General features: G+C 40.4%; 1 protein-coding gene across 1 annotated transcript; it reads left to right on the forward strand.

The window, feature by feature from the left end:
* The first annotated feature begins 58,567 nt into the window (after positions 1 to 58,567).
* ADAMTS19 (ADAM metallopeptidase with thrombospondin type 1 motif 19) lies at positions 58,568 to 207,109 on the forward strand. The gene is made up of 24 exons (XM_065656283.1): positions 58,568 to 58,634; positions 59,626 to 60,236; positions 89,915 to 90,080; positions 98,145 to 98,317; positions 99,245 to 99,328; positions 100,331 to 100,488; positions 109,755 to 109,798; positions 134,354 to 134,459; positions 145,314 to 145,454; positions 146,710 to 146,860; positions 155,982 to 156,083; positions 158,741 to 158,871; positions 159,571 to 159,599; positions 160,488 to 160,640; positions 163,550 to 163,677; positions 166,565 to 166,685; positions 168,531 to 168,611; positions 175,676 to 175,833; positions 176,765 to 176,918; positions 179,872 to 180,007; positions 182,295 to 182,499; positions 184,424 to 184,576; positions 203,937 to 204,114; positions 206,808 to 207,109. Exons 1-24 carry the CDS (start codon positions 58,568 to 58,570, stop codon positions 206,957 to 206,959), a joined length of 3,582 nt encoding a protein of 1,193 aa, XP_065512355.1. The 3' UTR covers positions 206,960 to 207,109.
* Positions 207,110 to 207,721: the final 612 nt, after the last annotated feature.

The following is a 207,721-nucleotide window of genomic DNA, read 5'->3' on the forward strand; positions in this document are numbered from 1 at the left end:
GAAGGGAAGGGAAGGGAAGGGAAGGTGCGGGAAGGAAGGGAAGGGAAGGGAGGGAAAGGAAGGGAAGGTGTGGGAAGGGAAGGGAAGGGAAGGGAAGGGAAGGGAAGGGAAGGGAAGGGAAGGGAAGGGAAGGGAAGGAAGGGAAGGGAAGGGAAGGGAAGGGAAGGGAAGGGAAGGGAAGGGAAGGGAAGGGAAGGGAAGGGAAGGGAAGGGAAGGGAAGGGAAAGGAAGGTGCTGGAAGGGAAGTTGCGATAAGGGAAGGTGCGGGAGGGGAAGGGAAGGTGCAGGAAGGGAAGGGAAGGTGCGGGAAGGTGCGTGTTTGTGCCGGAAGGGAAGGGAAGGTGCGGGAAGGTGCAGGAAGGTGGGGGAAGGGAAGGGAAGGGAAGGGAAGGGAAGGAAGGGAAGGGAAGGGAAGGGAAGGGAAGGGAAGGGAAGGGAAGGGAAGGGAAGGGAAGGGAAGGGAAGGAAGGGAAGGGAAGGGAAGGGAAGGGAAGGGAAGGGAAGGGAAGGGAAGGGAAGGGAAGGGAAGGGAAGGGAAGGGAAGGGAAGGGAAGAGAAGGGAAGGGAAGGAAGGGAAGGGAAGGGAAGGGAAGGGAAGGGAAGGGAAGGGAAGGAAGGGAAGGGAAGGGAAGGGAAGGGAAGGGAAGGGAAGGGAAAGAAAGGGAAGGGAAGGGTAGGGAAGGGAAGGGAAGGTGTAGGAAGGGAAGGTGCGGTAAGGGAAGGGAACGTGCGGGAAAGTGCGGGAAGGTGCGGGAAGGTGCTGGAAGGTTTGGGAAGGGAAGGGAAGGGAAGGTTTGGGAAGGTTTGGGAAGGGAAGGGAAGGGAAGGGAAGGGAAGGGAAGGGAAGGGAAGGGAAGGGAAGGGAAGGGAAGGGAAGGGAAGGGAAGGGAAGGGAAAGGAAGGGAAGGGAAGGGAAGGGTAGGGCAGGGAAGGGAAGGGAAGGGAAGGTGTGGGAAGGACAGGGAAGGGCAGGGAAGGGAAGGGAAGGTGCGGGAAGGGAAGGGAAGGTGCAGGAAGGGAAGGGAATGTGCAGGAAGGGAAGGGAAGGGAAGGTGCACGAAGGGAAGGGAAGGGAAGGAAGGGAAGGGAAGGGAAGGGAAGGGAAGGGAAGGGAAGGGAAGGGAAGGGAAGGGAAGGGAAGGGAAGGGAAGGGAAGGGAAGGGAAGGGAAGGGAAAGTGCGGGAAGGGAAGGGAAGGGAAGGGAAGGGAAGGGAAGGGAAGGGAAGGGAAGGGAAGGGAAGGGAAGGGAAGGGAAGGGAAGGGAAGGGAAGGGAAGGGAAGGGAAGGGAAGGGAAGGGAAGGGTTGGGAAGGGAAGGTGCTGGAATGGAAGGGGAGGGAAGGGAAGGGAAGGGAAGGGAAGGGAAGGGAAGGGGAAGGGAAGGGAAGGGAAGGGAAGGGAAGGGATGGGAAGGGAAAGGAAGGGAAGGGAAGGGAAGGGTAGGGAAGGGAAGGGAAGGGAAGGGAAAGGAAGGGAAGGGAAGGGAAGGGTAGGGCAGGGAAGGGAAGGGAAGGGAAGGTGTGGGAAGGACAGGGAAGGGCAGGGAAGGGAAGGGAAGGTGCGGGAAGGGAAGGGAAGGTGCAGGAAGGGAAGTTAAGGGAAGGGAACGGAAGGGAAGGGAAGGGAAGGGAAGGAAGGGAAGGGAAGGGAAGGGAAGGGAAGGGAAGGGAAGCGAAGGAAAGGGAAGGGAAGGGAAGGGAAGGGAAGGGAAGGGAAGGGAAGGGAAGGGAAGGGAAGGGAAGGGAAGGGAAGGGAAGGTGCGGGAAGGGAAGTGAAGGTGGGGAAAGGGAAGGGAAGGTGCGGGAAAGAAAGGTGCGGGAAGGGAAGAAAAGGTGTGGGAAGGGTAGGGAAGGGAAGGGAAGGGAAGATGTAGGAAGGTGCGGGAAGGGAAGTGAAGGCGTGGGATGGGAATGGAAGGAAAGGGAAGGGAAGTTGCTGGAAGGTGCGGGAAGGGAAGGGAAGGGAAGGGAAGGTGCAGGAAGGGAATGTGCAGGGAGGGAAGGGAAGGGAAGGGAAGGGAAGGGAAGGGAAGGGAAGGGAAGGGAAGGGAAGGGAAGGGAAGGGAAGGGAAGGGAAGGGAAAGGAAGGGAAAGGAAGGGAAAGGAAGGGAAGGGAAGGGAAGGGAAGGGAAGGGAAGGGAAGGGAAGGGAAGGGAAGGGAAGGGAAGGGAAGGGAAGGGAAGGGAAGGGAAGGGAAGGGAAGGGAAGGGAAGGGAAAGGAAGGGAAGGGAAGGGAAGGGAAGGGAAGGGAAGGGAAGGGAAGGGAAGGGAAGGGAAGGGAAGGGAAGGGAAGGGAAGGGAAGGGAAGGGAAGGGAAGGGAAGGGAAGGGAAGGGAAGGGAAGGGAAGGGAAGTCTAGGGAAGGGCAGGGAAGGGAAGGGAAGGGACGGGAAGGGAAGGGAAGGGAAGGGAAGGGAAGGGAAGGGAAGGGAAGGGAAGGGAAGGGAAGAGAAAGGGAAGGGAAGGGAAGGAGCGGGAAGGGAAGGTGCGGGAAGGGAAAGTGCGGGAAGGGAAGGTGCGGGAAGGGAAGGAAAGGTGCGGGAAGGGAAGGTGCGTGAAGGGAAGGTGCGGGAAAGGAAGGGAAGGGAAGGGAAGGTGCGGGAAGGGAAGGGAAAGTGCGGGAAGGTGCGTGTTTGTGCGGGAAGGGAAGGGAAGGTGCGGGAAGGTGCGTCTTTGTGTGGGAAGTTGCGGAAAGGGAAGGGAAGGGAAGGGAAGAGAAGCGAAGGGAAGGGAAGGGAAGGGAAGGGAAGGGAAGGGAAGGGAAGGGAAGGGAAGGGAAGGGAAGGGAAGGGAAGGGAAGGGAAGGGAAGGGAAGGGAAGGGAAGGGAAGGGAAGGGAAGGGAAGGGAAGGGAAGGGAAGGGAAGGGAAGGGAAGGGAAGGGAAGGGAAGGGAAGGGAAGGGAAGTGAAGGCAAGGGAAGGGAAGGTGTAGGAAGGGAAGTTGCGGGAAGGGAAGGGAAGGGAAGAGAAGGGAATGGAAGGGAAGGGAAAGGAAGGGAAGGGAAGGGAAGGGTAGGGCAGGGAAGGGGAAAGGAAGGGAAGGGAAGGGAAGGGTAGGGCAGGGAAGCGAAGGGAAGGAAAGGGAAGCTGCGGGAAGGTAAAGGAAGGTGCGGGAAGGTGCGTGTTTGTGCGGAAAGGGAAGGGAAGGTGCGGGAAGGTGCGTGTTTGTGCGGGAACTTGCGGAAAGGGAAGGGAAGGGAAGGGAAGGGAAGGGAAGGGAAGGGAAGGGAAGGGAAGGGAAGGGAAGGGAAGGGAAAGGAAGGGAAGGGAAGGGAAGGGAAGGGAAGGGAAGGGAAGGGAAGGGAAGGGAAGGGAAGGGAAGGGAAGGGAAGGGAAGGGAAGGGAAGGGAAGGGAAGGGAAGAGAAGGTGCGGGAAGGGAAGGGACGGTGCGGGAAGGGAAGGGAAGGGAAGGGAAGGGAAGGGAAGGGAAGGAAAGGGAAGGGAAGGGAAGGCAAGGGAAGGGAAAGGAAGGGTTGGGAAGGGAAGGTGCTGGAAGGGAAGGGGAGGGAAGGGAAGGGAAGGGAAGGGAAGGGAAGGGAAGGGAAGGGAAGGGAAGGGAAGGGAAGGGAAGGGAAGGGAAGGGAAGGGAAGGGAAGGGAAGGGAAGGGAAGGGAAGGGAAGGGAAGGGAAGGGAAGGGAAGGGAAGGGAAGGGAAGGGAAGGTGCGTGAAGGGAAGGTGCGGGAAAGGAAGGGAAGGGAAGGGAAGCGAAAGGAAGGGAAGGGAAGGGAAGCGAAAGGAAGGGAAGGGAAGGAAGGGAAGGGAAGGGAAGGGAAGGGAAGGGAAGGGAAGGGAAGGGAAGGGAAGGGAAGGGAAGGGAAGGGAAGGGAAGGGAAGGGAAGGTGTGGTAATGGAAGGTGCGGGAAGGTGCGGGAATTTGTGGGAAGGGCAGGGAAGGGCAGGGAAGGGCAGGGAAGGGCAGGGAAGGGAAGGGAACGGAAGAGAATGTAAGGTAAGGGAAGGGAAGTCAAGGGAACTGAAGGGAAGGGAAGGGAAGGGAAGGGAAGGGAAGGGAAGGGAAGGGAAGGGAAGGGAAGGGAAGGGAAGGGAAGGGAAGGGAAGGGAAGGGAAGGGAAGGGAAGGGAAGGTGCGTGTTTGTGCGGGAAGGGAAGGTGCGGGAAGGTGCGTGTTTGTGTGGGAAGTTGCGGAAAGGGAAGGGAAGGGAAGGGAAGAGAAGCGAAGGGAAGGGAAGGGAAGGGAAGGGAAGGGAAGGGAAGGGAAGGGAAGGGAAGGGAAGGGAAAGGAAGGGAAGGGAAGGGAAGGGAAGGGAAGGGAAGGGAAGGGAAGGGAAGGGAAGGGAAGGGAAGGGAAGGGAAGGGAAGGGAAGGGAAAGGAAGGTGCGGGAAGTGAAGGCAAGGGAAGGGAAGGTGTAGGAAGGGAAGGTGCGGGAAGGGAAGGGAAGGGAAGAGAAGGGAAGGGCAGGGAAGGGAAAGGAAGGGAAGGGAAGGGAAGGGTAGGACAGGGAAGGGAAGGGAAGGGAAAGGAAGGGAAGCGAAGGGAAGGAAAGGGAAGCTGCGGGAAGGGAAAGGAAGGTGCGGGAAGGTGCGTGTTTGTGCGGGAAGGGAAGGGAAGGTGCGGGAAGGTGCGTGTTTGTGCTGGAAGTTGCGGAAAGGGAAGGGAAGGGAAGGGAAGGGAAGGGAAGGGAAGGAAAGGGAAGGGAAGGGAAGGGAAGCGAAGGGAAGGGAAGGGAAGGGAAGGGAAGGGAAGGGAAGGGAAGGGAAGGGAAGGGAAGGGAAGGGAAGGGAAGGGAAGGGAAGGGAAGGGAAGGGAAGGGAAGGGAAAGGAAGGGAAGGGAAGGGAAGGGAAGGGAAGGGAAGGGAAGGGAAGGTGCGGGAAGGGAAGGGAAGGTGCGGGAAGGGAAGGGAAGGGAAGGGAAGGGAAGGGAAGGGAAGGGAAGGGAAGGAGGAAGGGAAGGGAAGGGAAGGGGAAGGGAAGGGAAGGGAAGGGAAAGGGAAGGGTTGGGAAGGGAAGGTGCGGGAAGGGAAGGGGAGGGAAGGGAAGGGAAGGTGCGGGAAAGGAAGGTGCGGGAAGGGAAGGGAAGGGAAGGAGCGGAAAGGGAAGGGAAGGTGAGGGAAGAAAAGGTTCGTGAAGGGAAGAAAAGATGCGGGAAGGGTAGGGAAGATGCGGGAAGGGAAGGTGTGGGAAGGGAAGGGAAGGGAAGGAAAGGGAAGGGAAGGTGCTGGAAGGTGCAGGAAGGGAAGGTGAGGGAAGGGAAAGGGAAGGGAAGGGAAGGGAAGGGAAGGGAAGGGAAGGGAAGGGAAGGGAAGGGAAGGGAAGGGAAGGGAAGGGAAGGGAAGGGAAGGGAAGGGAAGGAAGGGAAGGGAAGGGAAGGGAAGGGAAGGGAAGGGAAGGGAAGGGAAGGGAAGGGAAGGGAAGGGAAGGGAAGGGAAGGGAAGGGAAGGGAAGGGAAGGTGCGTCTTTGTGTGGGAAGTTGCGGAAAGGGAAGGGAAGGGAAGGGAAGGGAAGAGAAGCGAAGGGAAGGGAAGGTGTGGGAAGGGAAGGGAAGGGAAGGGAAGGGAAGGGAAGGGAAGGGAAGGGAAGGGAAGGGAAGGGAAGGGAAGGGAAGGGAAGGGAAGGGAAGGGAAGGGAAGGGAAGGGAAGGGAGGGAAGGGAAGGGAATGGAAGGGAAGTGAAGGCAAGGGAAGGGAAGGTGTAGGAAGGGGAAGGTGCGGGAAGGGAAGGGAAGGGAAGAGAAGGGAATGGAAGGGAAGGGAAAGGAAGGGAAGGGAAGGGGAAGGGTAGGGCAGGGAAGGGAAGGGAAGGTAAAGGAAGGGAAGCGAAGGGAAGGAAAGGAAGCTGCGGGAAGGTAAAGGAAGGTGCGGGAAGGTGCGTGTTTGTGCGGAAAGGGAAGGGAAGGTGCGGGAAGGTGCGTGTTTGTGCGGGAACTTGCGGAAAGGGAAGGGAAGGGAAGGGAAGGGAAGGGAAGGGAAGGGAAGGGAAAGGAAGGGAAGGGAAGGGAAGGGAAGGGAAGGGAAGGGAAGGGAAGGGAAGGGAAGGGAAGGGAAGGGAAGGGAAGAGAAGGTGCGGGAAGGGAAGGGAAGGGAAGGGAAGGGAAGGGAAGGGAAGGGAAGGGAAGGGAAGGGAAGGGAAGGGAAGGGAAGGGAAGGGAAGGGAAGGGAAGGGAAGGGAAGGGAAGGGAAAGGAAGGGTTGGGAAGGGAAGGTGCTGGAAGGGAAGGGGAGGGAAGGGAAGGGAAGGGAAGGGAAGGAAGGGAAGGGAAGGGAAGGGAAGGGAAGGAAGGGAAGGGAAGGGAAGGGAAGGGAAGGGAAGGGAAGGGAAGGGAAGGGAAAGGAAGGGAAGGGAAGGGAAGCGAAAGGAAGGGAAGGGAAGGGAAGCGAAAGGAAGGGAAGGGAAGGGAAGGGAAGGGAAGGGAAGGGAAGGGAAGGGAAGGAAGGGAAGGGAAGGGAAGGGAAGGGAAGGGAAGGGAAGGGAAGGGAAGGGAAGGGAAGGGAAGGGAAGGGAAGGGAAGGGAAGGGAAGGGAAGGGAAGGGAAGAGAAGGGAAGGGAAGGTGTGATAATGGAAGGTGCGGGAAGGTGCGGGAAGGTGCGGGAATTTGTGGGAAGGGCAGGGAAGGGCAGGGAAGGGCAAAGGGAAGGGAAGGGAAGGGAAGGGAAGGGAAGGGAAGGGAAGGAAGGGAAGGGAAGGGAAGGGAAGGGAAGCGAAGGGAAGGGAAGGGAAGGGAAGGGAAGGTGCGGGAAGGGAAGGGAAGGTGCGGGAAGGTGCGTGTTTGTGCGGGAAGGGAAGGTGCGGGAAGGTGCGTGTTTGTGTGGGAAGTTGCGGAAAGGGAAGGGAAGGGAAGGGAAGAGAAGCGAAGGGAAGGGAAGGGAAGGGAAGCGAAGGGAAGGGAAGGGAAGGGAAGGGAAGGGAAGGGAAGGGAAGGGAAGGGAAGGGAAGGGAAGGGAAGGGAAGGGAAGGGAAGGGAAGGGAAGGGAAGGGAAGGGAAGGGAAGGGAAGGGAAGGGAAGGGAAGGGAAGGGAAGGGAAGGGAAGGGAAGGGAAGGGAAGGGAAAGGAAGGTGCGGGAAGTGAAGGCAAGGGAAGGGAAGGTGTAGGAAGGGAAGGTGCGGGAAGGGAAGGGAAGGGAAGAGAAGGGAAGGGCAGGGAAGGGAAAGGAAGGGAAGGGAAGGGAAGGGTAGGACAGGGAAGGGAAGGGAAGGGAAAGGAAGGGAAGCGAAGGGAAGGAAAGGGAAGCTGCGGGAAGGGAAAGGAAGGTGCGGGAAGGTGCGTGTTTGTGCGGGAAGGGAAGGGAAGGTGCGGGAAGGTGCGTGTTTGTGCTGGAAGTTGCGGAAAGGGAAGGGAAGGGAAGGGAAGGGAAGGGAAGGGAAGGGAAGGGAAGGGAAGGGAAGGGAAGGGAAGGGAAGGGAAGGGAAGGGAAGGGAAGGGAAGGGAAGGGAAGGGAAGGGAAGGGAAGGGAAGGGAAGGGAAGGGAAAGGAAGGGTTGGGAAGGGAAGGTGCGGGAATGGAAGGGGAGGGAAGGGAAGGGAAGGTGCGGGAAAGGAAGGTGCGGGAAGGGAAGGGAAGGGAAGGGAAGGGAAGGAGCGGAAACGGAAGGGAAGGTGAGGGAAGGAAAGGTTCGTGAAGGGAAGAAAAGGTGCGGGAAGGGTAGGGAAGATGCGGGAAGGGAAGGTGTGGGAAGGGAAGGGAAGAAAAGGGAAGGGAAGGTTCTGGAAGGTGTTGGAAGGTGCGGGAAGGTGCGGGAAGGTGCGGGAAGGTGCGGGAAGGTGCGGGAGGGGAAGGGAAGGTGCGGGAAAGGAAGGGAAGGTGCGGGAAGGGAAGGTGCGGGAAGGGAAGGGAAGGGAAGGGAAGGGAAGGGAAGGGAAGGGAAGGGAAGGGAAGGGAAGGGAAGGGAAGGGAAGGGAAGGGAAGGGAAGGGAAGGGAAGGGAAGGGAAGGGAAGGGAAGGGAAGGGAAGGGAAGGGAAGGGAAGGGAAGGGAAGGGAAGGGAAGGGAAGGGAAGGGAAGGTGTGGGAAGGACAGGGAAGGGAAGGGAAGGGAAGGGAAGGGAAGGGAAGGGAAGGGAAGGGAAGGGAAGGGAAGGGAAGGGAAGGGAAGGGAAGGGAAGGGAAGGGAAGGGAAGGGAAGGGAAGGGAAGGGAAGGGAAGGGAAGGGAAGGGAAGGGAAGGGAAGGGAAGGGAAGGGAAGGGAAGGGAAGGGAAGAGAAGGAAAGGGAAGCGAAGGGAAGGGAAGGGAAGGGAAGGGAAGGTGCGGGAAGGTGCGTGTTTGTGCGGGAAGGGAAGGGAAGGTGCGGGAACGTGCGTGTTTGTGCGGGAAGTTGCGGAAAGGGAAGGGAAGGGAAGGGAAGGGAAGGGAAAGGAAGGGAAGGGAAGGGAAGGGAAGGGAAGGGAAGGGAAGGGAAGGGAAGGGAAGGGAAGGGAAGGGAAGGGAAGGTGAGGGAAAGGAAGGTGCTGGAAGGGAAGGTGCGGGAAGTGAAGATGCGGGAAGGTAAGGGAAAGTGCAGGAAGGGAAGGGAAGGTGCGGGAAGGAAAGGTGCAGGAAGGGAAGGTGCGGGAAGGAAGGTGCGGGAAGGGAAGGTGCGGGAAGGGAAGGGAAGGTGCGAGAAGGGAAGGGAAGGTGCGGGAAGGGAAGGTGCGGGAAGGGAAGGGAAGGTGCGGGAAGGGAAGGGAAAGGAAGGGAAGGTGCGGGAAGGGAAGGTGCGGGAAGGTGCAGGAAGGGAAGGGAAGGTGCAGGAAGGGAAGGGAAGGGAAGGGAAGGGAAGGGAAGGGAAGGGAAGGGAAGGGAAGGGAAGGGATGGTGGGGGAAAGGAAGGTGCTGGAAGGGAAGGTGCGGGAAGTGAAGGTGCGGGAAGGGAAGGGAAGTAGCGGAAAGGGAAGGGAAGGTGAGGGAAGGAAAGGTTCGTGAGGAAGGGAAGGTGAGGGAAGGAAAGGTTCGTGAAGGGAAGAAAAGGTGCGGGAAGGGTAGGAAAGATGTGGGAAGGGAAGGTGTGGGAAGGGAGGGGAAGGAAAGGGAAGGGAAGTTGCTGGAAGGTGTTGGAAGGTGCGGGAAGGGAAGGGAAGGGAATGTGAGGGAAGGGAAGAGAAGGGAAGGGAAGGGAAGGGAAGGGAAGGGAAGGGAAGGGAAGGGAAGGGAAGGGAAGGGAAGGGAAGGGAAGGGAAGGGAAGGGAAGGGAAGGGAAGGGAAGGGAAGGGAAGGGAAGGGAAGGGAAGGGAAGGGTAGGGAAGGGAAGGGAAGGGAAGGTGTGGGAAGATAAGGGAAGGGCATGGAAGGGAAGGGAAGGTGTGGGAAGGGAAGGGAAGGGAAGGTGTGGGGAAGGGAAGGGAAGGGAAGGTGCGGGAAGGGAAGCGAAGGGAAGGGAAGGGAAGGGAAGGGAAGGGAAGGGAAGGGAAGGGAAGGGAAGGGAAGGAAGGGAAGGGAAGGGAAGGGAAGGGAAGAGAAGGAAAGGGAAGGAAAGGGAAGGTGCGGGAAGGGAAGTGAAGGTGCGGAAAGGGAAGGGAAGGTGCGGGAAGGAAAGGTGCGGGAAGGGAAGAAAAGGTTCGGGAAGGGTAGGGAAGGGAAGGGAAGGGAAGTTGTGGGAAGGTGCGGGAAGGGAAGTGAAGGCGCGGGAAGGGAAGGGAAGGGAAGGGAAGGGAAGGGATGGGAAGGGAGGGGAAGGGAAAGGAAGGGTTGGGAAGGGAAGGTGCTGGAAGGGAAGGGGAGGGAAGGGAAGGGAAGGTGCGGGAAAGGAAGGTGCTGGAAGGGAAGGTGCGGGAAGTGAAGGTGCGGGAAGGGAAGGGAAGGAGCGGAAAGGGAAGGGAAGGGAAGGAAGGAAAGGTTCGTGAAGGGAAGAAAGGTGCGGGAAGGGTAGGGAAGATGCGGGAATGGAAGGTGTGGGAAGGGAAGGGAAGGAAAGGGAAGGGAAGGTTCTGGAAGGTGTTGGAAGGTGTTGGAAGGTGCGGGAAGGGAAGGTGAGGGAAGGTGCGGGAAGGGAAGGGAAGGTGCGGGAAGGTGCGGGAAGGGAAGGGAAGGGAAGGGAAGGGAAGGGAAGGGAAGGGAACGGAAGGGAAGGGAAGGGAAGGGAAGGTGTGGGAAGGACAGGGAAGGGAAGGGAAGGTGTGGGAAGGGAAGGGAAGGGAAGGTGTGGGAAGGGAAGGGAAGGGAAGAGAAGGGAAGGGAAGGGAAGGGAAGGGAAGGGAAGGGAAGGGAAGGGAAGGGAAGGGAAGAGAAGAGAAGGAAAGGGAAGCGAAGGGAAGGGAAGGGAAGGGACGGTGCGGGAAGGGAAGGGAAGGTGCGGGAAGGTGCGTGTTTGTGCGGGAAGGGAAGGGAAGGTGCGGGAACGTGCATGTTTGTGCGGGAAGTTGCGGAAAGGGAAGGGAAGGGAAGGGAAGGGAAGGGAAGGGAAGGGAAGGGAAGGGAAGGTGCGGGAAAGGAAGGTGCTGGAAGGGAAGGTGCGGGAAGTGAAGGTGCGGGAAGGTAAGGGAAAGTGCAGGAAGGGAAGGGAAGGTGCGGGAAGGAAAGGTGCAGGAAGGGAAGGTGCGGGAAGGGAAGGTGCGGGAAGGGAAGGTGCGGGAAGGGAAGGGAAGGTGCGGGAAGGGAAGGGAAGGGTAGGGAAGGGAAGGGAAGGGAAGGGAAGGGAAGGGAAGGGAAGGGAACGGAAAGGAAGGGAAGGGAAGGGATGGGTAGGGCAGGGAAGGTAAGGAAGGGAAGGTGTGGGAAGGACAGGGAAGGTCAGGGAAGGGAAGGGAAGGTGTAGAAAGGGAAGGTGCGGGAAGGTGCGGGAAGGTGCGGGAAGGTGCGGGAAGGGAAGGGAAGGGAAGGGAAGGGAAGGGAAGGGAAGGGAAGGGAAGGGAAGGGAAGGGAAGGGAAGGGAAGGGAAGGGAAGAGAAGGGAAGGGAAGGGAAAAGAAGAGAAGGGAAGTTGCGGGAACGTGAGGGAATGTGCGGGAATGGAATGTGCGGGAAGGGAAGGTGCGGTAAGGGAAGGTTCGGGAAGGGAAGGTGCGAGAAAGGAAGGTGCGGGAAGGGAAGTTGCGGGAAGGGAAGGGAAGGTGCGGGAAGGGAAGGTGCCTTAAGGGAAGGTTCGGGAAAGGAAGGTGCGGGAAGGGAAGGGAAGGGAAGGGAAGGTGTGGAAAGGGAAGATGCAGGAAGGGAAGGGAAGGGAAGGGAAGGGAAGGGAAGGGAAGGGAAGGGAAGGGAAGGGAAGGGAAGGGAAGGGAAGGGAAGTGAAGGGAAGGTGCGGGAACGTGCGGGAAGGGAAGGTGTGGGAAGGGAAGGTGCGGGAAGGGAAGGTGCGGGAACGTGCGGGAAGGTGCGGGAAGGGAAGGTGCGGGAAGGGAAGGTGCGGGAAGGGAAGGTGCGGGAAGGTGCGGGAAGGTGCGGGAAGGTGCGGGAAGGGAAGGGAAGGGAAGGGAAGGGAAGGGAAGGGAAGGGAAGGGAAGGGAAGGGAAGGGAAGGGAAGGGAAGGGAAGGGAAGGGACGGCAAGGTGCGGGACGAGAAGGGAAGGGGAGGGAAGGGAAGGGAAGTTGCGGGAAGGGAAGGTGCGGGAAGGGAAGGGAAGTTGCGGGAAGGGAAGGAGCGGGAAGGGAAGGGAAGGTGCGGGAAGGGGCGGGTTTGTGCGGGAGGGTTAGGGAAGGGAAGGGAAGGGAAGGGAAGGGACGGGAAGGGAAGGGAAGGGAAGGGAAGGGAAGGGAAGGGAAGGGAAGAGAAGGGAAGGGAAGGGAAGGGAAGGGAAGGGAAGGGAAGGGAAGGGAAGGGAAGGGAAGGGAAGAGAAGGGAAGGGAAGGCAAGGGAAGGCAAGGGAAGGGAAGGGAAGGGAAGGGAAGGAAGGGAAGGGAAGGGAAGGGAAGGGAAGGGAAGGGAAGGGAAGGGAAGGAAGGGAAGGGAAGGGAAGGGAAGGGAAGGGAAGGGAAGGGAAGGGAAGGGAAGGGAAGGGAAGGGAAGGGAAGGGAAGGTGCGGGAAGGGAAGGGAAGGCAAGGGAAGGGAAGGTGTGGGAAGATGCGGGAAGGTGCGGGAAGGGAAGGGAAGGTGCGGGAAGGTGTGGGAAGGGAAGGTGCAGGACGGGAAGGTGCGGGAAGGGAATTGAAGGTGCGGGAATGGAAGGTGCGGGAAGGGAAGGGAAGGGAAGGGAAGGGAAGGGAAGGGAAGGGAAGGGAAGGTGTGGGAAGGACAGGGAAGGGAAGGGAATGTGTGGGAAGGGAAGGGAAGGGAAGGGAAGGGAAGGGAAGGGAAGGGAAGGGAAGGGAAGGGAAGGGAAGGGAAGGGAAGGGAAGGGAAGGGAAGGGAAGGGAAGGGAAGGGAAGGGAAGAGAAGGAAAGGGAAGCGAAGGGAAGGGAAGGGAAGGGAAGGGAAGGGAAGGGAAGGGAAGGGAAGGTGCGTGTTTGTGCGGGAAGGGAAGGGAAGGTGCGGGAACGTGCGTGTTTGTGCGGGAAGTTGCGGAAAGGGAAGGAAGGGAAGGGAAGGGAAGGGAAGGGAAGGGAAGGGAAGGGAAGGGAAGGGAAGGGAAGGGAAGGGAAGGGAAGGGAAGGGAAGGGAAGGTGAGGGAAAGGAAGGTGCTGGAAGGGAAGGTGCGGGAAGTGAAGATGCGGGAAGGTAAGGGAAAGTGCAGGAAGGGAAGGGAAGGTGCGGGAAGGAAAGGTGCAGGAAGGGAAGGTGCGGGAAGGAAGGTGCGGGAAGGGAAGGTGCGGGAAGGGAAGGGAAGGTGCGAGAAGGGAAGGGAAGGTGCGGGAAGGGAAGGTGCGGGAAGGGAAGGGAAGGTGCGGGAAGGGAAGGGAAAGGAAGGGAAGGTGCGGGAAGGGAAGGTGCGGGAAGGTGCAGGAAGGGAAGGGAAGGTGCAGGAAGGGAAGGGAAGGGAAGGGAAGGGAAGGGAAGGGAAGGGAAGGGAAGGGAAGGGAAGGGAAGGGAAGGGAAGGGAAGGGAAGGGAAGGGATGGTTGGGGAAAGGAAGGTGCTGGAAGGGAAGGTGCGGGAAGTGAAGGTGCGGGAAGGGAAGGGAAGGAGCGGAAAGGGAAGGGAAGGTGAGGGAAGGAAAGGTTCGTGAAGGGAAGAAAAGGTGCGGGAAGGGTAGGAAAGATGTGGGAAGGGAAGGTGTGGGAAGGGAGGGGAAGGAAAGGGAAGGGAAGTTGCTGGAAGGTGTTGGAAGGTGCGGGAAGGGAAGGGAAGGGAATGTGAGGGAAGGGAAGGGAAGGGAAGGGAAGGGAAGGGAAGGGAAGGGAAGGGAAGGGAAGGGAAGGGAAGGGAAGGGAAGGGAAGGGAAGGGAAGGGAAGGGAAGGGAAGGGAAGGGAAGGGAAGGGAAGGGAAGGGAAGGGAAGGGTAGGGAAGGGAAGGGAAGGGAAGGTGTGGGAAGATAAGGGAAGGGCATGGAAGGGAAGGGAAGGTGTGGGAGGGGAAGGGAAGGGAAGGTGTGGGAAGGGAAGGGAAGGGAAGGTGCGGGAAGGGAAGCGAAGCGAAGGGAAGGGAAGGGAAGGGAAGGGAAGGGAAGGGAAGGGAAGGGAAGGGAAGGGAAGGGAAGGGAAGAGAAGGAAAGGGAAGGAAAGGGAAGGTGCGGGAAGGGAAGTGAAGGTGCGGAAAGGGAAGGGAAGGTGCGGGAAGGAAAGGTGCGGGAAGGGAAGAAAAGGTGCGGGAAGGGTAGGGAAGGGAAGGGAAGGGAAGGTGTGGGAAGGTGCGGGAAGGGAAGTGAAGGCGCGGGAAGGGAAGGGAAGGGAAGGGAAGGGAAGGGATGGGAAGGGAGGGGAAGGGAAAGGAAGGGTTGGGAAGGGAAGGTGCTGGAAGGGAAGGGGAGGGAAGGGAAGGGAAGGTGCGGGAAAGGAAGGTGCTGGAAGGGAAGGTGCGGGAAGTGAAGGTGCGGGAAGGGAAGGGAAGGAGCGGAAAGGAAGGGAAGGGAAGGGAAGGAAAGGTTCGTGAAGGGAAGAAAGGTGCGGGAAGGGTAGGGAAGATGCGGGAATGGAAGGTGTGGGAAGGGAAGGGAAGGAAAGGGAAGGGAAGGTTCTGGAAGGTGTTGGAAGGTGTTGGAAGGTGCGGGAAGGGAAGGTGAGGGAAGGGAAGGGAAGGGAAGGGAAGGGAAGGGAAGGGAAGGGAAGGGAAGGGAAGGGAAGGGAAGGGAAGGGAAGGGAAGGGAAGGGAAGGGAAGGGAAGGGAAGGGAAGGGAAGGTGTGGGAAGGACAGGGAAGGGAAGGGAAGGTGTGGGAAGGGAAGGGAAGGGAAGGTGTGGGAAGGGAAGGGAAGGGAAGAGAAGGGAAGGGAAGGGAAGGAAGGGAAGGGAAGGGAAGGGAAGGGAAGGGAAGGGAAGGGAAGGGAAGGGAAGGAAGGGAAGGGAAGGGAAGGGAAGGGAAGGGAAGGGAAGGGAAGAGAAGAGAAGGAAAGGGAAGCGAAGGGAAGGGAAGGGAAGGGACGGTGCGGGAAGGGAAGGGAAGGTGCGGGAAGGTGCGTGTTTGTGCGGGAAGGGAAGGGAAGGTGCGGGAACGTGCATGTTTGTGCGGGAAGTTGCGGAAAGGGAAGGGAAGGGAAGGGAAGGGAAGGGAAGGGAAGGGAAGGGAAGGGAAGGGAAGGGAAGGGAAGGGAAGGGAAGGGAAGGGAAGGGAAGGGAAGGGAAGGGAAGGTGCGGGAAGTGAAGGTGCGGGAAGGTAAGGGAAAGTGCAGGAAGGGAAGGGAAGGTGCGGGAAGGAAAGGTGCAGGAAGGGAAGGTGCGGGAAGGGAAGGTGCGGGAAGGGAAGGGAAGGTGCGGGAAGGGAAGGGAAGGGTAGGGAAGGGAAGGGAAGGAAGGGAAGGGAAGGGAACGGAAAGGAAGGGAAGGGAAGGGATGGGTAGGGCAGGGAAGGTAAGGGAAGGGAAGGTGTGGGAAGGACAGGGAAGGTCAGGGAAGGGAAGGGAAGGTGTAGAAAGGGAAGGTGCGGGAAGGTGCGGGAAGGTGCGGGAAGGGAAGGGAAGGGAAGGGAAGGGAAGGGAAGGGAAGGGAAGGGAAGGGAAGGGAAGGGAAGGGAAGGGAAGGGAAGGGAAGGGAAGGGAAGGGAAGGGAAGAGAAGGGAAGGAAAGGGAAAAGAAGAGAAGGGAAGTTGCGGGAACGTGAGGGAATGTGCGGGAATGGAATGTGCGGGAAGGGAAGGTGCGGTAAGGGAAGGTTCGGGAAGGGAAGGTGCGGGAAAGGAAGGTGCGGGAAGGGAAGTTGCGGGAAGGGAAGGGAAGGTGCGGGAAGGGAAGGTGCCTTAAGGGAAGGTTCGGGAAAGGAAGGTGCGGGAAGGGAAGGGAAGGGAAGGGAAGGTGTGGAAAGGGAAGATGCAGGAAGGGAAGGGAAGGTGTGGGAAGGGAAGGTGCGGGAAGTGAAGGGAAGGTGCGGGAAGGTGCGGGAAGGGAAGGTGTGGGAAGGGAAGGTGCGGGAAGGGAAGGTGCGGGAACGTGCGGGAAGGTGCGGGAAGGGAAGGTGCGGGAAGGGAAGGTGCGGGAAGGGAAGGTGCGGGAAGGTGCGGGAAGGTGCGGGAAGGTGCGGGAAGGTGCGGGAAGGGAAGGGAAGGGAAGGAAGGGAAGGGAAGGGAAGGGAAGGGAAGGGAAGGGAAGGGAAGGGAAGGGAAGGGAAGGGAAGGGAAGGGACGGGAAGGTGCGGGACGAGAAGGGAAGGGGAGGGAAGGGAAGGGAAGTTGCGGGAAGGGAAGGTGCGGGAAGGGAAGGGAAGTTGCGGGAAGGGAAGGTGCGGGAAGGGAAGGGAAGGTGCGGGAAGGGGCGGGTTTGTGCGGGAGGGTTAGGGAAGGGAAGGGAAGGGAAGGGAAGGGACGGGAAGGGAAGGGAAGGGAAGGGAAGGGAAGGGAAGGGAAGGGAAGGGAAGGGAAGGGAAGGGAAGGGAAGGGAAGGGAGGGGAAGGGAAGGGAAGGGAAGGGAAGGAAGGGAAGAGAAGGGAAGGGAAGGCAAGGGAAGGGAAGGGAAGGGAAGGGAAGGGAAGGGAAGGAAAGGGAAGGGAAGGGAAGGGAAGGGAAGGGAAGGGAAGGGAAGGGAAGGGAAGGGGAAGGGAAGGGAAGGGAAGGGAAGGGAAGGGAAGGGAAGGGAAGGAAGGGAAGGGAAGGGAAGGGAAGGGAAGGGAAGGGAAGGGAAGGGAAGGGAAGGGAAGGGAAGGGAAGGGAAGGGAAGGGAAGGGAAGGTGCGGGAAGGGAAGGGAAGGGAAGGGAAGGGAAGGGAAGGGAAGGGAAGGGAAGGGAAGGTGTGGGAAGATGCGGGAAGGTGCGGGAAGGGAAGGGAAGGTGCGGGAAGGTGTGGGAAGGGAAGGTGCAGGACGGGAAGGTGCGGGAAGGGAATTGAAGGTGCGGGAATGGAAGGTGCGGGAAGGGAAGGGAAGGTGCGGGAATGGAAGGTGCTGGAAGGGAAGGGGAGGTGCGAGAAGCAAAGGGAACGTGCGGGAAGGGAAGGTGAGGTAAGGTGGAGGAAGGGAAGGGAAGGGAAGGGAAGGGAAGGGAAGGGAAGGGAAGGGAAGGGAAGGGAAGGGAAGGGAAGGAAGGGAAGGGAAGGGAAGGGAAGGGAAGGGGGAAGGGAAGGGAAGGGAAGGGAAGGGAAGGGAAGGGAAGGGAAGGGAAGGGAAGGTGTGGGAAGGGAAGGGAAGGTGCGGGAAGGGAAGGGAAGGGAAGGGAAGGTGCGGAAAGGGAAGGGATGGGAAGGGAAGGGAAGGTGCGGGAAGGGAAGGTGCGGGAAGGTGCGAGAAGGGAAGGGAAGGTACGGGAAGGGAAGGTGTGGGAAGGGAAGTTGCAGGTAGGTGCGGGAAGGGAAGGTGCGGGAAGGGAAGTTGCGGGAAGGAAGGTGTAGGAAGGGAAGGGAAGGTGCAGGAAGGGAAGGTGCGGGAAGGTAAGGTGCGGGAAGGGAAGGGAAGTTGCACGAAGGGAAGGGAAGTTGCGGGAAGGGAAGGGAAGGTGCGGTAAGGTGCGAGAAGGTGCGGGAAGGGAAGGTGCGGGAAGGGAAGGTGCGGGAAGGGAAGGGAAGGTGCAGAAAGGGAAGGTGCGGGAAGGGAAGGTGCGGGAAGGGAAGGTGCGGGAAGGGAAGGTGCGGGAAGGGAAGGGAAGGGAAGGGAAGGGAAGGAAAGGGAAGGGAAGGGAAGGGAAGGGAAGGGAAGGGAAGGGAAGGGAAGGGAAGGGAAGGGAAGGGAAGGGAAGGGAAGGGAAGGGAAGGGAAGGGAAGGGAAGGGAAGGGAAGGGAAGGGAAGGGAAGGGAAGGGAGGGAATGGAAAGGAAGGGAATGGAAGGGAATGGAAGGGCAGGGAAGGGAAGTTGCGGGAAGGGAAGGGAAGGTGCGGGAAGGTGCGGGAAGGTGCGGGAAGGTGCGGGAAGGGAAGGGAAGGGAAGGGAAGGGAAGGGAAGGGAAGGAAGGGAAGGGAAGGGAAGGGAAGGGAAGGGAAGGGAATTGAAGGGAAGGGAAGGGAAGGGAAGGGAAGGGAAGGGAAGGGAAGGGAAGGGAAGGGAAGGGAAGGGAAGGGAAGGGAAGGGAAGGGAAGGGAAGGGAAGGGAAGGGAAGGGAAGGTGTGGGAAGGACAGGGAAGGGCAGGGAAGGGAAGGGAAGGTGTGGGAAGGGAAGGAAGGGAAGGTGTGGGAAGGGAAGGGAAGGGAAGAGAAGGGAAGGGAAGGGAAGGGAAGGGAAGGGAAGGAAGGGAAGGGAAGGGAAGGGAAGGGAAGGGAAGGGAAGGGAAGGGAAGGGAAGGGAAGGGAAGAGAAGAGAAGGAAAGGGAAGCGAAGGGAAGGGAAGGGAAGGGACGGTGCGGGAAGGGAAGGGAAGGTGCGGGAAGGTGCGTGTTTGTGCGGAAGGGAAGGGAAGGTGCGGGAACGTGCATGTTTGTGCGGGAAGTTGCGGAAAGGGAAGGGAAGGGAAGGGAAGGAAGGGAAGGGAAGGGAAGGGAAGGGAAGGGAAGGGAAGGGAAGGGAAGGGAAGGGAAGGTGCGGGAAAGGAAGGTGCTGGAAGGGAAGGTGCGGGAAGTGAAGGTGCGGGAAGGTAAGGGAAAGTGCAGGAAGGGAAGGGAAGGTGCGGGAAGGAAAGGTGCAGGAAGGGAAGGTGCGGGAAGGGAAGGTGCGGGAAGGGAAGGTGCGGGAAGGGAAGGGAAGGTGCGGGAAGGGAAGGGAAGGGTAGGGAAGGGAAGGGAAGGGAAGGGAAGGGAAGGGAAGGGAAGGGAAGGGAACGGAAAGGAAGGGAAGGGAAGGGATGTGTAGGGCAGGGAAGGTAAGGGAAGGGAAGGTGTGGGAAGGACAGGGAAGGTCAGGGAAGGGAAGGAAGGTGTAGAAAGGGAAGGTGCGGGAAGGTGCGGGAAGGTGCGGGAAGGTGCGGGAAGGTGCGGGAAGGGAAGGGAAGGGAAGGGAAGGGAAGGGAAGGGAAGGGAAGGGAAGGGAAGGGAAGGGAAGGGAAAAGAAGAGAAGGGAAGTTGCGGGAACGTAAGGGAATGTGCGGGAATGGAATGTGCGGGAAGGGAAGGTGCGGTAAGGGAAGGTTCGGGAAGGGAAGGTGCGGGAAAGGAAGGTGCGGGAAGGGAAGTTGCGGGAAGGGAAGGGAAGTTGCGGGAAGGGAAGGTGCCTTAAGGGAAGGTTCGGGAAAGGAAGGTGCGGGAAGGGAAGGGAAGGGAAGGTGTGGAAAGGGAAGATGCAGGAAGGGAAGGGAAGGTGTGGGAAGGGAAGGTGCGGGAAGTGAAGGGAAGGTGCGGGAAGGTGCGGAAAGTGAAGGTGTGGGAAGGGAAGGTGCGGGAAGGGAAGGTGCGGGAACGTGCGGGAAGGTGCGGGAAGGGAAGGTGCGGGAAGGGAAGGTGCGGGAAGGGAAGGTGCGGGAAGGAAGGGAAGGTGCGGGAAGGTGCGGGAAGGGAAGGTGCGGGAAGGGAAGGGAAGGTGCGGGAAGGGAAGGGAAGGTGCGGGAAGGGAAGGGAAGGGAAGGGAAGGGAAGGGAAGGGAAGGGAAGGGAAGGGAAGGGAAGGGAAGGGACGGGAAGGTGCGGGACGAGAAGGGAAGGGGAGGGAAGGGAAGGGAAGTTGCGGGAAGGGAAGGTGCGGGAAGGGAAGGGAAGTTGCGGGAAGGGAAGGTGCGGGAAGGGAAGGGAAGGTGCGGGAAGGGGCGGGTTTGTGCGGGAGGGTGCGGGAAGGGAAGGGAAGGGACGGGAAGGGAAGGGAAGGGAAGGGAAGGGAAGGGAAGGGAAGGGAAGGGAAGGGAAGGGAAGGGAAGGGAAGAGAAGGGAAGGGAAGGCAAGGGAAGGCAAGGGAAGGGAAGGAAAGGGAAGGGAAGGGAAGGGAAGGGAAGGGAAGGGAAGGGAAGGGAAGGGAAGGAAGGGAAGGGAAGGGAAGGGAAGGGAAGGGAAGGGAAGGGAAGGGAAGGGAAGGGAAGGGAAGGGAAGGGAAGGGAAGGAAGGTGTGGGAAGATGCGGGAAGGTGCGGGAAGGGAAGGGAAGGTGCGGGAAGGTGTGGGAAGGGAAGGTGCAGGACGGGAAGGTGCGGGAAGGGAATTGAAGGTGCGGGAATGGAAGGTGCGGGATGGGAAGGGAAGGTGCGGGAATGGAAGGTGCGGGAAGGGAAGGGAAGGTGCGGGAATGGAAGGTGCTGGAAGGGAAGGGGAGGTGCGAGAAGCAAAGGGAACGTGCGGGAAGGGAAGGTGAGGTAAGGTGGAGGAAGGGAAGGGAAGGGAAGGAAGGGAAGGGAAGGGAAGGGAAGGGAAGGGAAGGGAAGGGAAGGGAAGGGAAGGGAAGGGAAGGGAAGGGAAGGGAAGGGAAGGGAAGGGAAGGGAAGGGAAGGGAAGGGAAGGGAAGGGAAGGGAAGGGAAGGGAAGGGAAGGGAAGGGAAGGTGTGGGAAGGGAAGGGAAGGTGCGGGAAGGGAAGGGAAGGGAAGGGAAGGTGCGGGAAGGGAAGGGATGGGAAGGGAAGGGAAGGTGCGGGAAGGGAAGGTGCGGGAAGGTGCGAGAAGGGAAGGGAAGGTACGGGAAGGGAAGGTGCGGGAAGGGAAGTTGCAGGTAGGTGCGGGAAGGGAAGGTGCGGGAAGGGAAGTTGCGGGAAGGAAGGTGTAGGAAGGGAAGGAAGGTGCAGGAAGGGAAGGTGCGGGAAGGTAAGGTGCGGGAAGGGAAGGGAAGTTGCAGGAAGGGAAGGGAAGTTGCGGGAAGGGAAGGGAAGGTGCGGTAAGGTGCGAGAAGGTGCGGGAAGGGAAGGTGCGGGAAGGGAAGGTGCGGGAAGGGAAGGGAAGGTGCGGGAAGGGAAGGTGCGGGAAGGGAAGGTGCGGGAAGGGAAGGTGCGGGAAGGGAAGGGAAGGGAAGGGAAGGGAAGGGAAGGGAAGGGAAGGGAAGGGAAGGGAAGGGAAGGGAAGGGAAGGGAAGGGAAGGGGAGGGAATGGAAAGGAAGGGAATGGAAGGGAATGGAAGGGCAGGGAAGGGAAGTTGCGGGAAGGGAAGGGAAGGTGCGGGAAGGGAAGGGAAGGTGCGGGAAGGGAAGGGAAGGTGCGGGAAGGGAAGGGAAGGGAAGGGAAGGGAAGGGAAGGGAAGGGAAGGGAAGGGAAGGGAAGGGAAGGGAAGGGAATTGAAGGGAAGGGAAGGGAAGGGAAGGGAAGGGAAGGGAAGGGAAGGGAAGGGAAGGGAAGGGAAGGGAAGGGAAGGGAAGGGAAGGGAAGGGAAGGGAAGGGAAGGGAAGGGAAGGGAAGGGAAGGGAAGGTGTGGGAAGGACAGGGAAGGGCAGGGAAGGGAAGGGAAGGTGTGGGAAGGGAAGGGAAGGGAAGGTGTGGGAAGGGAAGGGAAGGGAAGAGAAGGGAAGGGAAGGGAAGGGAAGGGAAGGGAAGGGAAGGGAAGGGAAGGGAAGGGAAGGGAAGGGAAGGGAAGGGAAGGGAAGGGAAGGGAAGGGAAGGGAAGGGAAGGGAAGGGAAGGGAAGGGAAGGGAAGGGAAGGGAAGGGAAGAGAAGAGAAGGAAAGGGAAGCGAAGGGAAGGGAAGGGAAGGGACGGTGCGGGAAGGGAAGGGAAGGTGCGGGAAGGTGCGTGTTTGTGCGGGAAGGGAAGGGAAGGTGCGGGAACGTGCATGTTTGTGCGGGAAGTTGCGGAAAGGGAAGGGAAGGGAAGGGAAGGGAAGGGAAGGGAAGGGAAGGGAAGGGAAGGGAAGGGAAGGGAAGGGAAGGGAAGGGAAGGGAAGGGAAGGGAAGGGAAGGGAAGGGAAGGTGCGGGAAAGGAAGGTGCTGGAAGGGAAGGTGCGGGAGGTGAAGGTGCGGGAAGGTAAGGGAAAGTGCAGGAAGGGAAGGGAAGGTGCGGGAAGGAAAGGTGCAGGAAGGGAAGGTGCGGGAAGGGAAGGTGCGGGAAGGGAAGGTGCGGGAAGGGAAGGGAAGGTGCGGGAAGGGAAGGGAAGGGTAGGGAAGGGAAGGGAAGGGAAGGGAAGGGAAGGGAAGGGAACGGAAAGGAAGGGAAGGGAAGGGATGGGTAGGGCAGGGAAGGTAAGGGAAGGGAAGGTGTGGGAAGGACAGGGAAGGTCAGGGAAGGGAAGGGAAGGTGTAGAAAGGGAAGGTGCGGGAAGGTGCGGGAAGGTGCGGGAAGGTGCGGGAAGGTGCGGGAAGGGAAGGGAAGGTGCGGGAAGGGAAGGGAAGGGAAGGGAAGGGAAGGGAAGGGAAGGGAAGGGAAGGGAAGGGAAGGGAAGGGAAGGGAAGGGAAGGGAAGGGAAGGGAAGGGAAGGGAAGGGAAGGGAAGGGAAGAGAAGGGAAGGGAAGGGAAAAGAAGAGAAGGGAAGGTGCGGGAAGGGAAGTGAAGGTGCGGAAAGGGAAGGGAAGGGAAGGTGCGGGAAGGGAAGGTGCGGGAAGGGAAGGCATGGGAAGGGAAGGTGCGAGAAGAGAAGGGAATGTGCGGGAAGGGAAGGTGCGGGAAGGGAAGGTGCGGGAAGGGAAGTTGCAGGAAGGGAAGGGAAGGTGCAGGAAGGGAAGGGAAGGTGCAGGAAGGGAAGGGAAGGGAAGGGAAGGTGCGGGAAGGGAAGGGAAGGTGCGGGAAGGGAAGTTGCGGGAAGGGAAGGTGCGGGAAGGGAAGGGAAGGTGCGGGAAGGGAAGGTGCGGGAAGGGAAGGGAAGGGAAGGGAGGGGAAGGGAAGGGAAGGGAAGGGAAGGGAAGGGAAGGGAAGGGAAGGGAAGGGAAGGGAAGGGAAGGGAAGGGAAGGGAAGGGAAGGGAAGGGAAGGGAAGGGAAGGGAAGGGAAGGGAAGGGAAGGGAAGGTGCGGGAAGGGAAGGGAAGGTGCGGGAAGGGAAGGTGCGGGAAGGGAAGGTGCGGGAAGGTGCGGGAAGGTGCGGGAAGGGAAGGGAAGGCAAGGGAAGGGAAGGGAAGGCAAGGGAAGGGAAGGGAAGGCAAGGGAAGGCAAGGGAAGGCAAGGGAAGGCAATGGAAGGCAAGGGAAGGCAAGGGAAGGGAAGGTGCGGGAAGGGAAGGTGCGGGAAGGGAAGGTGCAGGAAGGGAAGGTGCGGGAAGGGAAGGGAAGGTGCAGCAAGGGAAGGGAAGGTGCGGGAAGGGAAGGTGCGGGAAGGGAAGGTGCGGGAACGGAAGGGAAGGTGCGAGAAGGTTCAGGAAGGGAAGGGAAGGTACGGGAACAGAAGGGAAGGTGCGGGAATGGAAGGGAAGGTGCGGGAAGGGAAGGTGCGGGAAGGGAAGTTGCAGGAAGGGAAGGTGCAGGAAGGGAAGGGAAGGGAAGGGAAGGGAAGGGAAGGGAAGGGAAGGGAAGGGAAGGGAAGGGAAGGGAAGGGAAGGGAAGGGAAGGGAAGGGAAGGGAAGGGAAGGGAAGGGAAGGGAAGGGAAGGGAAGGGAAGGGAAGGGAAGGGAAGGGATGGGAAGTTGTGGGAAGGGAAAGTGCGGGAAGGGAAGGTGCAGGAAGGCAAGGGAAGGTGCGGGAAGGGAAGGTGCGGGAAGGTGCGGGAAAGGAAGGGAGGGTGCGGGAAGGTGTGGGAAAGGAAGGTGCAGGAAGGAAGGTGCGGGAAGGGCAGGGAAGGGAAGGTGCGGGAAGGGAAGGGAAGGGAAGGTGCGGGAAGGGAAGGGAAGGTGTGGGAAGGGAAGGGAAGGTGCGGGAAGGGAAGGTGCGGGAAGGGAAGGGAAGGTGCGGGAAGGGAAGGGAAGGTGCGGGAAGGGAAGGTGCGGGAAGGGAAGGTGCGGGAAGGGAAGGTGCGGGAAAGGAAGGGAAGGTGCGGGAAGGTGCGGGAAAGGAAGGTGCGGGAAGGGAAGGGAAGGGAAGGGAAGGGAAGTTGCGGGAAGGGAAGGGAAGGGAAGGGAAGTTGCGGGAAGGGAAGGGAAGGGAAGGGAAGGGAAGGGAAGGGAAGGTGCGGGAAGGGAAGGTGCGGGAAGGAAGTTGCGGGAAGGGAAGGTGTGGGAAGGGAAGGGAAGGTGTGGGAAGGGAAGGGAAGGTGCGGGAAGGGAAGGTGCGGGAAGGGACGGGAAGGCGCGGGAAGGGAAGGGAAGGGAAGGGAAGGGAAGGGAAGGGAAGGTGCGGGAAGGGAAGGGAAGGGAAGGTGCGGGAAGGGAAAGGAAGGTGCGGGAAGGGAAGGGAAGGTGCGGGAAGGGAAGGTGCGGGAAGGTGCGAGAAGGGAAGGGAAGGTACGGGAAGGGAAGGTGCGGGAAGGGAAGTTGCAGGTAGGTGCGGGAAGGGAAGGTGCGGGAAGGGAAGTTGCGGGAAGGGAGGTGTAGGAAGGGAAGGGAAGGTGCAGGAAGGGAAGGTGCGGGAAGGTAAGGTGCGGGAAGGGAAGGGAAGTTGCAGGAAGGGAAGGGAAGTTGCGGGAAGGGAAGGGAAGGTGCGGTAAGGTGCGAGAAGGTGCGGGAAGGGAAGGTGCGGGAAGGGAAGGTGCGGGAAGGGAAGGGAAGGTGCGGGAAGGGAAGGTGTGGGAAGGGAAGGTGCGGGAAGGGAAGGTGCGGGAAGGGAAGGGAAGGGAAGGGAAGGGAAGGGAAGGGAAGGGAAGGGAAGGGAAGGGAAGGGAAGGGAAGGGAAGGGAAGGGAAGGGAAGGGAAGGGAAGGGAAGGGAAGGGAAGGGAAGGGAAGGGAAAGGAAGGGAAGGGGAGGGAATGGAAAGGAAGGGAATGGAAGGGAATGGAAGGGCAGGGAAGGGAAGTTGCGGGAAGGGAAGGGAAGGTTCGGGAAGGGAAGGGATAGGAAGGTGCGGGAAGGGAAGGTGCGGGAAGGGAAGGCATGGGAAGGGAAGGTGCGAGAAGAGAAGGGAATGTGCGGGAAGGGAAGGTGCGGGAAGGGAAGGTGCGGGAAGGGAAGTTGCAGGAAGGGAAGGGAAGGTGCAGGAAGGGAAGGGAAGGTGCAGGAAGGGAAGGGAAGGGAAGGGAAGGTGCGGGAAGGGAAGGGAAGGTGCGGGAAGGGAAGTTGCGGGAAGGGAAGGTGCGGGAAGGGAAGGGAAGGTGCGGGAAGGGAAGGTGCGGGAAGGGAAGGGAAGGGAAGGGAGGGGAAGGGAAGGGAAGGGAAGGGAAGGGAAGGGAAGGGAAGGGAAGGGAAGGGAAGGGAAGGGAAGGGAAGGGAAGGGAAGGGAAGGGAAGGGAAGGGAAGGGAAGGGAAGGGAAGGGAAGGGAAGGGAAGGGAAGGGAAGGTGCGGGAAGGGAAGGTGCGGGAAGGGAAGGTGCGGGAAGGGAAGGTGCGGGAAGGGAAGGTGCGGGAAGGTGCGGGAAGGTGCGGGAAGGGAAGGGAAGGTGTGGGAAGGGAAGGGAAGGCAAGGGAAGGGAAGGGAAGGCAAGGGAAGGCAAGGGAAGGCAAGGGAAGGCAATGGAAGGCAAGGGAAGGCAAGGGAAGGGAAGGTGCAGGAAGGGAAGGTGCGGGAAGGGAAGGTGCAGGAAGGGAATGTGCGGGAAGGGAAGGGAAGGTGCAGCAAGGGAAGGGAAGGTGCGGGAAGGGAAGGTGCGGGAAGGGAAGGTGCGGGAACGGAAGGGAAGGTGCGAGAAGGTTCAGGAAGGGAAGGGAAGGTACGGGAACAGAAGGGAAGGTGCGGGAATGGAAGGGAAGGTGCGGGAAGGGAAGGTGCGGGAAGGGAAGTTGCAGGAAGGGAAGGTGCAGGAAGGGAAGGTGCAGGAAGGGAAGGGAAGGGAAGGGAAGGGAAGGGAAGGGAAGGGAAGGGAAGGGAAGGGAAGGGAAGGGAAGGGAAGGGAAGGGAAGGGAAGGGAAGGGAAGGGAAGAGAAGGGAATGGAAGGGAAGGGAAGGGAAGGGAAGGTGTGGGAAGGAAGGGAAGGTGTGGGAAGGGAAGGGAAGGTGCGGGAAGGGAAGGTGCAGGAAGGGAAGGGAAGGGAAGGTGCAGGAAGGGAAGGGAAGGTGCAGGAAGGGAAGGTGCAGGAAGGGAAGGTGCAGGAAGGGAAGGGAAGGGAAGGGAAGGGAAGGGAAGGGAAGGGAAGGGAAGGGAAGGGAAGGGAAGGGAAGGGAAGGGAAGGGAAGGGAAGGGAAGGGAAGGGAAGGGAAGGGAAGGGAAGGGAAGGGAAGGGAAGGGAAGGGATGGGAAGTTGTGGGAAGGGAAAGTGCAGGAAGGGAAGGGAAGGGAAGGTGCAGGAAGGCAAGGGAAGGTGCGGGAAGGGAAGGTGCGGGAAGGTGCGGGAAAGGAAGGGAAGGTGCGGGAAGGTGCGGGAAAGGAAGGTGCGGGAAGGGAAGGGAAGGGAAGGGAAGGGAAGTTGCGGGAAGGGAAGGGAAGGGAAGGGAAGTTGCGGGAAGGGAAGGGAAGGGAAGGGAAGGTGCGGGAAGGGAAGGTGCGGGAAGGAAGTTGCGGGAAGGGAAGGTGTGGGAAGGGAAGGGAAGGTGTGGGAAGGGAAGGGAAGGTGCGGGAAGGGAAGGTGCGGGAAGGGACGGGAAGGCGCGGGAAGGGAAGGGAAGGGAAGGGAAGGGAAGGGAAGGGAAGGTGCGGGAAGGGAAGGGAAGGGAAGGTGCGGGAAGGGAAAGGAAGGTGCGTGAAGGGAAGGGAAGGTGCGGAAAGGTGCGGGAAGGGAAGGTGCGGGAAGGGAAGGGAAGGTGCGGGAAGGGAAGGGAAGGTGCGGGAAGGGAAGGTGCGGGAAGGTGCAGGAAGGGGAGGGAAGGTGCGGGAAGGGAAGGGAAGGGAAGGTGCGGGAAGGGAAGGTGCGGGAAGGGAAGGGAAGGGAAGGTGCGGGAAGGGAAGGGAAGGGAAGGGAAGGGAAGGTGCGGGAAGGGAAGGGAAGGGAAGGGAAGGGAAGGGAAGGGAAGGGAAGGGAAGGGAAGGGAAGGGAAGGGAAGGGAAGGGAAGGGAAGGGAAGGGAAGGGAAGGGAAGGGAAGGGAAGGGAATGTGCGAGAAGGGAAGGGAAGTTGGGGGCAGGGAAGGGAAGGGAAGGTGCGGGAAGGGAAGGTGCAGGAAGGGAAGTTGCGGGAAGGTGCGGGAAGGGAAGGGAAGGTGCGGGAAGGGAAGGTGCGGGAAGGGAAGGGAAGGGAAGGGCAGGGAAGGGAATGTGCGAGAAGGGAAGGGATGTTGGGGGAAGGGAAGGGAAGGGAAGGTGCGGGAAGGGAAGGTGCAGGAAGGGAAGGTGCGGGAAGGGAAGGGAAGGTGCGGGAAGGGAAGGGAAGGTGCGGGAAGGGAAGGGAAGGGAAGGTGCAGGAAGGGAAGGTGCGGGAAGGTGCGGGAAGGGAAGGGAAGGTGCGGGAAGGGAAGGGAAGGTGCGGGAAGGGAAGGTGCGGGAAGGGAAGGGAAGGGAAGGTGCGGGAAGGGAAGGGAAGGGAAGGTGCGGGAAGGGAAGAGAAGGGAAGGGAAGGGAAGGGAAGGTACGGGAAGGGAAGTTACGGGAAGGGAATTTGCAGGAAGGGAAGGGAAGGTGCGGGAAGGGAAGGGAAGGTGCGGGAAGGGAAGGTGCGGGAAGGGAAGGTGCGGGAAGGGAAGGTGCGGGAAGGGAAGGGAAGGGAAGGGAAGGGAAGGGAAGGGAAGGGAAGGGAAGGGAAGGGAAGGGAAGGGAAGGGAAGGGAAGGGAAGGGAAAGGAAGGGAAGGGAAGGGAAGGGAAGGGAAGGGAAGGGAAGGGAAGGGAAGGGAAGGGAAGGGAAGGGAAGGGAAGGGAAGGGAAGGGAAGGGAAGGGAAGGGAAGGGAAGGGAAGGTACGGGAAGGGAAGGTACTGGAAGGGAAGTTGCAGGAAGGGAAGGGAAGGGAAGGGAAGGGAAGGGAAGGGAAGGGAAGGGAAGGGAAGGGAAGGGAAGGGAAGGGAAGGGAAGGTGCGGGAAGGGAAGGTGCGGGAAGGGAAGTTGCAGGAAGGGAAGGTGCAGGAAGGGAAGGGAAGGGAAGGTGCAGGAAGGGAAGGGAAGGTGCAGGAAGGGAAGGGAAGGGAAGGGAAGGTGCGGGAAGGGAAGGTGCGGTAAGGGAAGGGAAGGGAAGGGAAGTGAAGTTGCAGGAAGGGAAGGTGCGGGAAGGGAAGGTTCGGGAAGGGAAGGTACGGGAAGGGAAGGGAAAGGAAGGGAAGGGAAGGGAAGGGAAGGGAAGGGAAGGGAAGGGAAGGGAAGTTGCGGGAAGGGAAGGTGCCGGAAGGGAAGGGAATGGAAGGTGCAGGAAGGGAAGGGAGGGTGCCGGAAGGGAAGGTGCGGGAAGGTGCGGGAAGGGAAGGGAAGGTGGGGGAAGATGCGGGAAGGGAAGGTGCGGGAAGGGAAGGGAAGGGAAGGGAAGGGAAGGTGCGGGAAGGGAAGGTGCGGGAAGGGAAGGTGCGGGAAGGGAAGGGAAAGGAAGGGAAGGGAGGGAAGGGAAGGTGCGGGAAGGGAAGGGAAGGTGCGGGAAGGGAAGGGAAGGGAAGGTGCGGGAAGGGAAGGGAATGTGCGGGAAGGGAAGGGAAGGGAAGGTGCGGGAAGGGAAGGCAACGGAAGGGAAGGGAAGGGAAGGGAAGGTGCAGGAAGGGAAGGGAAGGGAAGGGAAGGGAAGGGAAGGGAAGGGAAGGGAAGGGAAGGGAAGGGAAGGGAAGGGAAGGGAAGGGAAGGGAAGGGAAGGGAAGGGAAGGGAAGGGAAGGGAAGGGAAGGCAAGGGAAGGCAAGGGAAGGGAAGGCAAGGGAAGGGAATTTGCGGGAAGGGAAGGTGCGGGAAGGGAAGGGAAGGTGCAGCAAGGGAAGGGAAGGTGCGGGAAGGGAAGGTGCGGGAAGGGAAGGTGCGGGAACGGAAGGGAAGGTGCGAGAAGGTGCAGGAAGGGAAGGGAAGGTGCGGGAACAGAAGGGAAGGTGCGGGAATGGAAGGGAAGGTGCGGGAAGGGAAGGTGCGGGAAGGGAAGTTGCAGGAAGGGAAGGTGCAGGAAGGGATGGGAAGGGAATGTGCAGGAAGGGAAGGGAAGGTGCAGGAAGGGAAGGGAAGGGAAGGGAAGGTGCGGGAAGGGAAGGTGCGGTAAGGGAAGGGAAGGGAAGGGAAGTGAAGTTGCAGGAAGGGAAGGTGCGGGAAGGGAAGGTGCGGGAAGGGAAGGTACGGGAAGGGAAGGGAAAGGAAGGGAAGGGAAGGGAAGGGAAGGGAAGGGAAGGGAAGGGAAGGGAAGGGAAGGGAAGGGAAGGGAAGGGAAGGGAAGGTGCGGGAAGGGAAGGGAAGGTGCGGGAAGGGAAGTTGCGGGAAGGGAAGGTGCCGGAAGGGAAGGGAAGGGAAGGTGCAGGAAGGGAAGGGAAGGTGCCGGAAGGGAAGGTGCGGGAAGGTGCGGGAAGGGAAGGGAAGGTGGGGGAAGATGCGGGAAGGGAAGGTGCGGGAAGGGAAGGTGCGGGAAGGGAAGGTGCGGGAAGGGAAGGGAAGGGAAGGGAAGGTGCGGGAAGGGAAGGGAAGGGAAGGGAAGGGAAGGGAAGGGAAGGGAAGGGAAGGTGCGGGAAGGGAAGGTGCGGGAAGGGAAGGGAAAGGAAGGGAAGGGAAGGGAAGGGAAGGTGCGGGAAGGGAAGGGAAGCTGCGGGAAGGGAAGGGAAGGGAAGGTGCGGGAAGGGAAGGGAATGTGCGGGAAGGGAAGGGAAGGGAAGGTGCGGGAAGGGAAGGGAACGGAAGGGAAGGGAAGGGAAGGGAAGGGAAGGTGCAGGAAGGGAAGGGAAGGGAAGGGAAGGGAAGGGAAGGGAAGGGAAGGGAAGGGAAGGGAAGGGAAGGGAAGGGAAGGGAAGGGAAGGGAAGGGAAGGGAAGGGAAGGGAAGGGAAGGGAAGGGAAGGGAAGGGAAGGGAAGGGAAGGGAAGGGAAGGGAAGGGAAGGGAAGGGAAGGGAAGGGGAGTTCCAAGATATATTGGGGGAAATATTGTGATTCTTACTTGATCTACATTGCTATCATTGTTGAAAAAAGAATTTTTTAAGAAAATACCAGGATGTCTTCTGTTTCTCTTTTCTCAAAAGGCAGTCACATCCCCCTGGTGATCTTGTCTCCAGACTGAATCTGTAGAGGGATTTCTAAAGATCCGCTTTTAATCATATTGTACTTCAGAATACAAATAATTTTTCAAATTCAAAGAAGCCTTTGGATAAACAGCACCCATCCGAAAAAAGGTGCGATAACTTTTTTTTATTTTGGATCAGTTTTACTGGTTCCATACCTCTTAAAGTAAGGGGTTTATGATGAAGAATCCTATGCAGAAAGAATTAAGTAGTTTAACTTAAATAGAATGATTTTTTCAGCCAAAACGTATGCATGTGACCTTGAAAATACTGGAAAATTAATTAAAATTTCCAGACTGTAAAAAATGAATGCTTAAATAATTTTTATAAAATTTAATAAATAAATTCAATTGTACTGCTAAATCTAAGAAATCACATTTTCAAACGGATTTTAAAAGCCATTAGGGTGACTTACAATGTATTTGAATCCAAATTCAACTTTCATAGTCTAGGCCAAACAGTAATTACAATACCTGAGTTTTTCACAGTTATATCTACAAATTACTTATTTGATCTAAGGAAATAGCACCAAAACATTCATAATGAGTTCTAAGGTCTTAAAGAATAATTTTTTCTCTGTTGGTAGAATAGGTCAGTGAATATAACTTCAGGTTTTATTGAAATAAGAAGTGACCATAGGTAGCATGACTATTAGTGGTCAAAGCCACAATAACCTCAGGATTCAGATCTATATCACTACTATCTCTATGTTATCTGTCTTGTGGTTGCATAACACTCCAACATATTTGATTTTGTGCTTAAAAATAACTGTTAAAATTAAAATTTCTGTTTCTGAAAATTGTGAACATGGTCTTTCTTTCACTTAAAGTATGATTCATGAGTTTGTTTGCATTTCATACCCAGCCCTTCTTCTAGCACAAACATTGGATGTTTTCATTTTTTTTTTTAATCTCATCCTCACTGTGAAAATGACCTGTAGCTGACAATATGTCAGCAGCTGTTCCTTTTTTAATGTACTGCCATTGGCTATTGTTAAGAGTAGTGAGTAGGAAAGAACCAAGATCATTTTCACCAACCGTAGAGATAAAAACATGAGGGAGAATTTGCCTACCAGATGTGAACCACATTTTCTTCAGTAGTGCTGATATTTTTTCCTGTCCCTTTCAGGATAGTGACAGGACTGTGTTCAGATTTAGTGACCCAGCTCACTGTCAACTCAGGGTCATAATGAAGCAGAACCCTTGGCTCTTTTATGTGTTTGCACAATTAATAGTAACAGTCAAGGATATTGTTTGTAGACCAGGCAACCTTGTCTCTCAACTACCACCTATGTTAAAGAAAATGTTTATACTCTTCAGAAGAATATTCAGCATTTTCCAACATGCCTCTCTATGCAAATAAAGTAACTCTACAACATTTTAAACATTTTAATAAAATAAAAGAAATATAATCATAAATTAGTATTTATACACAAGCCCTTATCAAGGCTATGTGCTTCTGAACAAATACAGTGATTTCATTTGTATCATAGTCCCAGAATTTACTTCTTTTTACAGAGCGAAAAACAGAATCAGAAGACCTTGCACATAAATTGGAATCCAACGATACATTTCTTTAGTCACATTAAAAAAAAAGAGCATAAATGTGGTGGCACTATGCAGTGAAACTGGAATTGAAAGGGAGGACAATAGAGGCATAAGCTAAAATTAAATTAGTATTTTACCTTTCCAGAAGAATGCTAAACTTGAATTTGAGCACCAAGGCAGGATGGTTAGATAGCATGAGAGTGTGGAACTAGAAATTATTACCTTAAAGAAGGAAACAGAATTTCACTAATCTACTGCCACCAAGTCTGGGGAACTTCACAATCTTCACTGCAGAATCCTGTAAAGGTCTTCACTGTGGTATAGCAGAGCTCAGAGGAAGGTCTTTAATACAGAGTGAAAATCTGATTTTCTGTGTGCATGTGATTCATGTGCTATGTGTTTGTGAATTAAAAACAAATTTTCCTTTCAAAACTGGAGGCCAACCTCTTAGAAGCAGGAAAATTTTTTTACAAAGGTGTAAAATTCATGAGATTATCCATCATAGATGATGGGATACTGTTGCAATTGCAGCAGATGCTACCTTAAGCTTTACTAAGTAAAATTGTTTCCAGCAGAGATCAAGAAATACGGTTGCTTTTCTACTATGCAGAGCAAGAACCCACCTCTAAGGAAGATAGTTCAAAGTGGAATGACTGATGAGAATTCAATTTTTTGACAAATTGAATAGAAAGAGTTTCACAAGAGAATAATAAATGGGCTTTATTGTTTCGTCAGAATTCTTCCAAATGAGAAGGCCTTATAGGCACATCAGCTATTAAATAAAATAATGGTGATGATACAAGAGCAAATAGATAAAAAACATCAGTATCTATAAGCTAAATATTTCTAACCATCAATGCCAAAACCATCAGTGCCAAAACCATCGGAACAACTTTCCAACAGGAACAGTGACGGGAAAATAGACTACTGAAATTAGTGATAGTTCTTAATATATTTTCGGATGAGATTACTTGGCTTGCTGAGCAGATGGTAGGATTCATTGCTGCATTAGGATCTTCCTAGTCCTGTGCTTTTCAGGGTGCAGAGACCTGTTCTTGCCTGTTACAGTGTAGTCAGTGAATTGTTATTTCCTCCTTGCAAATAATGTTGTAAAGTTTCTTCCTCATAGTATGAGATACTTCAAAAAAATTAAGAAATAATTTCAAGCCTTAAACTCTGTGTAAAAATACAGAATCTGGAAGAGAAAAATCAGGAAGGTGGAGTGAGGAACTTTCACTAGAATCTCGCTGAGTTGATCATATCCTAGTATCTGCTGGAAGACTGACAGGTAGACTTCCAGGGATGTTGAACAACGCCTGTAATTGACTGAGTCTTCCACTAGTGTGTATTAAAGAAGGACAAAACACAAAAGATACTGGGTTTGGAGGTATAGCAATCTTAGTCAGGGGACTTGTACTAGCTTATTACTAAAAGTTTTGTATTCAAGGATATCTTAAGGTACTTGCATCTTTCCTGGGCCTATGTCATGTTTTAACCCCAGCGGGAGTATGGGACATCCCTTTGGTCAGCTGGGGTCAGTTGTCACAGCTGTGTCCACCCAAAAATCCTTGTACACCCCTAGCCCACTTTCTGGCAGGGCAGTGTGATCAGGTGAAAAGGACTTGACATTGCATTAAAATATTTTCCTTTAAAGCCATAGCTGTCAAAGTGTAAACAAAGATAGGCGCTGCCCTTTTGGGCATGGAAACCCAGTTTGGGATGGTTTCCATCTTAAAAAAAAAAAAAAAAAAAAGAGAGAGAGATAGAAGCAGCAGATGCCTCAGCAAATTGGTGTCACATTCTGAGGCTCAAACCCTGAAGCTAGACCCCATGGGCAACTCCTTTTGAAGTCTGAAGTACTTTTATAATTCATGTGTGAATTGCTTATATATAAGCCTAATCATTTTTTATAGTGTGATAAGAAATTCTCACCTTCTTTGTGTGATGAAGAATTCATTACTCAAGCCATATTGTTTTCATTGAGTTTATGTAAACTTGACAATATGATCCAACAGAAGGTTGTAGATTCTTTAGGTTCTGTGCTTATTGCACTGTGCCTTTTTTTTTTTTTGCACATGGTAGAAATAGTGTACCTCAGTTGTACTCTTACAAAAAACAAAGCAAAACAAAACAAAAAAAAATGAACACATCAATGTTCAACTGAGTCACTTTCTCCTCTTATTGAGTTGACCACAAACACAGGTTGCACTCTCCCATCTTTTGAACTGCTGCTTCTTTTTCTGCTGGGCTTTTCCTGCAATTCTGACGCAAAACCCAAACTGCTAAACCCAATGGAGTCTATTAAGTCTGGTTGCTCTCTGCACACGCTGTAGCTTATCTAATATTAGGATGTTGGGTTCATTGAAAGTAGTGAGCCAGTGGTTTAATATAATAATAATTTCAGGAACAGTTTTTGAACCTTAACATTAACTTTAATGTTAGATATAAACACCACTTGTAAACCAGTGACATATTATACGTACACTAAATTCACTACCCTGATTGTATACTTTATCAGCATTAAAAATATAAGTAAACTATGACGTATCCTCAGCCTTTCTGAATTGCCATCAAATATCCACAGCATTTTGCTGTTAATTTATGGTGTCATTTTTAGAACTAGTCACAACTCTGGTTGCATGGCATATACCATGGGTGAATCCTGGCCGAATGAAATGACTAATGAACTTCCCTTGCTCCAGCAGGCTACTGAAGGTATTTTTTCTAGAGTTTTTCAATTTCCTGTTTAAATAAACAGCAATATTTTCTTTTAAATTAAATATTTAAATAATTTCGTATAGCTGAGTAACATACTTGAACTGATCAAGCGTTAAGAAACTTAATGCCCTGAGCAAATGTAATACCCATATGAACACCAAATCCTCAGGACAACTTCAAAATTTCATCGTTTCTGTAAGATGCAATGAAAGAAATAATTATGGTCATTATAGACCCATGTATTTAGTGTGCCTTTCTCTGGATCTTGCTTTTGATACAAGACTGCAGATAACTAAAGTGCAGTATACAGAGTTCATATTCTATATAGACTCCAATTAGAAATTGCTTAACCAACTTCATAGCCTTTTATGAGGACATAACAAGGTGGATAGATGATGGCAGAGCAGTGGCTGTGATCTACCTTGACTTCAGTAAAGCATTTGACACAGGCTCCCACAGCATCCTCACAGCTAAACTGAGGAAGTGTGGTCTGGACGATCGGGTAGTGAGGTGGACTGTGAAATGGCTGAAGGAAAGAAGCCAGAGAGTTGTGGTCAATGGGGCAGAGTCTAGTTGGAGGCCTGTATCTAGCGTAGTCCCTCAAGGGTCGTTACTGGGACCAATACTATTCAATATATTCATCAATGACTTGGATGAGGGAATAGAGTGCTCTGTCAGCAAGTTTGCTGATGACACCAAACTGGGAGGAGTGGCTGACACGCCAGAAGGCTGTGCTGCCATCCAGCAAGACCTGAGCAGGTTGGAGAGTTGGGCGGGGAAAAATTTAATGAAATATAACAAGGGCAAGTGTAGAGTCTTGCATCTGGGCAGGAACAACCCCAGGTACCAGTATAAGCTGGGGAATGACCTGTTGGAGGGCAGTGTAGGGGAAAGGGACCTGTGGGTCCTGGTGGACAGCGGGATGACCATGAGCCAGCACTGTGCCCTTGTGGCCAAGAAGGCCAATGGCATCCTGGGGTGTATTAGAAGGGGAGTGGTTAGTAGGTCGAGAGACGTTCTCCTTCCCCTCTACTCTGCCCTGGGGAGACCGCATCTGGAATATTGTGTCCAGTTCTGGGCCCCTCAGTTCAAGAAGGACAGCGCAGAGCCACGAAGATGATAAGGGAGTGGAGCATCTCCCTTATGAGGAAAGGCTGAGGGAGATGGGTCTCTTTAGCTTGGAGAAGAGGAGACTGAGGGGTGACGTCATTAATGTTTATAAATATGTAAAGGGTGAGTGTCACAAGGATGAAGCCAGGCTCTCCTCGGTGACAACCAATGATAGGACAAGGGGCAATGGGTACATACTGGAACACAGGAGGTTCCTCTTAAATATGAGAAGGATCTTCTTCACAGTGAGGGTGACAGAACACTAGAACAGGCTGCCCAGGGAGGTTATGGAGTCTCCTTCTCTGGAGACATTCAAAACCCGCCTGGACGCCTTCCTGTGTAACCTGATCTAGGTGTTCCTGCTCCATCGGGGGGATCGGACTAGATGATTTTTCGAGGTCGCTTCCAATCCCTAACATTCTGTGATTCTGTGAAATCACACTAATCCATTATGATTAAGGATTTCCTTGTCATAGTCAGGACTATTTGCTGACCCAGACTGGCTATAAGTAGCTCTGAAGAAGACCTGTTCTGCTGCCTATTAAGTCACTGTTAAAACGATGTGCTCACAGCTATAGGTGCAATGCTGCCTAATAATCCTTTTCAAGGCTTAGCATAGTAGTGTCCTAAAGTACCACAGGAGATAATTAGAGTGTCAGTGACAAAGACACTGGTAAAGGCTGTGTTTTATGCCATAACTGTTCAAGAAAAATATATATGAGCTTTCTTTTCCATGACATCTGTAACATCTCACTCAGTGACTAGTTCCAAGTAATTGTCTACTCTTGGGGTTGGTTGAGTGTTTCATGATGAGGACTTTTTGTTATACTTGGATAAACCCACTAAAATTCAGACTTGACTTTTGGCTTGCAAAGAAAAAGACTGGCTTCAGAAAGGACAAACGATTTTTTGTCTTGAGTTTTGGTCAACAGTATCTCTTGGTGAGACTCTAGATGCACTGAGGGAGTTTCAAATTGATAAATGAGCCAAACACACAAGTTGGTTTTGATCAGTGAAATTACTGCAAGAATGAAAGACACCACTTAATTGGTAATTAAAATTGGTTAAAACTTGCTTTAATTCTAATTGCTTTGTTCACTGACAAATTCTCTAACTACCAACTCGTTATCGAACATTCCTTCTATGACAACACATGTAGTCAGAGCAAAAAAATAAAAATCCTTGTTTTTCTCATGTTTTATGTTGTGTGGCACAATACTGCACTGATCATTAATGCTTGTTTGCCACCTCACAATAACCGAGAATAAAGAGAGTAAACTCTAGCCATTGATGCTAATTGAACAAAATGGGTTATACCATTGTGCAATGTGAGACATAAATCCAACTTGAAGAAAATTTTTATTTCTTTATTTAATTATTGAATTTACTTATAGGCTAAGAACTATCTCCTGGGTCTTCTACTCCTATTTTCAAGACAATTCATGATGGTGATAAAATAGTAGTGTTTCTACCTATTGCTCATCTTCCAATTGTGATTTACTAGGTACAATATCAGTAGTCATCTTGTCTCTTTCGTTCAGGACACATATGCAGGTAAATTCATGGGGAATGAAAATCAGCAGAACTGCCCTTGTGAAAACTTTGCAGAAGAGCTAATGGCATTGTGCTACCTTCTATTGGGAGCATTGTACTTGGGACTCTGTCCCAGAGCTTTCATGTGAGACGATTAGCTTGGTTGTTAGCAAGATTTTCTTGGAAATCAAACTTCTTCAATGTTCAGCTTTCACTTCATTTTCCAATATAACACAAAGTCTGGATTTGTATTTTGGTTTTGGTTTGAAAATTCTATCACCTTGATTTTGTTGGTTCCTATGTGACTCAAAGACAGCTATTCTGAGAAGAGGGCTACCATGGCAGATGAGGATATCTTCAGTAGTGAAGAGTAGTGAAGACTGATTTATTCACGAGAAATTGGAAGTAAAGTTCTTTTGAATGAAGGGGTTTTCATAGTTAAGAATCCCAGATAGGGTTATTGTAGCCTTTTGTGAAGATCCAAATCACTATATGTGAAATCCTTAAGAAATTTGTTTTTCACAAAAGAACTCCAATTCAACAATGCTAAATTGTAATCATTATTAGGATAATCCTGGCAATACTGACAATGACTACCGATGTGTTTCTTGTCCTCTGATGCTTGATGTGCCTCTTGTGTGGGTTACAAATGATCCATGTTCTGTCTTTGCTGTGCCTATGGTGAGACCAAAGGGCTGAGTTCTTTGATATAAATTTTCAAGTATAATAGTCATGGACTCTCCAGTCCTCTCCACACGGGATTAGACAGGGCTGCCTGCATGCAGGTCTACTGATGCAGGAGCAGGTTTGCCACTAAACATACTTCCCAGCATCTGTCTTTGTTGTTGTATGTATCCCTTTTTGGAGCAAATCCTGTTGTTTCAGTGCATTTTACTCCACTTTCATTTATTGACATCTTCTAGTATTAGGTCTGCTTGCCTCAATCGTTATTACAATTTTTCTCTTTTTTACTATAATGACTGTTTATTTTTGTTTGGTTTGGGTTTTTTGTTTGTGTTTGTTTATTTATTGTTATTTTTGTCATTGTTGTGTTTGGTTGGTTTGTTGTTTTGTTTTGTTTTGTTTTTTTCTTTGTTGTTGTTGTTGTTGGGGGTTTTGTTTTGGTTTTTTGTTTGGTTGATTGGTTGGTTTGTTGGGGGTTTTTTTTACTCTATTCCCTTATTCATTCCTCATATTGTCCAGGGAGTCCTCTTTGCCAAAGAAGGTAAATCTTCACCTGATCCTCCTTCTTGCGGCCTTCTGTTTCAATTTCTTGCCTGATGTTCTTCTGATTTTTCCTCTCAGGGAACCTTGAGTCATCCTCATTAATTTTAATTATCCAACACATTCATCAGTTGAGAGGGGGAACCCAGACACTGTGTTTATGTGCATATGTATCCACACAGTATGGACACCTCTTTTACTTACAGGCCTGTGGGTTTGTCCATATGCTTGGGCAGCATTCCCGAATTCCTGGGTGAACCAGAGGAACGCAGAACAGGACTCTGCTCTTGGTAACCTCCCAGGAGTTGTATTCCAAGTCTATGACCTAGGTTGCCATTGGTGTTCCTGCATATCAATTCATTAATGCATGGATCCTCTCAACCTATTACAAATTCTCCTACGCACTCAAAGGTAAAGATCCCATTCATTCCTCTTGACTGCATAGCAAGATGCTACTTTACTTGTGTGTGTGTGTGTTTGGTCCAGACGCCTTTCACAATCACTTACTAAAACTGAAAGTATTGCATTTGGGGGTGTGCCTGGGGGGAAATATTAATGATTGCAGTGGATTTTCAATTGTTCCTCGTATCCTTGTTTTTGTTGAACATGATCTAAGGCAAGCTTCAAATATATGTACAGAACAAAACTGGACATTGAGTTCACTCTTAACTTCATGGCACAAATTCAAAAACTTCTTATGATTGAAGAAGAAAAATGGCAATTCACACAAATATCTTTCAGTGCAATGAAGCCATACCGCTAGATTGTTCCTGGCACCCCACAGCTGGAACCCTAAGTTAGTACTTAGAAAAATATAAACTCCCTGATAGCCTCCCCTCAGACTATGAACAAACACATTATGTTCACTGCTGATTCTATATTGCTGTTGACTAAATTAAAACTGAATCTTTCTAACCAGTTCACATCACTTGAAGTTGAAAAATGTCAGCATTTATTGTCACCAAACAAACAGCAAAACCACTGCATAAGGTAAACCAATTTTAGTATGGGAAATTGAGATTATAAATCTCCAAGGTAAAATATCTTTGTTTTTGATCTAAGAACTCAGTTGAAACAAATAATGTGTCAAAAAAAAAAAAAATAAAGTCACTAATCTAAGAGCATATTACAACCCATCCTATTCACTTGCTTATGTAAAGCTGAGAACTAAGATTTTAATTTGAGACAACTGTGATGAAATACAATTCAATATTAGTTCCCAGGTGATAACAGCGAATGAAAAGAATGATACCCCTGTGGGAAGGGATGATGATCTTCCAGAACAGAAATGTAATTAATTGGTCACTGAGATAAAATAGATTATCTATTTGACTTCAGTTGACCCACTGTAAATTAATTGATAGATAGACAGGTAGATAAATAAGTAGCTGAGAGGCTATCAGATATCCTTACTAGATGTCCAAGTATGTAGAATGTATGTAGTATGTAGAACTGTGATGTGGGCATAAAAACAATCATGTTCTTAGTCTTGATCTCAGCCACATTTTTGTTTGTTTATTCTGTTTAGTAAAACTATTTTTTCTCTTTCCTTCAGTACTACTTGATTTTTGTCCCATGGATTGCCTAGGGCCTAGTGCATAGTGAAAATCAGTGCTTGGTCCCCCAGCTGTTTAAGCTAATGAAAAGTTTACCATCTGCATGGCTGTATAGAAGTAGAAAAATCTTTACTGCTAGAGGGCTAGCAACAGTTTTCTATAGTGTTCATTCTACCTGCTATTTTATTTCTAGCTATTACTACAAATAGTAGTACCTTGATGTCCTTCTTGTGATGAGTGGTCCAAATCTGAACACAGGATTCAAGGTGGGACCTCACCAGTGCCGAATACAGTGACATAATCACTTCTCTAGTCCTGCTGGCCACACTATTCCTAATACAAGCCAGGATGCTGCTGGCCTTTTTGGCCAACTGGGCTCACTATTGGCTTGTGTTCAGCCGGCTGTCGATCAACACCCCCAGATCCCTCTCTGTCAAGCAGCTTTCTAGCCACTCTTCTCCGAGCCTGTAGTGCTGCCTGGGGTTGTTGTGACCCAAGTTCAGGACTCAGCACTTGGCCTTGTTAAACCTCACACTTTTGGCCTCAGCCCAATGAACCAGCTGGTCTGGATCTCTCTGTAGAGCCTTCCTACCCTCCAGCAGATCAACAGTCCCACCCAATTTGGTGTCATCTGCAAACTTCCTGAGGGTGTACTCAATCCCCTCATCCAGATCATTGATAAAGAGATTAAACACAACTGGCCCCAATACTGAGCCCTGGGGAACAACACTCGGGCCCGACCCTCCAGCCAGTTCTTTATCCATCGAAGAGTACACCCATCCAGGCCATGAGCTGTCACCTTCTCCAGGAGAATGCTGGTGTCAGAGGCTTTACTGAAGTCTAAGTATACAACATCCACAGCCTTTCCCTCATCTACCAGGTGGGTCACCTTGCCGTAAAAGGAGATCAGATTGGTCAAACAGGTCCTGCCTTTCATAAACCGTGTTGACTGGGCCTGATCATATGGTTCTCTTGTATGTGCCATGTGATGTTACTCAGGATGGTATGCTCCATGACCTTCCCTGGCATGGAGGTTAGACTGACAGGTCTGTAGTTTCCCTGATCCTCCTTCTGGCCCTTCTTGTAGATGGACATCATGTTAGCCAACTTGCAGTCAACTGGGACCTCCCCAGTTAGCCAAGATTGCTGATAGGTAATGGAAAGTGGCCCAGTGACCACATCCGCCAGATCTCCCAGCACCCTTTGTTGTATCCCATCTGGCCCCACCTTATTCAACTAATTCAGACACATCTCTAACACCAAAAAAGTAAATCCTCTCTGACTGCCACATGCTCCAGCATTTTTGTTCCACGTACAGTTGTACACAATTTGTTTGCTATTGAATACATGCCCACATTGTACCCATGTGTGTTGTTAGCAGGAAGTGTACCTCTACCCATGATAAAGGCTACCAAACAGATTAAAGGATAGCATTATCAGATTCCATATTACATGCTTACTTTCATCACTTTGTTGCTGGACACTGCATTGGAGAGCAGGAAGGTTGTTCTGACTGGTTTCTGGGGAGTACAAAGGAAAAATAATGAAACAACTCAGCAGCCTTTCTAAGCCATGGCTGAGGCCCCACCTTGTAGCGAGAGGGGAAGAAAGACAGAAGGTTAGGAGAACACAGAGGAAAATGTAAACGCATATGAAAACAAAAGGATGATGAAGTGGATAAGGTTTAGAACTACCCTTATAGAGCTTGAAAACCTCTAGAAAACCTCTTGAAAACCAGCAAATGTCACACTTCCCTCCAGAGAGTGGCTTACGAGAACATGCTTGCACTCCGTTAGCACATCTGTTCTCTGTTCTTGATTGCATAAGCCTGAGGTTAGGCAAATTAGAATAATAGTTGCAAATTAAATTCAGTTTGGGCTCCTTTCACATAAGCATCATGCCGTATTTTGAAAAAAGCTAATGCTAGTAGTAACCAGGGTGGTTTTAGAGGCAGACATTTGGTGAGATCATTATATTTGTTTTCAGTTAGATTAGATTATGCAAGATCATTATGGAAACAGGTGAATTTTATTTTGGTAGTACATTTTGCTCTCTCCATGGAACTACTATGCTCTGATTGTTTATTTAAAAATTGTAGTCTACAGTCTCATATTCTGTTTGTTGACTATTAAATTGAGAGAGAAGTTTATTTAAAAGATTGCACTTACCACTTTTGTGAGCAATTGAAATTGAAGTCCATTGGTAAGAACCAGGTCTTATAGCTGTCATGGATTAATAAAATGCCCATGTGGATAGGCATAACTCTTTGGCTTATGACTACAGAATGTTCTAAGGAGAATAACAAATCATCATAATGTTTCTTAATTCTGAATCTGAAATATACAAGAAATCATAACAAGGCAGACAACACCCTATCAAATGCACCAGTTTATTCCACCTGATACCTGGAATATATCTCAGAGATACTTGGAATCCCTTGTTATCATTCTTAATTTCACCCTATCAGCAATACAGTTGAAATCAAAGAGTGCTCTTTTCTTTCACCATCCCCTCTGTTTTTACCGGTCTTTAGAATATAGCAAAATCTATTGTATTTCTATGTGTCTTTGGTTTTGTATAATATTTATTCTAGAAGAAGAAATGGTATACTGTCCTGGAATACAATGTACCAATACTGACTTACATCACTTAGTCATTTGGAATGCATTTTCCATGAAATAACACAAGATAAGTATGTTACATAGTTAGCTCTTATGCTTACAAAAGATTAAAAGTCATTAGAGTTTTCTTGTCTGGGATCAGAACCAAACTCTATGTCAACAAGTTTCCATAAGTGTTGCTGGATGCCTTCTTTGTAAGTCCTAAATAGTTGTGCTTTTTTAAAGCCAAGGAAACAAAATATTTTTAACCACTTTTTCTTCAAATGTGCAGTTGATGAAGAAAAGCATGAAGAAACACTGAAAAGAAACTGAACTGTGATAAAAGAGCCTCTTGTTGAACAGAGTTGTTCATCAAGTCCAACAGTAGCAGAAAGTAAATGAAAACATGACCTGAATCAGCAGCTGAAAAAGGTAGAACTTAAAACCATTAGAAATACTTCTGTCAGATTTTTGGAATGGTTTTGCCCTTATTTGTCTAAAATACTGTAGGTATGTTCTCAAAATAATAATAATAGTAATAACGATGATTATAATAATAATAACGATGATAATAATAATAATAATGGTAATACAGTAGTAGACATTAAAGCAATTATTCTTGAAGAAGCAATACAAGTTTAATAGAAACCATCTGTTAAGAAGCTTGGGCTCAAGAAGACATTGTTTTAGCTGGTTATTCTGATTTTTTCTGTGATATTTTTAACAACAAATTCTTTGCAAAAATACCCTATTTAAATAATTTCTAAATTAGGATGTCTGCATTTTCCCATTTTAAGGGGTGGGGGGGAAATCAATCACATGGTACTTTTATTTACTTTAGAACTGCTTATATGCTCTCTTATTAATGGCAATAAGCTCCTCCTGAAACCATTTGCTACTTTGCCTTTAATTAAGTCTTACACTAAAGCTTTCTTGTAAGCATAGCATAAAAAGTTAAAGCATGTCAGCTTTTCTCGCCTGTTTTTCAACACTGAGCTCTACTACTCAGTAAGATGTATACAGAAGGGAGATACAGCCAGAAGTCAGTAATGAGGCTCACCATACGTTTCTTAACTTTGTCCTTTCCTTCATTTAGGGGCCATCTCAGTACAGAGCACTGCAGTGTAGAGTCCCCTGAAATAGGCCTTAACTAGCAACACAGTTATAGGGGCTAGAACACTTAGTACAGGTAAAATGACGGAAGATTTTCTTGCTCCACACAGGTTTTGCACTGGGGCCATTTCACACAAGGGAATTTCATGATACCTTGACTACTAGCAATGCCAGGACCCACTAATGCAAAGCAGATGCTGAGAGGTCGTAGAAGCACAGCTGTACGGAGGTAGCAAATTGAGCAGTGAGTAAGAAGTCAGACTAACCTACTGAGGAATGAGGAGATGAAGTATCATTTATGGACCTAATTGACAAAAGAAGTTGAAATCTTGATCAGCTTAAAACACTTGAGTAGAAATTGTAACTTTTGCAGAGCTCCTATGTTTCGTCTAATTGTACCCTAAAACCAATGGATCAGGCTTTTCACTGCATTTCTTGTACAACAGCATGTTCTTTGTCTGCATTTCGGTTTGAAAATAGGAAAGTTTATTCCTTATCACATAGCATTATTCATGGTCTGGCATCCGTAACAGAACTACCATTTAAAGATAATGCTGTTAAAAGCAGACTCTGATAACAAAACTAATGTTCAAAACAAAACCTATTGTTTTACAGATCATCGGTAACCTTGGTGTTGTGCTTGAGATGACACATAATATATGTATGCCATTTCAAGTTCATGTTAATTTATTTATTCTGTTTAGGTAGATCATGAATTCTTGTAAAGTTCACTTGAGTTAATATGTAGCTGCAGAGCTCCCTCTAGCAGAGTTTAGTTATTCCCAGTCATTTCGTCCAGTGTGTCCTCTGAAGTGGTTCTACAAACGCTTTTCTGTTTTCTTAAAATAAATTTCTTCACATAGATCCTTCTTCAGAACGTAAGGCTAGATATTCTGGGAATCAAACTTATTTTGAAAGAGGTCTATATAATGGAGGAACAATATTTTGATCAGAGACCTAGTAGAGAAGAAAAACCAGTTTTATCTTGAAAAGATGTGAAAAGATACCTGAAAAGAGCTTTGAAATTTGATGTCACCTGTACGCTCTTGTGAACATGTCAAACATGCTTAAAAAAGACAACGACAACAACATTACCACCAAAAAAAACAGATCATTCCTTTTCACCATGTGCAACATTGGGAGTGTTTCTTAAGAAGTTTGTAATTGTTAAATTGGGAAGGTACACTAACTAAAGAAAGGTGAGTTCAGTCTTTCGATGAAAAGCTGTTTTATAGAAAATAATTTAATTGAACTTCCATTTTTTTACTAAGTTGAAAATGCATTAATCTCACCATGAATCTTTACTACAAAACTCTTTAATTGATAGCATTGGCTTTTTTGTTAAAAGCTTTTTTCACAGAATCACAGAATCACAGAATGTTAGGGATTGGAAGGGACCTCAAAAGACCATCTAGTCCAATCCCCCTGCCAGGGCAGGAACACCTAGGTGAGGTCACACAGGAAGGCGTCCAGGCGGGTTTTGAATGTCTCCAGAGAAGGAGACTCCATAACCTCCCTGGGCAGCCTGTTCTAGTGTTCTGTCACCCTCACTGTGAAGAAGATCCTTCTCATATTTAAGAGGAACCTCCTGTGTTCCAGTTTGTACCCATTGCCCCTTGTCCTATCATTGGTTGTCACCGAGGAGAGCCTGGCTTCATCCTTGTGACACTCACCCTTTACATATTTATAAACATTAATGACGTCACCCCTCAGTCTCCTCTTCTCCAAGCTAAAGAGACCCATCTCCCTCAGCCTTTCCTCATAAGGGAGATGCTCCACTCCCTTAATCATCTTTGTGGCCCTGCACTGGACTCTCTCCAGCAGTTCCCTCTCCTTCTTGAACTGAGGGGCCCAGAAATGGACACCATATTCCAGATGCGGTCTCCACAGGGCAGAGTAGAGGGGAAGGAGAACGTCTCTCGACCTACTAACCATCCCCCTTCTAATATACCCCAGGATGCCATTGGCCTTCTTGGCCACAAGGGCACAGTGCTGGCTCATGGTCATCCTGCTGTCCACCAGGACCCACAGGTCCCTTTCCCCTACACTGCTCTCTAATAGGTCATTCCCCAACCTGTACTGGAACCTGGGGTTCTTCCTGCCCAGATGCAAGACTCTACACTTGCCCTTGTTATATTTCATTAAATTTTTCCCCGCCCAACTCTCTAGCCTGTCCAGATCTCGCTGGATGGCAGCACAGCCTTCTGGCGTGTCAACCACTCCTCCCAGCTTGGTGTCATCAGCAAACGTGCTGATAGTACACTCAATTCCCTCATCCAAGTCATTGATGAATATATTGAATAGTATTGGTCCCAGAACTGACTCTTGAGGCACTCCACTAGATACAGGCCTCCAACCAGACTCCGCCCCATTGACCACAACTCTCTGGCTTCTCTCCTTCAGCCAGTTTGCAGTTCACCTCACTACCCGATCATCCAGTCCACACTTCCTCAGTTTTGCCGTGAGGATGCTGTGGGAGACGGTGTCAAATGCTTTGCTGAAGTCAAGGTAGACCACATCCACTGCTCTGCCATCGTCAATCCACCTTGTTATGTCTTCATAAAAGGCTATGAGGTTGGTCAAACACGACTTCCCCTTGGTGAAGCCATGTTGGCTGTCCCTGATGACCCTCTTATCCTTGATATGTCTTAAGATGGCAGCAAGGATAAGGTGTTCCATCACTTTCCCAAGGATGGAGGTGAGGCTGACCGGTCTATAGTTGTTCGGGTCCTCCTTCTTGCCCTTTTTGAAGACCGGAGTGACATTTGCTTTCCTCCAGTCCTTAGGCACCTCTCCCGTTTCCCAAGACTTGGCAAAGATGATGGAGAGTGGTCCAGCAATGACTTCAGCCAGCTCCCTCAGCACCCGCGGGTGCATCCCATCTGGACCCATGGATTTATGGATGTCCAGATTGCTTAACTGCTCCCTAACCCAGTCCTCATCAACTGAGGCAAACTCCTCCATTGCCCTGCCTTCCTCTGGGGCCCCAGGGGTATGGGGCTCCTCAGGACAGCCTCTGGCAGAGTAGACAGAGACAAAGAAGGTATTCAGTAATTCTGCCTTCTCTGTATCTTCTGTCACCAGGGCACCTACCCCATTCATCAGTGGGCCTACATTGCCTCTGGTGTTAGTTTTATCTGCCATGTATTTGAAGAAGCTCTTTCTGTTGTCCTTGACCCCTCTCGCCAGGTTTAACTCTAAGGAGTCCTTAACTTTCCTAGTTGCCTCCCTACATCCTCTGACAACAGCCTTATATTCTTCCCAAGTGGCCAGCCCCTCCTTCCATGATTTGTAAACTCTCCTCTTCCACTTGAGTTTGCCCGGCAGTTCCCTGTTTAACCACGCAGGTCTCCTGGCTCCCTTCCTTGACTTCCTGAGCGTCGGGATGCACTGATCTTGAGCTCGGTAGAAGCATTTTTTTAGTTATCTTCATTATACTTATTGCCTTTGTGATTTGTATTGATTAAAATATATTCTATATGATGCAGCAGATTTTCTTACAATAACTATTTGCATGTTGCTTTACCATATGTACTACAGAAATACTTTTATTTTTCTTAATTAAATAAATTAAATACATGTTAACAAAATCTTCTATTGAAGGTATAGGAAAATATCAAGCAAAATACAATAGGGTAATAAAAGGTATCATGGCCACTTTCGGCGAATGTCACCCTGAAGTTTTGAGGAACAGAAAGTGAGCAGTCTCATTAATATATGACTGTCTCCACTGGACTATTAAAACATACAACTCATATTTGAATACTCAGTAAAACAGAAAGATTTTTCAAGATTTCAATTTTTTCAAGCCCCAAGAGCTTTAGAACTTTAATATCTACTGCCAATCTACTATGACTGGTATATTCATTTGTCTAAAAACAATGACAGTGTTTGTTTTTCTTAAATTATATAAACTACTGATGGACATTTGGAAAACAAATGCTGTAATCTACTGATACATGTTAGGGATTTTAAATTAACCATTTGAAAGACAGAAGTGGTATTAATTTTGCTTGGATGCATTTTTCACTTTTAATAGAAACCCTTTAGAAAAGAATGCATGGAAGCTTGACATAGTGCCTTAGATACCTTGAAATCATATGCCTTTTGCATAGCTCTGTAGGTTGCTAAAGCAGGAGCAAAACTTCAGCAGGCTTCAAACTGAGACCTGATATATCAGAGAGCCACCAAAGGAACCTTGAAGTATTCATAACCATTAAAGGGAAAAGGATGTTCTTTCTCTTCTTCCTTTTTTTTTTTTCTTTTTTTTTTCTTTTTTTTTCTTCCCCCTCCCCTCCCTACCCCACCCCCACCCCCACCCCACCCCCCCCGTCTTTCTTAGTTGTCTCCTTGTTCATTCATCAGTTTTGCTTATATTTATGAATCACACTTCTTAACACAAGAGACACTTGATTTTATGTACTGGCAAGTATTTAAGAAAGGAAGAAAAGCAAGTAGGGAAAAATTATGATGTGTTAATATGGGCAAGATGACACTCCACTGCCAGCCAGATTTGAACTGCACATTCTTTCTGGTTCAACAAATGCAGCTGATCTCCCGTGTACTAAGGACTGAACAGTTTACTACAATAGGTTTTGCAGTTCTTAAAAGGGGAGGAAGACTTTGCCCTCTAAGTAAGTTTTATTGAATGAGGCAGTGGTCCTTCTCACTAGATTTCTCATAAGTCAAAAGGGAGAAGAGTAGGAACAACTTGTTCATTTGGTGCATTTCCACTACTGAGATGGTCATTTCATAGGTCAGGAGGGACAGTTAGAGGAAGAGCATGCTTATTTGGCCAATTTCCACATAATTTCCTGCAATCAAACTGTATCCCTGTTTGCTTTTTCTGTGCTGTAGTCTTAAGAGGCCAGTTGTGCTGGAACACCTGGGTACAAAGAAGGACTCTGTTTAACCAGGCAAGGCACATCCCTCTTCCCTTTAATCTGTAATAACTTGGATTTATTAACTTACAGGTTGTATTATAAAGCCTTCATCTCCCCACCTCCACCCAAATTTCTTCATTGTTTTGCAAAAATTAGTTTTTTGGCTCCTTTTAACATTTGAGAAACTTTTCAAGAAGAGATGTCTTTATTTCCAAAGGTCAAAGGAAGTCTTTCTCCTAGTATCTGTAGATTGCTGAATGAAAGATTAAGTAATATACAAAGAAATTTTGCTATGTTATGAAAGAAACCAGAGGTGCTGCATTGACACCGATGTGCAGATACCAAACACATGTTTCCTGAGGCAAAAAAACCCTAACATTCTCTGATCTGTATTCTGCAAATACTTACCTTTCCTAGGTAAGTGCAAGATGTATATTGTATAAGTGTGAAAGTATATTCCAACTTTTAAAAAAGAGCACAGGCCAGATAGGCATAATACTTATATTTAAAATAAAATATTCTCTCTTAAATCCATCTTCTGAGTATATTTATGAACAACTTAGTTTGTACAACAGGTTAAGCCACTTTCAAATCACATCTAATTCATACTTGCACGAAGGTCCTGCATTCTCTGCTCAGCAGCTGGAATTGTGTCCATTTTTATTACTAGATGTCTCTGCTTCTAAGGATAAGAGATCTAATTGAGTTCATGTCCTATTGCACCACTATTTTGGTGCAAGGAGCCTGAAAAGTCTAACAGATGCTTAAACCCCACTATTTTATCTGTAATCCCAAGACATTACTAGTTCTTACTCTATAAAAAGAAAACACTTATTCTGATTTCAAACACAAAGGAAAGTCCAAAACATCCCTAGAGGCATTACAGACTGGACTGAGGCCTTCAAAACGTAGAGGGTTAATTTTTGCTTTTACTTACTGAGAAGGTTCATCAAGAACCTGTTTTGGGCAATTGCATTTCCAGAAAGATATGGGTAAGTTTGAGAGTCCAGGAGAGACCAACAATGCCCATGAAAGGTCTGGAAAACATGAACCTAAAACACGACCAGTGGGAAAACACTGAAAAAAATGTGTTGGGTCTAGAGCACAAAGACCCCAAAGAGCAGTGATAAATGTTTGGTAGGCTGCTGTTGAAAAGAGAAAGGGAAATGAATTTTCCTCCTATCTAAAGCTGGCGAAGTAACAGCTTGAAAGTGGAACAAAAAGATTAGCTCGGACCTAAGCAAAAATAGGCTTTCTAACAGTTATGATAGTTTAACAGTGGAATTCATATCAACTGGAGACCACGGATTTTTCATCACTGAGATTTAAAATCTGATTGATTTGATGAACCACTGTCAGACAGGATACTGGTATTACAACTGTTTCTTGGGCAGGAAGGTGGATAAAAGGCCTGCCCAACCATATTTTTCAGAATTATGTGATGTGGAGAGGTGAGGGAAAGGGAAGCTCTCTGGTATGCTTACCCTATCTCTCCCTACCATCATGATGAACAGCTATGTAATTGGGTTTACTTAATGTCAGCTTCCTTAGGAAAGAAAAAGGGAAGCACATCTAAGCCTTTCTTTGAGCATCTTCCCACCTGTTTTTTCACTTCCTTGAATGTGTGAGCTACTGGACAATAAGCTAATAGTCAAAATTGACTGTATTGGTTGCAAGGCTTCATTCTTCCTACCATCCACAGCAAGTACACTGGATGGTAGGAAGACTTACGGAAAGAAAACAGAGTGAGGAAACGCTGTACAGAAATCATGTCTCTGTGAGGGAAAATTATGACTGCTATATAAGTGAGCTTATTTCCACCTCATGGATGCAACCTTCACAAAAATTCTTCCATGGAGGAAAGGCTGGATATCTTAATGGAGAGACACCCCTCATGAAGGGAAAGTGGGACTCCAAATTTTGGGATTATAATATTTCACTGAAAAAAAGGTGTGGCTGGATAACTTAAAAAGTTGTTGGTGATATGCAACTGAGAATCTAAATCAAGGCCTAAAACAGTAATGATGAAAGTGAGGGGCAGTAAAATGAACACCAGAAACTTATGGGAGTACCTTATGTTGTTAGACATTATCTCTGAAAAACTGCCATACTGACACCGGCCTTGTCAAGTCAGCCACCCCTACCGATATGCTTCTAGAGCATATCCTTTTCTTCACATCAAAATTAAGGTAAAATATGGGAGGGTAAATTGCAGATAATCTTACTTTTTTAGGAAGTGACCGAAAGTATAAAAACTCAGATTAACATTATCTTCTTTACATAACATAAATATCAAAATAACAGTGTCTGGTATTTAGGACACCATCTTGGGAAGTGAGAGATCATAGAATCATAGAATCATAGATGTGACTTTAGACTTGGCTTTTACTGTCTTATCTTGTGTAGATTTCAACAGATCATTGGGTTGTGTCTAGGTTCTTTGTTTCCTGCCTTTCAGGCATGTGAATAGATTAAAAGCACTGAAAACTGTGAAAGGCTATGATAGTATGACCTTTGAAAGTTAGGGTTGGGTACCACATAACTGGATTTGTAATAAACCATTAGTTGGATGTCCTACGGGAAATATTTCTGTTGAAAGGAAAAGTCTTCCATGTTTTTCATATTATCAGAATGCTTGCTAGCCTCTTCTTTGCAGGATAGCCATTATTTCTGGTCTTTTAGTGATACGTTTATACTACCTGTCCCAGGTGTCATATGGTGTTGTACTTACTTTGAACACATAGAAATCTGTTTCCTTCATATTGGCCATGGAACAGGCTTATACTGCTATCTAGGCATGGAGGTAAAATCCTTGATCTACAAGCTCTTACACTGGCAGAAGAAGCAGGAGCAATCATGGACACCAGATTTACGTCAGCTGGTTTAGAAAAAGTGTTTATAAATAATCCCAAGGTTTTCTGACAATATATCATAGTTCACATTTTACTGGATAACAGAGCTTTTTGCATAGTAATGACACACAGCACTTTAATCTTCAGAGTGCTATGCAAGCAAGAACTAATATCTCCTCTACAGCAGAGATCTTTGAGCTCTCTGTTGACTTTGGCCAGGAACATGAACACTGTTGAGTGGATCGCCAATTTGATTATTTCTACTGCCTGACCTCACTTAAATACACCAACTTTTGCACTTTTATTCTTATCTGTCTCAGCATAATGGGAGGGAGAGGGAGGTAGAGATTAAGAATTGAGGAGCGAAACTGAGAATGTCTCATACAACAATAGTACTTTTTTCCACCTCACCTCAAGCAAAAGACTACAAGAGAGTAGCTTGGAAACCCTTTAGCCATGTGTCCTTGGCTTTTTGCCTGTTTAACAGAGATCTTGCACAACCTGTGTTTTATGTGCTGTCACTTTGATTTCTCTATATTTTAGCTGGTCTCCTGGTGCCACTGTTTGTCATTGGCCTCCCTTCAAAGTGAGTGCCTGTGGACAGTACTCACATGGTATGTAACATACCGTATGTTTTGACAACTCATGTGGTCCTAATGGGTTTCCCAGTTACAGAGGCTAAAAGAGCAAGGCATCCTGTTCTGCAGGTTACCACACAGCAGTTCTTATGAATAAATTCTTCAGATAGGAAAAAATAAATCATTTCTGCAATGTTTGTTTTTATCTGGTAGATATAATGAAGTCTTTCTCTCCTGCGGCAGGGGAAAGTGCAAATAGGATATCAGCAACGTCATTTAAATGAATAATGACTTGGAGACTAGTTAACTTCATTTCAGTAAGGCTTCATGATATCTTCAGTGCTTGCAGCTAGCTGACAGGTTGAAGAAGGATTGTCTAGAAATCAGTTATTTTATTTGTTCAGCTATGCTATTGCATGCTTTCTTTAAATCTATACAGGAAGAAAGATGTGTTTCAGTAAGCAAGGTTATTTATATGCCTCACCTTACAAAACAGCAAGGAAAAGAACCTTGATGCATGGACCGCTTCTTTTGATTTACTTGCAGCTTTTGAAGTGGTATCTCCTTATCTTCTCTTTATCCTGTTTTGTTTTCCTTTACTTTGTTATCTTGATCAGCTTTTCATCAGCTCTCAACTGGCTTCTCCTTATCCTGGATCCATTCTCCTGACTCTGTGTGAGTTAATAATGTAATAGATATATGTTTTCATATGACAAAAAAGTAATGCATCTATACTGATAAACTGAAGATCATACAGCAATTCGACTGCCAGAATCTCTAAAACTCATTCAGTTTTAAACCTTTCTTGGAGCCATATTTCATGTTATACAAGATTTGCCTGCATTGCCTTTCATATTTCTCACTTACATATTATCATTCCCATTCCTGTACTCTTCATTTTTATCTTCAAGTTTATATGCTTTCAGGTTATGAAAGGATTAAAACCTAGGATCTTCATCTGCTTTACCCTTTTGAAATGACAAAAGACAAAAGTCTAAAGGATAGACTAATTAAATTGTTACTGTTTCCAATATTCATTGACAAAAAAATAGGTTTTTTGTCTTTTTTCTGAACCTAAATGGTGTAAATACATAATGATGTTAATATCACTCAGTCATTTAAACTGTGTATCTTAGTAATGAAAAGGTATATTTAACTCACTATATGATTCTTAACATGATTACTCCATTTATCTGCATAAAATTAGAATAAATTCTGAAACAGACTTGTTGCCTTGTAGGGTTGGGATAACTTTGGCTTATGGAATCTTTATAACTTACTATATAGTTGAACCATAGTAGACATCTACCTAGTGTTCAGTAATAATCTAATGTAGCTGTCAATTATTCTGGTTTGACCAGAAAAGCCATGGAGTTTTGTACCCAGTCCCAGATGTTTGTAGCTCCCACCAAACACATTCCTTTGTTGTACAGCTTGTATTCCTTCTTGCTGTTCCCACCACCTTTTAAAGTGGGACATGTGGACAGGGAGAGGATAAAGTAGCCCAGTCAAGTTCTCTGAATTTGTTTCTGATATAAATTAGAAGAGGTTAGTACTTTTCAAAATACAAATGTTGCAGCCAAAAATGGGATACTTTTCCAACAGGAAACAGAACTCTATTTTTCAACCATTTTTGATGATGCAAAATTTATTTGATCTTCTAGCCTGCTCTTAAACTTTGGCAAAAGAGTTGGTTTCATTATTGTTATTTCAGAGAGACACTTCCCTCCAGTATAAGAATTTATGTCCATCAAATTATTTTAAGGATATTTTCCGTCATTGCCTTTTTTCTCCCAGTAGTTTGTTTCCATGTTCTCATATACATTTACAAATTGTAATACAGTTGTAAGCAGTATTTTTGTTTTGAAGACATGATTATTTTAAGATATGCTTATTGTATTATTTTAAAATGCAATTTACAAGAAGAACCATGCAGTATTAATTAATGATGTGAATGTATTCTCCAGAAGTAATCTGTGCTATAGCATCTCTTATACATCCTATGATAGCAATATTGACATACTGGTTTCAATGCTAAATTGTACCTGCTGTTGAGTGTAGGCAGAGTTTTATAAAAGTTTGAATAAGATTTCAATAACACCTATAAAACAACAACTTTAAGATTATACACATTGACCCCAAAAGGATTAGACTTCTAAATTCAGGCATGCATGTCAACCATGGAAGTGTAGGAATCTTAATTTTTACTAAAAATCTGGTTCAAAAGGCAAACTCAAAAGTTATTAAAACCTAGCGTCTTTATCTGCTTTGCCTTTCGAATAATGAAGTTTTGTAATGACAGAGGATAAAAGTCTAAAGGATAGACTAATTAAATTGTTACTGTTTCCAAATATTATTTATTATGCATTTTTTCTATAATTCTTCCACTTTAAATCAAGTAATTTATATTGGAATCAAAGCAGGTACATTTTTATTGTCAATGGAAATAATTGTTATCAAAGATTCTCAATGCCACACAAGGTCCTGAATTGTTATTTTTGCCTTTTCTCTGGTTAGAGATAGAAGATTTGAGATAGAACCCTGCATTTGTTTGAATGTTTGTGTTCACAATTCTCAGCTGTCTTCTGAAATGCAAATTAAGCTGTCCTTTGCCATCTTCTTAATTAGGAAGAAACTCACAAGGATGTTCTTTTCATGCTCTTGAAAATTCAGCAAATACACTTTCTTTGTAAGTTGTTTGAATTTGAAGAGAAGCTCAGAATTTTGATGGATTTGCTTTTATATTGGAAGAAATCAAGCAGAGCTTTGAAATCTGTAATGTACAAATAAAACCTTACTAAATGGGTCACTACTCACAGGCAGAGCTTAAAGCTGGGGGAGTGAATCTGTGTTGTGTGTTTTTTGGTTTTTTTTTGTTTGGTTGGTATTTGTTTTGATTCGTGTTTTTGTTTTTGATTTGGTTTTGTTTTTTATTTGGTTTTGTTTTTAAGACCTATTATGTTGTTTCTTGTGTTGGTTTAAATTTCTTTTTATGTTCAAAAGTGAGAGATCCAATTTCTGCCTCAGAGAAGCTTTCTTCCAAATTAGCATTTTTTTTTCTCCAACAGGTTTCAAATTTGAAGCCTTGTTCTTTTAAGGTATTCCAAAAATGGAAACTATTTGTTGACCATTCTGAATTAGCCTTTTCCACATAATTGATCAAGTAGAATATTTGCTTGATAGATTATTTCCAGTTTAGAAATTTGAGGAGGCTCCTCTTTGTGGAAGACTTTAGCTTGGCAAGTTGTGTGGGACTCGAGTTCACAGAAAGAGTCTTGCTGTCTTTTAAGTGGCTTCAACTTGAGTACTCTGGTACCTTCCATTGTACAGATTGAGCTTTCTGTCAAACTGTCAACAATTGCCAAATATCAAGTTTTCTGAAGAAAAAAAGAAATCAAATGAAAAATATATAATAATAGAGTCGTGAAAGTCTATTCTATTAAATAGTGACTCTGCCAAATATTTTATATAACTACTGTGTTTAAAGTGTCCTTTTATCTATATGTACCATCCACAAGGATCTCGATCAATTTCACAACATGACTTCAGGAAGTAACTCAGAAGGTAACAACGGTGACTTGGAAGTAAAGTTCACTAAATTAACTAAACTAATTAGGATAATAATAATTGGTGGTGTAGCATAATAGTATTGAGCTGCTATGAGCTTAGCTTTGCACTTTTAAAGATTTTCACTATAAACCAGTAGAGGTATTAAGCTCACAATAATTCAACACACCTCTTGCTCCACAGGCCATCTGATTGTACTACTGTGAGATTTGCTCTGAAGCAAGATCTGCTAAAGAGAACTTTTTTGAAGCGGTCTTAAATACATACATTTTAAATAAACCCTTCATTTTAAGCTTGTAAATCACAGTATAGAATTACAGACTAAACATTCAGAATCCATGAGCTAACAGGCAGTGGAAATTGGGGAACACAACATTTTCTGAAATGGAAAAAACCTAAGTAGAGAAAATTTACATCCGTTCACACATATCTAGAAGCTAAAAAAAATTTAGTTCAGTCTGCTTTTAAACAAGTTTATTTATACTGAGATAATATTTGCAAAGCAACTGGGAAACAGGAAGATGAGAGTTTCTGTTTCTAATCTCAACAGTCATACGATACATGGCCTTAAGGTAGTAAGCACCATTCAAAACAGAATAGATTATTTCCAATCATCTAGCATATTTTGTTAAGTTGTAAAAATTTGAAACAAATGTACTCAATTTTTTTAAAAAAAATACATGATATAATCACACATTTTATATTTAAGTGTATGTGTATGTATATGTATGTGTATGTGTATTTGTATATGTATGTGTATGTATGTGTATGTATGTGTATGTGTATATGTATATGTATAGAATATGCACAAATAATTAACAGCTATATTTCCCTGTGAAGAGAATTAAAGGTTTGGGATCTTTTGGTAACAATCACTCGAGGCAATCTTGCACATGTTGTAAAGCTGAAGCAATTTGAAATCACTTTTGTATATATAAACTTCATAGTTTTTACAGTTAGATAGTTAAGAGAAAAAATAAACCAGAGAAAGTGGTGTCTGTCTTGCTAGAAGCTGACATTTTTATTTCAACAGTATGATTTGTCCATATTTATCTTAAACCTTAGAATTAGATCACTGAAACAGATTCACCAAGATGGAGGGAAAAATTCTGCCCTTGCTAGGGTAAGCTAAGACAGTAACTGCAGCATGTTTTTAAATAAAATCATAGTGGTGACGGGTGTGGGGGTTGAAGAACAATATCCACATCCACAAAATGTGCCTATGGTATGTCACCAATGACTGGGTCACTATAGTGAATTAGCTTGGGCCACTAAAGAAATGTGATATCAGGCTGTGGTGGGGCCTGAGAGAGGTGTTGCCCTGCCAGCCCCAAGGGGACTGATGGCACAGTTCTGTAAATTTAACATCAGGGATGACCAACAGAGAGGAAATTGCCAAATCTCTGTTGATTTCAAGAAAACTAGGCTGATTTATCTCAATCAGGAAGGACTGATGATGACACATTCTTTACCTCATTTTCTGTAATTTTTTTCTCATGTCAGTGAGATAGACTGGATCATTGATATACATTACTGTACAATTTAAAGAATCTACTGTCGCAAACTAAGTGTTTCTTTTCATTTTGCTCTATAGTGAGTCTGAAGATAATATTTATTCCAATTTTTGGAAGGCACAGTTAATACCAGCGAGCATACAATATGTTCTGTAAAATAAAAACTATTATGCAAAGAGTTTTGGTGGCTTTGTGGTTAAGAAAGTAAAGTCTTTTGTACAGTACATGTGGATAAAATATTATTCTCTCTGAAAAATTATTGCAGTCCGAAAGCATTGTTTTTTTCTTTTAATTCTTATTCTTTTAGACATAGACTTCTTTGCACTAGTTTCACAGTGACGACAGTTAGCATGTGGTGGGCTACAATACCGTCTACCAGTATTAACCTATGACCAGACTCTTTGTTAAAACTAATGAACACCAGTAGGGGCTCTATTTTATAGTGCACTTTCCCCAGAGTTAAACATAGAGAACTTCCCCCTGTATTTTTACTTTAACTATTGAAACAATAAAATGAAAACATAAAATGAGCTAAAGAAATTTGCTGCAGCTCCACGTTTGCTTTAGCTTACCTTGTATTTGTACGTGGAGACTTATTTGAAATGGTCCTCCTTTTTTTGGCTGGTGATAAAGAAAAACATATTAAAGTCTTTCTCAATTGGCTACTTACAGTCTCTTTACCACCTGCAGCATGTCTCAAAAAGGCCAAATTCTGCCTACCTTACCAACAAAAGCAGTTATTTTGTCTCTTTAGTGAGATTATACATGTGACTAACAGGAGCAGAATTTGATCCAAAGGACTAACTTAACTTCAGCAGATTGAAAACAGTTACAGCAATTCAAAGTTTTAAAGTAAGCAAATGCACATCCCAGGTCTTTCCTTATTCCCATTGGTTATCCATTTATATCTTTTGGGATGTAACTGTATGCACTGTAAATAAAGACTTTGTGTATTTTTGCATCTTGTCCATATATTTGGATTTGTTTTTTTAAAAAATACAATCAGAATTTGTATCTACTATTTGCACAGGAGCTTATAAACCACATCTTACAGCATTTTCTAATCAGTTGTAAGGAGAGTTTTGGCTGTGGAAAGGCTGCCGTATTGGGCCTATTAACTGATTCCACTGTGTGTGCTGTTAGTTACTTGGGAAACAAAGCTCCACTTTAAATGCATTTTTAAGGTAACTTAATTATCAGGCAAATACTAGTTTGCAGCCTCTAAACTGCTAGATGTAAATCTGTCATCTTGTTTTTACTAAGTTCATCCGATTTTGCTTAGTGTAAGTTGGCTCAGATGCCAAAAAAAAAAAAAAGGACCACTGTGTGGTAAGTTTTTTTCCTGTAAAAGCAAATAACTAATCCAAAATACTGTTTGGAGCTTGTTGAGAATACATACCCATGCCACATAGGTTTCAAACAGCTACTGAACAAGGCAGAGAGCAAACCCCAGCTGCATTTGGCTGCTGTGGAGTCCAACGTGTTTTTTATTTGGAGCCCCAACGTGATTGTTTGTTTTGGTTTTCATTTTATACAACTAACTTTTAGGAAGAATTGTTGCAACTTTGTAGCTTACTATTAAAAGCACAGATGGCTTTGCTCTCCACAGTAGATTGCTTTTCTTTCCCCTAGGGCAGAGTAGTCACCTTTGACACCACCAACAGTAGGTAAAGCAGAAGTTATGATAAGAAATCAGGCTTTTGGAGGGAGGTGTTTACCTGTTGCTTCTGAAGTTTATACCGATGTTAGATATGCATTTAAAGCTTTTGCTGGACTCCTCACTTAATCATTCATTTGCTGACAAGGGTTGCGGTGGAAAGTGATGGCTTTCCATGGAGAGCTCTGTAGTGGAGGGAAAAGGAGTTTAGAATCAAATCGCACAAAACCAGGCAGAAATGGCTAATCTCTGTTGTTCCCTGAATATGAGGCTCAGGCTGTGCAGAGCGCGTTCCCAGTGACGGCATGAGAGGAGCTTGTCCCGCTGTCGGGACGCGTGCGGTACGGTGCCAGTTCCTGCACGGCCGGCGGCGGCCGGCGGGTGCGAAGCGCGGTCTCCCGGGGTCCGCGCCCGCGCAAGGTGCCCGCGGCACGCAGCCCCGAATCAGCTGCCCACGGAGCAGCCCGGGCGCCAGCTCACAGCGCGGCGGCGGGACGGGCGGGGAGGGAAGGGGGGCCGCGCCGGGTGCCCGCCCGGGCGGGGCGGGGCGGGGCCGGACGGGACGGGGCCCGACGCGTCCCGCCCCGTGGGGGCGAGCGGCAGGCGGGGGCAGCGTGGTCGCCGCCGCCGGGGCGCAGCTGCCCGCCCGCCGCCGGGCGCTGTGTGTGCGTACGGGCCGCGCTCCCGCCTGCCCGCGCCCCCGCCTGCCCGCGCCCTCGCAACGGCCTCCTCCTGCCCGCCCCCCTGCCGTGCGCTGCACATCCAGCGCTGCCGGTGCTGCCCGCCCGCCCCGCCGGGACGCGAGCTTCGCGCTCGCCTGCAGTTTCTCCGCGGGCGCCCAGGTGGCTGCGCTCCCGGCCCGGCTCGGCTCGGCACGGCACGGCCCTCCCTGTCCTGCCCGCCGGCGTTCCGCGGGCGCGGAGCCGATGGGAATGGGCGGGAGGATGCGCCTGAGCCGCGTCTGCTGCATTTTCTACCAGCTGTGCGTGCTGTCAAGCGGGCTTTCGGCAGGTAAGTGCGCGCCTTCCGCGGGACGGGGCCGAGTCTCGGGGCGGCCTCCGTGCCCCGCCGGCTGCCGGTAGCCGATACATGTCCATTGTTAAGCGCCGTAACTGCCGTGCTCATTCTCTGTAACAGACGGGTGATCAGATAAAGCATGCCTCCGCTGCGAGGGTGTATTGCAATGCGCTGGTCTGTACTGTACGAGGTCCTAATTTTCATACTCAGCCCTGTCATCTCGGCAGTGCTATTACTGTCCTGTGTAGGATGAACGTGCAAATTGTCTCCTGTCTCAAGCTGATGCGGATTGTGTGTACTCATATGTTTATAAAGGTAACACTGGTATACTGGGAATTTTGGTTAAATTGTGATATAGTGTATGTAATATGCAGACATCACTAATTAGTGATTGTAATTCAGTTTTACTATAATGATAATGATGATACAGCATATGCATGTGTCTGCCACTCATATGTGCACTTGCAAATGTGCGGCCATGAGGTGCGTGTGCATTTGGGTGCACTTTTGAAATCATAGTGGGTCTTGCAAAACATGCTGAAAACAAGGTTCAAATTTTCAAATTTTTTTTTGTTCAAGTTTTCCCTGCTAAAATAACATTTTTTTTCAGCCGTGTGAAAAAGTTGCCAGTTTGTCTAAATGGTGAAAGGTTTGTGCAGCTCTCTTTGCATGGAGGTGGTGGTCAAGAAGAAGAACATCCCCAGCTGCTGGTAGAAACATATCTTCTGCCCAGCTTGAACTGCCGGGACCACGGTGTGCCCCAGACCCCTGAACAAGCACAGGGACATCTAGCAGCTGGCCTACCTGCTGAGTGTAAAGACAGGATGAAAGGGCCAAATGGAGCCTACTGTATTTTGGGTGGCATGCTTGGTGGGCTGGGATCTAGGAAGAGTGCATTGTAGGGGGGCAGAGAGTAGGTTGCTGACAAGCGCTGTGTGCTGCTGGATGCTCCACTCATTTAAAGCATCTGCTGGCCTTCCCACAGGTCTCCATGCTTCGGAAGAAATGGAGGAGTGGGAGATCGTCTTCCCCGCACTGTGGAGCAGGGGCCAGCAGGAACCGGCGGGTGGCAGTGGTGGTGGGGGCAGCTGCAGCGCCGACCCCAGCTGTGGGAACCGGAACAGCACCCTCAGCACCCCTGTCACACCTAACCCAGTGGCCGGCAGCTCTCGGGAGGTGCGTTCAGTCTCCTCCTTGGTGGAGGGGCAGGCGCAGGCTGTGGGGGAGGCAGCAGAGGAAGAGGACACCGAGGATGAGTATGAGTCTCAGGAGTTTTACCACTGGTCCCCTCTGCCCCAGGGGTCTGGTGCTTCTGCCCGGTTGCCACCACCACCATCCCCCCAGCCAACACCTCCAGCAGAGGATGGAGATGAGGTGCTGCTGAGGATCCCGGCTTTTGCTCGGGAGCTCTACCTGCTGCTCAAGAGGGACAGCCGCTTCCTGGCTCCTGGCTTTGCTGTGGAGGAGCGGCTCAGGGGTGAGGGCAAAAGCCCCCCCAGTTCTGCACAGTCGCAACCTGAGAGAGCTTGTTACTACAGTGGTACTGTCCTTCGCTACCCAGGCTCCTTCGCCTCCTTCAGTACCTGTGGTGGACTGGTAAGATGACCTTGCATGCAGGGGTAGCACCAAGGTCTCCATACAAGTGTTAGCTTCATCTGCTGCTTTTCACTCCCATCCCTTTCCTGAGGTCTTCTTTCTTCCATATCCTCTTGGGTCCTACCTCTGTACTTATCCTTATTTTTAACCATCTCACCACTCACACTTTTATTATCCCAGTCATAATTTTTCTCAGATCCTACTTCTGCCTTTATCCTCTAAAGTTTTGATGTTCTTTGACCCATTTCCAGATACACTTTTTTCTCTCAGTCCCATACCTTTCTTTTTCAGATCTCCTTTTTGTTCTTATGCTGTTCTTTCTTCAACTTTTCTTATCTACATCCCTAATTTTACTGTGTGTTCAGTGTGTGCCTGTAATTAGTTACATCCACGCTCATTCTCCTTTCTTTTCCCTGTATCATCATCTCTCCTCCAGTCCATCTGTAATCCAGTTGTTCTTCATTCCCATCCTATATTCTAAAGTTATTTTTCTTATCTGTGTTATCTTCCTTATCTTCTACATCTCAGTTTTCAGACCGTTCCGTCTTTCCTACTTGTACACGTATTTTATGTCTGCTTTCTTATCTTCATTATTCCTTTTTTTTCTTCTGCTTATCCCATTGGCCTTTTTTCTCTGCCTCACAACTTCCCACATGTGGTACCTGTAGTTACCTGGATTTGGGATGCCATACCCTTCTTTTCTATAAATTCCTTTGTAGACATAAACAATGCATATGTTCTTAGAAGAAATGTGAATACAGTCTGACGTTTTGAATGGTTACTACTTCTCTCTTATTTAAAACAAATTTTACCTGCTATAATTTCTGTTGGATCAGCTGTGTTTTTTACCAGATAAAGACCAGAACTGGGCACAGTGACAGCAGTAGTGGTAATCCAGTGAGCTACAATCTCGGGATGCTTGGGGGTGGATGGAAAGAGTAGAAAGCAGCTGGAATGATGTAAAATGCTGCCAGAATTTAAAACAAAACCAATTATTATTACTATTATTCTCATTTGGGGCCTTTATGTAGTATCATAAATGCACATGCCTGCAGCACTTTACAGACTATAGAATACAAACAGTAATGGCACTAGGAAGAGTTAACATCATGATGATCCTGGGTTTTTTGGGTGTCTAGATGGGTGTAAATCACCACAATCATATGACAGATGTTTTCTTATATTTCTTTCCAAATTTGAACATCTAACTTGTTCCATTGTTGATTCATGAAGATTTGCCTGCCTGGTTTTTATTTGCATGGTCATGAAGTGAAACCAGGTAAAATGTGGAAATTTGGCCTGCTTATTCATTTGCCTGTTTGGACTTATTCAGAAGTCAAAACCCAACCTGAAAGTGGTGGAGAGGGAACATATGTGGATTGACACCAAATAAAATATTTGCCTGCACTCCTGCAAAGTGAAACCGCCAAGTTTCACACAACACTAAGTGGTTGGCATCTAATTATTGACATTTTGTCAGATTTTCCAAAGCGTAATAGCAGAATTAATTGCAGAGAAAAATATTGAAAGTCAACGGAAGGTGGTGTGAAAGCAATCAGGTAAAGGATTTTTATGTTCTGGAAAAGCATTTGACTTCTGAACTTCTTTTTCTTGTTAGAATTTTACCTCCTTCTACATCGCATGTGGGTAAAATTACGTTAGATAAAATCCTTGCGAAGAAATTGATAAAGATAATTATTACAAATGTCTGCTCAAAAGTGAGGTACATCATTGTGTATCTGTAATTCCTTTGGCTTTATTTATAAATTGGAATTAACTGTTTAAATAGACTCTGTTCCCTAGGAGCCCCACTAGAAATTTTTGATTCAGTCAGACTTTTCTAAGAGTACCAGCTTATTCCTGGCCTACTGGCCATCCAAGTATGTTCCCCATTCAGAATGCTGCAGCTGAAATGTAAACTATTCTATGTCTCTCGAATAAAATTGGAAACTGTTGTTGATGTTGACTGGTGTCATGATCCTCAACTGCATAGTCTTGTTTGCAGTGAAATAGTTAAGCAGCTGTTCTTCCTGAGAGTGCTGCTGCATCGGACATATAGTTAAAAAAAATTTCACAGTGCTATTATGTCAAAGTTGTCATAACAAATCTTAAGTTATTTGTCATTCTCTATTCTGTCATTGCTTGGGCTCTGTTACATATGTAAGTTGCTCTGTTTCCAAGAGTCTTGAAAAAACATCATACCTACATTGCATATTCTATCCTGTTTCCTCCAGGCCTTGCCCTGCAAAAAGAGCCAAGCAATATTTCAAACTACATTTTCTCTTTTAAGATGTAAAAATCCATCGAATCTTGAACCTACAAATATTTTATTGTAGTTACCTCAATTACAGATTATGTTTTCATTTTAAATATAAAGACATTTCAGAGAAAATATGGTATAAATGTCTGAGATATACTTTCATTTCAAAGCCTTGCAGACTTGGGTTAGGATTACTAGGCTGCATGCATTTTGGAAAGCCAAAGAAGTGGGCTGTAAGTCCCTTAACATGAAGCTTAGATTCCACTTGACAATTTTTCTTTCCAGTGAGAAACACATAATCTCTGTCTAACAACAGAACTTACACCATTCTCTTCTTTAGATAGGAGCCTTTTCAGGAATCTCTTTGTTCACCAAGAAAGGTAACTATAGTCTGACAGACAGCAGTGATTTTTGCCACACAGGAAGAAGGTTGAAAAAAATAGAAAAGGTTTGGCCATGATATGCAGGGGAGGGTCATACTTGGCAGTACAGATGTGTGGCTGATGCTGTAGGGCTAGTTTTGTGAAAAGATACCGGATCTCCAATAAAATGAAAAAATGCCTTGCATGAAATTGCTGTGACATACAAGTTAGGATGTTAGTGTTGGTTCCAACTTCTCAAGGCACAGAAAGACCTGACATGCCAGTGGCATTCAGGAAATTGAAAAAAATGTCAATTAGAAGTCTTAACTGCTTCTGTAGGCAGAAAGAAGAATATTGTTGCAGATGTTAGGCACCTTCACCCCTTGAAGTGGGATTTGTATGCTTTTTGAATAGTTCATTGGTTGCAGCTGGGTAAAGCATGTAACGTACAGCACAACATTAAAGTTTCTTATTTCACAGTTCTTTACAGCTTCAATAGTGTGTTTTTTCTTGAGCTGATCATCAAAAGCCAGTGATAATAATGGAGTTCTTAACATACCATGTTAATCATGTGAATATACAAGTGAAAAATGAGAGCTGTACTTCCATCTAATTACTAGCCAAATTCTGACTGCCAGCATTGGCTTCATTTGGCAACCTGTCTTGACAACTGAAGGAAACATAACTCAGTGGATATTTTCTAATCAAACTAGAGACTTGAGATATGAATGGACCATCTAGAAACTCCATCGCTGTGACCTTGGCGTAATCTTGGAGCTCACATGATCAGTAATGACAACCCTATCCAACTCCTTGGTAAAAACACTTTGGATTCTTACATCCTTTTGTAGCTCAATGGGATTGCCCTGAGTACCTTTTGGGATTCTGCACTGGTGCTGCACGAAGATTAAAAAGGAGAGGTTTCCAAGAACTCTCCATCTGTATGCTGACTGCCTACTTGTTGTTCATTGTTAGCCAAATACTAGGATGTAAGCAGTCCTGCTGATGCTAGTGAGACTGCTCTTCTGAAAGTGATGAATTGTAGAGCCGGACCATTAATTATTTGAACTTTTTTTCTACTGCTTGCTCCTTTTTTTGCCACAATATTTGAAATAAGAAAAAGTCTGGTAATATTTATAACTTAAAACTGATCATCCTTTTAGAGTATGCTGTAGGAGAAGCTTACTGTGGAGTTAGAATTAAGAAATCTGGCTTACTGGTTCTTTACCAACAATCTGCTCTGCTGCAGGCATGGAAGTTGAAGTAGTCTCCCTGCATTTCCTCAAAGAGAGGTGTAAACCTGGCAAATGTGTGCTTTATCCCCTACTTCTTTCATTTCAGAAAGAGAGGCATTTGATGTTTTTTCTCAGCAGTGAATTGCTTAGGTACTAGTTTACAGCTATGTGGTGAAAGGCAGGGGATTTGCCAATGTTTCTGTTTCTTTTTCTTCTTAACTGAAGCAGTCTGCGATAAATAGAGAACAGCTAGGTAGACAAAGGATTTTCATGTCTTATACCTAAAGCGGTGGCATATGTTTAGATTGTTCGGAAGTGCAAACAGGAGCGAAGGTACTCACAGAGGATGGACAGGAGAATGCAGGTCCATACAGCTATGCTGCTCATCGCAACGCTTACCAGTTTGTTCAACAGAGTATGTGTGGAGATCTGCCTAAACAGGCAGCATTGCCAGCTGGGTTAATTTACTGGAGCGAAGCTTTGAAATTCATCTGTGTGGTTCTATATTTTCACTGGATCTTAAGAATGTGAAATGGTCAATAGTGTATTTATAGTTCTCTAAATCCCTGAAGAGTCAGCATCAAATACTCTTTGCAATGAAAAATGATGTGTATTTTCCCAGTGACTTGAGTGGGAACAAGTCTTAACACTCCAATCCAATCTAGGGAAGAGCTCTCTCTAGAGAAGTGTAAGGTGCTTTTATTAGGCCTCATTGCCATTAACAACCAGATATTTAAAAATCTGATCAATAGTTTATGGACAAGTAGTCATAGATTTACTCCAGATTTACATACATTTAAAGAGCACTATGCAAAGCAATGCTGCCAGCATCAGCAAAAGAATGGATGTCAGTAGTTCTGTGTCATGCAGAGATGTGCCAAATATCATTGGACACCCACATTTTAACAAGTTCTTCCAATGGTAACATCCTACTTTTACAATAAAACTGAAATAAATTAGGATGTGCAAAAAACTATGTGCCTTCTTTGGCTAATGGAATGCTTGTGTTGTACTTCAGTAAGATTTGAAAAAAATCTGAAGCACCTTTACAGGAAATGCGTAATTTTTAAATTCCTGACACAAACTGTGTTTTGAAGATTAGTGCTATTAACTAATAGTAAGGGAATGACAAACGATTTATTCAAAATATTTAAGATTTTTTAGGATATTCTAAATTCACATGAGCTTTAAATTCAGGACACAAAACAGAGCTTTTACAAAATTGGAATTTTTTATTTTGTACCTGTCCATTGAGGATAGTCTGACTTTACAGGTTGTCTCAGGATGAGGAGAATGAAATTGTAATAGAACAATAGTAATAAAATAAAAATATTTTCTGTATTCCTAAAATTCTGCACACAGTCACTTTGGAGGATAGGATTCAGCCCGGGAAAAAGCTGAAGGCTTGTTTTGACATCTTTGCTCCTAGAACAGGAAACACCGTAATGTTTCAACAGTTTTATATGCGAAAACTCCCAATGAATATAGTTCTTAGCTACACTTAGTGATTCCTGCAATGAGAGTAGTGTCTGACATGGCAAGTATACTTAAGTTTTTGGACAGCTTGGAAAGTTTTGGAGAGCTGTACTGAACTCCTGCCTTTTGGTTGTACAGCTTCTTTCAGTGGCAGTACAATACTGCAACTCCTTTCCTGACATAGGGTCAGACTGATTGGGAATGCATAGTTCGTTTGCATTGGGTCTGAGTGTTGAGTCTGACATTTGCTGTGCAGTGCATATGCAAGGGAAATTCTTGCTTTTGTGAGCATCCCTGCTTTTGTGGGGCTTTTGGAGCAGATGGTCAGGAGCAACTTATGGGCTTCATAATTTGCCCTGGGAAGCAGTGCTATTATAGGTCGTGAACTCCTGATATAAGGCTCTGAGCGTTCTTAATAGACTTATTGCTTTGATCAAGCTGGAGAGTGACTACCACATTACACATCCTGGACCATATAGTACCAATGTGCAAGCCTGAAATGGATTAAATACTAAGCCTCTTGTCAACCAAAAATGGTTCCCCTGCCTTCCCACTTAAGTGATGTTGCAGTTACATATCAGTATCGAGTACCTTCCACAGCAGATACTTTTTCAAAAGAAATTGGAGACAATTACAGTTTCTTTTGTACTAAAAGTAAGCATTAGAAAACAAAGATCGCTAACAATTTTTAAGTGGAAACAAAAAAGATTGTTAGTAATATTAATGGTCCATTTGATACAGATAGGCTGAAGTTCAACATTGCGGAAGGAGAATTATACAATTAAATAGGATTATCCTTAAAGGCTGCCAGGATGAAATGAAGTACACACTCCCTACTTTTATATACTCAGCTTTCTGGAATAGTAAAATGACAGAGAAGACAAATAAAAGCAGTAAAATATGTGTTTAGATCCCTTATTTTTAAAAACTAGGGCTAACTCAAGACAGAAAGATGTGGGAAATCACAGGTGTGGGTTTTTTGAAGCTTTTTCAGTTGCCTATTTAGAATGCTAACCTCTATTTCTTAGTGCACAGTCTGCCTATTGTTGTGAGTTTGTTAGAGAAAAAAACTTTGCTGAGAGGGACAGAAATAAATATGTGAATGATGGTACTTTGTGAGTATCCCTTACTGAGAGGTTACTGGTTCACCAACTTTTTCTTGGTTGACTTCAGTGTACACTTTATTTTTGTTTTAAACATCTTTAAATGTGGGATATGAAATTTGTCATCAATAGAAACAGGTGGGTGAAGCAGGGCATGAGTGGAAATGTCAGCTCTGAACAGAAAACTTCTTTGCTCTGTTAAGGAAATGGGTTTCTTTGCAGAAGAAACAGAAGCACCACTGGGAAAATAAAGTGTTGGACTAAAATTTGGGCTTCCCACCTCTGCATAAGGTAGAAGAACCAATGAAATGTGGTGATGCTCCTGGGATAATACCCATACTTTCACTGTATGTGTTGAATCTAAGCCGGGTTGTTTCTCCTGGATTTACGTAGCAGTGAAACATGGGAGAGAGGAGGGCAGCCAGGCTTCTAGGTTGTCTAATCTCCAGTTGGATGAAACAAGTTTTTTACATGAGGTTACTTTGGCATGCTTAGGTGCAGACACATCTTCTTCCAGCATAGGCTTATCAGCTATTTTTGTTAATCTCTCTGTTAGATTAATCATAGAAACATCCTAGGACAGTTTGGGCTAGGGGAGCTTAAAGGTCATCTAATTCCAACCCCCCTGCCATGGGCAGGGACACCTTCTCCTAGACCAGGTTGCTCAAAGCCCCGTTCAACCTGGCCTTGAACACTCGAAGGGATGGGGCATCCACAAATTATCTGGGCAACTTGTTCCAGGGTGTCACCACCCTCATGGTGAAGAATTTCTTCCTTGCATCTAATTTAAATCTGCCCTCTTTCAGTTTAAAGCCATTACCCCTTGTCCTATTACTACATGCCCTTGTAACAAGTCCCTCTCCAGCTTCCTTGTAGGTCCCCTTTAGGTACTGGAAGGCCACTACCCAGTTTCCCTGAAAATAAGACAGCGTCTTATATTAATTTTTGCTCCAAAACTTATTACTTTTTTACATGAATAGCTGCCTGGACACTATTTAAATTGACTTTTTAAAATGAACTGTAACTAGGGCTTATTTTTGGAGTAGGGCTTATATTTCAAGCATCCTCAGAAATTCTGAAAAATCATGCTAGGGCTTATTTTCGAGGTAGCTCTTATTTTTGGGGAAACGGGGTATAAGGTCTCACCAGAGCCTTCTCTTCTCCAGGCTGAACAACCCCAACTCTCTCAGCCTGTTTTCATAGAAGAGGTACTCCAGCCCTCTGATCATCTTGGTGGCCCTCCTTTGGACTTGCTGCAATAGGTCCATGTCCTTCTTATGTTGGGGGCCCCAGAGTTGAAAACATTACTCAAGGTGGGGTCTCACCAGAGTGGAGTAGAGGGGCAGCATCACCTCCCTCAACCTACCGGCCACGATTCTTTTGGTGCAGCACAATATACAGTTGGATTTCTGGGCTGTGAGCACACTTTGCCAGGTCATGTTGAGCTTTTCATCAACCATCACCCTGAAATCCTTCTCCTGAGGGCTGCTCTCAATCCATTCTCCTGCTTGGCATTGCCCTGATGCGTGTGCAGGACCTTGCACTTGGCCTTGTTGAACTTCATGAGGTTCTCTTTGTTCTACCTCTCAAGCCTGTCAAGACCACTCTGGATGACATTCCTTCCCTCCAGCATGTTGACCACGTGACACAGCTTGGTGTCACAGGCAAACTTGCTGAGGGTTCACTCGATCCACTGTCCATGTTGCTGACAAAAATGTTAAACAGGACCAGTCCCAATACCAAACCCTGAGGAATGCCACTCATCAGTGGTCTCCGCTTGGACACCAAGCCATTGATCGCAACTCTGAGTGTGACCATCAAGCCAGTTCCTTATCCACTGAGTGATCTATCTGTCAAATCCATGTCTCTCCAATTTAGAGACAAGGATGTAATGTGGGACAGCGTAAAATTCTTTGCACAAATCCAGGCAGATGACAGCAGTTCCTCTTCCCTTACCCACCAACTCTGTAGCCCCATTGTAGAGCCCCACAAAATTTGCCAGGTATGATTTGCCCTTAGTGAAGCCATGCTGGCTGTCACCAATCACCTCCTTATTTTCCATGTGCTTTAGTGTAGATTCCAACGGGATCGTCTCCCTGATCTTGCCAGGCATAGGGACACAAAAAATCTCTTCATTATAATCTCACCTTGAACATCTAATGAGGCACAACTGAAAACACAGGAAAGAAGCCAGACAAAATTAAAATCAATAGAGTGACTATGACCATCAGGAATAATCAGCATATATGTACAAGTAAGGCACTATTAATAAACATTGCTTTATCCTACCTGAACAGCAAGTTAATTACAAACAGAACTACTAAATATGGTTCATCTTAATTTTTCGTAGAGAAGTACTGGAGGTGGTATCCCTGTAAATGTTTGATTAGGGTCATTAAGAACTGTAAACCAATGAAGATCTATGTAAAGATGAAGGACTAAAGACTGTTTCTATTTGCCTTTGAGAGCTCTGATGCTGCAGTCTGCTGCTATTCATCTTTGCCTTTCTGGATGAAAGAGTATTTGGTTGGATTTGTGTTTTGTGTATCTGAGAACTCCTGCTTATCGATAAGAAGGACAAGCCTTTTAAACATAGGAACAGCAGTGTTAATGTAAAGCTGAAAGGTTTAGGCTGAGACTACATTTGAACTATAATGGGCTCTGTTTCCTTTAATATTAAACACTGTGGCATGGTGTGTGAGATATTGGGCCAAGATATCGCAGACCATGTGGTAATGATTCCTTTCTCCTTCTAAGAGCTCTCCTATAATCATGTAATCACTCCATCCTGAGACAGATTTGATTTGTGATTCCAATCCTTCTTATAATAGCCTGCTGTTCTTGTAAAGTGCTTAGTTTCAGTACAAATACTTCCTTTGCAACATATTTCCAAGCCATAATTAGAAATGAGAAATATGCTATCTCCAGAGTAGCTTTATTTAAAGAAATTGAGACTGTTGTGAATCACTTGAAAGCTCTTCCCATTGTAATTAATACGTATAAATTTATCAAGGTTATTTTGCAAGATACAGAAGTGAGATGGCAAATCAGAAAAACTGGGTAAGTCCATTAATGAGTAAAGGCTTTGCATTAATCAGATCAGTACATTTTTGACTCCCTAATTTGAAGGTAACTGCTTTCAAAAGGCAGAGCACTGAACCTCTCCCAGTTACAGGTGTTAAAGTTAGTGAAATTAGCATTTTCTCCAAGACTTGTATCCCTGAATTTCATTCATATCTCGTGTTATGTGCCAATTGTTTCTTCTATAGCAAATGACCCAGAATTTTTAAAAGAAACAAATGTTCTCTGTGGTACAGTCCTTGTTATTTCATTTTAAAAGCACTATTCTTTGTCTTCATTTTTTAAAAGATTTATTGGACCTGCAAGAATGGAGATTCTTTTTGTCAGTTAGCGACAGATTGTGACAGGGAAAAATAGGAACACCCATGATTACCAAGATGTAATACCATAAAAATAGAGGAGCTGGGAAATAGGGAGGAAACAATAGAAATCTTCAGGTGTGAAAGTCATTGTGAGGTTGATGGTAGGTGAGGATATTCAAGGAGGAGTCTGTGAAAACTGATGGTCATGTAGAGGTAGCATGGATGCACATATATCTTTGCTATGGGTTAAAGAGAACTATCTGGGTAGAAAGGGATGAGTTGAAGCCATTTGGATTTGGGGGAGAATTAGGTGTTTGCAGAAATTCTTCTGCAGAGCATGTGCCTTTCCTTGGTTTGCTCAGGTCTCTCACTGATGACCTAAGGACATAGCATAAGGGTTGCTCGTTGTTTAACAGAAGCAGCAATGTCATAGAAACACTGTGAAATAGGTTAAGCATGTGCATGTGTGTATTATATTGCATATCCAGATGGTAGTTTGTCAAATTTTTATAAACCAATAGCCCAAAATATCTATATTAGATTTAAAATCAGGTGTACATCTGCTATGCATTAGCAGTTCCGTTAACCTTTTGCTGTTAACCTGTCATTGCCTGAACAATCTGCTCTTCTTGGTTATTTCTATTGCCTCTAATAATGACATAAATAAGCAAAGAAGTATTATTTGGAAGGGAAAGAATTAATAACATTTCTGTTGTTAATTGCAGAACAATGTATTCAGAATAAGAAATTTATATCCTAACATTAGTTGCTAATAATACATGCCGGTACTGTGAATGTTTTTCTTGGGTCTACCAGTACTTCAGTCAGAATTATTTTCTGAATGAGTTTTGCATCCAAAAATGTAGAAATGTGCCCAAAACTGACTTGTGAAGTGATGTAGTTTCTGTGTGATTATCCTTCAACAATTGCATATGCTTATTTTATATTCTCAGCTGTGCTACTTAAGTTCTCATTATATGTCAGAAATTTAACTGGGTCAAGTCAGGTCAAGCTTATTTAGGTTGCAGTATGTTAAGGAAAATATAGATATTTCTGCACATGACGTTAATTCAGCTGGGGACAACTGTTTATGATTCAGTACAGAATAAATGTCCTGTTATATCCCTTTGGGCTTAAGGAGATGCTGGCTGGGAGAGGTGCCAAGTAATTGCTAGAGCCATTATAGTAATGCCATCTTTTATACAAAGAGTTAAACTGTGCTTCAGATATGCTTAAACTTCTCAGTGCTATTTGGTCAGTGAAAACAGTGATTAGCCTAGTGATCAGATTATAACTTTGAAAACTCAGGTGTAACTTGGGTTCAAGGCTTCTTGCATGAAATATTTTGATTTTCTCCTGAAGATCTGAGATAGAGGGGAAAAAAAAAAGGGAGGGGGGGTGATAAGGGGGCATGATAGGGGACAAAAAAAAAAAGCTGAGTGCCTGTTATTCTGGGATACAGCAGTGGCTGAAGGGTGAGGTCTTATTCTTGGTATGTGCAGGTAACATAAAGTTAGGTTTGTACACATACTCTCATGACTAAATATTAATTGTGGTTTTGCTTAATTTGCCTTTTAAATATACTTTCTAAGTATAAAGCTATCTGGATCTATGCTTCTGTCATAAGCACTTTGTGAAAATCTTCTCATTTAGGCAATTTCAAAAATCTTCTTAGAATTTACAAGCTTTCTGCAAGTTAGCAGATGGGAAGTCACTTAGGTGATTTTATGCCCAGATTGATCCCTAATCTATTTTGTCCCTTTATGACATAAATGGACCTCACCCAAATATTTATTAAGTAATATATGACGGGAGTGAGGGAGTTAAAAGTAGAAGACGATTTATAGACTAAAATGGATACAATTATGCATATTAAAAACTTTGTTTTCAAATTCGTGGCTGACAGTCCTAGCATTTTTTCACTTTTTCTCTCTGATCACCAGTATCTTGTAGTAACTTATTTAAGGAAGCACAACAAAAATTTCTTCTATCTGCTTTTGGGCTTTTTTTCCTTCTAATACTAAATTATTTGCATTGGAAATAACGGAAGGAAACAATTCCTTCCTTTCTTATTTCATTTTGGGTGATAAATCTTTTCTTGTTTCATATAAACAGTTTGCTTAAAAGTGACTAGTCAGACTGATGCTACTTGGTCCAGGCTGCTAATATCAAAATTTCAAAAAAAGCCTTCTTCCAAAAGCTATTTTCTTCCTTTTATTTAAAATAATAGTTCTTGAAAAATAATTAGATACTGTTCCTTCTTTCATGAGGGTAGCAGAACTTTAGTTTCTATGTGCAACAAAAGCGGGGTTTTTGTTTGGTTTTGGTTTTTTGTTTGGTTGTTTTTTTGTTTGGTTGGGTTTTTTTGTGGTTTTTTTTTTTTGTTTGTTTTTTGTTGTGTGGCTTGTTTTTGGTTTTTTTTTTTAACCTAAAAAGCAAAAGGCAACCTAAGCTTAGAAGTTAAAAGCAAAAAACTATCTATAGTTTGGAAAAAAATTCAGTTATGAATTTCAGTTAGGAGTCATAGAAGCATATGACTTCTATATATCTTTAACTTTTTTAAGCACTGTCAATCTAAAATATTAATGACTTGTGAGAGACAGTTATTTCGCATAAAGCCACCAGGTCTGGATTCATGTAATTCTAGATGGAGATATAAAAGGCCTAAGCATAACTTTATTTTATAGATGGACTAACTTGATTTGTTGAATTATAGTTCTGTGCCCATAAATATAATTTATTTTCCTTTCTTGAATTACTGTTTTCCACGGTTAGTAGTTTTGGCAATTGTAGATTTGAACAAAACTGAGTTTCATGGAGTGTTGCCTTGAATTAAATAGACTTTGAATGCAGTTCAGCCCCTCTCCCAGAAGAAAACTAAAATAATGGAGTCGTGGATAGATATTTCAATGAGGATTAGCAGAGATTAAATTTCTCTATGGGCAATCATGGGCGTGTTCTGGAGCTGTGCCACCTCGCTCTGTGGCTACAATGAAAGAACATGAGCTTGAACAATGGTAGCTCATTGGTATGCACTATTTAATTGTTTTGCACAGATGAAGCTATTTAAACTTGGATCCCTTGTATTGGTCTTTTTGGTACTAGTTTAAGTATTTTATCTAATATAGGTTACATACACAGTTGGTGATACTTTCTGTTTAGATCTCCTGCATGGGACTCAGTGTAGAATGCTTTATGCTCATCCTTAGTGTACTATTACATTTTTGCCTGCATAAAATAGCATTTCAGATTCTGATGGGTTTAAATCCAGGCCTACACTAAAGAAGTGGAGTTAATGCAGTTTCATTAGCTAAAGGTACAGCAGTTTGATTCATATTCCAAAAAAGTGGGGTTTAGTCTTAACACAAGAAGTGCAGAAGTTACTCATATTACACAAAAATGCTCAGAAGAAAAACACGTCCTTACAAGCACCGAGTCTTTAATTGCAAGGATTTTTTTCCATAGGTGATATGTTTCCATAGATGTTGATTTTTCTAGGACAAGTCATGTTTAGCTATGAAAAGGGACTTTCTTATACAATATTAATAATTACTGGAATGTTATATAATAAATGATTTGGAATATCACTAAACCAGTTCATTTTAAATAATTTTGAACTCAAGTTTGTAGAACAAAGTTTCTTATATCCTGTCTTTCTTTACAGAAGCTGTTGTATTTATTTTGGAAAAGGGATATGGCTGGGGTTGTGAATTTCTTTCTTTTTGTTATAGTAAATCAAAGGTGGTGTTCCATTTAATATAGAATATACTTGATGAACAAAATCAGGTGATTATTAGCATCATGCTAATGACGACATGATAGACATAATTTACAGGTTAGGTGGCTGTTTTAAAAATGGGTTTTTATGCCATTTCCACTTTGAATTGTGCAAGTAAAGGGCTGTGCCATGCTTGTTCAAGTATAATTATATCTTGGTTTTCAGTTTGATTCTAGTTTATTTTATTGGTCTGTATTAGTCATCTGTGGTTTGTTGAGCATATTGTTTCAGCATACTTTTTGAAGTGAAACAAAATAAGACTTTCCAATACATTTCAGGCAACAGACAAGAAGGATCTTTATTCATTTGTTAGTTGGTGCATGCACCAACAATGGACTTGAAGTCACACAGCCACATAAAATGTCTGTTTAATGTATGATTGTGTAGGGGACAAAATGAAGATCTTTGTCCATAGGACTCAAGTGTTTGTTATATTTGAATTTTTCCTTTTGGTTAAGTGGCCTTGGTAGATGATTAATGCTTCCTTTTGTAATGGCAGTTGCTTCCTTTAGTTCATTTGGAAACTCTGCTTGAATCATGGTCAGCTCTGATTGTTGTGTTTTTGATGAACCAAACTGAAGATATGGCCCTTGTGAGTTGCTGTACTATTACTATGTTTTCCTGCTTGTTGAAACATAGACCTACATGAAAATGAGAACTCATAAAAAAGTAATTCTCTAGCCCACAAAAGCACAGATCAAAATATGGAACCTGAAGGCCAAACAGCTGGGACACCACTGAAAGAATCTATTTAAAAAAAAAAAGGTGCTGATTGTAATTGACCATTTAGAGCTGCACATACAAAAAGTTTATGTGTTCTCTTAGTACAATAATAAATTCCATTTTAATTAAATTGGTTTCTGATTAATAGTATTTTTTCATGCAAGTGAAGAGGAATAAGCTGGGTGGCCAATTCATTACTTTTCCACAGATGTTGTCTTCTAGTTTCCATCTCTTTACTAGCTCTAGCTCCATTTATTTTAAAAATAAATTACTTTTGTAACATAAAGATATAGGAATTAATTTTTCTACACACAATAAAATCAGAATCTTGATCATATAACATAACTTTATATTTACTATTGCAGCACTACCATTGATCTAAATTGATACAAAATCATATCTGGATCTGTTTAGGGTTTAGGCAGAGAGAGTGGAATACGCTGTCTTGCTTTATTAAGCATATATTGACAAGAGCAGATTGAGAGTTTTGAGAGTTGCATCCATGAAATGATTTTTCCACAACAACAACCTCATTTGTCTGCCCTGTTAACATTCTAAAATTGAGAACGTCTCTTCTGATCTTAACTGTAATCCGGTTACCCTCTTACCATAATATCAGGGCGTGGTCATAGTTGACATAAACGCATTGGTTTTGAAAGAGAGAGAGGATAGTCTTTAGTGTTATTATTCTTAAAAAGTAATAAACACTTAATGTTAGGCAAAGTTTCTGAGAAAAAGATACTTATTTTATTAATTCGGCTTAAGTCATTGGTATGAATAAACATCCTTTAAGGCTTTCTAGCCCTTCCTCAGAACTCCTGATTCTTCTATAATAGAAGAAACACTACTTGAGAGATATGAATAATTCCAGAATCTAACTAGTTTTACTAATGAGTTCAACCTTGTGAGATAAAGATGAGGAGCTACAGAATGAGGGGAGAAATGGTCAGACAGTGACCAATAATTTTACTTGGTGGGCTGGGAGGACAGGGGATGTTTTGTTTTGTGACATAGTCATGGTTGCCATAAAATCTGTATTTTTTAGGCATCTAAGGTTGAAAATATCACATTCGCTTTCTTAAGGTTTGCAGATTGTGCCTGGTGTCCAGTTATAGATGCTCTTCACATTTAATATCGGCACCACTGATGAAGTCTGGCTTGCCAATAGCTGTCTCTATTCTTAGTGATATGAGTCAATCCTTGTGCAGTTACCTGGAGCACATGTATACAATACAGCTTTTAAATCAAATATAGTTTAAAAATCAAGGTTTTTCAGCATGTCTTTAACCCAGGGTGTCTTGAAAACAGGTTTTAAATTGACTGTCACATACATAATGTAAAAATTGACTTCCCATTTCAGCAATGACTTTTAGCACTTGGATCAGAAATGCTAATTTGATTTTGAAATTTTATAAAATAAAGTCACCTATGCTAAGAGTAGTAGGCTTTCTGTACCTCATAAACTTCCAGAATGCTGCACAAGACGACCTACAGGAAAGCTAGAGAGGGACTTGTTGCAAGGGCATGTAGTGATAGGACAAGGGGTAGTGGCTTTAAGCTGAAAGAGGGCAGATTTACATTAGACAGAAGGAAGAAATTCTTCACCATGAGAGTGGTAAGGCACTGGAACAGGCTGACCAGAGAAGTCAAGGATGCCCCATCCCTTCAAGTGTTCAAGGCCAGGTTGGATGGGCCTTTGAGCAACCTGGTCTAGTGGAAGGTGTCCCTGCCCATGGCAGGGGGCTTGGAACTAGATGATGTTTAAAGTACCTTCCAACCCAAACCATTGTATGATTCTGTGATAAGGAAAATAATAAGAACTTGCTGCATTTCTTACTTTGTAGTTCCTAAGTATAAATCTTGAGGGGTTAATAATTTTCAATTTATGATTTTAAAGGTATATCTTTGGAATCCTTTTGTTGAGTGAACATGAACCTGTGTATGTGAAAAAAATGGAATTTCATGTACTGCAAACTCTAAGTCTTCAGCTCATGTGCATATTGTATAGTCTTTCCCGCCCCTCTCCCTTTTTCCCCCTTTGTTTAAAGGATGTGGAGTCTAAACATTTGATAGATTAATAGATGTATAGCTGTGAAGAGTGTGTACTTAGGATCCTGAAAGCTGCAATTTAGTAAAAAAAATGTTTATTTACGCAGTAATTTCAGCTGTGTAACATGGTAACAGGAAAAAAAGAGGCTTTTAGAATATTTATGCTTCTGTCAAACATTTTTCATGTATGTATGTTTACAAGCAACTGCAATTGGTTGTTTTGTAGATGTTGCAATTGAAAGCTAGGCTTTAAAATGTGGTTTATGTCAAAATTTTAAAATATAGACACTAGTTTTGAATGTGTTATGTTATTAGTATTCAGCATATACATACACACTCCCCAAACTGAATGCTAGTTAAGAATATATGAGCGTAAATATCTTGACCCAATTTATATTGCAAGTCAGTGACAGAACAAGGTTAGAATTCAAAACTTATTACAGAATCACAGAATGTTAGGGATTGGAAGGGACCTCGAAAGATCATCTAGTCCAATCCCCCTGCCAGAGCAGGAACAGCTAGGTGAGGTTACACAGGAAGGCGTCCAGGTGGGTTTTGAATGTCTCCAGAGAAGGAGAATCCACAACCTCCCTGGGCAGCCTGTTCCAGTGTTCTGTCACCCTCACTGAGAAGAAGTTTCTTCTCAAATTTAAGTGGAACCTCTTGTGTTCCAGCTTATTGGGCTGGTGCAAAAGGAATTGCGGTTTTTGCATTGTTGAAACTTGCCATTTGATATTGGAATACATTCTTAAATAAATGTGGTTATGTTGTACACCATTTTAACGTGCTTTTCTCACTTTTTTTACTTCTGACTCATTACTTGCTGTTTATTTTATATTTATTTTAGACTATGGAAATGATGATAGACAAAAAGCAAATTTGAGCAATTTTCTTATTTCAGTTCAAAATGAGTTGTAAAGCAGCGGAGACAACTTGCAACATCAACAATGCATTTGGCCCATGAACTGCTAACAAACACACACAGTGCGGTGGTGGTTCAAGGAGTTTTGCAAAGGAGACAAAAGCCTTGAAGATGAGGAATGTAGTGGCAGCCAGCGGAAGTTGACAATGACCAATTGAGAACAATCATTGAAGCTGATCCTCTTACAACTACACAAGGAGTTGCCGAAGAACTCAACATCGACCATTCTACTGTCATTTGGCATTTGAAGCAAATTGGAAAGGTGAAAAAGCTCGATAAGTGGGTGCCTCATGAGCTGAACAAAAATTCAAAAAAATCCCGGCAAAACCATTACATCTGAGAAGTACGCTCAGCAAATCGATGAGATGCACCAAAAACTGCAACACCTGCAGCTGGCATTGGTCAACAGAAGAGGCCCCATTCTTCTCCAAGACAATGCCCAACCACATGTCACACAACCGACGCTTCAAAAGTTGAACAAATTGGGCTACAAAGTTTTGACTCATCTGCCATATTCACCTGACCTCTCGCCAATAGACTACCACTTCTTCTCGACAACTTTTTGCAGGTAAAATGCTTCTACAGCAGCAGGATGCTGAAAATGCTTTCCAAGAGTTCCTCGAATCCCAAAGCATGGATTTTTACACTACAGGAATAAACAAACTTATTTCTCCTTGTCAAAAATGTGGTGATTGTGGTGGTTCCTATATTGGTTAATAAATTGGTTTTGAGCCTAGTTGCAAGGATTTAAAATTCATGGTCCAAAATGACAATTACTTTTGCACCAGCCTAATAAAACAAAGGCAGAGAAAAAGTAAATAATTGAATTGGATTAGAATTTAGAGATCAGGACAGCATCAATTTAGTGGAACATCACGGCCAAGTACATGTCCATTCTGTGAGAGCTGAGGACGTTGATGTAAGCAGTGGCATAGATCATCTGTTATTACCAGAAAAAAACAAATTCCAGCAGAACAAAGTTGTAGGGATTATTCAGGCTAAACTGAGGAAGTACTGAACGAGCTGTTATATCTTTTAGAAATTGTATACACAGAATCGTTCATGCAGGATTGCAGCACTGTTGATTTTTTTTAATACCTTGGACAAAGACATTTGAGTAAATGGTTTTTTTCTTTCTGGATATATGTTACACCTAGGAGGATTAGGTAATTTTTTTTCATTATGCTTTTTCTCTTTAGTTGGAGGTGTCCCTTTGTTATATTCCATGCTTCACCTACTGCCCACAAGGACCATCAGGTCCATTTTATCATATCTGCTTGCCATCCATCCATCCATCCATCCACCCACCCAATGGGAAGTCCGTATCAGTGCAGGGAGTGAATCTGTCCCAGAGGCTGGATTTGACATTCAACCTTGCTGAATTTCGTAAGGTTCCTGCTGATAACTACTCATAAATATGTATTTATAAATATATTTTATATGTTGGATGGCAGTAAAATGAGGCATTTTAATGATTTGTATCTCCTTGAGACTCATATTTCTGTCATTGCATGGCTTCAGTAAAAATTCTGGGGCTCTTGTTGGCTATCCCCGTTCTTTATATTTTTGTCTGCCTCATAGATGACATTCTTTGTCCAGTCATACCTCTTCAACCCCCGAAACTTTAAATTATCTGAGGGTTGCTAGTATCTATAGTGCAGTAAGAGAATTACTTTCATTTGTTATCTTGCGAATAAATTATTTGCAGTTAAACACAGTTTGGTTGCCATCTATTTTTTTTAGAAGAGGCTATACAACGGGAATGGTACATTAGCTTAAGGAGTTTGTTACATTTATGTTTGAAGCGTTTGAAAATAGCACTTAGAATTGCCTTATGGTAGTAGTTTTCAATGAATTATTATTAAAGATACTCCAGTTACCTCGAGCTGGAACAAGTTCAGACTTGTCTCTCTGGAGAGAAAGAACAGCATACGCACATCTAGTTCATGGGACAGTCTGTGTAGCGTAGTGGTTGTTTATAAAGGTTTCTGTAGTTGTTCCAGAGTCATCTTAGAACCATAGGGTTTTGCTCAAGACCAGTGTCCTATTTACATCCTTTTAACATTCAGTATTTTGAAACTTGAGTTGTGGTGCACTAGTGATTTTGAATTTTTTATGGATGCTTAAATTACACTGTACCTTCTCAGTGCAAGACCTAAAAGGGTTTGGGATGCATTCTGTGTTTTAAGCATTGAGCCTCTTCCAGTGTTTTGACACAACTAATTTGACTAAAGCAACTACGATTAAACTATTGTTCAGGGTAACTGCTGCCAAAAAAAGAGTGTACACTGGAGTCCATTTACAATGTGCTGTTGAAGTAATAAATCTGTGAAAAGAATAACATATGTTTAATTTCAGTAAACTTATTCTTAAAGTTGTGGGGTTTGGTTTTTATGTTTTTAAAAGGAGAATCTATGAAAGCTTATACATGATGCTGTAATGAACTTGCTAGCACATTATTTTCACCACCATATCTAGCTAATAACATGTTGCATGCCTTACAATACAGGAAAAGTAAGTACCATCAAAGACTATCAGATAAAACTAGTTAGATCTAGCAAAGTGAGGTGAAAAAAGATATTTTTGTAAAAACAGAATGTCAGATATAACTATGTCTGAAAAGAACAAATTGGAAATAACAAGTGGTAAGAATTCTGTTATCCCTCATGATCCTATTATGTATTTGGCTGTTGTTCTGTGCTTTCCCACTTTTTAAAGACTTAATTCTCCATGTGAAGCTGGCTGCCTTTCAGTGGAAGACGTACCTTTGGTGTAACTTGGTATGATCATTCTGAAGTCCCACTCTCACAAATTTAGCTGGCAGAGTGAGAGACAGGGTCCAGTAAATCTTGCCTGCTTTTCAGTCTGACTTTTGTTGATATTAATGTGGAAAGCAAGCAGTGGTTTAGATGATAAAGAGCATATTCTTTTTGATGATTCAGTATTTTCAAAGGAAAAAAACCCTCTTTTGCTGGAAAGCTCCTGGCCAGTTCTAGTCATGAAGGACCTAGCTAGGAGGCTTTATATGAACAAGAGATAAGATTGGTGGCAACACCTGGGGAGTTGATTTTTCTTTAGCAGTAAATTCAGAGCTAGGAGGCACAGGAGAATTAAAGAGACCAAAGGCTGGTGTAAGTGGCTTCTAGCATGACTTCCTTTTATACTACATTTATAAATTTGCTTTATAGACTGATAGTAGATGTCAGTGACAGAATGTGGAAAAGATGGTGTATTTGCTGATCACAGGATCATTATGAGCCATTAGGCGTGATGTGGATGTGAAAGATGCATCTAACTGGTGAAGGACATTTAGTGGGGATACAGAAACTTTATTCTCATTTGAAAGTTACAGTAGCTGAAATATGTCTTGCAGTTCTGTTTGCGATGTTCAAGGAGAGGAATTCAGTTGCGTCTACAAGGATACTTATAGTAGTAAAGCCTGTTTCATCAACCAGCAGTCAAAGGCTGGTGTGCTCATCATCACACAGCAGAAATTGTGATACAGTATGATTACCTTTTATAAAAACACTGGAGTGAATATCAAGGAGCCTGGAAAGCTGGCCAAGGAGGAGAACAATGCTGACTCGGTGTCAGATGGATCTAAAATAATGTCCATGAACAAATTAAGGTTAGAGAATTGGAAAGATTTCCAACTATTAGAAGAGAAAAATCTCAAACAAATTTCAAATAGGAATAGCAAAATAATAGAACAGCAGTTCTATTCAAACTACTTTAATTAACATTAACAGCAAGGAAATGCATTAAAAAGAAGTCCAGGCTAATAAAGGATCTGTGTTACAAGAGTGTCAGAAAGCCTCTATTTTACGAAGTCTTGAATGCATAGGAGGCTGGAATTGATCTATGGATTGCATACATCTAAAATACAAGGCAATTTGCATTCTATGTGCTGGACTGTTTCCTATCCTTTATTACTTTTTCAATGCTACAGGACTTAAGCAGTGGGAGTTAAGTTAGTAAAATGAGAATAAAGAAATAATGCCTGCTGCACATGACATAAAGAGAAATTTGATTTGATTTAGAAGTTGATTTTACCTGAGTCTGTTTTTAATATTCAAGTGAAATTTATAAGTAAATTTAACATATGCATGGTCTGCATTTATACCAAGTGCTTCAATCAGCACTGGAGAAGTCCAGATGATTCACTTAGTTGCAAGTGGCCTTATCCTGCTGCGGTTTTCTCTTTCACAGAGTACACAACTTTTTCTGTTTCTTGAGGTATACTTTCCTTTGTCACAGGTGCTTCTTAAATTTAGGGGGTTTCTTTGATCCTTTAAGCCACAGCTTAATCAACCAGAAATGGGGCAATAGCTTCTTGAGCGGTGAAAAGAAAGGAGGTTTGAACATATAATTTTAACATTTGACAATTGGTTTATCAATTCTACTGAATTCTTCTGGAGATCAAAGGGCGAGTGTACAGTAGTTGGAAATGCACAGACTTTTATGGAAACAGTGGCACAAGCTGAACAAGTGGACTTCATGAGCGATGTGGCATTCTTGTTGCAAGAGTCTATAGCCAGTTGATATTTTAAGGAGAAGAGACCAGTTGGCATGTGAAGAGATGGTAATTTGAACCTGATGACCAGCCTGTTACATTGCACAGGAAGTAATGGCACTTGGAGTGACTTGTGTCAGGTTCATGAGTTTCACTGCTGATGGCAGTGACTGAACATCTGATTTCAGAACACCACAATGAGTTTAGGAAGAACATTTTGTGCTTTTATCTAAATAAAAGTCATTGAAATAAATAATAAAGACTAGAATTGATAAATTTTCTGTATTTTATTTGCAATTTCATTTTGTGTATAGTGAATGCCTGTTCGCTAGCGAGTAGCATAGTTTATGCTGCTGATTAATAGCAGGATTATTTTTTTGCATCTATGTGGATTTTTCAGAGTGAGGAGTGTGTATTTCTGTGTCTATATAGTCATTGTAAAACACTATAAAATAACGAGAAACAAGGGTAATAACTACTTCAGCATTTTAATGTTATTCTTCAAAAATAATGGATTTTTAAATAGTATCTCTCTAAGATGTAATCACGAAATATGGATATACTGTGCTGGAAACTAGGGAATTTGTATTTGCTCTGAAATTTGTGTTAGTCTGTAGCAAAAAAGGAGTTTGTACCCTTGTGCTAACCCTTGTGCTAACCTTTGTGAATTGTGTACCAATTCGTAACATGACCTTTTAGGTAATTCCTTGATTGAAAATAATTTTAACCATGCATGTTGTAGGCTAAAGTCCATTTGGTATAAAGTCAATGAAATATAAATATTATAAGGTCATTACACATTGATTATGGTGATCACGTATTTTATCATGGGGAACATTTCAGCCTTTCATCTTTAGCATGGATCGTTGTGGATTTAGAAAACTCCATGAGACAGCAGAAAGCAAAAGAGATGAGAACTTTTATGGTAAAGCCAGATACCATGGGACCTATTATAAAAGGGCCAATTCTGAAACAAAAACCAGATGTGAAATGTGGATAAGAAGCTTATAATGTTGTAGTGATACAAATAAGTTCTCGGCTTAGACTTTTGTTAATACATGTGCCTTTACAGCTTTTTCCTTCCTTTCTTTAAAGCTGAAATTAATTGAAGCACTTTAAAGCTTAGTGTTATTAATGAGATATTTACCTGTAAACATTGAAAAGCTTTTTTTGAATGCTTGGAAAATCACAGTTTGTACTATCCACGCTTACATGAATTTTATAATATCTATTTTTGCTGTTTTATCACCTTATGATAGGTATGCAAAATGCATCCTCTACCTTTAAAGACACTGTATTGCAGCTATGCAGACAGGTTACAGCTTGAGGGTTAATTATCTCAGATGTGACATGAGAATTTCCTAAAGTGTCCTACAGAAATTCTGACTTTTGATTCTTTATCTTGGAGATGTGAGAACTAATCATTATAAGCTGTGGACTTCATAGCCTAATAATACAAATTATACTGAAGCATTTTTGTCTAACTTCCAGTAAAACCTAAGTCCATCACAAGGAATACATTAAACAGAACTGAGAGATTTCTGCAGATGCCTTTCTCATAAATTAAAGATACATCCCAAATGTGAAAAGCTAGCCATGTAACTTAGGGTATTTATACTCTGTAAATGGCCAGTGCGTAAATAAGCCTATGTAGATTTTTTGGTGTCTTTTATATCTTAAAAGTACAGTCTGCAGTTAAGAGATATGCATTCTAATCTGTTACCTTCTAAACTCAGATTTTTATCTAGGGAAATGTGAGCTCCTCATTTAACAGACTGGCACTATTTGGGACCATTTGGGCGAGTAGGTTTTTGCAGAGCTGTGGGATTCTTGCAGAGAATAGAGCCTGTCACCGACTTCCCAGTTGAAACTCAAATACCTTTTCTTAGTTTAGCTGTATTTCAGCAAAATGCCATTGGAAGAACCCAAGTCTTTCAACAAGATAGGCTGCATGTCACTGAGAACTGAATAACTAAAATTCAGAACCTGAAACTATCATGGGAGTCTTGTAGGCAGTGAATTTAGAGCATGGCTATGAAACAGTATGTTGCTGGTGAGATATTCTTATCACCAAGTAAATTTGCTGCTTTTCCACTGCTCTTCAGTGAGAAGGAAACTGAAAGGTATAGAACCCTGTACAGGCCAGATAAAAAGTTTTCTTTTCTAGATCTGGCAGGAAGAGCTTTCTCCAGAATAAGATGCTTTTTGTTTTTACTTGAAAAACTATTCTATCTCAGTAAAGTTTAAAAAAAAAATGTTAGTGTAACATTCATATTACAGCACTAAAAAATAGAATGTCAGTTTAAGCCGAAGTTAATGTTGCTGTTGGAACTTTATTTTGCAGTATTTGCTATCCTGGATTATTTTTTTTTTAATGTTATGACTTAACTGCATATATAATAAAATATACATGGTTTCTAATGGACCTGATTTAACGTCGAGTTGGAACTTTTAATTTATAAGCATAATTCAGAAGGAATTAATGCTATCTGTATCTCGTTGCAATTCACCATATAGAATGTGATATGTCTTAACACAGTATTACTGAATGTTGCCCAGTAATCTTCAGAGTGTATAGCTATACTGAATTGCTTTTAAAATCAAATGATTGTTTCTGTGTTTCCAGTTGAGTTTAATAAATATGAAATGTTTCACGTATGTGACCATTAGTAAATATTTTTAAGGTTTAAAAAAAAGAGTTACAGAAGTGGCTACTAAATTACTAACATGGTATCATTTTAGAGACTATCTGATAAAATTGCAGCTGATATAATTTACCTCTTCCAGACTAAAATGTACTTTGAATCTGTTGTCTTATAATGGCAGTTGAAGCATTAGGAAATTCTGCCTTGCAGAGAGTCAAGATGCCAACAAGTAGCTGAATGGCTATGCCTTATTGGCCTCATTTCAGCTGGGATAGTTATTTTTTTTCCTAGTAGCTGGTATAGTGCGGTGGTTTGGATTTACAATGAGAATAATGTTGATAATACGCTGTTTTAGTTGTTGCTAAGTAGTCAAGGCCTTTTCGGCTGCTCATGCCATGCCAGGTGCACAAGAAGCTGAGAGAGGGCACAGCTGGGACAGCTGACCCGAACTGACCAAAGGGGTATTCCACACCGTATGATGTCATGCTCAGTATATATTTTGGGGGAAGCTGGCTGGGGGAATGTCTGCTCAGGAACTGGCTGAGTATCAGTTGATGGGTGGTGAGCAATTGCATTGTACATCACTTGGTTTACTGTTATTACTGTTATTATTATTTATCATAATCATTGTCATCATTTGACTCCCTGTTAGGGAATCAAACTACAGTATACTGCATGACAGGCAGAGATACTCACCACTATACAAAGAAATTATTTATTATCACCTGCAAGAAATATGGGCAGTCCAGCTGGCCATAATGACACAGGCACACTTTGGAAGTGGAGGTGGGCAAGAAGAACTATTGCTGGTAAGAGTGTAGGAGATTTTAGGGGTGGAGGTTTTATTTTGAGTAGGTCTGGTTGTGGTGCAAGTTGATAAGAAAGGCATTTGTGGAGTAGGATGGAAGAACCAATATAGGCAAAGGGACTTCAGACTGCAAAATACTCTTTAATGTTCAGTTTAATGAGAAAAAATGCAGCTGTATCAAAGCAGCCTTTCTTGTGGTCCTAGTGAATGTCTGCAAACTTGAATAAAAGTCGATAGATATTTCACAATTCTAGCAGTTTCACAGTTGTGGCCATATATCTTGTCTCAATTACCTTGCTTCCGAGGTATGTTAAATTTGTCACAGCTCTCTAGTGATATTTAGGAGCCTGACAACCATTTATGGACTGTGAGATTACTAGTAGACATTTGACAACATGGAATCAATTCCAAAGCTATGAAACCATTGTCTTCTTTGAGTTCTAGACTGTGGAAGGACAGCACTGGACTTAACCAACGACGTCTGAAAGCACTTGCAGTGCAGGGATCACAAGAACAATGCTTGTATGTTACTCATTATAAAGTGAAAAACAAAACAAAAATAACCACAACAAAACCAAACCCCCAAACCAACAAACAAAACAAAAACAAACAAAACCCAAACTAAACCAAAACAACAACCAAAAAGGCTGCTTTTTAAAGTAAATGTTAAAGAAAGTGGAGTCTATAGGTCATGGAAAGTTAATTAACCCTCTGTCCACCCTTTTGTATGCTAGGATCTTAATAGATCCTTTTCCATATTTTTCTTATAATGAGTTTTGTTAATGGACTTTAAATATTTTTGAGATCTCATTCACCGTGGTTGGAAAAAGAAAGCTAACCAGTTTTACTTCTGTATGAATCCTTCCTGCATGGCAAATAACTCTTTAATAGTGCTTTTTGACTGGTAATCTTGTAAATGAGCAAATGTGGGGAGGAGGAGGAATTTTTCTGTTTATTTCCCCTGCAGTTTATGTTTATGCATACCATAAAGTTTATGCATACTGTGAAGCTACTGGTACCAGCTCCCTACTGGAGTTTTCTGTAGGCTAAGTGTATAGAAACTACATGTTTGCTCTGTTCTTATGTCCTTTTTTGTCACCTGTTATGCACTGTCAGAGAGAGGATACTGTACAGGGTGGACCTTTGTTCTGACTCAGTCCAGTTGTTCCTATATATTTAACATAGATTTGTTTGTGTTCTTAGTATTGTCAATTGGCAATTTTATCAGTGGTACAGGTGATCAGTCAGCCTGGTAAAACAGGGCGAGGACAACTTTGTTAGGTGGAAAATTTCCTTGAGAAACAGCTGTCAAGATTTGAGAAGGTGAGATTCTGAAAAAATGATGCAGTAAAGGCACAAATGCTAAAATCTGTTTTAGGTACTTGCATTCAGTAAAGCTAACATTGGAAATAACTGGTGACATCTTGTGATAGATCCCAATCTTGTTACAAATTAATTTGTCGCACACACAGCCTTATTCAAATATTTTTATTGTGGAGATACTCAATGATTGTTTATGGTCACTTCTTAAGTAGACTATACTTTGTTGAGATATCGTCCTGCACTGTAAGGACTGTTTAAAAATCATAGCAAATAAGAGAATATTGGCAATTTAAGCAGCACATGTACCAAATACAGCAGTAACTTCTAATAATGTGTTTATAGAGGCAGACTTGGTCTCAAAAAGGAAATAGTTTATTTCTGACTAGGAAACATGAAATTTGGAATCTGGAGGAAATGCCAAACATTGTAGGGCTTGACCAGCAGTGAGTTAATGGGCAAATGGAAGTTTGAGGGGTAACAACCACAGACCCTCTGGGCGGACCGGATGTCTATAGTTTCTTTGTTCACTGGTCTCCCTTACTTAATTTTCTTTTCAACAAATCAGATTCCTTGGGATTTGTGTCATTTCTGTGATCAGCTTACACTTCACTCTCCACTGTCAGCTTGAGAGATTCTTGCTCAGTTAAGTATGGTTATGTGAATAATAGCACCTGTTGAAATTTGTCAGAATATGCAAACCTATCTCAATTTTTCATGTTTCACTATTTTACTTTATTTGCATCTAACAAAAATGAAGAAATCCTCTTGCATGTACAACATCAGCTTGTTTTGATAAAAGCAGTCGTGATCTTAAACATCATGAGAGCAGCATCCTATAGAGAATGATTTTCCTAAAGATTCAGGGTAGTGTGAGCGAAAGTCTTGATATGATGTGAATGAATGTTGTAGAAAGCCTTCATTTATGAGGGCAAGTGCTCACTTTAAAATGCATGTTGTGGATGTGAGTCCATTTCAGAGTGTCCATACTTAATCTCATGTAATGCTTTACGTGCAGAGCAAGTACCCACTTCATCCTTACTTAGGAGGTCTGAGGAATTTTTTTCCAAATTAGGTTGTACTGGGCTTGAACTCCTCTGAGATGTATGTGTGCTACATTTTTTTTTAAATTTCACAGTTCTAACCCATATACTTTTTTTTTTTTACATTTTTAAAAATACTTGTTTTGCTATGCATTTTCATGACATGGAGGTTTTGTCACTGGATGTCTGGCTGGCAGTCTGAAGAACAGTATCTTAAAGCCCTGATTTCATTTTGCAGCAAAGACAGAGAAGACAGAAGAAATAGGCAGATGTGCGATGATTGAGTTTTTGCTCAAGGTGGCCTAAGGTCTTGTTTTTTTAGATGTAGATAGCCACCTGATGGGCTGCTATTCCTGTTCTATATCCAGAGTTTATCAGCATTTCTCACAGGCTAAATAATGATTGAAAAATAATCTACACCTGAGTGAAATTCAGCATTAGACATGAAAATCAAATGAAAAACAGTTTATGCATTTTACTGTATTTGACAACTATGCTTTTAAATAAAATTTCATTTAACATCATCCATAGTTTCTATTAGAAAAGTTAATTGTTATGTAAAGGTAACATTATTCAAGACATATAGAAGTGGTATCTGGTAGGCGTACAGAAAGTACCTAGCAATACACCTGTAGCTAATCTTCTGAATGTGTAACATTTAAAGCTCATGGTGAAGATAAAATCACCTAAAAAGCACATGCAAAAAGGAAAAGGAATAGCCAAACAAACCAGCTACTCTTATGTATCTGTACAATGTTAATGGTGACTTTTCAACAGCTGCTCAGCATTCTGCAGCTAGTGTAGCTGATTGAAAAATTAAATACATCTATTCACATTTATTTAATGTGATTGTGCAGAGAAGGTTGGTTTGGTTTGGTTTGGGTTTGTGTTTCGGTTTGGTTTTGAGTTTTTTGTTTGTTTTGGTTTTTGTTTGTTTGTTTTAAATAATGCATGCTTATGTTTGATGGAAATTCTGGTTTGTACCACCTATAAAATTTCATTTTGTTTTCCTTCTTGGAATTTCTTTTTAATTATTTATCAATATGTCAGGGAGGATATCCAATGTGATAATGGCATCTACATAATTCCTGAAGAAACAAAATTTTTTTCTATTTCTGTCCATTCGGAAACATACAGATGAGATCTTTACTTCTCTCAGCCAGATGTACCATGTTGTTTTCTTTGTGTAGCAAAACTGCTTAATAGATTTTTAATTTTAAAGATGAGAAAGTTAACTGTCAGTCTTGCTGATGATATTATCTAGGAGGAAAAAAAAACCACAAAACCTTGCTGTCTCCAACTTTACTCTTGACAGAAACTTGTGTGTATTGGCAGCTTGACAATTTAAACTGAGTTACATTTGTATGGAATTTATATAAATATGTTTTATAGTTTTTTTTTTTTTTTTTTAACTCTGGCCACACTGTTTTAAGTTTTTTATGTATGTTTGTGTGTATAAATATGTTGTGGCTGGAGGGAAGCTAACCAACTAAATGGCTGTATCAGAATGTTTTTCTGTGTTACTTGCTGGTAATCAAGGAAGGATTGCTGCTGGTTTGGATTTTTTTCTCCTTTTTTTTTTTAATTTGAAAAAGCAGAGTTGCGAGATGTAATTTCCAGCTTCATAGTTGTTCAGGATGTATTCTTATGCCCTAAAGTATTCCTGTGATTTCATTAAATATAATTATCTAAAAATGTGACAATACACTGAGAAAAAAACTAGTGTAAAGACTTTTCTGTACATGCTGTACATATTTAAATGACCCCATGAGTCTCCCATAGCAAACTTTTAACATTCCAGATCTTTTACCATGCATCTGCTACTGGCATGTTGCCACCCACCCACACAGATCTAGCTGAAATAAATGAAATTTATTTTATTTCGCTTAAGTAGAAATGCTTGTAAAACCTAAAGGTAGGCACCTTGCTGGTAAGGTTGCTTAAACAAAGGGTTTTCTTAAATAGACTTTTGCGGGTTTCTTTCTTCTGCAGGACTGTGCACAGTTTCATACTTTCTTAAATTCATTTCTTATGTGTTCCTTTTGTTTTCCTTTGCAGATGGGCTTTATACAGATTAATGAGGACTTCATATTTATTGAGCCACTCAATCGCACTTTGGCTGTGACAGGTCATGCACACAGGGTGTACAGACGAAAAAGGTCCATAGAGGAGAAAATTACTGAAAAGCCAGCTTCTCAGAATCAGTACTGTGGTGTTGTTACAGGTAATATACAAATCTCACTAAAAAGATCTAATGTAGCAGACATATTTTTAAGATATGTAGGTAGTAGTTAAAAACAACCCCCAACAAAAGCATACCTGATTGTTCTTGTAGCAGTAACTTATGGTGGACTTTGAGGTGGAATTCTGAGGCTGCCATTTCACTTGTCAGAAGAAGGTATTGTCCACTGAGGAACAGACACTGCTTCTTAATGAGCAATTATATTTCAAAGTCGAAATCTTCAGGTCATTTGTTTTACTTCTTTCTTCCTTACTTACAACCTATTTCTTGTCCCTTTCCGTCCTTGTAGTTGCTTAATTCCTTACTACGTGCAGTGCTTGTAGTTAATTTTCTGTCTTAAAACTGTTCATCCCAGTTTTGCTTAGTAATAAGTCTTGAACTTCCAAATGGGTCTGATACTGAATTGAAATTATGTTTATAACAGTGTTGTTCTATGATTGACACTTAGAATAACTGTATGAAACAATCCTAATACATCTGCCTTAATGGTGGTAGAAGAAGCTGTTGAAGTAGAAGGTTTCAATAAAAATTTGGCTTGTAGTGATGACTTAATAGCTTTCAATGGAGAGGGGAGAAATCGCTTTTGTGAAAGATAGCGTTCTATTGTTCAGAAATAGCAGAGGTGCAGTGACATGACTAGGGACCTGGATTACATGACATTAGGGGTGAGACAGAAGGAACTGGGTTATTTTAAACAGGTAAAGAAAAGTAAAGGAAGATGCAGCTGCAGTCTTCCAGTGCCTAAGGGGTGGCAGAGAGAAGATGAAGCCACACTTCTCTTAGAGGTGTGTTATTACAGTATGAAAGAAAACAGTTGTAACTTGCATTCAAGGAAATTTCGGTTGGGCAGAAGGAAAAAAATCTTAGCAAGAATGCTTAGCACTGGAAGAGGTTGTCCAGAGAGGCTGTGGAGTCCACATCCTCAGACATTTCCAAAACACAGCTGGAAATATCTCTAAGATCTTATTTTGACGTTTGCCCTGACTTGAGTAGGAGGTTGGCCTAGCTGACCTCTGGAGAACCCTTCCATCCTAAACTTTTCTGTGGCTGTGTAGTTCTTTCTGAATGTTTATCCTGCTCTGTCCTTTTATATGGTTACAGAATAGATGTGACAGGGTTTTTTTCCATTTTGGAAGTATTTGTAATTAGGCATCCATCTACAGGTTTAAATCAAAGATGAATTAGCAAGGCAAGGCTCTTTTTGTAGTTATTAAAAGATGATAAGTAAATGACACGTAACTTCCTTCATATTTCTCTTCTAGGCATTGTATTATGTTGCCACTGCTTACCTAGAAGTGAAAATTTCTATATTAGCAACAGCTGTTCACATAAAGCAAAGCTGGTTATTCTTCCTTATTAGTGATAAGTGAGTTAGAGTACACATTTCTGCATGTGTTTGGGAGAGAGAAAAAGAGAGAAAATGAAAAGTATGCATGACATGTACACTGTGAAAGGGGAAAGTGGCATCTGATAAATAGCAAATGATGATGCATATGAAAATGAGTAAAGATGCAAACTCTTCTGTAAGAACATTATTTTTCTGTCATGTTCATTACCAGTCACCCTTTCACTTTGACTTATGCTCTAAAATGGGAAGGTCAGCTTATTCTGTTCTAATAATCTTATGCCCAAGGCTCTGAATTGGTGCAAATAGTCTGTCAACAGACATTCAAATATTTGCTTGAAATAAGTTTCATTATCTCTGCTACCAGCCTGAAATTTCAAAATAACTCAAGCTATGCATAACTGATTAGCATCTGCTGGCATAACCTTATTGCTAGGGGAGTATAATATCTGCAATTTTTAGCCGAAGCTGTTGTACTGGCAAGATCAGTCCCTCACTGTGCTGTAACAGGTTATTTTACTAAGCAGGGCTGCAGTAAGTGACATACATAAAAGCTCTGTCTGCTTGGAGCAATTTCCTGGTGTGACATGCCTTTAACTAATATCACCAAAAACATTCACGGTACAGGCACAGCCTTAAAGGTGGGTTGATACAACAAAACTAAGCCTTTATAGCAATATTGGAGAATTTTAAGTCAAATCCTTAACTAAGTAGATCAATGAAACCAAGATACAACAGATGAGTATATGGGGCTCTCTGGTACTCTCGGGTTATGCACAGCTGCCTTTGGTAGAGTTGTAGCTGTGTCACACAGAGAAACTATTATCTGGGCAATATGGCAACTTCTCAGCAATATGGACCTATCTTACAACAAGATCTCTTGGTTCTATAGTCCTCGTGTGTCAGAGTAGGTGCTCTGGGACAGGCTGCTGGTTTTAAGCCAAACTGATCTCAAAAGACTGGCTAGCTATCAAGCAAATGTGTATTGCCAGTGATGAATTGTAATTATTAGAAAGAATGAATATCTGTGCTGGAGGTGTTGAAGGATCACTATTGGAAATAATGGCTTTTCATGCAGAACTAGAAGAAGCAATCAAAGAAGGTATTGTTTGTTGTCTGTTAACTGTTGTGGGCTGAACTGAAAGATGCTACACAGCCAAACTTGTTTGGAGAGAACAAAGAACTTGTTTTTCTGAATGGGGTGAATTTTTCGTATTAATTAGGGAAGGGAGAGAATCATACCAACAGAGGCAGATGCCTTCTGGATTTGTGAGAGTGTGCATGTATATCCTTTTGTTGAATGTGTGTGTGTTCTATTTACATATGTGAACGAGTTGCGCATACACAGATCTCACTCTCCACACTTTTCTTTAGCACATGGCCCATTGAACCTTTCAGAGCAACCAGTTCACAAGCATGTTACAGAGTAAATGTGAGAGAAGCAGTTGCTATTAAAACAAAGGGCCACATCAGAAAGTGTCCTAGTTTTGTCTAGGACAGAACCAATTCACCTTTCAGTAATATCTCCTTTCAGTTAAGTTTATTATAAGTAACTGCACTTTCTAAATCTAACTACAATTTTTAGTAAATATCTGCTCCTAGAATTGACAATGCTTGATGTTTACAGTTGTTCTAAGGTAATGGTAGGAACGATATGGAGAAAGACCCATGCTTATACTTATTCCTATAGAAACCAAGGTCACTGCAAAATCTCTTATGTTCTGTAAGTAAAGGGGCATAAAAGAGTCACACCTGAGGAGAGGAGGGGATAGAACAGATGATGAAAAATTGACCAACAAAGTATTCCATCCCATACATGTCATACTCAGTTTAAAGCTGAGGCATTACGGGATTGTGCTTTCTTCTTTCATGGCTGGCATCCTCAAAGGACTCTGTTCAGCTGCTGCTGATCTCAGTCCGTGCATTCCTGAATCTGGTTCCACCTGCTGTTGAGTCTCAGTCCGAGACTTCCCAGCACCATCAGTGGTGCTCACCACCATGGAGAGCAATTCCATCATCATCATTGGACAAACTAAATATTGGTTTTGTATATTTTTCATTAATATTAATATTATCTTTGTCATGGAGGCACCCCAGAAATCAATTTAGGCAGGTGATAAGCTCCAAACAGACTTTATTCTAACCAGATCTATTTAGCAGAAAACCAACTAGAAGTGAGGCTTATAAAAAATTATCCAGCACTCTGACAACACTATATAACAGATTTGGATATTGGTTAGGAGTTCAATTACTACACAAGCTGATACAAACTCAAGGGATCCCAGAACTCTAGAATAATGATTCAAAATGCACATCTTCCCACTTAAACAAAGTGAGGACTCTCAAGGGTACACAGAAGATCACTTGCCAATAACGCAAAGTGTCTCAGTCCTCAAGGAAATTTCCTTAGATGGCCAGTCTCAGGAGGAAAGTCTTCCACTACAGACTCACTGCTCCAAGGAAAACCACCTCAAATGTGGGTCTCTGCCAGGCTCCGTTTTTACCCTAGTTGAATATGAGCTGTGGTCATTTATAGTAGTGGTCTAGAAACTTCTCTCGACCAAAGTGTCTCATTCATCAAGGGTTCTGTCTGCTGACCAAGGGGTGTGTGCATGACCATAGTGATGAATTGGTCTAGCAGTTTCTGGTGCTTTTGGGAACAGGGGGTCAAGGAAGTGCATCTGCCACGCCCTTTTTCTTTATTATTGTTTTATTAAAGCTGTTTTAATTTTCTAACCCGTAAGTCTCTCTCCCTTTTCTCCTTTCTGTTTCCCTTCTGGGGAGGGAAAGAGTTAATAGAGAGCATCTGTCATCCATTTGATTGCCAGCTGAGCCTCAAACGATGACAGAAAATTAAGCTCTTCTCCTTCTACCCAATCTGAAGCACTTATTCCAGGCTGAAGTTGTTTGTACAGTGAACCTAACTCATGGGACACTTTAGGAAAAAAAAAAAAAAGTCTTCTCAAATGGTCATTCCTTTTCACACAGACTAGTGAGTGGGAGCACTTATCTAGGCAGGATACAGTAGATCAGAATTTTGGATCCCTTTTGTATTTGGGAGACTGGAAACCTCATCTTTTACTTCTCAGTTCTTGCGATAAACAAATACTGTTCAGAGTTATGAGCAGGCTGTTCTTCTCTTCTTAGAGTGATGCCAGTTTTTAGGGAAAAACCTGCTAGTTTCACTGAATCAAAAGCAGAAGTTTGACTACGGACAGCCAACTGGGAGAGCTATCTTGGTTCTGCAGCCTGTTTCCATGTGATAATCATGAAATGAAATGCATAAGCTATCTTAGTCTAGATCTATGAGATTGCATGAAATGGTGACTGGTGCTGCTTGTCATTCTGCATTAAGACATTGAAATTCCTGTCCAAACTATATTGGAGCTATAGCTCATGACTTCCTAAGTTCCTGAATATGCCCTGTCTAGCCAGAATACTGCAATTTCCATATGGCTGGGGTATCCATTTTCTTTAGCCTGAGAAAAGAAAGCATGGGGAGTGATGATGATTGCTCTGTAGTCTAAGCCTTATGGATCTACTCAGGGAATGTTCTTGTGCCTGAGAACTTGTAAGTGGCCAGGAGTCCTATAGTCATAGCCTGCTCTTGAAGTTGTCTCAGATGCTTTATGCAAACTGTGGTTATAGTAGCTGGATTTTCAGCTCTGTAAGGTTTTTGTTGTTGTCGTTTGTGGTTTTGTTTGTTTGGGGGAGTGTTTTGTTAACACTTCTTGTTACTTTCTCTTAATTGCCTGCTGAATGTCAAATGTACTTGCTGAAGTATTTCTAGACTTCTTGCTAGATTACCAGAGTACTTCTAGTTTTCCTTTCAGTCAACACGTGTTTAAGTAACAAACTGATAAGGCGTGTTCATATCTTCTATAGTTGCACAAAAATAGAAGTCTTACTGCACAGAGCTATTCTGTAGCGTTTATTATTTATTTTGCCAACGTAATTACATTTCTAAGATTAATTTATGCATCTTCAATTCCAAGCAGCAGTTTCTTCAGTTAATCTGACTTTTATCTTGTTAGCACATGCATTATTGATGTGGGTGGTTTTTTTTTCAGGAGTTATTATCTCTTACATACTGTACCTTCAATAATGAGCAATTTTTGCAATTTTTACTTATTTATGAGTATGTAAAAAAATACGTGTTTTTGCCTAAAGCATATTTCGACAGTAATCATGGCAGTTGTTTGAATACCACTGGTACCATATTACTAATTGTGTTTATGTAAAGGTCTTATGGAACAGCTAAAATTTTCAGATAAATGAGATCTCATGTGATAGTGAATTCTGCCAGCAATTTGGAAAAGGTTGGCTGGCCAAAACCAGACTGTTCCTTGGTTTGTTAACCTGGCAGATATTTGAGGCAAATGACAGGCACTGCCCCTTGCAGCCAGCTTGTCTATAGAGCTGTGCAGCCTTCTCAGCCACTATGATCCTGAAAGACAAGAGGTTTCAACAGTTCATGGGACTGACATGACCTTTGTGTTAAGGACGATGCAATATTTTATTGTGGGCTTTTTACTCTCAATTCTGGACAAAAAGGCACCACTAGCTAAAACTTTTAGAGAGGTGTGTTAGCACATTTCTCTGAACAGCCATACTAAATACTATAAAGTTTTCAACCACTAGCTTCTGTTTTTTACAAAGAAGTGAACAATAAATAAACTGTATTGTTGGAAACTGCACTGGAAACAATCACTGCTCCTAGGAAGAAGGCAAATTGACCAAATGGCTCACGAGAGATCTTTTTTTAACCCAAATGAGTTTACTATTTAAACTTCGATCTATAGCCTACTCTTGCAGCATTAGATGGTTGTATGGTAGGTCATAGTTGTATAGCTTATAGAGTGTGGGTTTTTGGCACAAATCCTGACACTGAAGTTTCGTTAAAAATTATTCTCAAAAGAGTGATGAAAACACGCATAGTGTTTTATAAACTAGGCTGTAGATCCACAGTTAGTAAACACAAATAAAGCTGGAGGCTAGCTATACATCTAAGGCTAAGCAAGTGTCTGAAGTATCAAAATGAGAGAGGTTAAAATTAATTTTAGATAGCTTATGAATTTAGAAGTTGTTTCTACTTCTAGGAAATCAAAGGCCAAATATTTATTTCTGGAGAATATATACTTTTTTCTTTTAGTAAATTTGTATGTTTATCAGTAAGTCTTACATTGTCACCAGTTGTACAAGAGTCAGTAAGCCCTTCTAAAGTACAGTGGGATGGACTAAATCACTCTCATATAGAATCTTTAAAAAATTACTACAGAAAAAGATAGACAACCATTTTTATGAATGGATACTTTATCCATTTTACATTGAAAAGTATCGACACTATTTACATTAAATCTACATTACAAATACATGTATTAAATCACATGTCCTTTTTCCACTAGTATCTTATATTTTAAAGTTAATTTGTGAGTTCAGTGTCTTGTAAGGCATATTTTTAGCACTTCCCTGAAGAGGGACTTATTTTTGGAGAGTAGTTGTGTGTTATAAAATGAACTGCAGGAACTTTCCTATTAGAGATGAGACTGATTAATTGCAAAACATTTCCTCAAAATTTCTAAATATTTGTTTGTTTCCAGAACATGTGTTTATAATTGTCATGTTGAGCATCGCTTTTATTGTAAACAGAGAGCCCAATATTCCATTGTGGAAGCTGGAAAATATTTCACTTTATTTGAGTGACTTCAATGAGATCAGTCCCAGAAGTTTTAAGTCTTTGAAGAGGATCTAACAGAATTTGACTATTACAACAGGGAGTTGCATTTAATACTTTGTTTTAAACTAAATTATTTTAAATATCATTGCTAACTACCGTATGCATATCTGGCCACCTTCTGGCTTGAACTGTTTCAGAGTAATTAGTTTTTCTTTTTCCATATGTACTTCAGTAGTAATGAAGATTTTGTCATGGTTTTGGAGGGGAACCTTAAAATTAACAAGAACAGTAACCATCTAGCTTACCACAGAAGTGACAACTTTTTGGTTTGGAGCTTTCTGTGCGTTTAGAAGCCTGTTTCCAGGCTTTAGTTTTGTTGTTTTACGTTAGCTGCTTATGATGACAGCAGTGCTGACTTTGAAGTCATTTTAGTAAAACTTCACTTTTTTGTTTCCAACAAATCTATATTTTACATACCATTCTCTGTCATTCATCTGAAATATTTTTTCATCTTTGCAAGTCAATGAATTCTTCCATGTCTTGTCTTAATATTGGATATGTGGCAAATCTATATTTGTCTTCTTTTATGCTAAGATACAGTTACATCAAGATGTTTTCTCTGTGATTTGTGAAGATGGGAAGATAAGAATTCTGCAATCTCAGTGAGATGATTTTTCTGTCAAACTTAACATGAATTTAGTTTTCTTTCTTCGACTAAACTAGGAGGTACATACTCTCATGTAAATATGTTAGGTGAAAGGATGCAAAGAATCTGAGGGATTTTATTTAAGCAGCTGGATAAGATTCCTGTTTTCTTGATGTGAACTAACACTTATGTGTAGTACAGGCCTTCAGTCTGCACCTTAGCATTGTCAGTGCCACATAAGTATGTATTAATGTTAGAGTTCATAGCTATTGCATCCCATATAATCAAAATTATACCATAATCACAGGTAGGAAATCCTGAAAGTACCATAGGAGTAGTTTGAAGGATGAGTTTGTCAAGTAATGTTTTATGTTACAGATAAAAGAAAATCCAGGAATCGAAAAGTATCAGAGAGTGGAAGAGGAAAACGATACTCTTACAAATTACCTCAGGAATACAATATAGAAACTGTTGTGGTGGCAGATCCAGCTATGGTTTCATATCATGGAACAGATGCTGCCAGAAGATTTATTCTAACCATCCTAAACATGGTAGGAAATTTAAAATTAATTTTGGCATTTTGCCAACAATGCATGTGCCCCGGGCTGATTTCTTTGCTCCTTTTAATTATTCTGATGGAGCACCTGTGAGGGACAGTACATAACTATTAGCAGGCTGTCAAGATTTAACTCCATATGCTCTGCAGCATAAATCCATGATGCTATAGACTTGTCTGTACTGTCTGGTCTTACATCTTCATGGAAGCCAGTAAGAAAGAGCTGAACAAGATGATTTTTTGGTTAGAAGCTCCTGGTGTTGTTGAGAAGGCTGGGGTATTGGATGATTTCTCTCATGATCTGTGCCTCTTATGAAGAGATTGCATTGTTGTTAAGAAGGATTATGTGGTCATTAGTCACTGAAAAAAGAAAAGATAGTGCACTCAGACAATTACATCCCTCTCCAGCTCTATCTGGAGCTGCAGTGCGCTCATTTGGTCCATAATGCAGTGAAAACTAGCATCTGTAATGTGCAAGGAAAGTCTGTGCTGAAGAAGGAGCATAAGCTGAAGAGTAAACAAAAACTTTAACTGTAAATGACTGGAAGAGTTATGACCATGTTATCGCTCAGGCCACTTGGGCCATGATCCTGGATTTAACTTAGTAGAAATTTTCATGTGAATACTATTAAACTCATGTGTAAGTATTTGGAGAAACAGGCTACAGTTTATAAAGTGGTCATGGCCATAGAGGGGAAAAGGTGTTTTTGTGCTCCCAGAATGAATATTGCCTAAGCTCTCTTTTCCCTTCAGAAGACCAACACAATACATTAGTTTAATATTCTGTTCAAATTATGGCAAAGTAAAGCAGTCACAGTAGAATATAAGAAGTTTTTTAGGTTCTTTGAGATTGTTATTTTTAGTCTACAGTGTGTTGTGTGCAATACAAGCAGATATTTTTATTTACTGTTTTTTATCTTAGGTTTTTAACCTTTTCCAGCACAAGAGCCTTGGACTACAAGTAAATCTTCGGGTCACTAAGCTTGTCCTCCTTCATGAGACTCCAGTAAGTATATATTATCTTTATTTTAGCCTATAGAGGATAATGCTACTTAGCTTGTTGCTCTACAAAGGCTTGCAATATTCACCAACTTTAATGGCTGACAAATTTTCTCATTTAGCTTTTGTGCATTATTTAGTTATTTACACTACTGGGCATCCCCAGTAGAGATTAAGCTTCTCCTACTTTATGTGCTGCACATATTGAGATTTTTCTGTGCTTGCAGTTGTAAGTCAGTCAAAGTTGCCGTGTGGAAATTAGTTAGTTCTTAAGAAAATCTGCTTGCGCTCTGCTTTCTGTGCATTTGTATAGCTCAATACAAAAATCATCTCCTTTAAACTCCTTGGAAAGTAGAAGGAGAATGGATGTTTTTTGTCAATTAATTTTTGGATGAACAAAAAGTGCCATGATATAGTACTATTCTTTCATTGCACTTTTCAAGCATTATCTCAAATCCTTTTCTTCTTTCTTTCTGAAGAAAGGCATTCAGCTGATATCTTGATTGATATTGTATTTCAGGATAATGTCAGCTTTGATTTCTTGTTGTTTCTACTAAATATTACAGAAAACCTTTCATATTTTAGTCAGTTCCTAAGAAAATGGGATTCCCTTATCCTTGTTTCTAATTTTAAAATATTGTATTTTTCCAGTGAATAAGAAAGTGTTTCTTTCTTCAGTATCCTCTCAGGAGGTGGAGATGTCTCATTTTGTGTTCAAATTCTGGATCTTCACATCATTAATCTTTTCTTCCCTATGGATGGTGAAAAATCATTAAATGAATGAGATAAGCATTCAGGTGAACAGACCCACTGAACACCTCTCACTACACTGTCTTCACCTGTGTCCTTAACATGGGAAAAAGATAGTCTCTGTTCCTGAAGTTCAAGTCATTCTGCCATGAATATATTATGCCATAAAAAGGAGAATATTTTTCCTGACTCAGTCAAAAAAAGTTCTTAATTCTATTTAGAGAATCATAATTTTAATTATTTTTTTTTTAATTTCCAGGCAGATATGTATATTGGACATCATGGGGAAAAAATGCTGGAAAGCTTTTGTAAATGGCAACATGAAGAATTTGGCAAGAAGAATGATATACACTTAGAAATGTCAACAAGCTGGGGAGAAGACATGTCTTCAGTTGATGCAGCCATACTGATCACAAGGTAAAGTACTGAAAGATGAACTTTAAAAAAATAGGCAGTGGTCTAATATGAACGTAGATCAAAGGAACTGACAGATGAACCAGCACAGTTAGGATTTAGTTCTGCAATGAGGAAGAGTGCAACTTGAGGCTTCTTACCAGAACTCAAAGGTCGTGGTAAGGATAGTTCAGAAAGCAATAGTTCCCAGGTGGTAAACATGTGAAATGACAGATGGGTCTCTCGTGTTTCTTCCTTGGCTGTATAGCTAACGCCATAGGTGCCTTCATTTAAAAGAGGCAGCATGCACAGACCTGTAGATGCTTTCATTCAAAACACCAAAGCATATTTAGACCATTCAGATCTGGATCAGCATGGCACAAGGCACATTACTGAGTTATGCTTCCCTCTAATGGATCCAGAACTAGTATGTTTGATTGTGTGCTGAAGGTACATCATGTACACGGTATGTGCTCTGCAGCCACAGAGGTGTCATCACAGATCTGCAGTTCCTTTTAACTCTTTAAGTATCAAGCCTTTCACACATTCAGAAGGAAATATGCCTCCAACTCACCTCTTTCCTCCCAAGTAGATGCTGTCATGGTTTAGGCTGTAAGTGGTGCATAGAGGGGTCTGTCTTGATGTTCAAATAGCACATAGCCATTATCAAAAGAAAAGGACAGAATGATAGTTCAAATGGTCTAGAGTTGGCCTTAGTCCCACTTTTGAGGTAGACCTCGGACTTGATGACTTTCAAAGTTCCCTTCCAAAGAAAATTCCTGTGATTTGCTATATTAGAATACTATGGTGCTGTCTCATGCTAGTTGGTGACATGGTATCCTAAAACCATGTGTAATCTTTAAACTAGGGCTGCATTCTTCAGCTTCTGAGATGCATCCCACGAGTAGTAAGATACTGTGAAATAAAGCATGTAACACCTCTTTCCACTCACTTTTCCATCTTCACCTTAACCAGCCTTTATGGGAAGAGGCAGAAGAGTTCTGAACTGATACGAGTGATGCGTTAGTTAAGCAGTTGAGAGGTAGTGGTCTGGAGATGTCTTTAGCAGTCAGTGTGTTTAGCCAGAGAGCTTGTTGAATTTCATGCATTTCTAAATGGTAAAAAAGCTTTTGAAAAGTCTAATCATATGCTTTTCTGATATGCAGTGTAATAATGATATTCTGATTTGTACTGCCTACAATTTTTTACCTGTCAGTTTTAATATCTTTCTTGGAGTAAATCCCTGATCAGAGTTAAGGAAATTGAAGTAGAGAGCAGGGAAATTATTGGTTGGATATTAGATAGGAAGTCGGCGCTGGAGCCAGAAATTAAAGACCTGTTCTGACATTTTTATTTTTTCAGTGGTATTCTCTGGACTATACTGCCTCCCATCTCGGGGCTGCTTTAACTGCTAATAAATCATACCAGTGCAGTTTGCTGACTGTGGGAATGTTTTGCCAATCCAGACTCCCTCTGCACACCATCAGGTTTATGGTATAGCTAACCCCATGTGTGGCTTCACTTGTGTATTTTGTTAATTCAGTCTCATTCTGTTTTGGAAACACAGAAAAAGCTCCTTTGTCACGACTTCCAAAGAGGTTTGGACCAGCAGACCTGCTTTATTGAGAGAAATAATGAGCACCAACTGTTTGGTATTTTTCAAGTAAAAATGTAGTTTTGGTTATCTAACGCATTCTTTGGCAGATCTCCTAAAACACCTCCTTTTTTGTCTTGCATGATAATAGAACAGCAAGAGTGCTTTGAAAAAGCTTTCCTATGCTTTCATATGCCAGTTGTGTCTAGTAACTAACATAGTTAAAAATGAAGTGTTGAGCATTCTGCAGAGTTAATTTTAATGCTTGACTACAAAGAACATAATGTGTGTGTGTAATAGAGACTTATTCAATAGTCAAAGAGCCATCATAGCCTTTTCCTGAAAAAGGTACTTTTCAAAACTTATTTTTGCATAAAGCAGAAAACAAAACGGGCTTCTCCCCACAACTTTCTCTGCTGCCCAAACAGACGGTAATGATACATATGAATCTGCTACTGATTTGTTTTGTTCACTTTACTGTAGTCCTATTTCAGCCTGTGACTTTTTGTTTAGTTTCCCTTTAAATTGACTTATCCTGATGAAGTAATATCATGTTTAAAATATGGTGCCATAGAGTAAAAAGAAGACAGAAGGAAAAAGTTTAAATAGTCTATTTAGAAACGATCTCCAGGGGGGTTAGGTATAAGAAGAATTAAGACAGAAATTGTTTTGACTCTCTTGATAAAACTACCTGATTCACAGTTATAAATTAGCACTATTACTTTAGAGATACACATATCAAGAAGTACTTTGAAGAAAAAATATACCATGGCACATCAGCATCCATGCCTTTTAAGTTACAGAGTGTGAGCGCACAGAGATAAGCCCCAATTTCAGTGGCCACTGAGATTATATTACCAGTTGTCATCTGCATAGGTTGTCTTACCTGAATTAGGTAACTGAAAGTAAGGCAGGAAGAGGTCCATGGCATCCATGGTTGTTCTATGATGATACTTAAGTGCTTATGTTGCCCCTATTGCAAACAATGTAATGAAAGCTGCGGAGTGTATCTACAAAAAAAAAAAAAAAAGGGTAGAAGAATGAGGCAGAATCTGCCTTCGCTTAAAAATTATGCATCATGCTGCTTTTCCAGTGCATAGATCAATCTCTGTCACAGTGTTTTTTAGAAAAATATGTAAATACAATAATAATAATAATAATAATAATAATAATAATAATAATAATAATAATAATAATAATAATAATAATAATAATAATAATAATCCTTGTTATTATTTTTATTATTTTTATTATTTATTATTATTATTATTATTATTTTTAAAATCGAGTTCTGTATTCTTCTCAGAATTGCCATTTTCACATGTGCTTCTCAGAGAAAGTAGATCTCTGATTCTGCTAATATTCATCACATAGACAGTGATATTCCATGTTCACAGTTTATATCAACTATTTATACATACTGATATGCAATATCTGAAATCTCTTTCCTCTAGGTGATATATAATTGAAACAGTACTGCAAGGCATTTTCACTGTAAGAAAGTTCCTCATTCTGTAAAAGTAGATAATGGCATAGAAAGCACTTAGATTTCATAAATATTGTTTCATTTCCAATCGTTTCAACCTTACAGAACTCTCCCCAAAGCTTGGACAAGAATTTATTAAGCATTGCTATTACCATCCAATGCATACATTAAGTACAATTGTTTTCCTGACTTTTCTCTTTACTGCCTTTCTGATGAGAATGGTTTGAACCAAAAATAACATCTCAAGAAAGTCAGAGGTGGGACACTGCGAATGATCCTTGCACAGAAACTAAAATTACCCAAAAAGATTCCAGTGTTTGAGAGTAAGAAATTGTTGAAATGTAAAGCAATAAAGACTGGGTTATTAAGCTGCTACTGCTGTCCTTAAACTTCCAGTGAAAATCAGCTCTGGAAAAATGATTTCTTGCAAGTGCATGGTGAGAGATGAAATTATTCTTAATTTTGTCTTCATAGTGATATTTTTTCGTCACTGTAATTTCAATACTGCCAACTCTTGTTATTTTTTCAAAGTTTTGCAGCGTTTACTGTTTTTCTTTTGACATCAACAGCAGATATCAAGGGAGTTCATGAGAATCTCAGATGTCCTTACTATTAACTATTTATTAATAAGATTGCAGATGCAGAAGGAAGCACAGAAATGTGAGAAGAGCACACTTTACAATCAAAGGTGTCTTTTTCTAAAAAGCACAATCTTCTGTATTTAGCACATTAATTTTAAGACATATTTTTGTCTTGTGTATTTTAAAAATCCTTCTAATTTTAAGTCATCCCAGTCTGTTTGTTTTGATAAAGATTTTTTTCTTCCCTAAATTCAAGGTGTTTGAGTCTGTGACATGGTAATGCTTTTGATAATACATGTGAGAAAAATCTACATGAATTTACCTGTTTATGTCAGCTTATTTCTTAGAACTTTAGTACTCACACTACATATGTTCTGTTCACTCATGCAGATCTATTGCATAGCATTACATGGACCTAAACTTCGTTTTAAAACTCATTATTTAGTGCAAGGCTCTAATATTAAATTTGGTCAGTTATTTTAACATTTGTTTTCTTGGTGAAAAACAAAGCTTGACAGTGTTGAGACAAAGATTTAAAATACAGGAATATTAACTGTTTTCTAAAGTAGAACATTGCCACAGTTATTTACTTTCAGAATGTGTCTTATTTCTAATTTTTGTTACTTCAGCTTTCAGCCATGGATCTCTTTGTACCCTTTGCTGCTAAAGAGCTGTTATAAAGTTCCTCCCTATATAAATACTTGTAGGCTGTTCTCAAGTCACAACTCATCTTTCTCTTAGATTAATTTAAAGAGGTTTTGAGTCTGTTTCCCAGACATTTAATCATTCTCTCAGCTCTTTCCAGATCTTTTCCTATTTTTCAAATTGTTTTTTGAAGCGTAAGTGCCAAAATTGGACACAGTAGTATGTAAATGGTTGTACTGGTGCCACGTCTGATATTTTACTGCATCTTTATCCAAGGATACTGTTCAGTCCTACTGTCTGTTTTCAAATGCTGATTTTTTTTGTTGCTATTGTCATGCTGTTGCCATATCATATCAAGTTTGGGGGGCTAGTTTTTGCTACATTAAAATAAAAGTTACCCAGAGGAGCCATCTTTAGAAATTGATTTGTGTTCATTCCTATTTTTATTTTACCAGAACTCATTTAATTTTCAAAGTTTACCAGCAGTGCTCTCTGGGCCACCCGTGTCCTGGGTGCATCCAGCACAGCATTGTCAGCCGGGCAGGGAGGTGATTGTCCCGCTCTGCTCTGCACTGGTGCGGCCTCACCTGGAGCACTGTGTGCAGTTCTGGGCGCCACAGGATAAAAAGGATATAAAGCTACTGGAGAGTGTCCAGAAGAGGGCTAAGAATCTGGTGAAGGGTTTGGAGAGGAAGCCGTATGAGGAGCAACTAAAGTCACTTGGTTTGTTCAGCCTGGAGAAGAGGAGACTGAGGGGAGACCTCATGGGGCTCCAGCTTCCTCACAAGGGGAGGAGGAGGGGCAGGCGCTGAGCTCTTCTCTTTAGTGACCAGTGACAGAACCCGAGGCAATGGCAGGAAGATGTGCCAGGGGAGGTTTAGGTTGGACATCAGGACAAGGTTCTTCCCCCAGAGGGTGGTGGAGCACTGGAACAGGCTCCCCAGGGAGGTGTCACGGCCCCAAGCCTGACAGTGTTCAAGAAGAGACTGGACAACTCCCTCAGACACATGGTGTGAACTGTGGGGTTGTCCTGTGCAGGGACAGGAGTTGGACTCGATGGTCCTTGTTGGTCCCTTCCAACTCAGGACATTTTATGATTCTATGATTTTTTTTTGAGATCATGGTTTAATGCTATCGCTGAGTCTAGATTCTATTTGACTCCACTCAAAAACACCTTCCTTGGCTTCCTGGCTTTTCTATATCTGTGTTCAGATGTTAGCTACACATTCGGTTCAATTATTAGTTCACTTATCACACTTCTGAACTGTTATTTTTTAGTGTGCCTGAAACATGAACTTTAGAAGAACCTATTTATTTTATCCTTTTTAATCTCAGTTCAACTTTACAGGCTCTGAGTGATCTGTGAATTATTTAAATTACTTCAATATAGTATTTCCTGACTTGTGAAAATACACTGCCCAGTGCATACCAGTGCATTTAATGTTTACGCTCAAAATAGTGAATAGTTTCCAAAATAGCATTTACAATAGTAACATTGTCAATTTGTTTAGGTTCCCAACTGGATAATAAATGTGTAATTTATTTTGTGGTTCATTAACTCTAAAATTGACTTTTTAAAGTGCATTTATTAGTTAATATGTATGTGCCTAGTTTACATGTGGGAATCGTACAACAAAGATAATGTAGTGAGTTTATAGTTTATATCTGTGAATTGGATAGTTAGTCTTTGTTTCCTGTGAAGGCCCATCATAATGCTTTATGTAGTTGATTAAAAATGCACTAACTAAATGTAATTTTCACAAATAATGGATTGGTAGTTACTCATTCTTGCTTAGAATTATTTTCTAGGATTAGCCAACTCGTTCAAGCTCAGAAATCAGTCCTAAATCTCATGAAAGCTCCTCTTTTCTCGTACTTGAAGAAGGACCCGTTTTACTTTCCATGTACATTCAAAGTAACCATTTAGGTAATGCAAGTTGTGTGTTGGATACTGGTTAGAAGGGAAATTTAGTGTGCTTTAACCCATTTCTTGCTTTTCATGTTAAACTTGGTTAATAACTTGCACCACAAGAGCTTCTATATGCATTAATGGTAATGCTAATATCTTTGCCCTATTTTGCTAAGAGAAGGGAGAAAAAAACAAAGGCCTTTTAGGGTGCTTTATTGCTCTATTTTATACCTCCTCTTCCTCTGAAGAGTCCATATAATCTCTTTTGCTTTATGTAGTTTCAGTATGCCAATTCCATATATAATGTGGAGAGGCATATATATATATATATATGTATGTTATATACATATAGGAACATCATATAATATGATGGAATATTTAAGTTACCCTGTGGGAATTAGAGAACTATTTCAATGAGAGTCGTTGGTAGGTCTAGCTAGAGCTATAAATCTTTACTAAGGAGCCTAGTCTCAAATGTATGTAATGTATTCGTATTCTTGAACATTAAAGGAGCTATTACATTCTTTCAATGTAAATCAGGAACTAAGAATGGTTTACTGTACTTCCCTCTTGCCAAATCATAGCATTACCATTTCCCCCAAGTCCCATAATGAAACTCTGAATGCATAACATAACCATAGTCAGAGTCAGCCAAGAAGGTACAGCAAAACAAAAACAGCTCTGTAAGTGTATGAGAACAAAACTATTAAATAAGCAGAAACCTCTTGGATATTGTCAGTTTTAGAATGTCAGATGGTATTCTTGTACATTTGAAGGTATGATCTTTTTTTTTTTGACTTGTTACGTTGGTTAATATTTATGGTACTTGTATGAGTGTGTGTGGAAAACAGTCTATGTCCTTAGATCGTCTTTAGACATATTTTCTTGCTTCACCATAAGTCCTATATTTCTAATCATTCTGTCACGTTACTTAACAAGACAATAAGTCCCTTGTGTCACATAGCACAAAACAAAGAATTGCATTACAGCCCAGTGCATTAATGCAATTTGTTGCAGGTTTGGAAAAAACAAAAAACTTCCTTCTGTATCTGATTATAGTTTCGTGTTCACAGTCTTCGGCTCAATTTCCAGGGCTCTCCTAAGTGGATTCCCAGAGTTTCTTTATCAATTTATTTGCAAGATTTGTTTCTAGCACTGTTGTTTTGCTTTTCTACTCTGTAATTATCTGGCAGTGGTTAACAGAGAATCAAAAGCTATACTATCCTATGTCTCTGGCCGTGTAGCCTTTAACAAGTGTTAGAAATTTGCCAGCCACTTGAGATTTCTTTTGGGTCTAAATAACTCTGTGGGAAACAAACAAACAAACAAAAAGCTCTTGGAGCAGTTACATTTGTAAAAATCATAGGTATCACTACTCTACTCTCTTATTCAAGCACCAAACAATTCCTGCATTTTGTTCCTGGAAAATGAGTGTTTATATATGTGTGTATTTCTATCAGTCCATGTGTATATCTATGTGGCTTCATAGTCAGAATATCAAAATTTAATCTTTCTGGTGCGTATGCTCCCTCTTCAAAAACAGAGACCATTACTCTGTGGTACAGCTAAACAGAAACTTCTTTATACATGTTGGAAGGAAGTTCAGGTGTTTTGCTTAGATGCTATACATGTTTATCTTGTTGCTCTTTGTTCCCTGTTGGTTCTCTGCCTCCCTGCCCAGTTCATGCATACCTCAGCATCCCAATTTTTACTTAAAATAAAAAATTAACATAAGTTATAAACGTTGCAGTAAAACAAAGCTTTTCCTTTGCTCTCTTGACACCTTTGTTCTGTGTCTCTGAGAACAGATAAAATAGGTGTAAAATTAAAGTTAATTCCAAGCAGGTATTGTTTAACACAGAGAAGAAATATTTATTCCACTTCATGCAGTTCAGCAGTTTTATTTATAGAGCTATGGCTGGCCTGAAATCTGTGTTGGAGATAGGATAGTCTTCTCCCAGTGAGTTAATTTGTAGGACTTCCACTACTAGAATGGGATGCCTTAGCAGAAATGCTTCTTCAGAACAGATTCCTATTAGTCACTTTAACCATTGGATTTTGTTGTGGTTTAACCCCAGCCAGCAAGTAAGCACCACACAGGCCTCACTCACTAGCCCCTGGTGGGATGGGGAAGAGAATCAGAAGAGTAAAAGTGAGGAAACTTATGGGTTGAGATAAAGACCATTTAATAAGTAAAGCAAAAGCTGTACATGCAAGCAAAGTACAACAAAGAATTAATTCACTACTTCCCATGGGCAGGCAGGTATTCAGCCAGTCCTGGGAAAGCCGGGCTCCATCACGAGTAATCGTTACTTGGGAAGACAAAAGCCATCACTCTGAATGTGCCCCGCTTCCTTCTTCTTACTCAAGCTTTATATGCTGAGTTTGACATCATATGGTCTGGAATACCCTTTTGGTCAGTTGAGGTCAGCTGTCCTGGCTGTGTCTCCCGCCAGCTTCTTGTGCCTTGCCAGTCTGATCACTGTTGGGTGGTGTGAGAAGCAGAAAAGGCCTCAAATCTGTGTAAGCACTGCTTAGCAAGAACAAAACCATCCCTGAATTATCAACACTGTTTCCAGCGCAAATCCAAAACACAGCCTCATAGTAGATATTATGAAGAAAATTAACTCTATCCCAGCCAAAACTAGGACAACTTTTTAGCACAAAAGGTCTCTGTCTCTCTCTCGGATTTAAATGCTGGATTACAATGCTGCTTTTGGACCTGATATTAAGCATTGAAGCTTTTTTCATTTCAAATTAAAGAAAAATTAACTTTACACTTGTTACATTTCGATACACTTACATCAGTAAAAAAACCATAAATTAGGTACAGTGCAATTTAGATATATGGTACATGATTTGCCATTTGACTCCTGCTAAATCTGTTCTGAGAATAAACTGAAGTTTAAGTGTTCTGGGTAATTCTGACCTCTGTTTCCCCACTCTCTTTGTTGAGATAATGATGTTCTCTATTTATTCATTGAGCCATACATAATATTTGTAAATAGGTCACACAGTCATTACCAGTCTGACAGCTTGGCTTGCTTAACACTTTTCTTTTCCCCCCAATTCTAGGAAGGATTTCTGTGTACATAAAGACGAACCATGTGATACTGTTGGTAAGTAAATAAACATAAGAGACTATGTGTATAAACCACTTCATAAAGTGTTACACAAATAGAGACGTGAAGCTATAAGATGACAATAACATCTGTGATGGACAGCTGTAACTAGCTAAAATGCAAAATACATCTAAATTGCCAATAATACTTTGTTGCATTTGTGTACGCATCTAGCAAAGTAATATGTTTAAGTACAATATCTCTATCTCAGTCATAGAGCAAACTTTGAAAACTTTTTAATCTTTCACCGTCAGTGTAGTACCAAATTGTGTTAATATTCTTAATTCAGAATATTAAGCTAAACAAATGTGTTTATGATTTTTTTTATGCAGTGAATTTATCTTTGCTTAAAATATGTCTATGACGTTTAAAAAAAGTTTCTGTAAGAATATAATGTAAATATAGTAGAATGATACAGTGTTATGAGCAATGTATCTTCAGAAGACTATAGGATGTGAACTATCATGCAAGGCATCTTCTGACATCTTCAGTTAAAGTGAGTGCTAGCTGCACTGAGTTTTTCTACCAAAAGCCATTCATTTAGTTCGCACCCTTTTGGGAAAACAGTTTTTCAGTGTAAAGGTCTGGTGGAAAACATAGTACAAGGTAGCAATTGTTCTGTACGGTCATACTTCTGGGTAAAAACATGCCATGACACTAAATGTCATGGCATGTTTTTAGCCTAGAATTTCTTTTTGGCTAATGGAAGTCTTTAGCAGTTCTATATGTAAGTACAAATACTGAGAACCTAAATAATTTCAGTAAGATTAGGATGATAGTAATGGACTATTAATTATTGTCATGATTGTGCTCCCTATTCAATATAGAAGTAGATTATTTTTATTTTCCCTGTTTAATTTCAGTGGCAAAGGTTTGAAGAGAATTCTTATGTAAACTGTATTACCTCATTTCTTGCTAGGCTTTTTTCTGTTATTACTGTATCATCTCAAGTCTATGTGAGCACGTCTGTGGGGTGGATATCAATAAAGAATCCTTCTAAATGAAGACTGGAATGTTTCTCACAGCAGTTAGTGGTTAAGAATTCATAGTGTTCTTCAACTAATCAGTATCTTGGTCTTAAGTGAATTTTGTATGAGTATTTGGTGCTCAGTGGTACTTATTTTTGTCTTGTAAGCGGAAAAATGTTTCCTTCCAGCTGAAAGAAGAAATGATGTGACAAGAAGTTTTCAGCATCTTATGCTGATCTTAACTGAATATCAAATCTGGAGTAGTTCCAGTATATCTAAGTCAGGATAAGCTGCTGTCTGGATTTCACAGATGAAGTCAATGTATTAAAGGATTTTCCCTGAAAAATATTTCCTCTTTGGTTGAACCTTGGAGGTAACAGAGTTTTTATCTCTGAATTTGTCCATGGAATTTTAAATGAGATAAAATTGAACTGATTCAAGTATCCATCATTCACATTTCTATGATGAAGAAGCTTGGGTGAAACTTTAAAATGAGGCAGTGCATTAATCATAAGTGCACAGAGGAAGTAAAGAGTTTGCAGTCTTAATATAGTGATAAGCAAAATGAAGCAGAGACCTTGACTGTCTGATTTGGCATTTTGTGGAATGGCTGTTGTGAACTTTCCTACTCTGAGTATTGTTTAGAGTTTTCTTCAGGAATTGACACATAGTTCATATGTGTAGTTCTTTCCATATAGCTACAGTTGTGCAGCAAAAGCTAAGGTCATTCTTTTCCTGTTGTTCCATCAGTTATTATATGAATTTAATCACTAGTTTTCCAGATAAATAAAGCACCTTTCTATAAATTCAGGGTATTATTTCTTCCACTTTTTCCACATAGTGCTATGGGCCCAATGCTCACTGTTAAGAAGATAATGTTTTTTTCTGAAGCTCTTGTTGACCATCATCTGTGAACTCATCTAAGGAAGAGTGTTCAAAAACTAGGGAGAATTTTGTGCATTTCTCTTGAAGAGAATTTTTAAATTGTCTTACTGGCATGGATGTATTATGTCAATATTTTTAGGACTGCAAATTTATAGGCAAAATTGTTTAAAGTACATGTTAGGTAGATGGTGATTTCAATTTGACATATTTTACTTCTGATTTCCCTAGGAAAACCAAATGGTGATTTTTAGTCTTAGTTTAGATGATGAGTAAGAGTTCATTGAAAGGTAAGGAAGTGCAGTTTGATCTTACTACAGATCTTCACACAAAATATTTATAGGCAAAAGGAGACAGTACATTCCAGGGATATTTAAAATGCTGTAAATTATAGAACTTGGCAAAGAGAGGAGAAATGCTAGTATCAACTCTACAATTCCTGGCTGTCCAGAGCTTGCCGCTCCTTCCTCTGAAAAACCCCCAAAAGAATACACCACAGTACTTGTCTGCCATAAAGAGTGGAATAACGCAATTCTCTGTGAAATGTTAACATAACTGTACGTGCACATGAGGCAGTCAAGGTGATCTTTGTGGCACATTACACAATCCAGAAATGAAAATCATGCGACAGGAATATTTACAGGATGGACCTCATTATTGACAAGAGTTGTCATCTTGGATCATTGTTCTTCCCAGTGATGGATACTAAACAGGCAAATACTGTAATTATTGTTTATTCATGAAATCCCAAGGCTCACAGTTTCCGCACTGCACGTGAGTACCAACTTAAGCCAGATTGCATAAGTGTGAGTATTCTGTTTTATGAACAAAGTAGTGATGTATTTGTGTGGCAAATAATACATTTATCTATGCTTCCAGTCTTGTTCTCCTCCAAGTACAGATCTTTTGCACTCTTCAATTAGTACTTTTTAATTGTCTCTTAAAATAACAGCATGAGTTATATGAAGATTTAATGGTTTGAAGGTAACATTAACTAAGAACTCTGATAACCAGAAAAAAATGTTTATTCAAAATCAAAAACATGTGTCAAAACTCCCTAGAAATATATAGTTTCATTCTTGATTTTGAAATAAAAGACATGGTGCTATCTTCCAAATATTCCTTTGCAAAATCATGTAAGGTAGACAAATATAAGATTTTTTTTTTCCATAAGGACAAAAAACGTGTTTCAGAATGGTTGTCTGATTTTTACATTCTTAATCAGGAAAAAAAGTTCTGGCTATCTTGGTGATCAAGCACAGAATGTATTAACACTTCATATTTGATAGTTTTGAAAAGTGGGCAGAAATAAAAGAATTAGTGCTGCAGTTTTATCCTATTTCCCAAAGTGTGCTGAAGCTTAGAAAGTAGAATGTTTTCATTTTAAGCTTTTCAGAGTTATATTAAGTAGTATACTATTGCTAGAAGTGTTTGGAAAGCTCTACTGTAGCCAGAGGAGTTGTGGGGTTACTTTCTTGCTTCACATTGTAAATCCAAAGTAACTCAAATGGATGCCTTCCTTGACTAATCTCATGTTTTGCTAAAACAATAAGCTAGACTCTCATTGGTATCAGTCAGCCCAGGTCAACTGATTTCAGCTAAGCTATTCTGATTTCAGTGTTGTGAATTGTCGCAGATCTTGTCAAATTCCTTCTGGGTGAAAAACCACAAGGCAATTGTTTTAAGGTCAAAATTGACCAGACCCAAGTGTGTTCTTGAGCTTCTTCTGGTTGGTTGGCTGCAGCACTCTTTTATTTATTTTTTTTTCCCTGCTGTACTGCTTATGAGTGTGCCCCCTGTCCCCTGTTGCTATACAGAAGTGAGATCCTGTTGCATCACCACTGATTCTCATAGGTCTTCTGTAGCTTAAAGAGAGAGAGGTTTCAGACCTTATTTACTGAATGATCATTAGGGACTACTATGATTCAAACAAACAGAGGGGTTGTCTTGGTGTAGAGAATATGAGGTTGTTTATATACAAAATAAGTTTACTTTAGCTAATGAAAAAATATAGGTTTCTTTGTGTAATTGTCCAAGATTTTTTCACCCAGAATACAACTCTTTTTTGGAATCATGCCATTTCTGTCTTCCAAACAGGTTTTGTTAGCTTAGTCAAAGGGAACTATCCTTTAAATTCATGGTGGTTTTGAATGTTGTTCTTATCCTTGTGCTGTAGACAGGTAAAATTATGAATGCAGACATCTCAATGAATTTCTGAAAAAATCTAAGAAATAATTCAGTTGTCAACTTTCAGAAAATTAAGTCTGTACTAAGATTCAGCATAAAACATAAACTGGGGCCTAGTATATGCTGTATTGTTCTTGTGCATATATCTTTTGGCATTATACTTAAATAACTGAAAGGAGCAATGATTCATAGGGCAACTTGTTAGTGGGTTATCGCCAAAACCTTAGTACCAGCAGATGGAAATCAACAAATATTTTTTCACTCCCTTCAAGGATTAGGCTAACAAATAAAGACAGGAAGACTATTTCTTGAAGCAAGTGTATGGACATTTGAATTTCTCTTCCTTTGTCTACATTTCCACTGCCACAATTAAGATTTTGAGTCTCTGAGGCATATTTCTTTTGGATTAAATTTGTCGTTTGCTGCTAGCTAAGTCTTCTGTGGAAAGGCTATAATAGAGACTTCATATGAAATGTTACAGGCACAGGCAGATTGTAAAATGATGCTCCTCTTGTGCTGGCATCGTTTGGAGCCTCTTTAATCTGCAGGAACTGAGGGGGTGACTGTTTCTAAGGCGGGCCATGTCCTTTCTGGCACTGCCCTGCTTGGAAGCTGCCTGCTGCTTGGTTTAGCATCCCTCTGCCTCCTTTTCCAGTCTTTCCTGGTGCCAGCGAAATGACTCAGTGCGTCTTAGTACAAACATGCAGTTGTGTTTAGGGGAAATTGTGGCTGTCTAGCTAACCAGCTGTAAAATTTTGTTTGTAGCTGCCATGCAGATCACTATTTGCATCGAAGCTGTAGGTTTAGACTGATAGAAAGTTTCTAGCAGTGCTCTTGAGAGATTCTGCTGCCCTGAGAATATTCAGGGGTGCATAGTGGTTTCAAAAAGCACAGCAATGAGCATAATTACTCAAGCTGGAAATACTGGCAGGCTGAATGGCCCCCATAAGATCAGTGAGTTAGCAAGTTAGAAAATCAGGAAGGAAATCCAACATGTTCTTTCCCTTCATTCAGCCTGTTATATTGCCTGCATTTCTGATGCCTATGACATGGCTTTTAAGAAAATATAAAATTTCCGTATGCTGTCATATCACTGTAAGTTATAAAGCTCCAAGTAAATTTATCCATAAAGCGTGTAGAATTTGAAAATAATTTGTAGACAAAAGTCTTCTACTGTTTGAAAGCTGTTGCTTTAGTAATACTATCCTACAGTGAGTATATATTGCAGTTTCTGATGGTAGTTGTTTTTTTTTTTTCTAAAAGACTTTATTGAAGATAGACCGTTCCAGACACCAGATGCTAAGCACCTGAATCCTTCTATTATCCTTTCTCTTACGCTATCTGATTCTTTAGCTAGTATCTTCTCTCATCCCTTGTCAAAAGTCCATGGGTGTACAGCACATGTGCGGTGTAAAATGTTGTGACCATATTTAACGTTTAGAAAGATTTATGATAGCTAGTGAAATGTCCTAGTAACGCTGATTGCAACAAAATGGAAAACAAACAAGTAGTAGTTTGATGCTGAGTTGCTGTAAGCCTTTTACTGCAGTTAAAAAAAATATATGTCTGTCAAAGGAAGGTCAGGAATTTTCTCAGCATGTATAAATTGAGTTCCATGTGACCTACTATGTCAGAATTATGAGTAACTTTGAAGATAGCTTTTGCCTTAAATAGAGTAACCTCAGCTGATTGTTTCAATACTGTCTTCTTACTGAAGCAGCGAGAGGCTTCTTTGTTTTAAATACATCTCCAGCTGAGACACTTGTATTGTTCTGCACAAATACGTTTCCTTTAAAGCTGATACCATTTGCTTATAATTTTAGTCCTGGTTGAAATTCGCAAGTAATAGGATGTTTAAGGAATACCAAGTGGAGCTTTTCTGATAAGTTATGAAAGACAGGGTTCCTAGCATTTCATTGATCTCAGAAAGAACAGGTTTTCCTTAAAAAAAAAAACCACACAACAAAACAATCTTTAAAACCCGATACTGTACCATTTGATATTGTATTTTCAGATGCTATTTTCAGTTAAAACATCAACTATAAGAACATTGTTTCCCAAAAACATGCTTCCATCTAAACTCTTTAGTAGAAAGTATTTTCCAACGCAATGCTGACATTGCAATCTCTGAACAGAACTCCCTTAAAAGCTCTTGTCAGATTGTTTTATATTATAAATTTCTAACTTGGGTAACGGCTAGTGTTGCAGAGATAAAAACAATACTGGAAAATTGAGGTGCCATCAGGTCTTCATTCTGTTGGAAGGGATCTAAATAGTGTGGATACAAGTAATGACCAGTAGGGAGTCAGACAAGCATCTACACAATAAAGACCACAAACCAAAATGAAGTGAAAGAACACATCTTCCATCCAACTTAGCAAAATGCCAAAAATACATTTATTTATTTTTCTAAAGTGAAAGCTATAGATCTTCAATACAAATCACTTGGTCTTTTCCTCCTAAACTTCTCCCCAGGGACAAATTTTTAGTCCAGCCCTATGCGTTAAGAGGGGGAATTGAGCAGGCTATGGAGGTTAATGCTGGAAGTACCGAAGCTGAATGTGTAGGGCCTGTTACCAATGAACAAGCAGCTGAAGCATTTGCACAGGACACGGGCAGCAGCACTGTGGAAGTAAACTTGAGAAGTCTCATTCCCTGTGGTTCCTCATCTGTATCCATCTGTTTTCCCTCCTCTCATCCAGAAAATGCCTCTGTTACAGTCTTGCGTAGCTGCCCTTAGCCTCACTGGCTGGGGGAGTGGGAACGATTTGCTGAGAAGTGGGGTGAACTCTCTCATGCTGAGCCGTATGCTGCTGTGACTGAACTCCTGCGGGCACTTGATGTTGCTAATTTAAATATAGTTCAAGTGTGCTGCAGAACAGGAGCCCTTGGGATGTGAGCCCTGCAGGCAGCGTTAGCCTTTCTGCCCCTCTGACAGCTCATGTGGTTGGGTTCTGGTCTGCGGCTAGACAGGTCTGGATTACAGGACCCTGCATGGTGTTTCTCCAGAGGCAGGGAAAGGAGACAAGAGCTGCTGCCATGTGTTTGCAGTGGGCGTATTTGTTTTAACTGGGATAAAGAAGCAAGGGGAGTCTGTCCCCCCTCTTCCAGGCCCTCCCCACCATCAATACTGGATCCTGCAGCATGTGTCTGTTTTTCTGGAATGTATGAACAAAGCCCTCTGTTGTCTATATTCACTAGAAAGGTTTTTTTATGTTTGTTTCTTCTCTTTTCTTGAGGCACAATTGTGGAAGAAATACACTTAAGGCGGTTACAAATCAATACTGTGAGTTGTTCAGTTGCTGACACTTGCAGGTATCAAGGGAGATTTCTGATCAGTCAAGGCAAACAGGAATCCATAAACCCTGGGGTCCGTTATCTATGGTATTTCCTAACATTAACATGCATTTTGGGAACAGGTTTCTCCACGAGACGGATAAGGCTGAAAGTAGGCAGTGGGCCAGAAATACTTCTACAAAGGATGGTATATAGAACTTATGTATAGGTCCTGCCCTTTATTTAGCAGAAGGGTTGGAGGTGGGGAGCTGGTAGTCCTGTCAGTCTTGCAGAGGGAGGTATAGGAAGCATGAATGAAATCAGTGGTGGTTATGAGTTTTATAATGGGCGTGCATACATCTGTTTTTTGGAACATTTTAGCATTGCACACAGGTTGGATATTAGTAAAAAAGTGTTATGTTTTAAGTAAAGAAATGCTATCTGAGTTGGCCATTTTAAAATCGTGTTGACTGAAGTCGCCTATACCTGGAGATGTACATCTAGCCCTCCAGCTGACCACTGTGACCAGAATTTTTTTCTGATATTCATCACTATTGCAGGTAAATTTGTTTCTTTGTTCTGAATGTTACTGTCCTGGGTGCTATGGGGAATTCTGAGTGGTAGCGTGATCAGTTGGACAGACACACTGGACATGGAGAAGCAACCACAGCAAGTTTCTCCCACTGAAGGCATAGCTGCAGTCTGTTAAACTTTCTAGATCAAACACATTCTCTGATATATCTCTGAGCTTGTTGCTACATAAAACTTTCAAAAATGGCAAGAGCATTTTAAGCTTTGAGTTTTTGCCCAGTGAGTTTGTTTACCCCAAAATACAAAACCTCTCTTGACCAGAAGATACTCTAAACATATCCTGTGCAAAGGAAAGATAATTTTTGTCAGTAAGTCTGCTAAAACTCAGATTACGCGGTTGACTATTTAATCTGCAAAGCACTTCCTATGGAGATTTCCAATATGTAACATAATCTAAGCCCTTCATATAGCTTTTACAATACACACAATTTTGCATTCATACAATGTTCTCTTTTGCTGCAATTCATGATAATACATTCACTGACATGTATGTAAAGGAACATGTCATACAGTGAGAGGAGGAGCATCTTTTAAGTGCTTTTGTGGAGCAGCTAGCCATAGAGATCTCACTTAAGATCTCACTTAATTTTACTTCATGAACTTTTCCTTTTGTTAAAAGTACTGTAGCTCAAATGTGTATCCAGAAGCTGCAACTGCCTGAGTAACTAGTGTCCACATGTGGCTTTTGAACATTGAAATGCAAAAGTGCCCTAGGAAGTGGTATCCATATGATAGCACAGTATGTCTGGTATGAAAATATCTTTAATATACAAGATTTTTTTGAAGCTTCAGAGAAATTTTGACTTCTACAGTATATAGAACAAAACTTGTTTTTGTTGTTGACTTGCATGTCTGTAAGTACAGCAAAGCAGCACCTAAGTAGATGCGAATTCCAATAAATGTAAAAAAACAAACCCAAAAAAATGTATTTTAGTCTACCTCATGTGTCCTAAAATGTCAAATGAATTATGCATACTCAATGAAGTTTCTCAGGAAAGCAGAAGAATACAGGACTACAATACACATGCTTAGTCATCAAATCCAGACATCTGGTATTGCAAGCCTCAACTTTAATCCTCCTCTAGATATATTAATTCAGTTTTTAAAATTAGTAAGATTCTTAATTCTAGCAAAACTGTTAAGATGCAGTCTCATCTTACCTTACCTCTCATTTTATTGAGTTGGACTAAATGGCAGCTCTCCAGTGAGACCGAGAGCTAGGTTTTCATGCCAAGACAGCTGAACTTTTGTTTTCAAGCTGTGTTGTGACTCAGACACAAAATAACTAGGTTATAACACACTATATTGGTTTATTTTCCAGTCTTTTATTTGAGGTGATTAAAGCTTAATTAATCTCAACAGTAGTAGAGTAACACCAAATCCATCTCTCTGAATGGACTTGTGATGGCAATTTCATAATTGCTGAGCTTACTTTTAATTACTAACTACTTACCAAAATTAAAAACCGAGTCTCTTCTTCTTTAAGCAATTAATCAAGGACTTACTGCTTCAGGCAATTCCTTCTGTTTCTTTATTTTCTTTTATTTTACTTTTTATTTTTCTTTTATTTGAAGTAGTTAGCCAATTCTTTTAGAGAGCTGAAGGCGGAGGGAAAAAAACAAAACAAAACTACCTTTTCTGTTTTGTTTTTTAGATTATGCTACAGAAGTCACTGCTTTCTTACTAAGTATTTGTTAATAGTTTGTAGATCCTAATAGTAGATCATTTGAATGTGCTTAGAAAGACTGTAAGGCTAATTTTCATGTGTATATCCAATTTCAGAGGTTTACAATGAAATCTGTAAGTATATTTGAGATAGTGCTGAGGAAATCTATGACATTTGTGTTGAACTTCCGTTAGCCTGTGGATGTTCTGTTTCAAGAAATAATAATTTTTGAGAATGAAACACCCCGACACGTTATTAATTTGATGTGCAGGATAATTTCGTATATTTGTTGATAGTGTTTGTATTTATGGTTGTCATGTTCAACAGTATTTGTATAATAGTTATAAGTTAAAAATAAATACAGGATAGTTAAGATAATATTAAAGTTGCAATCTTCCCTCAGTTACTAAAGAAATAAACTTTTTTGGATATTGTGTTTGTCTCGGAGGTTAGCAATTATTTTTTCTTGCATTACAGTAGTAAATACTACATCCATTCAGAGCCATGTCTAATTCTTGTTGCACATTCCAGTTCAGATACATTCAGTTATGCTCTTTCTCCTTTAGGCAACAAGCTATGATTGTTCTTAACATATGATTAAATCCCAGCAGAGTCATCTACATGCTCAATTGCTGAATTTGGTTCTTGACCTCAGTAAGTGGTCCTCTAGTATGCCACAATACCATCTGTAGTTCTTTGTAATTTCATATGTAACCATACCCTTTCTGTGAAAATGTGATATAATTGTGTCATTTTCTACAGATTACACTACTTCATCTCCAGGTAATTTTTTAAACTTACTTTGTATTTTTTCCTGCATTTAGTCTCAATATACCTGTGCTATTTAAAATTCTGTGTTAAAGAGATTTATAATATAGAGAGACTAACTATATTTAAAGAATTTTAATATTGCACTGAATAGCATTTAGAATATTGGTGCTTGGAGCCGGAACTTTGATTTCTTTCACAGGCAAAACTCCTATGTCCATCAGAAAAACAGAGATTGTAAGGACAAAAGAATTGGTAATATTATATACTGCATATTTGCTTTGTGTTAAAGAAAACAACAGGAAATTGCAAGCTAATTATCACTATAATTTGTGTTTGTCTTGTGAATAGTGTGTATGTTCTAACCTCATGTACGAGTCCTTCAGCTATGCATGCCAGATTCAAAAGTGAAAAAACAGTGAAACATTGGAGCAGTACTGCCATGCTATGCAAGAAATGCTTATGTCAAGGCTATGAAAGGGTGGTGAGACACAAACCAGAGGACAGAGTGAACATGGCTTAACTAAGCTTCGTTCTCTGCTTGCAAAAATTCTTTCACCAAGAGAAAATTTAGCTAATCAGACTGCAAGAAATAAATGAATAAGTGATGTAGTGACCCTTTCACTGCACTGAACAGTGAATTATGTCCTGTGTCATTTTATTCATCCAAAGTGTTGAAAAACTGAATCAGGCCCAAGCATCCATGAGCTCTTAAAATATCTTTCATTGTATCCTTGATTTCACAACTTCAGTATTTATCTTTTATAGCATATATTTACGTGAAAAACATATAGATGAAATCTTGTGTACATTCATAATAAAATTGTGTGGGTTGGCAACTGTAAATAATCATGTATCGATAATCAGTTACTCTCTATGCTATGATACTGATATATACTCTGTATTACTTTGTATAAAGAATTGCTCATTTCATGTATTATGCGTACAATTAAATTTGAACAATGAAAAATAAAATTTATTGTCAAATATTACAAATTAAAGACATGCAAAATATGTGGCTGTAGAGTAAGGTATACTTGTTCTCTAACTAGCCAGACATTTATCTAATATTAGTCTTGCATTTAGCTCTTGGTAGATATAATTGTGTATAGTATTTTCATCTATTCAAATGAAACATATACAAAGTTGTATTTGAATAGATTAGTCAACCTTATATAGTATTTTGCACTAAAAAAATCCACTGTTTTTTATTGGAAAGTTTTTAAAAATCAGAGGGACGAGCTAGCTCGTTGTGACTAATGCATCAGTTTCTGTGTCCTGTAGTTATATAACGGAAAAAAATAATCAGCATAATGGAATTAAATAGACCATGTAATGAATGCATGTTTTTCTCTGGATTTTGAAGAATGGGATAGGTAGGCAGGTACATGGGTCCTTTGACTGAAGAGAGAACAAAAGGAGCTCCACCTTTGTAGAGAGAACTGTGGATGATCCATACAATTTCACCTAACTATTGTCAAAGTACAAGTAACAGCACTGCACAAATACAAGCAGGAAGGAACAGAGAGACAGAGCCAAGGCTCATTCTTCATTTAAATGTGTTTGGGCAGATTTTTCTGTTTGTATTCTCATAGCTCCCTTTTGTGACACTTTAATGGCAACAAGTTCTTTTGTATTTCTCTTTTGAGTCTGTACTGAAGGTTTGTTGTTCTTGGGATGATGGTACCCTATCCTGACTAAAATATGAGTTTCTCATCAAGTAGGTCATCCTTTACTCAACTTGCTTAAGCAGGGACTGGTCAGAATATAGTGCTGCACATGTGAGATACAAGAGGGTCCTCTACTTCTTGATTACCTTGAACCTTGCAGACTTTGCGAAGGTAGTTTGGATGATGGATTCTCTGGAAGATACTCTCAGCTTTTTCAGCTTGCTTTCATAGAGTTCAAACTTCTTGAGGACGATCCCAAAAAACTCAAAGAATCTTGGAGTTGGAAACAGTTTGCAAGAACATTGAGATACGGTCTTGAAGAAACTCATAATGTGCAGATAGAGGCTGGGCCACTGATCTGTTTGTGCTGACTCTTACTTAGGCCCCATAACTACTTTTATCACATGTGCTAATGCAGCATGAAACAATATATGCTTAGTTACTCTAATAAAGATGGAATACAGGGTGGATATCTGGATATAACAGTAATAATTTTAAATCAAAATATTTTATCTGAAAAGAGGTGTGATGGAAGACTTTTCTCAAAATAGCGCTGCCTTAGTTCTCATTTATCGGAAAGATACTAGTTAAGCTAGCCATCCACACCTAGACAGTGTTTCCTGTGTAAAAGAACAGATAGCTATTTATTTCACTTTTCCTAGAAGGTTTGCTACTAATGTCTGTTATAAGCAGTCCCAGGATCAGTCATTTTCTTTTAGTGCATCTCTGTCATAGTGAGACAAAGTATAATTTATTCAGATGAAAAACTTAAAGGTCACAGACTTCAAAACTTTGGCCACAGAGTAACAGATTATTCTAAAAAACAAACAAAGAGGAGACTAATACCTCTTTCAGTCTCCTTAGCTGCACTCTTTTCTCCCATAAAAGAGAATGCAGATCCCATCATGCTTTAAAAAAGGGAAAAAATCCGTAAATATTATCTTTAAGTAGGGTCTCAACAACAGTAAAATAATCACTTTCATATCACTTTTTGCTTGATTATCTCATGATAATATGAGAAATATTTTACAGGAATCACCTAGATTGCAGAAAATGAGGAAATGTGTTACTGTGCTGAAGCACTGTTTGTCAAGGAAGAATTTTATGTTTCTACCACACAGTGTATAGTGCATAGCACAGGTATAACAAAATAAATTACAGAAGAAAGAAAGACAGTCTTGTTTTCCTCATATTTTGTTGTAGAAATAAAAAATAGGCCTGAAGAAGGTGGGTGGAGTGACAATGATGTGGTCTCGTGAGTGATTTTGCATCAGTTTGTTGCACAGAGGATGGTACCATGACAAGGAGAAGAAAGCACTAGAAATTCTGTTACAGGAAAATCAGCTTAATAAGATATCAATGCTGGGATCCTTGTAAGACCAGGAAAAGCATTAGTGATATATTATGAGTAGATCAAATCAGTAAGGGGACTTGTTGTTACACAAGTTTTGGAAGGATATTCAGAAAAAAAAGAAAAGATTTTATGAAATGAGACAAGAAGTGAAGTCAAAGGGATTACAATGTCCATAGATGTACAGAAAATAAGGGCCACTTCAGCAGCTGCACATTATATGAATGCGAGAGTTGAAACCCAGATACCAAGAAGAGAGATAAGCACCTGGGTGAATATTTTCTCTATTTGGATGGAGTGACATAATTCATAATTACCTCTAGTATATATTTTACTCTGTGATGCTAATATATTTTGACTGAAGTGTTCAGACTTGTAGGATTATAGTATTTTAAAACATCTTAAAGTGAAGTTGTACTTCAAAGCAGTGTGAGTAGTTCTGACAACTAGTTGGTCCATTTTATGTTGCAGGATAACATCTATTCGTCCCATTTCTTATGGAGAGAGTCAGATTTTCTCAGAAGCAGAATATGAGACAAGAGACAATTTTAAAAATATAGCATTTGCATTAAAGTAGGAGTGTATTTTCTGCTTTTTTTGACAAATTACAGAAAACAATCATCTTGAAATTACATATGATCTCAAGTTTTAAGGTCAGCACAAATTTTTTAAAGTCATACAAGTTATTTAAAATTTCCATTTAGAAAATAGAGACTACCTCAAAACAAATCTTGAAAACTAGGGGAACTTTTAAAGTACCTATACTGAATGTAGCTCCCCTGGAATTCTAAAGCCTACCTTTACATCAGCTGTTCCGTGCACGGTGCTTCCTGTTTCCTTGGACGAGGGCCCTGGACCTTAAATGTTGAGACTTTTTTTTAATATACTTTAAAATAGAATTTTGGGGGTTTTTTATGTGTTCCAGACATTTAAAGCATTTTTAAATCAACCAAGTCTTTCTGTACATTGTTTTTAGAAAAGTATGTTTAAAATAGTGCTTACACTTAAAAAAAAAAGTGATTTAAGCAGCTGGCAATGGCAAGAGGATATACAATAACAAAGCTGTAACAAATTATTAGAAAATATCATCTTCATAAAATGAGGTCAGTTTGTGTTTCTTTATGCTAGCAAGTATCCAAATTGTAATTTCTTGTACTACTCTGATATTCTTGTTCCTCTCTTTCTGTGAAAGATAATTATTTTTAAATACTCATCACAGTAAATCTATGCTTCTAGTCCTTACAGATTTTTGGATGGACAAATACCAGATAGGCTGCTTAATCATCTGAGATTTTTTTTCTGATATATCAAGTGTTTTATTTCTCAAAAAATACTTTTACAATGAAACATTTATTTTTAAGCGCATCGGAAGAATAATTTTTCTCTTTGAAGAACTTCACAGAGAATTTCCCACTTTGAAGGATTCCTCCATCACTCAGGCTTTTGTGTGGCACTATTAAACACAGATAGCCACTTCGTATCCCAGATGTTCATAGTGGTCCTGTTTGCTTCCTGACAGATTGAAGAGCTACCATATGACACGAGGTTAGTTTGCTGCAATTAAACAGGACTTGGCTCAGACCGAAAACAATAGGGAATAAAACTTATTTTAGAAAAGGCTAGTTCTGTATGGGTGCTGTATAGGTCAATATTACTTTTGCTTCCATGTCCTGAAAGAATATCCTCTGTGGTTAGCAATGAAATACATGGGTATAAGAATCCAATAGTCTCTGATCAGGCTCTATTAGGTATTCCAGGTTTTAATATTTAAAAGAAAATTTACTTGACTGAAGAAATTTGATGTTAGATGGGATTTTGATTTAGCAGAGTGATATGGCAGTGTACTGAAATCACAGAGCAAACACAGTGTAGCCATTGCAATGTACAGTTGGATTGCTGTACAAATCCGATTCTCATTACTGGCTTTTATATGCTCACCACCGTGATGCTGGGCATTCCCAGGTGTCGGGAAGGAATATGTGAGTTAAACTCAACTCAAGCCCATTGCTTTGTTCAGACTTCGTTTTATCAGTTGTTCAGTTTTTGTACTCTGTTGGGCTGAGCCACATGGGCACTTACCCCTTGCTGGCCTGGCTAACTCAAGAAGCCATTCACACTCTTTTGATTAACTCAGGGAAAAATATTTACACAAGCAGTTAATCCACTGAACTGATACAGGCATTTATCTAAAACAAACCTTTCAGTCACTTTACTGTTGAGATAAGTTCAGCTTTCTTAGCAACTGCTGTGGTCAGTCACTCCCTAAATACTTCCCTCAGCTTCATAAGCACATCACCCTTGTCCATCTCATCTGACATCTGACTTTTCTTCTTTTTTTTTTTTCCTGTTATGTTTGGTTTTGTTATTTTTAAATAAATATTTTAAATAAAGAGGTTCATTTAGGTAAAGCAGGTGTGGAAAAGAAAAATGAAAGATGGATTAAATAAGGATCAAAAGAAGAGGGAAAAAAACATGTATGTACACAGAAATATAGAAACAATTCGTCAAAGGAATATACAACCTTCATACCATGTACACACATGCCACCTTATAACACTTTATACAACTGCAGGTGCCACTATGGTGTGGTAGTGTATCTGATCACGGAGGTAAATATGTAAAAAGGAAATATATTCTTTGGTTTACATATCTTCTAGTTATTATGATGATGTCTTTGCTTAGTTTCTAAGTTAGGGTTCATTCTATCAAAGACAAGCAGAATTCAAGCTCTGCTTTTTGCTGTCTAGCATAACGTTTTAAAAGATATTTCTTCCTCGTGGTCTTTTTATGCTATATATGTATATAAAAAAGTAATGGACAATAATAAAAAACTTTTCCCTGTAAAGAGTAAATTCTCATTCCTGTTTCACTACAGCTAATCCCAAGATATGGGATATAAGCCACATGTTTAGATATCATAAGGACTGGAAATGGCTAGGTCACACAATTAGTTTTTTCCCCAGGACAAAATACGATCCCCAGAAGGGGTTGATAGAGAAAGCTACAAATACGGCCTGAAAGGCTGCAAAACGACACTGCCACATTGCCTACCTGTAAAGAAAATGTAATTGTAGAATAAGTTGGAAAATACAGGAAGCAAGTTTGAGTTGTTAAAAATATTTCCTGTGGGGTAGCACAGTGTTCACTGACATCATGGCCCCACCTTGTCTGTTGAGTAACAAGGGTTTTGTCAACCTACAGAAACAGAGTTTTATGGTAGGAAATCGGCACTTACTCTTAACCTGAGGCATGTGATACTCATTCAAAGTAAACTGTGTATCTGTTAGGTCTGTCCAATGCATCAGTGAAAAGTACATCCTCAAGATGAATTTGTATATACATGTGTTTGATGAGAGCTGTTTTGAAATGGCTGGTGCTCCACTTGAAACCTGTTCCTGGCATTTTAAGTAACAAGCTTCTGCTTTACTTTGGAAAGCCCCATTCAGTTTTGTTGCCAAAGAAGTGAGGTGTCTCCTTTTCAAAGTCACATCTGATTTGATTTGATTGTATATAGCAGAGTTCCTTGAAGCTTTCGTAAGGCACTCTTATAATTTAGCCATGTAATTTAAGGACTCAAAGTCTTTATTGTGTAAGTCCTAAAAATTTACTTTTCTACTTCTGTCCAAAAGTTAGACTTGTAAATGTAGATCAAGATTATAAACAATTTTCTATGCCATGTAAAACAAACATCTAGAAAAATAGTTTATGCAAGTCACGCCATGAGGGAGTTATAGTAATGGATCAAACTACACTTTGACTAAAACCACTTTTGTCAGAAAGACTGTACTAGAACAAGAGAAGGTCCCTTCCAACCCAAACTCTTCTATGATTCTAAGAGAAGGTAATATATAAAGAGCAGTATAAGATGCAGTTTGTTTAAAGGAAGAAGAGTAAGCTTAATAGCCTATTCTGAAATATAAAATCACCTATTTATCATATATTGATTAAATACAGGTTACACAACAAGTTAATAAAATTTGAGTTAGGTTTCTGCTTTGCATAAAGTGCAGCTGAAGTTGATTTGGTTTTTATCCTTTTTTGTTTTTTTTCTAATGTCTTACATCAGTATTTATGTACATTTGTATATGTATACACGCACACATACAGGTGTAGTTATCACTGTCAATATCTTTCACTTTAAAAAGAAAAAAAATGTCTAGGCTTTTCTGTTTGCATTTGAGATTGCTGTTAGTTAACTGCATTGTTTTGATTGCTGCCATGTTTAAGGGCTGCTGATTCACTGATGACTGACAAGACTTTTTTTTTCATGGAAATCCTCAGTGTCTGGGACTCTCTTCAGAGCAGCTTGTGCAAATTAGACTTTTAAGTGTCAGCTCTGTGGAAAGTTTTTTCTCCTCCTTCTTAAGAAAAGCATCTGGGCTGCTAAAAAAAATCTTTGTTAGATTAATAACCAAGTCCAGTTATGTACTATCATTTATGCTCACAGGTCCATTGGATTGCCAGTTGAAATTTAAAATACCTATGTTTGAATCAAAAGCATTACATTATGTTTGTAATTCAGTGGCTTACTAGCTTTGTGCACCATTAAAAATTCAAACTAAGGTGATGCTATCAGGACTGTATTGTTGCCTGGCACTTTCTCAAAACTAAAGATTTTATTGGGAAAGTTTGTGATTCAAATCATCATGGCATTTTTTGCATGTTTGCTATCAACTTCAATCTTACCTATATTTTTTTCAGTTTTTTATACTAGCATTTATGAAGCTTGGTGTAGAAACTTCAGAAGAAAATTCCATACATAAATATTACTTTTATTCATAGTATGTGTTTAAGGAATATCAGTTGTATGTATACTAATTTAATTTAAAAAATCCATCGTTCATGAAGTTCATGAAGAGTTTCAGTGCTCTTGAAGCATACTATCCCTAGATTCCTGAGAATATAATATACTCCATTAAAAATGCTTTAAAATTGAAACACTAGGTATTTTTCCTTAACTATGCTATATAAACATGCTCTTTTCAGTTCTTTCATCTTGTGCTTTTAAGTGTTGGAAACAGAACATGATGTATTTTTTTAATGGAACTTTGATTTCAGATGGACTGAAAATTCAGGTATGCTCTGCTCTTGCTCAGTAGTAGAGGGGATATCTGGGTGATCCCCTATCCCTTTTCGTTGAAGGATCACAGAATGAGAGAATGGTTATGGTTGGAAGGGACCTCTGGAGATCATCTAGTCCAACCCACCTGCTAAAGCAGGTGCACCTAGAGTAGATTGCACAGGAATGTGTCCAGGTGGGTTTTGAACGTCTCCAGAGAAGGAGACTCCACAAACTCTCTGGGCAGCCTGTTCCAGTGCTCTGTCACTCTCAAAGTAAAGAAGTTTCTCCTCGTATTCAGATGGAACCTCCTGTGCTTCAGTTTGAGCCCGCTGCCCCTCATCCTATTGTTGGGCACCACTGAAGGGAGTCTGGTCCTATGCTCTTGACATCCACCCTTGAGATATTTATAAACATAGAGATATTAATAAACATAGAGATATTTATAAACAGCTCTCTCTGTCTCTCCTCATAAGAAAGGTGCTCTAAGCCCCTAATCATCTTCATAGCCCACCGCTGGACTCCCTCCAGTAATTCCTTCTTAAACTGGGGATCCCAGAAGTGGACACAGTACTCCAGATGCGGCCTCACCAAGGCAGAGTAGAGGGGGAAGATAACCTCCCTTGACCTGCTGTTCACACTCTTCTTAATGCACCCCAGGATACTGTTGGTCTTCTTGGCCACAAGGGCACATTGTTCACTCATGGTCAACCTGTTGTCAACCAGAACTCCCAAGTCCTTCTCTGCAGTGCTTCTTTCCAGCAGGTCCGCCCCTAACCTGTACCGGTGCCTGGGGTTGTTCCTCCCCAGGTGTGGGACCCTACACTTGCCCTTGTTGAACTTCCTTAGGTTCTTCTCTGGCCAGTCCTCCAGCCTGTCCAGGGCTTGCTGAATGGCAGCACAGTCTTCTGGTGTGTCAGCCCATCTTCTCGGTTTGGTATCATCAGCAAACTTGCTGAGGGTACACTCAGTCTCTTCATCTAGGTCATTGATGAACAGGTTAAACAAGACTGGACCCAGTATTGACCCCTGGGGAATACCATTAGCTACAGGCTAACTAGACTCTGGACTGTTGATCACAACCCTCTGAACTCTGCCATCCAGCCAGTTCTCATTCCATCTCACTGTGCACTCATCCAGCCCACACTTCCTGAGCTTACCTATGATGATGTTGTGGGAGACAGTGTCAAAAGCCTTGCTGAAGTCAAGGTAGACCTTATCCACTGCTCTTCCCTCATCTACCCAGCCAGTCGTACCATCATAGAAGGCTATCCAGCTGGTCAGGTATGATTTACCATTGGTGAGCCACTGCTGACTACTCCTGATGATTTTCTTTTCCTCCAAATGCTTGCTGGTAACATCCAAAATGAACTGTTCCATCACTTTTCCAGGGATGGAGGTGAGGCTGACTGGCCTGTAGTTTCCTGGGTCGTTCTTCCCTGGAGTGACATTGGCTTTCTTCCAGTCCTCAGGCACTCCTCCTGTTCTCCAAACATGTTATGTTACAGGAACTTTGTTCTCTTTTTTTTGTAATTAGTGCGTTATAATTGGGGCGGGGTGGGGGGGGAAGAAATCTATTGAGCACAACATTACTGTGCCCAAAACAGAAGAGATGTGAGATAGCTGAGCTACGGGTAGAGGTGATATACAGGTGATATCAGTGGATTAAACTGCTGGTATGTGGGTTTCTTTCTCTTTTAAGAGCATCTAAAATTAGCAAGTAGATTTTGAAGCCAGTGCTAGGGAAGGAATGAGCACATAGCTAATGGCATGACAAACCAAGTTTGAATGTGTTGTTAAACCAAGGAAGTTCAGAGCAAAAGAAATTCAAATATGCTAAGTAATTAATTTGGTGATTAAGACTTTCAGAATATGAACTCCATTTCATTGAATCACTATAACGGGAAAAATAATAACCATTCTCTAGCCTTTTACAACACATTGCTACAAATGTAGACATATCCAAGCCATGTTTAGATATTGTATCATCACTGCAATAAATAACAATATTTGTATGTTTGCATATTTCTTGATGTGATTTTGTTTTGGTTTTTACCGTGGAGTTTTTGTTCCTGTGGGCAATGCTGACAGTAGCCTTTTAATATAGGCAGTGCATTTATGTTACGGGCAGGAAGCCAGGAATGAGTAGGCAAAGCTGACTAATTTGTTTGGATACTTTAGTTGGCAACGTGTTTTGTGTAACATCCTTGTGGGCTGAACCATGGCTTTTCGACAGAGAAATTGTTAATGTCTGCCTACTTTGGAAAAAACAAATAGCGTGATAATGTGACGAAGATGTTCATCAAGAAACCAGAAAATTTTAAAGAAAATTTATCATATTATGTGGAAGGAAATACCCATCTCTATGGGTAGCAGTAATGGTGGTAGTAGTAATAAAGTACTGCTATGATTTTGGCAAAAACTCTACTTTTCTGAAGCAGAACATATTTCATTTGGATATTTACATGTTTGATAAGAAAATGTAGTCCCTTATGCTTACCTTCTAGGGCACAAGGTAAAGCTTTACTCTCTTGATTGATATTGCATGTACTTTCTTCTGAATTAACTTGAGAAATAGTGATCTACAGAGTGAGGTAATTTGAATATTTTATATTTGGCATGTATTCATTCAGTAGTTTTGCTTGTTTGTTTGTTTCGAAACACAGCTTTCCTTATAAATAAAGAACAGGATCCTTCCTTAAATTTGTCAGTGAGGTGATGTTACTGTTTTCTAGCCAACATTTTTCAGATACTAAGGGTTTTGATTTGAAGCTGTGTGTTGAGACGGTGGGGTTCACTAGGAATACCTTAATCATAACAAGGGAAAAACTGTTCATCCTTTTATTTTCTGAATACCTTAATCATAACAAGGGAAAAACTGTTCATCCTTTTATTTTCTTTCTTGTGGATTTAACCTTGGATCAGTTCCAGCTGTGTTAATAAGCCCCAGGAAGCTGCAGTGAACATAGATATATTTAAAGAAGAAATTCCTTCTCTTACCTAATGCAGAGACAACTAAGCAAGAGCAGAAGCTTACTGAAGTCAGTTTATTTTTCTCTACATGTGAAATTAATAACCAAGGACAAGACATGAAACTAGTTCACAGCTAGTAGTTGGCTGATTTACATCCAGTAGCTGTTGTTGGATGTGGATTTCACATATGAGGTTGACTTCATTTAAAAGGGGGGAAGTCGTAAAACATTAATTCCATTTGATGCTTTTGGACATTTTTAGAATCAGAAGTATAATTTAATCTAAATGAAATGCAGATCTTCTGTTTCATCTGTCACACTTAAAAAGGTGAAACACAAACGGTTCCCTTCAAGGAATGCCATGTATAAAAACATTATTGGTGGTATGTATTGAGTATTGTTAAAAATGCCTACTACTGCTGACTGCTTCTTCTGCAGACAAGGTATGAAACTTGCAATGTGCATAGTTCTTTGGGAATAAATTGCTGGGCAGGTAGGACAGTAGGCAGCAACTGATAGGACTCATGTTGTTGTGTGGAAAGATATTGCTAATGTACTTGAACCTGCTATTTTAGAGGCCAAAAGATGGTTAGGGGACTTCTTTTCCCTACAAAAACTATAGACCATCTGACAGTTTTCAGTTAGCATTCAGCATCAACAGGCAGATGGAGGTTTGGGAATTCTCTTCCAATAGATCCCAGTAAATAATTTTTGTCCAACTGAGGGTAGCCATCATCAGTAAGTGTCATGGTTTAACCCCATCTGGCAATTAAACACGACACAGTTGCTCATTCTCTCAGCTCAGCGGAATTAGGGGAGAGAATCAGAATGGTAAAAGTGAGAAAATTCATAGGTTGAGATAAAAACTGTTTACTAATTGATAATTAATAATAGTAGTAATAATAATAATAATAGTAGTAATAATAATAATAGTAGTAGTAGTAGTAGTAGTAATAATAATAATAATAATAATAATAATAATAATAATAATAATAATAATAATGTGATGAAAATAAAAATAACTAACAGAGACAGATAAAACCCAAGAAAGACAAGTGAAGCAAATGAAAGTAATTGCTTACCACCAGCCGACCAATGCCCAGCCAGTCCCAAAGCAGCAGCCCCCCTGCCAACCTTTCCCCTAGGTTTATTGCTGAGCATGACATCATATGGTCTGGAATACCCCTCTGGTCAGTTGGGGTCAGCTGTCCCAGCTGTGTACCCTCCCAGCTTCTTGTGCCCTCCCACCCTGCCCGCTGGTGGGGTGGGGTGGGGTGAGAAGCAGAAAAGGTCTTGACTCTGTGTAAGCACTGCTCAGCAATAACTAAAACATCCTTGTGTTATCAACACTTCTTCCAGCACAAATCCAAAACATAGCCCCCATACTAGCTACCATGAAGAAAATTAACTCTATCTGATCCAAAACCAGCATAGTAAGGAAGATATTTCTGAATATTTTGCATTATAGTAATAGGAATGCCCACAACACTTCAAAATGCAGCACTGGATTTTGTCTATGGCAAGAGTAATTTTTCTATTTAGTTTTCACACTCTGTAAATTAATTCGTGTTAGCTGAAGTCAGAACCCTGATGCCCGCTGCTTCTGGTGTTGTTGTCGGCTCTACTATTTAGAGCTATAATGTTAACAGCAGCTCTGTCTTTTTCAGTTTGCTCATCAAAACTTGAAAGATGATGCATATAATTGTGGAACTAAAATCACAAAATTGTTTTAGAATTTTTTTTCTTTTTATTTCAGCCACTGGAGCATAACATTCCAAATAAAACATTGCATTTCAGCACGCTTCTTACTTCTCTTAGTTTCATAAAGTTAGCGTAAATGATACTTACATTTAGCATGAGGTGTCATGTGAAGGATTTCCATTTTTTGCTTTGAACATGTTTTGCCTTTTTTTTGTTTCCCAAATTACTTTTACCCCTGCTCCATTTTTTTCTCCTGTCTTTGGAAAAAAATAGTGAAAGTTAAAATATCTTGCTTTACTCAAATCTAATTTGTGATAGTTTTGTGGAGTCCTGGACAACATTTTCTGTCACATGAATGCTATGTCCAGAAACATTCAGCCACCTCTGTTGAGAGCAGCACTGCCAGATTAGTGATGGAGTTGCAACATGAATTTCATGTTGTGGATGAGATGTGCTCACAGACTGATGCATGCTTGGATTGTAAGAAGAATGACTTTTATCTTGTTAACATAGAATGCTAATTATGACTAGATTTCAAACACTCTCAAACATTTCAAACTTGACCTTTACATGCAAACATCCATCAGACATGTTGATCCAGAAGGCACCATTCCATTGAAAGGATGTTCCTGGGAAGAAGGCGAAACACTTGAAACAGTGTTTTGTGTGCTTACTCTGAAATTTCAAACAATGAGTGCCGACAATAGGTTCTCACTAAATGTATTTGTACTCTGAAAAAAAAAATTACTGTTACCCAAATTAAGCTGCATGTTCCTCAAGCTTTTACAATTACAAATATTCTACTTTTTAGAAGCTGAACTTGAACTCAAAACCATTCAGGCTTCTATTTTTTGAAAACTTAGGTATTAGGTAGTGGAGGCATTATAACCTTTAAAATGAATGTGTTTGTCAGTCTACAATCTCCAACTAATTCTTCTAGTTCTGTGACACTCTTTTACACATTTTTAAAATCATTAATGTGCGGTATACTATATCAGTACTAAACAGTGATAATGTAGAGGCACAGCTCTGTGCTTTGCATTCTGTTCTTCTGAGTCCATCAGAGGAAATACCTGTTCAGATTTTTGTCCTATTGTTGTAGACATCTATTTTCATTTACAATAGTATCAATATTCATATATACATTTTATGACATCTTATTAAGGTACATACCAATGCTTCTAAATAATACATTTTCTGCACATTGCAGTCTATGTAATCAGGTAACATCACTGTCAGGTAGTATTACCACTGCTTGTGATTTCTTTGCAATCTTTTATCCCATTTTCTGCTAAACTAAGTTGTTCTGGCTTTTAAGTAAACTTCTGTCAGACATCTGCTTATATATTTGGATGGCTCTGACTGCAATAAGGTTTCAGATCTGTTTGGGGTCAAGAATGCCATAATACATGTAGTCAGTAGTAACAAAAAATAATTAAATGTGGTGGTTGTGTTTCCTAGGTATAGCATATCTGAGTGGAATGTGCAGTGAAAAACGAAAATGTATAATTGCAGAGGACAATGGTCTGAATCTTGCTTTTACCATTGCCCATGAAATGGGTCACAAGTAAGTATATGCTAGTAAGGGTCACAAGTAAGTATGCTCTAGTATTTCTTTACATGCGATATTAATATGATTTGATTAATTTGATTGTGTACTTCAAATTTTCCTTTTTTGTTTAGAAAGGTTTTAAAATTTGATTAAAAATATGGAAAATAATGTTATTAATAACAGTAGTGATGTGTATTGATGCATAGTATGTAAATTAAGAAAATATTTACAACTTGGATAATACAAGAATTTAAGTTAGCTGGAAGGAGGAAAAGCAGGTGCCCCAAGATGTTTTTTCTTTTGGGACTGTGATATTGTGTATCAGATCCAGCTCTGACTATTGTTGCCAGCAAACATTTTAATGAGATCATGAGTTGGAAGAGCCCTTATTTAATTTGGCTTTCTCAGGATAGACACCATTAAAGTGTATAAGGGTCATTGGTCATCGCAACATGAATATTTTTTCCTCCCCTTAACAGAAAAGCATGACAAAGTGAAGGTGAAAGTAACTGTCCTTCACATTTGGACTGGATGTTTTTACTCATTCCATGAGGAATACTTTGAAGCAAAAGTGAAATATTCTTATGTTGCAATAATCATATTTGTTAGTGAAAGTTGTGTTGGATTCTTAGCTTCAGTATTTGTTAAAGAAAAATATATAGCAGAGTCCTTTAAAAAAAAAATAAATTAAAGGGACCTGTGTATTGACCTGTCATTTTTACCTGCAGTGCCTGGTCTGCTCCAGGTATCTGTGTATATATTTTTAGAACAGCAGTTTCAGGGTGACAAGAGAGAGGTATGTTTTGCTGAGGTTAGGTATTTTAGAACAAACACTTTGAATTAAAAATGATTTGGTTTGAATTGGGTCAAAGCTGTGTGGGAATGGAGGCCATAGCATCTCATGTTGAAACATGCAGTTGATTACAAGAAAGAATTGGAACTTAAAATATTTCCATTTAAGGTTTTTCCTCGATGCAAAATAAGCAAATTCAGAGCAATTACATGACTTCAAGGAAAATAATGATGTGAATATGAGATGCTGCATGAAATTCGTATTTTCTATTTTCTCTTTTTTGAGTTTTCATAACTGCAAGAAGCAGCTCCAGGTTAATATAAGCCAGATTGTTTGAGTGGTAGTTATGAAAAAGGAAAGACTTCCAAGGAAAAAAATGTTTGTGTTTTGTAGCCACATGCCGTCATTTTTCTTCTTTTCACTGTATTGTTTGCTAATATTAGAGGGGGGATGGGTAGAGGAAGACTCATTTTCCGTACACTTGTTCTTATGACATTAAACCTAAGGGGAAAGAAACAACTGAATAAGATCTGCAGAGAAGTTCACTCAAGGAGTAAATTAGAAAATTGCTTAAGGCAGTTATGAAAATACTAGACAATTTAGAGAAATACCAGTCCTGCTTTATGCCTTGCACAATAAAAATATGTTTAGAGAATAAGAAGCTTGGCAGCAAAATTACTGGATTTGAAGAAAGAGTCATCTTGATCAACAAGAAATGTGCCACCTTAAGCATCCAGAGAAATGGTGACTTACCAAATCCTAGATTAGGAAAATGTGAGGTAGGTATAAAATTTTTGCAGTTCGGGGAGATGTGTTAGTTCTACACTAGCAAATTTGAGAATGTGTGACACTGATCATATAAAGAAGGTTTGGTCTTGCAACAGACAAGTCAGACCTATCTTTGACATTCTAAGGGCTGGTGGATGCCAAACAGTATCCAGAATAAGTTAGACAGGGAAGCTCATTGGTACTGACTAGTAGTTCTTCCAAGACTGCTGCACAGGCCAGGATCTTTAACCCTTGTTGCACTTCATCCTCAGTTTGAAATATTTTCATGGCTTTGCATTGCTCTGGGACTGAGGAAGAGAAAGGATTTAGCATGATATTCCTACAGGGACATAAAAACTGAATTGCTCATATATGAATCCTGGGGAAAAAATGTTAAAGGCTACACTATCAAATTCAGAACTTTCAAATCCCTCCAAATTAATTCAAATAAATTTGGAAAAACAAATCATGGTGATATCCAAGGTTTCATATTCTCACAGTAGTCAAGGGCATTTGTATGTCCTTTGAGACATTTTCACATTTTTCTGCAGGTACTATGATAGACATTTACAAACAATGGAAATAAAGAATAAACCAAATCTGGTTTCCTAGTAAAGGACAGGATGTTATTTGAACCACACATTTCTTCAAGAAATTCACCCTTACCACAAAAGCGAAAGAATAGGTAGCCAGAGATGAACAGCTGCCACAAATACTCAAACACAAGGGGCAACTTCTAGTGCAAAATATATGTAGGAATAAAGCCTGATCCCTGCTTCATTGTGGACCCAGCGTCCTTAACCATTGCAGTCTGAAATATTCTTGCACCAAAGGGAGTAAGGTTATATTCCAGAGACATTTGTTTACTCTGCATGACTGTCTCTGATTGCAAAGACCACACTAGAAGTAGTTGACCCTTTGTGGATAGCCAATATAAAAATATTGGAAGAAAAACATTTGAATGAAGTTTTCACCCAAAAGGACTTCAAGAGATTCAAATATAACTAGAATATTTCTCACGGAGGTTTGTCTTGCTCATTCTTAACTGCCTCAAAAACGGAGATTAAATGATCACCATCTAGACCAGTCATAAATCTTTTCCTCTTTCAATACATCATGTTTTCTAGAAAATTTTCACAAACTCTTTCTGAATCTTGAAGTTACTTAACTATTACCTTCTTTTTTGCCTAATATCTTTAACCGTTCTAGTTGTTCTTGTTGTTGTGTAGAGAGTCCTATTCAGCTGTACAGGAGAAGCAAAGACTTTCTCAAATACTTTGCCTCCCAACGTACAAAGAAACAACCCTGAATTTTGTCTTCTGCACTTACCCGTAAATTATAATGCAAATAGGCTCAAAATGGATGCAATATAGATGCTTTTGATTTTTATTGATCAACCTGAGAACATAAATGAACAAATACATTCAGAATTGCCATTGTTTTGATGAGTATAAAAGTACCTTTGAAAAAGACAGTATTTTGCTTTTGGAGGGCTTGTTTTTTATGCACCAGCCTCCATGCTGTTATCTGTATATTTGAAATTCATTCCTCTTGAGTAAAATCTCATTATCATTTGCACACTCAGAACAATTTGGCAGACCTCTAATGTCACTGTCATGAATTGCATAATTATGGACTTAGGGGACTCTGAGGGGGATGGGCTATACCCCTTTTCTGAAATCTAAGTTTGTTTGTACAGGAACACAGTTGAAGAATTATGGTTAATTATATCAAATACTTCTGAGATGTGGATGTTTATTAAGTATTGTGTAGGTTTTTTTTAATTTTTCCAATTAAAACAGGGATATTCTCAAATAAATACAATGGCAAACTAAACCTTACTTTCCAATATGAAGTGTATTTGTTCTAGCCATGTATATTTGAAAGCAGATGATCTTTTAATGACATGGAGAAATAACACTGCAAGTTAACTATCGATTTTTAAGCTCGGACTTGAAATATTAGGAGCTAGTCTGTGTAATCTGACATTAAAAACCATGACACATTGATGGATTTGGTTTTAATAACCAAATCCTTTTTATTAAACTGAATTTAATGAGCAATAAGGTAATTATATAATGTAGTTGTATTACAGAATAAAACTAACACAATAAATTAAAGGACATTGTCTCCATTTGGAGAACTGAGAGAAGAAGAGAGAGAATGCTATTATTTCAGTCCTCAAGTAACACATACGTCTTCATTTGCTTACATGATTGCTGCCTATAGGATATGACTCCTTTTTAAGTATAGAGAAATAAAGAACAACTCTAAACTGCAGTATCTCAAAATACATTAAGTAACATTTCTGTGCTCTAAGTGTACTTTAAATGCTGTTTTAAATAGTTGAAAGAATACTGCTGGAATTTCTCTGAATCAATTTCATACACATCAACTTTTTTTTCTGGTAAGTTTTTTGTAAGGTATGAAATGTACTTTTATCTTTTTTTTTTTTATTTGGGATATTCTACGAGCTATTTTGTAGTTCTAAACAGGAAGTCTGTCCAATTTTTCAATCACCTACTTAATAACTCACAAGCAAATAACATATATTTTTTTTCTGATGATACTAAACAACTGTAAGAAATCCAGTGGAACTTGAAGAGAGTGTTAAATGGTAGATAAGATAGTGCTGATGGAGCATCAGTAATTCCATGTGTTTTTGTTATCACTGTCCAAAATATGATGACAGAACACAATAAAATCAACAAGGGTTATGAAAGTGACTGTATACCAATCTTTGTGAACAAGTTACTAATGTGGAGTAGGGAATCTTATCAAAGTAACTAAAAAAAGAGCTATCTTGACATTTTTAAGGTTAAAGTAAAATTTTACCATTGAATTTGTGTTTACAAAGAGAAAAATAAATTTTTATTTTTGTTAATAACAAGACTTCTTTTTTGTCTATTCACTGAATACCTGATAGCTCAGTTTTTTTCTTGATTACAAATTTTCTTTGATTTGAAGAAATGTCACATGTCAACGTTTTTACTTGGCATAAGATTAAAGTCATAAACAGTAGACATAATTGTTTATCTTGAAATAATGTGTTTTGCAGGGTATAGCATGGGTAACATGCTTGCCAGAGGTGAATACTTTTCCTATATTATATACTCTCCGTAAAAAACTTCAACAAGGGACCTCATGTATCTTCATGTTATAATGCTAAACGTGTCACATCAAAGCTTTAAGTTATTTGTATACGTAAGTCAAAGGACCATGACACTCTGCTATGTCTAGATCAAGCTTCTTGATGCATGGTGGTAGAAGTGTTAGGTTGCTATAGAAGAAACAGGCTGTTCAGCAAAAGCTACCAAGTCTTCTGGACAGTACCGTGCTGCATATGTTCATATATGTATATGGATATACATGGTGCATTTTTTTACCCAATTTTTTTAAGATTGAAAATGTAATCTCAGTTGCAAGCATCCTGAAGAACAAGTGATGATTCACAAAAGAGAAATATTAATTGCGTGAACATATTTCTTTTGATTTTTTTTCTTGAACAATCAATGATTCCAACAGAGAAATATTAATTGCCTAAACATGTTTTGATTTTTTTCTTTTTATCATTGAATTATTAACAAGATTGAGGTTCCTTGTTTGGTAGATTCTTTCTTTGAAGACAAAGTTTTTCCAAAAGAAATAGTCTTCTGCTTTTTAGCATTGTTATTTTTCTGTAGCTGGGTTACTTGCCTTTCAATTCGCTTCAGGCTAAATAATTCATTTACTAGTAGAACCATGTGTCTTATCCCATTTATGCAATGATCTGTGAAGCAGTCATATGTTTTAAAACACTTATGAAAATAATACAAGAATTACTAATTCACTATCTGGGATTTTTAAAAATACCTAGTAATACATATTTTTTTGCATAAATTCTATAAAATAGCTTATAGAAACCTGCTACTAGTCTGCTTGTTTATATGGTTTTCTCCATAAAGATAGAAGTGTGACAGAATTTTTTTGTTGAAAAGGTGTGATACAGCTACTGTCAAAGTACTGCAGATTCTGTCTCCTTGTCTATGACAGTCAAATAAGTGGCATTATTTTCCCTTATCAAATGCATCCTTATGTTACTGTGATATACAAAATTTCAGATTAGACAAATTGTTGGGACAATCATTGTACTATTAAATGCCATATAAGCTTCTAAACCCTGTTGTTGGAAGAAGTTTTGATCATTCTAACACAATAGTACATATAACGATGACGACAACAACAACAACAAAAACTGTGGAAATAATAATGGCAGGATAACATCTTGTAAGTAATAATGATTTTTAATTAATTCTTATTTTTATTTTTAAAAATAACACAATCCATTATATATTTGTGGTTTATAGGATAAGAAGTTCAGTAAATTTACAAATGCTATAACTTAAAACTGTTATCATAGAGTCATAGAAACACAATCAAGAATGTTCTGACTCGGAAGAGACCTACAAGGTTCATGGAGTCCAACTCCTGTCCCTGCACAGGACAACCCCACAGTTCACACCATGTGTCTGAGGGCGTTGTCCAGTCTCTTCTTGAACACTGTCAGGCTTGGGGCCGTGACACCTCCCTGGGGAGCCTGTTCCAGTGCTCCAGCACCCTCTGGGGGAAGAACCTTTTCCTAATGTCCAACCTAAACATTTATATCATTTATAAAAATACGAATTTTGAAAGAAATCAGATGGTACCCTGATCCCATCACACATCACAAGTATAAACTGGTGGCAACATTCATAGGTTTACTATCTCTTTCACAAAGGGAAAGTTTTTTCAATAATTTTCATTGTGTCATGAGCTTTAGTACTATGATCCTGGATCTGCAGTTTACATGTATCATTTCTCTGCTGCTTATATGTCTTGGGCTGAACTGTTCTCTTTTAGGATTTGGGAATATATTTATTATACTATTCAACAACCTACCCTTGGTTCCTTGGGTACTGACTCTTGTGGTTTTCCTAATCCATCTCTTATTTCCTAACCTGTCTCATTGTTAGTGACTGTAAAACTCTGAACAGTAGTAGTTCTCTTTAATCTTATTTGTTTATTTACAGATAGACCTAAAGTAATTCTCCACATCTATCTGAACTCTCCCAATTAATTGCTCTTATATTAAGTATTTGATGCTACTTAGTCTTTGTGCCTGCATAGCCTGTTTCTAGTTTAATAGCATAATTCTTGTTCAGCTGCACTACCATGCATTTAAGTGGAATGTGGTGGTGATAACCAGGTCATCACCTGCTATTTACAAAGCACAATGAAAATAATGAATAAATAATAAAAAGCTTTCCACCTAGAAGAGTGTGGAGTCATTGAGCAAATTCATGATGCCATGAATGTAGCATACCCAGGAGAATTTTGGAGTCCTGTAGTGAGAAGAAACGTAATTCTTTCCAGACCGTGCGTGCATAGCCTTATTTAATTTATTTAAATATGTCGTAATGACTGAGGACCCTTTGTTGAGACTTAAAAGAGCTTTTATTTCTTAATACACAACAATAATCAAATCAAATCGAAGTGTGGTTTGTACTTTTTCGGTATGTGGGTTGACACTGGAATGCATTTTGTGCCTGCAAGAAAATGACCTAATCCCCTGATGGCAGGAAAGATGCTGTTGTCTATCTTGAATCCAACTGTGTGCATATAATTGCAGCAGTAGTGAATTGTATAAGAATTACTTTTTTACTGAAAAACAGAACTAATACTTGTCTGTTACTTTTAGTGGCCTGAGTTGTTAATTCTCACTTTTAAGTATAGAGAAATTAAGGATTTTTCTTCATACTATTCCTACTGTACATTAAACATCAACAGTGATCATCTTCAAAATTAAGCAGAGAGTGTTCCAACTTTCTGCATGATATCACAAAAAATTCTGGCAGTGTTTTTTAAACAAGTTTTAGAGGTTTTATGAGATAAAAATATTTTTTCAGTTGACTTGACAACCATGTATAATGTTAGTGGAGTTTATTTGACCAAGGCTCTTTGTCAAAATACTTTTAAACTGAGATTATTAAAATATAGTTTAGTTGCATAGTGTGAGTTGAAATATTGCTAATATTTCAGTTAGGGAATGCATTCTGTCAAATGCTTCCTACTTTAATGTTATGTCTGACATATGTAGTCTTTAACCAGAATCGGTGTAGCATTTTTATATATCAGTGAAAGAGATAATGCTTCTGTTCTTAAGACAGAATTTGATTTATTTCCATACAGATATGTTCTACTACTTGTTAAAGTACAGCACTGTCTTCTTTGTTAATGGTATTTTTTCAGACTGTTATAAAGTTATCTTCTTACTCCAAACTCCCTTTTCTTCCTCCCACATATGCATGGTGTTGCTTTGCTCTTGCATGAGGTTGAACGATCACAGCTGTGGGAGAGAGGAGCTTATGGACAGAGTGGGAGAGAGGAGCTTGTGGGCAGAGAAGGCAATGTGCCCAATGCTAGTATAATCAATTCTATAGAAATAGCACGGAACAGCACCTTACACAGACACAGCTTCTGCGGTGCCTTTGTTTTAGTGAAAGGATGTAGTTGTCTCTTTCATGTAGACAATACAGCAAGGAAGGCTAGAAAATACCACGACCACCAGTGTGCACTTTGAATATTGTTATATCCTCGATTGTTAATGAAGAAGTAGATAAGCACGCTTCCATTACTTGCTCTCTTGTTGGATAAAAAGGTAGCAATGACTCTTCAGCTTCTTTCACCACACACGTGATGTGATGTGATGTGATGTGATGTGATGAAAGAAATCTGAAGTCAATACTACTGCATATCAACTTTTATGTGATCTTCTAACCAATATTGAGTCAGATAAAACTGTGGTCATTACCAAGCTATAGAAGAGATCAACAGTATGTGTTGAGGAAAAGGTTTCTGAGAATGTTTGAGAGCGGGTTCTGTTGCTACTTTAGCATAATCCTCACATATTGTCTTGCGATTAATTAGTCGATGTTAACATAATGACCTGTACTTCCCTTTTGAAGTAGCTATTCATTCTGGTAGTCAAAGGCTTTGGCACTGGTCTTCACTACTTGCTGAGTATTTTGTTACATGTACTTAATTTGGAGGTAGAAGTGTGTGGAAGAATGAATCCTATTGGATTAATACAGATACTTTGAACTACTTTGGAATGTCAAAGCAGAACAGGAAAAGTGCTACAAAGATGTAGCAGCTGAAGTATTTAAGAGGGTTGGAAGAAGATTTTTTTATTAGTGCTTAGTGTTGCTGATATACACAGTTCTTATAAGCACAACAGTTTTTACCACTTCTTACCTTAAAAGACAATGTTGTCCTCAGAGTTCATGTACGGATAGACTATACAGAGTGTTTCTATGGTAGTAGCTTAGAAAAAAGGATTACACTGATGTTCATATGTAATTGCGGCTAGTGGAATTGTTTTTTGAAACAGCGAAACCTTGGTTCAGCTCAGCATACCTTGTTCTGGGTGGTTTTACAAACCAGTTTGGGACAAAGCCTGACTTCAAGAATTGTTCTTCAGAGTGGATGGGAAATAATAGTAATCAGATTTTTAAAAAATTATTTTTAATTTTAAAAAATGTTTTAAATAACATAAATGTGTTAATTCCCACTGCATATGTGGGAGCCATCAATTCTATAATAAGTTATATCAACAAGATTTTGTGTACTTGTATGTTGTAAATGTTTTGTTTCAAATCCTAGTATGTATATGATACTGATAAATGAGTATGTTTGCAGTGAGGAAGAATATAACTTGAAGAGCTGTAGCTGAAATTGATTTTTTGTGCAGTCAGCAAAGCAAAGGGCAATTAGATTTTCTGTGTCTTTTACTTACGGATGTAACTCTGAAGACAAGGAGATCTCATATTCTGCATACGAGGCTTGCAAGAAGAATGTAAGGAATGTGCAAAGGCACTTTTCTGTAGTTGTTTTGTCCCATTCGAGCAGTTCAGGAAAAGAGAGAAGCTGAGAGTCGGACAGATTTGTTTACCTCAGTTACACTGTTTACAACCAACAAAATTATCCAGCTGTTCCAATGCTCCACATTGTGGGGTCTACTTATCACTAGAAGAGACTGAGCACTGTGACAGGCAAGATAAAGCCATGTATGGCATTTAAATTCATGTAATTAGTAAACACAAGGTACTGCAGCTTGCAAACCAATATAAGATTTGATTTAGATGTGAAGGGGTTTTGGCACAGAGAAGAGAAGTGAGCTGGTGTTCTCAGTGGTGGGTGACAGGCCTCTTTTGCCCTTTGGCAGTGCAGTATGGCGAAATACGGTGAAGCATGATGTACTATAGTTTTTCTACAGAAGCAGCAAACTTTTTGCGTCTTTGCAGTCTCTAAGTGCTTTTGACTGCTCTTCGCCTGAAGGAATCAATACTAGGTATAAAGCTTCATTCACGATAAATATTTGCTATTCTGCAGGGCAGACTAGGGCTGCAAAATTCCAGCACCACTTTGAATCGAATGCTCACCAGAGTAGTCCAATGCTCCTTTACAAATCTTCAAAAACAGCTGAGAGTATTTCGTTTATTTCTCTTAATGCCAGTCAAGCATGCATCCACTTAGCTAATGTTGAAAACTTTATTTTTATTTAAGTCTATCTTCTTCCTCTTTGCTTACTGGTGTGAATAAGATGACAGTGAGTCTTCCCTTCAGTTAAAGTAGCAGCTTCAATCAGATTTTTAGTAGAATTTTTCATTGCAATGCACTACGTGAAGACTCACTGGGATGCATGTGAATGCTGAGTCTTTAAAACCAAAATCCATTTAGTTGCTTCCTCAGTGTTATTTCTAACAGTAGACACTGAAAACATATTTAGGTGAATTTTCTTTAGATACAATAACTATGTATTTAACTAGAAAGCATCTTAGTATTCTATAAAATTTCAACAAAATATTTCCATATGGAATTAAGGTAGAATCACGGCCAAGACATAGAACAATTCAGTGATCTCAAAAAGTAGATTCACAGTATTTTTTTTGCCCATTAGTGAGGGAAGTACAGTTCATTAAACTTGCAGTAGTTGTACAGTTCTGAACATTCGAAGAACTGTCCAAAGTATACATTGAACAGCTGATTAGAATGTAATATTTCTCATAAAATGAATCAGGCTTCACTCTCCATATAGAATTGTCTTCCACACATGGCACCATGTACTTCTGCAAAAGATATCATGGAAAAAAAATCAAAAGAGATTTCCTACATGTAATATAACATGAGTTTTTCATAGTCTCTTGCAAGAGTTTTAACTTATAAACATTTTGAAATCAACTTGTTCTTTTGTTGTGCTTTGGTTTATTTTTAATAACTTCAAAATTCAGCATGGGGATAAACCACGACAATGACCACCCATCCTGTGCAGATGGTCTCCATATCATGTCTGGAGAGTGGATTAAAGGACAGAATCTTGGGGATGTTTCGTGGTCTCGGTGCAGCAGGGAAGATCTAGACAGATTTCTCAGGTATGTCATTCAAGAAAAAGAATTCTTGCTGTGTGTCATTTACAAATAGTTGCAATAAATATCCTGAAATAACAATGCTGCTTCTATGGGAGATTTTTATTTGCATAATCCATCAGAATAATTTAAATCATCATGAACTATATAAAGTTTGAGAGATTGATTTAAATATAAGTGTTTTCAGCAATTATTTGTACTCTTATATTTTCATGTTTTGATGTAAATTATATAAATTTATAAGTACATTTTAAATATATGTAAATATGTTTAAAATATAATAAATGCTATGTATTGAAGAATGTTGGACAGTGAATGACTTATGATCTTTATGTAGATTTCTCTGATCTGTGTTATGCCATTCAATATCTAACCGTGCAGTATAATTATCTTACATGAATTTTTTAAATAGAAATTTACTTTGAAAGACTTAATAGAGTAATACTTAATAGAAACTGAATTAAAAAAATTTGTTTCACTCTGTGTCTCTTAAATAGGATCTGTTCCCCAAAGCTTTGTTCCTTTATTAAGTTTATAAATATATCTGTCAAGAATTTACTTGGAACTGTTAAGCAGTCCTCAAAAGGTCTGCTTTATGACACTGGAAAGGTTAGTGTAAGTTAGATTCGTCAGTCTGACAGATTTGTACTGAATCTAGAGAGAAATCAAAACCATCAGTTGGTGCTTTAACAGGTTTAAGTATTTTCAAATATTTTTTTCTGCAGTTTTTGAGAAAATTTAAATTTCTGGCTACCAGCTCAGAAATGTATGTATTTTGAAATATTTACATATATATATATATATATATATATATAGTCAGAAGTGATTAATTTGAGGTCCCGCTAGATGTGAAAATTAAGCTACACAACTGTCTGTGTGTAATTCTAGACAGTAGACTACCTTAACTTATTAAATTATAGATTATATACTTTTTATGATTATTTAAATCGCTACTCAAACCTCAATCAGTTAAGTAAATTTTATACTAAAATGTTGTCCTCCAGCACTTACCTGAAATTCCTACCATAGCTGATAAATTATATTTTTTTTCTGCAAATGTGGATCATTAGAACACACCATTAACTAATATCAAGTAAGCCCTATTAATTTATATGGAGTCATTTCTCTGAATGACAGCCCAATGCTGATGAATAAAAAACTCTAGAGAGTCCCCATTTTTCTAATGTCAAATGCATGTTTAAGTCAGCATGACAATCAGACTCTATGATTTATCAGCATATGAATCTCTGCATATTGCCAGGTCGAAGGCCAGTAACTGTCTGCTACAAACGAATCCTCAGAGCCTCAATTCTGTGATTATTCCCTCCAAGCTCCCAGGAATGTCATACACTGCAGATGAACAGTGTCAGATTCTTTTTGGACCAACTGCTTCCTTTTGCCAAGACATGCAGGTAAGAAGGAGTATGTACTTCAGAAAATGCACTTACCACGTACTTTTTCAGTAAGAGATATATTTTTTTTGCATATCTTTGAGAGAAAAAGAACATAGCACCACTGAAATGAGAAGTTTATAATTTGCTTTCTGAAGTTGATATGAACATTTTCATTTGTTTATCTTCTAAGGCTTGCTTTGGATCTCCAAACATTCTAAATCATGTTGTATCATAGCATACCACTGATACATTCCTTGTACCTTAGAAACAGAAAATGTCATAGTGCGAAGACACCTCATTGCAGTGAATGGAATATTTGCAGTTTATTCCACTGGGACCAGATTTCGTGTGTAGGTTCCATTTCATTATGTTTTGGGCATTGAACCTCGGTATCTGAACTTCAGTAGCATGTGCATTGCCTGTGCTAGCTCCAAGGGAGAAAAGTGGTGTTGGCTGAGCTCTCTGTATCGCTGAATATATCCTGCCTCCCAGCAGGGCTCCTGACAGCCCTTGCAGAGCTGTGCAGTGCCTTGGAAACAGGAGTTCCATGCTTAAGTGAGTTTGCTGATGTGCCACTCCATTGCATGAAACAGTGCCACTGTATATTAACCTTGAAAAGGCAGATTAGCAAAACTGAAGAACTCTTCATAATTTTATGGCCTAATACTAGTAGACATCTGATTGAAGAAGCATTTTAAGAATGATTTTAACAGAGAAAAGTAGTCCTTCTTTAACATCAGAGGACATATATATACTAAACATGTTTGATGCCCTTGAGAAGGTAACCAAGACAAGATGTGTAGATGATATTGCAAATATGTAAAGAGCATGGAATATGGGTTGATAAAGTGGGAACTAGAAGGAACTGCCAAATAAAATTTCATCAGAGTTGGAGCGGACAGCTATCCTGGAAAGGTCAGGAGTATTTTATATGAAAGCATAATTCCGTACTCCTTTAATTCTTCAGTTCTCTTAATCTTTTCGGCTTGGAGTAGTACTCTTTCTTCAGGGAGTTTCAGTGAGAGTAATCTTTCTCCTAAAGATTCTTGAAGGAAACATTGCAATACATGTATCACTAGCACATGCCGAGAGTGACAGAGCTGGGAAAAAAAGGAGCTGTAGGTTACTGTTATTATTTTGCCTGTCTTATTGAAAACATTTTCGCTCTGAGAGATGAGCAGCAGAACTCAATGTAATGATTCTATAAATGTTCTTTATTATTCCAAGTGGTTTTTTCATAAATTGCAATCAGTTTCTTGGTTTTTAGTTCTTCGTTTTCAATTAAAATACGTGATTCTGGTTTCTTATTCTCCAGAAACCTATTTTAAACATGAAAATGGTACAGTGTTAGCCCATTGTTTCTTCTAGGTCTTCTTTATAAGGTAAAAGCATTTCAAAGGTAATTGAAGAGACAGTCAAACCTAGAGACTTGCTGTTGCATAGTACCTTTATATGCTTTTCGCTTCTCTGGGCACTTGCCTTCCTTTAATACCCTTGTGTTTAGTTCTAATTCAGGCATTTAAATTCAGGTAGCTGAGTGGTCCCATGACTGTTGTATTTCATTCACAGATGCAATGAATATTTTTCTGTCAGGGTCCCAACTCCAAGGTTTCTTTGGTTTTCATCATTATTTTAGAAATGTTAGGAAGCTAAATTCGGTTAAGGCTACTCTGGTAGTATTCAATTGTTTGCACAGAAAGTACTTAGGCTCTGGGTGCTGCTACCTAATTGTCCATTTCTAATAATCAATAATTTTCTCCTCTTCTGGCATTTTGTAGATGAGAGGACACATTTCAGTTAAATCATCTATCATCACTCTTTTTTTTCCCCACTTACTGGATCATTACTTTATCTTTAAATGGTTAATTTAGGAAAATTCCTGTTAGATATTAGTATTAAGAAACCATTGTAAATTAAATCCAAAGACATGCAGGCTAGCTTTGAAGAAAGAACCTGATAATAGTGTAAGACAATACAAAAGGCTAGTGATCTTTACAACTATTATTTTTTTCTGACAAATCGCAATTTAATTTTCAGTTTTCTTCATAAACCAAGTCTGTTGCTTGATAACCTTATGGTCTTAATAGTAAGAAAAAGATAACTTGATAACAGTTTCTGAGAAAAGAGCAAGGGAAAGAACCTTCAGCAGTTTCACCAAAATCGTCTGCAAAACTGGTAACCCTGAACTGGAAATCATATAAGCAAATACTGAATCATAAAATTATTGTCATTCATTTTTAAGAGCTTTGGACCTATTGGAAGTTACATTAAATTGAATAAAATATACTAAGGACAGAATTGAGAAAATCTGGTGAGGGCACTGAAGCAGAAGGTCTCCAAAACTCCCCTGCCAACCTCTGTAAAGTCACCTTGTTGGTTTTCTTCTGTATTCTTTTATCTGGAAGCAAAATTTGCTCTTCCACCTTCCCCACAACAAAGAAAATCCAAGAAATTTGATCCTTAGACTGTAGGCCTGAAAAGCTAGTTTCAGCAAGCTTAGGCAATATTCAGATCTCCTTTTGTTCCCTGCTGTGGATCTTAAATTTAGCTCTTTTGTTAGGGAAGTTTAAAGTATTCTACTCCAATTAGATAAGATTTCTACAGTGGAGAGAAAACTCAGAGCAATAGATAGAGCACAGTCCAAGGGATAAGAAAGCCGTCCTACGCTTAAGTGTGTTTGTCTTATGTATGAAGACAGAAAAAAAAGTTGCATTTTAAATTGGGCTAGAGCCAAGCTATAGAAACTTTCTGAAAATCCTTCATGAGTTTTATTACATGGACTGTTCAACATCAACATTGTCTTACTGCAAAATGGTGTTAGTCCATAGCTAATTTTATGATCTCCCTCTGAAATACGAGGATGTTAGATAGAAATAACAAATATTTTGAATTTAACCTACCAAATAGCTGCACTTTACATATTATGAAAGTTACTCAAAGTTCACTGTGTTGATTGTGCAGATTATTGTGGCTACCGTTAGAGAAGTCAACATTTAGAAGACTTTTCAAAATTGAATACAGTATTTCATAAGTTATAGAATTAATTTATTGAAATAATAGTTTTATTATACATTGCAACCACTGAATTTTCCATGAAATCCAAACTACTATCTTTTATCTCTGTATACTCTCTTCTACTCTGCCAATACCTGGCAGTTTACTTTGGTTACAGTTGTTCACAAGCCAGGAAATGAGAGAGAAACACACTCCTTGAAGGTTCATTTGAACTTCAGTAAACCAAACAATTTATAGCCCAGGATTTCTTGGATACATTCTACTTGCCGAACAGTTCCTAACTGTAACTATGTAAAAAAAAAATTATGAACTATGTCAGACACCTACATTTTTTGTGACTGGAAGATTTGATGACCAGACTTCCATGCAGTCTTTTACATTAAGCAAGTATGCTTCATAAATAAAAGCTTTTCAACTAAGAAAACAATTGAGTAAAGATGGAAAGTAATTTTCTTAATGATCTAAAAATAATCTACAAATATCAGTGGTACAATCAATAATGCATTTCTGCTGAGATGTAATTTTCTACAAATGTTATTACTGAGCAGCACTTTAGGATAATTTATAGTCACATTACATGGCAACCTCAGAGAAACAATGCAAATGACAATGATTTTCCCTTGCTACCAGGAATTCCTCTTTATGATTTAATGGCTAAAACAAAGGACTGAAGGAACCATTGAGGTCCTACTCCCGTATTTTCCTAAAGTGAGCCCCTCCCACTCCTCTTTCACGAATGGTGTCCAGACTTTATTTTTTCCTTTTCATCTTTATTTCAAAGCCCTTCTTTTCATACCCTAAGCAAAATTTATAAAGCCTGAGAAAAGTGTGAGTGGATCTCAGAGTATAAGATTTATACCATGTCACCATGCTTATCTTGTAAGAGAGCCAAGTTTGCTTTTATGCCCATGATGTCTCACACAAGAATCAGTTAGACCCTAACATTGTTTTGCATAACAGATAGTGAGATCATGGCCCAGAAGTAGTTCTTGATGATAAAATGCAATTGTAGAACTTGAAAATATCATATAATTGTTGAACTATTAAATGTCGGCTTTTAAGATTAAAGTCCAGGATGTGAGTGCTATCTAGTCAACTCCACTAAAACAATTCTTGTCATAACACAGCTGTGATCTCTGCAAAGAAGTAGGAGACTGGTTATATGTCATGGTGATTTTTAAGGCACTTCAGGGAAAGATCACAATGAAAAGTCATGGAAATATTATAGCCTTGGTGAAATATCTGTCCTCGTCTCTCCCACTACACTTTCAACAATTTTGATGTTGCACGACTACAGTTCTGAAGTGCTCTTTTTGTCCCCGTTCTTTCCTCTCAACTGGACATTCTTTTCAGATGTTTATATGATTGCAAAAGCACCCCTGTGATTTACACAGATCTGCCTCACTCTTTTCATTCAAAAAATACCCAAAAAGCTGGAATGACCTCTGCTATTTCTGTCGTACATTGTGACTTCCATGTTGTATTTTACTAGCTTTTGCTATTAAAAACTCATGATTAATGCATTCTTTCAGAAAAAAATCCTTTGTGTGTTCTTGGCAATATTTTGTTGTCCAGCATACACACAACGAAATATTTTACAGATGGTGAATAGTCTACTATCACAAGTATTAGTTTATAATCTCCAATGGCTTTTAGTTCCCTTAGCTGGTCTCAAAAACTTTAATGGCTGCTGAACTGTGTTTATGATGTATAACTAGTAAACCTCTGTGAATGTTAACAGCTGTCCTGATTTTGAATGAATGAAACTTTCTCCCCAGAGGAGTAAACTTTTGGTTTAGAAGCTTGTGCTCTGATTTTGGAGAGACAGTAATAGTGATATTGGCCTCCAGATTTCTGTTAGTTTTCAAATTGATCCTGATCTGCAGCATTACAGGTTGCTAGGAAAAAAAACAGTTGCGCATCATGGCTTTTTCCCAGCCACATGCAGAAATCCCCAGATGTCAAAAGTTGCATGGTAACAGTAATCTCCATTTCTCTTGCTTCTGCAGCAGAAGTGCAATCTGAAGAGTAACTAAAGACTCTATTTGTGATTTGACTGAAATGGAAAGCCCAGAAGAAACTTACACAGAATCACAGAATCACAGAATGTTAGGGATTGGAAGGGTCCTCAAAAGATCATCTAGTCCAATCCCCCCGCCAGAGCAGGAATACCTCAATGAGGCTACACAGGAAGGCGTCCAGGCGAGTTTCGAATGTCTCCAGAGAAGGAAACTCCACAACCACCCTGGGCAGCCTGTTCCAGTGTTCTGTTACCCTCACTGTGAAGAAGTTTCTTCTCAAATTTAAGTGGAACCTCTTGTGTTCCAGTTTGTACCCATTACCTCTTGTCTTACCATTGGTTGTCACCGAGAAGAGCCTGACTCCATCCTCATGACACTCACCCTTTACATATTTATAAACATTAATGAGGTCACCCCTCAATCTCCTCTTCTCCAAGCTAAAGAGACCCAGCTCCCTCAGCCTTTCCTCATAAGGCAGATGTTCCACTCCCTATCATCTTTGTTGCCCTGCGCTGGACTCTCTCCAGCAGTTCTCTGTCCTTCTTGAACTGAGAGGCCCAGAACTGGACACAATATTCCAGACGCAGTCTCACCAGGGCAGAGTAGAGGGGAAGGAGAACCTCTCTCGACGTACTAACCACTCCCCTTCTAATACACCCCAGGATGCCATTGGCCTTCTTGGCCACAAGGGCACAGTGCTGGCTCATGGTCATCCTGCTGTCCACCAGGACCCTCAGGTCCCTTTCCCCTACACTGCTCTCTAATAGGTCGTTCCCCAACCTATATTGGAACCTGGGATTGTTCCTACCCAGATGCAAGACTCCGCACTTTCCCTTGTTATATTTCATTAAATTTTTCCCCGCCCAACTCTCCAGCCTGTCCAGATCTCGCTGGATGGCAGCACAGCCCTCTGGCGTGTCAGCCACTCCTCCCAGTTTGGTGTCATCAGCAAACCTGCTGATAGTACACTCAATTCCTCATTCAAGTCGTTGATGAATATATTGAATAGTACTGGCCCCAGTACCGACCCTTGAGGCACTGCACTAGATACCAGCCTCCAACTAGACTCTGCCCCGTTCACCATGACTCTCTGGCTTCTTTCCTTCAGCCATTTCACAGTCCACCTCGCTACTCGATCATCCAGACCACACTTCCTCAGTTCAGCTGTGAGGATGCTGTGAGAGACTGTGTCAAATGCTTTACTGAAGTCAAAGTAGATCACAGCCACTGCTCTGCCATCATCTATCCACCTTGTTATGTCCTCATAAAAGGCTATGATGTTGGTGAAGCATGACTTCCCCTTGGTGAAGCCATGTTGACTGCCCCTAATGACCCTCTTATCCTTGAAATGCCTTGAGATGGCACCAAGGATAAGTTGTTCCATCACTTTCCCAGGGATGGAGGTGAGGCTGACCGGTCTATAGTTACCCGGGTCCTCCTTCTTGCCCTTTTTGAAGACTGGAGTGACATTTGCTTTCCTCCAGTCCTTAGGCACCTCTCCCATTTCCCAAGACTTGACAAAGCTGATGGAGAGTGGTCCAGCAATGACCTTCGCCAGCTCCCTCAGCACCCGCGGGTGCATCCCATCTGGACCCATGGATTTATGGATGTCCAGATTGCTTATTTGCCCCTAACCCAGTCCTCATCAACTAAGGCAAACTCCTCCATTGTCCTGATGTCCTCTGGGGCCTTAGGGGTATGGGGCTCCTCAGGACAGCCTCTGGTAGACTAGACAGAGACAAAGAAGGCATTCAGTAACTCTGCCTTCTCTGTATCTTCTGTAAGTCATCCTCCAATTTTAGTAATTCTGTATCTCCATTTTTTTGAGTTTGGGGAATCTCAAAGTCTAGGATGAAGTGTTATAGTAAAATTGAAAGCTTATTTTAAAAAACTGGTGAAAATAAGTGAGCATTCTTAGAATACAGTTCTCTTAAGGGTCAAAGATGTTTCTAGCTGGGGGAGTCACATTCATCGTTCACAAGGAGGTGGTATGCAACTATTTGCTGAAACATGCAGATGTATACAAAGCACATTAGCAAGTCAGGCATCTTAATTTGGTTTACTTGATGTACTTTACATGGCTTTAGTGCATCTGTGTGTTCAGGCACCCAAATCCTTGTCAATCTGACTGTATGGCTTAAGTGCATCTGTGTGTGCAGGCACCGAAATCCTTGTCAATCTGACTTCATGCATTCCTAAGTTTAGAATTGTTTTTGCATTTGTAAAGAACTGTAGGTTTGTTGTGAGCCACTCCACAGTCATATTTAAGTGGAATTGAGCACAAGATAAAAGTGTTTAGAGAAAATAAAAGGATAATGTACTTCAAAATGTGGTGACGTAAAGGAAAATTCGGCCTTATTTTTTGCAAACCTGGGTGGCTTTTCCTCAAATGTGGTCACTGACAGATTAAGATTTAGGGATAGGAAAAAATATTTCAGTTAGGAACATTAAATTAGCATATATTTTTGTGGAGCTGCTCCAGCAGTGTAGTCTGACATTTTGTAGTTGGTAAGTTGTCTTCTTTGTTCATCTTCAGCAAAAAACTGTTGCACGATGAAGCAGGAGTGAGTCTGATTGCTGCCATCCTATCTCTTGTTTCTGTGCAATGCTTCAGACCTCTACATCTTTGACTTTTTTTGAAAGCTGATGTTACAGTCATTTTTACATGCAAGACGCCCACTGGAGCTCTCCTGTTCCTTGTTTCTGACACAATCTTTTGTTCAATTATATTTCCTGTGCTCTAAGACTTTTTTCAAGGTAGCATAAGGTTTATCATACATTTTTCATGCATAGTGTAAAAGCCACAGACTCTTATTGGGTTTACCAATGTAACAAATCTTTTCAGTCAGAAAAGCATGTCTTCTGGCAGCCCTGGTAAAAAAAACCCAGCTGATCCTTATATTTTATCCTCCCTGCATCCCATCCCCCTCTCCTCATCCTTCTTTCCCCTCTTTGGGGATACCATACATATTTGAAGGAAGCCAGTCTCAGATGCAATAACATTTAGGCCACAGCTGAGATCCACGTGCCCTGTGTTCACTTCCACCCAGTTTACTGGTAAGGGAGGAACAAGACAGCAAGGAGAATGAAGTCACATCTGAAAAACATGAGAGAAAGAGGACTTTTTAGCGTAAAATAAGGAAAGCTGCCAAGGAGATTTGGGGAAAAGTGAGCCAGCATACTTCAAGGATATACTTTCTTTTGAAGAAGGTAAAACTGTCTTGTTCTGATGCTTAAGAGGGACAGAATAAGCAGCTTAGCAGCTTTTATTTCCATCTCTAAAACTCACTGCTGACTAGTGCCTCTGTCATCTCACTTCTCTTATTCTTCCCAGCAAAAATATTTCATCCTGATCTGTCAGTTTACTTTCTGTCTTATTTCTGGATATCAGGTTTGATTGCTTTTCAAGATATTTCTAGAGGAATTAATGAGAAATGATGAATAGTTGGAAGAGCATAAGATAGCAGTAATCATTGAGATGGGATGAACAAGGGGATTTGGAAGTCCTAGAGAAGCCTCAAAGTTTCTTACACACACATTTTTACAAAACCCCCCTGAACATAGTTCTGTGTAGCTTCACAAAGACTCATTAGTCCTTGTATATAGAAATGGACTAATTTAAAAACCTTGGTTTTTGTTGCTAGTGACAGTGCTGTTTTTCTCCCTTTCACATAAAGGAATGAGCACTAAATAAAAGCAGTAAAAATATGGATTAATTTTAAAAATAATTCCCAGAAAGCTCACACCTCTTCCAGTTGCTGGGGAAGTGCATCTGTGCAGTGGCCACTTCACACATGAGGCAAAGTTGTCCCTATGTGCTTTGTCAGGTCTGCCATGTGAAAAGACTGTGACCTCTAGGGTTGGACTTAGAGGGTTCTTCCCCCCCTCTATGAACACACTAACTTGAATTATTCCATGTGTTTGTGATTAGAAAAAGAATAAGCAGAATCTGACCACTTTGCGTTTTGTGCATTTTTAACTTGTCTTTAAACATACTGCAGTACCATCAAATTGGTAACTTTATGACAATATTAGTGGATTGTATGCAGAAAGTAATTTTGCATAAGATAGATTTTGTGCTTACTCGTGTATTTGGTTTTCAGCATGTCATTTGCACCGCATTGTGGTGTAAGGCAGAAAGTGAGAAGGAATGCAAAACCAAACTGGATCCACCGATGGATGGAACAGACTGTGGTACTGGAAAGGTATATTTCTGGTGGAAAAGCAATATAAATTATATTGAACACCTAACAGTTAAGCAAACAAGCTGAACAGGTCTTTGCACTTGTTTAAAGTTCCTGCTTACCTCAATTATCATAAAAATCATACATATTAATATATAGTTGAATGTATTATAGGTTATCTATTATATAATATAGATATGAGAAAAAATATGTTTCCCTACGAACACTGAATTAAAAAAAAATAGTTAACCAAAGCCATAGATGTTTTAATGCTTCCACTGTTTTATTTCAAATTTGTTCTCTTTTTGTATCCTTTTAATGAATAGAATTCCATTGTTGCACTGCTTACTGTAAATAGAAACATAAGCTTTCAAAGATACAAAGTTTCCAGCTATGATTTAAGATTTAGAAATAGTCTCATTGAAGGAATTGGTACGGATTTGTGATAAAACTTCAGGATAAGTTTTGTAAAGAAATATTTATAGTGTCAGTGCATGTAAATGAGTGATAAATGTCATTAAAAGTATGCCATCAAAGACAAATTAAATAGTCACCTGAATTCGGACTTACATTAAATGTACTTCAGGAGCTTTCCTGTTTGAATGACCTCTGTTGTCTGTATATATAACTGTAAATGAAAATAAATAACCTCAAATAGATAACAGAGAAGGAGCATGCACATGCATGTATCTTGAAGTTTTCATTATATTGTGCTTTCAGCAGTCTCCCACAGGAGTGATTTGCTCTTGGATCATATTACATCGTCAGCCAAAAAAAGTAAACCAATCAATTGACATAAACAGGCTTTATTCATTTTTGTATCTTTAAAACAATGATATTGCTGCAATCTTTTGTTTCCAATGAATGTATGTAGTTGATATTCTGTTTTAAGTCAACACCTGGAAAGTCAGGCACGTGACTTTTGTTCAGTATCACATTCTGTATTCTGAGACTGGCGTGCCCGTGGTGTGGAACAAAAAAGCACCAGCTCTTATTAAGACTACACAGAATGTCTCATTGTGAAACCAACACCATTGTGAACTGGACACTCAAAATTAGTGTTCATATTGCATATTAATGTATAACTTGCAAAAGGTAATAATAACAGCAACTCACTGCAGAGGACTCATTCTAACTTTATACTTGTGGGAGCATTAATATATGGTAGTGACATGGGTCCCTTTCCTGGGCAAGTCCAAGGAGGAAGGTAACACTTGTCTCTCTATTGTACAACTGAGCTAGTAGGGAGTAAATAATCAGTAAGGGTAGGACAAAGTACTTATTCTAATTTGAAGCAGACATCACTCAGACATTTCACAGGATTAGAAGGGGTTATTTGTCTTATTACTTCATTATCTGTCCAAGATTATCTTCAGATTACCCAAATTGCTTTGTTTTGGTTTAGTTATATTGTAGAGATGGAGTATTGTTGTCTTGTGCTCCTCTTAGGATCTTAGGAAGTAATGGAAATGTCATTTGTGTAGCCTGTCCAACTTAGATTTTTTTTTAAGTCAAGGATTTGCAAGCATCTCTCAGACTCTACATAAGGCAGATACTATCTCTAGAGAAAAATCCATTTTGCCTGTCATATCTGAAGGAATATCTTTAAATAAATATGAGAATTTTTGGTCTGAAACATGCAAGAGCATTAAAAAATGAATAGTTTCTGATTGCAAATCCAATATAATGACGGAGCCATCCTATAGGAAGACATTTTAAAGGTGGTGTAATTACACCATCATTGTAATACTATGATTTAAGAGAGAAATTAAGATCAACTGATCAGTGAAGACCGGTTTGAAACTGCAGGTGAAGTTTAAGATCACTAGACACCTTATTGCTTTGCAATTGCTGAAATTTCATAATACATAAGACAGATATTTAGCTGGTGTAAGTTGATACAGTACTAGTTTCTGCAGAGTTGTGATGACTTATACCAGATATGGACATAGGAAACAGAACATAACAATAATGACTGTGTAGTTTTTGAGTGTGAAATTGCAGTTGTCCTGGGAAACAATATATGCATACAAGATTGTGGAGGTTATTATTATTATTGAAATGAATGCCAGAAATTCTTTCTCAACACTAGCTTATTGAGGCTTCCGTTCTCTCTTTGAATATCAGCTGTGAATAAAATCTTATTTTCTGTATTACTTGTAATATATCCTTCTATTGAAATTGTCACTGGATAATCAGTGACAATGCATTTCCTGCTAGCTATGTGGGAACTGTAGTAGTGAACCAGAAAGATCCTGAGAACAGCCCTGAACATTGTGCTGTGATCATCCATACAGTTCAGCTGGAAAATGATTCCTGCAGTGGGCTTGGGCTGGACCCAAAAGTGCTTTCCTAGGGAGTGTCTAGGCTCAAATGAAGGGAACAGGATGGTCTGGGGACCCTTACCAGCGCCTATTCCAGGAGCCATCCTTTATTGAGAATGAACTTAGGCTCGAGTTTGTGGACAAGAATTGTATCTGCTCCCTGGCCTCTGGATGTTTTATTTACTGCGAAAGAAAAAAAAAACATGGAGAACAACAGGAAAGAATATATCTGACTCATATGAAAACTATGTATTGAATAAAATGTTTATGTTGCGCTTCCCATGTGCTTGTGGAACAGTGAATTGTTTTGCATATGCCTTGATTTATTTACCTAAGAGCTGAATTTTCACCTAGTGGTGTAAGGCCGGAGAGTGTATCAATCGGACTTCTTTTGTGGAGCATATGGAAGGGGAGTGGAGTGCGTGGAGCACTTGTAGCCGTACTTGCAACACCGGAATCAGCAGTCGACAACGCAAATGCCCTGGGTAAAAATAATTTCATGTTTCCATTGCTGTTTATCAGAATTTCTGAATAGAATTTAAATCTGAGTACAGAAAGCCATTAAGATATAGTTGTCCTATACATAAGGAATTCATTTTTTATGAATACTGAAAACGACTTAGGATAATAGATACTTCAGGGGGTTTTACTGCATGGTAACAATATTTTTTCTCTTTTCTGCTTCTTCCAAAAGCTTAGATAATATTAATGGGAGAATACAACTTTCTTTTTAAGCTTAATCGGAAGAAGCATCAGAAAAATAAATGAGTAATTTTTAACTTGCAGAGAATCAGTGTGTAACTCTAGTCTTTCAGGTTTTATGCTGCAGAAGATTGACTTCTGTCTCATTTAGAGAGCCAAGGAACTGCAACTTTTACAAAGAGATCTTTCTACCAGTTTCACAGACGTTCAGATAGAATATCTGGGGAACAATATTTAGATTCCATATCTTGTGAAAATGAAAACCTTGTGCCATTGAGGATAAAGGGAGTTTTACCATTGACTTGAGTGGAGTCTGTTTCATCATACCGCAGTGGTTAGCAAAAAGATGCTTTCATTTTAATTACTCAGTACAAGATCTCTCTTTTGTGTATCATTTATACACCAAGAGAAGAAGAATAAATAGGCAGAGAAGTGGGAAGAACATAGAGCTGAGTAATTAAGCCAAGTGTCAAGAAGACTAGACTAGACGAGCAGAGTAGACTAGGGCAGGGTGGGGTAGGGTAGAGCAGGGCAGGGCAGAGTAGAGTATATGATTTAGGAAAACAGTAGCACAAAAGTGGGAAATGAAGAAAAATGAAAGATAACAGATTTGGTGCAAAAAATAATGACAGGAAGGCAGAGGGACTTAAAAAGAGAGGTTTGCATAAAGAAATGTGAGGAAAACTTGGATATGTCTGTACAAAAGCATGATAGTTTAACAGAAGCCTTAGGTATGCAGAATGCTTTCATATTGCCTGCCATCTAAACACTATTTCTAGCAGTATGCCTACAAGCTATTTCTACAGTTTAGGGATATCTTAATTTCACTTTCATTCATTCATTTTTTTCATGCAAGGTTTGAAATAATTAGCTCCAGTTTCTGCAGTTCGCTGTTCTTTTGCGTTTGTTCATTAGGACCTGCAAGCACAACTGGAGCTACTGAAAAGAAACCAAGCATACTGTCTGAACTTCACAACACCACACTTGTAAAAAAGGAGAGGTGGCAAATCTGCATATGTTACTTTCAGTGGCACCTTTGGCTCAGTCCAGCTAGAGAAAAGTCACCTAAACTATATCAAAACTGCAGTTGAGGTTCTCCTTACTGATGCTTCCACTAGTCTTAGTGCTTCGTTGAGGCCAAGTGTAAATTATGATTTAGCACCTGTTACTCTTTACATGTAATATAACCATTACACACAGAAGGGAAATACATTTTGATCTGTGACTTTGATTTTTTGTTGGTGATTTCTTAATGTCACGTGTCAATTAAAAAAAAAAAGTCCTATGTAAATTGAATTTGTCTGTAGCATAAATAAACTGTGCTGTGAGTTTGACAAAATATTAGCAACAATAAAGCATGACATTTTTGCTGTCTTTTCTAGTTCAGGCCTTGAGGGAGAGTGTCACGGTCCCACAATGCAATATAAAGTATGTGAAAATCCTTCTTGTCCTGCCGGTGTGCCTGCATTCAGGGACTGGCAGTGCCAGGCTTTCAGTGTCAGATCTTCAAATCAGAAGCATGTGCACCAGTGGCAAGCTGTTATCGATGATGGTAAGTATAAACCATCTCCTACGTTCTCATCGGCTGCTCATATGGCTTATAGCTTGCTGGTATTGTTGATTAAGAAAGATAGAGTGAAAAATAAAGCAAACAAACGATCAAACGCCAAACCCAAGATATTTGGTCATTTTTACTTAAGAGCTGGCAGTATTTTCACATGCTCTGGAATCTCTTGTCTAATATTCCTATTTAATTTGTTCTTCTTGATATGTGATGACTACATCTGAACTGAAATTCAATATTAGTTTGGTCCTATTTAATCACAAATGTAGTATGAAGTGACTCAGAAATACAGCTTTCTAGATTAACGCTATATCTTTAAGAATGTATATACCCATTATACTTCTACCTACAAAGCCAACAAGACAATACAGATATTGCGAGCTTCTATTTTTGAGGAAGTAGAGAGCACTTTTAGCTTAACAGTTGAATATTTCAAATACCAGTGTTTGATTTTGGCAGAAAGCCTTGTCTAATGCATAACCCAAACTTTATTTCTATAAATCCTAACAGCTACTGCATGCAAAGTCCTGGCATATTGCATGCATGTTTCAGTATAACAAACATGCTTAGATACCATATCATTAGGAGCATGTTCAAGTAGAAGTACAGTAATGTCAAACTTTCAATATCTGCAAAGATAATATTGATATAAAATAGCAGCAACTATAAGAGAAAATATTCCACACAGGTTCTTTCTAGAAATCTGAGAAAACAATGGAAATATTTCATTAATGAAAACAGTTAATTAACAAAAGCACAGCAACTGGTGATAAAATGCCTGGAATATCACAGGAGTACTGTAAGAATGTGTTACCACATTTTAAGTAGGTCATTATTCCCGTTTATTTTTAGCTCTTGAAACAATTACAAAGCATAGATTTTAAGAGAAACATATTTCTGAATCCCCAAAAAGCGAATTTATTTTCAAGAACTATATGCCTAGCTAAAAAAAGTTTGGTTTTTTTTTTAATTCTAAACTTTTTCTCAAGATGCCAAAGTACTAATAAAAACTCGTGAGACTGTTTTCATTAGGCTCACGTGTTTGCTCATTTCATAGGAAGGAGAACACTCTCCAGCTATTTTGTAGGTGCTTATCTAGTGAATTAGTTTTGGTTTGCTTTACTAAATTTCACTTTAACAGAAGAACACATGATTTGTATGCTGAGGGATCAAAAATTTTCAACCTATCTTTGGATAATTCAATCACCTGATGAAAAATCTTGACACTCTTCTGTCCCAGGCTGAGTATAGAGGTTGCTTTCATCTAACTGTTTTCTGAGGCATCCTGTTGTCTCGAGATGTCCCTCGGGAGATACAAAAGTGGACACCACTGTCTAAAGCATTCCAATATTCCAGAAATACATTGTTCTCAAATCCTTGATTATATGCACTCTTAGCCTATAGTAAACACTAATTGTGCACCATATCCAAAATTGTTGCTGTGTTTGAATGAGATCTCCTATAGTCTGTGTCCAGTGCTGTTGGATTACTGTCTGTTTGCATTAAGTGTCCTTAAAATAACGTTTAGGTTGTTAATCTTGTATTTGTTTGAAAAATGCTGATACACGCTTAAAGCTCCCAGGGAGCTTTGGGATTACTATTGAAGGAGTATAACAAGAATGCAGAGAACACAAATTCAGGCAGAGACTCACGCTTCTCAGCTGGAGATGGCTTGTGTCTGACTGGCTTCACATGTTTGCCAAAGATATCACATCTATTTGCACCAGTTCCCTGGAGATACCCAGAAGCTGTGTCAATTTTAGCAAATTAAATGTGCCCAGACCACTCTCTGATGTGTCAGCTGGCACAGAAGTCCTGTGTCCGTACTTTTCAACTCTTTTGCACTCTAAAAAAGTTGATGACATCCAAACTGCTTTTTGGAAGCGGTCCTTTGCAGGTGGCAATTTCCAGTCTAGACCAAGCTAGTGCTAGTTAGCACCGTCAAAAAAATGTGACATAGACTGTTTTACAGTTCAGCTGTATAGGCAGTAGAATTCCAGTGCCCATGAACGTTTCCTGGAACTGTTTAATTTACTAATAAAAACACACTCCAGGAATCTAGAAGTCAGTGTGAAGTCAGAGTGGCATAGAGTGTGTCCAAGTGAAATCAGTTTCAAGTTCAGGTTTGACAGTATCCTTCCAAAAATCCATAACAGATTTAGGAAGAAGTTCTGAGTCAGTACACTTGCAAATAAAGATATGAAAAAATAGTGTCATTTTGGACTCAGTTGACCACTGAGAAGAGACATATTTTATTTTGTTTAGTATTACTTTGGCGGTGGTGAAGCAAACTTTATCGTTTATAAATGATGACCACTATCAATACATAGATACATACGATATTGCTACATTTTATTCTCTTTCAAACTGGAAATGATTTACAGAATGTTTTAGAAATGTGGTGAAAAATTGTCTGACCTTGGTAAAGATGTTAGAAAGAATGTGCTCAGTTTTTTGACTTTTTTTTAATGTGAACTTTGTAAATCTGTATGTTTTTCTTCCCAGGGTGTCTCAATTACTTAGTTTTTTTCTCTTTGAGCTGCATAGTTAGAAAATCTGGAAAATGTTAAGTTTCTTTTTTCATCAGTATTTGTAATCTGCCCAAAATGTAGTAGAATGAAGTTGTAGATTACAACCAAAATATTCCGACAGCTGTAATGTGCATCTTCTTACTTACAACAATGAACATGACATGAGTACTACATAGGCCAAGTTTATAGCACCACTGTGCTCTAGCACGAAAAAGAAAATCTTTTCAAGCTGGATCAAAATCTTCTTGTTTCATGCCACACAGATAAGCAAATATTAGTTTTTAAAATAATATTGATAATAATTCTGTATTCGTTAAGTGACCTTTTACCAATTTGATGTTTTTTTTCCATCAACTGTTACTACAGAAAAGCCATGTGCCTTATTCTGTTCACCAGCTGGAAAGGATCAACCCATTCTCCTAACAGAAAAGGTGATGGATGGGACTTCTTGTGGCCAGCATGGATCAGACATCTGTGCAGGTGGTAGATGCCAGGTATGATTTACTTGTTTTGAACCTGCATACACAGGCACACATTTGCTACACGTGTTATTTCTCTGATAGCATGTTTCAATGTGCATGTCCAAGACTGAATGGCTCTTTTTGTGTCATATTAGAATATTTTAAGCTAATTTCACTTAGTATATGAAACAGCTCATGGGTTTTCTTGGAGAATGTATACCTGTGGTGATAAGCATAGAAGCATTTTGGTTGGAAGACACCCTCAAGATCATCGAGTCCAACCATTAACTTAACACTGACACTGAACCATGTCCCTAAGAGCCTCATCTACTTGTCTTTTAAACACCCCCAGGGATGGTGACTCAACCAATTCCCTGAAATGGGGCTCTTCTTCACCATGTAGCAATTACAGGTTTAATCACAAAGATTATATATATATATATATAGCCAGTTTTTCCTGAACAAATATCATTTGTTTTATCATTCACTTTTCACAACTGACTAATAAAGATGAAAAAAAAACTTTAAACCAAACCAACCTGACTAAGACTGAGTTGTCTTCTTGGCATATCATGGGTCAGATTTGAAAGTCTAGTTTGTAGTCTTCGCATTTTACCCTGTCTTCTTAGATAACCCATTAGGAAGAACTCTTGGAACTACGGCTGTACAGTTAGGTATTTATATCTTATAGTTGTGCCATTTTGGATACACAGCTCTTTGAAGGCTTATGCTGTAATGACGGTCAAAATCTGTATTGCTTTTTTAGGTAGAAAAAAACTTAATAAAAATTATGTGCATAAAATGAAGTAACAATCTTAATGTGCTTGGAAATGAATGACACCTTGACTGACCATGGTTTATATTCTTAAAGGAATCCTTAATTTTTTCTTTAACCTAGCTTTTGTCTTCATTATTTATCAGTCTTGAAGTTTAATTGGTTTTATCAGATGCATTTATATAGTGCATAAGATTACCCTGGGTTGACTTCTCTGGACTTTAAAAGGCTTTTATTTCATATCAGGCCAGCATATGATATTGACTTTATTCCTATTGTCAAGCTACCACTGATATTTATTGATAGAAATGTGTCCTACATAGTGTTGTGGAGGTGCTTGAGTAAACTTGGTGCTTTTTAACAAAATGCAAATAAAATTTATATTTACATATTCCAGACATGTTCACATCCTCTTCAGAATAAGACCTGAGGCTGACATTAGACATCACTTTACCATAGTGAGCGTGACAAGGAACTTCCCATATTTTGAGTAGAAAGCAATAGACTCACAGAGTCAGAGAACAGGTAGGATTGGAAGGGACCTCTGGAGATCATCTAGTCCAACCCACCTGCTAAAGCAGGTGCACCTAGAGTAGATTGCACAGAAATGCATCCAGGTGGGTTTTGAATGTCTCCAGAGAAGGAGACTCCACAAACTCTCTAGGCAGCCTGTTCCAGTGCTCCGGCACTCTCAAAGTAAAGAAGTTTCTCCTCATGTTCAGATGGAACCTTCTATGCTTCAGTCTGTGCCTGTAGCCCCTCATCCTATCGTTGGGCACCACTGAAGGGAGTCTGGTCCCATCCTCTTGACATCCACCCTTGAGATATTTATAAACATCGATGAGATCCCCTCTGAGCCTTCTCTCCTCCAGGCTGAACAGACCCAGCTCTCTCTGTCTCTCGTCATAAGAAAGGTGCTCTAGGTCCCTGATCATCTTTGTAGCCTACCACTGGACTCCCTCCAGTAATTCCTTGTCCTTCTTAGACTGGGGAGCCCAGAAGTGGATGCAGTACTCCAGATGCAGCTTCACCAGGGCAGAGTAGAGTAGCAGGATAACCTCTCTTGACCTGCTGGTCCCACTCTTCTCAATGCACCCCAGGATATTGTTGGTCTTCTTGGCCACAAGGGCACATTGTTCACTCATGGTCAACCTGTTGTCAACCAGAACTCCCAAGTCCTTCTCTGCAGTGCTTCTTTCCAGCAGGTCCGCCCCTAACCTGTACCGGTGCCTGGGGTTGTTCCTCCCCAGGTGTGGGACCCTACACTTGCCCTTGTTGAACTTCCTTAGGTTCTTCTCTGGCCAGTCCTCCAGCCTGTCCAGGGCTTGCTGAATGGCAGCACAGTCTTCTGGTGTGTCAGCCCATCTTCTCGGTTTGGTATCATCAGCAAACTTGCTGAGGGTACACTCAGTCTCTTCATCCAGGTCATTGATGAAGAGGTTGAACAGGACTGGACCCAGTACTGATCTTTGGGGAACCCCACTAGCTACAGGCCTCCAACCAGACTTTGCACCATTGATCACAACCCTCTGAACTCTGCCATCCAGCCAGTTCATGATCCATCTCACCATACATTCATCCAGCCCGCACTTCCTGAGCCTGCCTATGAGACTGTTGTGAAAGATGGTGTCAAAAACCTTGCTGAAGTCAAGGTAGACAATGTCCACTGCTCTTCCCTTGTCTACCCAGCCAGTCATACTGTCATAGAAGGCCATCAGGTTGGTCAAACATGATTTCTCTTTGGTGAAGCCATGCTGACTACTGCTTATAACCTTCTTTTCCTCCACAAGGAGTTACACACATTGCACCTGCTCAATAGGAGAGGCTGTGGGTATGGGTTGCACAGTGGCTCAGAAGTGCAGAGCTGCTGGAGGGCAGTGAGAACATGGTTGTGTTCCCCTTGGAGAGTAGCTGGTAGAGTTAGCCAACCATATAGGAAGACTGAATGCAACAATCTACATAAAAATGTAAAAACAATGACTGTGGAAGGGATCTCTGCATGTGACCTAGTACAACCTTTATTCTGAGCAGGACTAGATCACATTGCTTAGGGTATCTTGCAAAATGGTGAGATGCCCACTACTAAAGGCAGCTTTATGTAAAACATGACCTGTCTCTCAACAGCTTTACTTTCTTCTCCCACAGAAATTTGGTTGTGATGGCATATTAGGATCTCTGGCTCGTGAAGATCATTGTGGTGTATGCAATGGTAATGGAAAGTCATGCAAAGTTATTAAAGGTGATTTTAACCATACCAGAGGAGCAGGTAAGTCTGTTTATTTCAAATACTCAGGAAACCAGTAGCTATTTGATTATTTTGGGCACTGGGAATTTTGAAAAGCTATACTTCTTAAATTATGCAGTTCCTTACAAGAACTTTAGAACTACTTGTCTTTTTTTAAGATAAGAAGACGTTTAAGAAAAGAATGCAGGAGTATTTTAAATTTAATTGTTGCAAAATTATTGCAAATTGTATCAATACAAAATTAAGGAATTACCTAAATTATCTTCCATTAAGACACATATTATTTCACAGAAGAGCCTGATTTTAAAAAAAAGGTGTGAAATAAAATGTATATTTTTAGTAAATAAATGATCTGTAAATACTTATACTCTTCAGATTCATTCAGTGTTCTTCAAAATAAATATCCAAATTATGATCTGTTACCTAGAGTAATGTCATGAAAGCAAGCCAGGCAGGGGAGAACATAAAGCCAAATATGTGAAGAAGTCTTGTATCTTTTCATTATTCATTGTTTTATACTAATAACATATCATTAAGAGTGAAAAAATTTTCTGATGCAGAATGAACATGAGATTTTCAAACACTGCTGTGATCTGCTCTTTGAATGAGAATAATTGACCTGCTCCAGCACAACAGTGTTGACAGAGTAGAGGGTTGAAATCCTAATGTGAGCCATGCACCATGTGTACCTTCTCTCCAAGAAAAGTCTTTACAATAGTTTGGCCAGCTGTTTTCAGCATTTGTTTTCTTGAGTAGAAAATGTGCACAATTTCAAGACAGTGAGTAAAACACATCAAAAAATATTGTAATTAGAAATAAATAGTATAATTTTGAAAAATCAAGGGCTTCAATGCATTATGGGTTGAAGTATAGTACTTCAGAAAAAAAAAAAGTTAGGCATAGTCTTCCGATGTTTATGTCTGGCCTTCTCTTAAGCTGAAGGTCATGTAGAGCAGGGATTCCAAACCACAGATGAGTGTGGAGGACTTCAAAATCAAAAACTACAGAGAAGGTAGCTGCTAATAAAAAGAACAATGTGTCAGCTCTCTTTTTTAACTAATGTGAATATCCATACACTTTCAATTTTATTCAGTGTTCTCTGACAATCCACAATATTGTGGTATTGCCCTCTAAACTACTATGTAAGTTATTTTCCTTCTCAAGAAACTGGACTGTCAGCAACACACTTTCTTAAGGAAAGTGAAGATAAATAATGCTGCTTTGCAGCAATTTAACATGAAAGTTTCAGGATTGTTGAAAAGGTGTTGTAAATGCTCAGTAGTTTGTTATAGAACATTACATAGCTTAGACATAGACATGTCTTAGTCTCATACTCTAAGGAAGCAATTGTAATGTAAAGCAAATAACTAATAAGTAGACTTCAAAACTAAAGGCATTTTTAATAGCGTTTTAATGTGTTAAAGCAAGAAGAGAGATGGACCACAAAATATTAAAAACTAAACAGTGGGAGGAAGTTTGGTTTTTAGTGCCATATCATTTGTCTTCACATGCTGAGTGAAGTTGGAATTCTTCTGTGTTCATCTGATGGTGATGGTGACACTAAACTGTTTGATCAGAGACAACTTCATCTGCTCCAGCCCCAACCTGCCCAGCCTCCCTAGTTCTTGTTACGTTTTACTTTTCTATACTCCTTTAGTTGTGTAACATGGTATATCTGTTACACATAATGCACAGTTTCATAGCTTGTTTCAGCACATTGCAAGAACCTTCGAACCATTGCTATATAAATTATAACCTGTTACATTTAGAAAGTGAAATGGGGAGGAGAAATTAAAAAACATGTAAGATGTACTTTTCTACACTTTTGTATTTTGTGTAACTCAGGACATCTGGTCTTATTTCTAGGCTATGTGGAAGCTTTGGTGATACCTGCAGGAGCAAGGAGAATCAAAGTTGTGGAAGAAAAGCCAGCTCACAGTTATTTAGGTAAATAGTTTTAATGCTCATGTCCTGTTTTGTTCAACACTAAAGAGTGCTAGCTAAACATGCTCTTGTGATTAAACAAAACTCTGAGGGGAAAAAATCTGTGAAGTATACATCTAAAGAAATTTTGTAGAAATAAGAAAATAAAAGAATGGTTATAGCACCATTCTTTATATAGGTTTTATTTTGAACTTTTGTCTCACCTCATTTTGCTTAGGAAATATTTCAAGAATGTATTTAGGTGATTTAAGAAAAATTCTGCATACTTTATCTTCAACTTTTTCAATTTTTCATATGGAAAGTGCTAAAGAAAACACTTCACAATAAAACTAGTGAAAAGAGCTTTATGCTGAAACATGAAATAATTTCTGCTCAGACAACAAAAAAAACCACACCGACCAACGTATAGCAAATTATTAGACTAAAAAAGCAGAAAAGTATTTCTTGGCATTATTGTAAATTGTCTGAATGTTCCAGTAGAAACTTTAATCACAATTAATTTTTTTTTTTTTTTAGTTTTTTCATTTCTGTAAAATTGTCTTTCATTAAAAAACAGATTCTCTTTTAATAAGCTCTAAATCTGTTGTGTCAGAGAGTATAATTTGTTGCTGTTATTGTTATGAGGTTTAAGTGAATATATGAAATATCATTATTCTGTGCACTGGTTAAGTATAAATTGAGAGAGACTTAGTATGAGAAATAGGACAATGAAATTTAAAATTCCCTGCTTTGATCACTGCTCTTAGTTCTGCTCATAAGTCATATCTGCATTTTAAGAAACTTTTTACCTGAGTGTTCTCAGTACTTCAGTTAAGAGAAAGTTGAAGATTGTGAATCTTAATTATGACAGCTTAAGTGGCTCTTGGTTTATCATGAGGTCTGCACCTGCCCTGTTAATATATCACGGAAGATTTAGAAATCTGCATTATTTCATTGTTTCCCAATGGACCATAGATATGGATATGTAAGGGTATCAAATTGATAACTGAATTTTCATTGACATACTTTCTGAATTTTCCAAGATTTTTTTTTCACTCTTTTTATGCTCATAAATTAATGTCAGTCATGCTGCTTATTTTTGAAAGGTACTAATTAGCACATAATCAGCTTGTAATGTCTTGTCACTCTAATTTTACTTTTGATTTCACTTATGTCAGTCTGAATGAAAATCAGCCAGTGTTTCACTGTAATATTTTTTGTTAAGCCTTTATGGAGAAACAGGAACAGGTCTGATACAGTATTCTGAATTAAAATCTGTGTTGTTGCACTTTTTTTCTTTTTTTACTAGTGGAAGTCATTTAAACTTTCTACACTTACAGAAGATTTATTCTGAAAGCATAAATTCTGAATTGAAAAGGAGTAAACTTTTGGACAGGAGCATTTTTTAATAGGAGTAACATAATGAAAGTTTTGGGGAGAAGTCACAAACCTTTCATCTTAGAAACAATATTCTTCAAAATACTTTGATTAAAAGTTTGAAATGTAATACAGTTCAAATTGTCTTGTGTTTATGATTTATTTTCTATCTTGTAGTTCTATATGCTAATTTTATGTTATATAGTACTTTGTATTTCTGTACTTGAAATTAGTTAATATAGGCCAAAACTATTTCTATTTTGCTAATTGTCATATACACATTTTAGGATTAAGTTTTTTTATATAATATAGGATATATATATATATATATATATATAGGATATATATAGTTAATAATCGTATAATTAGAGATATAGTTGTAAACACAATTTAATCCAATGTACACGAAGAGCTGTGGCTAACAAAGTAGAAGCTAATTTAAACTGAGGGAAGATTTGATCAGCAGAGATCAAATACAGAGGGAGTGAAAATGAAATGCCCTTCTCTGGATTTACTTGTTGGTCAGAAGGCAGCGTCAATATGATCTAGAATTTGCGATGATATTGCTAAAGTGATTAGTAAAGCTACAGCCCATATCAGAAGCGTCATTGAGTGATTTAGCTGTTGAAGCAAATCTTCAGAGGAGTTCTTCCTGAACACCTCACATATCCTGTTTATCTGAGGTATATGAATGTACACCACAGTAACAGAAGCTGTGGCATCCTAGGAGAAAAGATAAGGTATAACTTGCAACTGCATTTACTGAATCAATTGATCTGTAGAGTTCTGTCCTCTCTCTTCTCCCCTGTGGGGAGGTAGGAGCAGTGATATTGCCAAACAATAGGTATTCCTCTCTACATGTCAAAAAAGGCATAACGCATTGTGATTCTTCTTTCATCAGTAAAGTATTCAGGAATAGGAATTATTTGTAGCAGGTGGGGAGAGAGGAGGGTTTATTTAATTTGAGACTATTTCCTAAAGCATATACTTGTTAATTTTGGAATTAGAATTCATTGATTTAAGAAAGAATTTTGAGATTTGTTTTTAAAGAATAAACTAGCAGTGATAATCCTGTCTGCTTTTAACCCTGTTGACATGAGACTTGGTTCATTGTCAGTTACTTTTAAAAAATATTGTAAGAACAGCTATAAAAAGTTGTTTGAAGTGTTATCTAGATTCCTGTGATGTAAGACAATGCATTCTTGTTGCTAAATTTTCTTTTATATTTGACATTGTATTTATATCGCATTCATATTTGTACAATGGTATGGACAGGTCCGGGCCTTGTAATGAATTAATGAGATTGGTTAATGGTACATAACTATACAAGTCACTTACAGTCTAACACCTGAATTTTTTTTTTGTGCTAATTGGAAGTGAAAGAAATTATTTGTTTTCAGATGAACTGAAGATGTGGATTAGCTGTATCATTATTCTCAAATATGTGATCAAGCTGCTTCAGCTATATAGATTCTTTGGACCTGCAGTTTAACGCTGCCTGACATTGTAATTGCCAATTCTCTTATAGATACCAAGTCCATAGGTGTGCTCTGTTCTTGTCTGACTTCCTTTATGAAATATGTTTCCTAGTAAAATAAAAGCATGTTGGAACACATTTTGGATGAGGAGAGTGTGGGAAAGCAGTTGGGGTCTGACAAATAATGCAAAATTTTGAATCTCTCATGTCTGATAATGCTAGCGGTTTTAAAAGACCTTGGATCAAATCCTTAGACTGTGTAATTTCTAATTTCAAGGGAAGGCAGCTGAAGGACCCATAGTAGAGAGCAGAGTCCACTGAGACTAAATTTGTTTTCCTTTCATATACAGAGGGACACAGAAGATGGTTAATAAGTAACAACTTTTGAAACAGTTTTATATCAAGATGAAACAAATATCCTCCATATTAAAAAAAAAAATGTATTGACTTCACCAAGCTGTCTTTGAAAAACGGCAGTGAATAGAGAGCTTATGGGTAAAAATTGGCAGCCAAGCCAACAAAGGAAATTTTGTGATTGGTGTATACTACAGGCTGCCTGACCAAGAGGAGTCTGTTGGTGAAGCATTCTTACTTCAACTGCAAGAAGCATCATGCTTGCAGGCTCTGATCCTGCCTGAGACTTCAATAACCCCACATCTTCTGGAAAAACAGCACAACAAGCTGTAAGCAGTCCAGGAGACTGTTAGAGTGTATCGAGGATAATTTGTTAATCCATCCAGTAGTCCAACCAGAGAAACAGTATTGCTGGACCTTGTTGGTTGCATACCAAAACAGATGAACTATTTAGAGAGGTCAAGACTGGTGGCAGCCAAGGCTGCAGTGATCATGCCCTGGTGGAACTTACGATCTTGAGGGATATGGGCCAGGCGAAGACTAAAGCCAGGACTCTGAATGTCAGGAGAGCAAACTTTCAGCTATTTAAGGAATTAGTGGATAGGACCCCCTAGAAAACTGCCCTCAGAGATAAAGAAGAAGAATAGAAGTGGTGGCTGTTTAAGGACATTTCTCCTAGATAGCAAAAGCTTTCAATTTCCCCATGTGAGAAGTTAGGCAAGGAAGGCTGGAGACCAGCATGACTGAATAAGGACCTCCTGGTCAAACTAAAGTGTAAGAAGGAAATGCATAGGCAATGGAACCAGGGACATGTATCCTGGGTTACTGCTTAGATATGTAGGAAGATCAGGAGAGCTAGAGCCCAACTGGAGGTGAATTGGACAAGGAATGCAAAGAATAAGGGCTTCTACAGGTGTGTTAGTCAGAAAAGGAAGATTAAAGAAAATGTGCACACACACAAACACAAACCTTGAAAATGACGGGAGAACTAATGTCAATGAACATGGAGAAGGCTGAGGTACTCAATAGATTTCTGCCTCAGTTTCAATGGTAAACTCTCTTCCCACATCTCTCAAGTCCTCAGACGTCAAGACAGGGACTGGTGGAATGAAGTCCTTCCCATTATAGGTTAGGTTCAAGACCAGCTGAGGAACCTGACATACACAAGTATATGGGACTTGATGAGATGCATCCAGGGATCTTGAGGGTAATGGCTGACGTAGTTGCCAAGCCACTCTCAAGCATATTTGAGTGGTCATGGCAGTCAGGTGAAGTCCCCAGTGACTGGAGAAAAAGAAATATTGCACCATTTTTAAAAAAGGGTGATAAGGAAGACCCTGGGAACTACTGACCAGTCAGCCTTACCTCAGTTGAAATTTTCAAAAAGTTATTCAAATCTCAAATCTTAAGTCAACTCAAGTTCATAAAATGGCTTGAAGGGAACACATGATAACCTGAGTGGAAGTGCAACAATGACACATTTAGAATTGAATTTCAGATTTTTTTGTATTTGTCAGTTTTCATGAGAAAAGTAAGGGCCATTCAAAATGACATTGTTTTGGAACTTTTCTGGAGACTATGACTAAATTTTGCACAGAGCAAAAGGAAAACTTCACAATTAACAAAGATGTCAACTTCCTTCTTATTTGGTACAAATGCCTATTTACTTAATCTCTCTGTAAAATGTGGCAATTTCAACTTAAGCAAAAATTTCAAAGTTAATACAGTGGTATAGTATTTTACATTTTCTGATAGAAAACAATAAAAGGAATAGTAGGCACAGATTTACCAAGTGGAGGAGCAGGACCAGGGCTCTGTTGCCTCCCACTGAGCACTGGGAGGTGCGATAGCTGAACTGTGAAATGTTGCATCTCTGTGGCTGTGTAGCATCTTGTACCTCATTGAAATTGGAAGAGTGCATATCCCAGTTACAATAATTAAAGAATACATTGCACTCATCACCATAACTTAACTGTCATCATGATAAGGACTATTTTTCGCTCTGCAGAGATACACTTGTAATTCTCTTTGTTTTAGCACTGACATCTTGATCTTGATTATAGTTCCAGTAGGTTTTCCTAGTCTGAGCTTGCTTTGTTTGTCGTTTTAGTTGTAGATGTATTGCTCTATTTATTTTATAGCCTGAGAGAGGATACACTTGTGTGCTGAATTTTCTTCCCGTATTGCATTACTTTGTACAGGAAATCCTCTTTTCTTGAAAGCTAAGCAGAGTGGGAGTATGTGTGTGGTGTGGAATAAAACTCAGTGAACTTGCTTACAATATTGGGTATGACAGAGTCAAGATCAGAAGCTGGGCTGCCTGAATCCGATCCTGAAGTTTAGGCTTGCGGATAACGTCTCTTACTTCGTTTAAACTCAGTGGCTCAAGTGAGGAATCTGACAGCAGAAAATGAAAGATCTGGCATATTTCTTTCTTCTGGGGCTGGGATTCCGGTCCCCTGCACATGTCTGCATGCTGTGGCACACACGTTCATTTTAAAGACAAGACAAAACAATGCAAGGTCTGCTGCTCTCCAGGGAGAGGATGCTGCTCCATCTGAGCAGCATGACCCAACTGGACCTCGGCACTTTCAAGTACATTTGTTTTGTTTCTCCTCTAGAAAGAGGAGTGGTCCCTACAGTATACACGCTAAATAGAACTTAATTACCATTAATAGTAGTATGTTTAAAAGTAAAATGCGAATTTTTAAATCTTGTAAAATCGTTGGTTATTTTTAATACAGGGCTGTTCTACAGTGCTAATGGATTTTATAGTCTTAACATTTGTTGCATAGTGCTGCAGTAGTACAAATCAGTGGTGTCTTACACAACTGTATTTCTGCCAGTCCGTAGACCTGTTGCCATTGTTTCCCATGGAAACAAAACATAACAGTATAAATATGGATAGGAGAGAAGATGATTACAGGAGTGACTCACATTAACTTTCAACTTTGAAAACTAAATTTTGGACAAGGCTTAAACTGTTGAGGTTCTCTTGCAACAGTCTGATGCCAAACATGCAATTTCAATGAAGAGGAACGTGTGAAACTTCGTGTCCAGAAGGTGACTTCAAGTATATCCTGCTTCACTTGATTATTCAGACCAGATTTGAACAAAATAAAATTAAAAAAATAAAAATAAAATAAAATAAAATAAAATAAGATTATAAGTCATTCACAGAAGCATCTACTCAGTTTACTATTGAAAATTAATACAAAATCGTGTGTTCTCAATATATAAAATATATCTTACCTGACTTGAAGATGCTTTTGAATATAAAACAGGCCAACAAGAGGAATGATTCAGCCAAAAAGAACAAGCTTTTCTTATTTGTTAGAAGCATCAAATTATGTGGTGAATATGGATAAAATAAGAGTTTATGTAGGATGAGAGTAGTATCGTCACATTCTAAGGTGGAAAAAAAGACAAACATAGTTTGCAAAAAATAGTTTTTTGAAGTGCTAGCCTAATTCTACATATCTTGAAGAGTGTCTTGTGAAAATTTTGTCTCTCATGCCTTTATGGATTATAGAAACGACCCCCCCGGGAATAGAGAATGGTTGCTTTTGCCTTAAACTAATTTAGCGATCAAATTTTGAATTATGCTGGAGCCTGTCAGTCTCTTTAAGCATTAAAACACTGATGTTAACTTCAGGTAACATTAAACACACGCGGTTTTGCCACACATTTCTTCCAGAAAGTGTTTCTGAAGCATGTTCCTGTTGAAGTTTATATATAATAGGATCCATAAATATTTTTGCAAACAAAGTTCAGTGATTTTACCCACTTGTTAAATTATCTAAACAGAAAGTGAAAGGAGGCCCAGATCACTACTCAACGGACTCCATTTATATTGGTCTTTTTTTCACATCTCTTGCAGCTCTTCGAGATGCTGGAAAACAGTCAATCAATAGTGACTGGAAGATAGAGCATTCAGGAACATTCAATATTGCTGGGACCACTGTCCATTATGTTCGGAGGGGTCTCTGGGAGAAAATATCAGCCAAAGGTCCCACAACATCACCTTTGCATTTACTGGTATGATAATATGGATTGGGGTTTTTTTATCTAATTCTTATCATGTAGCATGGTAACTAATATTTTTTCCAGGGTCCTGAATATAATGAGATCAATGTAACATGTACCTGCTTTTACATATATGTATATATACACATACTGCTTACATATATAGATCTGTCAGCCCACTTCTGAAAAAATGCATTTAAATCAGAGAATAATCTGTTGTTGTGGCAGGATGGAAGGCCGCAGTGTTCCTGCAAATGTCATGAAAAGCTGATGTGACACTTAAGGAGATTCAAATTAATGTCAGATGGTTTTTATCCTGGCTGACTAGAGCACAGCATCGCTATTTTAGGATTGCAATCACCAAGTTCTCCATGAAGAAGAAGAGTTTTAATGCATTTCAGCATTGGGGAGGAAAAGCTGATAGCCACCAGAAAGAAAGGAAGAGGCAATGAGGAAGTACTTCACAATTCAAAAATCCTTCAAAAGCAAGAAATTGTCTCGTATATCTAAACTAGTTTTAAATCTGATGCATCTAGGAAAGACCTCCTCTAATTAAGAACACTGAAATCACAGGACATAATTGTCCTCCAGATTTCTGGTGAACTTTGCTTATTATGGAGAGCTTTTTGACCTCTATGTGAAGTAAAATAATTTTTCCCATTTTCTTGATTTAAATAATCTCATGAATTTTTTCTACAAAATCCATCAGGAAGGTTGAAAGGCAATAGAGCAGGGGTGTCAAACTCATTTGCACCAGGGGCCACATCAGCCTCGTGGTTGCCTTCAAAGGGCGAAATGTAATTTTAGGACTACATAAATGTAGGAGTAGTTAGGGTGTTAAGTTGTTCTCTTGTGTTTTTTCAGATTATCTCCTCACAGTTCAAAGTTTGTCTTACACAGTGTCTGTGTACATAAGTAGGTTTTCCTTCTCTATATCTTGCAGGTGCTGCTCTTCCATGACCAGAGCTATGGTCTGCACTATGAGTACACAATCCCACTGGATCCTCTTCCTGAGAATCAGAGCTCTAAAGTACCAGAGCCTCTTTTCATGTGGACTCATTCTGGCTGGGAGGACTGTGATGCTGTATGTGGAGGAGGTAAAATAAAAGAAAAATGTACAAACACACACGCACATCTTAAAAATATGTACGCATATACAATATGCATGTATATACACAATACACAATACACATATGCATGTATACAATATGCAGATATATTTATATATATACACTGTGTGTATATATATCTCTCTGTCGATTAAAACACATAGTATATTAATATTTAAGATTTGGATGGTCAGTGTTGTATATTTAATAATAATATCCTTATTGTGGCCTGTAAGATTCCATGCAATGATGGACATACGTCAGTCTCGTGTATCCTGATTACATTAAAAGAGTAGTGATAACTCTAGGGAAAGATTCAAACCAAATAAAGTATCTAGAAAAAGATGGTAGTGAAGGAACAAAACCTAGTTTATCAAAGCAAATTCTAGACACAGTTTCCAAGAAGAAATGCAAGTGCAAGAGCTAGAACAAGAATAGAAAGTTCATATGCATTCCACTCTAGTTTTGGAACTATTGAAGATAAATGATCTGTAAAGGACATTTCAAACTACAGAAAATCTGAACTCCGGTCTCAGATCAAATACACTTAGTACACTTAGTAACATGAGTTGAGGATGATCCAGAAACGTATGGAACAAATATTACAACAGCAGATATTAGTATACTGATGTGATATTTTTCTTATGTTTATGTTTATAAATCATAAATGGGAATTTGGAAGAACAAAACACAATTATGAAGACAAATATTGGAATATGAACAGTATTGCTGTAACAAAATCCTTTAGAACTGCTGTTTAGAAGATAGTGGCTCAAATAGGTAATTACACTGAAAAAACACTTCAGGGTTTTTCTAATGAATACATCCTATAGAGATCTGCTCATAACTTGTACAATTAGCTAGACTTACACTGTGAATACTATATTGATTTTTGATACCTGTCTTTTCTGCTTATGAACTTGACAGTCATGGTTGCTCTGATGAGCACTTCTGAAAACTGCTGTACACCTTGTGATTGAATAAGAAGGCCTGGAAATGCTTTACTTTCTCATAACAGCAGCATAAGGAACACAATGTTCTAGCTTTTTTGACTCGGTGAACAATCCTGATGTCATGACAGATTACTGTATTTTCCATGAACATGCTTTTTGTGGTTTGGTAAGAAAGATTCTTCCCTGAAGGTATTTTGTACATGGTACTAGTAGCATCGTCTGTTTCTTAGCAGTGCATTCCTATTCACTTGGAGTCTTCATACTTTTTACAGTTTCCTGAAGTATTTTTAGAATAACTTTAATGCTACCACATCTTATTATTGCCCCAAATATTTCTAAAGTTACCCATCATATGGAAAAGTCTTAAAATGCATTATGTTGCTAATTTATTCTACATTAACACCAAAATAAATATTTAAGTGTTATACTGTAATGTTTATTTATCATATTTTCAGTTGCAACTGGCCTTCATTTTCTGTTATTGTCTGAAATAGCTGAGTTAATATAAAGTTACATAAGAGGTATTTTTCATGAAAATATTCTGAAATACAAGTGAAAGATTTTTCTTACTTTAGACGAAACCATTTAAACTGTTCTTTTAGTTCTTGGCTTAAATATGAAGCAATAATGAAATTGTAATGCTACAGCTTGTACCCCATGTAGATATTTGTATTTCAATTTTTGACGTCAATATTTTGATGAATCCGATTAAAGAATACAACAATTATCAGGAGTTTTGCTTAAATGTTTAAAGTGTATGTCAGGTTGAAACTATTGATGAAGCTGTGTGGTTTTGTGCATGTTTATATAAGTAACTGGTCTGCGGCCTCCTGTGTTGCAGGAAAGCTTTCTTTGTGTGGGAGAGAATATGAACACATAGATGTATATGTAAATGCAGAAAGAATTGTCAAACATTTCAAATGCTGTATATGATAGATGAGTTGCATGTGCTCTCACATACACAAGCACTGTGTAAAATGTCAGCTGTTGTCACACAGATGATTATGCTTATTTATAATTTAACTGCTCCGTCCACAGGCACATTTCTGACTGCTGGTGAACACTGGATGCTTAAGTTTGCCCCACACTGGCATGCACCCTGTTTATCAGTAAACTTCCAGATAGAAATAATGTGTTAAAACATAACCATAGGAACAAATGTTTATCAACCTATTTTCTACCAAATGAAGTCTTTAATTTAAGGACTGCTAGTTTCTAAAAATTAGACTCCAGTCTAATTACAAGTTACTGCTTGCTGTAGGTATTCTGTTGAAATCTGATTTCTAAGACTTCCAACTTTAGGAGACACCAGGCTCTAACCCACCCATCAGGACAAAGTTTCTGTACAGAACATGCACTAGGTCACTGCAGGCAGTAACCAACTTCTAAAATGATTATCCTACAGATCAGGTCAGTTATGTGGCCTCTTTGGTTCATGGGGAATAGTGCAGGCTCCGTACTAAAGGTTGCATGTACTGATTCCCTTTGGCTGTGTGCTGGCCACACCTGCCAGTATACTGCTATACCAGGCAGAACTACTAAGCTTGAGCAAGTCAGAGAAGCAGGACCTGTCATTCCTTTAGTTATTTTATATACTAATGAACAACCACACTTTTCTATGTAATATTTCTTCAAGATTTGCTCAGCACTGGAGTCTCAGTGGTTGAGAAAGAAACAATTATTCCCAAAAGACTAAGGTTTTAGCCTGTGACTAGTTACAGGAATAATCCAGCAAAACTCTCTTGACAGTGGCGTTCAAACATTGGATTAGAAAATCACACAGCTCTTTACAAACTTTAATATCTGTCTTGGGCTCCCTCCTAGCTTTGATTTTCTTTTGAGATTTTGCTTTTTTACAGGTTTCACAGTTCTTTTAGACAAACTGTACATGAAATAGCTGTATCTGATAAAGATACCCTCGTCTTTCCTTTTTTAAGAAAGTTGTGTATTCCTGGTTTTTGCACATACCTGCTTTATATTTTCACTAGGTGAAAGAAAGACGACAGTCTCTTGCACAAAGATTATGAACAAGAATATCAGTCTTGTGGACAACAAGAAGTGCAAATATTTAACAAAACCTGAACCACAGATCCGCAAGTGCAATGAGCAGCCATGCCAGACCAGGTAATAGTACTTTGGTTACATTAAACTGTAATATCTAAATGTAAAAATATTAGGAGCTAAGAGAAATTACTGCCTCTGGCAATGAATGTGCAGTAAATACACACATCCAAAAGGTTATAATGCAAAATGTAGGGAAAACAGAAACACTCGCTGTTATTTCTCCTGAGTTTTAATGAAAGAGACCCCTTAAGCACATGACTAAATCAATTCTTATTCAATAAAGCAACTCCTTACTTTCCTCAGAGAACGTTCTCACAGACTGAATTGTACTATGAAATCAAAATTTAAATGCAGTTTATGTAAAGGTGGATTTAATCCCAGGCTTTTAATTAATGGTATATTTCAGTGTTTTGTTCAATCAGGGCTTCACTCCTTTAAAGGCTCTCGGTAAGCTCTGGGGGCACTAAATAGTGAATAAATAAATAACTAAATAAATAATCTGTTGATTGGGTCTTCTACACTGATGCAACTTCAAGTATAGAGAGCCTTCCCCTCTCTCCTCTCTCTTCCTCCATCCCTTTGTATGTGGATCAATAGGCAGAGCTAGACTCCAATGATGGAAGAAGCAGGAGGAGGTTGGGTTTTTTTCCCTGAAATTCACCCCAGGAGGCAGCTGCAGCATGCAGTCTGTGCCCTACAAAGCCCATACTATTTGGTATCCCTGCAGCCAAGCTGGCAGCCTGCTCCTTGTACTGGCTGTCCAGGCTGGCACAATGACCCGTTTCAGAGTTCACCACCCTGTTTCCATATGGCAGCTAAGAATTCTGAGCAGGGATGTCCCCAAGTATTGTGTGGATTTGGTTAAAAGGAGCAACTAGCAGCTAGCAATAGTCGGCCAGCATCCCCAGGAGTAAGCACTGGCATAGGTCTACCACAGTCGTCTGGAGGAGAGGTGGATGTTATTTTTAAAAAAACAATGAGAAGCAAATAAAACACAAATATTGTTGAAGAAAGTATGTAAAATGAACCAGAAGACATAGCCTTCTTGGAAAGGATGGAGTACTGAAATTAATAAAAAGGAAGTTATGATACATTTTAAGGAAGACCGAACCGCCAAGGTTTGGACTTCCCCAGGCTAGGGCATTACACTTTGTAGGGATTATTTCTGTTTCATTATATACATGCTTGAGCAGATATTTTTATTTTATTTTATTTACATCACTGAATAGAAATGGAGTGGTCTGATCTTTTTCTGAGACATTGTCAACTGTAAATTTGCAATGTACTTTTTCCAGCTTATTAAATGAAACATTTTAAATGTTACTTAATGCTACTTGCAGATATTGTGCTGAGAAGTGTAGAAAGATACCATGATCCTTAACTTATATATCCAGGTTATATATACAGTGTTAATGATAATTAGAAAACAAATATTGTTAGCTTTCAACAGAAATGTAACTAAAGCATATGCTTGCATAACTAGTTGCTTGTTATTGGCACTTGAAGAAGTATCTTAAACACAATTGCATTATTTTGGCAGGCTGTGACTGGACTGATAATAAAAAAAAAGTTAGCTAAATGTTTTATTTTCTTACAACAAATGCATGACAGAAGGTTGGAACAGATTTGTTAAATCTCAGTTTCCTAAAAATTCTCCCTTGCAATCTCAATCTCCTGGGATACACTTGTGTACTGCGTGAGTGGCAGAGCTGTTTTATTTTTAAGGGCATATGGCCATAGTCTGGAGCTACAGACCATTTGGGGAAAATTATATTCTAGAACGATTGCTCTCCAGGTATGTGTATCCAAGCTACGTCAGCCTTCCTTGCTGCTGGGATTTAAACCATGCAACCTGAGTTAGGCTTGACCCTGAAGAAGTCTGAGCTTCTATGCTTCCTCCAGAGCAACAACCCTTTCACACAGGAGTGATTCTGTCTTGCAATTGAGTATTTTCGAAGAATGCTGGATTTTATATGCATGGCATGCACTTGACATATATGTAGTCATATAGATAGAGAATAACAAATAGGCTGATCGGTGATCTGTCCTCTTTAAAATGTATGTGTACTTTGGAGCTTTTCCAATTGGAATTATAATGGGAGGAGAGTACTCTGAAAACATAGGGACAATGGGCTGGGGAATTAAATGGTATGAACATTAACACCTTTTGTAATGTAAAATATGTTGTATTAATGAGTTGCCCATTTACAGAGTGAAGTTAAAAGAAAGCAGAAAATATGCAAGTATGTCTTGGATGTGTGTACTGGTTAGCAAGGGAGGAAAACGTTCTGGTGGTTCTTTTCCTTTCCTGATTTCTTGTTACTGCGGTGCCTCTGTTTCTTTGTAGATGGATGATGACAGAATGGACCCCGTGTTCAAGGACATGTGGAAAAGGGACCCAGAACAGACAAGTAGCCTGCACATGGCAGCTAAGAAATGGAACCCTGATCAGAGCTAGGGAGAGGGATTGCCTTGGGCCAAAGCCTGCTTCTGCACAACGCTGTGAAGGCCAGGACTGCATGACCGTGTGGGAGGCAGGAGTCTGGTCTGAGGTGTTGCATTTATTCATACAAATAGTCCATAGTGATTATTTAAGCCTTACTATTTTCTGGGAATATGATTTTTTTTCAGTGGCAAGTGGCACAGCTCAGTCTAATGATTTTTGCGGTCCTTATGCAATGATTTGGCAAAGGGATCAGGGACTAAGAAAACCAGCCATGTAAAACTACTACATTTTACCTAGTTAATGTCCTGGAACAGTTTCTTTTGGCCAGTTTTCAAGCACGTATAATCAAGTTTGTCCTCACTGTACCAGTGGCTAACTAGGGGTAAATGAAATTAAGGCCATCACTTATCAGCTACCAGACCTTGAGTTCAGAGTGGGAACACCTCTGACATACATTTCTACCATGGGGTGTTGATAAGCAAATGGTAGCTGCCATTCTGCTTCAGAGAGGCTGTAAAGGGAGCTGCATGCAAAGAGGTAATTTCCTTCCCTTCCTCTCTCTTCTCCTTTTCCAAGAACAGCACAAGCAGTGGGCAAAAGGACTTGTAAATAAAACAGTTTCACATACATTGTTTTCTGAAGCTTTGCTGTAGAATGTAGTTATTATTCAAAAAGCTTTATTAATTTCCAATCTTTTAATCTGCAGGTCCATTTGACTTTCTTCTTCTAAAAAGCTATACTACTTCTAAAAGTAGTTGACTTGTGGAGGAAGCAGCGGGTTGTTATCACTGCCATCTGGACAAGCTGAAGGGGTTATTTAGAGCTTCTCCCTCCATTGGAATAGCAAAGGCAATTCTGATTGCCTCTCATACTTGAAGCTGTGCTATGAGTCCCTCCGGGTTCAAAATAAAAATAGCAGCTTCTGAATGTGGATGCAGTTCCTTCTTTGGTCTCCTCCGCTCAGCAGCACCCCTTGGTCCCCAAGGAATAAAAAGCTAAGAGAGAGTGAATGTTTTCAAAGATGAAAAGCAGATGCTAAGATAGAGATAAGACAAGAAAATAGCAGCAGTTCCTGGTTCCTGAACACAGAGGTTCATAATGCAAGGGCTGGCTGTGAGAAGAATGGTATTCACTTACAGAGGTGTGAGAAAGAAACACAGATTGTTTAGCTGGTTTATTTTACTTGAGAGATGAGAAATAAGTAAGCATGTTTTTGTTGGAAGCAATAAGTATGTTTTGAAGAGTGAGGTGTTTGCCATAGCCATTCCTACTATCACCATTTTATTGGAAGCTAGCCATTACTGCTTCCTGCCGTTGTAATCAGCTTGGCAAAGGAGAGTTTTGATCTGCAAGCAGTGAGATGATCAAAAGCTGTGATAATGTTTTGAGAAGGAAATGGCATAATTTTTGGCAGTATAAGTGGGAATGGTAGAAAAAAACCCATAGATTAAGACCTTCTGTGCAACTTGAAGAGAGTTTTCACATGCCGTATATGCTGTGACTTCGAATTTTCAAATTCACTATGGATTCTTGCTTAGTTTTAGAATATTTACGTTTCCATTTTAACATTTTCCCCCCCCCAAAAAAGGTCTATTAAACATTAGTACAGTTTTTCTGAAGTTGCTTCATATCTTGTTCTTATGAACATTAATTACATTTTCTTTCATTATTTTTTTTTCATTCATAGGACAAAGATTGCCTAGTATTTTCAGTGTAATGTTTTGCATTTGCTTCATCATAGCTTTTCAGATGTTTTCTTCCAAAAGCCCTTATTTTCCTTAAGCAAATAATTGTTGATATAATCATATATTTTTAGGTGAAAATGCAACAATTGTTATCTGCCCCATGAATAACTTTTTTTCCCTTGTTAGTTTTTAAGAAATCCAATGTCTACGCAATCGAAGACTCTAAGTCAGGAAGTCACTGAAGTCTTGAAATATTTATGTTAGCCTGGTAGGGGTCATTAGAAGGGGATAAAATGGAGGAACTATGACTTTTGTAGAAACCTGAAAAACATCTTTTTCCAACAGTGCTCTGTAAAGTGTGGTAAGGGAATACGGCATCGGACTGTGAGATGCACCAATCCGCGCAAGAAATGTGTTTTGTCCACAAGACCTAAAGAAGCAGAGGACTGTGAGGACTATTCCAAATGCTACATCTGGAGAATGGGAGACTGGTCTAAGGTAAGGCATCCTTGATACTAGTGCCCCACAGCATAATACATTTTGCAAGCTGAGTTCTTTGTAAGAATTGCTTTTATCAGAAGTGTGGGAGTCTCTTGGTTGAGGGAACGATAAGATTAAAAAAAACCAAAAAACCCACACCAAAATATGTAGTCACACTGAGACCACAGTATAAATTACAATCAGGAATATAAAGAAAGCTAGAGATCAGTCTTTAATATCATGCAAATCTGGTATAAATTTACTGTTGTCAGTAGACGGGCAGATACCTCCAGAAATTGCAGCTCACTCCAACCTCACAGTTTGAACATTTCATTAATTTGTGTTTGCACATTTTATTTGTGTTTCCAATAAGTTACACCCTCCAGCCTTATAAGGTATAATTTTTAGCCTATTAAATTTCCACATAGACCATTTAATATCTAGGAAGCATCTATTACTGTCTATACTGAACATTTGATGTAGCTGTCAGTACATTATTTCCTTGGCATATGGGTTTTGATTTCGGTGAGGTACATAAGCATAGGCCAAACTTTAACAGAAATTATTGGTTAGATCTGTGATTGTATGTGTTATTGGACTGGGACCTTGAATATCTGGTACAGTTTCGCATATCCAGAACATGCAGAAATACTTCAGTTCAACCTCAGGAGCCACAGTTTTCTCATGCCATATCACAGACCACACTTTAGCAGAGATTGTAATTTTTTTTTTCCTTTCTTCTCTTTATAACATTGCACAGAACACTTCTACTTTTAGTGCCTAACATTATTGAAGCAGCTATTAACTTGCTTGTATGGAGAAGTATTTAATATATTTTTAGTTGTCTTTCTTGTGATGTAACAGCTGGAAACAAGGACTAAAGCCAGCAGCGTATGACTAGCCAGCCTTCCAAGAATTAGCTGCAAGTACTCTGTGGGCAACTAGTATTTCATAGAATTCTGCTTGGGAGCTCCCATTTTATGACAATGGGGTACAAATTGTTACTATCACATTACTATTTATTCTGTTTTCTTTTTTTCACATTTAAAGTATAAAGGGTAGTGTCAAATGATTTTTTTTTATATAGTGGAGATCATTTAAAATGTTTGGAAATATTTTGGAGCAGTCTCACAAAAACTGGAAGATAGCCCCCCTACCCTAGTTACTTCAAAAGCACAAACTAGTGTAACCATTAATTTTTTAAACAACAGAAGCAACAACACTTCAGCAGCAGGGTGACTTTTACAAGAAGATGTGTTTGGCAATAAAGTTTAGTATTTGCGTTTTCATACCACAGAACTGCAGTAAAAACCTGCATCATTTACCACTGGCACTAGAAGGGATTAGACTATAGAGAAGTGATCATCTGCTTTCTTAGTTGAAGCAGTCATTGAAATCAAGATTGCTGAGGCTATATGAAGACGTTAAAACAGTTGCACACTGCTCCCAGTGCCCTCTGGAGAAAAGAAGAGCTGTATTCTCTAATTTAGTACTTTTCACAAACATCCATGTCAGAGAAGAATATACAAGAATTACTTCTTCCTGGTTAAAATTTACTGAGGTCTTGTATGTTGTGCTTTCCTCCTAGAGTCAAGGCTGTAACACTGTCAACTAAATTGTACTTTAAACTTCAAAATTATAAGATGAGGAATTATTTTATATGGAACTGAGAAAACCTTTTGTACGGTTAACATACGGCCTGACTGTCACTTGTGCAGCTGAGATTTTCCAAGATTTATACCAAAAAATAGATACTTAAATTTCTCTGCAGAGACATGAGTTCAATTTAAAGTAAACTTGGATTTCTTTTTTTTAAACTTGTTACTATTCTGTTCCATTGCTAGAGTACATAGCAACGTGAAGTCATGGCATACGTGTTAATATGTCTGCAATAGGGGAAACAAGTGGAAAGCTCAGAGAAATGTTAATCTTTGCTCACTGTTTGTTTCTAACTCAGAGATTCAGTGCAGCTTTCTGTGCTCACTGTTTTTACTCTTCAGGATTGCTCTTGACATTGACAGAAGGCTGTTTCTTTGAGCAGTGCCAAATTCCCCCAAGCTAATGCCAAGACTTGGCATGAAAAATTTAAATGACACTTCTCACACATTGAAACAAGAGGCTTAATGTGATCCTTATTGGCTTTGCTGCTCTGCTTGAACTCCAAAGGCATAATTTTAAATGATGCTTAAATTGCACTATTACAGAAAAGATAACATTATTAATAATCATAGTAGTGCTGTAATGGAGATAATTTGTTTTAGAGGTACAGTCACATAGAAATGAAATAATTCTTCTGCTTGATGTTTTAACAATAATACCAAGATCAAAGAAAATTTGACCATGATTGCAAGCTCCAATATGTCAATAAACACATCCATCCTTCTAAAACTCTGACTTAATTTACAAGTATGCTGTATAGCCTGGACTGTATGCAGCATTAAACTCCATAATAACTCGTAAGTCAGCAAGGTGGCTCAATATGCTAAACATTGCTGTTCTTACCATCAGTTGGGTTCTGTGTCTGCCCTCGTGAGGAAAAGGATTATGATGAGAAACTAAAGAATAAAGGCTCAAACTGAGGCTTTGGAGCCAGAACCTAGCAACATTTCCAATTACATTGTCTTTTCCCAGTGAATGCTGTCCTTGGAATACCATACTTAACAACATCAAAGTTACCTTTGGATGAGGAAAGCTCATAGCTCTTAGCTACCGTAGTGCCAGTTAGGGTGAGGTGTAGCTCAGTCTTGTTAGCAGCAGTGTCCTGTACCAAACTGTCTATTGCAACCCATTTCAAGGCTATACAAGGACAGAGTCATGTTCAGAGAGATTCATCATCCAAGGATAAACAAGTAGATAGGGGAGACATAAAATGAAATGCATATGAAGTACATGTTAACACATCTGCCTGGCTTACTAGAGAAGTTCACATCACTGTAGAAGTCATTCTCCAAAAATGTCTTAAATGTCAACAGCATAGGGTGCTTGAAGGGTAAGTCTTGGGTACTTCACTTTATGTAGGAAGCTGTGGTTTGGTTTTTTTTTTTTGCTGCTATCTAGAATCTTCAGAACATCAGTGGAATAAACGAAGCAGGAGAGGCAGGATGAATTTTGGAAGGGAGAATAATTTGTAGAGTCGGTTTTGAAAATAATAGTTAAAAGCTTAAGTTTGCTATGATATTATACTGGAAACATTTGGAGAGATTCAGCAGGAGATAATAGGATCAAAATAGTGGGAAATAGAGTAGAATTTAGGAACAGCCATTTGTAAGATTCAAAGAAATATAAAATATGTGTCTATAGGAGACCAGAGAAGATAACATGGTATGAGTTCTAAAAAGACATTTGGCTATGGAAGCTGCAAAGAGGATGCATTCATTAGAAACTAAAGAAGCAGCAGCAGCAGCAGCAGAATTTCTAAATAGTATCTATGTGTTATAACAGAGATGCAGAGGAGTCAAATGCGACATCTGGGATGATGGTCCTAATAGCTGTGATGGTGTTTTCTTTGTCTATAGCTGAAGCGAAAATGGGGAACAAAGGTTAAGTGAGCCTGAAAGGACACCTGAAGCAACTGCTTGGTTTTTACACGAATAACTCCCAGAATTCATGGCCTATTCCAAATTATTTGTTTAAGACAGTACATGCAATGCTCTATAGAAAGTGTGTGTGTGTGTTGGGGGGTAAGTCAAGTCTCCAGCTGTTGGGGGAAGACAAGGCAAACTCAACAGGTCACAGGGAGATCTCCCAGTTGAGTGATACAAGAAAGCAGCTGTCAGTGATGATTACTACTGTCCCAAGCAAAGAACATGTGAAAATGGAGAAACAAAAAAAATATATCTTTTTGTCAGCTGTTCAACACAATGAGGCATTCAACCTTTAAACTGTGGGCTTAAATATTTAAACAACCTCTAAATTTCCATAGCAAGTGGACTCAACTGATTTCATCTGCTTCAGTTAAAAAAAGAGAATTTGGATAATATTAATGTTATAGTTTTAGTGACAAGGTAATTAGCCTTGGTTTGATTCTTTGGATCCACATCCAAAATTGTTAGCTCTTTTAGATTCCAGGAATGGAACACTGCTGGCCAAAAATATGACACTATTAATAGATTTATGGACAAAGAAATGATGTGACTTTTGTGAAATAATAGAAGTCAAAATAATACTGACATCACATTAATAACTTTTATATTGACTTAACTATATAGTTGGTTTCCAGCAAATGAGGTATGTCTTTGTTTCAGAAAAAAAGTATGAGCGAATAATATGGAAGAAGTCAATAAAATGAAATGAGAGTGGGGAGTTTTTTGTACATTTCTAACCAACCGTGTAATATTAACACAGAATAATAGAATAGCTTGGGTTGGAAGGGACCTTCAAAGGTCATCTAGCCCAACCCCCCTGCAATGAGCAGGGACATCTTCAACTAGACCAGGTTGCTCAGAGCCCTGTCCAACCTGGCCTTGAATTTTTTGTTTCAGAGAAAGGGTTTTTTTAATAGATCAATGTACTGTAGTATTTTGCCTGGAAGAAATGTAATATCATGTGAGTTTCCAGAAAAATAGAACAAGACCACCCTTCATAATAGGCAAAATCACTGATAAGACTGGAAAGGATTTTAGAAGTAGACATTACCCATTTTGCACACACATTAAATTACACATAAATGGGAAATTCTGGTATCTGTAGCACATTTAGATCTACTGGGACAACTTTTCTGATTTTCTACTACAAGTGTCTTTAGGTAAGCAGAGTTTTTCAGAAAGCCAAACTGGAATCAGAAGGTAATTATGGGTGGATGTTATATTGTCTCTTGAATGGCATTATCTCGAAGTGGAGTTATATTAGGAAAAAATTAAGTTATGGTGTATCAATGGTATGCATCAGGACTGAGCCTTGCTAAGCCCCACAGGAAAACAAAGCAAGAACAAATCACAACAAAAGAAGCATACAGTTCCTGCTGAAAGATGCTTGTAGTCTTACCTGAGAAGTGACATGGTAGGGGGAGAAATATACAATCAAATAGATAATGAAAAGAACAAGAAAGAAAAAACATTTTAAATCCATCTGATAACAGCTACTCTTTTTATACCTATGTGTCTTCGGAGAGGGTCTCAAGTAGAAGGTGCAGCCTTTTTACATTTGTTTTGAACATTCCCTTCAAGAACTAAACAAATGGGTGCCCATAATGACCTTCTCATGAAGTACAAGAGATGGTATAACGCAAAAAAGAAGGGAGACAGATGAAAAAGAAGCAAGTCCCATAGCTAGAAGAGGATGCCTGGAAGATGGCAGCATGTAGCAGAGGCAAATACAACCCCATGCTTAAGTAAGTCTGTACAGCCACAGTCTTGCTGCATAATCTTCAGCATGCTGCAGGATGCCATCTGAAAGAGTGCTATGTGGAAAGAGGAGATTCACCTACATAGCTACTGTTGTTGCCTGAGAAAGAAAAGTGTAACATAGATGAGTTCAGCAATTGTATGAAATTGCTTTGGACTGTGCTGATTTTAAAGATTGGTTTACAGGGAGACATGCTGAGATGCATGCTAGCAACACAAATTAGTGAAAAGGTTGACTTCTGAGTCACTTTAATAAACATTACTGATTAAAGGAAGTCTAGGAAATTCCAGAAAAATAGGAGATCCAAAATATACCTGAACAAGCTGGGTTTTTCTTACTCTCTGGTAGTGGAAATAATGCTGCTAAAATATGTAATTAAGAACTTTATAAATAAATGACATTTTCTTCCACATATGACCAGCAATATTTCAGAACTAAATATTGTTAGTATTAGTATGCAGTCATAGACTTTTAAGCTTTGGGGAAAGGTTGTACAAATTTTCTGGGCACTCCATATCCTCTATGGTTCTACTTATAGCTTGAAACCATAGCTACAAGTGAAGCAGTCTGGCTGCTATTTGCCTTACCAGTGTTAGGCAGTACTTAAAATGGACAGGTATGATTGACTGGACTCTGTCTTACTAGTGTGAGAGACATGTACCTGTATCTGTATCATCAAAGCAGACTTTTTTTTCTAGTGAAGCAGGAGTTGCTGTGTCAGTAGGCATGAATTTTAAAAGACTTTTCTCTATACAATGTAGCCCATTTTGTCTTAAGTTGAATAGACTGTAGGTATCCATGCTGTACACATAATATCTATTTTGCTGTTTTCTGTTGTTGACAAGTAGCTGTCCCCTTAGTTTCTGTAATTACCTTCTTTACTGGTATTTTGTCTAGCTGTTTATTGAATTTCCAGATTGCCCAAAAGGATAGGTAGCTGCGATAGATATTTTAGTGGTATACTGGTGATGGGGTTTAACCCCAGCCAGCAACTAAGCCCCACACAGCTGCTTGCTCTCTCCCTGCCCCTGGTGGGATCAGGGAGAGAGAGAATCAGAAGAATAAAAGTGAGCACACATGTGGATTGAGATGAGGACAGTTTAATAAGTAAAGCAAAAGCTTCATACACAAGCAAAGCAGAACAAGGAATTCATTCACTACTTCCCATGGGCAGTCAGGTGTTCAGCCATCTCCAGGAAAGCTGGACTCCATCATGCATAATAGTTACTTGGGAAGACAAACGCCATCACTCTGAAATCCCCCCTTCCTTCTTCTTCCCCCAGCTTTATATTCTGAGCATGATGTCATATGGTGTGGAATATCCCTTTGGCCCCCTTGGATCAGCTGTCCCAGCTCTGCCCTCTCCCAGCTTCTTGTGGACCTGGCACAGCATGAGAAGCTGAAAAATTGACTACTACTTAGCAACGACTAAAATATCAGTGTATTATCAACATTATTTTCATTCTAAATCCAAAACACAGCACTATACCAGCTACTAGGGAGAAGATAAACTCTATTCCAGCCCAAACCAGATAAATGGATTCAGAGATCCAGGGTATCGACTGAGCTTTGTGATCTGACGCATTTCTTTCCATACAAATGACTGTGTTTGAAGAAATTATTCTACCTACAGCCTTACTGAAAAGTGACAGTGTGGGCAGCCTGAAAAGTACTGATTTTATCTGTCAACATTAATGGCCCTCTTCAAATGTGGTAAACAGAGTCAGTAATCAGGAGTCCAAAACCTACATATGTAAGATTTCCAAAATGCTAATTTATAACAATTTTTGACATTTTAAAAATCATATTTGACTCTACACAATGAGGTAAAAAATTGAATGTCTAGAATGATGAGAATATTTTTCAAACATTCTTTAAAATTAAAAATTAATTGCTTTAGCTTCCCAAAATTAGGCTGAAATGTTTTTGTGAGAAGTGGATTGGTCAAACAAGATACTGTCAACTGGGTAAGTTCTTGGCGTAGCTTTTTTTGGACCAACTAGGTGGAAAGTTCCTTGAAATTTTGCAGAGTAATACAAAGGTATGGCTTCAGGGAGAAAGTTTGGTTAAACTGTTATGCATCATGTCATTTACTTAACATCTTCAGAAAGAGAAAATCATACATGTACATTTGTATTACAGCATTAAACTTTGATACTGGATCTTACTTTTAAGAGGAGATGGGGATTACCTTCAAGGTTAAAAAAAAAAAAAAAAAGATAAACTAGAAAGCTAGAATTAGGAAAACAAACAAACAAACCCATGGTAGCTATAATTATTAGAGCTAAAAGTACAAGTAGGATATTGAGGCTTGCTCCGTGCTGTCTTTCAACATTTGGACATTGTGATCTCTTGGAAGAAACAAGGCCAGTCGAAGGAGACAAGTTCACACCTAGCAGGAGATGTGTCGTGCAGCTACAAAGGCAGAAGTCACAGAGCACAGCAGCAGCAGCTTCCCATCACCTCCTTTTCCACTGCCACTGTCTTCCAAGCCATTCTAGTCCAGCCTAGATGAGGAAAAATACCGATTCCCAAACTTTTCTTTTTCTGAGCCGTATAGTGCCAGGCCAGGCATTGCTGCTGCAAGGGAGTTACATATTTGCAGATATACATATAAACATATATTTAAATAAAGAAAAATATTCTTGGGAATTGCTGAATAGAAGCAATGTCTTATATCCAGGGCTTCGCTATGTGCTTTCTCAGAAATGCTTACCAATTTTTTTTGAGGGCTGTTGGGATCTTCAAACAATGTATAATTTGGCAGGTAGATAAGTGGTGCTTTACCAGTGAAATCTTTACTCTTAATGCACTGCTATACAACCATTACAATGCAGAACTTTCATCTAAAAAGATTATTCTCAAAAAAATTATATTAGATAGGCACAACACTAACCATCAGAATTCCTGTGTCCCAAGGAGCTATGCTGAATTTATGTGCAAAAATTACCATCACATAACATCTCAAGTAAATAAGAACGGAGCTAGTGTAATTAGAAGTAACATTGGATGGCAAAGTGGGGACAGGACAAACAAGAGCAGCAACTTCTGTTTTGTCTTCTCAGAATTTCACTTAACTGAAATGAATATTGTATGAATATGTTTGTACAGTCCATTCTACAAAAGGATCTCGAGTGTCTTTGCAATAACTGATTATGTACCTGAGTCCACATTGTAACGCTGTCTCAGTAAACAAACTGGAAGACACTGCAGTTTATCTGACTTTTCATATCTGGTCCCACAGTTTGGAGGAGAACACCAGTCCCCTGACTTTTTGAACTGCACACTTTTTTTACCTTATCAGTGTAGGCTTTTGCTGCATGTTCATTACTGTAACTTCTGCCTTCATGTTCTTTCTTGCTTTTCCTTAGTGATACACATCAGGCAAATAATTCCATTGGTCTGTTCGTGATACTTTCTCTGATAGCTGATAAGTAGTTCCAAAGTTGTCAATGTGTGCAGTAAAATTCAATTATTCTGTTCAGTGCTGAGACTCAGTCCAGTGGGTGTTCTTTTGCCTGGTGTATCTCTATCTCTAAGATCATCACTCTGTCTTTCCAGATGTTTTCCCGAGCATCTCTAACTGTATCATCTGCCAACGTGTAACTTGTTTAGACAGCTCACTTGGGTTCTGTAGAATTTATGTAATCCTTCTGCTCTTGTGGGATCTAATTGATTTTTGTGTGTTGGAAAATTTTTTCTTTCATGCATTTTTTATGCTATCTTTCATACAGTTAATGTAGATAATACTGCTTTTTCTTGTGATAAACTTGATCGTCTATGAAGTCCTCATTTTGTCACAAAAGTACTTATTCTTGGTTTTCGTTATTTTGTTTTAATCTGTGTGATTATTACTTTTTACTGTTTTCTAGCTTGTAGCTAGTTGCTAGCTGAAAATACTTTAAAAATATAATTTATAACTAATTCTTGAAAATTTCTTTTGAAATAATTGTTTCAAATTAAATCCTGTGATTTCTGACTGGCAAGACAGAATCAGAATAGCTACTTAACATTATTCATCTACCAGTTTTAAAGAATTACAGGTAATACTACATATTTTAAAATACTCTAAGAAATACTTTTCTGCTTTATGTATGCTGTTTCAGGCTGTTGTTCATAGCTTTATGTTTAATCTCCAGACTTCCCTCATCTAATCTTGCCACAAATACTTCCAATAAAGTTGACATAAAACAGAGTTCACCCAAAAGTAATGATCGTTCTTTGGTAAGTTTATCACAGGACAACAACTCAGGTCAACGTTGTCTGTTTGCTGGCTCTCTGACAGCTCCCTCAGGACAGTTATGCTTTTGGGTGACCTCATCATACATAATGGAAATGCTGCACTTTAGTATGGTTTTCCTACTGTTAAAAAAGTTAGAATAATTTTCTGGAAATCCATTTTCTGACAATTAAAAATGCATTTAGATATTCTGAAGAGAAAATTAACCGGTGGAAGTGGTTTTGATAGTTTTAAGTTATTTTTTACTTCATTTTCTCTGTTTCTCTTTGAAGGTTTTTATTTCAAAAGTAATGACTCGTATGTGGGATCATGGTATTTCAGCTTAAAAAAAAGTCCTTAGGTTCAGTTTCCTCATAAACTCTCAATTTGTTGCCAGGGTTTTTTTATATATTTCATATCCATTTAGCTGTGTTATGTGCTATCACTTCAGATCTTCATGATTTAAAATTTGGTAGATATAGTGAATAGAAGTACAGTCCTTGTTAGGGATGAGCTCTTTCTTTTACTTATAATACTACTGGAAAAAGTTGGGAGTGCCACTTAAAGGCAAATGCTTGATTTTATGTAATACAAAACAGCTTTTTGACATTTTTTTAATTTCTGAAAAGTAAATAGATAAAATATTAGAAATTTTGAAGAGAAAAGGGTTTCTTGGAGGTTTTTTCCCTCCTATGACACTTTCTTTATGTCCTTAGTGCATTCTTTGAATCTTCTTTTCATCAGAAATGCCATAATCCCTTAATTCTGGTGCTGATGAGCTATTCCTATGGAACAGCAGGTCAGCATTGTGAGATATGCTAACATTAAATTATATACTCAAAGGCTAATATTTCAAATTCTTTTTAAGAGTTTATTTTCATCAGTCCAGAATGATGTACTCCAACTATTTCATCAGAAAGATAAAGGTAATTATGAGGTCATCAAATCTACCAGCTTCCAGATTCTTGTTTGCATGTTTGATAGTTATAATGCAGTAATATCTCAGATATGAAAGTGTGAGATGTAATATTGTCTTTTTCATCACTAAGAGCTAATGGCAGTAAAATATATAGTATGCCATATAAAGAACCTTTTATGAAGTGTTGGCTGTATAATATGAAGTCTAATCCACTACGTGTGAATCCTCTTACAGAGTTATGAGTTGCATCTATACAACCAGTTTCATCACTTGATTCTAACAAATAATGGTCTCCTTCTGGTTTCTTTGCTGGCTTACTTTAAAAATAATATACAGCCTTAGGCAAACCTTTTCCATCTTTAGAATTGATAAAATATCCATAAAGACATTGAAAACAAGCCATAGTTCTGTAAAAGTGCTGTTGACTGGAATTGTTTGTTTCCTTGTCTGGCAGGTAGAGATCCTAAAGAAATGGTGCTTATACAGTTTCCTTTCACTTCCCTCATCTCAGAATATCACAACCATCACAGATCTATTTTATCGAAAAAATCAAATTGAATATTTGGTTTCAGCTTTGTATCTGTATTGCCTTTAAAAACCATGAAGAAGAAATACAATTTACAGAACTGGGAAGATAAAAGCTAAGGCTTCACATCACCAGGAAGCATGGAAATATAATGTTAAATATGGATCTATAGAAAGTATAAATACAAAATGGAAAATGCTGTGAAAGTAAAGTACATCTGGAGCATATAGAGAAACATGGCTTCCTATATCTATTATGGTGTTACAGTTTTTGTCCATGCTTAAACATAGCTCATTAATGATGAGAGAAAAATGCTGATATCTTGCTTGATGTGGGGGGTGGGGTGGGAATGAGAGGCTGTAATACAGTCTGTTGTTTTTATGGATCAGTACTCCAGATTGCCATACATAGAATTTTTGCAGCTTAATGCTGAAGTTTGGTCTTCACCTTGAAGTTTTCAGGAACTTTTATCTTAGGTTGTTTGGTTTGGTTTGGTTTTTTAATAATACAATCATAATCAGTTTTCTGCATGTGGAGGAAATTAAAAACTTCATGATAAAGGCTTTTATGTCTGTTTAAAGCTGGTGGAAGAATCCACCAGAAAAAAAATCCCTTCCCTTTTGCTCTTCTTCTGGTTCCAGAGGGATCCAAATCTATCATATGTTCCACATCGGAAAACTCTTATCCTTGCAAGAAATTTTCCCTTCAGAATTCGAGGGTCTTCTACCTGTTCCTTGCACAGTCCAGTGAGAAGTATATTGCGGCATGAGCCTTCCTTGAGCCTGAGGAGATTCTTGTTCCACCAGTACTTCTCTAAGCAGGCTTCCTAAATGAGCTAATAAGTTGAAGTGTCCTAACAAAACAAACTAGTTTCACTGGGAAAATGAAGCTTTTTAAATCATGAAGTGGTGACTGTTTCACTAGTTCATCCAAGAAAGATATTGGGGAACTGAGCCTGAGTTTCAAATATGAATATACTACTTCCAAGCTGAGTCCAATGAGTCCGTTAAGACTGAAACCTATCAAACCCCACTGTTCATTCGGAATAAATGAGTAACGATATTCTCGAGTGTAGATTTTTATATACTGTCCTTGAAAAAATTATTTATTTTGTGTTGTTTCATTAATAATCATATTACACCAAATTGTACGGGGTTTTCCTCAACCAAATTTTACTGGTAAACTTTCAGTTGCATCTTGTCATGTTACCAAAGGCGGTTTTACAGCATCCACCAAACAACTGAATTGTTCTGCATGGGAAACTGAGAAAGACTTAAAAAAAAAAAAAAAAAAAAAAAGAGAAAGAGAAAAGAAAAGTCCAGATTCTTGAGATGAGGTGGAGAGTGTTTCATACATAAGAACCCTGTCTCTAGCCCAACTTATCAAAGGTGAGCTGGGGCTTGGTCTGTCTTAGTTTAAAATCTTGTCTCTTTTGAACAGTTATCATAGAATCATGGAATAGTTTGGGTTGGAAGGGACCTTCAAAGGTCGTCTAGTCCAGCCCTCATGCAATGAGCAGGAAAATCTTCAACCAGATAAGGTTGCTCGGAGCCCCGTCCAGCCTGGCCTTGAATGTTTCCAGGGATGGGGCATCTACCACCTCTCTGGGTAACTGGTTCCAGTGTTCCACCACCCTCATTGTAAAAAATTTCTTCCTTGTGTCTAGCCTGAATCTCCCCTCCTTCAGTTTAAAATCATTGCCCCCTATTGTATTGTAACAGACCTTGCTAAAAAGTCTGTCCCCATCTTATCCATTACTAATTCTTACTGCAGAAAGAAAAGCTAGTAACAAAAATGATGAGGGAAAACAAATTTGAAAAGAGAAGAGAAGAGAAGAGAAGAGAAGAGAAGAGAAGAGAAGAGAAGAGAAGAGAAGAGAAGAGAAGAAAAGAAAAGAAAAGAAAAGAAAAGAAAAGAAAAGAAAAGAAAAGAAAAGAAAAGAAAAGAAAAGAAAGAGAAAAGAAAATATTAATAAGAATAACTAAACTTGCTAAACTTAGGAGAGACTAACAACAGAATTTTTTCAGCTGAACTTAGCATAAGTTCTGAATTTTAAATTTGGCATTCATATACTGAGGTGTTGGGTGTGTCAGAAATGAGAGACAGAAAGACCTTCCTGGAAATGATGCATGGGAGGAGTCAGACTCCATTTTATGTTTGGATACATTAGTCGCTCTTTTCGTATTAGTTTCTTCATACACAAATGCTTTTATTTAAAAAAAAAAAAAAAAGTAAAAAAAAAAAAAGCTCAAATAAACTGCAGATTATTTGCTTTATTTAGTAACCTTTAAGAATATTGCTAAACTCAGTATAAAGTCTTTGTTGAAAAAAATACACTCTATCTACTACCTGCCTTCAAAAGCAAACTTCATACATGAAAAGATGGCAAGCATGTCAGGGAATATAAATCTTGTTGCTGAAGTTTGCTTGCTATCCTTGTTTCACACTCACTTTATGAAAAGGTTGAAACAGCTTAAATGCTGGAACTGATGAACCTATACATAAATGATTAGGAATGCTCTGCTAATAATTTCCAGTAGAACTCATCACTGAGTTTCTTTATGAGCACATCCCTCTCTACTTCGAATGCTACTTAGACTTGTAAAAACCTTTTACTGAACAATCCATTTATTCTTGAAAATAAATTGTACAAGTGAGTTCTGTTAATGTTGTCTCAGATTGGGTTTTTCATTGTGGATTGTATCAGACTTTGCAGTGATTGCCTGTTGTCTTGGCAGAAAGATGCATTTTGACCGTTACTGTCTGCCAGTGACAATTTTTCCCTTAATTTAGGAATTCCTACTTCTTATGAAGGCCAGCTGGAAGCAGCTAAGGCATTACAGCACCTTCCTCAGCTGTTGGCCTTGGGAGTATGTGTTCTCTCCAGAATATATATCTTTGGCAGGGAACAGAAAGAAGGAATCTTGGGTAACGGGTGTGCATGCCAAGCATAAGGATTGTTATATTTAACACCTAAGTTTCTGTCCTTGAAATTATGTCTAAAAGAAGTTCAAAAGTAGGGCAAAATTCAAACAGGATGAGTAGATTTTATTTGAAAAGAAAATATTAAAAAAAAAAAAAAGCTGTTAACTATATTTATCCAGGAATATTTTTTTCGTAATTTTTAACAGGAATGTTTTACATGTCTTGCTGCTTGAACGGTTCTACAGTACCTTTAGGACTGTGTCCAAAATGCACAGATTAACAGCCACATAAAAAAACCTCTGGCTGAGTATTAGAACATTTAGTCTAAACCTACAAACACAGTTGTCCTACAGGAATTTTCAATAATCAGCTACATGGCCTTAAGTTGTAGGTCATCTGAACAGTCAGAAGTAAAATGTAATTAACCACCACAAAAATAAAGTATAGCATGTGCAAGGTGGGAGGTGGGAGGGCATGGGAAGAAGAGCTATAGAAAAGTATCCTGCATTGATTAGTAATAAAAACTGTGGATTGAAGTTAATCTGGGATCTGCAGAATTGATGCAAGTTACTACAGATTGGTTTGGAGTGGGTGTTTTCTGTAAATTTTATATACATAAGCTTTATATTAATCCATATGTATATAAAATCATGGAAAACAAGCAGTTTTGACAGATAATTTTCTGACTGAATTCACTGCTTGATATGTAAAAGTGAAAGTATTTTTTGTTTCTTGTAAGGTGAAAGTTTTGTTACAGTTTCAAACATGGAAAGTCCAGAAGTATATAGAAGCTATGCCACTTTAGCTACATACCACAAGTGCTACCTAGAATGTGGCAACTGCACATCCAGCGAGAGGTATTTGCCTCAGGCTGAATATTTTCAGTGAGAGAAATCAAAAAGTGAGGCAAGCTTAGGAGACAGTTTTTGAAGAGTTTGCTGCAGCTAGAATGTATACATGCATATGCAGTAAAATGACTATCAAAACAATGGTCAGAGCTGTTGCTCTGAATTGCATCTAGCTGGTTTGCAGCAGCTGAGGTGTCTCCTAGTGAAATTTGACTAAGTCCATACCTTTACAGGGTGAAAAAGAAAAATATTATGGATGCCTTTTATCCTCTAATATTCAGGGTCTGCTCTTAGTTATACCAGCAGTTGGCTGGTGTGTATGCAGCAGAAGTTTAGGTTTAAGACCCCTTCATAAAGACGAAGAGGAGTCTCAGTCTTTATCTGTGTAGCTAGCAAATGCACTGCTAAATGCTATACCTGAAGTGTGTTTTCTCTATTTCATACTGTTCCATACTACTTTGAATGTGAGATAACATAGATACAGTAAAAAGATTTCGTTTTTTTAATCTTCTGGCTTCCAGTCAGTAGAATTCTTAATTTTGAAGTCAGACGAAACCAGTGCTGCTGATGTGTGAACAGGGAAGAGCACAGCTTGACTTTCAGATGTCTGGTTGATTTTAAAGCACTGGTGGTTTGGAAAAACCTCTCCATACTTGTAAACTGGTCAGACTGTCTTTGAAAGTTTTGGATTGTGAGTCAGAGCAGTAGCCTTGCCTCTTCACATTTTCCACCAATCATGTTTCAAGATTTTGTAATGGGTTTTATAAAATAAGAATAAATACAAAGTTAAAAATCGGTACATTTCTGCGAAAAGAAGATAAATCAGAAGGCAATTTTTTTTATTTCCTGCTTTGCCACATATTTCCTATATGAACCGAGACATTTCATTTTATCATCATTTAGTATCAGTTTCTTCCTCTAGAATGCTAGTAAGTAGGTCATGCAAGACTAAAATGGCTCGTTTGTAAGATGTATACGTCTTTGGATAGAAAAGTACATTGCAATGCTTGCTAACACTCTTTGAAATATCTCACAAAGGCTAGTATCTGCTCAGTCATTAAAGGGATGTTAATTCAACTATTAAGATTTTAATGCCAAAGTCTTGCCAAATTCTGCATAGAAACTCAGGGCCTAAACACTGATTAGTCGAAAGAGAGATCTGTCTGCTTGTTGCATGTAGTTCTCAGTTGCAGTCACGAGAAGCTTTTGGGCCAGAGTTCATTTGATATAGAGATGTGACTGCCACCTGAGTGCTCTGACAAAGGCAGCTGCATACATTAATTGCTATGCATTATCAATTAGCAGATAAAACATTGGAGCCCATTTTGTCAGCAGAAGTCTAGTGTCTTCAAATCCCATTCTCCCTCCAGTACTCCAGATAGCTAGGTTGCACCTACTCATTTTAAGATAAACAAAGGTTAAGGGCAGATAAATTATTTTTAGGTCTTATGTACCGGATCCACCTGCCTGTCTTCTCCTCCTCCTCTGTATCTGATAAAAGAAGATACATACATACTGCAAGCTCGCATGTTCTCTCGCTTTCATTAATAAACATGCAAGTTTTTCACTGAAGGGGAGAAAATACAATAGTGTGTGCAAAATTACTCTAAATTAATATCATTCTGGTAATCTTTAAATATTCTCTTCACCTCACTATCTTCATCAAGTTGTCATCGTAATACTACCTTCGTAATTCCTTCATTCTCAGGTTTAGGGCTTTTTTGAGTGGTTGAGATTTTTTTAATTAATTTTGCTATTCCATTGTTTCACTTGCTGTTCCATTAAAATATTCCAAAGGTAAACTTCTCTGAAATAATGAAGAGAGGAATCCAAGAATTGGCTGGAATTTTGGTAAGATTAAGATCAATGTTCTGGCTGCTATTGGTGATTAAATTTAGGTATGTGTATGTGTGAGTACACGTTTACCATGTGCATCATGTTGGCCATTATAGGAAATGAGATTATTTTTAGCTGCGCAGGGAAAAGGCAGAGAATTCAGGAAAAGGAATTCTATTGAGAGGCTTTTTCTCATGAAATTCGAAAGCAGTTTACTAAATTCTAAGTTGATTACAGACTTCTACTTTGAAAATACTTCAGTGGTAGCTGCATTCCCTCCTTTACTTACGAAAATGAGCATATTTTTTCATAGGTAAAGCTGTAGTTGCTATTGAGTAGAAAATTATGTATTCATAACTGAATGTCTTTATATGCCTTGGGTCATGCAGGCTGTACCTGATTAAGTTTGCAAGAAATTGTAGTTCTTTATTGACTTTACGGAGTCACTCCTGATATACAAAAGTAAAATCAAGTCCACTTGCTGCCTCTATAGAACGCCAGCATTTGATTTAATGTGGTTAGAAGTTGAAGTGTGCCTTGGACCTTGTTCAGTCCCTTGTGAAAACACCCTTTAAGTGTGTATCCTAGTGTCTTGTACCTCTCTTGAAGTCTCATGAGTCCAAAAGACATGAGTCTTACCTCTCTTGATGTACATATTTATGTGCAAGCCGTCTGTTTACCATTTAGCATGTGTAAATCTTTTCTCCAAGTAACAGTGTTTAAAATGTCACTCAAAAGCACATAAATAACAAAACTAAAGGGTAAAAACCCCTTTACTGTATCCTACACTCAAAATTTATTCTTTTTTTGCGGAAAACTGTACTTCTTCATCTCCATCCTGAGACAGGATGTTTGGGAAACCTTTTTTGTTATAACACCCTCTCCTTGTCTTTCTCATTTCAATGTTTTTCAGCTCCTTCTTGAAGCCTCCCAAGGAAATATGTTCTGACTATGTAATTCCAATTTTTTAGAATAAAAATATTTGCAGGATTATGTGGGTAGCAGTGGCATACATTTTCAGCCAGTGCTGATATCATTCATTGCAAGAAATTGATTAGTATTTGAAAATGTCCTGGTCATGGTTTCTCTTATCTTTCCCCATACCACTTCTCTTTCCCTGTACATTCTCTCTTCCCCGTACGGGCCACCAATTAAATCTGTCAGTGTTTAAAGCAAGGTGACAATAAACCATGGCATCCCCCCACCCTTTTTCTTAGATAAGAAAAAGTGATAAGAAGGAAAAAGGAAGAGAGACTTCAAGTTGGAAACGGTTTAAAGGCTTTACTAATGTTACTAATAAATAGAGAATATATATACAAAATATACAAAACCCAATCTTGAGTGTCCCGGGGTAGAGCAGTGTTTAACCCCTCCTGTGGTGGGCAGAGCTGGCGTGGCTCCAGCACTGCAGGGCAGGCACCCAGAAGTCATGGGCAGAACTTCACAGCAAATCAGAACTGGATTCTGGGATGCAGGGCCATTGGGCCTAGGATCACAGGCAAACAAGCAGGGTCCTCTCTAGATGCCGGCCATGGTCGAAGAGAGCGAGACCCTCGTGATCTCCCACCTTAATATGATGTGGATGGGATGGAATATTCAGTTGGTCAGTTTTAGTCACCTGTCCTGTCTGCCCCTCCTGTAAACATGCCCCTCTCAATTATGGGGTATGTGGTATCTTATCAGTCTTCTTGGCTGTCATAGCAATAAATCTAAACATGAGCTTCTTCAGTATTCCATTGGTCATCTAATCAGTCTTTGGAGCACAATGTTGACAAATCATGCAGGCAAAATTTCAGAAAAGTGCAGTTACTTAGAAGAATTTAGCTGAAAGGAAAATTCACTAAAAGGGAAACTGGTCTTGTTTTTAACAAAAGCAGGACAGTCCTCTATAGTAAATTTCTCCAAAACTTCATGAAATTTATGGGTACTTGAGTCAAAATCATTAGCAGGTAGGAGCACATTGCAATATATTTTTTTAAATGATTTTGTATTTAAAGCAATAGAACATATGACAAGGGACACAAAAATAATTCTTGCCCTGTGAAATTTTGTTCAGAAAATCAGTGAAGGGGAAACAATATATTTTGTTGGTGTAGAATAAGTTTTGTATGCATCTGTACAGCAATCCTTGAGTTTTCATACTAATGTGTTACATTACTGTGATAGAACATTACCATCATCACAGTGCTCGGCTGTTTATTTTCTCACTTCATCCTCTGTGGCAACAAGATGGGAAGGTTGATTAAAGGCCAGGCGGCATGCCTCAGTTATGCACATTTATTTTGTGGGACACGTGGAAATGTGAAGCTGTGACACAAAGACAAGAGGCATATACTCTGCTAGTAGAAAGAGCGCTATTTTACTGGCAGAAGTAATGGCTTAATCAAAAATGCTTCTCTCTCAGTGTCTGTGAGCATTTTCCTCCATCATCCTCATTTCTAACAAGAGTAAATTAGGATACAGATACAGGAGAAGAGCCCTTGCGTCCTTCAGGCATATTGGTGCATTTCAGTTTAATCTCAGGCTCTACAAAATGGACCTTCACAGAAACAGAATGCTGGAATCAGTCCTTCAGTAAATACTGCCAAGGTATTTGTGCTTTTTAAATTGATTTTCATTTAGCTAACAGAATGCAAGGCAGAAATCTTGGAATGCTGACAACTGAAGAAACAGCTACCGACTTCACCTGAACTGGCATCTCACCTTCATGTTTACTGGCAAAAATAACTTTCCAATGAATATCTGTCTTCTGTGTGTTCCAGTGCTCTGTCACCTGTGGCAAAGGGATGCAGTCCCGAGTCATCCAGTGCATGCACAAGATCACAGGAAGGCATGGCAATGAATGCTTTTCCTCAGAAAAGCCTGCAGCCTACAGACCCTGTCATCTCCATGCCTGCAATGAGAAAATTAATGTTAACACAATAACATCACCCAGGTTAGGTAAGCAGTCAAAATGATACATTCCTGCTGGAAATATCTTCTTAGTTCTTTTTCTCCATAGAGTAATGACAATCCCAGTTTAAAAACAGAGGGCTAGGGCTCAGGAGATGTAAATTCTATGCAGAGACTCATCTCTTTGCCTCAGTTTTCCAGTATGTACATCAGGGACTGTACCTCAGAAATGGTGAAGGGTTTTGCTATCCAAGGAAGGACTATATTATGGGACTGGGTGGTATTACGGACAGAAAACGTCCTAGATGAAAATAGGTTTTTATTAGAGCTAAGAATTTAGTTTCTATATAATTTGTCCACTCAATTTTATCAAGCATTTCTAACATGACAAAATACCTTGTTTTTTCTTTGAAAGCTCTGCAAACTACGTTCTCATTATATTTGTGAGATCAAGGAGGCCCTTATTTGTTCCTCAGATACAAATAGCTCTTTCCACTTGTCTTTGGTTCAGATGTCTACAGTCTATGCCTGATGGATTAGGATGTGTGAAGGAAAATTACTAACATGAAGAGATTTGCTGTTCCTGGAGGAACTCAAGCCTCTGTTGATCTTCAGCAAATTATATTACTGCACAGCTACAGAACTGTTAGTTCTGTTAATTGTTATTTCCTAGTGGATTGTTGATGATGGTCTTACCATTAGCTCCCTAAAACTTGAATCTGCTTCATGAGCATGACTGGGGAATATTCAAAGGCTTGCATTAAGACAGCATACCCTTTCCAGATGATTTTCCAGAGCCCTTGCTAAGATAAACCCCCCTGTCAAATAGATTACTCCTGCATGGAAAGCAAGTCTAACATTTCAGGCTGTATGTAATCCCTCCTTTGAGTCAGTGAAGGATATTTCTTTTTGAAGTTTATAACCCTTAAACATTTGTGTAGTAGTCATTGTTTACTTTTGCTGGACAACGTGGCAGCTGTTGCTTATGGCTTTCTCCTCTGCTATTTCACTGTTGTAAGGTTGCCCTTCGTAATTTATCTTTCTTTGTTCAACCGATCTCTCAGAAGCTAGAGGCCATCACACCATCACCGACACTCTCCGTCTGGTGAGGTACGAATAGTTTTGTGTCGCAGAGTAAAATGAACCACAAAGCTTCACAAAAAAATACAGCCTCAGATTCATTAAAATTTGACTTAATGTGAAGTGCACAAAAAAAGATTGAGCTATGTTGTCCCTGATGTTAGTAATCTAGGGGTCAACCCCATCGAGCAGGAGTCAGAATCCAGTCTGATAGAAACATTAATATCTCAAAAATACATTATGTAGTAGTTAGGGATTCTCAGAGTTAGAAAGTAGCAACAGACTACTAATAGACCAACATGAATAACTGGGTGAAGAACTGAAAGACAGGAAGATAGGGATTAATAGCCTGACTTTAACATGGAGGAGGGAAGACCTATTGGAGTGATTAAAAAGAAGGTGATGCAGTCAGACTAGTGTATTGGAAGACAATTAAAAAACTAAAATATATATATATAAACCCACAAATTTTGAGTGTACTTAGAGAGGATAAAAAGGTCAGGAAGGTAAGAAATGCACAGTACTTGTGCATTTGAGAAGCACAAAATGCAATAATTGGGCCTGCACAAGTATGTTTGCCAATACTTCAACAGTCATTGATTCCATACCACAAGTTTCATTTTTCTAGATAAGACGGATTTGCACTGTGTACCATGAGACTTGCTGTCTTCAGACTTTACAAGAGTGCCTCATAGCATGGCATCTGTAGCTTTCAAGCTAGCAAGACAATGTATTTCTGTTCCTTTGAACAAAGAAGCCTCACAAAATTAAAGGACTAGTAGATTATTTAACCTACAAAGAAAGATGATGTAAGAGATCATGTAGTTTTGTTCAGTTTCCATTCATTGACAACATGGCACAGAGTCATGATTTCTTGATCAAAAGCTGAATTGGAAAACCAGCAGCAGTCTCCATGCTTTTATCCCTACATTTCCCTACCTGCCTCTGATTTTAAAAAATCTACTTACAGGTGTCATTGAGAACTCCATTCTAATATTATTCAAGCTGAAGCCTCCTGTTTTTCCAGTGGCAGCTTCTGTCTCAGACTGAGGGCAATTTCAGCTGGAGCTGCTGCTTCATGAGGGTCTACTGGACCTGGCTCTGCTGAACCCGGCTCTGCAGCCCACACCTGGCCCTGGCCCCAGCCTTAGCCTGCCTCTGTATAGGGCAGAAAGGTGGATTTCAGTCTCTCTTGAGAAACAGCTACATGACATTAAACAAATTAACTTCAATACAACTTAATCCAATTTACAAATTAAGCTGGCTTTAAAAGGAGGATTTTTTTCTTTCTTTCTTTTGTTGAATATCACAGAATCAGAATCACAGAACAGTTTGGGTTGGAAGGGACCTTCAAAGGTCATGTAGTCCAACCCCACTGCAATGCGCAGGAAAATCTTCAACTAGAACAGGTTGCTCAGAGTCCCATCCAGCCTGGCCTCAAATGTCTCCAGGGATGGGGCATCTACCACCTCTCTGGGCAACCTGTTCCTATGTTTCATCACCCTCACTGTAAAAAATTTCTTCCTCATGTCCATTCTGAATCTCCTTTCCCTTCCCCACACACACTTCTGCTGTCATTGTCACCTTTGCTACCTGATTCTTCACTAATAAATGTAACAGTAATGTATATTTGATTTTGATATGTTGTTGTTGTTTCACAGCTGCTTTAACATTCAAGTGCCTGGGAGACCAGTGGCCTGTGTACTGCAGAGTGATAAGAGAGAAGAACCTCTGTCAAGACATGAGGTGGTATCAGCGGTGCTGTGAGACTTGCAGGGACTTTTATGCGCAAAAAATGCAACAAAAGAGTTGACCTCTGTCAGGCTGACTGGCTCTCAGCTCTTTGCAATCTTATTATTTATAAACACACACACGTGTACACACACACACACACACACACACATCCTTCTTCAGACCAAATATTATCAGATTACATATAATTTAATCAAATTAATTTATTTTTGCCTGCCAGACATCCTTAATTGTTTTGGTTAGACAGCCAATTTGTTTTATCCTCTGACGTTTTCATAATTAATTTTATATGTATGGCTTTGGATACATTTATCAGAATTTTTAAAAAATAGTAACTAGTATTTTAAATGTTTATTTTCAATAGGGTCATCTCTCTCTTGCCAAAAAAAAAAATCATGTTAGCTTGAATTTATTTTAATTTAGCTAAATAGTTTTGTTGTATATGGAAATAAAGCCCTCTTTAATTTTATTATATTTTTGGCATTCAGAGTCAGAATGATCTTGTGTATTTTGCAACAGATGTTGAGGTGAGTAAGCTAACATTATTGAACAGTTTATTACAGAATGTATTGTGAATTCAGTTCATTTAGAAACACACTAAAGGGGATATTCTACTGTAACTTATATTGTAAACAGGAAAATTAAAATAGCTAAGTAGGGATTTAGATCATTCTTATGGACTCATACTTGAACACAAGTATTGAATCAATGAAACACTGTAGAGATTTACACTGAATCACTGTTGCACTGTTTGAGCTAGTGTAGAGAAATGCAGTCCTAGAACTTGTACCATCCTATGAATCCACGTCTGTACTATTTTAAT

Source organism: Caloenas nicobarica, chromosome Z, assembly GCF_036013445.1.
Source record: "Caloenas nicobarica isolate bCalNic1 chromosome Z, bCalNic1.hap1, whole genome shotgun sequence".
In the NCBI taxonomy this organism is placed as follows: Eukaryota; Metazoa; Chordata; class Aves; order Columbiformes; family Columbidae; genus Caloenas; species Caloenas nicobarica.

Coding starts and splice junctions, on each gene's coding strand:
- ADAMTS19 (XM_065656283.1), top strand. CDS start 58,568: ATGCGCCTGAGCCGCGTCTGCTGCATTTTCTACCAGCTGTGCGTGCTG. Junction 100,489..109,754: donor GCAGCCATACTGATCACAAG/GTAAAGTACTGA, acceptor CCCCAATTCTAG/GAAGGATTTCTGTGTACATA. Junction 175,834..176,764: donor CATCACCTTTGCATTTACTG/GTATGATAATAT, acceptor TATATCTTGCAG/GTGCTGCTCTTCCATGACCA.